General features: G+C 41.8%; 8 protein-coding genes across 11 annotated transcripts; 2 read left to right on the top strand and 6 right to left on the bottom strand.

The window, feature by feature from the left end:
* Positions 1–1,251: 1,251 nt before the first annotated feature.
* On the bottom strand, positions 1,252–13,888 carry KLHL23 (kelch like family member 23). Its single transcript, XM_054972258.1, has 4 exons — positions 13,811–13,888; positions 9,356–10,570; positions 8,188–8,340; positions 1,252–2,042 (listed from the first exon to the last, which is right to left on the bottom strand). The coding sequence occupies exons 2-4, from the start codon at positions 10,566–10,568 to the stop codon at positions 1,732–1,734; spliced, it is 1,677 nt and encodes a 558-aa protein (XP_054828233.1). The 5' UTR covers positions 10,569–10,570; positions 13,811–13,888; the 3' UTR covers positions 1,252–1,731.
* Positions 13,889–16,108: 2,220 nt separating this feature from the next.
* Positions 16,109–24,681, bottom strand: PHOSPHO2 (phosphatase, orphan 2). The gene is made up of 4 exons (XM_054972790.1): positions 24,627–24,681; positions 22,899–22,963; positions 21,233–21,398; positions 16,109–19,385 (listed from the first exon to the last, which is right to left on the bottom strand). Exon 4 carries the CDS (start codon positions 19,362–19,364, stop codon positions 18,642–18,644), a length of 723 nt encoding a protein of 240 aa, XP_054828765.1. The 5' UTR covers positions 19,365–19,385; positions 21,233–21,398; positions 22,899–22,963; positions 24,627–24,681; the 3' UTR covers positions 16,109–18,641.
* A 128-nt stretch (positions 24,682–24,809) lies between these two features.
* Positions 24,810–41,966, top strand: CFAP210 (cilia and flagella associated protein 210). Its single transcript, XM_054972789.1, has 9 exons — positions 24,810–24,927; positions 27,611–27,837; positions 32,101–32,274; positions 32,372–32,565; positions 33,997–34,153; positions 35,439–35,578; positions 39,220–39,412; positions 39,630–39,794; positions 41,309–41,966. The coding sequence occupies exons 1-9, from the start codon at positions 24,858–24,860 to the stop codon at positions 41,648–41,650; spliced, it is 1,662 nt and encodes a 553-aa protein (XP_054828764.1). The 5' UTR covers positions 24,810–24,857; the 3' UTR covers positions 41,651–41,966.
* An 11,642-nt stretch (positions 41,967–53,608) lies between these two features.
* On the bottom strand, positions 53,609–86,174 carry PPIG (peptidylprolyl isomerase G). 4 transcript variants are annotated; one of them, XM_054971081.1, is made up of 14 exons: positions 82,928–83,135; positions 77,255–77,390; positions 75,134–75,212; positions 74,880–74,954; positions 73,458–73,565; positions 72,606–72,650; positions 70,808–70,895; positions 68,987–69,016; positions 68,730–68,869; positions 61,963–62,170; positions 58,341–58,508; positions 57,827–57,911; positions 55,158–55,294; positions 53,609–54,899 (listed from the first exon to the last, which is right to left on the bottom strand). In XM_054971081.1, the coding sequence occupies exons 3-14, from the start codon at positions 75,192–75,194 to the stop codon at positions 53,774–53,776; spliced, it is 2,271 nt and encodes a 756-aa protein (XP_054827056.1). In that variant the 5' UTR covers positions 75,195–75,212; positions 77,255–77,390; positions 82,928–83,135; the 3' UTR covers positions 53,609–53,773. The 4 variants fall into 4 exon arrangements, with proteins under 4 accessions (XP_054827056.1, XP_054827057.1, XP_054827058.1 ...); XM_054971082.1 differs by having other exon boundaries at positions 77,255–77,387; XM_054971083.1 differs by lacking the exons at positions 77,255–77,390; positions 82,928–83,135 and adding an exon at positions 86,023–86,174.
* A 161-nt stretch (positions 86,175–86,335) lies between these two features.
* On the top strand, positions 86,336–117,591 carry FASTKD1 (FAST kinase domains 1). Its single transcript, XM_054970809.1, has 15 exons — positions 86,336–86,497; positions 88,209–88,654; positions 91,425–91,493; positions 94,116–94,241; positions 96,342–96,740; positions 99,771–99,881; positions 101,072–101,203; positions 103,927–104,413; positions 105,673–105,787; positions 110,112–110,240; positions 111,300–111,431; positions 111,697–111,810; positions 113,689–113,830; positions 116,345–116,459; positions 117,422–117,591. The coding sequence occupies exons 2-15, from the start codon at positions 88,323–88,325 to the stop codon at positions 117,509–117,511; spliced, it is 2,493 nt and encodes an 830-aa protein (XP_054826784.1). The 5' UTR covers positions 86,336–86,497; positions 88,209–88,322; the 3' UTR covers positions 117,512–117,591.
* Positions 117,592–121,210: 3,619 nt separating this feature from the next.
* Positions 121,211–131,979, bottom strand: KLHL41 (kelch like family member 41). Its single transcript, XM_054970810.1, has 6 exons — positions 130,808–131,979; positions 126,964–127,121; positions 126,767–126,874; positions 124,399–124,584; positions 122,279–122,425; positions 121,211–121,540 (listed from the first exon to the last, which is right to left on the bottom strand). The coding sequence occupies exons 1-6, from the start codon at positions 131,915–131,917 to the stop codon at positions 121,429–121,431; spliced, it is 1,821 nt and encodes a 606-aa protein (XP_054826785.1). The 5' UTR covers positions 131,918–131,979; the 3' UTR covers positions 121,211–121,428.
* A 4,085-nt stretch (positions 131,980–136,064) lies between these two features.
* Positions 136,065–154,208, bottom strand: BBS5 (Bardet-Biedl syndrome 5). The gene is made up of 12 exons (XM_054970811.1): positions 154,118–154,208; positions 152,162–152,244; positions 150,436–150,501; positions 146,537–146,586; positions 145,785–145,912; positions 143,392–143,527; positions 140,736–140,831; positions 139,642–139,704; positions 138,798–138,932; positions 138,616–138,699; positions 137,122–137,145; positions 136,065–137,006 (listed from the first exon to the last, which is right to left on the bottom strand). The coding sequence occupies exons 1-12, from the start codon at positions 154,177–154,179 to the stop codon at positions 136,905–136,907; spliced, it is 1,029 nt and encodes a 342-aa protein (XP_054826786.1). The 5' UTR covers positions 154,180–154,208; the 3' UTR covers positions 136,065–136,904.
* A 3,112-nt stretch (positions 154,209–157,320) lies between these two features.
* Positions 157,321–221,260, bottom strand: LOC129323589 (collagen alpha-1(XXVIII) chain-like). Its single transcript, XM_054970118.1, has 36 exons — positions 221,095–221,260; positions 218,445–219,013; positions 216,386–216,406; positions 213,759–213,818; positions 212,579–212,632; positions 211,796–211,840; positions 210,325–210,351; positions 210,066–210,110; positions 209,886–209,930; positions 206,979–207,032; positions 202,958–203,026; positions 202,515–202,583; positions 198,402–198,470; positions 194,799–194,867; positions 194,246–194,314; positions 194,087–194,155; positions 184,258–184,326; positions 182,610–182,681; positions 180,822–180,890; positions 179,710–179,781; positions 179,265–179,333; positions 177,850–177,918; positions 177,667–177,735; positions 175,737–175,805; positions 172,808–172,876; positions 171,029–171,097; positions 169,116–169,184; positions 168,027–168,107; positions 167,296–167,331; positions 165,826–165,862; positions 163,614–164,171; positions 162,233–162,474; positions 161,197–161,287; positions 160,984–161,109; positions 158,954–159,142; positions 157,321–157,328 (listed from the first exon to the last, which is right to left on the bottom strand). Exons 1-36 carry the CDS (start codon positions 221,249–221,251, stop codon positions 157,321–157,323), a joined length of 3,624 nt encoding a protein of 1,207 aa, XP_054826093.1. The 5' UTR covers positions 221,252–221,260.
* Positions 221,261–230,967: the final 9,707 nt, after the last annotated feature.

The raw sequence follows: 230,967 nt of genomic DNA, 5'->3' as shown, positions 1-230,967 counted from the left end.
AGACTACCAGATAGCTCCCAGAGTGATTTTCCCATAGACACATTGTTTTCTAACAATGGCCAACTTTTATCTAATTTTTTTTAAAAATTCAGTGAAAATTTAGGATACCTAATTTTTTATTTGGTTTACTCAAATTTTACCCAAATCAGCCAAAATTTGGTATTTTAATCTTAATTCCAAACCAAACTGCACTCTCAGGAAGTGGGTACTCCTGAAGCCAGGTTTCCAAAGAAGTCTGTAGTGGTCAGGTAAGTTCATAAGGGAGTAGGCAGTCCCTCAGGTAGGCACTGGTTCATGTAAATCATTACCCAGATATCAACATGTTCACATTTTTACAGATTAAATAACAAACACTGAAAACTGCAGGGTTATCCCAAATAGCCAGTTGCAGTTTATCTTTCTAAGCACTTTGCACTGAAATGAAAGTAAATCCTTTTGGTTTCAGTGTCTTACTTCCAAATACTGTACTTACAGTGCAATTCTATACAATTACTTCACTTGCATCTATTAAAACCAATATGCTTAGATTATAGTAACTCTGCATAGAATTGTACTGCTGGGATGGGACTGCACTTTGAAGAGCAATCCTAAGCAGCCTAAATATATTCTTCCACAGTTTATTCAGTGGGGTTTACTCGCAAGAGGGTGTTCTTAGGATTTTACTGTTAGCCCAACACACTTTTAAATCAAAAGGAGCTTGATACAGTTTTTGTTAATTTTAAGCCACAATTATAATAAGTGATTTTCTGAGGCCTATATCACAATTCACTTCAACTGTTAAGTAAAAACTAAAATGAGTCACTTCTAAATGTGGAATACAAAAGTGATCTACAAAACGATTTACAAATATGAAACACATTAATTCAATCTGAAATTTCTCTAGAAAAGGCCAAACCTTGAAAGTATATGTATGTTTATCTGGGTTTCAGCGGTCCATCTGGACTGGGTTATTTATTCATAGTAAATCAGAAATTTCCACCCCACTGAGATCAAGGTGATCTGTCTGCCTTACCTGTCACACTCCTATAATAAGGGACCTGTACTCTATTAAGATGCATTAATATACAATGGTATCCTTACAGTAGTGTTTAAAATTAATATATAGGGAACAAATTGTAGTGCACATACTTACTGGGTTTACCATATAGAATACAACCTACTAAATTTATTAGACAGCAATCACAGCAACTATGTGGCTCCATCAGAAAAATTCACAGAACACTAACTGGTACTGCTCTTTTATTGTTGAAGTGCTGTTTTATTCATGTTTTCCATATATTGCAATGTTTTTATTATTGTTGTTTATAAAAATCATAAGTAGTATTAAAGAAATCCAAAGCAAGCAGCATAACGATTTTGTTAGGATACATTAAAGTAACAAGCAAACTTTTGATTTGACCAGAATTCATGTTCATTTGGGTGAGGGGAAGCTGTTGCTTGGTGTAGTGAAATACTGAAGTCTTCACTGAAGTCTAGAATGGAAGAGATGCCATGTAGATTGGGATCAGGTTAGTACTTGGGGCAAAAGATTGTTGGTTGTATCACACCATTCAAGGACAAAGAATCAAGGCCTGCTTTCCCTTTGAAACTACAAAATCCAACAGAAACCAAACTAGGAAGTGTTACACAATGAATAGGCAAAAATCCCACCATTAGGTGGTCGTGTCCTCCAGTTCTAGACTTTCCTGGCATTTAGCAGTTCCGTTTCACAAAAATGGTATTCCCCTCCTCTTATACATTGTACACACAGACGCAGCCGTGTGAACGCATTGCACTGGGAAGATTGCCCACGATTTCCCATTTATCACATTCAGGATCGTATTTTTCAATGTTTTGCAAATACGATCCTTTCGAGGATGAATAACCTCCCGTTACATAGATGAATCCGTTCATGACGACAGAGCCACACTCCATTCTTCTTTCCATCATATCAGCCTTCTGTTTCCATTCTTTTTGCTCTGGATCATAACAGTCTGTGATTGTCGTTTGTCCACCCACAAGATACAGCTTGTTTTCCAGTGCAATGGAGCACAATCCATATTCTGTAGGGAGAAAAGAGCAATACTAGAGTGCTGGATAATCATTTGAAAGCTTAAAATACAGCAAGCCTGCCAATTCAGAGAAATGCAACAGGAGATTAGGGATCGTGTTTCAAAATCACTGCAACACATTTCTGCATTGATGGGGGCGGAGATCAGATTTGGGTTGCAAGGAAGTTCAAGATTTCTGCTTTAAGCAGGCAAGGAAAATTAGCTGAATACTCTTTAGCTATACGTGTAAGAAGGCAATCCTTAAAGCTAAGAGTTGCAGATCTTCTTAGTCGTTGCAATGTAGTATTATTTACTATCATAACAATTATTGTAATTTGTTAAAATGCTCGTGGCCCACTTTCCAGTCCCTAACACTGGCTCCAGATAGTTTTCAAAAATGAATTGTTCTTGGTTTACAGTGAAATCCTAAGCAGAGGTACATCTGTTTAGTTACCGAGTTCAAAGACCATTGAAGTCAGTGGGCTTAGAATGTTGTAACTCTGCTTAGCACTGCACTGCTGTCTCCCTCTCCAGCCTTATATAGTCTGATATAATTAGGCAGGCATATTCTTCACATGTTCAGCGTTTTCAATTAATGTCCTTTTCAGTCACAGTCTCTCCTTATAAAATATGTGTAGTTCTCCACTTGTTCCCCACCCCCAACATGCATATAAACAGGAATCCTGCGGCACCTTGAAGACAACAAAATTGTCACTATATGATTAAAGATGTATTTAACTCTCCCCCCCCCCACTCTGTTTTCCTACCCCAAACAGTCACCTCTAAGCCTGATTTTTTGGGAAGTGAAAGACTGTGATGTCTCATAGTTTCAGACTTCAGAGGGGGCTATAGAGCCAGAGAGATAGATGTACCAGGATCATGCCTATCCATCCTTTTTTACTACGCTGGTGCTGTCCCTTTGATATGTAAATTGCTGCTCTCACAAATCTTCCTTCTGGCTAACGTGCTTTCCTATGTAGCTGGTTAGTTTAGAATACCATCTGCATTCTATTCTATCTTGAATGCAGTGGCGTAGCGTGGGCAGTGCCATAAGGAAAAAAAAGTAGTACGAATAAATAACAATTAATAAATAAAAAATAGCACACCTTTCAATGTTCGAACATTCTATGCAGTAGACACTTCCAGCCCACTCACTGGCGGCAGGGGAGCCGTGGCAGCACGTTGCCCACCCAGGAACAGCCCCAGATAGCTCGCTGGCTGCGGGGGAGCCACGGTGGTGCCTGTCTGGGGCACCCCTTGCCACCCGCGCTGGGGAGAGAAGGTGCTCTGGCTTCCCACACAACCGGAGCCAGCACTGCTTCCAGCTCCTTTGGTTCTCACCTGAGGAAGGGAGGCTTCCCAGGGAGTGGAGCTGAGCAGCTCAGGCTTGACAAGGCAATGGCTCCACCTCCTCCGCTACCGCCTCAGCTCCCCTCGTGCACATAAAAGAAGCCAAGGAGGGGAGCAGCAGCACTGCTTGCTGTACCTGACTGCCAAGCCGAGTTATGTGGCCTTGTAGCAATTAGGGAAAGTTTTCTTTTGTGTAGGTCTAGAACCACCACCGCCCCCCCCCCCACAAGGTAGGGGGTTCTTTCTCACACGTAAAGGTCCTGTTTTTATTTGCTTTGTACAAAAGAAGCCATGGCCTTTATTTTACTTTTTTGAGTCAAAAAAAGCATGAAGTGGGGCAGAGAGGGTGGGAAGAGGTGCATGATTGAAGTCACAAATACAATATTTTCAAAGTCCCCCAAAGAAGCCACAATGTAAGCCATGCAAAAGGGATGTGTTTTCAATGAACACAAATAAAGTACTGCTCTTTAAAAAAAGGTTTAGATTAGAACCATAAGGGAAAAAATATTTCCCTGAATATTCAACAGCAGATAGCCCAGGCTGTGTGATTTTGAATTACGAAATTGGACAAAATAAATTTTAAAGGCTGCAATCACTGGTTTTACCTTTTGCATGCTTTAATTTAGGCTTTTGCTGAACTTCGAATCACTCTGTGGCTGCTCATAGGAAGCAAAAAACACGTGTGTGTGTGTGCACGCGTGCATGCATGTGCGCAAGCAGGTGGCCTTAAGCTGGAAGATTGCTACACCAAGGATACGACAGTGCCGCAACTACGGCTGGACACATTAGTGGTGTACAGAAACATATTTTGGATATGAATCCCAAAGCAGTGTTTGTGCCATGTAACAATCACTCGCTCAGTCTTGCTGGTGTGCATGCAGTTGGTGTTGGGACACAGTCTATGACTTTCTTTGGTACTGTGGAAAAGGTGTACACATTCTTCTCAAGCTCCACCCATAGGTTGTGAGCAGTCAGCCCGGCCTCCGCCATTTTAATAGCAGTTTTTATATGTACAAGCCTCTGGAGTTTAAAATGGCTGCAGCACAGCCACCAGAGAGCCCCTGCCGTTGCCAGATCCTGCCCTGGAGAACCAGGCATGTAAGGAATGCTGCATTGGAATGCAGAGGTATTGTGATGTGACTGGCCTCGCTATCCACCCAAGCTCCAGAAGGCCCAGAGCAATAAAGGTCTCGCTGAGTCATCCCCACTTAGCACATTCCTGTCCCTCCTCCCGTGATGAGATCCCCATCCGTGATCAAGGAATGAATCAAATGGCATTCATAAGCATGTACAGTTGTTCCTGGCACATTGTATCCCCTCCCTAAAAACACTTAACCTAGCTCCGGTGTACTTCCATCAGGAAAACTGTCCCTTTTGTGCAGCGCTGGAACTAGTTTTGCATCTGCTTTCACACACCCTGGCAGCCATCAATCAAAGTACTCAAATCTTTTGTTACACCCAGGAACTGACCATTGGATTCTTTGTCCTATCTGCTAGGAGGACTCTCCTCCACCTCAGGGCACATTTTACCTATAAAGGTAGGGTCCTGGCCCCATTCAAATCATGCAAGCTTCCTGGCTTCTCCCTTAGGGTCACTTCCGCAAGTCTCTGTTCACACTTGCTTGCTTTCCTGGATCCACAAGCGCTGTTCCACATCTGTCTGTCTGGGCTGATGACACGGGATGTTTGAAACTTCTCTCCTAGGGCCTGGACCCCTTCTCCAGGATAGGTAGATATAATTACTCCCTCTTGCTCTATTCCCATGCCTCTAGCTATATTTCCTAGGACTCTCTGTGTGCGTGATTATTTCCCCCACCACCACCACCACCAGTAATTGGTGTGTATGTGCATAAAGTTCTGTTCTTTAAGAAAAGTTATTGATTTGAAGCACCAGACTTACTTGGCTTATTAGGATTGGGACCCCATAGACAGGTGATTCGATTCCAGTTACCGCCTCTCGTATAGCGGTCTTCCTTGCCAGCGAATCTCCCCATAAATCATATTTTAATGCAAGGAGACCACTTCCGGTAACAAGGTGGGATGTTCTTAAGGAACATGTTATAATTCACTTAAAGCGATTGTGTGACACAAGATGGAGTTCAAAGCATGAAGCTGTACGCCTCCTTGTTGAGCACGCCAAGGGAATAATAGAAGCTTTGGAAGTGTTGAGAGATGGGCCAGATGAAACCTCTGAAACCAAGGGTGATGCAGGAAGTCTTAGAGCAGAACTACAAGTGACAAAAGGCACAGATTGGACACTTGTCTGCTTCCCTCAAGTTTTGATGGGAAATGTAGGCAGCTTGGCGGAATGTTGGACAAGTGACAGTTGAAAAGTCCATTGGACAGCAGTCAGAGAGCGAAGCTGCGAGACCAGGATGCCTACATTTCCCATCAAAACTTGAGGGAAGCTGACAAGTGTCCAATCTGTGCCTTTTGTCACTTGTGGTTCTGCTCTTAGTTTGCACCATGACCTATCCTTTTTTTCTCATTCTTTTATTTTTGGAGCTCAGTACTAACTGAAGTGAATGATGCTCAGATCAGCAAGAAAGACTTGCGCTTGATCAATGTGTGCAAAAGTTGAAAGCATTGGCTGTTTTGCCAGGAAAAAAGAGACTTGTCTAGTGTCAAAGGCAACTGAGAAAGCTCTGCAGATGTGCAAAATGTACGACATTTCTACAGAGAGAAGAGTTGGAAGACGTAAGAAGATGCCTGGTGAGCAGAGTTGTGATCCTGGCTTGACCTTAGTACAAGAAACACGCAGAGAACAACTGGAAGCAATTGATCAGCTTAAGGCAGAAATTACAAAATGTATAATACAGATGAATACGCCTCACCAGCTATTTGCTTTCCTGCAAATCCAGACATTGTTGGATACTGAAAAAGATGATTTTATCAATGAACAAATCCAGCACACATGTGCTAAGTACACAGAGTTCAATGCTATGATCGCTGAAATAAAATCGTCTTCAGCGCCTCATTGTCTTGTATAAGGAAGTCAATCGTGATGAGCAGATTGCTAACTGGACAGCTTTAGATTTGCTTCAGTGGGTATACAAGTGGAAGTTGCAAGACAGTTTGATTAACTTTGTTGTGACATTAAGAATCTTTTTAACTATCACTGCTTCAACTGCCAGTTGTGAAAGAAGTGTCTCAAAACTTAATCAAAATGTATCAGAGCTCTACAATAAGCCAAGAAAGAATGCGTAGCCTAGCAATACTGTCAACTGAGAGAGATTTCAATGTAGATTTCAATACTGTTATTGAAAAATGTGCAAATTAAAACCAGGCAATTTTAAATAAATTTGAGTATACTAGCATTAAATTAATTTTACTTTAATTACATCAGTATTTTCTTAAAATACAATACATGTGCTTGGGGGGTAAGGGGTTCAATATTGGACTGGTGGAAGGGACTCGGGGAGTGCGGACGGTCCATGGGTTAGGGGGTGCAATACTTGCCTTGCCCCGGGCACTGGCAACCCACACTACGCCACTGCCTGAATGGAATTCCTTTTATTAAAAGATTCAAGTTTTTTTACTAAGGTAAAGAGAGGCTCTCTGCAAACTTTTTTTATAAGCAGCAAACAATTCCACTGTGCCAATTTATGTTCTCCCTAACAGATTCTACCTCCTCCTGGGCAAAATTTACTGGTACTGGTGTTCCTCCCCCATAAAAACAGCACAGAGGTAGCAATTTTTCAGTGGGTAAATAGAATTAAATAGCTCCTATCCCCCACATTAGTCTTCTTGAAACCACAGCTTCAGCAACGTCTTTATTGCCAGGAAAATGAGGAAAAAGAATCACAATTATTGATGTCCATGCTCCTGAACCAATTCTTTTTAAGGCGATAGCAGCCAAAGGGACGGCAAGACTTCTGTTTACCAGGTTCACGAAATCAGAGTACATCAGCCATTTCACACTGACCATGGCTTGTGAAGCTGCCTAGAGTGCAAGAGAATCCTCCTTGAAGCCATAAGTTTAAATTAAAGTCTAAAATTCATCGGTTAAATGCTATCAAATTGAAATAGATCAATATTGATAGAAGGCCATGGATTTTTGTAAGATATCTTGTGGGTGCAAATTGGGTTCAGTAAGTGTGGTGGTTGTTTTGGAAGTAGATCAATTGCACTCACTGCCTTGGTTCCAAACCACCACTCTGCATGCCTTTTGGATATCAGAGGGTGTTAGTATTGGATGGGAGACCACCAAGGCAGGCCAGGGTCACTACACAGAGGCAAGCAATGGTAAACCACCTCTAAATGTCTCTTGCCTTGACAACCCTAAAGGGTCACCATAAGCCTGCTGCAACTTGAGGGTACTTTCCACCACCACCAAGCTTATCTTTAGTAGAATCAGAAGTTGAAGTGTTTCTTCTCTGTTTTGTCATACTGGAAAGGTGATAACTATCAGGATACTTTTAAGATAATGAAAGGTTCCTTGCTCTCCAGCAGCCCTTCCTTCCTGTCCTCATTGTCTCTCTGTAGACTCTTCTAAGGCAGCAGCAGGCACATGGCTCTCTCTCTTCCATACTTGCCTCTACACAAATCAACTCTTGAGGTGATTTACAGAAAGTTTAAAGAGGAGTAATGTGATGGATATGGAACATTTCTAAATGAAGTTGTTTCCCTGCTTTGCCTCCTGTCTCCATTTCCTTTAAAACCTAATCCTGTGAGTCTACCATACTTTATTGCTGTGCCGATTATCTCTGTTATACAGGCTCTTACCAAGACACATAAATACCATGTTGTTTCCCCCCCCACACACACTCACACACTCACATACACACCAAATAGAAGTAAAATGTACCTGGGTGTGGGCTGGTGGTGATTGTGCTCCATTCGTTAATGTCTAGGTGATAGCTCTGAATTTTGTCATAAGTGCAGCTTCCCCGGTAACCATAGTGACCTCCGGTGACATGGATTACTTCATTCAGGACACAGGCAGTGGCATTTCCAACCCCTGTTTGAATTTGTAAAAGACCTTCAAACTGTGTTTAATATTACTCAACATCATTTTCGCAATGAAATTCAACTTACAGATACAATAATACAGGTATGAAACTATACCTGGAGGATCATAAACAAAAGCATACTAAAATTATACACTGAAGATAGCCTGTTATGGTAATATAAGGCTAAGGACAATGATGCAATAAACTGGATTTTTCTGTGTTACGTTGAAACTTTCTGATTGTGTGTGTTTTCAGCACATCTGTGCAATATTTGCATTAGATCCAAACTAGAAGCTAGTTTTTCAATGCATAAAGAAACAAAGTAGGTACAGCTGTGTAATTTATTGATTTGCTGTTGGTGATTATGAGCCAGTATGCAGTCTTTTTAAATGTTTGTTAAGGCATAAATCAAAAACAGAATGGTTTAATATTAATTTTTAATTTAATATTAAATCATTCTCACCAACAGGAACCTTTCCCATTCGCAAACAAAATATACAATCAAATTCCAAACACTCAGAGATTTGAGTCATTTGAATCATGTGTGTTATGAATGCACATTTCATCGCAATATAATTCATTGCAATATAATTTAAGCAGCAACAGAAGTTAAAGACTGAAGTTACAGACTGAGCTGAACATTGAGACTGTGGTGATTATACTGAAAAGGTTTTTTATTTTAATGTGCAAATTAATTTTAAGTGTAAAAATCAGTAAAAATTCAAATCTTATACTACTTTTTTTATACCGAAGATTACTACATTGTGCTTAGAAATTATTTGCAGCTGTGTTGGCCCAAAATCAAAAATCGAAAAACCCAATCCATGTACTACCTTTTATTAGGACCAATCAAAATGACACAAAACAGTGTGAAAGCAAACTGTGTTGAGCTTATTACACTTTTTGTTTGCCAAAATCCATTGCATACAGTAACGGGAGAAAAAATGATTATGTGAATTTAATTATTTTTTAATTGTTAGGACAAGTGAATAAAAGTCAGTAAACATGCAATATATGACATACCTTTGATCATGTCTGCAATGGGGACCCATTTCTTTTTTAAAGGATCATAGAGTTCTGCTTCTTTAGTTGGAGCTCCTCCTCTGTAACCCCCTAAAGCATAGATGCAGCCATTCAAGGTAACTGCACAGTGATAGTACCTTGCATTAAGCATAGGACAGCCTTCACTCCATTCATCAGCTTCACAGTTGTATATCCACACTTTATCAAGGGCTTCTATATTGTCTGTTCTATATCCCCCTGTTACATAAATGTTGGGTCCCAAACTAGTGACTGCATAACTTTCCCTCGCATGGTCCGGCATATCTGCACCCTGTATCCATGTATTGGTGACAGGATCCCATGTATGCACCTCAGATAAAGGATGCCAGTAATATCCTCCAATTACATACATAACAGCTGTCGACCTTTTAGAGGCAGCTTTGGGGTTATGGCTTAGCGCATTGTGTATTAGAGACCTGATCTTGTTTTCATTTAACCGGCATTTCTTGTACACGCTTAAGGCTGACCTCAAATACATTTCGTCTAAAGCCATTTCAAGGCAGCTCAGCAGATCATAAATGTACTCAGTTCTTTTGTCCACATCATAAGATATCCACTTAATAATTGGCTCTATTGCTGCATCTTCTTTCCAAATGCTGAGATTGTTTCTGGAGAGAATAAACTGAAGTTTCTCGCTGCTGATTTCCAGAAACTCTTCCTGCTTCCATACTTCTTCAAATCTAGATAATAATATCCTTCTAGACTCCTTCTCTAGCTCTGAACAGACATGGTATTCTGCAAAGGAGTGCATTCCTAGGCAGTTGTCGACATCCAAGTGCCTTACCAGAAACTTTTCACAGGCTTTCTTTACTGAGGTAAACTGGAGGAGATCAGCAGCTTGAAGGAGGCTTTGAACATTTCTTTTTGTTATCTGAATCTCCGATGTGTAGGTATAGATCACCAGGGATTCCAGAATGGTGGGACTGAGCCCCGAAAGGCTGATCTGGTTCTTAGACTTCTCTTTCATGTCAGAAGTGAACATTGCCTTAAAGTAGTTGCTACAAGCAGCCAGCACAGCCTTATGGCAATGGAAAATCACACCCGAAGCACACTGAAGAGTAATATCAGTAAATAAGCCATCCAGGTAGAATGTTCTGAACGCATGTAAGAACTCCACAGGATGAGAAAGGTCTTTATATATATAGGTATATTCCTCCTGCCCAGTCAATGCCATTGCTGCAATAAAATGTCAGAAATGATAAGGCAATGAACTTCATGCAGCCTATGCATGTTTACTCACATGTAAACTCCACTGTTTCCAATGAAGCTTGCTTCCAAGTTGGTGAATATAGGAGTGAAGTCTCTTTAAAATATTTATTTCTAAATTTTCAACAAAACTTGTATGTTTTTATTTAAAATATCCCATAGCAATAAACAGGCAAACAGAATAAAGCAAAGCCACAAAGGGTATGGGGGATGGTGGTAAGGAATAGTCTTAGCAAATAAGCAAATCAAACAACTTTAACAGGGGTGGGGGACAAAGAACCTCCTTATAACCTGTTACGAACTTATAACCCTCTTTCTTTTTCAGTTAGTTTTTGCCTTTAACCCTCTCCTTACACCCTCTGGGTAGATTGCTGCCACCAGGAATTATATTCCAAGATAGTTGATTTAAATTTCCCCTTTAATAATGTGCTCAAGCATCAGGCTCCTTCATGGGACTATGAGGCCCTGAGGAAAGGAATGAGATATAGGAATAACATATTCTCTGGGATGGAAAAGAGAAAATAAACTTTTATTTTTACAAGAAGCACATTGGTTTCACACTATTACATAAGCTTGATGGTTTCAAAAACAGTTCTCAGTTCTTAAAGTTTCTTTACATAGGCTCAGTTATACAGATCTTCATAAACTTTCTCTCTCAGGCACGCACACAAAGTTTGTCTGCTTCAGATAGATCAATCTCTCACTCAACTATACAAAGACTTTCTCTCTCAGGCATACACAGTTTGCCAACTTCAGATAGAATGAATGTTTTCTCACAGACACGCACAGTTCAGGCTTCCACACAGGTTGCCTAACTGAACTAGGATGCATATCTCCTCAGGCTTCCACACAGGTTGCCTGCTTGCCCAGACTGAACATTCTCTCTCAGAAATATATTGACACTCTCAGGCTGCACACAGCTTGCCTGTCTAAACCGGAAAAGCAGACTGAATCTTTTTATCTCCAATAACTAAAAACTGCAGTTCACTTCACTCACACTCTCAGCCATCAACCAGTCATCTCACTCACTCATCCCTCTCTTTCACCCCCACTCTTCATCCATACCACACCAAGCATTTAAAGACACACACACACTTAAAATTACCACATAGCCTTTCATTCATTTGTGAGATCAAATCATGAAGAATTACATACACAAGAAACAACAATATTGCATCAAAGTGGCCACAGCCACCTCAATACATGTAAATCTAAGAATATTTTCTGGGGTTAGGAAGGATAACCCCTGACGTAGATAACCTAGGTGAACCTGATCTCGTCAGATCTCAGAAGCTAAGCAGGAGCGGTCTTGGTTAGTAATTGGATGGGAAACCTCTAACAAAGACCAGGCAATGGCAAACCACCTGTTAGTCTCTTGCCATGAAAACCCCACTAGGGGTCACCATAAATCAGCTATGACTTGAGGGCACTCTCCACTGCCATGAAGGATAAACCCTATATGGAATCTCAGAAGGATCCAAGTGAAGCAGCCAAACTAGTAGGAATTCAGGCTTGGCCTTTGGCAACTTTGCCAGACTATCAGCCCACTCATGGCTACAAGGAACAGCTACTGTTTCCAATGTTTATCAATAATTTGACCAGCGTTGAGAGATAAAATAGGTTTGTATTAGTGACAATGCTGTGCCATTCTATCAACTTTAGGCAAACACAGCTTGCAGTCCATAGGAAATTGGGACACACCTTTCCTACTTTTTTCTCCATCATCTCAGAAATCTGAGGTTTGTGAATAACTTTCCCACATGTGGCAGAGTTTTACCACAGCACCAACTCCAATGTCCTGTACTGGTTTTCTTATCCTTCTGTCAGGAGTAAAATTCCTGTGGCCCTGATCTTGAATGATTACCTGTACATTAACGGAAGGCTGGCACCACAACCTCTAATTTTTTCACAGCTTAAATTCTCAACTGGTTTATCTAGAGCTAGAGAAAAGTATATAGCTGCCTGAAGAGTGAGACACCACACATCTTCCAGGACCTTGTGATTCATCCAAGTTTGGTTCTCCTATGGCAAATACAATGTAAAGGGAGGTCTTTTAGTAATGTAGAGTTAATTTTGTTATCTGATCCTATGCATGTTTAGTCAGAAGCAAGAGTTCAATTAGGCTTTCTCCCAAGTAAGCATGCATAGGATTGCAATGCAAATATTTTTGTATGCAAAGCTAGATGGCTCTTAAAGACTGTATAAGCACATTAATTTTTTTTTAATTGCATGGTAAGAAGTATAGGGGTACCTAGGTATAGAGAGAATTAATATGGCTTTGACCATTTAAGTATATTTTTCACTAACTTTTTGTTGCACTTTTATAGTAGTTCCATAGTTCAATCTCAGATTTCAAAATTGTATACACTAGGGCTCTGTGCGTCTCGGCAAGTGGATGTTTGCTTGGTTTCTCAGTGTAACAACACTTTATGCTCCAGCCCATTGTCTGAGTGACATGACTCTGTTTATATACATTTCTTAATGGAAATAACAAAACCAGTATATTCTGAATTTGCATTTTGCTTCACTTTCAATTTTTACAATAAAACATAGGTATGTGAAAAATACTAAGAAAAATATCAGTAGAAATACTGTACCACAACTAGGTGCTCTACATCGAGAGGAAAATATTTGCTATTTTATCATTTATAAACACAGCACTATCCTAGTTTTCATAGCCAATTAAAGTACAAAACTACCATCAGGTGCAAAGCTGTGGAGGGTGGCATATGTTCTGTGGATTTCCATGGAGATGCTCTACAATGAGGTAATGAAAAGACCTGGTTTCTACCAACTCTTGAGTAGCCTTTTCAATATACATGTTGAGACCTGGAGATGTAGTCAAGTCAGTGCTTCCTAAATTCCTATTAGCCCGCCCAGATTACAAACAAAGAACAGGATGAGTCCAGTGGCACCTTAAGAGACCAAGAAGATTATCAGGATATAGGCTTTCGAGAGTCAAAGCTCCCCTTTTTTTAGCTAATGGTAACAGAAGAAAGGAGCTCTGACTCTGGAAAGCTCATCTCCTGAAAACCTTGTGGGTCTCTAAGGTACCACTGGATTCACCCCCTGCTGTTTAACTGCACACCACCACGGCCAAACAAAGAGTGACACCCCAAATCTGCGCGGATAAGGCGACTGTGCCCGGTGGCCACAACCCCTCACCTGACCGGCCCCTCGTCCCGCGCTCCCAGGCTGTTCGAGACCCACCTGCTCTCCAAATCACCCGCCGGGTAGGCGCAGCCGCGCGCGCCTGGCCGCGGCGGGAAGGCGGGCCAGGCTTTGCGAACCGACAACAAAGGCAGGCAGGCAGGAGGATCCCGGCTGGCACTCAAGGGCAATTGCGAGGAAAGCCCCCGACCCACCGATATCGCGACCGGCTAGGATTGGTCGTCGTGGGGCATTGTGGGAGCGCGTGTCTCGCTGTCCCATGTGGAGCCTGTCAGGTCACCAAATGAGCTCTCCCGCCTCCCACCCTGGGCAGTTAATAAATAAGGGCAAGGAAACGGAGCTGCGCCCTTCCTGCCTCCCTCGAGCGGCTCCTCGCTCCCGGCCGGCCGCGCCTGCCCCGCCAACGACCCGTCGAGGGTCAAGCAAGCCGGTGTGGCGCGGCCTTGCAGCAGGTGGCCAACTTTGCCCAACTCGGCTGCCGCTGTCGCTGCGCGCCTCCCCGGCGTTGTTTGGCCGCCGCTGCTGGGCGACAAGCGAGCTCGTTTGCTCAGCGAAAGGAAGGGAGGAAAGAGGGGCGAAGAAGAGCCGGGGGGGGGGCACCTGGAGTGCTTGGCTGTTTTCTGGGGCAAGGGAGCCGAGGGGGGCTTTTGCGTCCCCTCTGGCTCCTGGCAGTCCCTTTGACCATCTTTGGAAGAGGCGCCGCTTCTCTTCTCTCGCTGCCCGCCAGCTGGAAGAGCAGATGGGACCGGGCTACGCGGCACCGCCTATTTTGGTGTCTCAGCTGGCTCCCTCCCCACCCCCCTACTGGTGTCCTTCTTCTCCCAACAAGGTAATGGGCAGCGACTGATAGTTCAGCCTCCCGTCCCTCCATAACGAAGCCCAGGCAAAGCAAAGGAGCAGCGCCTTGAATAGCTTCTGCCTCAAACTGACTAGCTGGGGTGGGTGAGAGAGAGAGAGAGCGCTGTGTAGGGTGCTCACCAGCAAAGTACAGAAGCTATTTCATCTCCCCCCAATGATGGGGAAATAGGGACATATCAAACCCTGATGCTTATGAGGGATTCATCTGTAAGGGAGATTGTTTCACCCCTGTGAGATGCCAGGATTCAAGGTTGCCTGGATGTCTATGCTGAAATTCATTTTCTGCGTCCCAGAGACACAATGCCATCCTAAGCAGAGCTGCACCATTCAAAGTCTACGGATGTCAGTGGGCTTAGAAGGGTGTAGCTCTGCTTAGGGCGACAATGGCAGAGTTGTAGAGAGGTAGACAGGAAGAGGCCACCTATTCCCCTCTTTTCAGGGCTAAACGCTGTCCCGTCCTGCATCGTAAGAATGTAATCGTTTCCAGTATTTCCCTTAGGAATAAATACCTCTTAATGTAGTAGTGGGCAGAAGACAGACTGTGGCACTCTAGTGGCCCACAGACCACTTTTTAGTAGCTCACCTCACATAGCACACGCAGGTTGTTGGCTGCTCACAAGGAAAACTTTGCTAGGCATACTTGATCTACTGGGCACTTACTTTAAGTATGCATACTTAGGATAATTAAGCACAGATCACATCTGCTTTACCTGTTAATTAGATCTGAGTAGGCATGCTTGATTTGCAAGTATAAAACACAATAGTGGACCATAGGAATCCTAGTTAAAATGTAGAAGAAAGATGATAAAGCTTGTTCCTCAGTTGCACCTTAGGACACTTGCCCTAAATATATGTTACAAGAGAAGCAGGTTTGTCAAAGTCTTCTAACACAGCAAAAAGAGTTCCATGAGCAGGGAATTCTGAAGACTGAAGTCCTGAAACACATACTGAAAAGAGATTGAAGAAAAGCCATTCCTAGTAGTGGAACTTCAGGGTTGGAGCTTAATCCCTGATAGTGAGTTCTTACTATGCCAACCATTTTATGGCTTTTAGGAAATTGTTAAAAACTTTAGAAAGATTTATGGTCTGATATAAATCTCCAGTTGTCTGACCCCCAAGCAGTGCAATCATAAATAGAGTAAGACAAACAACTGGGCTTGGGAGGGTATTAACTCTGCTTCAGACTGAACGGTTAGGAATCTATCAATTATTGGTATACATTAAAGATCTCATTTTTCTACCAAATATTTTTTTCTATTTTCAGTGCTGTGCTAGCCAAGAAGACAGCCTTACTTTACAGGGGGAATGGGTATGGAACTGTTTTTGCACATGCCCCACAGTTGTTTCATTCTTTCACAAGCAATAAATACACCAAGAGTATTTTTGTAACCTGCTCTCCCATTGTGTCAGAACTGTTTACACACGCGTTTGTTATTTCTGATAATTGTATACTGCAGTTATATTTACGACTCTACTAAATTCAATTAAAACATAATTATTTAATAAAATATTTAAATATTTTATATAAACATGGATATTTAAATATAAAACTACAGACATGATAAATTAAAATTATATCTTTGTTATCTTAAACAGTGTACAGTTGCAGTAGGCACATTTGTATTCAACAAAATAACGACTGAACTATAAGTAAACTATAAATTTGTTGCTTGTACTTTAGTCTCAAATAAACTCTTCAAACAGCAGATTGCCATGAAATTAAGGGATCTGGAAACCAGCTAGGAATTATAAGTGTTTGCCCCTTGCCCTTCCTTACCCCCATTTTCAAACATTATATATGTTTTCAAAAACTTAAAAAGTTGACGCCAGTACGCATTACCTAAATATAGTCATCTATTCAGCAAAACATTTCAACACAATCACAATTCACAATAGAGTAAAAAGGTCAATACAATACTATTCATAAATATCTCATATTTTAAAGCCTCCATTTCAGACACCACCACCCTAACGTTAATGAGATGCTATGGGAAAATGGATTACATGCTCATGAACAATATCTTCGCAGATGAATATGCACAAAACTGATGTCTCAAAAACACAGAAGATTGCAGTAGAATTGGGTCTGTGGTAGTAAAATTTTCTTCATTCTAACACTGTTTAATGTACAGGACTGTCGTTTTATCAAAATTCTGACTTCTAAGCTTGCAATTCTAGACACATTTACTTGGGAGAAAATCCTACTGAACTTAGTAGAACTTGCTTCCAAGTAACATGCATACATACCCTGACTTGCTCTTTGAAAAGCAGGTTAGCATGGTGGCCACGGGTGCATTCTATCAGCTGCACCTGGTCTGCCCACACTTATTACCTAGACCCTGCAAATCTGGCAATGCTAAAATCCAGGCTTCTGGAAATTCATGGCTGGATTACTGCAATGCACTCTGTGCAGGGCTGCCCCTGAAGACAACCTGAAAACTACAACTTGTCCAGAATAAGGTAATCTGACCACTGCCAGGGGCTAGCCACTGGGAACGTATGTTGCTAATTTTGAAACAGTGACACTGGCTTCCAATTTGTTCCTGAATTCAATTCAAGCTGCTGGTTATGACTTTTTAAGCCCTTCACAACCTGGGACCAAAATGTTTGAAGGACTGTCTCCTGCCACATGTCCCTGTGTGCCAACTATGGTCAGATAGGGTGGCCTGCTTGGCATCAACTAGAGCCTGTGCCTTCTCTATTGCGGCTCCTGCTCTGTAGAATGGGCTCCCTGAAAGGAGGGGGGGGGGCTCCTTGAAGATCTTCAGGAAGCACTGCATGTCTTGCTTGTTTGCCTAGGCTTCTGAGGGATGTGTGCATGGCAGGCAACCTGTAACAGGGCAGGAGGGAGACTGGGAGGTTATTTTATTTTGGTTTTAACAGGTAATGTTTTTTAAACTATGATCGTAATCCCTTTTGAACCAATTAGAAAGGCAGGGTATAAATATTTTAATAAATAAATAAATATACAGAAAGAGTCAACAGTTCTACCAGCTGCTAACAAAGAATACATCTCCTCTCACTGCATCATTCATTTTGATTTCCTAACAGTACATTTGCAGATAAAACAAACACAGTATAAAACAAGCAAACGTGAGATTATAACAACCTTCAGTGTTGTCCATGCTTATTCTTTGCAGATGCTGCTTATGTTCTATATCATCTTATCTCTTTGTGTCACATGTGACAGAACTGAATTATACAGGCTATTTATTAAATGATGTGCTACAGTGTACTTCTTACATAGGAGGAGGAAGGGTGGCTGCCACGTTATGCTGAGATGTTTGAGAAATCTGGCTTTGTTACAAAATTAGTTCCAATTTTAAACTAGTTTTGTGAAATTGGAAGCAGCTGCCCCTTGGATCTACAGAAATTATTTGCCACTCACATATAATGGGGGAGGACTAAGTCTCTTATAAGTAGCAGTTGAGATATAAAGGGACTTCGATTGGGAAGAAGGAGCTGACAGTAATAAATAAATCAACTTGGCACAATTAAACTATACAGGCAGAAACTACAGTCAAAAGTAGCATTTAGGTTATCATGGGGCAACCTTGGTTTTAGCTCTTTCCACATTTCTATCCTCCATCAGAAGCGTATGCTTCCTTAGATAACGTCTAGCATTATGAATACTGCTCTGACTATTCTTCTGGAAAATAACTGGCCAGCAGTCATACTTCCTTGTCCTCGAAACAACTAAGAGGGAAACAACTTGCATACATTACAAAAACAGACTCTATTGATGCTTTCTCTGGGATGATACATGGCAACTATATTCAGCAATGACTCTGGAATCTGTTTCACTTGATTATGCACTCCTCCCCTTTTGCTGAGGCATATATCCTTCCCATCCTCTCCCCCAACACAACACTGACTGCACAAAGGAAGACAATGAATCAAAATGGCATCATAAAATGTTCTTTTCTAACGGTCGTGAAGAAATGGCTGTATCATGAGAAGACTGAGATACCAGCACCAATTTATTATTATTCATTGGTATTAATTAGATCTATCATTTTATAAGCAATTCTAAATAGGCCAGTATCTCAATACCGGATGACCAAGTGACAATTGATGCTTCCAAAGGAACGAGATCCTGAGACAACTGAGAAACCATTTTCTGTAACATATATCCATGCCTTGGCATAACAACATCATCCTTTTTTAAGCACATTACTGGGCATAGATCATTTCCACCATCACCTATGTATAAAACTTGAGAGTATTTAATCCTCTGCTTCAAATGGTTTTCTAAGAATTCTTCTAAGACTTTCCTCTTGCAGAGGTTTACGGGGCACCTGGCACAACTGTGAATATGAAAATTCTCCACAGTAAGATAGCCACATCCATCAAAACTTGCAGGATTTGTAAATACTTCATTAAATACCTGACCGACATTAGCAGCTTTTAAAATCCAATCAATAAATACTGCATTCGAATCTGATATAATTATGCAATCAAAAGAGTCTTTGTGTTTGCCAATAAAATCTAGCAGATCTTTCATTCCTTCCGTGAAAGGTATTGCTGTCATGGTTCTTTTCATTTCCTCTTCCCTTATTCCGTTGTCCCCCAGGAATCTGAAAACTCTGCCCATATATTCAGTCCAACGTCCTTTCTGATAGGAGTTCCTTATTTCATCAGGCAGCTTTGCGGCAGGTGCACATTTCACAATCCAGGTATCACTGTTTTCATCTACAATTGTATGGTCAAAATCAAAAACCAGCAGAAACTTCATTGTTGTCAGATAAATGTTAGCCTGGAAATGAGATAAAACTGTTTTGCTGAAGTGGCCCATGTAAACCATTATATCTGACCATGATCTCGGAAAGAAAACCAGCAGAATAAGCTTTGCCTTAATTGCCATGCTTTTGAAAGTACAGAGGAACCACAAAATATTGAAACGGGCAGTATTTCATAAGTTTACAAATCTAGCAGACATGCCCTGTCAAGGTTCATGGTTACCTAAAAAAAGGACCTTCTCTATAAAATGGTCAAAGACTAGAATACCCGTCCTAGGATAGTTTGCCTCACCACCTCTCTGATTTTGTTTTAGGTTAATCAAGGCCTCTTCTGCATCAGTGTTTCAGATACTGTTCGGTCTCTGATTGGTTGTTTTATTTAATTAGCCATAGTTGACTTGTTTTAATTCGTACTGTCGTCCCTTGGTTCTTTGTGAACTACCATGGAGATTACAAGTCAAGATGCACAATATCAATATTTTAATAATTATTTTTAAATCATGTGCTCCGTTTGATAAGGTAGTTCACCATCCATACCCTGCTTGCCCCCTTACGGATGGCGGTATGTTATTCTTGTAATGGGAAAAGAATATCTTGGGCCTTCCTTTACATTTACAATAATGGCATATAATATGTTCATAAGCAGTGACAGTGGTGAAGCAGGACGTGAGGCTGGATTCAGTGCTTCCATACACATAGAGTGAGTTTGCAGAAGGAATTTTTCCCACGTCCCTTTTCCCAGGCAACCCCTTGTGGCTTTTGAAGGGCACTATTGGGGGTTGGATAACCCTCCAAAACCCACAAGCCACATGGCATGAAGAAAGGAAGAAAGGCCTGAAATCAACCCCTTCACTTTTATGTGAGTCAAGCACTGCTTGTGTAAGACTGAGAAGAGCTGATTTCAGCATGTCTATCTTTGCCAGGGGACATCACCTAAATAATCTTTTTATTTTAATTATATTGTTCTGTTTTTTTTAAAATTCTCAGTAGGGAGAAAAGCAGTATCGAAATTCCTAAATAAACCAACAGGTTTGTGTGGTCACTTTCTCAAACAAAAACATTAACTTTAACTGAGATTTAGTTCATCAGTGTTCATTTCTGGAACTGGCTTCAAAACCAAGGCAAATTTTACATATTACGTGCTGTATTTTGTTCTGAGCATAAAGGATGCTTAGAGAACACACTTGTGAATGTGCAGGATAGTCTTAGTTATTCACTAACCATCACACCCTATAGCGTGGATGGTGTTAAGGATCATGCCTCCCACTCAAGCTTGAGCACTGGTCTACTTTTATTTTTGAAGAATGGTATCTTGTGGCTTAAAAAGCAAGACATGCTATAATGTAATACCCCTATTCACAAATTACAGTGAACACACAAACAATCTGTGTACAGTGTACATTTGATTTTTCTTTGTATATGCACTGAGTAATATTACAGTCAATGCATGTACAGCTGAACGTGTAATACGAATCTCACATTTAGACAGGTACCGGCCCCCAGTTTCATTTTTGAAATGCACATTAGCTCTTTCTTACAAACAGATGTATGCATGTACAGGCAGAATGTGTGTGTTTATTCGCTGTAACATGTGAAAAGGGCTGCTATATAACTGAACAAGTGTGAGGCCACTCTACTGCACAAACTACACTTTGGCATAGACCCACAAACATTTCGGACACAACGAGAATACACACATTTATTTCAGCATGCAGTGTAATGTCCAAAATAGCTTTCTGTCAGACCAAAAATAAAAGCAAAGAAAAACTGACCATTGTTTCAAAGCTGATCTTTCCAATGTAATAGCTGCACACATAAAAAAAGAGAAAAAGACAGAACACCAAAACAACACAATGATACTCACTAGCTGATGCTCAGAAGTTTCAAATCTGGATGCATTGGAGAGTATCACATATAAAATAGGGAATGTGATTCAGTTTTGTCCTGGGCACTTGATAATAGCTGCACATGAAGAGAGATGAGTACACTTTGGAGTGCTGCTGCTAAAAGGGGGAGTCCAAGTTACTTCCCTGTTTAGACAAAGTAACACAGCATAAGGACATAATTACTGGAATTTAGGCACTGACTTGCCATGGGAAAACAGAACTTTGATAATATTCAGGTTTGCTCATAAAGTTTTTGGATATAATTCTAGGTCCATTTTCCAAGAAGTTAATTCTATTGAAATCAGTAGGATTTATTTTTCAGTAAATATACTTTGATCCTGGCTGTTTATTCTCATACAAAAGTTATAAAGCCTTACTCTATGCACTATATTCCTATGGATATACAACAACACTGGAGCAAGAGTTACTTATTCACAATGGAACTACATGGTTAGTTCAGTTATAATTGTAAGACATCATTTGTTGTCCAAATGTAGCTGCTGGGGTTGCTTCCTAGAGAGGGAGAACAGCCAGCCAGTTTGGTGTAGTGGTTAAGAGCACGGGACTCTAATCTGGAAATCCGGGTTTGATTCCCCACTCCTCCACTTGAAGCCAGCTGGGTGAGCTTGGGTCAGTCACAGCTTCTAGGAGCTCTCTCAGCCTCACCCAACCTCACAGGGTGTTTGTTGTTGGGATAATAGCAACATACTTTGTAAACCGCTCTGAGTGGGCATTAAGTTGTCCTGAAGGGCAGTATATAAATCGAATGTTGTTTTTGTTGTTATTATTATGATGATGTGGTGGAAACAGACTCCAAGCCATTTTGATGCTTCCCCCCGCCCCCATCACCAAGCAACTTGAGGATGGTATTTTTCAGTGGGATAACACAAGAGCTAAGGAGCCTTCTCTGTCCCATATCTTTCCTCCTCTTCATAAAGCAGCTCCTGTGGCTGCACTTAGAAAAGAAAAATAGTTCTTTGAAGTGATCACAAAGTAAAGGGAATGTCTGTAGCTTTTCTCTCTCGCACACACAAGTTTCATGGCACACAGACAAAAAGAGTTAGTTTAGTTTTTGTGGACTACAGCTGAATTTATTGTCAAAAAAACTTTCTGCTGTAATAAATCTGTGGGGTCATTAAAGTGCCCCCAGATTAAGGTGGCGAAAGAGTTTCAGATGTAACAGACTAACAATCCTGAACCCTGACTTGCTTTTGTCTCCTTCAAACACAGGCCATGCAGATGGAGGGAATATCCTGTGACCTTTTTGTCAGAATGGACATCCTTGCTTCCCAAATAATCTTCAACCACTGTGACAAATGCCATTTATGCATTTGTCATTATGCATATGGAATAAAGCTGCCCAACTGGGATTGATTTAAAGCACACACTCATGTGGCAGCTCTGTCTTTCCCAGGCACCAGGCAGTCTGGCATGCACTCAGCACCAGAACACAAATGATCTTGCCTTGAGGGGAAAGAAGAGGGAGGACAACCCAACCTGGCAAAAGCTGCCTACTGGTCGTAGGTGCAGGTGCTTCTGTATCCACACCCATCCACACACACCCATCCACCACAGGGTGCTTAAGAAACTATATTTTGCACTATATGGGTGGGAAAGGCATAAACAACTTGATGTGTTACCCACCTTCCAGTGTTTCCAACCAAGAACCTTTCTCTGAAGAAAGGAGAGCGAAGACCCTGTAAAGCAGCCTGAAAAGAACAGGTCAGAGCACATATTTAATCAGTTGATCAGCTTGTGAAGAAGCACCTAGCACAGCTAACCACATACAAACATTTTTGTCAACCTTGGAGGCATATGAGTGGTGTGGTGGAGCAGGACTAGGGTTCAAATTCCCATCTGGTTATGGAAGCTCACTGCTTGACCGTGGGCCAGTCACTCCCTCAGACTCGCCTATCTCAAAGGGCTGTTATGAGGATAAATGTCAGCCTGAGCTTCTTGAAGGAAGGATGTAATTATCAACAGGTAGATATATACTAGAATTTTTAGTGTACATTATGTCAGAACCTTTTTTTAGTAGTAAGGACATTTATAATGCACGATAAACACAATTACATAGCTATATCACCTCTATTTCACATGTGAGACAGGTGTTAACAAAAACACCTCTGCAAGGGAAGGAACATTTCCCAGGGTTTACACTTTCATAACCAAAGATCACTTTGTCAGATAAGAACGATTTGAGTCCAGTGGCACCTTAAAGACCAACAGATTTTCAGAGTATAAGCTTTCAAGAGTCATGTCTCCCTTCTTCAGATCAGAAGAGAGCTCTGATTCTCAAAGGCTTACCTGAAAATCTTGTTGGTCTTTAAGATGCTGCCAGACCCAAATCCTACAGCTTTATTAGTTATTCATTTACTTCATTTATACCTCACTTTTTCCCCAATAGAGACCTAAGATGGTTTACGTCATTCTCTTTTCAATTTTATCCTCACAACAACTCCACAAAAGAGGTTAGACTAAGACCCAAGGTGATCTAGCAAGCTTTCATGGCAGACTTGTAGTACCTGTAAGACTAACAAAACTTGTGGTAGCGTATGAGCTTTCGTGAGTCACAGTGAGCTGTGACTCACGAAAGCTCCTACCCTACCACAGATTTTGTTAAGTCTTATAGGTGCTACCGGACTCTTGCTTTTTCCTACTGCTGCAGACGGACTAACACTACTACCCATCTTTATCTACAACAGACTTGGTTCAGTTTCTCCACAATATACTGAAGCTACCAAACCTATTACTGCTCCAATTACCCAAACTACAGAAACAGCAGGGTTTGGGTCCAGCGACACCCTAGCGACCAGGCAGATTTTCAGGATATGAGCTTTCTAGAGTCAAAGCTCCCTTTTTCAGAAACGTGAAGAAGGAAGCTTTGGCTGATAAAGGGAACTTCCACTCTGGACAGCTCATACCCTGAAAATCTTCTTGTCTCTAAAGTGCCGCTGGACTAAAAGCCTGCTGTTCTACTGCAGGCTCTGAGTCCAGCGGCAACACGGCTACCCACCTAAAACCTTTGTCAGGTAAGAGCGTCGTGAAATATAAGCCACACTGAAGGGCAATGAACGGACAAGCCGCGGCTCTCCACAGCGCCACGGTGAGACCGAGGACCTGTCCTCACAAGGCGCACGCGCCTCCGCCGGCTACACCGCGGGACGCGGCAGGCAGGCCAAAGCCTGAGCGCGAGCGGGCCGTCGAGGGGAGGGGCTACTTCTCGGCGTAGGCCTCGCGCTCGGCTCGACTCAACAAACGCAGACGGGGGAGAATGAGGGGTCGGCGGGGGGGAAGCAGGTGGAGCTTAGGATCCCGCGGAAGGGAGGGAAAGGGTAGAAGATTGGGTTTCGCGCGGTCGGAGGGACTGACCTGCCAACTGCCTCTTCCTCCTCTCCGCCAAGCCGGCTGGTCACGTGGTGAGTTCCCAAAGCCTCTCTCGCGCCGTCCCGGCCTCAGAGCGTCGCGTGACTCGCTCCCCCCTCCCCCCACACGCTCCCGCCCTCCGTGCTTCGCCTGGCGTTGCCTGGCAACCACCCTATGCTATGCGTTGCCTAGAGCGCAGTAGGAGGCCGGAGGCTCTGCCTCTGGCCTGCCCTGGACATGGCAGCGGCTGCTCGTCGTCCCGCGGTACAGTTTGGGAGGCGCAGAGGGCAAAGCCGAGAGTCCACGCGTGAGTGAATCCAGGGCTGCTGATGAAAGGGGCAGGACCGAATGGTGGAAGTTGGGTTGCTAACTGTTTGAAAGGGGGGGGGGTCCTGCTTCTGCTGCCCATTTCAACACTTTGCGTGTGTGTGTGTGTGTGTGGGCCGGGGGGGGGGGGTAAGGGGGTTAATTGCCAGCCGACGTACAGGCTTTTCAAGGCAAGGGGTCGACAGAGGTGGTCTGCCATTGATTGTCTTTGCGCAGCAACCCTAAACTTCCTTGGTGGTCCTTCCATCCAAGTATTAGCCAGGGCTGATTCTGTTTAACTCCTGAGATCTAATGAGATCAAGCTAGCCTGGGCTATCCAGGTCAGGGCTGCCACCTGTTATGTCTCTAGGACATTTTTTGTCACGTAGGGTGGCCAGCCTCCAGGTAGTTCTCTCGGAATTACAGCTGATCGCCAGACTACGTGAATCAGTTCCCCTGGAGAAAATGGCGTCTTAAGAGTGTGTGGCATCACATCTCCACTGAGTTCCATCCCCAAACTCCACCCTTCCCAGGCACCACCCCCAGATCTTCAGAAATTTCCCAAGAGAGTTGATAACCTTATCGCCAGATCTGTTTGCAACCCTAGGGCTTGGAGTGGCATGGAGGGGAGGGGGCAAATAATCACTGCCCATATATAAGCTCCATATGGAACTGACTGCAGAATGGGAGGGGGTAGCCTTAGAGCACCTTCTACTCTGTGAGATGACAAGGTGGAAGATAACATCGTCAAAATGTCTGCGTGTGCACCAGCTGGAAGGGTTCATCTTCCCAGCCACTTTTTCAGATGTGACAAATGGTTGTGTACTGAAATAGAGAGATAGAGAGATAGATACACACACACACACAGTATATATAGCATTGTATGTATGTGTGTATATACGTATGTATGTATGTATGTATGTACGTGTATATATATACCCAGTTGCTCAAATATAAAATAGCCAATGTAACCCATTTTCCCAAAAGGAACAGAAATCTTGTGGCACCTTAAAAGGCTTCACAGAGTCTTATTTCAGCATTACGCTTTCTCAGAATACAGTCCACTTCTTCAGGTGCAGTGAATGGATCCTCACTAGGCAGTCATCTTATGCAGGAGTATAAAGAAAAATACAACAAGGCCATCAAATGCAGAACACACAGGGAGAAATGTAATTATGTAGAATTAAAATCTAATCATGAAAAATACAGAGACCATCCAGTAATCCTGCTAATTTAGGTAATACCTGTAATTGGATGGGGAGGGGGACAGGTTTACAGTCCACTTCATCTATGGGGAAGTGCTCCTGGCCATTGTGAGGAAACCTGCCCATAGCATATTAGTACAGGTTTCCCCAACAGAGCCAAGGGCAGCTCCCCAGGGCAATTTCAGGTCTGGAAAACGGTATGAGTGAGGGGTCTCCACCCTTAAATCTCCGCTCCCTGTGCACACCACGATATTAAGTTCTAAGCATAGAACTTCCAGTGCTCATCTGATCAACATGATCAGGGAGGATACATAGGCTTGTAATGTGTGAATTGACCTGGTCACAGCTACCCTGGAATTACAAGTCTTCCTAGTTTCTGCTGTGCTAGTTTAACACCTGTAATGGGGAAGCAGTTGTGGTTCTACTTCCTCTGGGATTTACCCCTTTTGCTAGGCATTCCTTTTTGTTCTGAGGAACTAAAAATGCAATTTGTGTCAGTATCTGGGACCCATAATAGAACTTGGGGGCGCTGAATGCAGCTGATGGGCTGGAGGTTCAAGAAAGACGAGAGGGAATACTTCTTTACTCCATGAATAACTAAGTTGTTGAATTCACTGTTAGGGGACGTAGCGATGGCCACGAGTATAGATGGCTTTAAAAGGAGGTTGGACAGAGGGATGGAGGTGTGAGGCTCCTCCCTCACTAGTGCCCCCCCTCCAGCTGGCTACCGCTGGCAGCTGTCCTCAGATGGGCAGGGGAGGGAGTTGTACCACCTCGTTCCTCTCAGCTCATCCAGGTCCCATCCCTCATTTGCCTGCCATCCTTGAGCCAGTTCTCATCAAGTTCAAACTGTTGACCAGGAGGAAGTATGGCTGTCCCAGCTCTCATGGCTGCTGCAAGTGGAGGATGGGCCTGCCAAGGCTGCCTGCTGCTGTGAGGATGGGGTGGGTGTGATGGAAACGTGTTGCCTGCCAGAGGAGAGGTCTAATAATGACAACTAGCTATGTTTAGTAAAAGGAACCTCTGTATACCGAGACAGCAAACCTCTGAAGTTCAATGCTAGGAGACAAGATCAGGGAAGGGTCTTGACCTCTGTGCCTTTTTTAGTTGACCCTCCAAGGCAACTGTTGGCTGCTGTGTGAAATAGCATGCTGGACTATGTGGACCATTGGTCTGATCCAGCAAATGTCTTATGTTAAAGGGCTAATGTCGAACTATCTTTCTCAAGCCCACTGTGGGCCTGGTGCTCTTTCTCCAAGTCTGAATTTCATTCCCACTCTTATTTTCCTTCAGACATCAGTGAACTTCCAGGAAATAGCCTTGACATATGATTATAGCTTTGTGGAGAATAAAATTGAATGCATATACACCTTACCAAAGTTAAGATCTCAACTTGGCTTTAAAGTATTGGCTTTCTGGTCCAAAGGAAAGTTATACACAGAGCAAAATAACTTTTCTCTTGCTGTTGTTGTTATGTAGAAAAAAACGATTTCAATGAAGATGATGCTATAGAGGGAATATTTCTCCCAGTGGGAGTAGATCTTCGCCAGATAACTATATTGTCGAAGGCAGAATGGGAAAGGATTCAAGACAACCTCAATGCTCCAGCAAGAGAAGCAGCACAGATTCGTGCTGAAAGGAAAGAACGGAAGGATTTGCACTTACAGTCTCAAGCCCTTATGAAAAACTGGAGCAACACTATTGCAGTAAGAGCAATTTGTGCATGTCAATACCTAAGGGTTACTTCTCAAACATCAGAATATGTTTATATCTTTTCTAGTTTAGCAGACTGCAAGATCTGCCCATCAAAAAACCAGTTTCCGTATACCTAGAATTGGTTGCATCCGCACATCCTTAGATTTTATGCTCTTGTTATGCTGTAGCACTGGACTGCCTTGTCTGCACCAAAAAATCCAGTTGCTAACCATTGCCATAGGGCAACAAGAATGCGGTATCCAGTATAGATACATACATGGATGCCATTGTTAACAGATCTGGTGTAGTGTTAAGGCGAATGAGTATGAGCGGGCAAGTCTGAGGTTCAGATCCTCATACGCACATAAAATTCTTGCAGAATCTTATCCCCCTTATTATTCAACTTTCATGTAAAGCCTTTAGCATAACTCATTTCTAGCTATAGAATTGGATGTCATTAGTATGTGCATGGCAGCCATATCCCTGGGTGATGCAATAGAGGTTTTAAATTGGTGTCTGACAGCTGTGGTAAAATGGCTGAAAGTGAACAAAGTGAAATTGAATCCAGGCAGGATGGAAGTGATGCTGCTTGGGAAGGTGGAGATATTGAAGGACATTGAGCTTCCCACTTTCATTGGGGTTCAGCTGACCCTTGCAGACTCAGTTAAGAGCCTAGGGCTTATGCTGGACCCAGCACTGCTGCTAGAAAAGCAAGTTAATGCACTTGCAAAAAATGCTTTCCACGAATTCAGTCTAGCCTGAAAGATGGCACCTGCCTTGACACAGCCGATCTGGCCACCTGAATCCATGGCATGGTAACACATCAATACTGACTATTGCAATGTACTGTACATTGGTCTCAAAGTCAAGTTGGAGATTATAGTTGGTGTAGAATGCCACATCTTGATTATTATTAGGAGCTAGGTGGAGCATCCATATCACTCCCATTTTACAGTCACTCCATTGGTTGTCCATTAGCTACTGGGCTCAAATCAAGGTTTTGGCTTTCACATACAAAACCGTTCATGGCCTTGGCTCCTCATAGCTATGGAATCAACTTTCTCCCTGTGGTCCACCATGGCAGCTTCGCTCATCTGAACAGGGCCTTCTGCAGGTGCCACACAGGCAATAGGGTATACTGTAAGGAAATGGTTCAAAGAGATGCTTTGATAAAGTGATATGGACTATAGACTATATTACTGGGTACTGTCTGTTACTGTCATTTATTATGTCATGTCAAATTGTTTATGTTTTGTTACAATAGTGTTTCAGGTCTGTATCAGATTTCTGCTTGTTTGCAAATTTCTGTTGTGATCTGTATCGCATTATATTGTTTGTTGAAAACTCCAGCTGTTGATTGTATTGAATATTACTGTGTGATGTGCCTTGGGTCTCAGACTATAAATAATGTGGATAAAAAAATAATGCAGATTGGCCCTGTACTAACTTCTGTACATTTGCATTTGTCTTGCATTTCAAAGGCTGCATGCATTTGCACTCAGACCCTTAAAGTTAGGCCCAAATATTACCTTGTGTGACACCAGAATCCAAAGCATACAAAAGATCCTATATAGTTTATAATGGAATGAATGAATGTTTACCACTGTAGACCAGATGTCTGAATAAAAGCCTTAATTTCTTGGGGGATGCAGAGTATTACAATAAGTAATGCAAGACAGTTAGTAGGAAGAATAAGACATAGAGATGAGACACTTCTGTTCTGTTGTCCTTATGTTCTCTTGGCAAGCAATGACATCAAATGTGGTTACAGCTATTTGCAGCTGTGTGTACTATGGAAAAGGAGGATTGTAAGAGAAGCAAATAGATTATTTTGTTATTCCTATAACAGGTTTGAAAGCTGCAAATAAATGTGTTTATTTTATTTATAGTCCACTTTTCTCACTGAGATTCAAAGTGGATTACATAGTCAACGTGAGCTACTGCTGAGACATTCAACAATGGAGTAGCAAGCAGAAATCTGATAGAGAACTAAACAATACTGAAAAGGCCAAAAGAAATTTAAACATGACATGTTAAACGATGCAGAAATTACCTTATAGGAACATACTTACCTCAACAGACACTATTCAGTAGTATAGTCTAAAGTCCCTATCTTTTTACCAAAGCATCTTTGGAAAATGTTCCCCCAGCCCAGTTCTCCCCCTGTGGTACACTATATGGTTGTGGATTTGAGGAGGTCATTTTATCTCCCGCCATTCTAATTCCTCATGAGCAGGATTTTTTAAAAACTTTGGATCAATTGATAGACTATAATGACAAGTTTTTGTCTTTTTCTCAGCTGAGGTCTAGATATGACTTGTCAACTTTAACTTTTGCTGAATGGCAATATTTACAACTACAACTTTTTTGGTATCCAGGTATAGCCCTGCAGCATTGAGTTTTTTAGAGTCTCCCCTACTTTTGGAAACTCTTACTGAATCTATGCATAGATCCAGAGGAGTTAGCCGTGTTAGTCTGTAGTAGCAAAATCAAAAAGAGTCCAGTAGCACCTTTAAGACTAACCAATTTTATTGTAGCATAAGCTTTCGAGAATCACAGTTCTCTTCGTCAGATGCATGGAGGGCCAAAAGAAACTGGTCAAATATAGGGGAGGGGAGGGGAGGGGAGGAGGAATGTAAACAACTCCTTTGATATGGAGATGCAAACAGCTGTTTGCATCTCCATATCAAAGGAGTTGTTTACATCCCTCCTCTCCTCCTCCCCTCCCCTCTCCTCCTCTATATTTGACCAGTTTCTTTCTGCCCTCCATGCATCTGACGAAGAGAACTGTGATTCTCGAAAGCTTATGCTACAATAAAATTGGTTAGTCTTAAAGGTGCTACTGGACTCTTTTTGATTTTGAGTCTATGCAAAAAATGAAACCTACAGTATTTGTTTATACATGCAGAGTTTCAGGAACAAATGGAGTAAGGAGTTATATCACCCAATTTTGCCAAAGCAAGTGGGATTAGATCTTCAGTGCTATGCTTGTTACTTCTGTGGATCTTAAGCTGCGATTCATTCAACAAAAAAATATGTTTAGGGTATATAGAGCACCAGAGTGCTTTTTTAGTAAAGGACTAAGTACAGTTTCTTAATTGCTTTAGCTAACAGGACATATCCTTTAAGCATATGCTTTGCACATGTCAAGTTTGATCTTCTGGGAGGAAGTTATTACTCATTAATTTGGTATTACAATACCCATTGCTTTTGAGGATGTTTATGTACTTTTAGACTACCTACCTGGAACCTAACCAATGGTCAGCAATAATGGACCCTCTGTGTCTTTACTATAGTTAGAATACTTACATTAAAATACTGGATACACAAAAGCTTACCGTCCATAATTCAGGGGATGGAGAACCTTACAATTTTATCTGTTTGACAACTGTATCTGAGCTTATTATTGTAAATGACAACTGTGGATGAGTTTATTTTTAGGTATTTGAAACCTATTATGGATGCTTATGTGTAGATTTCTCACTATGAACAGAACCCTTTTCAGTGCTTCTCTTTTTCTGCCACTGCTCTACTGATGAGCATTCAACCATCAAGCTTACTATTAGCAGTAACAAACTGGAAACCTGTAAAGAATTGCAAGGGGGAGGATAAACGATTTAGAACTTCCCAGTCACCACCCAGATCTCCTGCCTCCAAGATGCTTTATGCTTTCTTGAGCTTGGGCAGATCTGTTTTTTCCTATAACTGACATTCAGCTACTCTTGCAGTGTGATCCTAAGCAGAGTTACATCCTTCTAAGCCCATTGACTTCACTAGACTCCGCCTAAGATGGCATTGTTAGTACATGCTTCTTATATCACGCTAATTCTCCCCTTTGGTTGATTAACAAAAGTGAGTTTCCACAAGTATGTAGAAATCCCTACCCTCTCTATAGGTAGTCTGTTTTTGCTATTTTTATGATTGGCATGGCTTTATTTATCTATTTAGACATACGATGTTACTATTAGATATAGTAACACAGAATAAATCACTCAGCTGCTAGCCTGAATTCCCAGTTCTAGATTGGAACGTACCATTTGGAATTTGACTGAATCTCATCACTGGAGTCTATGGCAAGACTTCCATCAATGTAGCTGTGGACTAATCCAAGCCATCCTGATGGTGTTCTTTTGAGAGAAGAACGCTTCAGTGAATTTCAAAGTAAAGTTTACCCTACCTACAGATTGTTGGCATAACTCTTTAAAAATACCATTTTTGAACGCTTTCACTTCCAATACTATTCCTAACAGGGGTGAGTTTTCTTTGTATTGCAGGGTTTGTCACAGGCAAAGCTGAAAGTCAAAAAAGAACGTGACGAGAAGAGTGAGGAAGAAAAAAGAAAGATTGACCTGGAAGAAGCCAAGTACCAGGCACAGAAGAGAAAAGAAGCCATTGAAAAAGCCAAAATTGATCAGTATTATCAAAGTGATAGAGTGAAAGGATTCCATGTAATGTAGATGATTTATTAAGCTTATTTTTTCATATTTATTTTTGGCATATTCAAGAAAAGAAGAAAAAGTTACATGTTCCAATTTTATTTTGCAGAGAGCCTTTTTACTTACTGAAGTCTTAAAAGAAAGGGAGGCTCAGATTCAATTTCAGAAGAAAAAACAAAAATTATACCGGAGTAAGGATGAAGAAATAGAACGTGAACGTCAAAAAGCTATACTAAAAGAGGAGGAAAAGGTTAAAGAATGCCGTAGGAAACGAATACAGCTTTGCAAGGAGCAACTGGAACAGTAATTATAATTAGAAAAGTTTTTTAAAATCCACTTAGCAATCCTAAGCATGTCTACTCAGGTCTCTTCAATGGGGCTTACTCCTAGGAAGTTGTTCTTTGAATGGTACTGTTCAACTGCCATCCTATGCTCAGTTACTTGAGAGGAAGCCCTGTTGAGGGCCAGGTGCAACAAGAGATCTATGAATGTCTCTTCAGCAGTTCTCTATAAGCTTTAATTGCAGGTAATTGGGTTAATGATGGAAGGTATTTAGAGTTTTTTCTCTGTGTTCTATTTTTGCCCCATAGGACTATTATTTAGGAAAAATATAGGTCACAGATAGGCATTTGTATTCCTCATCCCTAAGGAGGGGGATTCATGTTATTAAAAACTATATAGCAGGAAAACGTTAGCTTCATAGAAACATAGAGCTGAGGTACCCTAAGGGTCATGTAGTCCACCCTCTGTACCTCTATGCATCCCTGCTCAATGCTCAGAGAAAGGCAAAAAAAACCCTACAGGATCCCTGGCCTGGAGAAAATTCCTTTCTGACCCCAAAATGGTGTTTGGCATTATCCTGGGCACATAAGAAAGAGCCACAAGTTATGGCCCTTGAAATCTGTGGTAAAAAGGTTAGAGTTGATCTTTGAATGCCAAGGAACCCTGTCTGGAGAGAAAAGAATCAAATATCCCATTAGTGTTTGTGTTTGGTTAACTAAAGCTCAACGTGGCATGTTCACTCACAGTGGGGAAAACATAGCCTCTGGGGAGTGCAGTTGAGAGCCATACTGTACATTCCATACTGATTATTCCATATTAAACATTTATGGTGTTACACCTTATTTTCTGTAAATGTTTGTTGCTCCATAGGACTATTATTTAGGAAAAATATAGGTCACAGATAGGCATTTGTATTCCTGTCCAGTCAAAATAGCAGTGTGAAAGAGATTATGCTTATCTCACAATTAAGTACCATATTATTCTTGTGGGGGTCACAAATAAGGGACTTTAGGGAATACAAAGCTTACATGCTACTAACTAGATAGATAAAGCTTGTGTCTCTTTACCGAATGTCGGCAGCTGGGGGTGGGGGGAGGTTAAACAGAGGCCAGAATATGGGATCTGGACAGTCATAAGTCCAAAGTTCCCTTCTGTCTCTCTTTCTCTTTCCTCCTCCTCCTCCTCCATCGCCTGCTTGTTCTTGCCACAATATCTGTCTTAGTCTGTTGCAGCAAAATAAAGCAGGAGTCCAAAACAGGCACCTTTGAGATTTATTCAAATTTATGCTGGACTGAATTTTGTTAGTCTTTTAAGGGGCAACTGGACTCCTGTTTTAATTTAGATTCTCTTCTACTCCCTGTCTTTAATTCAAAACTTCCATGAATTGAATAGGAACCTTTGACATAGCTGTTTTACACTTAATCCTCACATTTGTCTTATTGCATGTTTTAGGATAAAAGAGCATGAACATTTAGCAGAGCTGAGCAGGCTAGAAAGCATAAAAGAAGGAGAAGAGATTCAGATGTTGACAAGGTTACATCACCAAGAGCAGCAGGAAAAAGAGCAAAAGAAGCAGGAAGAGAAACTTGAGCGTAAACGGGCACATCAGGTATATAACAGAAACCTACTAATTAAGTTTGAACCTAGAGATACTTTTTAGTCCTTAATAAAGAGAGGTTCTAAACTAAAAGCTTCTCCTGCCAGTTTCTAAGAGATTTGTTTTTAACTAGTACAAGGCGAGTTATCCCAGGGTGACTTTTGTGCATAGGAAAGAAATAGTGCAGTATATACTGTGCCTGTGTAGAGATGGACGAGGTTGGGGGACTTACAAGGGATAGAAGATTCCTCCTCTTGCTAGCCCTCCTCCCTCCCCGACTGTTTTTCCTCTACCCCCTTATTTTGCCATTGGCTCCACTTCCTCAACTTATACTGCCACTTGCTCTTTTTCTTCCCCTTTTTCGCCCAACTGGCTTCTGCCCCCCCTCCCCACATAGTTCCACTTCCCCACACACCCTTCCACTGGCTTCTGCTCCTCTTCCTGTTTCTCATCCAGGCAGGATATTTAAGTTGCTGTTTTGTGATTTTTTTAAAAAATGAGCACAGGGCCAGTCCTTGGTTATTAGATAGAAGGATTTGCTAGTGACACAGAGAGTGGCTCCCTCCAGACATAGGCACATTGGGCGGGGGGCGGGGGGAGGTAGTGGTTTGAACATGCCAGTTTAGTATGTGCAAGCCACACACAGAGATTGTGATGAGCTTTACTGTTCCAAATGTTAGAGTAGGTATCAGAAGGATCAGTGCCTGCAGTGCAGTCCAGACTGTCAAATGGGCCATTGTTAAAGCTGCTATCTAATCCGAGCAAATCTAAAGACTGTTCCCCATTCATGTATACTGCAGGGTCAGTATATATGGACCTTCCCCCCTCCAGACACATTGTTCTGTAAGTGTCATCGACCAAGGATTGCGTATGCATGCTTTTCTTTTGCTTCCAGGGAAAGTCTTTGGCAGCAGAGAGCTGCACACTGTCACAGTCTTTGGCTATAGCCTGGTTTGGAAGCTCTCCACTTGCTTCCCTTCTGCCCAGCAAAAGCCTCCCTTCAGCATTAAACCCATGATGGGGTCTGGAGACTGGGCCTACAGGAATTAACGTGACCTATTGCATTTATCCCTGAAGCTCAAGAAAAGGCCCCTCATTAACGATAAGCAACTTGCTGAGGGTGAGGAGAGTCTCCCTCCTCCCTTTGGCCTACTGTCTTTCTCCCCAAGTTATTCACCAGCTCCCGTTTGACTGCATGTTATCTGTCACTCCATTATATCTAGTCAGGATAAATGTTCTGAGACTTTAGAGGCTTACATGAGTAAGTATAATGTGTTGTCTGTGGGTTTTTTTGAAGGCACATGTTGCTGACCAAGTTATTCTAAGGGCTATAGAAAAACAAAAACAAGAAGAAGAAGATGATAAAGTTCGAGCACATTTTAATGCAAAACAAGCTATGGCTAAGCTGAGAAAACAAAAAGAAGAAGAAATGCTCAGGTAAGCAGACACCTGATAAATTAAACTTAAATAAATTAAAATTAAATTAAATAAACACACACACACACACACACATGTACACACACACAGAATCCTGAATTCTACATACACTTGAAAACAAACTGTCTATGACTAACAATGTACACTAAGAGCAATTATTTATTTTTAATTTTTTTTAAACATATGAACAAAGAAACTGCACTTGAGAGAAGAATCTCATGGAGAAGGTTGCAGAACAGAGCAGGAAGGAGTGACTCCTTCCCCCTGGGCGTGCACAGTCCAAGCTGCATCTCTTAAGGGAGAGGATTTTCACACCAAAGTTTGCTTTGGAAGTTCCAGACCAAAGCTGAGAACAGACACAAAGCCCATCAGTGTGATGCACAAAGTCCACAGAAGTCACAGTTTTCTAGAATTCTGAATTCTAACGTCAACAGGTCTTGCATATTGAGGTATTGTGGACTGAATGCTTGAGAGAATTATGGACTCTCAGTAATGCTTCTGGAAGCTTCGTAATGCTTCGGGAAGTTTTTGGGCCCTGGGGGTTAAGTTTAAAGGGCCCTTTTGCAAGTAACCCTTACCCCCTCACCCCCACTTACCTGGCACCGTGCTGAAGGAGGAGGCCCACCCACCTCCCTGCTGGCCTCCGGTGGCGGTGTTGGCGACGGCACTCTCTGCCAGCCAGCTAGCCATGCCGGCCGCAGCTGCGCAACAACGGCGGCAGGGAAGGCCCTCTCTTTTTGCCAGGGGCGCCAGCCATGGCTGTGTGGCGGTGGCAGGGAAGGCCTTCTCTGCCAGCCAGCTGGCCAGTGTACCTGACCAGGTAAGTGGGGTGAGGTTAAGGGGTGAGGGTAGGGGTGGCCCCCCCGTCACTTCAGTATGCTCCGAATCTTTACAGAGCATACCGAAGCTACTTAGAAACCTGAATCGGAAGCGGTATGCCGCTTCGGGTTTTTCCAAAGCTTTTCCCCGAATCTTTTTGGGGTGCACACCCCGAGTTACTATATTAAAAACACACACACACATAAAGGAGAGCTAGAATTAGGAAATCCTTTGTAATCTGCTGCCCAAAGTAACCCCTGTATGACAATTATGTAAATTATTAGCTGTTTAATCAATAGCTATTAGTTTACTGTTTATGTATTTCTGTGAACATTTAAACAATCAGACCAGGGGTGGAGGAGATGTCATTGAGAGGTTGTTGTTGTTGTCGTTGTCATTGTTGTCATTGAGAGAAATGAGAAGATCATCCACCCTGTATCTGAGGCTGTTTCTAATTAATGGTTAAACCAATAATGTTTGAAATAGTTTGAATGGTGGCTTTTTAAAACAAAATTTACATCTCTTATAGAAATCTGCCTCCAGGCTGCAAATTGAGAAACTGGCATGCAAATTAGTATGCTAAGGGAGTTCATCTGCTTGCCCTGTTGTTAGCTATAGAAATAACAAAAGGCTAGTGAAGACAATGAGTGGGCCAGCAAGAACCTTTGTCTAGCGGAAGAACAGACACCTTCCTTTCTACTAGAGAGCCAGTGTGGTGTAGTAGCTACAGTGACAGACTAGGATCTGGGCGACCCAGGTTTGATTCGCTGCTCTGCCATGGAAGCTTGGAAACCTGCATGACTGCCATGGAAGCTTGCTTGGTAATCTTGGGCCAATCACAGGGTTGTTATGAGGAAAAATAGAGGAGAGGAGAATGATGTAGACCACTTTGGGGAGAAAGGGGGGTGTAATGATTCCAAGTAAATGTGTGCATGTGTCTTTAAATGCTTGGTTTGAGCTAGGTGAAGAGGGGGTGAAAGAGAGGAATGAGTGAGCAATATGATTGGTTGACTGAGATTGTGGGCGGAGTGAATGCAGTTTAGACTGAGAGCCAAGCTACAAGTGACATTTTTCACGTGAAGGACACTTGATTGTTTTCGCAAGTTTTTCTGGGAACTGAAGTCCCTCTCCCCCGCCCCTTTTCCTTCTGTTCCTTCCCCTCTCTGTTAGAATCGCTGTCTGAAGAGCCAGAGAAGGCCAGCGGCGGCAGCAGCTTTTGCAAATAGTCTTGCTCCCGGGGAGCTGCTCTGCAGAAAGCTGACATGTCGGTGAAGCTGAGCAGGACGCCCAGGGAAGGGAGAAAGTTGCAGCTGCCCGCCCCCCAAAGATCGTTGCGAGCAGGCTTGTGACTGGAGGAACGATTTGCAAAAGCTGCTGTTGCCGTAGGCTTTCTCTGGCTCTTCAGGCAGCGATTCTAACAGAGAGGGGAAGGAACAGAAGGAAAAGGGGTGGGGGAGAGGGACTTCAGTTCCCAGAAAAACTTGCGAAAACGATCAAGTGTCCTTCACGTGAAAAATGTCACTTGTAGCTTGGCTCTGAGAGAGCAGAGAGAAAAGGTTTCAGTCAGAAGAAAGCAGGCTAGCTGTGTGCTGCCTGAGTATACTGAAGTATTTATGACAGAAATATAACCTGTGTGGAACCTGAACTGAGCATGTTTGTGAAAGGACACTCAGTCAGGGAAAGAGAGGCCAACTGTGTGACTGAGACTAAAGGAAGTAACTTTAAGAACTAAGAACTACTTTTTTGAAACCAATACACTTCTTGAAAAATAAACATTTATTTTGTTATATCCCAGTGTAGCTGTCATTGCTATATCCCATTCATATCCTCAGGGCCACATAGAACCACGAAGGAGCCTGACGCTTAAACACGTTACCAAAGGGGAAATTTGAATAAAATATTTTGGAATAATATATTCCTGGTGGCAGCAAACTACCCAGAGGGCGTAAGGGGAAGATTAAAAGAAAAATCTACCCCAAAGAAAGTACAGGTCGTAACAGGGGGTATAAATGAAGTAAAATAAAATAAAAAATCCTCCTTACAGATGTGTTGGGGGCACTTGATTCATGCAGCTCTTTGACTAAAAGAAGAGGAAAGGCAGTGTACAAACATGGCGTCTGCTTAGCTGGGCATCCGCATGGAGCGCCTGTACTTTAATTGGCATTACCCACATTCTGGAAGGAGAGTGGAAGGCACGCCTGCCCCTCCATCATGCACAGCTCTTACTGGCTTACTTTTTATCTACATAATAAACAATTAATAATTTTGAGCCAATATACAGAAATGTTTGAGTAGCAGGTCTAGCTTAATTAAGTTTCAGTAAAGTTTCCTCCTGTGTCAGCTGCACATTACACACATTCATTTTCCCCCTAACTCTCAGTACTGGGGACTCAGATTTTCTAGATTAAAACTGGAAGCACACTTCATTCATTCTTATGCTCAGAGACATACTTGCTTGATCAGAAAAATGGGGAGGCATTTTCCTTGTCATTATGGGATTGCTTAATTAATAACCTTGCCTTCCATCCTGCTCTTCCGTTTGTCCTGTCATTGAGAGCTCAAGGATGGGTCTGTGCTTTTAGGAATTCCACTGTAGATTCAGGGCGGCCTTTTTCAAAGAGTTCAGGGGCACCCTGACTCCACCAGGATGATGTCAGTGCTCATACATAGTCAAAGATAAGGGGGTCACTGCTGAAAAGAGCCCTTCTGACGGGTATTGTGTAGGGGCTGTATCCACTATAGTTGATTAATTTTCCAAGGCATGCTTCAGACCCTCTTAAAGCACACAGGGAATCACTATACTAACTGTGGTACTTTTGCAGGGAAATAGAGGAAAACAGAGAAAATATTACTAAGCGCCTCCTGGCACAGATGAAAGAGAAGATTGATACTGAAGATGAGCGTATTGCTAGGGAAATCGCAGAAGCAGAAGAGGAGCGTGAGAGAGAACTCACAGAAAAAGAAGAAAAGAAGAAAGCTGATTTGAAATCAATCACAGAACACAGAATTAATGTGGTAAGAAAAAATCCAGACGCTTTTTTTGTACCTTCTGTCACTGGTCCATTTCCCTCCCCCCCAATTAATCACTCTTAATAGGTTTCAGTTACAGTAAAATATTATTATCCTAAGCAACTTGCATGGGATGTTGAAGATAGTCAAAAATAATATATGTAAGGAAATTAATATCTAGTTTCAAAGCCATATGATTTAAATTGGATTATATTATTTATAGATGAAAACGAAAGAAGAAAAAGAAAAACAGGAGAAACGAGAAGCTAAAGAGACTCTTCATAAAATGATAGAAGCAGATCGAGTCTATCAGGAATTAGAGAAAGACAAGAAACATAGAAATCATTGTGCTAACTTAAAACTGCAAGAAACCCATGTCATACAAATTGTAAGTACTTATTTATTTATAAAATTTATATTCCACCTCTCCAGATTGGCTTGATGAGTCTTACAAAACCAAACAGACAATAAAAACCAATCACACCAAAGAAAATCAATACAACAATTCAAGTCAATAACAGTCATGCTAATTGCAACAGAGAGCATAAAAGCTCATTAAATGGATCCATCTAAAATGATGATAAAACAGTCTTTAGGCTTAGGAGCAGGCTATAAAACAGATAAAAAAGATAGAACCCCTTAATTTAAAGTCTGGGCAAAATGAAATGTAAAAGTCAGGAAGAGTAGGCTCTGCTTTGTCCATCAAGGACCTCGGCACGCTGCAGACCAAGCCTGGTGGACAGGGAATTGGGGTTGCCATTGTCTAACTGAGATATTCGATCACTTATTCTGGGGTACAGGCTCAGTGGGGAGAACCTATCCTTTGCATATTAGAGGTCCCAGGTTCAGTAATCCATATCTCCTGATTAAGGATCTCTGTCAGCCTTTCTTTGGCTCAGACCTTGACGAGATACTGCCACTCAGAGCAAACAATACAGGGATAGAGAGATCAGTGGCACTACGTGATATAAGGCATGTGCCCTGCCTGCCAGTCTTCCAGCACTGAATATGTCTGCCTTGTATGAGCCTTATTATAGACAGTAGATATTCTGCTAGTGCACTGCCCACCCTGCTGGCCATTGAACTCTCAACTTGAGTTGACCAAATCATTTACAGTGATGGATATGGTTTTTCTGGAGAATCTTCACCAGCATTTAGGGCTGCTCAGAATTTTGTGGCTGCCATGACACTCATGGGCCTGCCCCATATACCCACACTTTTTCCTTCCCTCATTGTGTGCACATGGCTCAGAACATCGGATAAAGATCTGAGGTCATCATGATATATAAGGATAGAGGTGATCCTTTGGGCACCCTGATGCTAATAGGGGTTTGGAGGTCACCACCAGCAGCATTTTGGATTGTGTTTGGAAACAAACTAACAACCAGTGGAGCTGACACAGTACTGGAATTCTTTGTTTCCCACGGACAGTCTGTGTTAGAACTCCAGTGGCCACATTTTGAACCGATTGTGGACCCTGGTCAAATTTTGGAGGCAGTCCTGCATAGAATGTGCAGCAGTAGTCCAACAATTTGCATTTGTCTGTGCTTAAATCAGGAATTAATTTGCAAAAGCAAAATGGAAAATGGCAGTTTGTCAAATATATTTTTCTATAAAGATAATTTATAATGCATAAATATAATGCATACTTTATTTGTCACAAATATAAAAAATTTCATTCAGTGGAATATTACTGACTTAGTCCAAACTTGGGCCAATTAAAATGAAGGCAGATTGAACCATTGATTTCATCAGTGCTTGGGTTGCATCTGTATTATCCTTCTGCTACGTGAGCTTATTTATCACAGCAAAATTTCAGTTCTGAACTAGTCAATTGAACAATGCTGTAATTTCAGTTCAAATACATTAAGTCACAATTAAGTTTTTTCCCTTTCAATACAGGCTGAAAAATTAGGAAGAGAAAATCGTGAGAAGCAAGGGGAACTGGACTATGTTAAACAGAGAGAATATATTGCACTGTGTAAGGAGCAGGAATTCCAGCAGTATGCAAAGAAAGTAATTGATGAAGAATCCAAGACTGCACCAAATCTTTACCCTCTTTTGAAAGTAGTACAGGGAGGTATTGGTGGTGGTTGTGGGAAACTTTATCGAGGAAGGGAAGGAGAAAGTCCTGGTAGTCAAGGTGCTCAGCAGCCTTATACTGGTAACACAGCTCAAGAAATGAAACTTCTAAATGAACACCGATATGAGACTACTAAGGGACGACTAGGTTTTACATGGTAATAAAAAAAATCTTTTAAAATCTATTACAATTTAAAATGGCCCTAGTTGCAAAATATGTAGTATAAACATTGCAAATTGAAAATTCACAACTTGAATTGAGTTTTTAACTATTTAAATATATTTGCATAATACTTAAGACAGTAGAACTAGTTTAGACACACAAGATTCACTAGTGTGTAGCATCTACAAAATAGGTAAAAGCTTTTGCACAATTCTATTATTGTTCCAAAAAAGCAATACAATAATTCAATTTTTACTGTATAACTTGTTTGTACCACATGTGAACAGAAATAATGTGAGTTTTGTGGATGAACTATCTGCTGTCTATATGACATTTAATATTTTAAATATTAAGGGTCCTCATTATTCACATGGGGAGCTAAGTGGGAACTTGCAACAATTGCTCTTTCCTTTGCTGAGGGCAGCATCTGTCTGCTGGCAGAAAACAGTAATTGGTTAAAAAAAATTATATATTTGTTCACTAGCCATTCAGTATCAAAGATGGGATTCCCAAAAACCATATTTGCCTTAGACATACATACATACGAGAAATTTTCAGGGAAGAATCAGTTGGAGGGAAGGGAAATGTGTCCTTTGCCTTTCTCTTCCAGTGAAGAAGACTAGATCTTAGGGTGGGGGGCAGTAGCTGGAAGGGGAACAAACAGCTTGTAGATAAAAAGAAGAGGTTTGCCAGCAAAGTCTGGGGCTGACCTCAAAGATTAGTATGAGAACTGGACGTGAACAGCTGTTACGTTTTCTACATGAAAGTAGAAATGTTGGGAAATACCCATTCTGCCCTTAGTATCCCTTTTTATCTATAGTTTGTTCATTCATTCTATGAGATCATTTTAGGAGCAGGACTGTCAACCAATTATTTTGACTTAGTTCTCTTCTAAGAATTACTTAATATAATGTATATATAGTGAAAATACCCATGTAAGTGCTTCTGTTAGGGATAGTGAAGAAAGACAACAGTTGCTTCGAAGTACAATATAATTTAATAAAGACTAGGTTACAGCTATCCGCTGTTCACCCACAATAAACATTTTGGGATTGTAACCTTCTCCAGTCAAAATGCCTGAAAAATAAACCGGTTCAACACTTCCAGGGTTGCAAATGACATCTTGGTTGAAAGGAACGTTTATGCTGCTCACAGCACAACACAGTCTCAAGTGTTTGGCCCAAGGGTTTGGATTTGTGATTTCATACAGAGGTGCGACCTGTCTGCAAGCTTGGATCCACACTGAAGGGGAAAGCCCTTGTTCCTTTGCATTTGGTTCAGAGAGGAGAGCGCAGGCCTATTGTGTGGCACAACATAGTTGCGTGCTGTTCAGTCTGCCTCACCAATTTAATTAGGGCAGGGGAAGGCAGCAAATACTAATATTCAAATAGTCATTGTAGACCTAGACAACATGAGTGGTATCCATGCTGTGCTGTTTCCTTTTCTGGAAAAAATCCACTCGAGAGAGCATTTCCAAACCAGACCCAGCCTTCTCCCCCTTGCATTTGCAAGTGGAAAGTGTTTCCATTTGCAGCTGGGGGGTATGGCAAAATTTCCTCCCTGCTGCTACCTTGTATCTCTGAGATGTCATTTCAGGGGCCTGCTGCCGGCGGGATGGGGGGGAGGCTTTTCAGTGGCTATTGAGGCTCCCACCAGAAGCTTAAAAGTTACCATGCACAAATAAAGCACACGAGCATGCTCTCTGGGAGTCTGGCCAGAATGTTTTATTAAATTACATTTCAAATACAAACAAAAGTGCTTTGAGAAAAGTTTCAAATGAGAGTATTTGCACACTTTGGTTGCATCCAGAGCAGTGGCAGTGGAGCAAAGCTCACATAACGAGACTTTCCTCTCTTTGCCAAGGAGCTCAATAGAACCCACCAGAATAGGGGAGCAGATATCTACAGCGGAAGAAGGGCATTTGTGAAAATTGTTCAGGTTCCTCTGACAACTTAAGTACTCTTCAAGTGGTGTACAGCAGCATGTGTAGTGGTTAGTGTTGGGCTAGGACTTAGGAAGCCCAGAGGTTTACATGGAAGTTTACTGGGTTACCTTAGACCAGTCACTCTCTCTCAGCCTAACCTTCCTTACAGAACTGTTGTAAGGATAAAATACAGAAGGGAGAGAACAATGCTGTTACCATGTTGGGTCCGTCTTGGGGGAAAAAGCAGTGTATAAGTGTCATTTTGTTGGCAGAAGTGCACCTTTGGATTCAATATATACAAATTGTATTTGGGTTATTTTAATTGATATATAAGGTATTTTAAAAAAAAAATTGTAGAGAGTAAATGTTTATTCAGTCTGTTGAGAGACTTGCATGAAATTCTAGGCTAGAATTAGCCTTCAGTGTAATTTCTGGGAGTGGTAGGAACCAGAGTCTAATCTCTTTGTGGGCTGAAGGTTTTGTGGGCCAGCCAGGTTTTTGTTCAATATTGCCCCGTTTCTTACCTTAATACAGCTCCCTGTCCGACATGTCTTTTGTCCATTCAGAACCCATGACTCCTAGAATAGCCTTTTTGGTGGTCCAAGGGGACTCCTTCCCTTTTTCCCTATCAGAAAAGCTGGTTGGATCCCATCTTGTGTTATGCAAGATACATGTGATTTAAACAAGTAAGATGCAGCAATGGTATCCTGCAACTTTTTTTAGAGTAGCACAGTGGTCATGGTGGTTTTAACTCTTTCTCCAAAAATTTCATGATCAAAATTACTGTAATTTACTGTTGGGGGAATTTTGATCTCTCAGTTGATTAAAGGAAAACAACTCATGCTCCCCTTAAACAAATTAGCAGTTCACCACAACTGCATTGCCGTAAAAAGGAGAGCACACACTTATCATGGATCTCCTAGGTAACATGCAGACTTGCCAGAGTAGCACATAAAAAGAGCTTTCTCCCCCTGGTGCAATCAAGCTTAAACTCGTCTTAACATTTTTTACTGCTGGGTATTCAGTCAGCATTCAACAATGAAAACTTATTCTTTGGTGGCTCTTGCTGGTCTCATCCTTCCCAGAACTGGTTATCTTCATTGGTTTGTCCAAAATTATTTAGCCCGAAATACATGAGCTTCAAGAGAAGCACAGGCTTAAACAAACTGAACAGCTATGGGTGTGAGGTCCCCCAACAGTCTGTACACCAGCACTTAACATATTCAGCCAATCTTTTGCACTTGATGAAAAAACACACTCTAATGTACTAGAATTTTGGAAGGTCACAGGTATGCATCCCCGCATATAACATGGAAAGCAAAAGATCTCAGGTGCTGTCTCTGACCTTGCTGCGTGCCATATGCTAAATGAGAATAACATCGAGTTTCAGCAAATTCTGATCCTCTTCAACTTCCAAAACCAGCTCTGGTGACTCTAATGAAAGCACATACTATCTGGATTGCCTTTGCCTTTTAGCCCCATAGTGCAATGTTGTTTCCACAAATGCCTTTTCCAAGGTTCAACAGGGCAACCAAGAGCCATTAAAGAATTGATGACTAGATCACAATTCTCTGCATTTAAGTCTGAATTGCAAGAGGGAATTTGCCCAGCAAAACTAGCACAATAGATTTAGAGTTAGATCCTTCAAAGTGAATAATCTTAGAAGGGCATACTGTGCTGTTAGGGAGCCATGGGAAGCCTAGCTATCTTGCAGAAACTCCATTAAAAATAGAGCCTACTGTGACTGAATTTCTGGATGTTTACATTTTGTACAACTCACAAAAATATCTGGGGGAAAAACTCCAGTAGAAAATATCACCATTTACAGCATTATTGGAAGAAGCCAGAGGAAGGCAGTTCCACTAGTTTATTTTTAGGTCACATATGGACATATTTCCCCCCCTTCTTTGGTTATTGGAACAGGTGACAGAAATGAGCACACACCATTACTTCTGTATTAAATGCCTGCAACCCAGAGGGGTGGGCAGATCTGTGTACACTCCCAGCTTTTTATTGTCTCTGAAGTTGCCTCTACAGAACCCATAAATTGATTTTTTAAATGATCCCCAATTTAAAAGCAGTTTGAAAGCAGCGAAGATCCTCCAAGCACAGCAGAAGCAATGCATATAGTGGTTAGAGTTGGACTATGCTTGCCAGGAAACTCATTGGGTGACTTTGGGCCAATTACTTTATCTTGGCCTAACCTATTTTACAGACTCATTTGAAGATAAATGGAGGTGGTGAGACGTTACTATGCTTTTGTGAACTCTTTAAAGGAAGAGTGTAGTAAAAATCTATATAGAAGCTTCCTAATGAACCAGATTTTAAATAGCATACCATGCATGCACCAACTATAGTCTCCCCTTTGAAAACTCCCTCAACTGATTGTTAAAACCTGGGTTTTTTAAAAAAGCAATGGGGTAGAGGTGAAAAGGTCTCCATAAATGACCATACGTAGCTGTTGCAAACACTGCTGTCTGGATCATGTCTCCCATTTTCTCCTTATATTAGTAATCATTAGTCCTAACTAGAGATAGGCATGAACCGAAATACGAACCAAAGTTCATGACGAACCAAGCCGATTAATGGTTTGTGAACCAGCGGTTCGTCAGAGTCCATTTCTGACAAATCGCCACGACTTTAGGCTGGTTCATTTGGTTCGTTTTTTGGTTTGTCACTGCAGACAGCCTGGCACCAATCAATCAGTTTCCTAGGCAACAGGGGCTGGACTTCCTGCAGACCTTCTGCTGACCCGGAAGTAGCCTGCTGGCCCAGAAGTGACCTTCTGCTGACCTGGATGTGACATTTTCACAAACCCAAATGAACCGGTTTGTGAACCGAGGCAGGTTTGTGAAATGTGACAAACCAAGAACTGCACAGTTCGTTTTTTTTCCGGTTCGTGCCCATCTCTAGTCCTAAGTAGACAGAGTGTGTTGAATTTAGGACTTGTAACAAGCTCTCATTGCAAAAAGTCTCCTTCAACCTAACAGATCCATTTTAAATTCTGACCCTCTTTGATCTGACTCTCATATTTTTTTATTGGAAACGCAGCCTTATTTTTCTGTGACTGTTTGAACTTGGTCAGCTCTGCAAAACTAAAGGTGTTTCATGTTTCTGCCACACTGATCCAATACACTACCACCATAGGAAACCTTCATAATCCTATCAGAAGAACTGGAAAGCACATTGGTCATCTTCCAAGTGGTATTTACCCAATAATACTATTTGAAGTAGTCTAAGGTTCCAGTATTTAGCCTTGCAGTTAGCTGCAGAAGAGAGGTATTTGACACTGTGAATGAGTCATGTCTGTAGAAGGGAAAGAAGGATCTGAGCAATGCTATCCCTTTTGAGGAGCAGGTGGGAAAAATCAGCTTTGAGTTGAATTACACATTCTTCAGACCTACACCTGCACCCACACTTCCCCCACTGAGCAAAAGCATATGAACCACGTCTAAAATGTTTGTTTTTAAAAAGTCAACGAGAAACAGACAGACAGAACAGAATATGAACACACCACTTAGCATCTCAAAATACCTTTAATAAGTTTCATTTTTCATACCAAGCACTCAACATTTGCATGTGTCCTTTCCCAGCTGAACATTACAGACTACAAAAATGCTTATAACAATGAGTTTCCAACACCCTTTAGGCAATGCCTAAAGTGCTATATTATGACCCAGAAAACTCACTTGTAACAGATTAGTGACCATGTACCCAAGAAAGGTTGCTAGTCACCACAGAGTTGACCTAGTATTACTTGTAATTGTTCAGCTACTATAGGTTAATTACATGTTAAAAAAATACATGGGAACACATCAAAATTAGCACATTTACTTTTCTATACAACTTTACAGAGGTATATGCAAAGAGGGGATATATATGCTAGCAGAAAATCATAGCAAAGTCTTCTACAAACATGCTCTGCATGTTGCAAGAATGTAACCCAAGTAATTTGTCAACTATTGCATTGTAACAGTGCAAAGACTTCAGGCTGGTATGTTCTGTATCTTTAGAATTTTGATAAACACAAATAGTTAATGCTTTTAAGATATAGACACCTAGGTGGCATGTCTAAAGGTCTAATCCTGCAACCTCCATTTGGGTTGATATCTTTTGGTTTTCCAAATGGGAAGAAATGAGTTGGAAGAGAAGCTATATTGACCTAATTTGTTGATGGTTGTTAGAGGTCTGCTTTTAATATCTTAAAAAGGAACAAAACATTAATAGACAATCTGGATACAGATAGCTTAACTTTCAACTAATGACAGGAATTATTCTTTTTTTATGAAGATGCAACCAAGGTTTACTTTGTTTCCACAGGTATTTCTTAATTGGAGGGGACCAAATCAGATACATAATTCCACCCCACTCTACCGCACCACTTCAGGCTAGCAACTTTTTGCAATACTGACATAGAGCACACAACAATTCTCAAAACAAAGTCTGGCATTATGCACAACAGTAGAACCCTCAAATGATTTTAGAGAAGTACAACCTCAGTTATGCAAAATGCAGTTTGTAGTTGTTTCTTCAATAACTGCAGGGAAATGAAATAGGGTATTGTACTGAATTAGTAAGACCCATTACTGCTGTTTAAATCATATAGGCAGTTGAACAAACAAGACATTTGACTTTACTACATTACACTGTATGATTGCATATGAAAAGGGGGCCTACATGCATTGAGCTCAAGAACATAGGGTCAAATGCACACTTCACTTACAAGCCCTCACACACGTGAAGTCCACATGCACTGGACTTCAAATGTTGGGGCAGCCTTACCATAGGGACTAAGTTAACACACCATAACCCCCACATGTCATCATAGGTACAAACTGAGTATCTATATAGGGATAATGTGAGCCTTTAAGTACCTGTATTACAGTGGTTTTGGAAATTGAGGTGGGAGGTTTGTTTAAAGTTTTCTGAAGAAACTAATCGAAGTTGCACATGTAACAAACACTCCTGTACTTTTCAAAAGAGTAACATATGGGACAATCTAGAAAGACATTTGATCAAAATATAGTACGTCTGTTAAGAGTACTTCAGCTCTCAGTAACAAGTATACTTTTTATATCAAAAATAATGGAGATTGTAGCAACATACACTTTGTTCTGTTAATTATGAAAGAGATTAATTAGCGAAAATGTGAACACGCTTTAATTTCAACAACACTCTGTGTTAAGACTCCATTGCAACATTCAGGTATCCTTTATGACAACAGTACCGAAGATCTAACAGATCAACATTATAAGGGACTGTGCAAATAATAGCAGCAGCTTCCAGAATTAGGTTGGTCATGTCTCTGCCCTGATGCTATAAATTCCAATACCATTCACTGAGAACACCAACACTTTGTGAGTCCTATGTGACGAAGTTAAAACTGGATGAGTGCACATACAAGTATGTATGTATGGCCAGATAATGGAAGGACTGGTGAAACCACAGATCCTTCATACTTGTGTTGTAAAGGGTTTTCCCAAGGTAAGTAAAACAGAACTACGTGGCTTTCCCCCCAACTGCCATCATCTTTACCACAGCACAATTTTCTTGAACCACTATATCTACAGTTGTCCCTCAGGATCACAAAAAGACCTTGATGACATCCAGAGACAGTGGTGTCAACTAGAAAAGATGTTACAGGATTATGGCCTGAATCCAGACAGAAGACATCTGTAGCTGTTTTCCTCTTACCACATACTGTTTCCAAGGGTCCCCCAAATCTCATGAATGAATTTTCAAGGGAACATGAGGCTGCAGTGGAAAGGAAGGGGGTGGGAATTGGCAAAGATACATTTCACAAACTCTTCTTTTTGTACTTCTACGGATCCACGGTAATCCATGGGTATTTGCACAAAGCCAAAGAATAAACATACAGCTTCAGAAAATAGAAATCAGTTTTCTAAGAACAGAGTCCCATTTTAATAATGGCATTAAGATTATCAAAGACCCAATTTCAGATCAGACTGCATAATACAAAATGCACTACCCTAGTCAGCCTTCAGCCAGACGTTTAACATACAATTAGTTAATGTACTAGAAACTACAATGAATGGGCATAGAGCTAGAACAGAATTTTCCACACTCTCAATATGGCTACATCACAGTTCGGTTAGGTACTAAACTGGTGTAACATCACAAAACTGTAGTTGTTCCTTATTTATTGATTTATCACAATGAACAGCAAGATTAGGACTCCGTTATTTATAATATTTGTATACACATTTTGCAAACATTTTCCAGGTGGAAACACATCATGTGCTTAGCTATCTTTCTGTGACTTACAGTGCAATCCAAAGAGGAGTTGCTGGTTTCTTACTCCACTGAAGTCAATGGGCTTAGAAGGATGCAGCTCTGTTTAAGATGCCACTGCAAATCAGGTTTCCACAACACTATTTCAGTTATTGGTATTTTGAAATGAACGTCACCAACTATTAGTCCAATCCCAGACGCATCTCAAAATGTCACCATGCATTAGTCTGACAGAATCATCTCAGCCTTGGCACAAATTAAAACAAATGTGTGGGACAAGCACCACAGGCAGCGTGGTTTGGCAATCATGAATATTAATTATTATAATTTTGCATCACAGCAAAGAAAAAAAAAAGTTGAACATATGAATACCCAATAGCCTATATATTTTAATTTCTAGAAAGAAGAGCACAATAAACTAGGTAACAGAATAGTATTTTCTTCTCGAAGTATATTTAAACAGCAGTTGGGAAAATTTTACCTTGCAGATAATATATCCATGTATCTAATGAGAATGTTTTACATAATAATCAAATTGACATCATGATGTTTAAATGTATTTTGTACTGATTGTCTCATCCAAACTATTCCTGTACTGGGAAAATAATCTTGAAGTCCTTATACCTTTTGAGTTTAATTATATTGAACGAAAATAGCTTCAGGTGAAAGAACACAACAATTTACATGTTTATAATTAAGAGTCAGGCAGCAAATGGCCATCTACTACAATTAAACTTTATGTTAGTAGATTTTAGGTTATGATTATGCCTGATTCTAGCAACGTAACTGAAGAATTCCCCCTTTTCAGTCATTTTAGAGTCAGACTACAAAGAAATTGACTACAAGCTCAACCCTCTGCATATTCAAAATAACTCCTACAGAGGTCACCGGTCTTTATTCCGATATGCACACGACAGGGTTGCCAACCTCCAGGTAGCATCTGGAGATCTCCCAGAATTACAGCTTATCTCAAGAAGACAATGATCACTTCCCCGGGAGAAAATGGCTGCTTTGGAAAGTGGATTGGATTCTATAGTATTAGACCTTGTTGAGGTCCCTCTCTTCCCTAAACCCTGCCCTCCCCTGGCTCCACCTCCAAATTCTCCACAAAGTTCCCAACCTGGAGTTGGCAACCCTAATATGACTGTAGCCTAGATCTGATACCACAGTATACAACATCTGGAATGCCAAGGTGTTTCTCATCAATAGGAACAGCAGGATTTGAGTCCAGTGGCACCAAGAAACAAACAAGGTTTTCAAGGTTTAAGCTTTCAAGAGTCAGACCTCCCTTCTTCAGACAACACAGGGGCTCCGACTCAAAAGCTTATACTCTGAAAACCTGAAAGTTTCTAAGGTGCCCACTGGACTCAGATCCTGCTGTTATACTGCAGACCAACACAGCTACCCACCTAAAATCCTCATCAATGAAAACTTACTTTATGAGCTTATCACTCCAGATGAGCAGTTCCAGCAGTATCCTTATCCAACTAAGAGTACCAAAACATAAACTCTAGAGTTTAATAAAAAGAAAGTTATTGAAAATAGTCAGCAAATGCTGATTATAACCCTAAAAATACAGCAGGTCAAAGTTTTGTCTACTGAATTGCAAAAAAAAAAAAGTTTTCACCATCAGCCCCAGTACCTCTGCCCTTATTTAGAAGACACACATTTTACAATCTCAGAAACCCAGGGTTGGATCCAAATTCTTCTTTCCATGAGCAAATAAGGGAAATCCTCATGGAAGAGTAGGGGTACGACTGCTACCAATTCCTCCTGCCCACTAAAGACCCTCTCTCACAACCCCATTCCCAGTGGTCTCCCATCTTTCAAGACCAGCTTTGTGGGGAGCACAGGGAGGAGGGTTCCATTCCACAACCGGAACTCCATTCATTCTTTGGACCCACCCGTACAATCCCATTTCAGATTTTCTTTAATTATTCAATATAGTAAAGAGTCCAGTTGCACCTTTTAAGACTAACCAACTTTATCATAGCATAAGCTTTCGAGAACCACAGCTCTCTTCATCAGCATCTTTTGAGAACCACAGCTCTCTTCGCCAGATGCTGACGAGGAGAGCTGTGGTTCTTGAAAGCTTATGCTACGATAAAGTTGGTTAGTCTTAAAGGTGCTATTGGACTCTCTTCGATTTTGCTACCACAGACTAACACGGATAACTCATCTGGTTTTAATTATTCAGAGATTACATAAATTAATGGAGGATATGTCCATTGGTAGCTAGCCATGGTATCTAAAGGAATCCTCACACTCAGTGGCAGTAAAGCTCTGAGGCCACATTCCGGGAAGGACCTGTACTTGTCTTGAAGGTTCCATAAACTTCAGTCTACACATGGAAGAGGACCAAAGCAAATGGGGATGGTAACACAGGCAGCAGCCCGGTGGGAAGCTCCTTCTAGAGAAACAACTCACCTCTAGCAAAGTACAAACAAGGAAACACCAACATAGATACGCAGCGATGAGTAAATAGTGAGATTCTTTAATGTAAGAATCCCATGTAACCACGGTATCTAGTTGAAGCAAGTTCCAAATAGGACAGATGGTCTATCTATTAGCTATCTTTACTTCCCTGGCTTTCCAGCTGCATCCTGGATATGCTAAAAGAGTAAACAGGCAGGACCACCAATATCAGAAAATAGATTGTCTCGATCCTAGGGCGCTGCTGTCCATCCTCATCTGCATATATGAGAAAGATATAAGAACGAACATTAAATGCTTATATCACGTGTCCCTATCTCTGTAGGCATGCACGATGAAAAAGGGCTCTGTGTTTGTGGTATCAAAGCCATCATGGATAAAACGGCAATAGGAACTAATAGTCTGTTATCTTTCTCCCACTCCTCTTTGAATAGAAGGGAACGGACCACCTGTTTTCTTGCATGATAGATTTATTTTCCCACCATGACCATGCTGGGCAAAGGACATGCAGTGCTCTGTTCCCATGTGATCCTTGAGTGGGTGACTAGTGTTCTGTCCATGTGACCGAACTTTACGTCCTTTTAAAAACATTGTTCTTCTAGGTCTTCCTGGCAGATCACTGCATCCTGCGCTGTTTCCACCCCATTTCTTCTCTCCTGTTTGTAGACCATCCCTGATTTGCTAAAAAATGGAAGCATCAGAAAGCTGAAAAGCAACGGCAGCTGTACAAAGCCATAGCTTCTCTCTTCGTATGAGATTCCTCCTTTCTAGCAAGAGAAAAATGGGATATAATGTGCTTAAAACATATTTAATCAAGGGAGGATGTACTCTGTTCACTGTCCGGAACAGGTAAAATCTATTGGTGACAGGAGGCAATGGCTACAGCACAGAATCAAAAACAGGGCTTCCTATTTACAAATTCAGTCACCCTCTGGCACTGTTTTTCCTCCCCCCTTTTGGGGGGAAAGGAATTTTCCCTTCAGACAAAACACCCAAAGATGTATTTTCTAGAGGAGGTAAGATGCATTAACAGCAGACAAAAAGCAATGCTGTAAAGTAGCATGAGTTGAGACTCAAAGGGATGTTGCCCAGGAACAAACAGTGTCCAGGATTTCTGAAAGAGTTGTTTCTACTAATACCGTAACAGCAATTGTTTGACATATGAGTAAGCAGAGTTCTACGGGTTCAAACAAATTTATTTTCAGGCCAACCTGCTTGCTTCCAGCAAGCTATCTATGTTCATAAATTAAAATGGAAATGCAATACAGTATTTCCTTCTGACAGTACAGAAGTAGGCTACAGAAACCAATGGAATACTAACACACAGCACACCATTTTACACATAAAATTTGGGTTTTTTTTCCATTTCAAGTTTATTAAAACTTTAGCAGTACAAATGATCCAGGTTGTGGATTTATCAAAAGACCAAACTGAAGTCCACATTTTTTTAAAAAAAGAAGTGTTCCCCAATATGTCTCTAGAACCTGGAGGCAGAAATAATAAGTTCATAAACTCATCCATGTCTGTCTTCATCAGTTCCAGCACTTGATTCATGATCAGATTTTTTATCTTTACCATGAGCACGGTCTCTCTCCTGATTCTTTGATTTTTGGTTGATCTCTTTTTCTTTTGAGGAACGAGACCTGTCCTTTTCTCTTTCCTTACTCCTGCGAGAAGATGATCTTTTCAGTTCTCTGTCCTTGCTGCTTCGTCTTCTCTTTGAATCAGGACTTCTATCCTGATCTCTACTGGCCTTTTTATGTTTATTGGTCTCCGGGCTACTAGTGTCACGACTTTTGGAACGCCTTCTTTTCTCAGAATCATCCTTTTTGTGAGAACTTTTGTGTTCTTGATTCCGATGCCTGTCTTTACTTCGACTTCCATCCCTCTCAGAACTCTGTGATTCCTTCCTTCTCTTGCTTTCTTTACTTTTAGATTTTTCTGGCGTCTCTTTTCGGTCTCTGCTTCTTGACCTTCCTCTTCTTTTTAATTCCTTATCTTTGTGTTTGGAATAATCTTTACTTCTGCTGCGTTCTCGTTCTTTACTTCTTGTCCTGGCTCGCTTTCCCCTCTCCGTGCTTTTGCTTCGCTCTCTGGTTTTACTGTTTGAACTGTGTTTACTTTTAGAGTGTTCACGTTCTTTACTCTTTGACTTTGCATGTTTCTCTCTTTCTTTACTTTTAGTGTGATTCTGACCATTACTTTTGGATTCCCCTCTTTTACTCTTTTCCTTACTTCTGCTCCTTTCCCTTCCACGAAAATCATTGTGTTTTTCTTTGTCCTTCTCTTTCTCATGGTCCCTTTCCTTGCTTCTTGATCGAACTTTCTTTTCTTCATGTCTGCTGTGTCTGGAGTCCCTCTCCTTACTTTTTGACACTTCTTTGCTTTTGCTCTGGCTTTTGGATCGAGCCCTTTTTTTGGCCTTATTTTTGTTATGCTTGTCCTTATCCTCTTTCTCTGAATTTCTCCTTGTCTCTCTGTCTTTACTGCTGGATTTGTGGTCTTTTGTCTTCTTCTCCTTTTCCCCCCTTCTGCTTGGGCTTTCTGAAATTTGCCTGTGGTCAGATGCTTTTCTCTCCCTTCCTCTACCTGGACTTTTCTGATTTGCAGCATCCTTCTTGTTCTCATTAACTTCACCCCTTTTTTAAAAAGGAAGAAAAAATACTAATTAATAAAGGGAGCTGTGTTTGCATTGAAAACAATGTGGGTTTTGCTGCATATAGTTCTAAGATTACCACAAACAATCTAGCAAGAAGAAAGAGTGCAGAAGCTTCACTGCTATATTGAATATAAGATAAAAACAGATGCTACTATGGTTAAGAAATTACACTCTTCTGTGTTCGTTGGTGGCTCTGCTAAATTAGAATAAAGGAGGAAGCACTCTGGTCACATCTTACTTATCTCCCTTTATCCATCTTTCTCCACTTGATACTCTCATTCTTTGGGCTCTCTGCATTTCTTGTCTCCAGTGTGGAGGTGTCTCACTGCGTCTAAAGCGATCTCTTGACCTGGATCGTGAAGGTGTCCGATAACGCTGTGAAAAAGGGGGGAAAATGGAAAATACTATATTAAAACAGCTGCATGTCATATGACTGCAAATTCCCTCACCAGAGACAGAAAGACAAATGTCTAAATTTGAGAGCAAAACTATCACATTTTCACAGAATAGCAGAATTGCCCCTTACTCCTCCCTCAAACCTAAACTTTTTACCCCTTTAACATCATAAAATGCACCATTTATAACATAGCATATACAATTGTACTGACATATTTACAGATTTTTTTTAAAAGCCTGTCTTTTCCACAAGCAAAATTGCACCTATAACCATTTCCTGAGAGAGCAGAACTGCAGCATCTTAATGCAACCTTAGCCCATATATTGTTTGTTTCTGCTATATGAGGTGTAGGAAAAAAATAATTGTTGAAATCAGAACACACACTTTTTAGTAACCAAAAGAAAGAGCATAATTTGAACAGAAACCGTTTCACGCAATCACAGATGGACTACCAGTATATATGGTTATCAAGATAAACTCTACAACATTGTTAATATATTATTAAAGCATTCAGTGTTTTCAAACATATTAAAACAATACCTGTTGCCAAAATTATTCACCTTTAAACAATTATCATCCATAAAGATGTGTTATATATGTCTATAATATACACAGGAATTATCACTATCTAATATTGTAGAACGTCTTCCATAAAAATTTTCATGCTGTGCTTTTGAGTGACTAAAACCTTGTCTTAAAAAGCTTTTCACTCATTGCAAATAAACTAATTGATAGGGTGAGGTGTTTTTTCAGTGCTTCCACAAATTTCCCATTGGAAAAACAAGAAATGTATTTATTCCTCAAATTTTCCAGGCCTTCCCATCTGTACAGAGTAGTACCAATTCTGATTCACTGAGCAACTAAATACATAGTTCTACCTCATACTTATTTTACATAGTATGGTCGTGTATTTGTTTCCTAGATTAAATATATTGTATTGTACCACTAAGGCTATACATTATAATACTCATCTGAAAGGAAAGTCCTGTAACCCATTGTTCCCTGAAGATGTAACTAAAAACATCATCATCAACAACAACAACAGCAACCACTGCACGTATATACTGCTCTTCTAGACAGATTAGTGCCCCATTCAGAGTGATGAACCAAGTCTGTATTATTATCCCCAGCTGGGACTGAGTGGAATGGCTTACCCAAGGCAGTACTGAGTACTGAGCTCATGGCAGTAGTGAGATTCGAACCAGCAGTGCTCATTCACAGCCCAACCACTTAAACACTATTTTGATATCTACGTATTATTTAGAAGATGATAAATTGTTCATGGGGTGACATTTCACAAAATGGACACATTACACTAAAAATGGAAAAGGCACAGACTGAGCCCAATCCAGCCAAAATGTTAGGCACATTTAAAATCCCACTGATTTCACTGGGAGCATTAAGCATATGCTCCAATCTCTCCCATATAAAACCACTGGGATTTTTAGCGGGACTGGCTCACAAGCATCAATTCCAACAAGAAAAGCCAATGTGAAGAGTGAAAAGCAGCAACCAGAAACCCAACAAGGAGATCTTGCGTGCTCAGCAGTGAGCTTACAAGAAAACAATGAACAGACAAAGCCACTCAGAAGAACAGATTGTCTTTCACATGTCTCTGAAAAGTTGCTATTAAACACAACGAGGCTGACCCTGCAGAAGTACCAGTAATCTCAGAAAACTGATCCTACAGACAGGATCAAAAACAGTACAATTCTTGCAGATAAAGAAAAGGGCAGTAACTACCGGGGATCAGGAGTGGATGGAAGAGAGTAAACTGACCAGGACACCATGATCTAGATCTTGACGATAGGCTCAGCTTTCAGTGGGGCAAAAGAGTATGGTCTGACAGGATTTCACCACAAAAGCTTATTACTTGTGGCTTCCACTGATGATTGCAGTGGTGGTGTTCATGGTTAGAGGATGCTACCATTCTGTGAGAGACATTGTGCAGCTATAAGTAAAACTGATTCATATATTCATCCATAAAATCAAAATGCTTTTACCCAAAACCACTTCACATCAGTGTTTCCATTTCGCTCTTCAAAGAAAAGGACTACTGAACTAAATTCAAAGGATAAATGCCATCAAAATTCCAAAATAGTAAAGAGTCTAGTAGCACCTTTAAGACTAACCAACTTTATTGTAGCATAAGCTTTCGAGAGCCACAGCTCTCTTCATCAGATGCATCTGATGAAGAGAGCTGTGATTCTCGAAAGCTTATGCTACAATAAAGTTGGTTGGTCTTAAAGGTGCTACTGGACTCTTTACTATTTTGCAACTATAGACTAACACGGCTAACTTCTCTGAATCAAAATTCCAAGGGTTGTATCCAGCCAACTTTTTCTCTCAATCTCACCTAGTTCTCCTCCTTACTACAAACTGTACCCTACATGGCTTTTGATCCAATACGTACTGATTACCAATGTAGCCTTTTTTGATGATCAACAGGGCCCCTTTGATTAGATACAATAAGTGCATTATTACATAGTAAAACAAGAAACCAAACCTACTCTTGGTCCTCTTCCTTTTATTTTTCGTCCAGATCTAGTTACCAACAACCTTCTCTGATATGAGGTTTGACAGTTTGATGGGTTACTATGAAGTAAGAAGAGAGAATTCAGTGTTATACCAGAATGGTTATGAAAAATTTTCAGCTCCTCTTGTAAGTTAAATTTATATAGCTGAAAATCTACTAAGTGAGATTTATGAAGCCGTAAGGAAAAAAGTACAACTTGACAAAATGGTGAATGTTGAAACATCACAGGCTTAAGTATAGCGCCCTGAGCCCGCTGATGTGGGGAGGGCGGAGTATAAATCCAATAAATTAAATTAAAATTAAATTGTCTAACTGAAATTAGAATGAAATTTTTTTTCTTTCCTTTAATACAGACTTGTCACTTCTTTCCTTTAATACAGACTATAATCAGAGATAGACTTTGTAAAGTGCCAGCAAGCATCATATAACCCAAGGCAACACTAAGGAAATTCAACAGAGCTCAATTCAGGCCAAAGACAGAACTTTACCTCTCCCTTTCCTTCTCCCTGTTTTTTGCCTCTTTTTCCTTTTCATCCACTTTGGGAGGGCTTTTCCTCATCAGGAATCTGTTTTCTGGTACAGGAGGAATCTCTTCTGGACGGACAGTAGAAAGCGGCTGTGATTCAGGATTTTCTGCTTCATTTTCACTGGCTGAGCTTTATTCGTAAAAGAACAAAATTTATTTGTGTCTACTGGAAGCATACATTTATTTCCTCTTCAATTTGAATATGCCAATATACGAATCTCAAACTGATCAGACTACACATTTCAACCAATCTCCTAACTCTGGGTGCTGAACACAGCCACCGCAGGTCCCCTTAGGTAGCTGGAAGGTGCCTGTTGATTTAATTTATGAGACTTTACAATCTCTGTGTTCCCCGAAGTTGTACCCATGAGCAACTAGTAACTCTAGACACAGGCCAGAATAAAATATCTTTTAGCTTATCGAATACAAAGTTACAGAGTGTTGCTGAGCATAAAGCATTCTAAAATTCAGGCAGTCGTCAAGAAAACAAATAAACCTTCCTATTGCTAGCTAACAGCTATCTATATAAAAACAAAGCTTGCTACCTAGACTTCTCTGATGTAGCTTCTTAGCTGGTCAGGTCTCACCATTAGGTTTAGCAAAGGAGTCCATTTCCATGCCATGCAGCATGAGGCATATTAATGGCCTAAGGCATGGAAGCTATCTTCTCTCACACATGGTGGTAAAGGAATAATGTACAGAGAGGGAGAGAAATGGGTGCTAAGCAGCCCTCTTTTCAGGCCTGCTGACATCACCCTATCAACCAAGAGCCAATCAGGGCTCGCTTGCTTCACTGGTGTTACTAGCCATGTGAAACTGGGGAGTAAAGATAGGAGCTGTGAGAGCCGGTCTCCGAAGGTCGAATCTCTGGGGAACTGGCATTGGTCTGCAGGTGTTCTAAATTAACGAGCCAGCACATTTTTTTCTAGGTAGGCCAGAACCAGACTTGCAACAACATACAGCCTGAACCAAAGTTCAGTTTATTCCCCAGTTTCACATAGCCAGTAATGCCAATTAAGCAAGTGAGCCCTGATTGGTTCTCGACTGCAAGACATGAAAATGGACTCATTTGCCAAACCTAATAGTGAGAACCTACCAGCTATGAAGTTACATCAGAGAAGCCTTGGTAGCAAGCTTTAAGTGTTTTTAGACAGATAGCTGTTAGCTAGCAATAGAAAGGTTTATTTGTTTCCTTGTCCACTGCCTGAATTAGAGTGCTTTATGCTTAGCAACACTCTTTGTAACTTGTAATCAATAAACTAAAATATATTTTATTCTGGCCTGTGTCTAGAGTTACTAGTTGTTCATGGATACAACCTCAGGGAATCTGGAGATTGTAAAATCTCGTAAATTAAATCAACAGGCACCTTCCTGCTGCCTAAAGGGGCCTACGATGGCTGTGTTCAGTGCTCAGGAGTAGGAGCCTGGGGGTGCCTGGTTGATATACTACAAAAATGTGGAAGATGCACCAGATCTGTTTATTTTCCATTTGTGTTTAGCTACAACATATCCAGTCTTTTTGTGTCAGATTTACAGTAAAAAATGTGTTAAGTATTGAACTCGAATGAATTTCACCAAGATGAATCATGGCAACAGCTACCAAAGATGTGGTTTATAAATTCTGTAGGGAAAAATACAGTTTTGTTTGGTTACACTTAATCTTAAAGCAACGATGAAGCCAAGGCTGGACCAAGGCGGGTCGGCACTGCTGATATTATTAGATCTATCAGCAGCATTCGACACGGTCGATCATGACCTGTTGGTCCACCGCCTTGCCAATGTGGGGATTCGAGGGACAGCTCTGCAGTGGTTTGTCTCTTTTCTACACGGTCGGGGACAGAGGGTGGCACTAGGGGAGAAGTTGTCATCCCGCCACCCGTTGGTGTGCGGTGTCCCTCAAGGGGCAATACTTTCCCCTCTGTTATTTAATGTATATATGTGCCCCCTCGCCCAGCTGGTACGGAGTTTCGGACTTGGGTGCCATCAATACGCAGATGACACCCAATTGTATCTGATGATGGACCGACGGCCTGGCTCTGCCCCAGTTGTCCTGGAACGTGCCTTTGGAGCTGTGACTGGATGGTTGAAGCAGAGTCGGCTGAGATTGAATCCCTTGAAGATGGAGGTCCTGCATGTGGGTCTAGGGTCCATGGGTGTGGGACACCGGCTCCCTGCTCTCGACGGAGCGCTACTTACGCCGGTGTCGAGAGTGAGGAGCCTGGGGGTGGTCCTGGATGCTTCCTTGTCTATGGAGGCACAGGTTGCAGCGGTTGTTAGATCCTCTTTCTTCTATCTAAGACAGGCTCGACAACTTGTCCCCTACCTATCGACCCATGACCTCACAACAGTGATCCAGGCAATGGTCACCTCCAGATTAGACTACTGCAACTCACTCTACGCAGGGCTTCCCTTGGGCTTGATCCGGAAACTGCAGCTGGTTCAGAATGCAGCTGCACGGGTGGTTGCCGGAGCACCAGTTATGGCTCATGTAACACCTATCCTCCGTCAGCTGCACTGGTTACCGGTTGAGTACCGGGTCTGACCTATAAAGCCCTATGCGGACTGGGCCCAGCATACCTTCGGGACCGCCTCTCCCCATATGTTCCCCAGAGGTCGCTTCGATCAGCCACTAAGAACTTGCTGATGGTCCCTGGCCCCAGGGAGGTCCACCTGGCCTCTACCAGAGCCAGGGCCTTCTCAGTTCTGGCTCCGACCTGGTGGAACTCTCTGTCTGAGGAAACTAAGGCCCGGCAGGATTTGTTATCTTTCCGCCGGGCCTGCAAGACGGAGATGTTCCACCGGGCATTTGGTGGGGGCTAGGCTGTCCTCTCGCTGGCCATACCACTGAAGACCCTCCACCACCCATGCAGGGCAATGCTGCATTTTAATATTTAATATTCTACACCCGCCAATTTTAATGGTTTTTTATACGATGTTTTAATGTTTTTATAATGTTTTTACTGTTTTTAATTTGTTGTTAAACCGCCCTGAGCCCGTCTGACGGGGTGGGCGGTCTAAAAATGTAAATAAATAAATAAATAAATAAATTAATGTCTGTATGGGAAACCACTGGATGCCTTGTCTAAGCTGCTTGGGCCTTCTAAATACTTGAGTATCACTTGTTATAAGAAGAATACACGAAGAAGGCAAAAAAGAGAGAAAGAGTAAAGCTCATCACAAAAGTTTTTTAAAAATAAACTTTTGACACCCATGCTTTGACACCTGTAGTCCAAATTGCTGTTTTGTGAGCCAAACATGCAGTAAGTCATCTGAGAAAATTCTGTTCTAAAAGTAGGATTTTAAAATAAATAGTCCAATTTTGTTCTGAAGCTACATTTTTAGTCACCATGGTTGCACATATATGTAAGAAATCATATCCTGGTAAAGAGTTTTCCAATAAAAAAGCTGCCCAAACCAACCACATAAAGTATTCTATCTCTGAGAAACAATGACATTATTACAAATACTACAAGAAAATTACAAGATACAGTGTCAATTACTCTTTCCAGCAACTAATATATTAAGTTGTACATTTAAGTGTAGCATAACAAGTTTACTTCATAAAAATATTTTCCTAGTTTTACCTCTTCTTGCTTTTCTTCCTCTTCTTCTTTTCTTTCTTGTGTTTCTTAGAATTTTTTTTGTGCTTCTTTTTCTTTTTCTTTGTTTTTTCTTCAGAAGCACTTTCAGAATCTGACGATGAATCTGAGGATGATTTTGAATCACTGGAGCTTTCAGAGTCACTGGATGAGGAGGATGATGACTTGTGTCTTTTTTTCTCTTCCTTCTTGGCTTTAAATTAAATGTAACAGACAAGTCATCAATCTAACAAAAAAACCTCCTAAATAAATCATTTTAATCTTTTAGAAGTGTTTAAAGATTTTTGGGCCTGATCTAGATAGCCCAGGTGAGCCTGACCTCTTCAAATCTCAGAAGCTAAGCAGGGTCAGCCTTGGTTAGTAATTGGATGGGAGACCTCTGACGAAGACCAGGATTGCAGAGGCAGGCAATGGCCAACTAGGGGTGTGCATCCCAAAAAGATTCGGGTTTCCCGCTTCAGGTTTCCCCCAATTCGGAAATCCCGAATCTTTATGGATCGGGTCCGATTTGGAGATGTTCCAGCAGGCATATGGTGGAGGCTAGGTTGGGCCCCCACTGGCCACACTAAAGATCTGTCTGCCACCCTACATATGAGCCAGGGCTTGAAAAGCAGTATTTTATCATCACCATCTGAAGAGAAGCTGTATTGTATAAAGTTGTTTTAATGTTATTTGTATACTGTTTTATCTGTTTTTAACTGTATTTATGTAATTTGAAATGTTGTACTCCGCCCTGAGCCCACCTGGTGGGGAGGGCGGACTAAAAATCTAATATAATAATAGTAATTGGATTTTTTTCCCCAAATCGGAAACCCGAAGCGCACATCCCTATGGTCAACCACCTCTATAAGTCTCTTGCCATGAAAACCCCACCACTCTCTGCCACCACCAAAGATTTATGAAGTTATGTTTGGCTACACTCTACAAACTAATAATTATTTCAGCTAAATATTAGGAAGAATTTCCTGATTGTAAGAGTGGTTCCTCAGTGGAACGGGCTTCCTTGGGATATGGTGGGCTCTCCATCCTTAGAGGTATTTAAGAAGAGGCTAGATAGCCACCTAACAGCAATGATGATTCTATGACTCAGTATAAATGTATGCAGGTTGAGGAGGGAGGGCATAAAGGGATGAGCTGGTGCTAGGCTCTCATGGCACTTTCTTATATGCCTAGGGTAATGCTGATCACTACTTTGGGATCAGGAAGGAATTTTCCTTCAGGCCTGATCAGCCAGGATAGATATAGACAGATATGTAGCTATATATATGGTGCTCAGGAGTATCGTACTCTATCACACTGTTCTACTTTTCCCTGCACCCAATCAAACTGGGTGTTTTGTTTTATAGAACACAATATATTTTGAAAGTTTGTACAGAATAGCTCCTAACCAAATTGATTAAGAAATGAAAATATTGCAGAGATACATGTAACAGATAACATAATAGCATTATCCACTGTGATAATTAATTGCATTAAGCATCTAATATATTAAGCATTTATATTATAGGGAAAACATGAATTAAAATCTGTATTTTAGAAATAAATAGATTGTATTGTACTGATTTTGGAATGTTTGCTCCTATGGTGGTTATGACCCCCATAACCACCATAACCAGAGGGGGATTGTTTACTAAACTCTGTGAAAATGTACACTACTTGATAGTGCTGTAGTCTAAGAGACTGTTTATGATATGCATTGTCTGTTTATTGTACATGCTATCCTGCTATTACTACATTGTTTTCTACTTCTGTAATTTCATGTTTTGTATGGTTGAATATTATTGTACCCTTTTGCATTGTTTCTAATTTTGTAATCCTAGTCCGGTTGCATTGCTTATTAGATATCTCATGGTATCTGATCACACCATTTTACACTGTGTAATCCCCCTTGCGTCTCAGATAGAAAGATGAGCTACAAATTAAATAACCAGATAATTCAATTTGCCCATTTACTTTATAGAAAGAAATTTTTTTAAAAAAATGTATTTGTGTGAGCAGGTTTAAAAGGAACTTTGCATGACCCACAAAAAAGCATCATTTGTGGGGCAAATATTACAACATATTTGAGTGGAAGCACAGTTAAGATCCTAAAATGCATTTTGGTTGTTTACAGAATCTTAGGCCATAATGAATCACAAACATAATCATATGTCTCTCCTGTATTACACACAGAATAAACTTCCATATAGTACAGAGTACAGTAATGTATAATCTCTGTTCAGATAGTACATAAGGTAACTGAAACGAGAAGAACATCTTATGTGAAAACACAATTTTTATAATCACATTGTTAATCTGCTACATTTTGGAATGGACCATCATGTATCTATTTTTAATTATTAATATCTGTACACCAGCTCAGTTATCCAAGTTTCCTAAATGCATTATTCTAATACATCTTTACTCCTTTACATGGAATGCAAGTAATTCAGACTAAGCTTGAACATTTGACCAGTCTAATGTTGTCAAACTGTTAAGTATTTTTATAGATTACAGCAAAGCTTTTGACTATGTGGGTCATGAAAAGCTATGGATGCTGTTAAAAGAAATGGGTGTGCCACAACATCTGACTGTGTTGATTTGTAACCTGTACTCTGGACAAGAGGCTACTTTTACTCAGAATATGGACAGACAGAATGGTTTCCAATTGGCAAAGGTGTCAGACAAGGATGTACATTATCTCCCTATCTGTTCAAGCGTTATATAGAACGTTTCAGAACGAAAGCTGGAGAAGGTGGAGTAAAAATTGGTGGAAGGTACTTTAACAATTTGAGATATGCAGATGACACCACATTACTGGCAGAAAATAGTGAAGGCTTGAAACCACTGCTGACAAAGGTTAAAGGAGAAAATATCAAAGCAGGATTACAGCTGAACATCAAGACAAAAGTAATGACTACTGAAGAATTACATAATTTTAAAGTTGACAATGAGGAAATGGAAGTTGTTCAAGATTTTCGATTCCTTGGCTCAATCAACCAAAAGGGAGACTGCAATGAAGAAATCAGACTTGGAAGAGCAGCTGTGAGGGAACCTGAAAAGATCCTTAAAGATAATGATGTCTCTCAGGGGACCAAGATCAAGATAATCCAAACGATGGTATTCCCCATTACTACGTATGGATGTGAAAGTTGGACAATGAAGAAAGCTGACAGAAAGAAAACCGATGCATTTGAAATGTAGTGCTGGAGGGGAGTTTTACAGATGCCATGGACAGCCAAAAAATGTAAATAAGTGGGTTCTAGATTAAATCAACTCTCCCTAGAAGCTATAATGATGAAACTGAGGCTACCGTACTTTGGTCACATCAGGAGAAGACAAGACTCATTGGAAAAGATAATATTGCTAGGAAAGGTGGAAGTCAGTAGGGAAAGAGGAAGACCCAAAATGAGACAGCTTTACTCAATAAAGGAAGCCACACCCTCCAGTTTGCAAGATCTGAGCAAGGATGTTAATGATATGACATTCTGGAGGTTGTTAATTTATAAGGTCCGAAGTGACTTGATGGCACAAACACACACTCATAAAGCAAAGTAACAGCAACTATTAAAGTACAGAAGCCAGTTTTCAAAGGATGTTGTTGCTAACAAATGATAACATAATAAAATTAAACTGTGACTTACACTATAGTATTGATGTCATGGAAAATTTGACAATACCTGACATAAGTGAAATAAAAGACAGTGATACTATTCGACTGGTTAATTGACCTAATTCAGATATTTAAAACTTCAGCAGATACAAAGTCAAAGAACAAAGTTGGGTAGGCTAAAAAAATATATTATACCAATAACAAAAAGACTGTAATACAAAAATTACTATGCACTTCTGGATATGATGATAGATATGCCACAGTAAAGATAGACACACCATCCCATGATTCCCACAGAGCAGAGTACTTCCAATAATTTATATCTGTAAGCCAAACAACAGTGTTACAAACAAAACAAAAATAGCCATCAATCTACCCAGGCTCAACTGTACTAGTATTTTCCCCATGTCTAATTTTCTATACCAAAATGCTCCCTCCTTCAAGAACCACATTTGTAACACGTGTTCCTTGTTCCCATTTGCTAAGTCATATCTAATGTCTCTAACAAACTACCAGCGTTCTCTTGTGCTCTTCTTTCAGGAACTGTCTCCTCATCATAGATTCCCTGGACCCATCCATGTTATTAGAGCCTTTCTTGTCCCCTGCTCTCAACCCAGGACAGCAGCTAAACAGTTCTACTGCTGTGATGGATGGATGTCACTTCGATCTCCAGGTTTTAAGTATCGTCACCACCAATGGGTCTACAAGTTGAGCCTTACGGACCAACTAATTGCATCCATTTCCCCAACAGGAGAAATCTTTTTATTACCAGTTTCTTTCACTCACCATAATGCTCTTATGATCAGGGTAGATCTGGATTAGTTCCCTCTCCTGTGCCCTTCACTCCTTCTGTGCCCTTCAGTCCTTCATTTAACATTCTGGACAGAAAGCCTGTTAGTCTGTATATTCTATACCCATTCAAAGACTTTAACACTGTGCCTCATGCTTTGTTAGAATGGCTGTTCTCTTTGATGCGAGTAGCAGTCTCCTCTACGATAACTGAGGAACTGTTCCACTAACTATTTGGTTAGGATTTCAGCAGTATCCCAGTGTCTCTCAGGAGTGCTAACATCTAACATATGCATGGCTAAAAGCAGCTGATCGGTTATGGTAAGAAGTTAGAAAGAAAAAGGGCAGCAGTGGTCTGCCACTTTAAAGTATGAGTTAAAAGCATTAGAGCTTTACTATGAACAGAGCTTCTATATTTGCTGAATGCTTAACATCCCATCACATGCCCTAGAAAAGAAATTACATGAGGAACTGCATACCATGTAAGAGTATTTAAAATTTTTACTTATGGGAGCCACTCATCCCAACCTTCACCTGACACCTCCTATTAAAACAAATAAACAACAGCTTTTGATTTGGGGCATTTCATGAAGCATTTTCCAAATGTAGTCTAACTGCCACAATAGTCCTAAGCCATGCTGCCTACCCTATTTCCAAATACAAAACCCACTTGATCAGAAAGCAATCAGGCTATCAAATGCATAAGAGAACAGCTTCTAAAAATATGAAACAAGAAATTTGAAATTTAAGTAACTACTCTTAGGAAAAAAGAAACAGATTAATTCACATCTAGGATTTCCACATTTCAGCTTGCTTTGATCAGCTATTACTTGGTATGTTGTGTATATGGGTGTTCCCCCATCCAATGTCCAACACCACAGATCTTCTAGGTAGATCAGGATTAGGTCCCAGAACTCCTAGAGACTAGCACACATTAATTCATATACAGAGACATAAATTCTATCATGTTGTTCTGTCAGTGTCTTCTGATACAAGGTGCCAATGGAAAACATCCTACGCAGGAGAAAAGTGAAAGTGTTGACAGAATAAAATGACAGGATCCAACCTAGCGTATGAATGAGGCGCATTCTTTTAGACGTTCCAAATCCAGCCTTGAAAATACATATTCTGTGTAGAATACCAACTTGCTATTGAACCTGATGTTAACCTTGCAGTCACTCAATCTGTAACCAAATTTTAATGTATTATAGTCTCTTGGAGACATTCCTCTGCTATGTATTAATGGGATAATTATGGATTACCAGTATAACTTCGCTCTATTTGTTATTCTTTGTTGTTATTGATGCATCCCCACCAGCAACTGTTCTTTATGCTGGCGGCAGGCACAGCCTGGCTCGTAGAATGCTCTCGGGTGTGCCGCCACCTATGGTGGCTGAGGCAGAGCTGCCAGAGGAAGTGCCAGCGTAGTGGCCCACCCACCACAGCGGATGGAGAGGCCCAGCCGTTCAGAGAGGCTGGGGAGGGAGCAAGGGGAGAGGAAAACGCCCCAAGGAACCCCCAGATAGGTCTTTGGCCCCTCAACCGGCCCGGGGAAGGAGGAACTTGAGCCTGGCATGGGTCAAAGCCTGGGGGAGGGGTGGGAACCTACCAGGCTGGCTGAGGAGGAAGGAGATCAGGTAGCCTGAGTGAAGGAGAAATGAGCGACAGGCTACATGGTAGGGAGAAAAGAGTGTGAGGGTGCTGCAAACTCCCCATTCCTGAGGTGCACCCAGCAGCCTGTCTGGATGAGCGCCCCCTCCCAGGCTCCAACACTCCCGCAGAGGAGTCTGGCAGAAATGCCATGCAATTTACTTCTCAACAAACAAGAATGGATTGACAAATAATTTTACAAAAGTGCTGGCAGCAGGATAAATTGCAAGACCTCTTAACACGTACCATTTCTTGTAGTACTATGTGCAGTATTACACATAGCAGGACATGAGCAGAAGGAACAGGGGTAACAGGTTATCAGAATTATGAATTCTAGCATGTAGTGTTAGAATACAGTCCAACACACATCTTACAGTAACAAGTAAATATTTATTCATTTATAAAAGGAGTTAACCATGTTAAATCAGGAATCTTTTTTTTAAGTAATAAGGGTGAATACAACTAGTGCTAAAATGCACTCTCCATCTGTCAAAGAGTCAAAAGGAAAAGTCACAGAGAAGTCTCATTCCATGATGATATACTTGAATACGATCTCTGTAACTATTATTTCTATGACAGCAGTTACAGAGAAATAGCTGAAGTTAGTTCTCTGTTACTAAGCTAGCCAGCCATACTCAACACAACTCTAATCCAAAAATAAATAAATAAAATGAAACAGATCACTGCTTAGAAACATCTGAATAGGTAATTTCAACCTTACCTTTGGATTTTGGAATTAGTTCTCCACAACTCATTATTCGTACTTCAGCATAAGGCTTACTAGATGCATCTGTTTTCTGGTTTTCTATTTCTCTTACAACTTCTTGACCCGAGATAACTTGTCCAAACACAACATGATTCCTAAATAATTAAAGCTAAATTTTAAAAGCTGACTGAAATTTCTAGCATTATGAAACTTTCAAGAAGCTATCCAATCATTCATCTTTCTAAGCACAAACAAGATATCATGACACTTACCCATCTAAATGAGGTGTCGGTTTGGTTGTTCTTTTGATGACACCAAGGCAAGAATTTAATGAAAGAAAGAAAAAAATTAGTATCTAAAAGGCAGAACGTAATGTTATGCTACAAGTGACGAATATTTTAAAAACATTACAAGCTGTTGTTCAGATTCCTACAACGCTTCAAATTAAAGAATCTTGAATTTGATCATATTGGGTTGGATCCAGACAACAACTGCAATTTCTGCTGATTCCCTTCTTCTCACTGCATGCCCTACCTCTCACGCTGTTTCTTGGGGTCCCCCATCTCTCAGGAGCAGAAGTTTTATGGAGGTACAGTGGGCTGCAGTGGGAGGAAGGAGCAGGAAAGTTCCATTCCGGCTCTGGAAAATTTAGTCTGGATCCAACCCATTAAGGGGGTCTAGTTGTCACTGAATGCACCTGCCTCTAGACTTTCACTTCTGGCTGCGGCTGCAGCTCACATCCCTGAATGTTCCTCCATACAATATTATTCACTTTGAAGATTAGACTACAGCCCTACTTGCTGGCATTCTAATTTCTACATGCAAGGATGTTTCTTTTCAATGGAGAAATATTCAGTCTTGTGAACCCCCACCTGCAGTCTGAAGCGGTTCACGTCAGACACTGATTGACCACCTTGCAATAAACAGCAATGTTTTCTCAAAGCTTAACTGTGCTGACTTTGGATGGAATACACCAATAAATAAAGCATGCACAAGATCTCTCAAATGTTACTTATAACTATGCAAATGCATGTTTCAAGTGCACATTTTACTTCAAAATAGGTAGCTTATATATTTCAGAAAAACCAAGCTGAAAAAAATCAGCCGCTCTTCCCAAATGAAGAACACAGGCCAGGAATAAGGCAACCAAATGCAGCACAAAAGTAGAAGCAAGGGAGATGATCAGAAAAAGAGAAAGCTTTTGAAGACACTGCAATCCTCAACACTATGCCCTGCCTAATAGCCCCACCTAGTTGGAGGCAACAAACTTGGGTTTATGCTGTGTTCTCACAGAAGCGTAATTTTAATCTTTTCATCACAATAAAGGAGAACATTTTCTTTTTTCTGTCTTAGGGCCTCTTTAGAGAATATCCTAGCTCCTGCGATGAAGGGAGAACAGGACTCATGCTTCCAGACATCCCCACTACCACCAACAACAGGTGTTAGTGAGCGAAGCAGGGGAATCTTCCTGATTAATCCACCATGAGGACAACAGTAAAGTATACAAAACCTCGGCTGCCCAGTCTCATCAAAGGTTGAATCTTGAGGTCAAAGTAGCATCTGAACAACTTCTTGTTACAGCTGTGATATCAAACAAGGGTTTTTGGGGGAAGTGAAGATGAGTCGTTCTAGCTCAAGAGTTCTCAAATACAGTCAGGAAATACCAAAGACAGCGCTTGTTCTATCTGATGTACTTGCAACCAGACTGTCCTTCAGAAAGCACAAAATGGTCTACAGTCTCCTATTCAGGTATTGGTCAAGTCCATCCAACAATGTTATAATAGGAGGTGCTCACAACAGGCACAAAGCCAGCAATGACTTCTCTGTTAATACATAGCAGACACTCTTTAACGCACAGTAACAACAACTGCAAATATTCACACTTATTTCATACAGTTCTTAGAACCTAATTCCAAGGCAGGCATTTAGGACATCAATTACATTTCATATACTTAAAAATCCATATATTAAAACTTTGTAAATGGAAAAGGAGTTACGTCATTTTAACAATTCAAAGTCACAGTTTTGGAATTTAAATTGTAACGACTACCATCCAAAATGGTGAAGAAACAGAATAGCTGCATGATACTCACATGAAAAACTGTGAACCATTTGTATCTTTCCCTCTGTTGGCCATTGAAAGGAGAAATTCTTTGTTGTGCTTTACTGCAAAGCTTTCATCTAGAGAAAGCATTTTCAATTACTTCAAAAATTCATTACCTAGCACGGGTATGTCTTTAGAATTTCAAATTAGGATTGTCAACCTGCACAAATGCATGACTGAAGTGCCAAACAGTATTAAAAATTAGAACAGTGAGATACACACAATAAATTCTTGGACTAAACACATAAAAATATCAACATCAGATTTGCGGCCTGCAAGAAATCACAAAGGGAAGATAAATAATTAGGCATCCTCCTGCTTATTGCTGAGATATTAGGTTTAGTAAGTAGGGATCTACCTATCTATCCCTAAACCAGTTCAGTGTGGTAACACAGTATTTTATGTGCCCTTCCCTATACCACACCTGAATTTCTGAGGGAGAGAATTGGGATGGGGGGGGGTACATATTTCACAATGCACAGTCTCAGATCCTATTTTCATCCCACTCCACATTACTTTAAGATGTCAGGTTAATTTCCACTTCCACCATTCCCTCTCCCCTCCCACAACCTAGCACTCAGATACCCTCAACATCCCATACTTCCTCAATGGCATTAAGAGTCCTCATTAGAACCTTCTGGAAGTGGTTGCTGAATTTCTTGTTTTTTCATACCTGGAGAGTCTCCTGATTATGCGGAAATACCTACCTTGTCTGTGGGAGGCCTGCCTTGCTATCCTATTGACAGGTACAGGACCTTCAAGTTCACTATTAGATATAGTGACGATTTTCTTATCAGCTTTTTGTTGAATCAAGGTTATCATTTGGCGCATGAATGCTTAAGTGGAGTTCACTTGCAATTCAATGAATTTGTTGAATAAGAACAGCATGCCTTTATTTTGCATTTGTAATACAAGCAGTACAGTTTGTTTTTCTGAAAACAAACTCATCATTTTGGTGTATTACTTACAAAAACAAGAACAGTAATTTTATATAGCAGGCAAAGAAAATTGACAGCTTGCCATTAAAAGAAAATCCTAACATAAAAGAAAGTTAATTCTAAAATTTAAAACTGCACATAACAATTCTAAGGGTTTGTGCGAGTGCAATCTTGCACAATACAGTTGAATCACAACAGCTTGTTCCTAATGTGCCTTTAATAAAAACTTTAATACAACCACAAGTTTTGAAAATGGACAAACTTCAGTTCTGACTAGACAGTTAAATATCAACGGTCAGCCACTTACAGGTCACCAAGAGAAAGGAAAAAATAGTAAGGTTCCATTCACTGGCTAATGTAGAACAACTACAACGTCTAGCTGGACTGCCTGCTTGTTTTGATGGTTTTGTAGACTGGGATGATATTTTATGTTTTATCTTAGGATTCCGGAGTGTACGTAAGTGGAGTGCTTCCACTGGGCAAAAAGTAAGAAAGCTTAAACAATTAAGGAATAAAATAGTACAAGGCCCTTAAAATAAGAGGGGAAAGAACCTCTAGAGAAAGAAAGAAGATCCTTTGAATAGGAACAGCAGTGTGAAAATTAGTCAAAAGTAACATTAAATGTACTCTGAGCAAGCTTAAAGGCATAAAGGCTTCTAAACTTCTCAAGTTCTGCAAAGTCTGAGACATCCACTCCAAGCCCCAAGGACATGACAAGCTACGTACGGCCCACAGTAAATAAATAACTTTGTCTGGAGATTAGGACCCTTAAAAGACAATTTCCCCAGTATACTTATTCTTAAACCAACAGTTTTGATAAGACAACGCAAGCCAATTGACTATTCTTACCTTCAAAAAAGCCACCATAAATTGATTCTCCTCCTCTCCCATTTCCTTTTATTAAAAAAAACATATTATAAACAAAATTTAATGACTGCATGTCCCCCACAGAAAATAATCTTTTACTGTAGGTAAGTATCTGTGAACTAAGCAAAGCTCAAGAGACAGTTTAATAAAATAGAACAGGATTGTCCTATATTTTACAGAATTTTAGAAAAATCTAAAACTAACAAACTGGCATTATTTAAGTAGCTTGATCTCATCAGATCTCAGAAGCAGGGCCGGTGCGTCCATTGAGGCAGTGGGGGCAGCCGCCTCAAGTGCTGAACTTAGAAGGAGGCGCCGCCTCTGCTCGCCTCTCCACCCCTTCGTTGCTGCTGCTGACCTCAGCTCGGCTCCTGGCGAGCCGGGCACCCCAGTGGCATGGCAGCAAGCAGGGAGGCGAGTGGGGGAAGCGGGCTGCCGCAAGCACACAGAGCAGGTATCTTGCCTCAGGCACCAGGAATGCTGGCGTTGACCCTGCTCAGAAGCTAAGCAAGGTCAGCCTTGGTTAGTAATTGGATGGGAGACCTCTAACAAAGACCTGGGTTGCAGAAGCGGGGAATGGCAAACCACCTCTGTTATTCTCTTGCCATGAAAACCCCACCAGGAGTTGCAATATGTCAATTATGACTTGAGGGCACTCTTCACCCATTAGATAGTTAGCCTTAGGGGATAATGATTAGCCCTATCATCCATTCTAGCCTCAGGTACAGAGGCCACTAACTTGAGTATTTTCCCCCAAAGAAAATATTACTGTTAAAGTTTCATATACATTCGTACACTTGTAAAAAATTAGTGGCAGCAACAGCTATGTCATACCTTCACTGAAGTCACCTCCCTGGATCATGAAATCTTTCACAACTCTGTGAAACAAACAACTTTTGTAATGCAGTGGCTTCTGGGTTGATTTTCCTGTACCCTTTTCACCTGCAAATGGGAGGATAAAAACTAACTTCCTTTAAGCACTAACAGGAGAATCTAAAAGCACAGCAAAATAAGGAGAAACCAGCTTTTAAAAGAAGAACGAAAAGTGGTACTTGCCACCTTCCCCCAAAAGTCCAACAAAAAGGAATGATCTACTTTTGTTCCAGATCATGATAACATCATTGGAAGTAAACATTATTTGTTTCAGTGAAGCTTCTATATAATTTCCACAGTCCAGATAACTAATTACTTGTGCACAAGGGATTACACACACTGCATGGAAGTACTGACTTCTGATGCCAATCAATTTGGATTTCAACAGTTCTGCTAAGTAGTCAGCGATCAACAAATTCATGGGTGAAATCCTGACAGATATGCAGACGTAGCTGCATGGTTGTCTGGACTGGGGCCAATGTGTTCAACTCCAAGATTCTAATTGTTAGCTGACAGAGAAAGCAGGCATCAATTTTACATAAATGAGAGCTTTGTCTTATACACAGATGACTCCCAAAATGATCTAAAAGAGCATTAATTCTGGATGTTTTGAATATGCCCATCTTCTTTGCAAATACAGTTTTCCATAACAGATCCCAACAAAAAGACAAGTGATTTATATTCATCCAGCCTCAAGACATTCATCTATCCTTAAGAACAAAATGAAGCAAAAATTAGTTCCTTTGGGAAATGCTACCAAATGCAAACTTAACCAAGATTACACACACTGGCTTCTCGTCTTATTTTTAGTCTCAGCATCTTGTTCTACCTAAAACTAGTATTCTTCTTCATGGTCTCCACGCAGTCCCACAACTGGGCAACACAAGCCTCCACAGAGACATACGCCAATTGTGCGACTGCACAGATGACCATCTGAAATACAAGTTGCAGGAAGCAACTTGTCTTTCTCAAGTTTAAGACATGCCTCTCTATAGAAACATAACCCTTGGCTAGAAGAGATGCTTGACTTCTCCTCTTTCTCACTGTCTGAGTGCCACAGAAACTCAGTGCAATGCTGAAGAGCAGAGTACAGGGGACCACAAGATTTTGGCTGGCTACTACAGCCCACCAAACTCTATCATCCCTTCTCCAAACAGGGGTAATAAGACATTTACTTACACAGACGTAGACAGAGACAGAGCTACATTTCTCAAAATAGCATGTGAAATTTTTTCTTCATTTTTAGCAGGCAAAAAGATTAACAAAGTCCTCCATTCATAGTTATATTTTTGCTGTAACATGTATGGGGTTCTACAGAACAATTAAAGCTCAGCTATTTTTATATCACCAATGACACATTAGGGGAAAAAGGCATATACAAACCGGTACAGAGGCAGCGGAAGTTCTCACATGTCTTTGGGCAAACATCTGAAAACAGCTCAAAGACAACTCTTCCAGCTAAAATAAAAAACAAAAATAAATCATTAAAGTAATTGTGTGTTTACTAAACATTATGGAGTTTGCCCTAGAGCTCACTCATAAATAAAGATCCACTTATTCTAACTAATGTAAACTGAATGTTTTAGAATTTGAACCAAACCACAGTTTAACACGAATGTCAGCAGCATTTCTCTTACCAGGTACGTTGTTGATGGCTATGTCAAAAAAGCAACGAGGTCTCTGAGTTTTCACTCCCATGGCTTCAAAATTTTACAACTGTAACAGAATTACAAACCGTAAGTTCTCCAATTCCAACCAGCAAAAAAGAACAGTCCTGCTAAATGAAAAACTGTACTACACAATACTGACAAATGAGGAAAATTGGATAGTTTTGCATTTCTTTGTAGAGATGAAGATAAAAAAATGGCACAGGTGAACAAAAATACCTGGATTGTTAACTGTTCCTTTACTGACAGGCATGAGTACTTGAGGCAAGCCAAAAGTGTGGCTCCTAAGTCAACATCAGCTCCTCCCTCTCTCTCACACGGACAGCTACGGTACGCTTATCTACAAGTGATATTCATGTGACGATAAAAGGTATGTGGTATTAAAGAATATTGGGCCTCCATCCAAATGTCTTCCTGTTCCCCTCAAACTCCTGCAGGTCTTCCCTAGAATGGCTGCACCTGGAATATATTCCCACACTGCTAGTAATGATTACAGGTTCGAGTCCTTACTCTGCCATGGAAGCTCACTGGGTGACCTTGGGGCAATCACACACTCGCCCTAACCTACCTTGCAGGGTTGTGGTGAGGATAAAATGAAGGAGAGAATGATGTAAGCCGCTTTGAGTCCCCATTCTGGAGGAAAGCGGGGTATAAATGAAGTATAAATAAATAAAATATATTCCCACACTACTGTGCTCAGAAACACAGCACAAGATGAGATCATTGTATGAGAGAGCAATATGGCCCTACTGTCTACAGCTATACCTTGAATAAACTGTGGACTGGTGCCTGCTGCTTACTACTACTACCAAGTCCTCATATCCTGTGATTGTCCCTAATCTAACTACTGACCTTCCTTGCTTGTACTCACTATAGGATGCTGCCACTACACAGAGCACAACAGGTGCAGGGGGGCTGGGTGGAGCAGATGTTTGCAATCCAGGATTCAGCGGCCAGCACAAACACTGAGGCTACCACGCTTCTTTGGTAGCTCGCCTCCTTCACCTTGCTGCTCCCTGCAAACGTGGATCCTGCTGCAGGATCACAGTCTTGTTCAGTAGGAACTTTACTCAAGCATTATTATAACCCAAAAGGGAATACTGACCACAGAACCATAAAACATAAACAGTATTATGTATGGCGATCGTGCCAACTACTTCACTAAACACTTTCAAGCCATGAAGGATATGGCCTATGAGACAGCCTGGCCTTCTCTTGAGGCACAAATAACTAAGAGTCCTGGCCTTAGGGGTAAAACTTCTACAGTGCTCACAGGCTTGCACGTTATGTCCCTCGCACAGGCACGCCAGACAGATTGAATGACCATCTGTCTTGGTCATTTTGGTAGCGCAAGTAGCACACTTCTTAAATAAGGCTGTATCAGCCACCATGTAGAAAGCTCACCAACTGCGGCCCAAAAAACTGCAATGATGAGCATTTAAAACTAGAACCTTCTTGACTGGCAGCAAAAAAGGAACTGGAGGGTGGGGGGTGCTGCCTCCTAGTGCCTTTTGGTGAGAAGTCTTGCTCATGCGCACTGAGAGGCGAGCGCCCCCTAGCGGACTTAGCTAGGAAAAGTATCCGATCGGCAGGCCTGCGCATGCGCAGTCCCATGTGGGACTGCACAGAAGACAGACAATGAACTAAGAGGCTTTAACCCTGTAAAGATAAATTAAGGGTTGAATAAAACAAAGGTATGTTCTCATGTTTGTTTATTGTACACATGTACTTCAAAATATAATTAAGCTGAAATAAGAGACAAACTTTTTTAAAAGTCTGTTGCAACAATATTAAGAAAATATCATTCCCAGAGATGTGAAACACAGATTTTTGCAATTTCTGCAAAAGAAAAATTCCAGTGATTTTGCCATTTTTTCCCATTTTCATTTTTGAAGATTCACTGGCAATAAATGGATTTTATCGCCAATATGATATCAGGAAAGCAAAGCAGTTTCAAGTTGTAATGAACTTTTTGATATAATTATTCTTCAGAATTGTGTGGCATGTACATTTTACTGATTTGTAAATGGGGGACAGAGATAACAACGAATACATATAGTAATCCAAATTAAAATCAAGTTATTAATTCACCTGATTGGGTGTGCAAATCAAATCAAAACCAAAGCTAAAATTCCATTTGGTTCCATTTGCATTCACTAGGAGTGTGTATTTGCTTTAAAGTATTTCACCACAGCAGCGGCTCAACAGCAGGAAAGGGGGACCCCTACTGCAAGAAATAAAATACGAGTCAAAAAGCTAGGAGAATGGAACATACTACAGTTTCAACTAAGGAAATTCATTTCAGGAAGCAAACGCCAAGCCCATGACAGAATGTAAATAATTAATTATCACTATCAGATAAAAGATTAGTGGGAATAGGTCCAAGATTCTGAATTCCATATTCTGTACTCAAACTCATTAGGATAACAATGTCAAGCTTGGGTCTAAATGCTTTGTGAAAAAGTTGTTCTTTCAAAATATACTTAATCCAAATCTAAGTTATGGCCCTACGTCATCAGTACCCCAACATATCATGCAAAGATAAATTACAAGCCATCAAGAATCTCTGCTAATACTGCAACATAGCTAGCAACAAAGTCTTGTGCCATTTTGTGCTCATTCACAATTACTTCAGATTTTGGGACAGCCTATAAATAATAAATAAAAGGCACTGCCATCAATTCATGACACCACAGTAGGCCAATATATTCATAGTTGACTTAGAAAAGCATTTCCTTAGCTCCTGTCCCCCAAATGCTCACCTCAGCAATCTTTCCCTCGAGTCCAGCAGATGAAAGTGTTTCAGTGTAACATTTTCATCGACTTGAACTCAGGGGAAATATACCCCTAAAAGAGTCTACTAGAACTTCGACAACATCAAACCCCTATCTCCATCAGTCCAAACCTAAATGAGTTCAAGCAATAAGCTAATTTTCTAGACACCACCGTACACCTATACACTGGACGTGCTGGCACCACCTTATACCAGAAAGCATCCAGAACACATGATACAATCCACTGCCTACAGTCAAACCCTGTATTACAACTGCGTTTTTTAATTCCTTAGACAAGTACACAAAACTGAAAGATTTACAACAGACATTCTGAAGATTATAATGGGAAGTGAAGAAACCAACTGAGAAAGTCAATCTCACCCAGAAACCTCTCACCACAATACAGGCTCAATGAGAAAAAAAGGAACACTACAAATTGTCACCTATGTGCAAACCTGTTCAGCACTATCAATGATCTATTGTTGGTCAGGTTAATAATGTTCCTTTCTCATAAGCCAAAATGATAGACCTTTCCTTGCTTACAGACAGCTACCCAACCTAAAAAGAGTGTGCACGCACACGCGTGCGTGCGAGAGTGAGAGAATATATGTTTTTTTAAATGTTTAAATATTTTATATATATACTCATTTTAAATTCAGTTTTAATGTCGAAATGTTTTGATGTTCATTATCTTAGGGACGTTATTTGGGTGGAATGGAAGATTTAAACAAATAAATAAATGTTTTCGTTTTGTTTTTTTACCAGCAACAATGGGCCAGCAAAGAGAGAGAGAGAGAGAGAAGCCCGAGGATCAGTCACTCAACAAGCCCATATCCACGCAGGCAACAATGTTACAGGATCCAACATCAGCCAGCCAGTACCGTAAGGGATTCATTCATTTTCTCATTCACCAATGTGTTATATTACATCACCTGTCAACATTGTTCTTCTCCCTATACAAAATAAGAAAGTGATGTATATCTGACATTTTAAACATTCAGAAACTGTTGGAAGAACATTTCAATTTCCCAAGAGACATTTTGTTGCAGGCCCAAAAGTTAACATTCTTCAATAAAAGCAAAAAGGAGACTCCAATATGAAGCTGGAAAATTAGATTTCATTAAGAAACCTGACTGCATTTTGCAAGGAAGAAGGAATTCCTAATTATTAGTATTAATCAGTCACCATCAGCTTAGCAAAACTAGTGAGATAACATTATCACCAATTACTGCTATTATGAATGGTCACTTTACTTTGAGCGCAGCTGCATTTTACACAATAATGTCAAACCCTGGACTTACGGCAGTACGAGGCATTTTGATCTTGCTTGCAATCCCCCCCCCCATACCAGGTATGTCAACTGGATCCACCGCATGCATTTTAGGAAATGGGTCTAATACACATAATGTTTATGCTAGAATAAAATGTATTAGTCTATTAAATGTCTTCTTTCAAACTAATACTCCCATCTCAACCATGGAGTCTGTAGGCAAGATTTATTTATTTATTTAAATTATTTATTTATTTATAGTCCACCGTTCTCACTGCTACTCAAGGCAGATTACATAGTGTGAGATTAGTACAGTCAAGATCAATGACATTTCAATAAACAATGCCATAGGGTAAGTAAATGCAAGTTTACAAAGACATAACATTAGCAAAAATCCAATGCAGAGTTGAAGAAATGCTGAAACAGAACATAAGCAATTCTAAGACTGATTACACAACACAGAACTACCTAGCAGGATCATACTTAAAGCAACAGAAGTCTATGGTCCCTAAACAGAGCATAAGCAATTCTAGGACTGACACTGGACAACACAGGATCGTACTTAAAGCAGAGGTAGTACATAGGAGCAGATAGGACATAAGCAGCAACACGGCCAAAATGAGCTTACAGATTGTAGCTCTCTGTCTACCACTTCTACACCATTCACTCCTTGTTTCATTAAACTAAGGGCAAAATCGCAATAAGGCAGAGTCCTGTACATATACTGTAACAGACTCTAGAGTGACACAGTGTTGTGGTTTGGACTTGATATGTAGCACACTTACCAATGTGGCTGTGGTAGGAACGTAATTATGGAAAAGAAGATTATTGACTGAAACTCTACAACAGCATCCCAGGGGTCGTCTGTCTAGTGGCTGGCTGCTAGAATGATCAAATTATTGTGTTTACACAGGAGTTCTTAACACTACAGCTGCAAGGAAGATGACTGTTATTTTCCAAAACAGTTAAGTTCAGGTACATAGTTCATCAGAGTTGTAGACACAGGAAACTTGTTTCAGGTTAAACCTGCAACCCTACAAACATACATGGAAGTGAGTCCCCTTGAATTCAGTGGAAGATGGTTCCCAAGTATATATGCACAGGAATGGGCAGTTAGGCTTCACACTCGCATTCAGTAATATCAGTGGATTTATTCCTAACGTGGTCAGGAGAAGCCCTGTTAACATACAATCTGTACAGTGTACGCTTGATTTTTCTTTATATGTGTACTGAGTAATTCTCATGTTACATTCAATGCATGTACAGTTGAACATCCAACTGAAACTGCACATTTATCCAAGTACTGGTCCCAGATTTCATTTATCAAGTGAGCATATGCTGGCTCCTTCTCACAAACAGATGCATGCATATACACACAGGACACATATGTGTTCAGTGTAACGTATCAACAGGGCTATAACGCTATTGGTAAACAACCTGTTAGTCCATTGCCAGTTTCCACGGGTTAAGAACAACCCTACTGAATCAAACCTGCAGCCCAATCAAGACCAGAATACTATAATAGCCAAGGTTGGGCAGCAGCCTTCTCCCACTGTATACCCCTAATGTTTGGTATTCAGAGATATAATGTTTGGTATTCAGAGCTGGAACACAAGCTGTTATGTTCAGAGGACATGGTCGTGGATATATCTTTCATGAATCTGTTTTAAAATGCTGTCACATTATCCTGCAGCACTGAGTTCCCCAAATCAACTACATATTACATGAAATAGTACTTACAATTTATTCTGCATCTATTGGCAATCAATTTTGTTGCATGACGGAGTTCTTGTCTTATACATTCTTTTCTACTGCCATGATATACTTTTTGATATAGGGCAACCAAATGTGGTTGCATCAGAGATTTAACTCAAAAGCACTGCGATACCATTTTATTAACTCTTTTTTCCTAATAATTCCCAACACTGAGGCTGCAGTCCTAAGAGCACTTTCCTGTGAGTAAGCCCCACTGAATAAAGAGGAACTTAATTCTGAATAGACCTGCTTAGGATTGCTCCCTGAGTTTGTCCTTTTGTTGCCTCCGCACACTGAGCCACCACTGCCACTTAAGTGTCTCCCCTAAGACCTATTTCCAGGTTAGTCAGTCAATTCTAACCCCATCAACATACAGGCAAAGTTAAACTTTTCCCCCTGAACATGTATCACTTTGCATTCACTTGGCTGAACCAGACGAGAAACAGGAGATCCGTGATCAGATCTCTTATCTCCCTAATTTTTATTCACTGTTATCTGTAGGCAAGACAGAACTAAATCAGGACCGTGGAAGGGTGATGGGAGTGGAATTTAACTCTTGCTTTTGCACTGCTTTTGCGAAAGCAAACCGCCTCACCAACTAAGCTACTATTTGCCTGGAATAGCCTGAGGGGAGAAGGAAGAGCCACTTTTTATGCTGAAAATAGTGAGGTGGGAGGATAAAATCCCAACCCAGTCCCCACCCTCACCGCTATTTAAAAAAATGGAAGAAGACAGGAGATCTCCAACATGTCATCGCACAGGATCCATACATTGTTGAACTTTGTCCGCTATTCTGCTGCTGATTTGCCCACTTTGGAGAGATCCCTCTCAAGCTTTAGATTTCATCATTCTGAATACATTTGGTGCCACCTTCAAACACTGATGCCTCAGCACTGACTCCAGATCATTTATGAAATACACAGAATGCAGGTTCCAAAAGACCCCACTCCTCACTTCCATCCACTGTGAAAATTAAAGCGGCAAAGGCCCTACATTTTAACACATTCCCTTCATTGTTCATTTCTTACATTTCAGAATGCACATTTTCTTAGGCACATGATTTGCACTTTCCTCATCACACATTCCCTTTCCCTCCCGTATGAACTTTTTTTTAAGAAGTTCAGAATTCAGTACACTCCACTACATAAAGGAGCCAAAGAAAAACAGAGAACTCCAAAGTTAGGCACAAATATTGTATTACCGACTTGTCTACAACGTGAGACAATAACCGCACCTTGAAAGGCAGCCCTTTACCTTTCCCCAGTGTTGTTACAGAGTACTTAAAGCAATTAGTTATGTTTACTTCTCCATCTCTTCTCCCCCACCCCCACCCCCACATTGGGTCTGTTATTTCACCACCACTTCGTACTTGTCTCTCCTTATTCCTCTCTGCTAGGTTGCTACTCAAGCCACGTTCCTCCCACCACCCCCAATGGCAGAGGTGCCACTTCCCACCCTCAAAACCCGTCGGGAATTGTAAAGCACTTTGCACACAAGAATAAATAAATAAAATAAACAGCACGAAGAGTGTCCGCCTCGTCCTTCCTTCACGCTTCCCGATGCGTTTTGCACAAATATTACAATAATCAGAACAGACCTCTCCCCCCCCCCGCCCCTTCTTGATCAGGGCCCGATATTTCTCTCCCTCCTCAGCCGCTCTCGGCCAAGAAGCCACCGCGCTCCCCTTTCTCTCTCCCCCCTTGACTTGTGGAGAGGGGGCGACTCTCCCTTTAGCAGAGCCCTCAGCTCTCGCCGGGAGTAAAAAAAGGCCGCCTCTTCCACCAAGTCGGCGTGAGGCACATTCAAACTGGAAGAGAGCAAACCCCCCTTTTGCACTCTTCCTCCTTCGCCGCCGCCTCCCCGCCACAGTTCGGGGAGACGATTCCTCCCTCAAGCCTCCACGTAAATTTGTGGGCGAAGCGACCCCGGGGCCCTCGCAGAGAAGCGGCTGGGCCCGACACTCACCCGCTGGGCCTTGAATCTCCCTCCCGCCGCGCTCTTCACCACCTCGCCGCCGCCATGTTAGGATCTGGTGCAGCACGGACTGCGTCAGTGGAGGAGGGGAGGAAGCGGGAAACCCGAAGCCGCGAGTGGCTGGCGAAGGAGGACCCGATGGGATGAGGGTGGGATGCGATGGAGGGGTTGGGGGGCTCGGCCGAGGGGCACCCAGCGGAGCGCGGAGTCTCAGCCAACAAACCTTTCGCCTGGCTGTGAGGAGAGGGGACAACTATGCCACTAGGCCTTTTCCCGCCCGCCTCTACCACTCATAACCTCAGCCCTGCCTCAGTCTTGCCCCAATGCGTGGGAACAGTAAAAAAAATCAGAGGTGTGTTTCCAGACTCCCCCGCCTGGCCAATCTCCCCCAGAAGAAGGTCATGATCATCATCATCCCTTTCTCACTGTGTAATCCAAGGCGCGTTACACAGTACAAGCGAATCAACAGCTAGGACATTCACTGAGCAAATATAATAGGGAATGGTAGCAGAAAATTTGAAAACAAGCATGAAGCCGAAGACAGATCAAATCTTTCTGAAACAAAGCAGAACTAGTTAATATGGCATTTTTAGCAACGTGGAAACTCCCTTATAGGAGCATATCTACATCAGCAGACAGTACCCAATGGCACAGTCTATAGTCCCTGTCCCAAGAGCAAACGTCAAGTCCAGTAGCACCTTAAAGACCAACTAGATTTCCATGATGTGAGTTAGCAAGAATCAAAGCTCCTGAAAGCTCATATCCGGGAAATGTAGGTGGTCTTTAAGGTGTTACTGAAGTTAAATCTTGCTCTTTTACTACAGACCAACACAGCTGCCTGCCTGAAACTGTCCCTATAAAGGCATCATTCCCCACAATAAACAGTTTCCAAGGCAACAAGAGTTAAGTTTGCCAGTCATTTGCTCCCATTACATGAAGCAGCATTGGTCCATGGCATGTTGGGCATAACTAGGGTAGCTCTTTAGCGTGGGGGTGCAGTGGGAAAGGTAAAACTACATATTTATAGATGCAAATTTACACATATATTTAAATAGAATTACACTTCATTGAATAGAATTACACTTCACCTTTCTGTTGTGACTATGAATGAATCTGTCTGATGGGTTTACATTCTAGTACACCTGAAGAAATGAGCTCTGGTTCTTGCTGAAATAAATCTAAGGTGTCACTGGATTCCTGTGACACCACCTTAGTGCCAGCTCTGGTCTGTTCCCCAGGTGCTAACTGTTGTTGAGGAGTTTGCTCATCCTCCCTTCTTATAACACCATCTTTCACTCATCTCAAACAGCTTGGTTACTTTTGACAGCCTGGTTACTTTTGAGCAGTCCTTCCAACGGAGTACCTTGCAGTTGAACTGGAATCTAGCTACAAGCTCAACCCTGGTATTTCAGAAGAGGGAGGGAGAGACAGAAAGGAGGGAGAAACAGAAAGTTATCTGGGGGGGGGGGGAATCTTGTCACCCTAGGCATCTGTGGGCCACATTACCTGCAATAAAACAAACTGACCGGATTAATATTCTGGTGTTGTATAAACCAATTTAGGGGTAAGGTTCTGAGGGGAAAGATAAATATTTTAAATAATGTCAGACAGTGATAATCAACATTTATTTTTTGAAGTGATGTTATAATAAATGTATGCTGCCCTGAACTTCTTGGTGGAACAGTGGGATAAAAATATATTAAATAAATATTCTAAACTGTGCTTCTGAATGGCTAAAGGCATTTCGAAGGTACGCCAGCATATCTGGAGATGCACCTGCATGAGCTGTGCTAATATGGGCATTTTAGGGCTGTGGTATAACAAGTTTATTTTTTTAACCACATGGTACGAACTTCAACCTGATTATTAGGTCATGAAGAAGGAGGCTAGTAGAGACGCTCTGTGCAACCTTGCTGGCCTTATCAATAAGCTGTGTTGTGAGCAAGTTGTAAGGTTTGTTTGTTTGTTGTCTGCCTTTCTTGTGAGACTCAGGACCAATGACAAAGTATGAGTCAGTACAGTCACTCACTATCAAAGACATTTCTCCCCCCCCCCAGCTTTAAATAAACTGTATTAAAATAGAGAAAAATTGCACAATAACAGCTTAAAAACAACATACATCAGAAGTTAGAAATCAAAACATTGAAAGACGCTAAATATTAAAGTATACACAAGAATTACTAAGTAATCAAAGACCAATGGGTCAACTAAATTTAACTAATAATAGGCTGAAATTTCAATAAACATCATAATAGGGTACATAAATACAAATTTGCAAAGATTTAAAACCAACAGAAATCCAATACAGAGTTGAAGAAATGCTGAAATAGAGTATAAGCAATTCTAAGACACATTAAACAACCTTGAAAATCCAAGTAGGATCATAGGTACAGCAATATACAATATGCAGTAGCAAAGGCTATAGTCCCTTTCTGTCTACTGATGCATCTCTTTCATGCAACTTAATTACAGTACAGCCCTCCTATCTGAGTAAAAAGCCCTCTTGAATAATTCAGTTCTGCATAGCTTGCAGAAAGCCGGGAGAGTGGCAGCTTTTCTGACCTCTTTTTATTTTTTACAACTTTATTTTTTATTCAGCTTTATATCATGTCTCTTCAATTAAGATCTCGAGGCAGTTCACAACAATTACAACTGTTAAAACCAATACAAAAACATAATATTCAATATAATCACAATAAAATAACAGCCTAATACAAATAATTAAAAACCACTCTAGCATCAACCCCAGCCTATAAAACCCTGCAAACAACACAAAAATTGCAGGTAGACAAAATGCACAGGTAGGCCATTCCATAAGGTGGGAGCCACCAGAGAATACATGCGTATGGCCCCTGTTGATTTTGCCCATGTGCAAGGTGGCAAGAGAAGCGTTGTAAAGAAAACAAAAATATACATACATACTGCAAAATTATTTTAGCTTCATACCGCTTCAAGCGTCTTCTAAACAATTTTGGGAATGTTAGTTTTGGGAATGTTAGAATTATTGTTTGGAGAGCACCAACCCTCGAAAAGTTCTCTGGAAAGAGCGAATGGTCAAAGCAACACGTTTAGGCTTCAGTTCTAACCTGTTTGCATAAGCTCCATCCCCATTGAATTCAGTGGGCTAACTTCGGAGTAAACATCCATAGGCTCAGAGATTGCAGTCTTGTGATGTAGATATGTCCCTAGCAAGAACTATTTTGGGACTGTACTTGTTTAAATACCGTGAGATTACTCCCCAAGAGTGGCCATGCAGCACATGCAAAGCAGAAACTTCTTACGACATAAAGACTACAACTCCCAATAGGCAACGAGATCGTGGGGTCCTGCATACTGGGAAATGTAGTACGAGCTTCGGTAAGGCGGAAGCCTTCGGCGCACACTGCCAGTAGCTTATTCGCATGTGTCCTTTAAGATGATAGAAAGCAGCTGTGAGTGTGTACGCAGGACCGGGGTGTTAGATGCTTGCATTATTGTGTGCATCCCTATCTTTGCAGGCGAGAAGGGGCTTTTACAGAGTTGATCATCTCTGGATTCAAGGAGAAATCGAAAAACCGAGTGGTGAGTAGTGGCTACTATGGTAGTAAAGTAGCGCGGCTGTGTGGTTTGCAAGAACCTTTCCCTGTCGGACATGAGCCTACTAAAAGAGGCGGGCTGATGCGTCTCAGAGCCAAAGGAGGGGAGATTTTGCAGAGATTGCTTTTCACAACTGCAAAAAAACCACGTTAAAGAGCAGTGAAGCTGGAGGCAGGGCTGGCTGGTTTCAGGTCCTCTGCCCTGAAGACGAGCACGTTGATGAACGTGCCCCCACGTGATTTCCTGAAGGCAGAGTTTCCCAAGGTTTGAAAACTAACCTCGCCATTCTCCTTATAGCACAGGAGCAAGTTCTCAAGGTTAAATTGTGACTCTTGATTTTTTTTTAAAGTCTCGTTATAGCAAGGTCTGGTTTGTTGAAAGGGTCCAGTATTGAGTTCAAATTCTTCTCCTTTCTTGCTTGATGTTTCTCTCTTAGAACTGGCAGTTACGATGATTAAGCTTTATAATGAGCTTCCCTTAAGAACAGTTGTGGGAAGGTAAAATGCAGGTCATCTGGCCAGTTTGCTTGTGCCTGTTTTGGATCCCTGCATGGTGAGTGAACGTGCTGACAGGATGCCTGTATAGAGCTACAGTCTGAGCCAATTGCTATCAGTGGTTTTCAACTAGTGTTTGGATTTCATTGTAAGGCCCTAACAGAGCTGTGCTATCCACACAACCATAGTAAAAACTGGAGAAGAAGGGAGCGGAGGTCTCAGATCTGCACTATGGTCCACTGAAGCATTGTTCAGATCTCTAGTGCTGGTAAGAGCACACATTCAATTTTGTAGTATAACAACAACAGCAACAACAATAATGATGGTTGTTGGGGGTTTTCCGGGCTGTCTTGCCGTGGTCTTGGCATTGTAGTTCCTGACGTTTCGCCAGCAGCTGTGGCTGGCATCTTCAGAGGTGTAGCACCAAAAGACAGAGATCTCTCAGTGCTACACCTCTGAAGATGCCAGCCACAGCTGCTGGCGAAACGTCAGGAACTACAATGCCAAGACCACGGCAAGACAGCCCGGAAAACCCCCAACAACCATCGTTCTCCGGCCGTGAAAGCCTTCGACAATACAACAACAATAATGCTTGATTTATATACTGTCCTTCAGGACAGCTTAATGCCCACTCAGAGTGGTTTAGAAAGTGCGTTATTATTATCCTCACGCCCGTCACCCAGTGAGTGGGGCTGAGAGAGCTCTAAGAGCTGTGACTGACCCAAGGTCACCCAGCTGGCTTCAAGCAGAAGAGTGGGGAATCAAACCTGGCTCTCCAGATTAGAGTCCTGCTGCTCTTAACTACTACACCACACTGGCTCTCTGCAAAGAAGTCAAAATACTCACTATGGCAGAGGTACAACATTCTTTCCACCCTATCAGGTAGAAGAAAAAGATTCCCTGCACCTTTGGAACAGTTTTTGGCTGGGGGCGGAGGGAGATAGGGAACTACAGAAAAAGGGAGGCAAAGATTCTTTGCTCCATTCACACATAGCCAGAATCCGACACGTTATTTACTGGAAGAAAATGGTTCATTTTGGCAAGTGATGTGCTATATCTGAGACATAGGCATGTGTGTAGGATTGTCTGCGTTTTAAAAAATAGAATGCTGCATTTGTGGACTCATTTTCAAGGCTGGCTTCATTGGTTTAAATAGTTGCCATCGCAGATGCTTCAAAATCTCTTTTGAATTCTTTTCACAGTCATTGCAAAGGATACAGGAGAAGCAATATCTTGATGCTCATTGGTGGTTTGGTGATGGCAAAGGAGGACAATATCATTCTGGACATAAAAGAAGGCTGTAAAAAGTGACAAAAATGTTTTTCTTGAGACGTTTTCTGTTTTCACCGAGGAGATGCCACTTTCGAAAGTGGAGCAGTGACCTCTTTTTCAGTCAACTAAATAAATGCACAAATGAAGATCAAGTGTTTGATCTTGTTGGAAAGAACAAAACCAAACTCTCTGAAAAACATGTGGAAACCACTTTTGATATACTTTGGCAGTTTCAAAAGAAGAAGCCCGAAATCCTGAGGAATACAAATTATTTAAGAGATCACCCTCACTTTCTCATCCTTCGCATTTTAGCAGAAAACAAGATTGAATATATGAATAATGAAGCATTAGTGAACACACTCTACAATTTACTTAGGTAAGTAGTATAACACTTACAAATAAATTAGATTCCATTACATATAAATAAATTTGATATATGCAATGGAATCAAATTTATTTAAAATTGTGATATACAAAAAAATTGATCTTTTCTAAAAACGTATTAAAATAAATGCTTGAAATGGAGCAGGCATAACAGCCTGCTGGCACAGCACATGTTAACTATGTTCTTAAGAAGTAAAGTACAATTTAGGAAGCGGTTGCTGTATCTGTGTGGGAGGACAGATAAATTATTTTCAGCATTTGCTTTATAACATTGTTGAGATCCTGTTCAAAGTTCAGGTGTTTGAAAACTGTTGCAGTGTATTTTGCAAAAGCCATAGCCTGTTTTGAGATTTCTCGGGGGGGGGGTATACTTTGCCTTGATCTGGACAGTCTAGGCAAGCCCAGTCTCAGAAGCTAAGCAGGGTCAGCCTTGCTTGGTAATTGGATGGGAGACCTCCAAAGAAGAAAAGGATGGCAGAGGCAGGCAGTGGCAAACCACCTCTGTTAGTCTTGCCTTGAAAACCCCAGCAGGGGTTGCCATAAGTCAGCTATGACTTGATTCCACTGACGACGACAAAGCCCAAAGCAAGTGACTGCACTGGAAATGTCAGCGTTTTGTGATTGTCCTGAGAAAAGGTGGATGCAAAAGAAAATGCTGGGGGTGGGGTGGGGTCAGCACTGAAGTGAGGCCAGCTGTTCTTCCAAAGTCTCCAAGCTGGAACATCTGGCATTGACCACCAGAACTGTGAACTAGACAATCAGACTGGGAGGGGAAACAGTCAGATCATCTGTAAACACTGGGCCAGTTACAAACTCTTAGCCTAACCTACCTCAAGTGGTAGTTTTGAGGATAAAATGGAGGAGATGAGAATTGTTATAAGCCACTTTGGGTCCCTGATTCCCCACTGGGGAGAAAAGTGGGGTATAAATGAAGTTTTAAAAAAGTACGTTGAATAGAAAGAGGCTGGTCAGGTTCAACTAGAACATGTTTAAAAGCCTTGATTGTTTTATAAGTTTCAAGCTTTGAACTTTAATTCTGCTTAGGATAGTTTCAGGCAGGTAGCTGTGCTGGTTTGCAGTAGAACAGCAGGATTTTAGTTCAGTGGCACCTTGCACGTAATATCCTTCTAAGCCCATTGAAATCAACAGGCTATGAAGGGTGTACTTCCGCTAAGGACTTTGCTGTGAAAGTTTCAAAAGTTAGTTATATAGTCTTATTGTTTTAACTTGCATTCATGTAATTATCTGTAAATGTAATTCTCTGTAAACATAAAAACAGCAAATCCTTCCATCCATGCAAAAAAATAATTTAAAGAGAAATCTAAGATGCAAAAGTTAGGGTAAAACCTTGCTTTACCTTGCATCTTCCCAAGCAGATTTTTGCACTGCTGCAGAAAAACCTTTCTCAAGCTTTGTGGCTGGGGTTGGTATTCAAAGAAGCATCATTCATAAACTGGGCAAAATTGCACAAGCAGCCAAGTGTTGCTTGATGTTGGCATTGCAGCAAGCAGAAGGAAAAAAGCCAGTTTTCCAATGAAAATCCAAAATGCTTTCATAATGGGAACTGCAGTGCTGTCAGTATCACATGAGGCTTTGGTTGAACCCATGAAAGTGAAGCTGCCTTAGTCAGATCATTGATATGTAAAGGTCAGTATTGTCTACTTTGACTGGCAGTGGCTCTCCAGAGTCTTAGGTTGAGGTCTTTCAGCTCGCCTGATGGCTTTGGACCTGATCTTTTAAACTGGAGATAGCGGGAATTGAACCTGGGACCTTCAGCATGCAAACTGAGTCAGAGCAAACTAATAATTTTAATCAGTTACTTTTCAGCAGGGTGGATTTGATTTAAATCAAACTGATTTAAATCACTAGTCATTAAGGCTTGATTTAAATCATAGTTTTCTACATAAAGACTAATTCTTGCTGGTATAACTTTAATATGCAAGCAGATGCCTGCCTTACCGATAGGTAAAGGAACTTCATTAAAGTATTCCCAAACTGGGTCTCTTTTACGGCCTGCTGCCATTATAGGTTTTTTCCTCCAAGGAAAGAATATGATAAACCTCATGTCATACACACAAAAGATCCAAAGACTTGTGCAGTATTGTGCTCAAAAAGTTTCACTTTCATTTTGTGCTGCTTGCCCCTCCCTCCTCACACTTAGTTTCTTCTTGTGCAGATCTATTCCACTCCAAACAATCAGAAAAATACTGTTTCTATTCACTGAACTTCTTGAAACTTAGCACTGGAGGGGTTGATTCTGTCTTCATAGGTTTGTAGAGCAATAGGATTAAGGTCTTTTTCTCAACTCTGTTCATGTTATAACATTTTTGCTGTGAAGAAGAGGCATGTGATCTCTGCTGAGCTGACACAAATTCAGTTTTGAGAACTGCAAAACCAAGCATCTGTGATAATATCTTGTAGGCAGAGAAACTGCCCAATAATCTTACAAAAACTTCTGGAAGAGCATGACATTGTGAATGGATTAATGGAATTTATTTACCAAAAAAATTAAACATATACAGCCTTATTCTACATAATTAAAAACTAATCTTTATTTCATGATGGAATAACCTTTGGATGGTAATATATTTTCCTCAAAAAGCATTTTATTTAAAAAATCCGATTTAAATTTAAAAAATCCGATTTTTAAATTTTTTTTAAAAAAATCATTGATTTTTATCCACCCTGCTTTTCAGCTCTCTAATGAGCAGGTTAAAATAGCTATGTGGAACTGCTTGAATTGTCTTTTGGTCCTTCTGAAGGTTTGGAGTTGATGCCCACGATTCAGTGGTAGAAGAGATGGTCATGGAAGGCTGGAGAAGATTGGACAAGTGAGTGTCTGTTTATTATTCTCCCGGCAAACGTGCATTTATAAAAGCTCTTATGAGGTTAGTTCTAACAGTACTTTCAAACTATTTTAGATCTCCTCACTTTTTCTGTCTGTTTTGTGTTTGTTCATACTGTTTCCCATCCAGCGACCTTATAGTAATAGCTGTAGTTTGCGAGAGTTTACAGTAAGCATCATCGCAATATGAGAGAAATGTAATGAATTTTGCAATGGGTCAGGCCAACTATTGGTCTAGGAAAGATTTTAAGTTGCAACTCCAAGACTTCTAAATGAAACGGAGTGAGAGAATGAGTATACTGACTTTGGGCCAGTTTATAACATCAATCATAAAATTCAGCAGCAAATAAGCTCTGTTTTCCGAAGCAGCTAAAAGCACACTAGATCCACACAGGGCTCATTTTGAGGGGAAACATGCAGGAACGTAGTTCCAGCAGTTCCCCAAAGAGGTCAGGTGGCCCAGCCCACCTGACTCTCAGCCATTTTGGGCCCGTTTCGGCCTGGATTGGGGCCAAAACGGCCCGGATCAGGCCTCTGACAGGTGGTGGATCACTCTCCTGCTCAGCAGCGGCCTGATCCTGACCATTTTGGGCCTCTTTTCAGCCATTTTCAGCCCCTTTTTGCCATTTTGGGCCCAATTTTGGCCCTGAATGGCCAGGATTGGGTCCAAAACAGCCAGGATAGGTGATGTCAGGGGATGTGGCATATGCAAATCAGTTATGCCAATCACACACTTCTGGTGCTGTCAAGGGGCGTGGCATATGCTAATGAGTTATGCTAATGAGTTCCTCCAGCTCTTTCTACAAAATGACCCCTGGATCCACACATTCAAGAACGTATACTGGTTGCCAGAGAGGACACAGGAGTCCTCTGTACAGCTAAAAACTCTTGAAACTCATGATGTCACTCAGAAGGAATATGGATTTCCAGTTGGGCTTTCGGATCCTTGTTGTGTTCCCCTGTGGTGCCAGTTCCCTGAATACGGTTCTAACCAAAGGACGGTATCTTAGAGACGAGTGCAAAGTGGCTGAGCAACATCTCTGCTCCTTTCTGCCAGGGTATATAAAGCTGGTGTAAAGTGGATAGTGGGGAGAATGCAACAAGTACAGAAATGTATGTCCTATCAAAAACAACAGAAATGCTTGTAGCTATACGGCGTGTGATTGAAGATTATGGGTTGGACCCAAAGTTCTTTTTCTCTTAACAAGAAGGTACTTAAGAACATAAGAGCCATGATGGATCTGACCAAAGGCTCATCCAGTCCAGCACTCTGTTCACACAGCAGCCAAGCAGCTGCCCCAAGGAATCCAACAAGTAGGAGGACGGCAGCAGCATCTTCTTACCTTGAGCTCCCCAGAAACTGATAAAGAGAGCCATACTTCCATCTGTGGAACAGAATTTTTCTGCCTCTTTCCCATGCTGCAGCCCACTGCGCTCTTTGATTCCCCCCAGAGAACATCTGGGGGGCTGCAGTGAGGGGAGATAGTTTTGTTAATGGAAAAGTTTAGTCTGGATCCAGCCCTTAGATCTTTGCATTTTCACCAAAGGAAAAACAGAGATGAGAGGGGCAATATTTATCACTTCCACCCTCCCACTGCAGATCCCGCTTAGCTTCTCAAACCTCTGGGGCCCAATTGAGGGGGTTCACTGCAGGGGAGATGGGGATGTTCGCTTCTATGAGCTCCTGCTAGGCATATTTTTTATTGATTTAGAACATTTTTATCCTGCCTTTTCTCCAAAGACCTCGGCATAGTATACATTGCTCTCTCCGCCTTAATTTTATCCTCATAACAACCCTGTGAGGTGGATTAGGCTGAGAAAGAGTGTCCGGCCCAAGATTACCCAGCGAGCTTTCACGGCAGAGTGGCGATTCAAATCTGGGCCTGCCAGATTCTAATCTGACACACTAACCATTGCACCACGCTGGCTACAATAGAAGCCAATGTATGGTACAAAATCCTACCTGCAATATAAACTGGTTAAAAACCTGCAGTCTTATGCATACTTTATTATGCTGCCTTTCCACAAAAAATATGGCTCACATGAAGCAAAGTCAATGTAAGCCTAAAGTGAATCCTAAAACCATTGATGTCCGGACTGCTGTGAGGTGTCTTCGCTTTCCTGGGTTGGCAGTTAAGAACTGCATGAGGCTGGGAAAAGATGCCAGGCGATCAGGACATGCCTCCCTAGGCTAATTCTTCATCCCCTACTGCTGTACCTCCTCCAAAGAGAAACTCCAAAAGGTAGTACATGAAATACCTGTTGATTTTCTACAGAAGTCGCTTTTAAGTTAGTGATCATTGAATGGAAGTTGAATTGACTTGTTTAATTTAAATAGCAATCAAGGATAAGTTTAGTGGTTCCCCAAAAGACTGAAATTGCTCGAGGAAGTGCCTGTAGTCAAAAGCTATGGTGACTGACAACCGTTGTAGTTATAAATATTGAGAGTATCGAGTGATAAGCTGGAGTTTTCATAAGAATACTATAAGCAAGTAATCACCTTCTCCCTAATAATCTCTGTTGTATACGGTATACATGTAGAAATATTTCAGATTGCCTTATCTTGAACATGCACATTTTGATACAGATGTTTTTAATATCTTTACAGTTTAAACATGCCTGAGCTATCTAAATTTGCATTGTGTCTATATGAGCAACAAATGTACCATAGTCCTCTCATGGGACAGATAGCTGAAATTGTGAATAAGAATTTGGCTACCATGCAGGACATGAGGTAATTTCAACTTAACAGAAGTCATTGTTCAAAATTGGTTTGTGAGTACCTTTGCTTAATATATACTTGTGTTGCCAAAAGAATGGAATCATGCTTGGTCAGGCCTCTCATGTTTATTTTGCTGAAATAATGTTGTAAACCTGAGTAAAGGATGCAACTGATCAGGACATTCATACTTGGAACAGTCACATCAACATACTGGCTACCCTTTTGAAACATTCTCCAAATTACTTTTTTGGAATCAGCCTCAGGTTTATATGTATTTCTTGTCTTTTACTACGACCAGAAATACATCTTCCCTCCCCACAATTCTTCCTGTTCAGTTGTTGTCCATCGTCCTTTTTTCAAATTCTCCTAAGAAGATATAACCCTTCTTCGTCTGGCTTGACAAGGACTCTCAACCCACTACCCTATCACTCTTGCTAGCATACACTCCCAGTTCTCTCATGGCTGTGTAAACAGGTTTCAGCTTGTGCTGTCTCTTATACTTGGAATTCTTTCCTAGAATTCTTCCTCAGGACAATTATGTTGCAGTTAAGGCAAAAGATTCCTTTTTCTCACTCTGGAGGGGAACCTGTCTGAAATTCCCTGTCAGACTCTCACACATTGCCTCTGAAAACAAAGTACTGTCAGCAGCCAGCTGTCAGCCTGAAGGCTGGTTCTCACTAGTGGATCAGAGAGGAGAGAGCAGCCTGTCAATCAAGCTGTTATTCCAGGCAATTGTTAACTCCTTCCCTTCCAGCACGCTGATTGCTGTACTTAGGAAACCTTCTTTTAAAGTGCATTCCGTCACAGGTGGCAACAATTAGAAATTTTTAAAGGATTTGTTTTTAAACTGGGAATGGTCAACAAATTCAAGTCAAAGACCTCATTAATAATCCCAGCTTGGATCCAGGTTTCTGTTACTTCTGTGCACTTGATAATGATTTAATATTAAATGACTGCTGGATGACATTTCTCAAATCTTACAAACTGGTCCTAATATGTCTAATTGAAGGCAGGCCTCTGTCAGTTACTACTTTCATGTTGTAGATTGGGGCATGGGGAATTGAGGTTTGCTGAAGACTCATTAGTAATTATATGGCAGGGGTAGGATTTGAACTGGCATCATACTGGATCTGTCTCTTAAATATGAAAGAAGTATTTCAGACATGTTGCTTACAAAAAATGCTGTTCTTGCAACAACAATCAAGCCCATTTTAAACTATAAAAAATACTTAGCCTTTAAATGCTATTCATTTAATTTGAAAAAATATTTTCATCCTGCTTTTCTTCCAGTCTGTGGGACTTGAAGTAGCTTATATCATTAAAAATGACTTTAAATCTAAAACCCACACAGAAATACAATACAGATAAAAATATGTCAGTTAATTATTGCTTATCCCATTTACTGTCCTTTGCCTGTGAGCTACAAATAGTATATTGGAAAAGTTTTGCTGCAAATATTTGCAAAATGCGTCTTTCCTCGCAATCTCAGAGAGGATCATTCCATTGAACAAAAGAGGCTACTGAGAGAGCCTGAACAGAAACATTTTCCTAAGTGAAAAAGGGGGTGATAATCCATGGTCTAATGATTGGAGCTGCTGTGTAGGCATGTATGAGATAGATGGTCCTGCTGATACTAGGATCTCAGGTCATGAAGGACTCTTAACTTTTGCCTGTTTCAGACTTCAAATAGATCAAAATGGTTAGTCTGTCTGTAGCAGTGAAGAAGAGCAAGAGTCAAGTAACACCTATAAGACTAACAAAGTTTAGTGAAGCTTTCGTGAAGAAGTGAGCTGTGGCTCATGAAAATTCATACCCTACCACAGACTTCAGATAGATTTTCCAAAGTGGATTCTGTGTAATGTATTTTGTTAGGGGTTGGGGTTGGCTCTAGGCTGCTTTTCTGCTGGTGAAAAGGGGAGGAGAGCGTCTACTTTGATTATCAAAATGGAGATCATGGGATTTTCACAGACAAAGATGTGTGGGACAGTGGTTGTAGTACAGAGAGGAATTAGGTGCGACTGAAGGGGGAAAGTGGCTGGATCCAACCCATTGTTAGGTTTCTTGTTTTGATGAATAAACATGACATTTTTGAACATCTTTTTTTTTTTTTAGGGGTTTTTCAGTTTTGACGGTTAGCATATCTGGGGTTATCTCACAGAGTTTTCGAGATCGGTTGGTAGAGAGGGCAGAGTTTCTTTTGGATACCGTGGATCCCATCCCCGTGAACCATGCCAGGCGATTCATACAGTTTCTCCGGAATGTAAAACTATCTCATCGCCCTTTGCTACATAAGTGCAATAAGATTTTTCTTCAGAATGTGAGTCAATTGGACTTGGACAACACGGCTATCATTCTTGGATTCTACCAGGTGCTACAATTCAACAATAGAGAGTTTCGATTGGCCGCTAAACAAAAACTGACAGAAATGATGGACGACTGCACCAGCCCTTCAAGGTTCACTCGACTGTTTGCTGCTCTTGCTCCTATGGCCGGACCAGATGTCAGAGAACAGTAAGTTCAGCCACTCTGTGTGTGCATGTGTACATTTTTCATTTATAAAGACTTGCTGAAAGTACTGATCTGCCGGTGATTTGCCCATCTGTGTATTTTATTTTAATAATAACAATAACAACAACAACATTTATATACTGCCCTTCACGACAACTTAACACCCATTCAGAGCGGTTTACACAACAATCCCCCTGTGAGGTGGGTGGGGCTGAGAGAGCTCTGGAAGAGCTGGGACTGACCCAGGGTCACCAAGCAGCCTTCAAGTGGAGAAGTGGGGAATCAAACCCGGTTCTCCAGGTTAGAGCTCTACACCAAACTGGCTTCTGCCCTTTCTCTGAAGGAACTCAGGGCAGCAACAAATGTGGTTCTTCCCTCTTTTATTCTATCTTCACAACAACACTAGGACGTAGGTGAGGCTATGAGTGAGAGAATGGGTTTCATAACAGAACTGAGCTTTGTACCTAGGTCTTCCAGCTGACACTCTCACAACTATCACTAAAGAATGTTGCTTTTGAGTGTCTTTTCCAGTGTCGCCCTAGGCTGTAGCAAAGGGTAACTTAGTTTATTTATTTACTTCATTTATACTCATTTTATCCGCATAGGGGCCCAAAGCAGCTTACATACTTCTCCTTTCTTCCATTTTATCTTTAGAAGAAGCATGTGAGGTAGATTAGACTGGGAATATCTGACTAGCCTAAGGTTACCCAGAAGGTATCCATGGCAAAGTGGAGATATGTACTTGAGTCTCCCCGATCCTAGATCAAACTGGCTATAAATAGTAAAAGTTGTTAATTTTTAATTAAATAATTATACTCCACTGTTCTGTCCTTATTAGTACCGCCAAGGTGGCTAGCAAATTAAAAACATACATAAAAAGAACGTCTTTAAAACCAACCATAAACACATCATTAAAACCAAGCTAAAATACACATGTAACAATGACAATTAATACATAGGGCAGGAAGAAGGGATCACTGAAAGAACGCCAGATGAAATAAGCAAGTCTTCATGTGCTGGCAGAAGGTGGCAACAGAAGGGGACAGGTGAGTCTCTCTGGGGAGAGAGTTCCAGAGTTTTCGTACTTCGACCAAGAAGGGCCCCAGGTTGCCACCCAATTCTAATCTCAGAAGCCAGGGCGACCCAAAGCAGGGCCTCAGAAGATGACAGGAGCAGTGTGATTGGATTGTAAGGGAGTAGGATGTCTTCTGGTATGGTGGTCCCAAGTGATCGAGGGCTTTAAAGTCCAACACCTCGAATTGTGCCTGGAAACAAACTGGGAGCCAGTGTAGATGGGCCAAGACTGGAGTGATATAGTCCCTACGACCTAATCTAGTCAACAGTCTAGTTGTAGTGTTCTGCACTAGCTGAAGATTCCAAACACTCTTCAAGGGCAGCCTCACATAGACTGTATTGCAGTAATCTAATCTAGATATCCTGGGACACTCACTGAACACCTGTTGCTACATTTGTTGCACAGCAATACTGCTTTGTTCTGAAAGTATTCCTATGCAAAGCCATATACTTGCCATTTTTCTTAGCTCCCGTAGTGTTGCTTTACCTGTAAAACCTCGCTTTACAGAAATGGGGAGCCATGTTTTCCAACTTCACTCTGTTGTTAATCCAGGAATATAACTTGTTCATATTTTTAAAATTTTTATTACTTCCATTTTCCTCCAAGGAAACAGTGACTCCTCCTTCATTGCATCCTCGCAGCCCCGAGAGCTCGTCAGTTGAGAGTGACTGACTGGTCACTGAATGGCAACAGGGATTTGAAGCTGAGTTTTCCTGGACCCAGTCAAGGACTAATTGCTAGACAGTACTGGCTCTCCTATTTGTATTTTTTCTTTAGATGAGCCACAAGCTTGCTTTTTCATCATCTCTCACACACAAGCCCTTGCAGTAGCAGGGAAAGGTGTTGAGAACATAGTAGAGCCCTGCTGGATCAAAGCAGTAGTCTGTCTAGTCCAGCATCAAGTCTCACACAGTGGCCACCAGCTACTCTGGAGGGCCAAAAACAGGACACAGAGGCCAAGGCATTCACCAACGTTGCCTCCTGGCACTAGTATTCAGAGGTTTTCTGCATCTGAACATGGAGGTTCCCTTTAGTTGCCATGCCTAGTAGCCACTGATAGACCTGTTCTTGATTAATCTGCCTAATACCCTTTTAAAGCTGTCTGTGCCTTTGGCCATCACTATATCCTCTGTGGATTCCACATTTTAATCATTCATCGTATAAAGAAGTATTTCCTTTTGTCTGTCCTGAATCTACTACCCATCATCTTCATTGGATGTCCTCAACTTCTAGTATTTTGGAAGAGGGAGAAAAAGCTCTCTGTGTACACTCTCTTACTAAACTGGCACGCTATACTTTCATCAGTAAAAATGACTACCTGGCATGCCTCCCAACATGGGTGCTTGTTACGACTTCCTTTCTATCATGTAGTTATATTTTGCCTTACACCCTCTTGGTCTTATACCCTCTGAGTAGATAATGCTGCCACGAGGAATTCAATTCCAAACTAGTTAATTTAACTTTCCCCTGAATAATGCCCCCAAGAGTTAAGCTCCTTTGTGGGACTATGTGGCCCTGAGGATAAGACTAGAATATATAGAAATCACATATACCCTGGGTATATGTGATTTCTCTCAGCTCAGTAAAAAAACTGCAGTTCACTCTGCCCTAGAGAACTGCTACTGTCCAATCAGATTTCACTCCAGTCACACTTCTGAGCACCTATACTCTGTCATCAACCAATCATCTCACTCACTCATCCTTCTCTTTCACCCCCATTCTTCTTCAGTATCAAACCAAACATTTAAAGAAACACACAAACTTTAAATCATTAGAGTGCTATTTATTTTTCAGTTATTTTTGCTCAAAAACATTTTTAAAGCTTTCCTTTGTAAAATCCGTTTCTATTTTCCCCAGCACATTTCCTTCCATTTCTTTGATATAAGAGTGTTGTATTCACAGTGTTAACTTCTCCAAATTATTGGAAGCTTGCAAAAAAAATTTTTTTGTTTTTTTAGGTTAATTGAAGCAGCTGTGCTGATGGCAGATGAATTTGACCATCACCAAGTGTTAGCCGTGATAGAAACCATGTCAGAAATGGAATGCAGAAGTTCACAACTGATCCAAAAGTAAACATTTAATACAAAAATGTGGACATTTTACACATGCCAAAGGACCGTATCTTCGTTTTAGTCTGTGGATGGTAGAACACTGTGAGATTTAAAAAATCTTGTACATATGATGTATTTGTTCACTTACTCATATACCAGTCTCAAAAACTTTGGGCTCTTTCTTACTGACATCATCTGACAGAAGAGGGAGGAGTGATGATCTCACCCAGTGCCCCTCCTCACAGAAAGCCCCTGACCCATGTGAAACTTTGTCCTCAAGGATCCCTCAACCTTGAGCACTTCCTTTTTGTAGATGATGAGGCTGTTGGAGGAGAGGAGTAGGTGGGAAAATATCCACTTGTAACAGTGGAATATCTGTAGGATTCAGTCTTTCAACTTGTTCCCGATTTGTTGATTTCAGCAGAACTTGCATGTGCATGAGATCACAGTTTAACTCCCCATGATGCTTTTGACACGTTTGTAGGTATAATTTGGTTTAGAGCTTTTCATGGAGATGCATGCTGGAACTTGCACATGACTTATTCTGGCACAAATGGTATTTGCCATACGAGGGTTGCTGCTGTCCTAAGCACCCTTAACTGTGAGTAAGCATAGAACAAAGTGGGACGAATCTCTGGATAAACGTGCATAGGACTGGAAAGTGAAAGATGGTTTCACCGTCGGCAAAATTCTTTTAGCTGCACGTTACACCTTAAGTTAATGACTTGGGTAAAAATTCGAGAATGGACATCTTTGAGTTGTGTTTTGTTGGTATGTTCCTCTTCTAAATGCTGAAGTTCCTGCAGATATAGAGTCTTTGATGCTGTTTTTCTTCTGCTCACACCCCAACATCCAGAGTGGACACTGTTTTATAATGCAGTTGCCACGCGTGCTGATTAACAATTGAGTTCCTGAAGACTCGTCCCCTGGAAGCAGTATTTCTGGGGGTATTTGGGACTGCAGCGGCAGGAGGAGCACAAATGTTGCACTCTGTAGGAGGAAAGCTTACCTCCCACAGTAAATTTCAGTAGGATCCCAGCTATTGTACTGATGGCACAAAAGATCTGATGCAGTTATTTACTGATGTAGTAACTACATATAGAACTCTGAACAAGTCGCTAGGACACTATCTCAAAGAAATTTTCGTTCAACTCTTAATGTTTTTCTGTTGCACTGTGATAAATTTCATCTCTCTTTTTTAATTGCAGGATTTCTTTTCTCCTTCACAAATACTTGGATCTCTACAAGCCAACAGAGTTGGCCAGATTAACACAGTCCTTGGTCTTTCTTCGTTGCCCCCATCCTGACCTTTATTCCAAATTACAAAGACTGCTAATTGAGTAAGAAAGTAGCTTTTATGAGTAGACGTATTTCATTTTTGTTTTTCCATTTAACGTCAAACATCCCTACAATTTTTTACTTTCAATTCTTTAGAGAAGATCGTAGGCATGACAGAACTGTAAATAACATTTGTCAATAAGTTTACAAAAGCAATTAGCCCTCACACATGTATATGGGATCGTTCATTCATTCATTCATGTATATGGCATAAGTGATATTTGGAAGGGACCATTCCTTAGCGGTTATAGCCTGTCATGCATACCATGGAGAAGGTCCCAGGTATAATTCCTGTCAATGCAGAGATAGACAGTCCGGCTTAATATTATCCTGTTAAGTATATGCAGTCTGTATAACCAAGGAACATGTGGTAGGAGGTGAGTGATGGAGAATTTGAGGTGGGTCCAATACATAGCCCACTACATGAGATGCAGAAATGCATTCAAGGGGAGGGCTGTGTGTCCGTAATAAAGCCTATGCTTGAGACACCAAAGTTTACATCCAGACTCTGGTATCTTCACTTATAGCAGCTTGGATAGTAGAGGTTGGAAGAGAAGTTGTAAACAGGTGTGTTGGCCCTCTCACAATCCTGAAAAGGAAAATAAATCATGTAATGCCTTTTACTAAAACCAATCCAGATGAAACAAAACATTGTGTAACCTTTCAGCTCATTGGAACTTTTCCATTACGTTAGGTGTTACAATTTTTAAAAAAAATTAAGAAGGGAAAAAGCAAATTTTCCAGGTCGAGATTTTAAGACTCTGTCACAGTTTGATTGCTGTGATAGATTACTGCACAAATGTAAACACTTTTTGGAGATTTTTTTAAAACTTCATTTGTACCTCACATTTTCTCCCAGTGGGGACCCAGAGTGGCTTACAACAATTCTCTTTCCCCTCCATTTTATCCTCAGATTAATCTACCTCAAAGAGTTGTTTTGAGAGTGTGTATCTGGCCAAAACATATCCAGATGTTTTGATTGTGTTTCTTCTAAGTCTGATGGCTTGGTTCCCATTGTTGGTGACCAGTGCCTGATGTTTCAACTTGGGGATTTTGGAAGAACAGTTGTTATATAAAAGCAATGTTCTGAAAAATAAAATTATACCGTCATTTTTTGGTATACCATTGATCTGAAAGAAGGGGGAACTTCTCTTCCAAAATACAAAAACTTCCCTGCCACATGGTCTTGCCATAATTTATAGTCACTAGAGATGGGCATGAACTGGGAAAATTCTGAACCATGCAGTTCGTGGTTCATAGTGTTTCACAGACCACAAACTTTCACAAACCTGCCCCGGTTCACAAATCGATTCATTTGGTTTGTGAAGATGTCACTTCTGGATCAGCAGAAGGTCTGCAGAGAGCCCATCTCCCCCTCATTGCCTAGGAAACTGATTGATCAGTGGCAGGCTGTTTGCAGTGATGAACCGAAATATGAACCAAACAACCCGGGCTAAAATTCGTCACAGTTCATGAGAAATGAGCTCCCACAAGCCACTGGTTCATGAACCACAAACTGGCCCGGTTCTTGACGAACTTTGGTTCGTATTTCAGTATGTATCCACCTCTAATAGTCACCATAGGTCAATGGTCTTCAACCGTTTTGGACTCAGTTAAGGTCACCCCATAAACTGGAAAATGGGAAAGATGACCACAAATTAGGCCACTGCGATTAGATGGATCTAATTCACTTGTATTATTTTATGAGAGATTTGGCTATACACACACTACCAACCGTTAAATACAGTACTATAAAAGTGCCAGGTGGAAAAGGTTAACATTCTAATGGAACTGTTGTGATTATATTGTCTGGAAAAGCCCTTGGAAGGGAAATTAAAACTTCAAGATGCTTATTTTTATACCGCAAAATTAAAGTGCTCTGTCAAGCTTGAATGTTTTTAAAGAGCTTCTTTACTAGCCTAAGGGTAACATTGGATTTAAATTGTTATTTCAGGCTTATAAAGATAACTTGCCTAGTCATTCCTGGTAGTGATTTTTTTTACCCATGGGATGGAACCACCAGATGGGTCCCAGAGCACCACCTGCTGAGTTTCGAGTCCCTCTAGAGCTGCTGTCTTTTTTACTTCCTTTTGAAAGGACCTGCTGCAAGACTGTATATAGAAAGAGCAAGAGTACTATGGCTCCTGCTTCTCTTTGCAAACATATTACAAGGAGCAGTAGGATGGTGAAAGGCTGTTACTCAGCAGGGTAAAGGACCTCTTTCTCACTGTGGTACACCCAGGGCTTTTTTTCTGGGGAAAGAGGTGGTGGAACTCAGTGGGTTGCCCTCAGAGAAAATGGTCACATGGCTGGTGGCCCCGCCCCCTGATCTCCAGACAGAGGGGAGTTGAGATTGCCCTCAGCTGAGCGGCGCGGAGGGCAATCTCGACTCCCCTCTGTCTGGAGATCAGGGGGCGGGGCCACCCGCCATGTGACCATTTTCAAGAGGTTCCGGAACTCCGTTTCCCCTGAAAAAAAGCCCTGGGTACACCTCTTCTGGAGCTCAGCGTGTATTTCCTGACTCCAGCTCACTAGTCATGCCCCCCCTCTTCCTATCATATAAGCAACATATTTAATTCTCGTCTATAGCTTCTGCTAATATTATGAGCTTTATTTTCAGGTAAATATGCTTGCTATAGGGGTTTTAAGTGCCTCAATACATATTTATAGACTAGTCATTTTTTCCTTACTGTTCATCACTCGGTTTCTCTCTCTCTCATTCCAGCTGCTTAAAAGTTAACGTCATACCTGCCGATATTTCCATGCTAATTCGTACCCTTTCCATGCTTCCTTCTTCTTACATGGATGAAGTCATAGTTAGTCGAATTGACGCCATCGCGCATCAGTGCAGCTTGAGTGATTTGAGTTCATTTGCCACAGCCATTATAAAATGGGTTCGACGGGATCAGTCCAGTCGGCAAAGCCCTTCTGGGCTGTACGGGACACTTTTACAAAAAGTTAATAACTGTGCATATCAGAGATTACAAAAAGCCAATGATCTGGATCTTCTCTTAGAGGAAATGAGATACGTATCTGGAGAATGGTTGGAAGAAATGCTGCTTGAAGATGCCATCGCTGTTTTTCAGCGCTTGATGGACCAAATTACATGGACAAACGTACTGGAGTTTTCATACTTTCTTACCAAAACCTCCTATCTTTGTACTCCATTACTTGATAGAATAGCTGCTGTTACTCTTCAGCATTCAGATAAGGTAAAATAACACATTTCCATTTTTTTTCTTCCTTGAAATAACAGTACAAGCTGTGTGTAATGTCGTTTACTTTGTGCAGGGCTTTTTTTTCTGGGAAAAGAGGTGGTGGAACTCAGCGGGTTGCCCTCGGAGAAAATGGTCACATGGCTGGGCGGCGCGGAGGGCAATCTAAACTCCCCTCTGTCTGGAGATCAGGGGGCGGGGCCACCAGCCATGTGACCATTTTCAAGAGGTTCCGGAACTCCGTCCCACCACGTTCCAGCTGAAAAAAAGCCCTGACTTTGTGTGTGTTTTAGGGGGTAAGTACATGTTGTGTTTTTCCCCACGTATATCTCCTGTTTGGGTCACAGATGTGCTCTGGGAACTCTGCACTTCCCAGGCATTCAGGGGCCTGAAGTTCCGTCTACACATTGCAACGTCCTTAAGTTTATTGGGGAACAACATGAGGACTTTGCATCACACGTGCGATGGGAGTTTGGTACTCTTGTCTGCAAACACAGCATGCAGGAAGAAGTGGCTTCAGCCTCCCACCCCATGCGGTTTTCACGTCTGCAAACTGCCAAACAAATTTTGTAGTAAACAAAAAAAAAGTGTATGATTTGGACAGAAACAATCCTAGATTGTCGCAGTAGGGCTACCAGCATACCTGGATCTCAAATTAAACTTTATAATGTTGCAAATGCTGGACTCTTTAATAATGCATTCTATTTGAGGGCATTATATTATGTTGATTGTTGCCTAAATTGTTCACATTTATACAAGAAACATCCTTAAAAATGTCTACGGTGTGCGTGCGTGCGTGCACATATGAATACAGTACATATATGAAAACCAATATGAATATAGGTTATATTAGAGAAAAATGTTCATGCTGCATACGTTGTGTGAGTAAAAACTTGTCTTGAAAAGCATTTCAGTCATTCCAAAAGAAAAAATATTTTTTTTCAGGGCCTTTGCATAGGGTTGCCAACCTCCAGGTGGTAGCTGTAGATCCCCTGGAATTTCAATTGATCTTCAGGGGACAAAGATCAGTTTCCCTGGAGAAAATGGCTGCCTTGGAAGGCAGACTCTATGGCATTATACCCCACTGAGGCTCCTCCCCTTCCCAAACCCCGCCTTCTCCAGGCTCCACCTCCAGGAATTTCCCTACCCAGAGCTGGCAACCCTCCTTTCACAAGGGAGTTTAGTTGTAAACTAAAACAACAGTAAAAATCTGATGAACCTACATGATAAACGCCCACTATTTCTTTCTTCTCCAGATTTACAATTCAGGAACTTACTCTCTTATCCTTCCCTTTACAATTCTGAATTATGATCCTCCTCAAAGCGAAGAGTTTTTTAAAACTTGCATTGGACATTTCAGCACGCACTTAGGTAAGTACATCACAGTTGACATTTTTCCAGAGGTGCAAATCAAGTGTAAGAAGAACAACAATTCAAAGAATGTTCTTTTTTTTAAAAAAAAAAGGAAAGAGAATGCATATAATGTTCAGAGGCTTTTGCTGTTCGTTTGCATGGACTGCTCCAACCAATGGAAACAAAAGTTGAAACTTGCTTAAGAATAGATTTTAAATTGCATGAACTAGAGAGTTTAAACTAGTGAATGGTGAAATGGGTACTATTCCTTTACGTAAGCTTTCAAAATAAGAAAGTGATAGGCAGGAAAACGTTTAAAACAGGGGTCTCTACTCCAACTAGGAGCTGATGACCTACCAGTAATTTATCAGCTGCTGTAGATTGGCTCATGCATCTCCAGGGAAAAGATCGGCTTTACACTTTTTTTCAAAAAGACCTCTTATTTTGTAAGATTTTTCTCTGTGCTACTCAGCCGATACCTTCATGTATTGGCCTTTTCTAAGTCCATGTTGTTTCCGGGACCAAGCTAAACTTGGTAACATAGCTCTCGTTAAAGGAAAGTTTGACAACCCCTGATTTAAACTGATGAATAACGGAAACCTTCCACTTGCTGATCCAAATAACAGATTTAATGTTTTATTGTTCCTTGGTAGGGTGCTTAGGAACTTGCGCTGTGCTCTAGGGAAGCTGCTACTGCGAGTGTGTGTGGCTGCGGGTTGGTCTGATTGCAGAGCTTAAGTAGGTCTGGCAGTGTTCAGTGAAGTCGCTGGCAGGCAAGGACTCCTGGAATGCAAGTGTTGGAGCCACCTGGGTGGTGGTTGGGTTACTTAAACGATGCTGGATATAGCGTAGGTTGAGAAGCTGTTACTCGATCAAAGAAAGGTAATGTGAAGACCAGGAGCTTGAAAATAAGGTTTTTGCTGGAGATCAGCAGATGTTTCATCAAATCATTTTTAGAACACTGGCCTTTGCCATTGTGCTTACAGGTTACCTTATCAGAGGAGACAGGCCAATTATGTGGAAGGTAGGAGCCAAGGAACGACATTTCCCCCCCAGTTCTTAAACTTTTTCTTGTAGTGTTTACCTGACGATGGCGGATGCTAGAAAACTGAGGAACAGCAGAGATGTTTGTGGAATCTGGAATACAATTTTGGGGACTGTGTTTGTTTTCTGGGCAGCACACTATAAATAGGGTTGCCAAATCTGGGTTGGAAAATTCCTGGAGATTTTAGAAGTGAAACCTAGGGAGGGCAGGGTTTGGGGGAACAGAGTGCCCTCAGTAGGGTATAATGCCATACAGTCCATCCTCTAAAGCAGTCATTTTATCCAGGGAAACTGATTTCTATTGTCTGGAGATCCTCTGCCTCCACCTGAAGGTTGGCAATGCTAAGTATAAGTAAATATATATTTTGCATCTGTAGCACCCTGAGTTAACAGCGACAAAATGAGAGTGGATCCTCATCCTCTTGGAGAGAAGTGGCAAGTGGAGTGCCTCAGGGATCTCTCCTGGGACTTGTGTTGTTCAACATCTTTATAAACTCATTGAATGAAGGAACAGAAGGGATGTTAGTTGAATCTGCAGATGATACTAAACTGGGAGGAATAGCTAATACAGTAGAAGACAGAATCAGGATTCAAGAAGATCTTGACGGGCTGGAAAACCGGACTAAAACTAACAAAATAATTTCAACAGAGATAAATGTGAAGTTCTCCATATAGGTAGAAAAAAAATCAGTCGCATACTTACAGGATGGGTGAGACTTGTCTTGGCAGTAGTCCATGTGAAAAGGATCTAGGGGTGTTAGTAGACCATACACTGAACATGAGTTAACTTAGCAGTGTGATGCAGTAGCTAAAAAGGCAAATGTGATTTTGGGCTGCTTCAGCAGAAGCATATTGGCCAGATCACATGAAGTGATGGTATGGCTGTACTCTGCTCTGGTTACTCCTCATTGGAGTACTGTGCTCAGTTTTGGGCACCACAAGCTGGAACAAGTCCAAAGGAGGACTACAAAGATTGTGAGGGGTCTGGAGGCCAAGTCCTAGGAGGAAAATTTGAAGGAGTTTGGCATGTTTAGCTTGGGGTGGAGATGACTGAGAGGTGATAAAATACAATAGCTATATTCAGATGTTTGACATAGAGGATGGAATGGTTTTCTGTTGCTCCAGAGGATTGGACTAGAACCAACAAAATAAAATGAAATCAAAAGAGTTTTCAGCTAAACATGAGGAAGAACTTCCAGACAGAATGGTTCCTCAGTGGAACGGGCTTCCTTTGGAGGTGGTAGGCTCTCCTTTAGAGGTTTTTAAGCAGAGGTTAGACAGCCATCTGTCAGCAATGCTGATTCTATAGCTCAGTATGAACTTAGACATTGTGAGAGGGTGGGCAGGAAAGGGTGAGTGATTGCTCGGCTTTTGTGGCCTTTTCCTATGTGCCCAGGGTAATGCCAGTTGCCATTTTGGGGTCAGGAAGGAATTTCTCTCTGGGCCAGATTGGTCCAGAGATCCTGGAGGTTTTTTAACTAGGCTTTGAGAAGGTGTCACAAGAGGAGTGGGGGGATTCTGTGAATTTATTGCTTTGTTCGGGGGGGGGGGGGTTGGGCTAGATGACCCTTCATCTACACATGTACCCAAACCAGTGCCCATTTCCTGGGTTCCTAGAGCTGTTGGAGTCAAAAGTTATACCAGTATTAGACATTTAATATGCATGGTATCTGTTGTTACCGGAACTGCTCTTTTTGAATGGGGAATTAGCTTAGCAGTCCAGAACTAAATTTAACGCGGATCTAACCATCTATACCAAGGTCCCTTCTCCAGACGCTCACGTAATAAAGAGGCAGACTAAAGCATTGAAATGTAGTGTTTAGTGTTTGTAGGTCACCTTCCCCTTTTTTCCACCCCTCCTTCCCTTTCTCTTTTTTCTCCCTTCTTTCCCATCCCTTGTGCTATTGTAGTCTTTTGTAGTTATTGTCTTGTAGGTTATGTATATATGCAGTAGTTTTGTATGTTAGATATTGAAAAATAAAAAATATTATAAAAATAAGATACGCAGAGCAGGGTGAGGCTCGCCGCTGTGGACGGGGTCTGCTCGCTTCTCTGGAATGGCTTCTCTCAGCAGGCTGCTTCTCTGGGCCTTCTGGCTGCCTAAAAACATGGCTGCCGGCTGGGCATGGCTGGGGCTTGCTAGCAGGCTGCCCAGTAGCGAGGGCAAGTTGGGTGACCAGCCCGCGGGAGGCTCCAGGCGGGAACTGGCCAGGGGGTGCCTGGTCAGGCTCACTGGAGGTCTCCCCAGCTGGCCCCTGGCTGCTAACAGTGCGTCTTGGGCCTGGGTGAGGCAGGCTTCCATGGAGGCAGGGAAACAGCACGTAAAACACAGTCCATAGCGGGAAACAAGCACAGCCGGTGGTAGATGGCAAGGCAGACAGGAAGCTCACGTGTAGTGGAGTCCAAACACACAGGAAGGTCCAGATATAGGCCTGGGCATGGCTGCCCAGAAAGAAAGTCCTTAGTGTAGTTGTCCAGACATGGATTCAGGAAACTGACACAGTCTATTGCAACAGCAGGATAACTAGCAAGCAGGCAGGAAACTGACACGTGTACTAGGGCGCACACATGCAGGGCAGTCTCTGGAGTAGTTATAAAACAGTATTGCAGGAAACTCAAACATAGTTCATGGCAGGCCTTAGAGCAGGAGAGGGGGCCTACTTGGCAACACTGTCAATGGAATGTACTTGCTGCTAAGAGATGTTGCAGTACTTAAATGCACTCACTTCCCGAGATAAAGGGAACAGCAATGAGGCTAAGGAATTTAGCACTGGGAGAATCTGCCTTTCTTTGGGAACAAACTGAAAAAGCAAGCTTGCAGGTGTTACAACTTGGGACAGATGAGGTTGGATCTTATGACCTGCTAAGCTGGATCCTATGACTCTTTCTGCTAAGCCATCCTGTGAGGTAGAAAGACTTACTCCAATGAAGAATGATGCTTTCTGATGAAGAAAAGTTCGTCTTTGCCTAAGGAACTCTTTCTCTGTTCAAGGAAAACTTAGTGGGAGTCCTAGTATCCAACATTTGGATTTTTGAAATCTCTAAATGAGAGAGAAGAGGGAAACCCTAAATTGAGTGCCACAGTTTTGCAGCCCACCTACCTCTGATCTTTATTTCCTTGCTCCCATTCCAGTTGTCCTTGCCCAGTGATGTTGAATAAGCAGCTGCATGCCAACATGTTAAAACACATCGTTTTGATATAGCGAGGGAGAAAAGGGGGAGATTTCTGGTTCCCCTGTCTGTGTTGCACTTGCTGCAAAGGCAATAACACAAGTCTCGACTGGGTCTCTTTATACAGGCAGTTTTGAGCCCCATGTCCTTGTGCTTCTTGGTTTTGCTTTGGCTGTTGCTCAGTACTTTCCGGAGAATCTGGCAGCAGCGATATTTAATGTGGACTTCCTAGCCAAATTGGATGCCCAACTTGAAGGTACGTGTCTTTAAGTTTTAGACTGGGAGTGTTTTGTTTCTGTTTTGGGCTAAGCATGGGCCACCATAGATGGTGGGTTGGATCCAGCAACGTGTGAGCAGAAAAGAAAATGTACTGAATGCAGTTCCACTTGAACAAGCAACTGCACAAAGGCGGCAATAACACATAGCACTTGAAAATCATTTTTAATAAAGTCAGTGTGCATATGGAGCAATGGAATGTATAGCTGCTAGTTTGCATAATTTCATTTTAATATGGTAATGAAATTGTATCAGAGAAAATACCTAGCATGATGTCTTGCATATATACAGAAAAGATAATGGGAATACAATTGCTTTCCTAGTGTAAGCAGACAGCGAGGAGCAATTTTAGTACTCCACTTGCAGAGGAACTATGGCACACACAGAAATCTTTTGTGGGATCTAACCTGCATGTTCTGCATTTAGTGGAGACAAAGTTTTTACTTCCACTAAACAAGCTAAGGCTGCATTATTTGCAACACTTACTTGGGAGTACATCCTATTGAAATCATTAGAAATATCTTCAAAGAAAACATGCCCAAGAAATAGAGCTTCATGTGCAATGACACTTCGTTGTTGTGCTTCCCCCACCTCTGGAAGACTTACTTTTTGACAGAGCTCTTCCGTTTGGTCTTCAGCAGTTCCTACTATATTTGCAAGCAAAGCTTTTGCCTCCACAGTAGCAGTTCAGAGCAACCACTTCATTGGATGGTATCCTAGGTTGGGACCAGTGCAACATTTCTGCATGGGCTTAAGCTCTCACACAAGCAGAAGCTCAAGAAAAAGATCACAGTTGCACAAAATCAAACTTATGACATCCTCACTTGTGTTTCGGCTGGCACTGAATCTTGTGCAGCTAATTTCTGGGTACTGTAATATGTAGGGAGGAAAGTGCTAATGTTGCACAAGCAGAACTGTGCTAAGTCTGTTTATGTTTTTGCTTGTTGGATCCAGGCCCCTATCTAAAGTGCCATTTTACTTTTTCGGCTAATGGAGGGGCGTGCCATGTGCTCAATGTTTGTGTATTTTAATAAATCAGCACTACCAGCCACCTTTAACAGGAGGGTCCGCTTACGGCTGATGGAACTGAACCGTGCGGTCTGCTTGGAGTGCCCAGAGTTTCAGGTGCCGTGGTTTCATGAGCGCTACTGTCAGCAACTGCAGCAAAGAAGTGAGTATCCAAATTCTTATGCATTGAATTCCGGAGGCATTGTCCATGCCGTAATTCATTTTAAATGTTTTATTATTACGCTGAAAAGTTCAGAGTTCTTCAGCGTGGTGCAAGTCCCATATTTTAACCCAGACATCTTTCCTCTGGAGCTTCCAAAAAAGCAATTTAAAAAAATCTTAATGTATATTGCCAATGTGAAGTGACTAAGAGGAGAGGCTCATCCCCCCCCCCCCCCCGCATTCTGTTTTTTGTCTTGTTCCTGCAGGTGGCAGTGGTCTTAGTGCATTGCAACGACAGATCCACAGGCTGCTGGGAGAAATCTTGGGGGGGAGCCATTTTGCCAAAGCATCTGTTCTCACCCCCTACTATTATAAAATAGGTGAGTGTTTGCCTCGGTGGAGTCTTTTTATGGTGAGCATTTTCAAAACTTTATAGAGTTTTATTGGCAGATTTGAACGATGGCTAATTTTAATAATTTTATTGCGTGATAACTCTAGCTGAATCATGCCTTGCAAGGGAAGGGTTGCAAGCTCTCCAACCAGCCAGAGGTGGTTAAAGACACTTCACTTCCATCTGTCCTTCTAGACCTAACCGCACTCACAAACCTGCTTCTTGGTGTTGGTCGGAAGCAATGTTCCCTCTAAGCTTTGCAGTGTTGTGAACTAAAAATCTACTTTGTGAGCCGAAACAACAACTTTCATTAGTTTTGAGTGCATCTCCTTTTTTTAAAAAAAAATGTTTTTCAGTCTACAAACATACAAAACATACAAACTGCAAACTACTTTAATTTGTATTGTTTCTTGTTTAGAAACAATAATGCAAGCAGTCATTCATGCATGGATTCTAAATACCAAACTAAATTACTTTGCAGGTAAATTTATTAATACTTCTCCTTCCCAACTGTTTGATATACAGATATAAATATATCTGAGAACATGTGCTAGGATCTACATCCCATCCTGGGCATGTTAGCCTTCTCTATTCCAACAAGATTGCAGCAGGTAGGCGGAGAGATATACAGTATAATTCTGTACAAAGTAACTCCAGTCTAAGCCCATTGATTTCTGTCCTCTGTAGCATCCAAAACCAAAAAACATGTAATACATTTTGATTACAATCAAAACAATTTAACAATAAAAGCCATTAGGTGAAAGGGCCACAAAAAGAGTATACTTTGGTATAAAACTGAATATGTTCATGCTGATTACAAAGGGGTAGTTGTATTAGTCTGTTGTTACAAAATAAAGCAGACATGCAATGGCACCTTAAAGACTAGCACATTTATTTCAAGGTGAGCTTTTGTGAGTCAATGCTTACTTCTTCAGCCTTCTTCTGCACCAAGGCCAAGTTAAATGATGCCTTCACCATGGTGGTGGCTGAGGTGCTACCTCCTCTCCTCTGCTCTCTGGGGCTGAGGGGATCATAGCAATTTCAGGCTGCATGGGTCAGGCCAGACCTGGTCACTCAGCTCAACTCTGTTCTCCAGCTAGAGAGCCAGCAGTGGCTGGAGGTGCTCTCTGGCACCACCCTGGGGGCCAAACCAGCCACAGCCAGGAAGGGAGGAGAGAAGTGGGATGAGGCTCCATCCCTGCTCTATCCCTGTGGGGGCCACCTGCAGATGCTGGCTGAGTGGGAGGGCGGGGCCACCTGAGGATTAGTATCTGTGAGCTACAGCTGAAAAGCTGTGAGCAGAGGAGTCAGAATCTGTGAGTGATTGCTCACATGCTCACATTAGTGGGAACACTGGTCGGAAGGGAGTGCCGCCCTTTCCAGAACAAGTTGACAGTGCGAAACCTCAATCTGCCTGATCATCCTGTCGACAGCACTTCAGTCTTATCTGGACTGAGCTTTAGTGACTCTCATCCAACTCATTATTGCTGATAATGCACTATTACTTTTGTGTAAGGTTTGCAGTGAACATTCATCAAAGCATAAAATGTGGTTGGATCATGCTTTGTCCGATCCCTTTAGGTAGACTCTTTCTTGGAAAAATATTCCTTTGAAATCAGTAGTATATACTTTCTGGAGAATGTTTATCGTCGATGTGTAAGAAGATTTACTGGTTAGCCACTCTGAAATTGGTGGGACTGGAGTGGCATAAGCAGGGAATTAACATTTGCCGGGTACAGCACGGCATCTAGGAAAAGACAGAGAGGAACTTTGCTGTACTCACTTCCTAGCATGATGTCCTGATTCATTTTAAAATAGGTCCGATAACCAAGTCCCATTTTATCAGTGGATAATACTTGCCTTTCAGACTTCGAGTGTATTCTTGATAGAAACAAGAAGCCGCTCCCTTATGTAGAACAGAATGTAGTCGTGGCCGAGTTGGAGAGAGTGCGCTGGGGTCATGATGGCCAGTTCGTGGGAAAGAAAGGGCTGCCACCAGGAGCTCAGAGGTAACTATGTATTTTCTGTTTGGTTATATATTTAGTATTTTATGTCCCTGCCTGTAGATTTACATCAGCCTTGCAAATAAAAAATTCTGAAAAACACACGAGTAGAAAATAAGGCTCAATTATCAGAACTTTACAAAAACAGTATAATGGAGTAAAAAAACTCTCAAGATGAATCAAAGAATCATGAACATCATAATCAAGATGCACTCAGGAATTAACCCAGTGCCTTTACATAAATCCACAAGTAGGACACTGTAACTTCCAAACAGTATGGAGTTTGCAGAATGGGACTCCCCTCCCACTCACATTTCCCATTGTGATAGATCAAGATGGGTAGCCATGTTTGTCTGTAGCAGTAGAAAAGAGCAAGAGTCCAGAAGCACCATTGTATCGCACTGTGGCCCTTGAAATCCAGCTTGCTTCTGCATAGCGATCTTGGACTTCCTTGGTGGTCTCCATCCAAGTACAAACAGGGCTGACCAAGACCGGATGGGATTGCGCTAACCTGGCCCATCCAGCTCAAGGTTGCGTGCCATACAGCTGATCAGATGAAGCTTCCTCTTCCCCCTCATTCTCAGCGGTGGGTGGAGAAAGAGGGAATGAAATCCCTTTAGCCAGGTAACTCCACTAATACTTCTCTTGCCACTGTAATGTCAGTTTCATTGCTTGGGAAAGCTGCATAGCAAGACCATCACCCAGCTCTAGTTGCAGAGAGTTATGCATGCCAGAAGATGCACGTACAAGTGCACAACACAGTGAAAGTGATTGGGTGTGGATGGATAATAGATTCAGATACGCATCCTCATCCACATCCTGCCACAACTAGTTAATATGTAGCTGGATTAGGATGGAGCATAGCAACAGGGATACGTTCCCACACTCCCAATACTTCCTAACCTTTTGCAAACACGCATGCACTTGGCTTTGGCTCGGCACCATTGGAAAACACATTTTATTTGCCTTTATCACAGTTTATTTACGAATGGCTCCTTTATCAGTCCTACTGATAATTACCCCTGCCTCTACATTAGCTGTTTATCCTTTGGCAGATTCATTTCTAAGTGCCTGTGTAATGATTTTAAGTAAATGTGTGCATGTGTCTTTAAATGCTTGGTGTGATATAGGTGAAGAGTGGGGGTGAAAGAGAGGGGTGAGTGAGTGATATGATTGGTTGATGACTGAGAGTTTGGGCGGAGTGAAGGCAGTTAGAGACTGAGAGTGGAGAGCAAAGTTTCAGTCAGGGAAAGAGAGGCAAGCTGTGTGCTGCCTGAGCATGTTTAAGTATTATTGAGAGAAATAAAACCTGTGTGGAAACCTGAACTGAGCATGTTTGTGAAAGGACACTCAGTCAGGGAAAGAGAGGCCAGCTGTGTACTGCCTGAGCAGGTTTAATATTTCTGTGAATAGGAGTTAGAGAAAGAGAGGCTAGCTGTGCGCTGCCTGAGCAGGTTTAATATTTCTGTGAATAGGAGTTAGAGAAAGAGAGGCTAGCTGTGCGCTGCCTGAGCAGGTTTAAGCATTTCTGTGAAAAATAGTCAAGAGAAATCAGGCAAGCTGTGTGCAGCCTGAATAAATTTAAGCAGTTCTGAGAGAAATATTGAGTGAGGAAAAGAGAGGCTAGCTGTTTGCTCCCTTAGCCTGTTTAAGTATTACTGAGAGAAATATAACGTATGTGGAAACCTGATCTGAGTGTTTGTGAAAGAACATTCAGTCAGGGAAAGAGAGGCTAGCTGTGTGTGAAACCTTAGAAGAGATCTGTGTGAATGAGTTTAGGTGAAGTAACTTTAAGAATTGAGTACTACTATTATGAAACCGATACGCTTCTTGAAAAATAAAAGTTTACTTTGTTTTTGTTATATCCCGGAGTATCTGTCATTGCTATATCCCATTCCTATCCTCAGAGCCACATAGTACCGTGAAGGAGCCTGACGCTTGGGCACGTTACTAAAGGGAAAATTTAAATAAAATATCTTGGAATATAAAATTCCTGGTGGCAGCCTCAGATGTACCCAGATGGTGTAAGGGAAAGATTAAAGGCAAAATCTACCCATAACAAGAGAGAGGGTTGTAACAGCCTGCTTCATAAAAGGGCTAATATTTTAATAGTTTATAAGAATGCTTTACTGTTAGAAATACGCATATATCTGCACACCAAAATGCTGCAAAGATTCATGTACAGTCAAATTCTTAACCACATGACATCTTTTGAGAGAGGTAATCTGGGCGTACAAACTAATGAGCATGGACTGAAATAATTGGGAGAGCTATTTTATCAGTGTCAGTTCTCAGGACATGATGTACCTCAGATTGGTAAACTGCAGCTTGAAGCTATGATACTTCTGTTTTCTGCAGTAGATAGAAATGGTTTCTGAAATTGGCTCCCCATAAAGTGTGAATGCTTTGTCTTAGGAATTTTGTTTTCAGGTTACTGTACTAGCACTTTATCATTGTTGCATGTATGTCACATTTGAAAATAAGTGTTCTGGGTCGTGTTTTTGGGTTTTTTAAATTCAGGATTGCTGTAGAATTTCTTGAGTCTAAAGCTTTTTGCAAAAACTCACCTCACCTCAGAGGAGAAACTGCTATGAAAAAGAGACATTTGGAGATTCTCGGATACCAGGTTGTCCAGGTAGGATCTGTGCTATATTTTTCATCAATATTGTATAGACTTGCAGAACTATGTAGGAAAATCTGATTAGTTAAGAAATGTTTCTTATCATGAATATTCAGTCCCAAGTTCGCTTTCTTTTCTGGTAAATTATCATTTGACCATGGTAGAGTATGAACAGTAGTGTCTTTTTAAAAAATTATAGAACTAGAAAATGTTCCATATAATACGTAGTTCATCTTACCCTCTTAATCTATCTTTAAGTTTTCTAACAATATGTATCTATTTAAAGATTTATGTCACTTCTCCCAAGGGCCCAAAGCAGCATCCACTAAATGAAAACCAAAAGTTAAAAGTTGACTGAGAGCCAGTTTGGTGTTGTGGTTAAGAGCAGCAGGACTCTAATCTGAAGAACCAGATTTGATTACCCACTCCTCTACTTGAAGCCAGCTGAGTGACGTTGGATCAGTCACAACTCTCTCAGAGCTTTCACCTCACAGGGTGATTGTCATGAGGATAATAACAACAACACACTTTGTAAATCACTCTGAGTGGGTTTTAAGTTGTTCTGAAGGGCGGTTTATAAATCCAGTGTTGTTGTTAAAAAGAGGATCAAAATGCAGCTTTAATGCTTCCCAGTCTTCTAACTTTTGTAGAGTGGGCGCTAGGTATTGTCGAGGTATTGTCAAGGTTAAATCTGCAGCTGTATTTTCACTAACTCTAGTTAGCTCTAAACTATATTTTAGAAGTGGGTTTGCCCTTGTGAATTAGTGCAAATTTCAGACCCAAAGTGGCATTTTTAGTTCCACGAAAATGAGAGGTGAAATCGCCAGCAACAGGAGAGGAGGGAGTTGGGGACCAATGCTCAAGGATACTAAAAATGTTTGTGACTGTTTATAGAATGGAACTTGTACCAGTGTTTGTGTAGATGCTCATCCAAAAGACATATTAAAGTTTAGTAATTAACTTTTGTATTCTTTCAGATCCCACATTTTGAATGGAATTCTATGGAACTCTCCTCAAAGAATGCATGGATGGACTATTTAAAAAAGAAAATATTTGAGGAAGTTTGATGTCACATGGACAAGACACACAATCAAGTAGCTCTTTTATATAGAATTTTATCATGAAGCAATAAATTTTTGCAACCCTGTGACAGTTTTGTTGAATTATAACAGCAGGCTACAAATAATGAAATTAAATAAATAAAAATAACAGAGATCCTAGTTCATATGCCTAGGCTAGAAGCAACAAGAGAATTCGAAGTCTGGGAGTCTGCCCAGGTAGTTGCTGCCCATGTAGGGTATGCCCATTTATTTCTGAATTGTAATATGCATCTGAATCCTCTTCAGAGTTGCTGGATTCATCTTTTGCTGCATAGGGGAACACTGATTCCCACCTAGCATTTCTAGTTGTGCATTACCAGAGCTGGTTTGCTGTTCTTGTTGCTGGATTCCTTACAGGTGTCTGGGCATAGAAACAGAGGCAGGGCTGATAGAGAAGTGTGATGTGGTGCAGAGGAAAACAGAGAAAGAAGAATAGTCAGTTCAGGAAGAGACGTAACGATGCAGAAAGGAGAGTGCTGTAACAAGCATTTTACAGAATAATTTAAAAAGAACACATTGAGTTAAAAGGGTATCAAGTACTTTTCTGCATTTAACCTTTGTGATTGAGTTATGTATCCCTGGTGTAGAGTAACTGAAGTAGAGGGAAAGGAAGGTGATGTATACTGTTTGAAGAGCAGGAAATGGGAAAGCAGCTATATACAACAGAGATCTGTAGTAATAGTTGGGCAAAGAGAATAGCAGTCCAAGACTCAGACACAGACGAACAGTGTTTAGGAGCTTTTTGGTGCAGTGCCCCCTTTTCATTTAAAGGAGGTAAAGTACCAAAACATAAAACATGCTCCTTAAGAACTATCTTCCTTTTCTATGATTGATTTAAGATACAATAATATCAATCAGGGTATTACAAGCAGAGCAAAGAAGCATCTCAGACATCACAACTTTTTCTTCCAAATGTGATTCTTTCCATTGGCCTGTTGCTGCTGCTGTACTATTGAAAGCACCAAAGAGAGAGGTTAGGCTGTTTAGACTGTTGGGTATTCTGAGTGACAACCACAGGCTGTTTGTCCTTTGTAGAGGGGTGAACTATTTCCTCAAATAGTAGGCATTTATTTCTTGGTGTTCCCTTTACTGGCAAGTGGCTGACAGCTGCAGAATTTCAGATGGCTACCCTACTTGGTGGTCAGTAAATGATATCACCCTGTATTTTAATACTAAAACTCTAGAGGTTATGCAGTAAGCATACAAGACAAGACAATGAAGGAATCTGGAATTTAAGGACAACAAGTAAGGGTGAGCTTCAGATTTCCGATTGGGGTTTTTAACCCGAATTGGTCAATTTGGAAAGATTCGGGATTTCCGAATTGGCCCCAGTATTGCTGAGCCGATTCGAGAATCCCGAAGCAAAGCTTCTTGAAGCAATTTATATTGCTTTGGGAAGTTTTGGGCAAAGAGCAACACTTTTCTTGCTGCTTGCCACTTTACAGCTGATGGGAGGGGGATCCCTCATCAGCTGAAAAAAAGCTGCTTTCAAATGCCCTCTTTTTCAGCTGAAGGGAGGGGAAGGGACCCCCTCCCTTCTCATTTGTGTGGCAAGAAAAGTGTTGCTGCTTTCAAAGCTGCCGCTATTTTCAGCTGAAAGAAGGGGGATTTCCCTCCCATCAGCTGTAAAGCAGCTGGCATTTGAAAGCAACACTCTTCTTTCTTTTTGCAAATGGCAAGAAATCTTTACAGAGCATACAGAAGCATTTAAACATCCGAATCCCGAAGCAGCTTACCGCTTTGGGATTTGGGTTATCCCGAATTGTTTTCCTGCTTCGCGTAAACTGAAGTGAGAAACCCGAATATTTTTCAGGTGCACATTTCTAACAACAAGCATTGGGAGACATTAGAGAGACTGGCAAAATAAGACTGCATTCCCTCTATTCCTTGTTGGTCACTTTACAGAATTAGGAAATAATTTAGGTAATGTGTAGAAAACCACTGGACACACAGCAAAAACATGTTTAATTTTCAGGAAACCATTATCAGTTGCAGACAAGTAGCAATCAATCATGTTACCTAAAGTAATTGCTTTCATTGCAAGAGCAACCTGACAAATGTATACTATAAGTGGTATCGCTGGTCCAATATACGCTATATGCCAGATAAATTAATTATACTTAATTGTGATTTAGAATATTGTAATCAATCTCTTCCATTCAGGTGAGCGCTCAAAAGGCTGGGTAACACAACAGTTTTCCAAGTGTTGTGTTAATGATCCTGAAAATCTGAAATGTTTTCATTTGGTAATATTTTATGGATTCGGTCAACAGTAAACAGGTCTAGACATGGTTTAGCTTGCCCAAGATTGTAGGTACCAGTATTGGTTCATGGAGGGAGGGGGACGACAATATGCTAGAGTGTTTTTTTAATAAAACCAGTCAAAAGACCACAAAATAGTGAGGTGGATCCAATGAATCCTGTAAATGGCTCTTCGTGCAACTGAAGAACCACTTCAGTTACAGAGACACTCCTTAGATTTGAAGAAACCTCAACCCAAAATGAAAAGGGGGATATGAATATCTGATTAACTGAATAAACTTTGCTCAGTGGAGTGGCAGGATCCACCTCCTGGTGAATGCAATCTTTTGAGTTCCTCTGGACTAGAGATGGTACAGATCTCAGGGCAAACACTTTTGATACTTGAAGGCTGCAATCACTTTTGAGCTGCAGTCAGTCTCTTAGCTTGTTGTCTGCCTTATTCAGTTATCAAACGGCTTTGCAGCTGCTCAGTAGCTATGGTGGATGGAGTTTCATGTCCTTGCCTTGCAGAGTCTTTTGCATCTGTACAGTGAGACTGATTTTACCCAGGGTCAGGTCAAGTCCTTCAGTAATGTGAAAAGGGACTATTCCTTCTGTAAGGCTGTACAAAAATGTGCATGTGCAAATAAATGTCAGTAATAAACATCAAAGGGTAAGGCTTTTAAAATTTCACTGGCTGACTGGTTTGCTCGCTGTTTATACTGTTGGTTGCAAGTGGCATGCAGTGGCAGCAGGTCTGTGCAGAAAGGGGAAAGCAGGACTGCCAGCAGGCTCCATGAGAATGCACAAGGAGAATGTGCATGGGCCTCATGAGAATGCACCAGCTGTACTCTACTGTTCGCCTACTTGAAAAGTAACCCAAGTAACAGCTCCAAATGTTTGCAACCAGTGAAGAGATGTCAAGATCTGCCTCTTTGGTAAAAACAAAAAATGTCTGGATATGATCTGAAGGCATCTTGATGCACCACCCTTGTTGAAGCCAAGCAAGCCTTCTCCAGTCTTGGATGGGAAGAGACCTCAGTGGGAACTCCATACCCACAGTAATTTAAATTGCAGAGCATATAAAGGTCCTGGTTCAAGGGGTGAATTAGCATAAATCTCTCCCTCCAATCTTGCATAGAGCAAGAGCTTGTTAAAGGGTTTCAGCTACAGCCTCCTGTGCTGCAGCCATTCTGCAGACTTCCCAATTCAAAGTTGGGGTGGGGGAGGCTCAGGGAACTCTGGTGGGGAGAGGGAGATAGCACAAATCTTAATGAACTCCTAGAGAATTCCTAGAGGCCAGTAGTCTGAAATAGAACAGACCAAGTTTCTTAAGTGTAGTTTTCCCAGCAAGGCAACCTTCAGGGCTGGAGCTGTCGATGTATTTCTATAGCTAGAAGCCAGACAGTAACGTCATCTCCCAGCTAACTTTTTCATCCAACTCAATTTTATTCAGCGTTACAGCAGAATTTACTGCAAATTCAAACTATTAGTAAAAATGTGGGGGCATTCTGATACTTACAGAAGTTAGCAAACCACTTTAATAATGAATAACATTTTTGTTATCCATCACTGTACTGCAACAAAACCAGAAGCCGTTAAAAAAAGTCATTCCTTCTGTTTAAGCAAAAAGCCTTTCAAGTTTACAGCTTTGATAGCTTAAATAGATTGAGGCCGACGGAAAGGCAAGAGGCTCCAGATGCATAGCGGATTTCTTTCAGCATGCCACACCACTCTTTCTTCTCATCGTCATATCTGCAGGGGCAAAAGTTAATGACAGTTGAGATCTCAAGGAAAGCAACTATCCCCTCTCTGTTGCTTTTAACTCTTTCTTTAACACACAAATGATTTTTGTGTTTCAGGAAGCTCAACAGTTTCTGATCTAGTGTTCCCCTTTAAATTAATATCAAGATAAGTGGTAAGCTGATAACCTAAACTGCAGCTACATGTTACAGAATATATGAGGCTGCTGTTAAAAGCAGTACCCCTGTGTCGAGTCTTACTTTCTGTAATGTATTGCACCATGGATCTGATAATATCATAAAAATGTTTATTGCCTGCAACCAAAGTCCATCACAACTGAGCAAGTAAAACATGAACAAAGAGCAACAAACGACAAAACCATAATGTTCAGTTCTTTTGTTCCTGTCTTCCTTTTGCAGTAGTACAGTTAAATCTTAGACAACCAAAGTGGCCTGAAACCATCAGCCTGTTAGCGAAGAGGTACAAATCTATACAATAAACCATCAGTCTAATCGGTGGTGCCATGATATTACAATTAACTCTGAAACATAGGATGTAAAACTATTTAACACAAAACTTCTGCAGACTGAGCATGGTTCATATCATGGACTAGAAGATGTTGCGCTGGATCCCACCTATTGCTTTTGCTAATGTGGGAAGGGGATTTTTAGCCAATTATTGCCTCTCTCTGGAAACCTCCAATTCACCCCTCATGGTTAGTGAAAATAGTAATATTCAAACAGAACTTACTTCCAGATGTCTGTAACCTCACTGGGTGCAAATTCCTTAGATTCCAGTTGAACCATAGCAAAACCACCAATAGCGTACAAGGACCCAGCCAGGTCAACTAAACTGATAGAGCTTCTCTCCTGCGGGAATTCTGGCATAACTTCCCATCTGTAATTTAACAAACAATGTTCAATTTAAAACAATGACTTCAGTTGTTTTCAAGGATGATGCACCAGAAAGTCTTATCTAAAACTAACTCTAGGTAATGCTGTGAAAACTGTGGTCTTACCTACATGGCTGTTGGCAATGTCTTAGGCTAAAAGACTTACAATTTAGTTCACAGAAAATATAATAGACATTGCTAAGCCCAGAATTTCACCGCTTAACAATATTAACAGGAAAGATAATTTTTATTTTTGTTAAATATATTGTGAGCCACTAGATTCCCACATAAGGCTGTCAAAGATTTTATATATCTTGAAGTGGAACACGGGAGTGATAAAATTTGGGATGCAGTAATCATACTTTGCTTTCTAAGCAAAAAAAGAGTCAAGTATTTAAGAAAACAGGACAATGTTATGATCATAAGGGTGGAGGCCATTTATCACTTATAAGGCTGTAATTTTTTCCCCTTTGTTAGTGGTATTGTATAATAAAACAGTTAAAACAAAAGGCTGAATGGTTACAAATACATGGACACAGCTGCCTAAACAGAACAAGAAGTATTGAGGTCAAAGCAACTTAGGCTTCAACGAATATAATTCTGAAATTTTAAAAAGTAATCATTTTGCATATACACAGTAAATTAAGGAGAAGTATTTATTTTCAGTGATGATCAAGGGGCAATACATACTTTGATTAAAAATTGTGTGTGTTACCTATCTATCCATGGACTTCATTTTAAGTCTGTAAATCAGAGCTGGGCAACTTTCAGTTTTGCATTGTCTACCTTTTTCATACTAGAATTCCTGTAATTTCTACTGATATGCTGTAAAAAATACAAAGTGAAGAGTGCATTCTCAGGATCTCTCGGCAGTTAAGGCATAAGCGATGCTGAGTATTTATAAATGAACATATACAGTATCATTCTGGACCTAACTTACTTTAGCATCTTTACAAGAATCCCAGCAACCCATTTTAGAGGCCAGGCCGGAGGAGGGAAGGGAGGGGGAGTTAGGAGTGGCCAATCCTGCAGCAGCATTCTCCTTCCAGCCAATGGGATTCTCTGGAAGGAGAGTGTTTTTTTATTTTATTTTTTTAATGCTGCAGGGCTTTAAATTGGAGGCTTGCCTTTAGGAAGTTTCCAATTAGCCCTGGTGGAGAGAGAGTGACTTCTTGGAGGAAGAGGACTTCTGGACATCTGGACTGGTCTGGGCTTCTTTGGTTGGTTTCCCTGCCCTGCTGCTGTTGACTGGACCTGCTGCTTCTCACTGGTAAGTGAGTCTCACTGACTCACAGGCTCCTTTTCTTTTGGGGGGAGGGGGTGGTTGGGGGGGAATGGGATTGGGAAGGGATGTGTTTTAAGTCTGCATTTTATTTTTATTTTTTAAATTTAACAGTGGCTTCCCTGGGGCAGACTCATGCCAAGCCCTGGTGTGTGCCAAGGCTTTGGCCTAGTTGGGGGGCGGGGAGGTAACTTGAATCTGGCCCACTGCTGCTCTGTTTGAAGTTTTTAGTTCTAGCTGCCTTTCATTTCTAAAGTGGGTGGCTTCCCAGGGGCAGACTCACGCCAAGCCCTGTTGTGTGCCAAGGCTTTGGCCTAGTTGGGGGGGGGGTAACTTGAATCTAGTTGGGGGAGGGGGTTTGTGGGTTCTGAGCTGGGAGTGAAATTGACACCCGAATCTTTCCAAAGCTGTATTTCCGAAGCGGCTTCGGAAATACTTTACTAGAAGCGGCTTCCCGATTCGGGTAAATCCGAATCGGGAAACCTGAAGCAACCTGCCTCTGCACAGCCCTAGCCGTAATGAAAGCAATCCCTGCAGACTTTAAGTTCTTTTGAGTCCAATTGATTTCATTAATGCTATTTCATATAAATCAACAACTGCTTAACAAAACTACTGAGAAGTAATGGAACAAAATCTGGCAGTGTAACATACATAAAACTATACCCTTCAAGAAATAAAAATGAATAATGTACTCACTTGTTAGAGGTAAGATCAAATGCTTCGACAGAAGCTGAGAGGCCTTCTTCAGTAACACCACCTGCAACCACAATTTTACCTTTATGCACAGCGATACCAAACATAGAGCGAGCCACTTTCATGGGGGGAAGGTCACGCCAGTCTCCCCTCTTGGTATTGTATACAAATACTCTGTTAGTGCATTTCCTGTGGAATTAAAGAAACATAAATCACTCTCAAGGATCAGGAGTCAAGCAACAAAAACAGCTTGAGCAGCTTATAGAAAAGCACTTTAATTTAGATGACCGAAACCTTTAAGACCTGGAAAATAGTTCCAACAGAAAAAACACCCAATCCCAGAACATCAGAAGCAGGAGAAAACTTACGAGTGTGCAGACAATTGCTGAGCATGCATGCGATCATGTTAATCTGGAGGATTATGGAAAAACTTTTATCTATGCTTTTAATTTTGTAAACCTCCCTTGCAACCTTTTTACAACAAATGTCACCACTCTTAGCATTCTCCGCATCCTCAGCATTTTTAGAGCTTACTGAGGAACTTTTAACTAAATAATTCTATATTTCTCTTCCTAAGAATGACACCCACTGAAATCTATCAACTTCAGTGGACTTATAAGGCTTTAACGCTGCTTAGGATGGTATTGTTGGGTGACTGTTGCAGAACCTACTTGAACAGAGAACTATTTAGTTGCTTTTTAGATTACCTATATTTTCCTTTTATACTATGTTCTATTAAATATAATAAAAACTTAAAAACCAAAATCCAATGCTTTAGAAGTTATGTTCAAATTTTATGTGCCGTTGACATAGTAGCAAGCATGTTGGAGAAATGCAATCAAAGTCAGAACAGCACATATATCAGAGTTATTAGATTCAATCATCAGCTTCCTTAGCTACATGGGCTAAAATCTGAGTTTGATAATGCATCTAATAGAGTGTCTTACACTGCTGTACCACATTGGTTAAGTGGCTGGCTTGTGAATCAGCATTTTGCTGGTTTGAATCCCACTACTGCCACAAGCTCAATAGATACCCTTGGGTTAAGCCACTCCTCCCAGCCCCAGCTGTATCCTGGGGATAATAACAACACTGACTTTTTTCACCACTCTGAGTGGGGCACTAATCAGTCTAGAAGAGCGGTATATAAGTGTAGTAATAATAATAATAATAATTATCATTATTATTATTCCACAGAGGAATAACTGAGAACTCTACAGCTCAGTAAAGATTTAAGCTGTACTGAAAGCACCGAGTTTGCCGCTTTTTTCTTCCATTTTCTCAGAAATTCTTCCCATAGTTTTGTCCAATATGCAAATCTTTGTCCAATATGCAAATAAGAAACTTAAAATACAATACTGAATATTTGAGGGTGCTGAATTCTTTCTTTTTCTTTAATCACAATTTAAATGAAGATAATTCAAAATAAGCAGGTATGAATGAGTGGATCATTTGTTGACAGAGAAAACTTATCAGCCATTCTCATCTGCAGCCTGACAGGAATTAAGGCTCTCCCAATTGTATGCCTAAAGGTAGACTCCAGATTGGAGCAGACATAGCCATAGGAATTGCAAGTTAGGGAAAGTATTATTGCGATTACTACAGGACTTAAATATTACTTGGTGCCACAGAAGCCAAAAGAGCAAAGTCAGTTCCTATTTGTTTGACTCACAAACCTCAGGAACTACACCTTTAACTCTCCATGTTTTAAAATGTATGCTTTAGAGGCTTATTTGTAAATACCATAGACCTTCAACGCATGTTTTATTCTTATGAATATGATGTTCGATTTCCCTCTCTAAAGTGAAGCATAGTCCCTGAAAACACTGACTTTGACCTTCCGGTATATTTAACAAATACAATATGGTTTCTTTTACTGAGTGTCCACCAAGTTGCCTGTATATGGTTTCTTTTACTGAGTGTCCACCAAGTTGCCCACCCCCCGCCCTTCCATGCTATTGTTCTTTACGCCAAACACTATCAACTAATTCTGCAATATAAGGCAAAGGAACATCTTACAGTCCTCTGCTGTCTTAGCATGGTCCACACATGTTCATATTCACCAGAATGTCACATCAAAGTAGTTGTGCATAGCGAAAAATCAGTTCTGGATAATTCTAAAGATATGAGCACATTTTCTTCCCTCACAGTATGCTGACACCAGGTCAGGATGCATCTATTTATTAACAATGGTGAGAGGATTGAGAAGAGGATCATAATCCCTTTCAGCCCTTTTCCTTTTTGCTTCAAACGGCAATGGTTTAAATTGGTACCAGCTTTAGCCATGGCTAACATTAACCAGGATTTTGAATCAGGGCAGAAAGGGTTGACAGTGACTCCCCCCCGCCCCCAGGAACATGCAGGTACTCACTTATCATCAGTCTTTCCTCCAAGACAATATATTATTCCACCATGTGAAGTCGTAGCATGACCATACACTTTGAGCGGCAACTTTTTGACCTCACTCCATTTGAGTAACCTGGAATGAAAGTGGACCTGAGTCAGGCATTTCTGTTGAATAGAAAATGTATTAAAAACCTCAATATTCATGACATTAGGGCAACGTACGTGGGATCATAGCATAATACTGAATCCAGAGACTCTTCTGTTTGGAGATCCTTGCCTGCAATTACATAGATTTTGTTCTCTGATTCTCCCAGTCCAAAAAGGCATCTAGCCGATGGCAACGGAGGAAGACCATTCCACTCAGCAGCGACGGTGTCCAGCTTTTTTCAAAATTCAGGTCATTAGAAAAAACACATAACAGAAAACAGTACACAGTAAAAAATGCTCCAGGGCATCACTTTCAATTTTTTTACATTTTAAAACTTTTGAACTTATGACCTAGAAATGAAGTCAGCCCATTTCCTCCCAATGTCTATACTAATTGCTGTTGCTTCAATAATCACTGCTCTATACACTGCACATTATTAAGCTAGGACATATCAATTTGCCACTTCTTCACTGATAGACATTTATTTCCTTACAACTACCACTGTCTTTTCAAACTTTACTCTCCAACAGCAGTTTCTAGTTTTACTTCCCCTACTACTTCTACTTGCTCAGGTGCGTCACAGAACCAGTAAATCTGTAGCCAGATGTTGCCATTTCAGACTAGGTTGAGCTAATGTAGAGGGATGGACTTTCCACAAAACATTGTGACTGCTACAAAAAGGAGGAGCTCTATTTTGACAGTTTAGGATGGGGCACATAGACAGGAATGAAAATGTTTACCTCCTTTAAAATGGCAAATAGCCAGTTTAAAAGGAGGCAAGCTGTAGCATGATCCATCCTCCACTCTTGGGAAGGGCTTTGCCAAGAAAAGGGTGGGAGATTACGATCATGCAGAGACCTGCTCTTTTGGAGAAGACAACACACCCACCCCTAATGTCACTTCTGTTGTGCAAAATGAACTCATGTTAACCCTAGTTCAGACTGCAGGCAGGATTTTGTGTGATTGACTGGTCCCACAAAGAAAAAATCAATCCCTTCACATAGAGAGCAAAGATATCAGATAGAAGGCTAGCCTTTGTGCAAACTGAGTCAGAGCAGTCCTGGCAGAGTTTACAATCTCTATCTAGCACACTTTTATCCCATCTTCTTTCAAGAAGCTCAGGGAAGCATACTTGGATAACAAATCTAAGTGATGACTAGAGATGGGCACGAACAGCAATACTAACTAAAAAAACCTACGAACAGCCCAATCTGCTGTTCCAGAACAAGGTGTTCGTGAGACCCCATTCTAAACGAACAGGTGGTTGTTGCAAGCCTCATTGCTGTTTGTCAGGCCAGACAGTCTGGCACCTGCGATCAATTCCCATGGCAACTCAGGTGGGGATTGCCTGAACTGTTGTTACCCTGGAAACCCCAATCTAAGCCCAATTTAGCTTGATAGGCAGGTCTTCCTTCCAAGTGTGGACTAGAGCTCCAAATTTGTTACAATAGGAAAAGACCAGGGGGGAGGAGGGCTCCCAGCTCTGGCTTTCAGGGAGAGACAGCTGTTGTTAGAGAGACAGGATGAGTGCATTGGAGCTTGAATTTTGTGTGTGGTGGGATAGGGATCTACCCCTTCAGGTTCCAGGGCTGCTGCCAGGCTCTGGGGCCAAGCTATTACTTATTATCGGTACCTTTCCTGCTGCCTGCTCAGGTAGGGTTTCTGGGAGTGGTGCAGTAGGGAACTTGATGGCTGGAGGAGAGCCTGCTGGCCCCCATGAACAATGAACATGTTCATGACAGGATCATGTTCGTCAGTGTTCGTTGTTTGTGGATGGAAACGAACAACGAACACCATGTTCGGCGTTTTTTTCTGTTCATGCCCATGTCTAGTGATAACTAGGCCCAGGAAAACTACCTGTATATAATTGATGTAGATATAATTGATGGGAGAAAGACCATGAAGACTTCCTCACAGCAGAAATAAATTATAGAAACACAAAGAAGAAAAATAATCTAATATTTAGTACTGTTGCAACAACATGTTTTGAGCCGTGGAAAAATAGCTCACAAATTATATCCAGAGCCATGTGTATATTGTGCAAAAGGTAAGAATTTGATACTAATGAAAATCATATTCTGTAATAAGGCTGAATCTTATGACTTCTATCTATAATGGATGAATGAATGAAATGAATGAGTGAATATGGTCAAAGGCCAAGTCGCTCTATTCATAATGCAGAATGAGCAATTGTGCATATATTTGTTGGAAGGTTGCAAAATTGTTTGTTTCTGGTTCAGCTGTAATACTGAGCAGAACTATTTAGGTTACATTATTTATTTATTTAAAACATTTGCTAGCTGCCTTATGGTACTCAGTGCAGCTTACAGCAACCATAATATATAAAAACTTAAAATTATCATATAAAACTATAATAGTGAAGCTAACTGAACTGATTTAAATGTAATCAATCAATCAATCAACTCAGTTACAGAAATCCCACTCTGCTACTATCCCTAGTATCTTAGTTTTGAGCTTTAATTTCTGACTGCAAGTTTTTCACGTCATGAACTTAATTAAGAACATTGCGCTTCTTTCCTTGTTGCTACTGCTTTCTCAGAAGTCACACATATTATGTTTCCATTACTCATTGGTAAGGTGCCCAAATGTTCCACATCTAGCTTGACTCACAGGTATGTATGTGCCCGGATATCCCATCAGCGGAGGAATCAGATCATCATGATCAAAGGAATGCAGATATACTTCCTCTGCTGAAATGAATGGGGAATCCTTGTGGGTGAAAGAACTCCGTATGCATAGAGCAGAACTCCAGTGAGTCTCCATGAGAAGACCCTGGACTGGGACGTTAAACTATAGGGGCGGGGTGAGGGGGGGATAGAAGAGCGGCAAAGTGCAAAGAGTAACAAAAGATGGACAAGTCAAGGTCCGTATTAAAAATATACTTTGTATTATAGAAGGCACATGGTACTACAGCTTGTATAAAACTGATAGAACTTAACTTTTCTAACACATTAGTTTCATAGGCCAATACACTGTATGTAAAACATGGTTTGTAAGGGGAAATTGTCATGGTAGAAATTAGATGTCCTGCAAATGAAAGATTACAGGTGAAGACTCACAGAAAAAAAATGCAAAAACAGTAACGTAATACATTTTTATTAGGACCAACCAAAATAGCACGTAACAGAGCAAGCTTTTGTCTTATCTCTCCCCCCACTTCTTTTTCCAACTGAAAATCTAGCCTGAGGAAGAGTTGCAGGGAACTCAAATGCTTGCTTACTGTTCTGTTATACTGGTCTTAATAAAAAGATATTGTGCCACTTGGTTTTAGGGGGAATGATGTGCTAGGAGGTTTCCTTCTTTTTGTTTGGGTTTAGGGGGGATGAAACAGTAGGATACAATCATGGGAGAAATGATTACATATATTTAGTTTCTTGCCACTAATCCAAAGAACAAGAAAAATACTCAAGAAAGTAAAATTTCTAAAGACTGAGAAATTAGACACCAGTTATATACCAAAGATTGTCTTGGAACATTTCTGTGGATGGATTTCCACCTACAGAGCTCAACTTACTTGCCGACCCTGGAGCAGCTTTTTGGTATGGGGTGGGTGGGATTGGATCTGCAGTAGCAGAGGGAAGACAAGGAAGTTAAGGCCTGCAGATAGAAATACTTCTGTCCATGAAAATGCTCCAATAGATCCAATAAACTGTGAATGGTGCTCTGCTCACAAAAGCTTTTCCATATTTCCCTTCCTACGGCAATCCCCCACAAATGCAGTCCCAGGAAAACAGCAGGCATTTACAGCGGGAGGAAGAAAATCAGCTAAAATGGTACTTCCTGTTTCCACTGGTGAAAGTGCCCTGCTGGAAGGGTTTGATACAACCCCTTTTTAAGCACACACAGCTTACTTGCAATTGCCTTACTGAAATAACCAGACAAATGAGAGATTTATACCTGGAAAAAATATGACTGGAAAGGCTGTTCCTTGTTCTCTTCGTCTACATAGAGTCCTCCCACCACATAGATCTGCTTTTGTTTAGTGACTATGCTGGAATGATTTCTGGGAATCTGTTCTGATAGAGCTGCCAGGTAACATTCATTCTCTGTGGGATCATAAGCCACGGAAGCAGTATCGTTAATTAGAAGAATGAGGTCTTTGACAAACATCCCATGCCTTGGAATATCATTTAGGTAACCAGGGAGTAAGTCTTCATCTCCAACATCACCGTTAACCTCTCCTTTGGCTGACTTGTCTGCACTTTTGGTAGGCTCAGGCAGTTTTCCAGCAAAGGCATCTTTGATAACCTTGATTTTTTTGGAAAGATCAGGGTTGCCTTTGATTATATCATCCTTTTCAACATGCTCTTTGAAATATTTCTCCTCCATCAGGCGAAAGCGGATACAGTCAAACAGTTCCCCAAGACTCTTCACTCGGTTCTCTTTCTCCGTTCGAACCCACCTCATCACAGCTTCAAAAACCACTTCTTCCTTTTCAATATTCAAGCTGTCTGGAGAAATAACTGAGATGAGTTCATGGGGCGCAAGCTGCATGAAGTCCGCTTCTTTGCATATCTGCACAAAATGGTCTGACACAAAATCACGGGCAGACAGCGCAAGTCTTGGGCAATCAAGTAGAAGTCCTAATCTGAGGATGGCCAGGCAATTACCAACAGCAAGTCTCTTCTGAAGGTAAGAAACACACACGGTGAAAACAGAGGGAATCTGAAAGCGGCTTGCCAGTGCAAAAATATCTTGGACATTTGAATCATCGAGGTCAATGCTAGCAGAATAGAGGTACTTAACAATCATATCCAGGATGATTGGGTCAACATTGTCTAGAACTACCTCTTTCTTTTTCTCCTCACTTTGCTCAGATAAGAAGTACTCACGGAAATAAGGACTACAGGCTGATAGAATCAGTCTATGACAGGGAAGACTTTTATCTCCAGCTTTTAGAGAACAATCAATGAACTTTTTCTCTTCCAAAAGCTCCCTGAGGCCATCCTGAAGAAGAGTAGTTTGATAAAGTCGAAGTTCTTCACTAAGTTCTCTTTGGGAATCCATTTTGTTCAACTTCTGGGCCAGGAGGTAGAAGTTAAAGCCCTCTTGTCTGTACCCAGGTCTGCCTGAAAAAGGCAGATCAGTGTGCTTTGCCGAGCTTGAAGCCCTCTGTAATTTAATCTTACCAGCTAAATATAGGTTCAGACTTCCACAGGCTGGAATTTAGGATGGATGGTGTGGAAAGAAGAGTGGAGCTTGCAGCTGTCGTGGGTTGAAAGAAGCAACTGTTGCTCTTAATCACTAGGGAATAAGTTTTTACTTGGTGTCACACACTGAATCACCAAGATTACTTGAAAGGTATAATTGGCACCCAGAGCAAGGGTGGCAAAATTTGGCCCCAGTCATCGCTATAAAATAGCTTATAATACATTACTGAATAATAATCTCAAGCATTGTATCATAAGACAGCAAGTGGAATTATGATGGCCTTTCACTGAAAACCTTTCACAAGGTGATCATTGCCCAGAAATTGGGCCAATGTATTTATTTTATTTTTATTTATTTTATTTATGTCATTTATAGTCCGCCTTTCTCACTGAGACTCAAGGGGGATTACACAGTGTGAGATTAGTACAATCAGTGGTTGGGACAAGGGCAGGCATTTTCATACAGTGTCAAGAATATTTCCATAAACAATGTCATAGGGTAAATGAATAGTGTCAAGAACATTTCCATAAACAATATCATGGGGTAAATGAATATAAGTTTATAAAGACATAGTATTAGCAAGGATCCAGTATGGGTTTGAGGAATTGCTGAAACAGAACATAATCAATTCTAGGACTTAAACAACATAAAGCACAGGTAGTATATAGGAGTACATATTTAAAGCAACAGATAATATGTAAGGCAACATAATGGTGAAATCTATGGTTTCTAATTAACAAAACAAATTCCCATGAAACATCTGCTTGGTAATTGTAGAAAATTATTTTGGACTACTTTTATACCTATTAGACTGTAATATAATGTCCACCTATTTAAAATAAAAATAGGATTGAATTCTAACATTTTTTACTTACACAGTGTTAGTGATCCAGCGTGTTCCTAATATGTGGGCTACATGCACATATGCAGACTGGCTGGGTGAACATTTCTCATCATCAAAAATTTCAGAGATGGGGAAAGAAACTGCTGGAGACAGTGTACGATGGAAGAAAGCATTGGAGCTTGCTAGATCACAGTTTGTAAGTACAATAATGCTACCACTGAAATCAATAAAAAGTTCTAATTTTGTTGTGAATCTGGCAGGCACAGGAAAATAATGGTTTGATTCAGGCCACTGAAATTCATCTTTATACATTTAACATTAAAGAAACTTAGCATATATTTAGGAAAGTAAATGGGCTCGTCTCAAGGTACACTCAAAAGATCAGATGCTAAAACAACAGCTGGATGGAGAGGTCATCTGACATTTTCCCATTTATAGAAATCATGCACAAGGTCTTATCTCACTTGAAAATACAGCAGCTGCTTCTTTCAAACAATAAATGACATTTAATTTTGCACACCACACCCTGTTTTAAAGGGCTCGCTGGATAAAAAAGATTTACACTGTGACTCTCATTTCTCCCCCTTTGTAAACAGTTTTCATAAAAAAAACCATTTTGCAACTTTTTAATGAATTAGAGTATTTAGAATACATTGTATTGATTTTGCTTGAGCAAAGGTTAGCAACTGTGGGTTGAATCCTACCAGTTATTCTGCCAGCAAAAGCAGGGGGATGAAGACCCTTTTGACCACTGCAAAGGTTATGGCAGGGATTGAGGAACATACATGACCAAAAGTTATATAGGATGAGGGGTGCAGGGAAGAAGGAAACTGAAAAAGCTAGCAAGATACAACCCAGTATGTTAAAGTCACAAAAATCTGAATGCAGTTTTCTATACCGTGTTCCATCAATGTATCCTCAAATTGGCCAAATCTATGAGTAAATGAAATCTGAAGACTTAAGTCATGAATAGGCAAGACAGACCTTTCTACAAACTGGAGAAAAGCTCAGGGATTGGCAGAAAACGATGAAAGCCTAAAAAAAAAGGCATCACCCAAATAATAGCAGTGCCTGTAGCTTTAAAAAACAAAAATGCCCTCTAAAATCATTGCTAGGCAACCACAACAGTATTTGCCAGTTGAAGCCTAAGTTTCTGTCAGTAAAAGGCAGGTGGAGAGGGCAGGGTCCTTTCCCAGTCTGTTTCAGCTTTTGAGGGAGGACTCATCGGGACCAGGCTCACCAGCAACCACTGGGTAACTAGATACCATATGAGACTAACATAGGCCCAGTTGCTCACAATTTAAAAGCAGACAAAAGACAGTGTAGTGTAGTGGTTAAAGTGTTAGACTAGAATTTGGGAGATCTAGGTTCCAATCATTGCCATGGAATTTTCTTGGGTTATATTGAGTCAGTCACATACTCTCAGCCTAACTTACCTCGCAGGATGGTTGTGAAGATAAAAAGGAAGAGAATGACTAGAGAACGAAAGGAAAAAACAGGCTTTGTGATACCATACAAAAAGGACAATTTATTTCAACAGCTCAGATAAAAGAAAAATGTATGACACTGAAATACCCTGGTTACAATACCACCAAATTCACCATATGGTGTCTAGAATGGGCTTAATAACAGTAATTGATAAAGAACTAACACCTTATGAAAACCTATTAAAAATAAAATTAATAGACTTAAAAGGCTAATCTCAATAATATATGAACAACTAAACAATGAAAACTGGTCAAAGATCATACCACAAAAAGAATGGCAAAAGGACTGCAAAATAACAATAACCTACAAACAATGGGCAACAACTTGGACTTCAAGCAAATATATTTTTCTAAATCACTAAACATCAGGTTACAAGCATTCAAATTATCCACCAGATGGTACCCTACACCACTGAATCTATATTACTATACAACAGGCAATGACTTGAGATACTGGAAAGGATGTGGATTGACGGGCACTTTCTTACATTGTTGGTGGACTTGTGTAAAAATTCAAGCTTGCGGGGGCGGGGGGGGGGGAGACTTGGAAATTAGAGTCTAGAATCGGTAACACTATTCCACAAACCTGAAGTGATATTGTTAAATTTCTGGAATAACAACACAATGCCAACTATTAAAAAAGAATTGCACTACTGTTGATAGCAGCTAAATTCCTGATAGTATAAAAGGGCCTACCATCACACAGTGGAAGAACAAAATCTGGGACATGACGGCTATGGACAAAATATCAAACGACAACCCAACTTTCCAATCCAGCTTTTTAGAAAAGTGGTTCCCATATTTAGACTACATTTCAAACTACAAATCATCAGAGACTGCCTTACCAAAGAAGTATATGGACTTTGTATCCTACTAACTTCCTTACAACACTTATAATTTGGTTTATCCTGTTGACTGTTTATCCGGTTTTATTATGTTGTTTGTTAAGAAGTTAAAGTTTGAAATAAAAAGTTACCCCCAAAAAAGGAAGAGAATGACATAAGTTGCTTTGGGTCCATAATGTGGAGAAAAGTGGGGGATAAATGAAATAAATAACATATATAGCTGAAGATGGTAGGACAGCTAAAAGGTAGGTTGGTGGATAGGTGGGAAGGAGACAAGGAAGCAGGAAAAGGTGAGGGTAAGGAGGCTGCCAGGAAGAGGGAAAGAGGAAATAGTGTGGGAAAAGGGATACAGGGGAAACTATGGTGCTCCTCACAAGTCCTTGCAGATTCCACACGGTTCAACTGGACCTGGCCTGAAGGCCAACACTGCACAACTTAACTAGACTTTCCCAAGGGCATGGGCTTTCAGGGAAGGGAAAGAGAAAGTAGTGAGGAAGAGAAAAATGAGATGCCCCCTCCACAAGTCCTGTCAGGTCCCCACTTGTTACAGCATATTTATGTGAGGTAGGTCTATTTACTCAACCTGATTACATGAATGCTTTCCACCTCTACCATTTATTTTTGAAAATTAAAAGCCTCACATCCAAAACATGCAAGCATTTATAGTTGGGTGAATCTTCAACACAAGGAAATTCCAGAATTGAGAAGGGAACCAAACAGTGTGATTTGATTCACAAACAATAAATTCAAGTGGGATTTCCCAAGCAATTCTACAATCAGAAATGCCAACTCAGAAATGCTTTAAAATCAATTACATTTATTTCCAGGTTAATATATTACATGTTTTGTGAATGCATTGAGACACTGTAAAAGAAGATAGCAATAACCAAAATGCAACATATACTTTAGTTACTATCTACTTCAGGGGATACAAGATGGTAGGTATGTCATTACTGGCAAAGAAGAATCAGCAAATATGGTCAAAACAGCTTTAAGTTTAACCTAATTGGTAAACATAGCAGGAAAATAAATAGCATGAACAGATAAAAAGGTGGTTAACAACAACATCCAAAAGCTGTCGACCTAACAGATTTCATTAAAGCAAAATGAGCATGGAGGTTGACATCTTCTGCCAGCATGCTTCCAAGATGATGTCTTGTACCTCACTGGAATGAGCTAAGAATAAGATTTAGTGATTAGTGATGCAATTCTAAGCACAGTTACTCCAGTTTAAGCTCACTGATTCCAACAGGCTTAGACTAGAGTAAAGCTGCTTAGGATTGCTCTATAAATCAGTTGGATGATACTTTCCAAGATATTCTTTGTACCACAGTGACAGTGATTGTTTAGAACTACAGATTCTCACATTTTATTTTCTTAAATATTTTTATTTACAGTAATTAACAGAACAACTCACATGTCCTAATTAAGCAACTAATTTAAAATGTAAGAACACATAAGCACTATATACAAATACATAAACAATACACTGCATAAATATATATTATAAATATATCTTCTCATAATGTAACAACTATACACTGTACATAATTTCTTTTCATATATTATATATATTAATAATCTCTGTAAAGCAGTTAGCAGTAGAAACGTCATGAAAAGTTCTGAGGTATGACTTTTACAGACTATACATATTGTTAAGATTATTGTCAACCCATTACTCCCCAGAGTCCTTGCAGAGTGAATCCTTCTTTCAGTTTCTCTATTGCAAGTCCTAGCTCTTCAGAAAAAACTGGTTCACGATCATGTTGCTTTTTTCCAAGAAATGAGGAAAGCAGAGGGAAGATATAGTTAAAAATAACTTTAAAATAGTGGATTATGGACTTACATAGCATTAAACTTCATTTAATATAAAAACATACCTACCTTGTTACCATCAGCAAAATAAGCCTACAACATAAAAGTAACAAAATGTTACAAACCTTAAAAAGAAACTGACTCAGTGCTGTTTACAATAGGTCATTTCAATCTGATACTCAACAATAAAGATGTCAATATTGTTAACAATCCTTGATTTTAAAAAAAGTTTAGGACTGACTATTAGAAGGACAGAAAAAGCACAGAATATATTAGGATGATGTCTCAGGTGAAAGTGAAGCAAATATGACAAGCTTCAAATGAGGAATATCTACACATTTTTTTCTTAATAAAATTAGGGAGCCCAAAGATGCTTAGCAAACTCAGATTGCACCAAAGTTAGTTAAAAACAGATTTAACTGTATTTTGTCACCTAAAAATTAATTGTGACTGTTGTTATTAGTATAACCAGTGCTTTGCATTAAACATCTTTTTTGGACATACTATTTATACTTGAAAAATTAAAAGCATTTAACTTGTTTATGACAAATATATTTTTTGTGAATGCTTTTGACATTTCATGCTTGTGGACTATTGGCTGGATCTAAAATACCATCAGTAGAGCTCTGTCGGAAAAAAATGGAATATTCTCCCTCCCCGCTCCCGATAAGCTCCCTGAAATGCTATTTCTATGTGACAGGTGAGCATCAACGTGTTGGAAGGAATGGGAAATCTCTAGTAAGTGGGGGAATCAAGAACTGCCACTCTTCTGCACTCGAAGACAGGTTTTAGATCCAACCCCATAAGAATGCTACTATCTAAAATTACTGCTAGCTCAAATGAAAGCCTTCTAATCAAACTACAAGGAAGTAGTCTTCCATTGCAATAGTGAGACCAAGTGGGCGTGATGTGCTTCCAGAGACTGAGCTTAAAGCAGTCGAAATACAAGGAAGTTTAATAAGTGAATAAAAAGAACTGGGTGAGCAAGGGTACAGTTTCCTTTCCCTACATTCTGTTGTTATCCTTAATGATATTTAAATAGGACTGGCTGAAATTTCTTAAGGTTGCAGTAGTTTAAAGTTCAGTATTATTGTAGTTCTCATGGTGGGACTTCCCTCCGTTGTTCCTTGCCATGCAGACAAGATGAAGTCTGTATGTACAAGTTTAGTCCTTCATGGCTTTTTCCCATTCAAGGAGAAGAACGAGATGGAAGCATTTCTCTGGGTTCAGAAAATTCATAATCTTGCCTTGGGACAGCTCCCCCCATCATTCAGCCCTTCCTGCTTCAAGAGGAAGATAAACCATGTGGCTTGTAGCAGTCTCTGCTTCATAGCACTTCTCTGCTTCCACCAGAGTCATTAACAAAGGCAAGCACTAACATACTCAGTGCTTGGAGGATCGATGGCTCAACACCCTCTCCCTTTCCTGCCAGTCATAAGATTTGCAGCTGTGTTCCAACTCACAGACTGTGGTCACAATGACTGAAACATTGGGATGAGTTCTATGGTGGAGGGCATTGTATCCACAGGATACAAGGATTCTTATTTTTCTACAGATACTTACCACAAAGGCATCTGTCTGCTCATCTGACTCTATCTCTACATCATCCTGTACCTGTTCCACTGTCAGGTCTTCTAGCCGTTGAGGCTGAAAATGAACAAATGAAAGCAAATGTTAAACAACTATATTCCTTAGTTTTATTACAGCAGTCGGTTTAATTCTCAAAACATATTAAACTGAAATACCTTTTCTTCCATGTCATAATCTACTCCAAATATAGGATTAACAGAATAGACTTTATGCAGTGAATTTATTTCCTTTGCTGCGTCCTGCAGTTTTTCAGCTGGGTCAATCTTAAATCCAAGGACATACCCTCCAGTCTATAAAATAATAATATGTTAAAATTACACATATTAAAAACAGTATAATTATCCAAATACAGTAAAGCAGTGTTGGCTTTTGTATACATTTCACAAGCCCTAAAATGCTATGCATTAGCCACTGGGACCCATAACATTCTCAAATATATAATCTGTTAAGATACACCCAAGCAGTTTAGTAATATAGAAAATTAGTGGGTTTTGCTGCAGGGAGATGTTTTATGATTTTTCATTATATGCTGGTTAAATGCTTCGCATTTTAATGATTAATAAAAATGATAAACTGTTGTTTAAAACTGTTTACATAATAATTCTGTCTCAGAAAAAATGAGCAATGATACTTTCTAAGCTGTATTTCTCAAGCAGTTTATTCTGGAACAGCTGTACTCAGAGCACTACTCAGCAGCAAACAGTTTCAAGTCTAAACTTTCACTGGGAAGGCACTCAAAAATAGTGGGTGACCAAAGTGACATGCTGGTGTTTCATTCAGAGACCCGACTAGTCATCTGGTGTTCATTTATCATGATCATTATTCAGGACGATCTTAGCTCAGCTGTCCATCAGGCTATCATATCCTAATCAAGGCATCAACTTCCTTGGGGCTAAATGTCATGTAGTACAGGTGCTTCATTCAAGAAACATCGTATTGGAGTTCTAAACAGAGTTTAAAAAGCTGAAGGGAATTAAAGATGCTACTAGGGTTTCTTACCGCCTGAGAGCTTTCAATGACAAGTGCCAAGCCAAATTTTGAGTCTCTGATTTTTACTGAGCGCTGGTTCCAAAGTGAAAACAAGGAGGGAACATTTTTTGTTAGAAAGTGCAATTCAAACATGATTCTTAACAGAACTAATTGCAATATGAATTATAGTTATCTCTGGGAGTTATCATAATCATTGTAGTTGTAAAGTATCATTTTTAGAAGAGAAGCACAACACAAAACCCAGAAAAAACATATAGAAAGAGTATGATTTGTGGACTATAATGAAAAGTAGAAAAGTCATATGCCTATGATCAAAAACAACTGTAGTGCAGCATTTTAAGTTTCATGGAAATCAAACAAACCAACTGTGCTTTTAAAGAAAGCCGGTCTGGTGAAAAGTATGAGGTAAGTTCAAGCATAAGCTTAGCTATGGACTTACTGGGTGCACATAATAAACCTGACTTTCGCCACCCTTAATTTGCTTTGCTGGGCTCTTGCAAAGATGTGAAGCCTAAATATGCTTAGACTGATGATACAAAAGTATTTTTGTTTAGCATATTCTGACTGCTGATTTGGGGGAAGGAATATCCTTCAAATTCGCCAGAAGCCTACAACCCAAGCTGGCGGAAAATCACCAGTTCTCCAGTTTCATCATAATGCAGTATGGACTGCATAGCAGTGTAATATTTACTGAGTTATCTGAAGCAGGTCTACTCAGAATCCTACTCCGGTCTATTTAGCGCAGCTTATTCCCAGGAAATGTTCTTAGTGCTACATTGTAAATAATGTATTTCATAGGAAATTCAGAAAAAGACATACACTGAAGACAATCAAAAGCATTTTATCCTGATGACTGAACCAAGGCCACTAGAATAACTAAGGTCCAGATTTGTTCTCCCATTCCCCACCACACCCCAGCTTAAAGACCCTACATTTCAACCACCAGAGGAGGTATACACACTGCTCATGTTAATACTGTCAAGTTTAGATTAAAATGTATAAATGCCACACAGTATTTATATGGAGATAATGCATAACTTAAAAAGTAATTCATAACATTAATTTTTATAGTCAAATATTTATCATAATGTTACAGTACTTACAATCTGTAGGTATGGTATGCTGACATTAAAGCTATCGTTCATATTAGCGTGCCAAACTATTCTCACATTTGTAATGAAAAAAGTACCCAGATTTCCCTGGAAGCAAGAGAAGTAAAAACATATTTGGACTAGTCGTTACACAGGCCTTGTCCATTTACATTTTATTTAGTAGAATTTACATTTAAGTAACCATTTAAATATAAATCGACTCATTGGGCAAATCATGATATTACTTAGGAAGCTCTAGTGCTCCTATACAGTCCTAAAAATATTTATTATTTATTTATACCCCTCCTTGCCATAAATATGCTCAAGGCTGCTAAGAAACCAAAATGTTATAAACAAATGATCAACACAACCAAAAACTGACTCCTCCTCCTATTGATGGAAACTGGTAGCTCAAATTTCTATACAAGCAAATGGAGGCTGATGTTCCGAGTGGCCATCTCTACAGTCACACATACAGGTTCTGCGATGGGAGCAAATCAAGACAATTCTAGAACTCTAAGCTAAATATTGGTGTTCAAATACCCTTCCCATTGGAGGATATCATTCTTCTGAGCCTCCTCTGTGGGGAGAGGCAAGTGCCTTCCCACTAAGTTCCTTCAGACTTCCAAAGAGAAAGCAGAGAAAGGCCAGCAGCAAAAAAGGTGGTACGACTGCACAAATGACCATTTGAACAGTATCAGGGTAAATAACCTGCTTCATGATATCTATGAAGATCGCATATGGGAAATTCACAGGCTGCCTTATCTGGGGTAGGCACAGGCATCTCCTCAACAGAAAATGGTACAAAGGAATGCTTGGCAAAGACAAGCATTTTGTCATACTTAGTAGTACACCACAAAAGTAAAGGCTGTGGCCCCTGGGGCTCCTCTTTCTTGGAAGGGGAAACCCTTCCAGGAATGCTGAATAAGTTGCTCTCAGTCATGTGAAATGCATCCAAGGAGGGTGAAGATGCAATTGCTTTGTAAGTTGATAGCAAAGATGGCCAAACTTATCCACTTTATTTATTTATGTTATTTATAGTCTGCCTTTCTCACTGGGACTCCAGGCACATTACACAGAGTAAGTCAATACAATCTACAGAAGAGGACATCCAGTAAACAGTGCAACTGTGTTTGTATTGCTGACATTTGGAATTAACCAGAAATCTGAAAACAGGACTGAAGCAAAGCTTAAGTATTAACACAATGCATTTAACATTGGAAGGAAGCAGTTTGTTGCAGCTACATTAACTTCTCTAGCAGTAATGTCAGATCCAGTATGGGGCACAATGTCCTCAAGATCTCCAAACAAGGGTTATCTCTGTATTTCAGTGTATGGTTTTATTTCTTCACTCTTAGCCAATTAACCACAACAGCTAGGCAGTGATTTAGGTCCTCTACCACATCACCAGAAGCTATGGATAAGGATATACAGACAACCAACCCCCAAACTACGAATGCTTTGTCTTACAGGCTTTACATGAAGATTGACAAGCGTGGGGGATAGGTCTGTGCCCCACCGGATAGGTCCCACATTGATAACTGTTCTTCAGCGGCAACCCTTTGAGCCTGATCCATGAAAAATTATTTGAACCAGTTTAATGTACATCCTGATACTTCTGCCTCCAAGCATCGCAATAAGATGGCATGGTTCAATGTATCAAAGGATGCATGCAGATAAATCCAAAAGGAGCAACAAAGAGATAACTAAAAAGAGAAGACAATTAGGTAGGAAGGTACTCATTCCTCTCCTCAGAGCAAGCAAAAATGGATGGGATCCTCCTAAGAGAAGGGGATGTGTGCACCAATTTTTGGCTAAGCCTTCTAGAATTTTCTGAAGTTGTTCTAGCCTGGTGCAGAACCCGTATGTGGGATTTCCGAGACCACAAAGAAGAATCTGAAATAAACTTCTCTGCTACTAGTGATGGTAAAACTATTAAAACTGAAAATCTTAAGTGTTAAATATACTGTATTTGAATATTATCAAGATACAGACTTCTGTAACGTATTAACATTATTTGGTGGTGAAAAACCAACTCAAAAAAGTTCAATTTCTCATTAATACAATGCTTTGTAAAAAGAGTAAAATTACCTCTCACTGGGTCTCACAAAAGTGCAGTTACATGTTATCTTGATAGTATCCACATTAATTGCAACTGTCCTACTGTCGGACTCGTGTACAAACTGTTGCTGGTTCCTTGAAGTGCCTGTAAACGCTTTGCAGAATCTACAGGGGTCGATTCGCTTCATGGAACAAGCAATAGGACAATAAAATTTGCACCTGACACTGCAAGTCATAGCAACTGACACAAAGCTGTTATGCTGTCTAAATCTTTTCAAAAGGCCACACTCCAGAGACACAACCTTCCACTCTCCTTCTCTGGATCACCTGCCAGTATTTTTGAGGTTCAAAATATGATTGAAAAGCCCTGCACCATTCACAATCTAAGACACACACATTTCTCTGCATTAGAGTGTAACTTTGCACATATTAGTAACAGTATACAGGGTCTTAAAAACATTCAGTTGAACTTTACAATACTTCATGTATTTTGAAGTAATAAATTTAGTGTGGAGATTCTAGAGTCCTTTGATCAGTGTGGTTGGGGACAAAATAAAGCACATTCTTAATACCATTTTAAGTATGTACCTTTTGTATTACACAATACCTGATCACTAGATAAATTCCAGACACCATTTATTTTGTCATATACTTCTTCCTTTGGTAACAATCTTAACCGCTTGTTTTGAATTAATGCACATCTCAGTTTAAGATCACGATACATTTTTGATGTTTCATATGCTCTAGAAAATAAGATATATATACACATTGTTTAAATAAATCATAACAAATATGAAAACTGTTAAAACTAACTTATACTTTTTCTCTTTTGATTTTGCTGTACTGAAAAATAATTCGAGCAAAAGTCATAGCTTTGAGAAAGAGAAAGGTAAAAGACAAATTTTACATTTTTGAAAAAACTAAAATTTGCTGTACTTTGCAGTGTTTTAATCACTATTCTATGAAATGTCTGTGTTTAAAGTCAGAGAGATACATTTACGTTATACAGTCAACTACTATATTTCAAAGACCTATGGGAAATTCTATGTTCCAACTAAAAATTTCAATGGATGAAAAGCCATTTCATAACATTGTGGAACAGAAATTAGGTATTATTCCCTAGGAATCAGGGAGTCTAAAAGTACAAAAATGATAGTTATACACAATTTTCCCAGTTCAACATTTTCCCATTGCAATTAATTGTTCAAGCTCAGTGAACAGTCTCCAATGGGATCCTCTCTCTGCACAAGAAACAACCACACATCCACTATCTTCCAGGTATGGAAAATTACATAGGATCTTGATGTATACTGGTGACAAACGAATCCTGTATGATGTAGCACAGCAGCTCCACTTCCAGAAATGGACACAAAGCTGAGCATGCAGAAATGGGAATAACAGTGAAGCAGTACACAAAAGGATTAATATATATCTACTTTCTACGGTATGTTTAGTGCCTTTTGATATATGTGTATCTCTGGATCTGATCTATAGTTTAATTCATGAAGATATAAATGCTGCCTTTTTACATTAGAAATCACACATAAGGCAACTGCCATTTCCACTCACCCACAAAACCTGAAGCTGACTGTATCAAAATTAACTTCATAGAATGAACATTCTCTTATAAAACAGATAAATTTTCCTGACTCTTATTAGAGTTGTTCAGTAGACTGCATGATTTGCATATATAAAGCATCAGGCTCAGTCATATTTAGCTGGGACAGCCTATATTTTCTAGTGTCTCCCTATTCGTAAATCACTGTCCTTACTGCCTCCCTTCTGGGGGGTGCCATATTAAAGTTCTGTTTGCTTGACTACTAGAGTTGTCATTCTTCAGAGTTCACTCTATCCCTCGCGTCTTTAACAGATACATTTCCAAACGAACTAAGCCTGCCATTTCACATACTCCAGATGCAGAGGTATATTTTGAACTGTTGATATGCAGCAGACAATCATGCCTTCTGGGATATCTTTACCCCAGCGCACCTCTTAGCTTTTAAATGCAGCAGGCAGATTGTAACTGGGAAGTTCCTGTGCAGTGATCCTTGAGACGAGAATAGGGATGTTGGTATCTCTCATGTATTTCTATTTTCATTTGTGAAATGTTGCAAGCGTACGGTATTTACATTAAAATAATCTTAACAAGAGAGTAAGGAAACCGATACTCTGAAGAGATGAACTGTTAAACTTACTCATGCAAGGGTGGGGGCCTGGGTCTTTGCAACCGACTTAGTGTTAAGACACCTCTTTGTAATTGTATTAATCCCCACAATTCTTACCATATTTTTGAGTGGGGTGCTGGGCTGTGCCTGGAATGATTACATTGTATTCCACCACTGAGCAGAGTCTAGTCAGCTAAGTTGGAATATTCTTTCGATGGAAGGGCCTGCTGCAGCACAGGCTCTTCCCACTGCACTATTCCCACTATTAACACTGGGTCTAAAATAGTTAGAGGAATCACACTGGGAACCAAAACCAAATTGTGACAAGCAACACCTCATGCCAAATTTAGAACAGTTCACAGTTCTTTATATTTGAGACAAGCAATTAATTACATTTACACATGAAATAGATCCGAAGGAGTTAGCCGTGTTGGTCTGTAGTTGCAAAATAGTAAAGAGTCCAGTAGCACCTTTAAGACTAACCAACTTTATTGCAGCATAAGCTTTCGAGAACCATAGCTCTCTTCGTCAGATGCATTTGACGAAGAGAGCTGTGGTTCTCAAAAGCTTATGTTACAATAAAGTTGGTTAGTCTTAAAGGTGCTACTGGACTCTACTATTTTACACATGAAATAAACAATCATATTTTTAAAAAACTTTTACGCTTATTCAGTGCTAGTTGTGTTTCATGAAAATGACAAATTATTTCAAATTCAAGCCTTAATATGCCATTTTTAAAATTCTGATAGTTTAAACACAAGATGCAACCAAACCAATTTGATTAGAGTTGGGTTTTTTTGCAAGCATCTCCCGATTCCAAACTTAACTTAAGTACCTGTGCACAGCAATAACTGAGGTAAAAAGTCTGGGACTCCCAGGAACAACATTTGTAAATATGAATTCAAAACGTGTACTGCCACATTTGGTTAATATATAAAGTGCTTCTGTCTGGCCTCTTAATTTCTGTAAAGGAAAAATATGACTTAGTATTTTGGTACTGTAATTTCCAAAAGAAACAGATAAATATTTATGTCTTATCACTAATTTAATTTTTTCTGATATAACAATTCTACACTCACCTGTATGTAACTGAACTGTCAACAGGGTCAGATATATTAGTGCATTATTAAAGTTCTAAGTATATTTGCACATTACAAACACCTATTTGCTTTTAAAGGGCTCATAGTTTCAGTATGACTCTGTCACTCAGACAGGAGTGAATTCTGACATAACTTGGGCTATGATCCTACTCGTAACTTACCGAGAGGAGCCAGTTAAATCTATGACTTTCTTAAAAGTAAAAGATCCAGAGGTGTTAGCCATGTTAGTCTGTAGTTGCAAAATAGTAAAAAGTCCAGTAGCACCTTTAAGAATAACCAACTAAATTGAGGTATAAGCTTTTGAGAACCACAGCTCTCTTCATCAGATGCTGTGGTTCTTGAAAGCTTATGCCTCAATAAAGTTGGTTAGTCTTAAAGGTGCTACAGGACTTTTTACTATTTTAAAAGTAAAAGTTTAGAAAGTCATCTAAGAGCACATTATATGTTACTTTTATATTAGTTTCTTTATATTGTTTCTAAGACTTACTGAGTTTGCAGTTCTTGTTGTTATATTCACGAAGCAATTGTAACCAACAGCTAATTGGGAGGGAAAAAATCATATTGGTAAATATGAAATAAGAACACCATAGTCAGAATACTGTTCTGCTTAGTTCCCAGACTGCATCTTATTCATTCCGAAGTATTACAAAATTTTGCTTGTCCAAAATATAGCTGATATAATGTTTACCAAATATTAAAAAAATATTTTAAAAAAATCAGGAATATTTCTTAAAAACTAGAATTTTCTGTGATGCTCAGAAAAATTTAGAGCTATTTTAGAGTATTCTACTAATTATATAATAAAGATATTGTTTAAGAAAGAATTATGTTAAAATATATTATTCCTACACACCTCTTTAGATAGCAATTTTAGTACTTTCTGTAGACTGTCCAAGAACAACTTTAAAATATAGAAAAATCAGTACAGTATGTTTACAGTATGTTTCTATTGGTTGCAATGCCCCCAAAGCGTCTTTGAAACCACAGCAAAACTATCTTCTTTCCAATTTACCATGCATACACCCATCTACACTTACACACTTTCAGACTAAGAGAACTGACAGCTAGGAACCTTCACATGTTGTTCCCACACCTGCAACTACATTGGCAGTATTGTGAATTGTCCCATGTAAAGAAGAACAGAATGACAAGATGGTTGTTGTGGGTTTTCCGGGCTGTATTGCCGTGGTCTTGGCATTGTAGTTCCTGACGTTTCGCCAGCAGCTGTGGCTGGCATCTTCAGAGGTGTAGCACCAAAAGACAGAGATCTCTCAGTGTCACAGTGTGGAAAAGATGTAGGTCATTTGTATCTACTCAGGAGGGGTGGGGTTGAGCTGAGTCATCCTGTAAGAGTTTCCCAGGGTGTGGAATGCTAATGGCGGGAGGCTTCACTGTATCCTGAGGAGGTTCTTTTGCATATGGATTGGTACTTGATGTGCTAATCTTCTCTGCAGGGCTATTGTCGGGGATAGAATGTTTTGTTAGCCTGGTGTTTTTCAGAATTGGAAACCATGCTCTGTTCATTCTTAAGGTTTCTTCTTTCCTGTTGAAGTTTTGCTTATGCTTGTGAATTTCAATGGCTTCCCTGTGCAGTCTGACAAAGTAGTTGGAAGTGTTGTCCAGTATTTTGGTGTCCTGGAATAAGATACTGTGCCCTGTTTGCGTTAGGCTATGTTCAGCCACTGCTGATTTTTCAGGTTGTCCAAGTCTGCAGTGTCTTTCATGTTCTTTTATTCTTGTCTGGATGCTACGCTTTGTGGTCCCGATGTAAACTTGTCCACAGCTGCAGGGTATACGGTATACTCCTGCAGAGGTGAGGGGGTCTCTACTGTCTTTTGCTGATCGTAGCATCTGTTGTATTTTTCGGGTGGGTCTGAATACTGCTTGAAGGTTATGCTTTTTCATAAGCTTTCCCATCTGATCAGTAATTCCTTTGATATATGGCAAAAACCAACCACACATCCAGACAGAAGCAGAAGTTTAACAAACTACAGGAAAAAAGACAGACAAGCCCAATGCTCGACAATGCACGCATTGTCATCAATCTGACAGACCGTCAACTCTCACCAGAAGAAACCTCCATCTTGGCAAAGGGAGGAAACTTTGCAGTCACCCCCACCAGAATTCCTGTGGAAGACATCACTGCAAATGTAGAAGCTGCCATTCGGCATCTACCTGAAGAGGAAGCTAAGGAAATAAGAGGAGAGACAGCCAGGATTCTACGAAAGGCAAAGCTTCCCACCAGCAATATAACACGCAAGGAGAGAAATGCCATCAAGACCCTCAATGCAGATCCAGACATCATCATTCTACCAGCTGATAAAGGCAATGCTACAGTGATCATGAAAACAGAGGAATACAAAAAGAAGATTAAGGAACTCCTGGACCCCTCCACCTACAAAAAACTAAAACGAGATCCCACTTGCAAAATCACCAGGCTAACAAATGCGCTGATCAAGAATTCCTCACTACATCCCGACACGCACAGAAAACTATGCAAGACTGAAGTACAGCCACCTAGACTATATGGACTCCCCCAAATACATAAGGATTCAGTCCCGCTCCGACCCATTGTGAGTGCCATTGGTTCACCGACATATGAATTAGCTAGACATCTGGCAGATCTCCTGCAGGACCACATCGGGAAAACCTTGTCTTACATCAAAGATTCAGCAGATTTCATCAACAAAATCAGTTCTCTGAAACTCAATCCACAAGACATACTTGTCAGTTTTGATGTTGTATCCCTGTTTACCAAGGTTCCAGTAAAAGACACTATTGCACGTATTAATCAGATTTTCCCAGAGGATGTAACAGCCTTATTCCACCATTGTCTGACAACCAGTTACTTCCAATGGGACAACGAATTCTATGAACAGATGGATGGGGTGGCCATGGGGAGCCCACTCAGCCCAGTTATAGCAAACTTCTACATGGAACATTTTGAAAAAACAGCTCTAGAATCAGCACCCCACAAACCTAGTGTATGGTTCCGGTTTGTGGATGATACATTTATCATTTGGAGCCATGGGGAGGAAGAATTGATGGGGTTTTTGAATCATCTCAACAACATCCACCTGAACATACAATTCACAATGGAGAAAGAAATCGAGGGAAAACTCCCATTCCTGGATACCTTGGTCATCCGCAAAGCAAACTTTCAGTTAGGTCACAAGGTCTACAGGAAACCAACTCACACTGATCGGTACTTACACAAAAACTTCAATCACCACCCCCGACAGAAAAGAGGCATAATGAAAACATTAGTGGATCCTGCAAGACAGATATGTGAGCCGCACTTTCTCAATGAGGAAATTAATCATCTAAACCACGCACTTCAGGCAAATGGCTACTCCAGAAATGAAATCCAAAGAGCAATCAAACCCAGGATGAATCAAACAACCAAGGAAAAACAGTCTCCTACAGGAAAAGTGTTTTTGCCATATATCAAAGGAATTACTGATCAGATGGGAAAGCTTATAAAAAAGCATAACCTTCAAGCAGTATTCAGACCCACCCGAAAAATACAACAGATGCTACGATCAGCAAAAGACAGTAGAGACCCCCTCACCTCTGCAGGAGTATACCGTATACCCTGCAGCTGTGGACAAGTTTACATCGGGACCACAAAGCGTAGCATCCAGACAAGAATAAAAGAACATGAAAGACACTGCAGACTTGGACAACCTGAAAAATCAGCAGTGGCTGAACATAGCCTAACGCAAACAGGGCACAGTATCTTATTCCAGGACACCAAAATACTGGACAACACTTCCAACTACTTTGTCAGACTGCACAGGGAAGCTATTGAAATTCACAAGCATAAGCAAAACTTCAACAGGAAAGAAGAAACCTTAAGAATGAACAGAGCATGGTTTCCAGTTCTGAAAAACACCAGGCTAACAAAACATTCTATCCCTGACAATAGCCCTGCAGAGAAGATTAGCACATCAAGTACCAATCCATATGCAAAAGAACCTCCTCAGGATACAGTGAAGCCTCCCGCCATTAGCATTCCACACCCTGGGAAACTCTTACAGGATGACTCAGCTCAACCCCACCCCTCCTGAGTAGATACAAATGACCTACATCTTTTCCACACTGTGACACTGAGAGATCTGTCTTTTGGTGCTACACCTCTGAAGATGCCAGCCACAGCTGCTGGCGAAACGTCAGGAACTACAATGCCAAGAGCTCACCCAGAACTAGGACCTGTCCTAACACTAAAATTGCAACTGCACCAACTTTTTATCCCGCTGCATCACAGACTACACAATCCAGCAAACCTGTTGCACAATACAGATTGGTTACTTATCTTTATGCCTCCAATATATACTATCACAGGAAGCAATGTAGAATATGCATTAACAGAGAAAGAATACTTACAGAGGTTGACCCTAGGCAGTGCGATTGAGTGCCAAATAATCCGTAAATTTGTTACCAAGAGTCTGCCTAGAAATAAAAAAGCAACCAAACATGTACCAAATAATTTATAACCAGATAATCATAATACTGGGAGTCAGAAGAGATTTGAAGGCTTTCTAGTCCAGTCCCACTGTGTCAGGCAAGATCCTCTTTATTCAGCACCCCTAAGCCATAGAGTAGCGCCTCCTACATTTGCATTAATTCTTACAATAATACTTCACAAGGATAATATAACAGAAGAAAGCGACTATAAAGCAAACTGTAGTCTACAATATGCACCTGTGGCAAAGAAAAGATTAAGCAAGTGGACTCCTATAAGTGAAGGCAAAGTATCTCACCCAACATGCTTTTTAGAGTGAGACAGAGAGCTCATTTGAAGGAAGTAAATCTAACGTATTTGACTCTAAAAGTTAGCACATTACTATGATTTTGTCATATAAATTGTGATGATACCTTCTGTGATGCTTCACAAGCCATTAGAGGGCATTCTAAATCAAGCCAAGTAAGCAACCTAATAAGAATGGACTAATAGACTTAACTGTGATGATAATGATGGAATGGTCTGATAGTGCAGATATAATTCTTTTTAAATTGTGAGCTATATGTTATTTTTGAAAAAGTTTTTTTTTTTAAATCTGAATTTGATGCATAGACAGCCCAATCCTGAGGGCTTCTGTGGTGGCCAACTACCGATGTAACAGCAGCATCACTGGTCGATTCCCTATGTTTTTACCACAGAGGGGAAAAACATGCACTCCTTCGTGAGGGTCAGACCACATAGCAAAGCAAGACTGGGAATACTTACCAGGACGATTCAAGGGTTGCCTATTTGCTGGAGGGCTCAATTCAAGGTAATTTTAACCTTTAAAATCCTTCACTGCTTGAGATCCACATACCAGTAGGGCCATATTTCTACGTGTGCCCACTCACCATCTTAGGTGACAACAGAAGGTTCCATCAATTTGGGCAGTGAAAACATGGGCCTTTTTTGTAGAAGCTCTAGTTTTATGCAATTCCCTCCCTAAACAAGTGAGGAAAGCTACTTGAGAAATGTACAATGCACTATAAAGGCCCTATTCAGTTGTAATTAATATACACTTTTACTTGGGAAGTATCTAAATTTAAAATGCTTTAAATCAATTATTAGCTTTTACTTAAATCCACCCATCTGTACTTAAATCCAGTGATCTGACATTGCTGCTCAAATGAAATGGTTCTAACTGTAATGGAATTGTTTCAAATTTCAGCAATTCTAGTCCTATCACACTGCTTATTAGATGTATCATTATACTGAATGTGTTGATTTACATTGTGTATTCTGCATTGATTTACATTGTGTATTCTCAGTGAGGAAGGCAGAATATAAATAACAAATAAATAAAATGTGGGTATTATTTGCAGTAGCAGACCACACACCTAAGCTATATTTTACCCTATGAAAGGCATTGCAGTGATGGCTGTTGTTTGTAGACCCTGGCTTTAGGACTCACAATTATTATAAACATTAAGTAACACTGTCAACTATAACACAAATTGCATTCCTATAGGCATAAAGCAGGGTATCTATTCTCTGCTGTTCAAATGTGCTATTTGACACACGGATATTTTGATGATCCTGAAGTGGGAAAAAGAGACAGAGCCTAGTTTAACATGTCTCTATAATATGGAAGTCCATACTTCAGGTTACCTTTGTCTCCATTGTTTCCTTTGGTATCTTCAATGGAATCCAAACAGTCAATGAGAATTTCTCCTGCCCTCATTTTCATTTGTCTAAAATAATATTATAATTTTTAGATATTTTATTACCAGTTGCCTGCTTTAATACAATTAAAATCTAAATTGAACATTGTGAGACAAAAATGCTCACTATGCATAAAAATGGCACTCTTTAATGTCTTTGAAAGGCTGTCTTTTTCCTTGTAAATATAAATCGAATGCAGCACACCTCCATCAGCAGTTTGTTCTATTGCAATGGTTTTTCTACATCCAGGATTTAATTTAAAGTCCCAGCAAACAGCTTGGAACGCACTGAATTGCTAGCACATAACAGCAAGTCATGTAACATCTCAGTTATGATTACCTCAGTATTAAGGCCAGGATCAATAGGCAGCAGTTCAACAGAGGCAGCAGGAGGAAACAAGTCAAGGGCCACAGCCATGGAAGAATCCTCTCCATCCCCCTTGCTCTCTATACATATGTACTATCAGCAGGCCCTTCCAAACAGCAGCAAAAAATGTCAGCTCTAAAAGGACTGCTAAGTCAGCAGGTGGGGCTCATGAAGGTTGCCAGCTCCAGGTTGGGAAATTCTTGGAGATTTGGGGGGTGGAGCCTGGGGAAGCAGAGTTTGGTGAGGAGAGGGACGTTAGCAGGATATAATGCCATACAGCTCCCCCTCCAAAGCAGCCTTTTTCTCCAAGGGAACTAATCTCTACGGCATAGAAATCCATTACAATTCTGGGAGATCTTCGGCTACCACCTGGAGGCTGCCAATCCTTGTTCCAACCAAAGGGCTGAAAGCTGCTTTCCTAGGAATGAGTGCTCAGTGTTGGTAACATTGCTGTAAACAATTTACTTCTATTCTGAAAGAGAGTTTTTAAATTAATCTTTCCAGGAAATTAAACAGCTGTGAAAGTAAATACATCCTCAAGGTGAGAATTTCTTTCAGGTTAGTGGTTTACTACACACAGGGCTCAAGTCACATCAACACAAAGCACATTCCACACGTGTGGCTAACTCCGGATTTTTTCTGTCATTTGATGTGCCTGCTTTATTCAGTAAGAACCCTGTTAAAAAGTTAGCACGTATAAAGATATACAGGGTATTTTAGGTTGTTAATTTGATCTCACCCTTCGAAAGCAAGGAAGAACAATTTCAGTAGGTACCTCTTGATAATGCCTTTGGCAATATGGGCGATAAAATTCACAAGGATATTTAAATAGGCATTAAATGGCCTGTTAAAATACAGCAAAATACAATTTCGGAATACAGAGCCAAAAGCAGAGAGATTAACAGTGCAATCCTACAGATAACTACTTCAGTTTAACAGTGCGAGCCTATGCAAAGTTACTCCAGTCTAAATTCAGGGAAGCTTATACTGCAGTCACTCTGTATAGGATTGCACTGTAAAACTATTCATTTCAACGGGCTTAGACTGAGTACGATTGTACTGTAATTAGAGGATGCTCCTGGCAAAGCACACAACTCGACCTTTATAATAAAAAAATTACGCTTTACAGCTGTAAATTTTATATATTTTCGTTACTGTTTTCCCCTGTGAGCAGCCTTGAGCATCTTCAACGAATCGCAGCATTTAAAAATTACCAGACAAACAACGGGTTGAGTGTTTTTAGGGTTTTTTTAAATAAGAAATTAGCAACACCCTGGCCAACTAAAACTCGGCGGTGGGAGAAAACGCGGCTTGAAAGCGTTTCTCTTTCTCACTCTCTCAAATCACGGAGTTGATCTCCGAGAGTTCTACGTGGCGACTCTGACGGTCCCCCGAGGGGTATTGGAAAGAAAAAGAAACCGGCGGCGGACGGAGCGTAGGGCCCGTTCCTCTACCGGAGCGCGGGAACAGCTCGAACGCCGGGTAAACGGCTCTCAACGGACGCCCCGCGCCACTTCTATCGCGAGAACCACTCACTGCGAGGAGATGTCGAAGCGGACATCCCTGTCCTCCCACAGCGAGTCTGCAGTAGAGGCCATGACGACCTGCTCGGCGTCCGCAGGTCTCCTCCTTGGCAACCCTTCCGACGTGTGCCGACGAGGGACAATTTTTTTCCATGCGCTTGCACCCTCCACGCGCATGCGCCAGGGGAGGTGAACGTTGTTTCCACGGCGCTCCCCCCCCGCCCCCGCTCGCGCCCGCGCCCGCGATATCCAAACGTATTCAGAAGAAGCATAGTTGCTTTTTTCTTTCATCCCGCCCTTCCTCCAAGATATTCAGGTCACGGTAAACCAACCATGCAGTGAGTTTCGTGGCAGAGGCAGGATTTGGACCCAGATCGTAGCCTGTCTTTCTAACCACTACATCACACTACCTATCAAGAAAATATGCCTAAGAATGTAGACCTAGTTTTGCTACAAACTAATGCTACTTTAAGGAAAAGAAGGAAGTGTCATCGGGAACATCTCATATTTTACATGATAAATTCTTAATAGGCAGATCCAAGGTCCCTCAGTGTGGCTAACAGCAATGATTGCTAAATGGGACTTGCTAAGTGATTGCTAAATGGGACAGTAAACGAATTCTAGCTTCTAGGGGACAGCAACAAAAAAAGCTCTAGCCTCTTTTGTGCTGTTGCTGTGAACTTGCCAAGACACTCATTGGTCAGTATGAGAGATGATGTTGGATTAGATGGACCGTTTGCCTAATCCATCAGATATCTTATGTTTTTAGGAAATAATCACTCCCCAAAACAAGAGTTTCAGAATTCAGTACGTGTAGATAACAACAAAAACTGCACTTACATACCACTCTTCCTAGACAGCTTTGTGCCTCAGAGCAGTGAATGAAGTTAGTGTTGTTATCCCCTCAATTCAACTGGGGACGAGAGGAGTGGCTTACCAAATGCCTCTGGCTGAGCTCACGGAAGTAGTGGGATTCAAACCAGCAGAGTACTGGTTTGCAGTCCAACCACTTAACCACTATGGTGCCAAAAATATTTGATGGTTAGTATCCCTGTGGTTAAGCAGAAAAACATGCTGGTGCGTTGTACAAATTCTACTTCCTACTAACCAAGCATTTGATTTTTGTAAACCATAAAATTAAGACATTTTCAATCGAAGTGACTATTGATCAAGTTCATGTCCCAATTATTTTTGTTGGTTACATTTTTCACAATAGCATACATTCAGTGGTAAAAGACTTCCTCATGAGAAATAACTAAAAGAAACAGTCTGATTCTTTATATGGTGAGATGAGACATTGGTTTTGCAAAACCATTCAAGGATTTTTCTGTATGTACAATAAAAGCATAAATATTGAGTTAACAAAATAAATTTTTAGAATATATTTAATTCACAAAAATACATTTCACGCATGTAATGATATACATAAGCCATCGTGTTTTTAAAACAGGAACAAAAAATGTCTTTCATGGCCTCTTGCTGCATTTATCAAGAATAGACAATAACATTGAATTTCTGACTTGGATCTGTTGACTTCATGTCAGTATAACTTGCTGCAGTCTGAAATGGTAAAGCCTCCCCAACATATATGCTGTAACAAAACAGAAGCCTTTCATCCTTTTCCTCTTCCTTATACTCTAAAGTGCCAGTATGTTATAGGCAAAGAATGAAGTTTATTTGAAAAAAACACAAACAATTCCAACAATGACAAAGCACCTGGCTGGCCACTGAAAATACAAGATTTGTTTTTGAACAGCTTTTGGAAAGCTTTAGGACTTTATTGTACTACCATGACATTCAAATTGGCTTCATTGTGGCTTGAATCCTGCCAAAAAAACGAACCATTGATGGAAGGATTATAGCTTCCTCCTTCCTCACCACTTCAACTCCAAGTGACCCCTGAAATGCTGCTGACTCCGTCTGCACTGCCCATGGAAATGTTAGGTGGGATCCAATCTTGTTCAACAGATCATGAGTAAATCTGTCCAGGATAGGAATCTAATAACTAATTATATCTGATTGATGCTGTGTTAACTTAATAAAGACTTTGCTATACCATTTTAACTATCGTGTATTGTTAGATGTTACATTTATCCAATGGCACTAAGAACCACAATTGCATAACTTGCATGTTAGTGCGGTTTAAACATTTCATGATATACTGCTGTGAGAAAATCTGGGGGCGTCACTGCATTTTAATAAACTTTCCACTTTATGATGCTGTCTGAGAGCATGCATGTATAGCTTTTTGCAATCTTTCACCACGCCATGTTGCTAATTCAAAAATTAGCAAAAAAATTTTAAAAGACCCTGATAGTAAATCTATATGATACAAATCAGGTTAAAGTGGTATTTTAACTACTTAAAGAAATTGCTAATTTGTCATGAGGTAAGTATGTCTGAAAGCAGACAGAATAATTTGAAGCAAAAAGGAGGTTTATAATAAATAATAATAAAGTTCCACAGTGGCGATCAAGAATTCTTTATTAATGATTTTTTTTTCTTATTCAACTTTTGGTAAAAGAATAGAATAACTTGTGCAGCCCTAATTAGATGCCCATTTACTCAGAAGTAAATCCCACTTTGTTCAGGGTGTATCTAATTTCTAACCCTGAGTAATATTTGCTTGCGAATTCAAGTATAGCAATCCTCACAGTGCAATCCTAAACAGAATTACTCCAGTCTAAATCCATTAATTTCAATGGGCTTAGAATGGAGTAATTTTGCTTAGGACTGCTCTGAAAGTCAGTGACTTCAGAATCAGAACACTCCTTATAGAAACAAAAAAATCCAGGGAGTCTTTTAACGTGTGCATGAAGAAAGGCAAAACTACCAGTTATGGACTCCAGGGGATTCTGTTAGGTTATAGGATCTACTCGGACCTTTGGATACTTTTGCAACAACCACAGAAATTCTCCCTGTTTCCTGGCAAGACTGGAGTAACTCTGCATACAATTGCCCTGCAAATTTGTTTAATCCCACTGTTTTAACATTTTATCTCCATATACTCTTGCATTTCCAGAAATAGGGTACTACTGACTGCCCTACTGACATTAGTGGGGTTGTATGAGAATAAGTAGCTTGAGAACTGCAGCCTTAAGTTCAAAACATGAGAAGCTCTTAATACATATGCACAAAATATATTCTCCTGCAGCTGGAATAAAAGGCCTTTCCTGTTGGAATTTCCTTGATGGACCTCTCTGTTAACAGTCTTCTTCAGACATCTATAAAAATAGGACAAGTTACACAGTTGTACCAGTAAATATGAACTTGTCAAGTGAAATTAATTTAAACCAAATAGGTGTGCAAAATCAGTCAAGCGTTATAAATACATTAGAAAAATAATGGCAGACCGGTGAACTTATCAGAGATCAACTTATAAAGATTTTTTAAAAGAATGGAAAGAATTTTAGGAATATTTTACTAACTTCTGGTCTTAAAATGTGATGTTATGATTAAACATCATGACAACTGTCCGTGAGTGCTAGATCAATCTATCCATTAGGTTCATCACATTGTTTCTTCTTTAGTATCTTCCTATGCTGAATCTCCAAGCTGCCTCTTTTTTTCTTTTCTTTTTTTAAACTTTAAAGCAGTCTAGAGTGGTTCAGCAAAAGCAGTTACCTGAGGGGGAAATGCTCTGATGTATGACATTGCTGGTTCTTTGGTACAGCAATTCACTGGATCAGGACCAATGACTACAAACCAGTACGCAGTTTTGTGCGTGAATTTTTCCACATGCTTTTTTTTGAATGAATCCTTCAGTGCCTCTTTTTCAATCCAATGCCAACTGCATGTTTGACTGCCATGGGAAAAGAGATCCTCACGGGCAGCTGCATGCTGGCATGAGGATGTATGGAATGGGATAAAGGGTTGTTATGGTTTCCTTTAACACAAATGTTCCCCCTTTCCCCTCACTTCCCTCTCCTTTAATAGGCCCACTGAGTTTAAGTAGCTGAATAAAGCCTACAGTTTCTGGTCATTGCAACCTGCTGTGATGTGAGCAAGGAAGGGGAGTTCAGATGCTCTCCCTTCTGAAGATCCCCTAGAGGGAAAGAAGGGTTTGGGGCAGGCTGATGTTTAATGAGGTGAGACTAGGGTCAAACTAGGGAAGTTTCCTGTTGAAGAGAAGGGACAGAAGAACTAGGAGGGAGTTGATTTGGGATTTGCAATAAGGGGGTGGATGAAAAGGACTCTCTTTAGACTCTATGGTTGACCACAAAGTCAGGAAAGAAGGTGTGTTTCCACATAGCAAAACAGAATTTCTGGAGGTATTTTGAACCATTTTGGATTGGGAAAACAGTGCAAGGTGTGTGTGTGCTTCAACACCACTCATCTCATGCCGTGTTCCTGATCCAAACTGGGATATGCATTTTTAGAGAAAAGAAAGCCTCTGGGAGCTATGTTCACAAAACTCCCGACATTACAGTATGTATTTAATTCTGTGCCACAGGTCAGAATCTCTGCCATATAGATATACAAGGAGACAGAATTTATCCTTCATGAATAATCTTATTTTTTTACATATTTTTTAAGCTTTCCTACCTTGCAGCCCAATGGTTTGAATGTTTACTTTCAAACAAGTACCACTGAGTTTGGTGGGATTTACTCCCTGGTAATTGTATAGCCTTAAGCTCTGATCTTTTGTGTGTGTGTGTGTGTGTGTGTGTGTGTGAGAGAGAGAGAGAGAGAGAGAGAAGTATACGCATATGTATAAGGGTCCCTGTCTAGGATAGTAAATACTTTAGGTGTTCAAATACTTGGGACAGTACTTACTTTCTTTCAAAACAGTTTTCTGTCAGAAAATACAATAGATCAGGGTAGTTTTCAGCTCTAGACAAGTTCTTACCTCCAGAGAAAAAGACACAGGCCTTTTTACAGTCCTCTTCACTATCAAAGCGATTCTCATTTCCATCGCAGCCACCATACCAAAACTGAGCACAAGAATTGGCTTGCTTATCATAATACCATTTTATTATATACACACGGCATGGTCCTTGATCTAATCGTAATTTACATTGCGGAGTCAGGATCTTTTCTTTAAAAAAATAAAGAAGAACAATTCTCAGCATAGTACTTTTGAAATAATTGAGGCAGTGGGTAAATAAATGTATGCTCTTTGGTGAATCTCATAGACATCTCTATGAGACTCACCAAAGAGCATACATTTACCCACTGGAAGCTCCAACCTTTTTCCTTTGAGTAGTAAACCCATCCTTTCCCCCACCCCAGATCACAAATTGAAACTCCTCAGAACTTCAAGAGCAGCTTATGATATGGCACAGAACTTGCTTTTCAGAGGAGGAAAACGCCATAAGAGAGTTAGTCAAGTGGGTGTATTGTGTCCACTGGCAACTAAAAGAGGGAAGCTATGTAAGCCCCTTGCACTCCTGGAGAAAGGGTGGGATTAAAATATGTATAACAACAATAATAATTTATTGTTGATTGTGTTGTGTGGAACTGGAATAACAACAACAACAATAATAATTCTTGTGATGTATATTTCAGGAAAAATTAAATTTGATAATGTATTTATTTGTACTTCGCCTTTCCTTTTGGCTCAACGCAGCTTAATTTCATAGTGCAGGTCTGTAAAAAGTAATGGGAAAATGCTATTTACAGTTGTAAAGCCTGTAGACATATACACATGGTTATCTGTTCATCAGATACATCCCTGATCTATTGTGTTTGAATGGGTATATGTATTCTAGTACCTCTGTGGTGCTCTGCCATCTCCAAGGGCCTTCTCAAAGGGATGCACCCTTGTACAGTACATTGCTGCACAGCAGGGTGGCAATAATTCCATAAAGGAATGTTTATCTACAGTTAATATCAGGTGAATATAAAGGATTTATTTCTCATAAAGTGTGACATTGGGTTCTTTCAAGGGCTTTTTTTCTGGAAAAAGAGGTGGTGGAACTCAGTGGGTTGCCCTTAGAGAAAATGGTCACCTGGCCAGTGGCCTCGCCCCCTGATCTCCAGACAGAAAGGAGTTTAGATTGCCCTCCGTGCCGTGGCGTGGAGGGCAATCAAAACTCCCCTCTGTCTGGAGATCAGGGGGCGGGGCCACCAACCATGTGACCATTTTCAAGAGGTTCCGGAACTCCGTTCCACCACGTTCCAGCTGAAAAAAATCCCTGGTTCTTTCAGTCTTCCTGTATCTGGGCCATTCTTTTAAAGTAAACACACTTCAGCACATCATAAAATAAACACTAGATTAGCCCACTATGAAAGTTTCCAGAAAATATGTCAACAGTTCATGCATCCAGACATGATTCAAAATAGTGGTTTTGACAGAGGCAAGTAATCTGTGACAGGATAGCTGAGGGACTGCTTGTTTCCATATGAACTCATGTGTTTTCCAAGATTTTCCACTGAGTTTTGTTCCAGGTACTCCCCCTCCTTCTGAAAATGGGTGATGACTAGGGACAAGTCCTTTGAACTGTGAAATGCCCCTGCAAGCATATTTGTAACTTATGCTCTCAAGCCTTTGGTGGGACATGATAGAGGAGTATTTTATTTATAGTTTTATCTGAAGTTTTACCAGTTTCTTCATTATTTTTATTATATTAGTTTCAATTGTTTTATATTTTTGTACTGATTCGTATTTGTAAGCCATCCATGAGTAACCTGTGATGAGTAAAAGATATAAACAACTACACAAATAAATTTAACAAACGAGATTTCCTGAAGGAAGTTATAACATATAAATATATGAATGAACTCACACTAACTTACCAGATATAATTTGAAATGGGTAACTTTTAAGCACTGCCAGCTGCCCAATCATATACAGCTATAGACCATTGGAATTTGTTTACTTTACCTTTATAAGCATATCAAATGGAATACATGTAAAGCTTTGATTTGTGTAATGACCTGGCTTTGGCGTAGGTGCTAGGGAAGAAGCTGGTGAATGAGAAGATGACTGTGTTTTTTCTGGCGGAACTGATGGCGGCGGCGGTGGTGGTGATGAAGATGAAGATGGCAGTGATGATGTCACTACTGCAGGATACAATTTAAAAAGGAACAGTGTTTGATTTTGCTTGGGAAAGAGGGCCTGTTAGGAACCAGATGATGAAAATCTATTACCTTCAACATTCACTGGAGACCAGGATGGGTTATGATGTCCCTTAAGTCCAATGTCATAGCCCTCGTGAAATCTCTTGGGTGATTCTTTTGCCTGAAACAAACATTCAGTTTTATTAATTCTAACATTCAGGGGATTTAAGAACATATATTCATCTCAAGAAAGAAAGTCTTTCTTGAATCATATTTAGGGCCTGGCTACACATTACAAAGTCCTCGAGTCATGTCTGCGTGTGCCATGGAGATTTTCAATCCAGACGTGAATTCCCCACCGAGAACTCAATTCCTGGAATGTAGGGGCTCATTTCAGCTAGGGAGCATGGCATACAAGGAGAGTGTGTTTAAGCCTTCCTCCATGTGTCATTTTCCTGAAATGAAATGGCCCAGGGGCATGCTGTCTGCCCTGTTGATGAAACCTACATATACACCATCCATACATATGGAGCTGCCAGTGGGACAAATAGTACTCCCCAGACGGGTTTCAAGTCAGGAAAATGTCGTGGGGGGAATACTTAAGCCCTCTATCATCATGGGCCATGGTTCCATGCTCTTTGCAATGTGTAGTTATGTCATCAGAAACCTCACATATTTTTGTCCAATTTATCTCCATCTTGAAAGAGCCACTTGTGGCTATATGTTTTGAGTTTAACAAAAATTTGCAAGACTCACAGTGCAATCTTAAGCAGAGTTACACTGGTCTAAGCCTATTGATTTCACTGCTTAGGATTGCAGTGGTAGAGTATTAAAACCAATTGTTTTAAAGCACAGTACCATAAATCACTAACAAAAGTGATTTCAGGCCTTCAATTATAGTATTGTTAAATTAAAAGTGTAGTTTACTTTGGTCCTCAATGAACTTTGATCCTCAGACTGTTTTGTCCCAGAAAGGCAACATAGAAATGGCCTAAATAAAACAAATGGACAAACCTCTACACTCATTTAGATCCTAAATACTATACTTCACAGTAAGTTCCCTAAACAGTGATAGTAAATACAATCATTTATTGCTGGTAAAAGGAAATCAGTGTACAATGTGTACCGGGATTAATTGCCGAGAAAGCTGTTCATGATTTATGGAATTCTCTTTTGTGGGTGTTTCACGTCCTTTTGAAGAAACTGACTGCCCAGTATTACTGTTAGTATGTAATAAGTATGGGGAATGATGAGAAGATATTGAGTGAATGGATGGTACATTTATGCTTCCTCCATTTCCAATACGATTATATATTAAGGCACCATGTTCATCTTCACAAAACTGGTTTACAAGTTTGGATTCCAAAGCTTAAAAGAAAAGGAAAAAAATTAAAGTCTTATATGGTGAAACATACATATTTTGGTCAAGCAATATGATTGTTCATGTAATGGTTATGTATCAACATAGGGTTGCCAGCTCTAACCTGGGAAATTCTTGGAGATTTGGGGGATAAAACCTGGAGAAGACAGGATTTGGGGAGGGAAAGACATCAGCGTGATATAATTCCATAGAATCCAAAGCAGCCATTTTTTCCAGGTGAACTGATCTCTGTAGCCTGGAGATCAATTGTAATTCCAGGAGATCTCCAGCCACCACTTGGAGGCTGGCAACCCTACTGAGGCTTGGTGTTTTTTTTTTCTTATCTGGCACTCCAAATTAATTTGTATTTCTGCAGCTATACCAGCCAAGCATAACGGGTTGGATCCAACCAGTTTTTTCACTGGAGAAAAGGGGGGAGGGAGTCCCCTATGACCACCAAAAAAGCAATGCTGTAGATCATGGGCCTTACATAGACAAAAGCCTTGGAGGACATCAGCTGTAATTAGAGGAACTAGGCAAGATTCTTTTAAAATCTGCAATATTCTTGTATATCATAGTTATCAACAGGGCTTTTTTTCAGCTGGAACACGGTGGAACGGAGTTCCGGAAGCTCTCGAAAATGGTCACATGGCTGGTGGCCCCGCCCCCGATCTCCAGACAGAGGGGAGTTTAGATGGCCCTCCATGCTGCTCAGTGGCGTGGAGGGCAGTCTAAACTCCCCTCTGTCTGGAGATCAGGGGGTGGGGCCACCAGCCATGTGACCATTTTCTCCGAGGGCAACCCACTAAGTTCCATCACCTCTTTTCCCAGAAAAAAAGCCCTGGTTATCAAAAGTGCATGTCCAATGATTTTCTTTATAACTTTGGGGTGGAAATAGTTCACTTATTAAAGAAATGAACTAGGTCTTGCACTTTACCTCCACTGTGCCTGTTTCTAGATATCAGACAAGCATGGAGAGGATTTCTTTTATAGAAGAACATAACATCATGACATTGGAAGAGACCGGACAGATTAAATCAACAGTTCATGTATTACTAGGTGGAGGCACCAAGTTGAACCCAGGACTTGCTAACCTGAATGTGATCTGTGAAGCAGATAAATCTTTTCTGAGCAAATACATACCCACCTGGAAGAGTATTAAAGTCATCTATGAGATACATATGTTCTCTGTCAGGGTCTGATGCAATCAGATTCAGTTCGCGCAAGAATTCAACTTGTGTTGGATCTGAAGTGTTTACAATTCCAATTGCATACATTTCAATGTTAGCCGCATGAGCTTCTCGGACAGCAAAATCCAGTTTAACAGCTTCTCTCTTATCTGCTTGGCCATCGGTTAAGACTATTGCAACCTTCCTTACACCAGTCCGAGCCCCAAAAAATCCTTCCTGGGTTGCTTTTCGGATGGCAGTCCCTGTGTAAGTGCCTTCTCCCATATATAGCATTTTCCTGATGGCTTGTTTCACATCCTGTTGGGTAGTGTATCTATTAAGTCCAAATTCAAGCCGAACCTCCAAACTGTAGAGGACGAGACCAATGCGGGTAGCATTTCTGCCTACAGTCACTCTGTCTACTAAAGCAGTGACAAAATCTTTGATTATTTCAAAGTTTTCTGGACCAACGCTTTCAGAGCTGTCGATCACAAATACAAGCTCCATCGGGATCTCCTTGCATTTAATACCGCAGCCTGCATAGGTAAAAACAGCAAACGAAATCCTGAATATTCCAGATTGTATTAAAGCTACATAGTCAGCCCATACTGTCAAGGTAAGGTATATAAGCAATAAAGCAATAAGCAATGTAAGGTATATAAGCAATAAATTATTAATACATCTTGGATCCAGTAATCAATCAGTAGAAAATGTTGGAGAATTTGGATTATCCCTACATTTCCCTCCTTCCAGTAGTCTTTTTTAGCCTTCAAAAATATGACTTCTGGGGCTGAAGGACTCATGTGGATAAACAGCTATGTAGGTTGGTAGGGCTGCATTGAGGAGATGGGAAGGATGGCAAAATCAGCCCCTCTTTTTCCATCATCTGCATTTGTGGAAGAAAGAGAAGGGATGCAATTTCACCCCTTTTATCACTATGGCTGCTGTTCCATGTGGCCATCTGTCCACAAGGACTTCAATGCCTGAAATTATCTTTCTGTTGCTCTAAAGGGACTGCAGAGGAGGGGAACACAGGGAAAATCCACACTACTCCCACAGGTACATGGCTGGATCCAAGCCAACAACTGTAAAAACAACCTGCTTTGAATGCCTTGTATTTTTGATGCAGGCAAGGGGAGGAACGCTTTAGGGAAAAGACCCCAGTAATGGCTGCAAGTAGAGTTCTTACTAGAGATGGGCAGGATCAAGGAAAATGCCATGAACCATGGTTCGTGGTTTGTCACGTTTCATGAACCACAAACTTTCATGAACTTGCCCTGGTTCGCAAACTGGTTTGTTTGGTTCATGGTTTTTCACTTCCAGGGGCCGTAGAACAGCCCCCTTAACAGTCAGAGATACCAAACTCATAGGGAGTCTTCAGCAGGCTCTCCTCCAACCACCCTCCAAGTTTGGTGAAGATTGAATTTTGGATGTCTGAGTTATACACTCCCAAAGCAGCTGCCCCTGGGAAAGTTCCATTGCCACAAAAAGATGCCATGAAAACATGGAAGAAGTTACAGAATCTTCCTTTCCATCCCACATTTTCATGGCAAATTTTTGGTGCTGCAACATATTTCAATGAAGCCAATACAAGTCGTTGTGGATTTTCCGGGCTATATAGCCGAGTTCTTGGCATTGTAGTTCCTGACATTTCACCAGCAGCTGTGACTGGCATCTTCAGAGGTGTAGCACCAAAAGATAGAGATCTCTCAGTGTCACGACACTGTGACACAACACTGTGACAGAGATCTCTCAGTGTCACAACTCAGTGACACTGAGAGATCTCTGTCTTTTGGTGCTACACCTCTGAAGATGCCAGTCACAGCTGCTGGCGAAACGTCAGGAACTACAATGCCAAGACTCCAGCTATATAGCCCGGAAAATCCACAACAACCATCGTTCTCCGGCCGTGAAAGCCTTCGACAATACACCAATGCAAGTCAATTGGCATCTGACGAACAGAGCTGTGGTTTTCGAAAGCTTATGCCTCAATAAAGTTGGTTAGTCTTAAAGGTGCTATTGGACTTTTTACTATTTTGCAACTACAGACTAACACGGCTAATTCCTCTGGATCTAATTTTCCCAGGAAGTTTTAAATGTCCTAACAAATGTTATGGCTTGAACAGAAAAATTAAAGGTGAGAAGTGAACTGATGCAAGATCTAAAAGATAAGGCTTGTTGAAAACTTACCACAGATCTCTTTTATCAATTTAATGATATCTTCTCTCTAGATTAGAAAAGACAATTAAATTGCACATAGAAATAATCTGACAACTGCTTTCTTTCCAGCAATAATTTATAGCATGGCTTCTGCCATACACATATAAAATTTCAGGCATTTGTTATCCTCAGTGAAGTGGCCGATATCATTCCTCCTATGAACTGAGTTAAGCCTATAATACTGTCCCCTTGAATCAGTGCTTAAATTGCTCACGTTCATTGTGACTGAAGAAACTGTAGTGATAGAGAAAAGGCTATGTAATGTGTAGAAGTGTATCTAACATCTCCATAACGTACAGAGGAATATAATCCAAATGGATCTAAAAATGTAGTAATTGCTTCCCTTAATGAAGACATTATTTGTGTGGGTACTGCTTGTGGGTACTCTACATTCCACCATGGCTAATCCTACTGCAGCCATACATCAAACTCTTTTCCTTCAAGTTCCTTAAGAGGGAAGAATTCCTTTGTCATCCACTTAATTAAATGTACCAAGCAGATAAGTAGGTTGACTTACCAAGGGAACGTTCTTGGTGGAAAAGCAAGCAGCCACAGTGGGTGTTGTGAACAAAACAGTCCACTCAGCTAACATTCTGATCTTAAATCTATGCTCTCTGTCAGTTGCCATAGCAGTCCATGGCAAATAGATCCCCAAACCCCCTCACAGCAAGTACTCCAGGGTCTTGGATGAAAATGTTTTATTATAGAGATCCATTAAGGTCACAGGTACCTCCAAAGATGAATAGGTCGGCAGGAATGGGAATACAAGCATATGCACTTTGATATAAGGAGCAGGATTCCCCCTCCCCTGGGGCAGTTAGCAACTAGGCGCGAAAATCCCAATTCTCATGAGAAACACAATAGCTTTGCCTGGCCAGAGAAAGGCATAAGATTACAAGGAATTCAATTCCCTCTGTCTCTTGTGAAAAGTTCCAGTATAGCATAAGGTCAGCCAGCAGGCTTCAGAGATAACAAGCTCAGCAATAGTACTTTCATTTTCAGGCAGCCCCGAGATGGCATGGATATACAATATACATGGTTACAATATATGAGCATACATGTATACAGGGTGATCAAACCAATGCATGGAGCAAAGAACGTATGAATGACATAGATAAATGTTATACAGACATGACACTCTCCATGCTTTGAGATATGTCCTCTTGATCCCAGAACTAAACAACTAAAAAGAAAAATCTGTTTGCGTGGATCCCTTCACTAAAATGCCTTGGGACTCCCTAACGATAGGGAGATGTTTTCTGTGCTCTTTTCCCCTATTTGTCATAAAATAAATAATATTAGTTAAATATCAATGTTCTCTCTGTATGCATTTCTTGTTCTATTAACACGCTAATTGTTTTTCCATTTTATGATTGACACAGTAGAGATTGATACACTAGTGCATTATTGACATTTATTTCCAAAAGAATATTTGCTTACTGTGAGGCCTTGCTCTCCCTTTGCTCCAGTTTTCCCCTGAAATGAAGATTTATTTAATTATTTCCCAATTTATTAGTAACCTTTGATGTAACTCATAACCAGGATTCCTGTTGGATTGATAAATATTGGGACACATCCTACCATCATCTTCTCCCGCTTTTCTCAAAAAGAACACTTAAGGAGTTAATTACGTGTTACACTCTAAAATGTGTAAAACAGTATAAAAGCCTTCCATCACAAACATTAGAAAAGCTTATTTTGGATGTTGCCATTTTTAAAATTTTAAAAACATTAAAAATGGCAACATTCAGAAACCGGTGGGAGAACACTTCAATCTACCAGGACATTCCATCAAGGACTTAAAGGTCACTGTAGTTCAACAGAAACCTTTCAAAAATAGAATCCAACAGGAAGCTGCTGAATTGGAATTCATATGTAAATTTGATTCAGTCAGGCTGGGATTGAATAGAGACTATGAATGGTTATCTCATTATCAGAAGTAACTGACTTCCTTAACAGAAGCAAACTGATCTCCATATCAGAAGCTACTGTTCGCATCTACTCCTCCCTCCCCTCTCCACCTATATATCTGACCAGTTTCTTCTTGCCCTCCATGCATCTGACGAAGAGAACTGTGATTCTCGAAAGCTTATGCTACAATAAAGTTGGTTCGTCCTAAAAGGTGCTACTAAACTTAAGGATAAACTCAGTAATACGGTCTAGGTACTTACAGGATCTCCAGCTGAACCAGGATCACCCATATTACCTTTTTCTCCTTTTCTTCCTCTCTCACCTGCAGCTCCACGATCACCCTTGGAATTGATTACATGACATCCATAAGGCACCTTAATTATAACTAGTTACCTAATTAAGACACCTTAACTAGTTACCTCTGTTTCAAATCTTATGTTTCAACGGGAAAGGTTAGGTAATATTTCAAAGATCACAGCATGTTTGCTATCGTAATTGACTGTAATATATTGCTTGAAGTGAAATCTTTCTGAAAATTCTCCAAACAAAATACAAACCTCGTAGCTTAACCCTGAAACATCCTGAACACACATTTGGCAAAGACAAAGATAACACTTTGCAAAAATTAAAATGGCATTTAAAATTGGGGTGTATCTTGTGGGAGTATTTTGGTTTGTACATCTTTCCAAAGCACTTTTATTTGCATGATAAATTCAAAGTTGTACTACATTTGTTACATACTATGAAAACATATTTTGCTCAACGTTTTTGTTGGCTCAACGTTTTTGTAGTGGGAAGGTATCACAGCACTCAAGCACAAGCCTGTATTTTGCAAAAAGGGGTTCTGTGCTGGACATAGCTATGCAAGTATGATTGGCACCCATTGGATGGGAGAATTGGGGGGCTGCGGGGGAGGAAGAAATAGACAGAAATCACTTTCCTCTTCTCTGCCAATGGAAGTGCTATTCTGCTAACCTAATAGCCATTATGACACTGGAATAACAATTTTGTAGCTTTCCCACTCCCTTAAGTGTTCTTGAAAAGGGTACTCTGTTTGTAAACCAGTGACTTTGATTGTATGAAAGTATAAACTGATGCCTTTTGGGGCTTCATTACACAACCTGGCAAATGGAACAAGGAGCTGCTTCTCTAACAAACTGCAAATTCTATTAATTGCATTAGTTCATCAGCCTACAATATAAATGAGATTATTAAGAGATATATTATTGCCCCATGCTGTATTCATATTTGAAAATTCTCTGAAGCCTTATGGTATCTCAGTAGGATTTTTATAAATTGCACCGTGCAAGAAACCCTGAAAAATTTAGCAGGTCTAATCCACATCATACCTTTGGCCCAAGGAGTCCTTCTCCCGGAGTCCCACGAGGTCCTGGCATTCCTTGAATTCCTTGCTCACCCTAATGGTAATTAAGCCAACAATGCTGCTATTTAATATTTTCTATCATAATTTAATCTTAATGATTACTGAAGGTTGGTTCAAGATATATATTTTAAAAAGGAACTTTATTCAAACTAGATGATATTGGAACATTTCCAACAAGTGTAACTATTCATCACTAGACATGGGCATGAACAGCATTACGAACAGAAAAACCCACGAACAGCCTAATCTGTTCTCGAACAAGCTGTTCATGAGGCCCCATCCTAAACGAACAGGTGGTCATTGCAAGCGTCATTCATTGCCTTCAGCAGCAGTTCAGCAAGCCAGACAATCTGGCACCTGCTGCAATCCATCCCCTTGGCAACCAGAGGCAGGGAGGGACTGAACTCTGTCTGAACTCCTTCTGGCTTTCCTTCTGGCTTTAACCCTTCAAAGTACTTCCACTGTGAAGAGAAAATGACAGCCACCGGGGAGACTCATAGATCATGCCTTTCCCAGGGAGCAATCTCTCTGAACGATGGCTGTTGTGGGTTTTCCGGGCTGTATTGCCGTCGTCTTGGCATTGTAGTTCCTGACGTTTCGCCAGCAGCTGTGGCTGGCATCTTCAGAGGTGTAGCACCAAAGGTGCTACAAAGGTGTAGCATCTCGATCTCTGTCTTTTGGTGCTACACCTCTGAAGATGCCAGCCACAGCTGCTGGCGAAACGTCAGGAACTACAATGCCAAGACCATGGCAATACAGCCCGGAAAACCCACAACAACCATCGTTCTCCGGCCGTGAAAGCCTTCAACAATAAATCTCTCTGAAACTTGGGGGTTCTTCAGAGGACTATGTCCCCTGCAAATTTGGTGGGACATTGGGAAAGTCAGTTTGTGGGGTGTTTAAAGGGCCCTTCCCCTTGCACGTGGCAGGAAAGGGCCCTTTAAATTATCAGCTGGCAGGTGGCAGGGGGGTTCTGGCCTCCACAAACAACATGTCTGGGGACAGTTCATGTTCATCCATGTTCATTGTTTGTTGTTCGTGGATGGCATCAAACAATGAACAGAGTGTTCGGGGTTTTTCCCCCCGTTCACGCCCATGTCTATTCATCACCCAGACTGAATTCTACATTTGTTTTTGGAAATAATATTTTGTAACCTCTATGCCACTGGAGGTCCTTGGTTACATATTGCATGCAGACACTAAAGCGAGTAGTGCTTTACCTCAGATATGACTGAGCTAAAATCTAAATAGATTACCTAAGAAGAATTCGACTCACTGGCCATAATCACAACTTCCTGATCCGTGGAGTAGAGAAACTAGGAAAAGGAAGCAGCCAATGGCCTAAAGTACTGAAAAAGATATGGGATTGGGCCCGTAATTACATTATTTCGTTTAAAATTAGGATTGGTATCACGTCTCATTACTTCAGTGCTTACTCCCAGGTAAGTACGTAGCCTTAGGGGGCATTCATAATATTTAAAGATTCACAGCAGGCAATCAAGGCAACCAAAGTTAAACTCAGGCAGTACAATATGTACAATTCAAACACACTCTCCCAGTCAGAAGAAAATTTGGGAGCCAGTATGTTGAAGAAAAACCATAGATATGCAGATGGCTAGGCAGTCTCCTTTCTTTCGGGCAGTTTGGCATCCGAGCAGCACAATGCCCAAGTGGATGCATCATGTTACTGAAAATCTTGCAGCCTTCAGAGAATAATATAAACATTCAAAACACCACAGAATGACAGGATGATATCAGATTATCATTCCTGTTATGGCATGTCAAATGCATGTGGTATATCTTACAAACAAAAATGTCATATGGAAACAGATAATGTTTAGTCTAGACCTCAGTATTTCCTTTGGTTACATGTGATACCTTTGGTCCTTGGATACCTTCCCCTGGAGGTCCCAGTGGTCCAGGTGGGCCTTGTCGCCCATTACTACCCTGAATAGATAAAGAGTATAGTTTCCTTAGAAATAAAGACCTGAGAAAACGTGATTTCATGTCACTTCTCAAAAGCGTGGAAGATGCAAGAGGCTCCCCGATAGCAACTGGCAGTCAATAACTCTTAAAGTCCAGTCCTAGCCATAAGAAGTGTCCCCTGTGATTTCAAGGGAGGGTGTATTTCCACGTAAAATATGCTTAGTGTTTTATTTAAAATATCGATATCTTGCCCTATCTCTTTAAACTCAAGATGGCTAACAAAGCAACAAGAAGGTGCAAATATCTTAAATAACAATCAACCAACAGATTAAAAACTACCCACAAGATAAAAACACAGCCAGATTTGACTAAACAGTTGACCGTCCACAAAATGCTCTTTGAAACAAAACCATCGTCAGAGGTAAAGTACAATCCACACATAATTCACTCCGAGTGATCAGTGCAGGCAGTGGATTGTGGACCACTGACAGAGCCAGCGAAGATCGCTTCTCAGAAGGGGAGGTGAAATTGACAGAGCCTTTGGGAGACTAAGATGAAATTAAGGATCCTCTAAAGAGCATTCTCTGCCGGCTCTGTCTTTTAAAACTACCCTCCAGTAGAGAGATGAAATTGACAGAGACTCTGACTCTGTCTTTTAAAACTATGCTTCCTGGCTAACATTGCGTCTCCCTACACTTGAGTGACCTCGTGTAACATGTCTCGTGTAGAGAGACTCCTAGTCTTGTAATTTTTTAAAATGAACTTGTCTTTAGGTATATAATCTGTTGTGATCCTTGATAGTGACATTCCTGATTGCATTACTCCTTCTATTCCTATAGTAAGAACGCTAAGGAAAGTTTGTAAGAAATCCAGTCCGAACCCAGGAAAATAAATCATTTCCCTGTACCAACCTCTAATGGGGTATCAGGAAAGTTGTAGGAACCTATTCTTTCTCTGTCTCCATCTTAAACACTTGCAATACCTTGAAGGGCATTGCCACCCCTTTCCTTTTCCCCTGTTGTCTCTTTGAAAAACCTCTGGTTTGTAGAGGTTTTTTTTTTTTAATTCAGCATTGTCAAATTTCACTTTCCTCTGTATGTGACTGAGACCCATTTGAACTATTGCAGTATAAATTAAGAACATTTTGAAACAAACATAAGATCAGCAAATTTATTGTGGTGTCCAATGACATGGGCCCTAGTCTATGAAAGCTGATGCCACAGCAAATCTGTCAGGGTGGATTCTATCTAGCGTGAATAAAGCTTCAAAGATGAAAGGAAACTTTCCTGCCTTCTCCTCCCACTGCTGCTTCCTTGTGTGCCCTGAAACTGTGCCCCAGGTATAAGTGGACTCCAAGGAACAACATATAGTTCAAGTAGGGGCTTACAGTAGGCAGGGTGATCATTAAAATCACCTTTCAGTGGGCACAAGAGTCTTCCACAGAAAGTGGAAAGGAAGGATATGATCCAAGCCTTACAGTGTGATTCTAAGGAGTGTTATTCCCTTCTAAGTCCATTGAGGTCAATGGGCTTAAAAGGGTCTTAACTCTGCTTAGGATGGCACTATTAGTCTCTAAGGTACCACAAGATTCTTCTTTGTTTTCGGAAATCATGAAAGTAATTATTCCTAAAATGCACAAAGTTTAAAACAATTCCATAGATTCCCACACATAGTAAAAACAATCATCATTATTTTTTAGAAGTAGCATTTCAGGATCTAATTGTAACTTACTTTTGGTCCTGGAAGGCCTTCTCCTGGTGGGCCTGGGAGACCAACTGGTCCTCTCACACCTGGATCACCCTGGAAATTTTGAAAAGCCATCACAATGTCCACTTTTACTTTATGCCAGATTCCATGTTCAAAGGAAGTTTCAGGAGAAAAGGCTGAGCATGATAACAATCCAAAGCCCCTTACCTAGCAGTGCAATCCCAATGCAGTTTCTCCAGACTAAATGCATTTATTTCAATAGGTTTACAGTGCAATCCTAAACAGAGGCCGTCGTCACACGGGCTTTTGTTTAGTGCTAAAAAGGCGCTTAAATGGCGCCATTTCCTGGCAAAAACCCACCTTGAAGCGATTTCCTCATTGCTGTTTTTTGCTTGATAGTTGCGATATTTTGCGCCTCAGTGTGAATGCCTCACATCGATGTATTTCGCCTCGCAACGTCCTATGCCCTCCCTTCAATCCCAGAATCCATTTCTTCCTGCGACTCCCCTTTTTTTTATTTTATTATGTCCTTATAACGCCATAACGACATAACACAATGCAAACTTTCTGCTGAAGTAAAAATGACTCAATTGCCATGGCAGAGTCTTCAGCGATGGGGATCACGTCAGACAGGGAGTTTTCTGTGGGCAAAGGGCTATTTATATAATTTCAAAGTTGGAAAAACAAAAGGGTCGTAATGTTTATATGCTGTTAATCCGTTATAGCGGAATTAAACGCCAGAATAATAAAAAAAGGGGGGGAGGAGCTGCTTCTGCGCGGTTAGAGAGAACCGAACAGAGTGCTTCGGTGTGGACAGCTGGTGGCACGAAGAGCCGTTAGGTGACCCAAAGAAACGTTACTGTGCTGATAACAGGTAGGACGCTATATGCTGTAAATTTAACGGAAGAGATGCCCGTGTGACGACGGCCAGAGTTACACCTTTGTAAGTCTACTGACTTCATTCCTATGCAGTTACACCTCCTTGGCTTCAATGAAGCAGAATGCTGTCCCTCTGCTTAGGACTGCACCATTAGCAGGGCCAGTGTCAGCACAACGTGAGCTGGGGCAGCTGCCAGGGCCAATGATGGAGCCACTGCTGCTGATTCCCTGCTCACTCACACCCTTCCACTCCCTGCTTGTGAGCGTTCCACTTTGTCACCTTTGCTTCTAGCTGCATATGCTGCCTAGTGCGGCTGAGAAGGGCATTCCTGGTGGCCGTGGCAGTGGCACTCCTAGCTGCACCCACCACCCAGCATCAATAGGGAGGGGACATACAGGCAGTGTGGGCAGCTGTGACTGCCGATGGTTGGAGAGCTTGTGAGTGAGCAGAGGAAGGATGTACATGCAGGGGGAGGCATATGGGTGGGTGGGCAAGAAGGTGGGCCTAGTAGTGTGCATGGAGGGGGCCCCTGGGCACTCTCTACCCAGGGCCTCCCTAAACCTGGAACCAGCCATGACTGTTAGTCATTGCTGTCTTCATCAACAAGAAAAAAGAACATACAGGAAATTCACAGCCACAGGGGCATAGGAGCTTGGTGTTGCTGATTGCATCCCCATACCTCATCCTTTTTTGATTACCAGGGTCATTAAGTAATAGATGGCATTGGTGCATGCACAAAGAGCCTTTTCACCTCATAGGATAACTATAATCTACAAAGCTCTGCAAACAATTGCATACAAAAGCCATTCCCAGCAGTGGTGCTTGCTTTTTCATGACCGAATGTGTACCACAGAATGTGTACGTGGCAGTGGTTCAGAAAATCTGTGTGTGAACGTTGCTTTTGGTGCATCCTTCCCTTTCTAGATCAGGTGTTCTTGAGCACAAATATTTTACCACTATGCTCTACTAGCTGCATAACCCACTAGTCCATGGGTCAGGATGAGCGCGGAGGAGGGGGAGGATATGGGTAAGTTGGGAGAGTAGATTCTGGGAGGCTCAATGGCAAGGTGCAGTTTGTCTCTGCATAATGGGCCAAAGGGGCCCAAGAGCCAGCATGGTATCGCAGTCAGAGTGACAGACTACTATCTGGGAGACCCAGGAACGAATCCTCATTCTGCCATGGAAGCTCGCTGGATGACTTCAGGCCAATCACCGTCTCTTAGCCTAACCTGCTTCACAGGGTGGTGGTTGTATTTTTTTTCCCCAATGAGGAAAAATATAGATCCAAAGAAATAATTACAGTCTGTTTCTAAATAATACTGTATATTTAAAAACACATGGAAAAATAAAAATACAAACTTGTTCACTATTAAGTTATGTGAAACTCCTGCATTTTATTGGGGGTGGGGGGTGGAATCCTCCTGAAAAGTACAATAAGTTTAGAAGGGGTTTCCGCTTCAAAAGGTTTAAGAACCACTGCCTAAATTTTGTGTCTTTGTAATTCAGTGTCTCTAACAGATTGTCCCTGTTATTAGCTATTGCCATCCACTAAGGATACTGGATAATTAGTGCAATCCTAAAATTTACTTCAATCTAAACCCATTGAAATAAATGGACTTAGACTAGGGTAACTCGTAGGTAAAGGTAAAGGTAGTCCCCTGTGCAAGCACCGAGTCATTACTGACCCATGGGGGGACATTGCATCACGACGTTTTCTTGGCAGACTTTTTATGGGGTGGTTTGCCATTGCCTTCCCCAGTCCTCTACACTTTACCACCAGGAAACTGGGTACTCATTTTACCGACCTCGGAAGGATGGAAGGCTGAGTCAACCTTGAGCCGGCTATCTGAACCCAGCTTCTGCCAAAGTCAAACTCAGGTCGTGAGCAGAGCTTGAGCTGCAGTACTGCCGCTTACCACTCTGCGCCACAGGGCTCTTGCGAGGGTAACTCGTAGGATTGCCTTATTTCTTGTATTGACTGATATGACACTGTGACATTTTAATATAAAAAGCAGGACCAGAATTCTTTTTAGAAAAGAATATATATTTATAATTTAAATTAGCAGCTTGTACCTTTGGTCCAGGTAATCCAATCCCTTCAGGGCCTTGCTCCCCAGATGGCCCCGGAAGCCCTGGAAGTCCCTGAAATTGGAAGGCAGAACGATTAACTCTTTGTCCGCTTTTTGAGATGACATACATACAATGATCCCTATTATGGGAACACATTTATTTAAACATTTTGACAAATAATTTAGAATATCTTATCAAGCTATTGCAACAAGAGCTCTTAGCTTTGTGATACAATTTTGAGATATTAATTCTTCAGACATAACATGAGACCATGATTTAATTAAACTGAATTTAATTAAACTAAGAGTTAGTTGATAGTCTGAATGCAGGGCACGCTGCTAACTATGGTTGGTTAGAACCTGTCGAACCAGGATCTAAAACTGAGCTATGAAATTAGGCTTATTAATCACAGTTAGTCTTAACTATGGTTGTTGTGGATTTTTTGGGCTGTATAGCCGTGGTCTTGGCGTTGTAGTTCCTGAAGTTTCACCAGCAGCTGTGACTGGCATCTTCAGAGGTGTAGCACCAAAAGACAGAGATCTCTCAGTGCCACTGTGACACTGAGAGATCTCTGTCTTTTGGTGCTACACCTCTGAAGATGCCAGTCACAACTGCTGGCAAAACATCAGGAACTACAACCCCAAGACCACCACGGCTATACAGCCCGGAAAATCCACAACAACCATCGTTCTCCGGCCATGAAAGCCTTCGACAATACATCAAGTCTTAACTATGGTATTGAATTATGTACAAATGTGGAATCTTGGTTTAATCCAGCACTGGTTGCACATGAGGGCATGACATTGTGTCCCCGCACTGGAAGCGACAGCAAGTGGGGTAGAGGCAGGCAAGGACAGCATTCAAATGCTGCTGTCCTTGTGACACTGCTTTCTGACATCACCCCTCCCTGCCATTTTCTCCCTTATTGCAATGGTGCAGAAGCATCAACCCAATGAGAATCTTGCTAGGCCCTCCTGCAGCCTGGCAATTCCCCTAACAGCTCAATGGCAGCTCACAGACCCATTAAAGAGCTGGAAGTGGAGGAAAATTGATCTTAGCTCCTCATATCTGATAAAGGGAGCATCGACTCTCGAAAGCTCATACCTTGGAAATCAAGTTGGTCTTTAAAGTGCTATGGGACCCAGATCTTGCTCTTTGACTGTGGACCGATATGGCTAGCCACCTGAAAATATCAGACAACTGCAAGATCTCTCCAACTTGGTGTATGAGCAAGAGGCGAGGAGAAACTACACAGTATGGATGGCCATTCACCATGAGTAGAGGAGAAGGATGGAGAATAATGTCCAAACAGGACAATTACCTCATTGAAAGTAGCTGAAATACCATGCCAAAAGGGATAATTCTCATTCTCTGATCTTTCTGATCCTACTCTCTCTGACCTCAGAGGATCTATAATCCTTTAGAATATGAAGGATCTGTAGCCTAATGGAATATAATTTCTAGCATCTACAGTGCCACCCCAAGCAGAGTCACACCCTTCTAAAACAGGGGAACTCAAAATGGTGACGATAGGCACCATGGCACCCACTGACACCTTTCCGAGTGCCTGCCCAGTGATTTTAGAAAGTAGATGGGACCAGGTAGAGCTTTAGCCCATCAATGCTTTTGATTGGCCATTGGAGACTTGATTGGCTGTGCAGATTTTTAAAAGCATTGCTTTGGCAGCAGCTGCCACCACAGCACACGGATCTTCACTGTGCGATTCAAGGTAAGCTGTGGCAGATGTTTTGTGGATAGCTACACCTCCTGCTATGTCAGAATTCCAAAGGTGCCTAGAGGCTGAAAAGGGTTGAGGACCCCGGCTCTAAACCCATTGACCTGAGTGGGCTTAAAGGGTGCAGTTCTGTTTAGGGGGGCACTGTAAGGGACGAGTTTATAAACAGTACTTCAGACATAATATTTTTATACTTACTGTTGGGCCTGGATACCCATCTCCCTTTGGCCCGAATGGCCCAGGAGGTCCTGGATGTCCACGGTCGCCCTATTGGCAAAAAGAAACACTTGATTTCTTCTAACGTTGTTGTTAAGATATATATCTAAAATACTTTCAATTGTACTTGTTAACTTTAAATTAGTCTACCAGTTTGATTATTACCTTAGCACCAGGAATCCCTATTCCCTGTTCTCCAATTGGGCCAGGAGGACCAGGTAATCCAATATCACCCTTCAACAAAAATATACATATATTAACAAGATGTTGAAATAATGAGAAATATTATACAGACATACAGTGCACTCCTAAACACGTATACTCAGAAGTAAGTCCCACTCTCTCATAAGTGTGCTTAGGATTGTATCCTTTTTTGTCGTAATGTGTTTTCCGCTTTCTTTGTAAATAGACAATTATTTTATAATGATAAGTCTGGTTCTGTTAAGAATTTATAGCTAAAACTTGCACAATTAAATTCCATGGTTTGATTTTGAAATGCTGAAGAGGGAGACCTATTCAGAAAACTTCATAGGTTGGATCCAATGTCTCACATCCATTAAATATGTGGTGCAGTTAGGTGATTTTAGACTCTGGACTTAATGACCTTATGCCCCATTCCCTTTAGATGGCCATGTCTATTTCAAACAGGGCTTTTTTTCAGTGGGAACGCAGTGGAATGGAGTTCCGGAACCTCTTGAAAATGGTCACATGGCTGGTGGCCCCGCCCCCGATCTCCAGACAGAGGGGAGTTTAGATTGCCTTCCGCGCCGCTGGAGCGGCACGGAGGGCAATCTCAACTCCCCTCTGTCTGGAGATCAGGGGGCGGGGCCACCAGCCATGTGACCATTTTCTCTGAGGGCAACCCACTGAGTTCCACCACCTCTTTTCCCAGAAAAAAAGCCCTGATTTCAAACATGAAGAAGCTACAGCTTGCTTTGCCCTACCCCGCCCCCCATACCCATGAGCTAAGGCCCTAGACATGTCCCAAAGTCTGACCCTGATACCGCTACATTACACTGAATCCAAGGTTTCATTTCTGCTAAGCCTTCCTTTGACAAAAACTTTCTCCTGTGGAGAACAGCCTCCTCTGTCTGAGGGAGTCATCAGATCAGATGTATTTGCCTTCTAAACTACAGCTTTATCTAAAGGTTATTTCAAATGTAGCAAAATTCACACAACCCCCACCACCAGAGTAACCTGCATGTAGATCATGAAATCTGATGATCACACACTTATTTATTTCATTGTATGGACATACTCTGGGAAGCCTTGTTTGCTTGCCTGTTCCTAGCATATGCACATTATATGTACATGCAGCAAAATATATTATGTATTATATACAGTGACCTACACTTAGATCGCACGCTATTTTCTACCTGTACTTGCTTTCTGAGTAGGAGTTTTGCAATATATAGAGCTCTAATGTGGCTCAGGTTCAAAGTCTTCTAATATTACATAATCCCTTCAACTATGTAGCTTGCAAATGCAATTCTACAGTTGTTAGACTCACCACAGTATCCAGTGTCCTACACTGTTATGATAATTGAACATGATAAAAACAGGAGGAATACAGCTGTTACCTTTGGTCCCATGATAGCTCGTCCTGGAAGACCAGGCATTCCAAGACGTCCTGGTGCACCGGGTTCACCCTTCCATAAGGGAAAAAATAATTACATTAATTAAAAATGGATGATAACAACAACAATATTCGATTTATATACCGCCCTTCAGGACAACTCAGAGAGGTTTACACAGTATGTTGTTATTATCCCCACAACAATCACCCTGTGAGGTGGGTGGGGCTGAGAGAGCTCTGAGAGAGCTGTGACTGACCCAAGGTCACCCGGCTGGCTTCAAGTGGAGGAGTGCGGAATCAAACCCGGTTCTTCAGACTAAAGTCCTGTCGCTGTTAACCATTACACCAAACTGGCTCTCTGTCTCTTCATCAGTGGGCCCTACTAACTTCTTAATTTGGCAACATGACACCAGCTATGGTAATATACAACAACAGTAAAATAATAATACTTTCGCCCCTGCAGGTCCAGCAACTCCAGTTGGTCCTGATAATCCACGTATGCCTCTTTGACCTTGATCACCCTAGAAAAGAAAACATATTAACGTTTTTTTCCTTGGTAGCTTCTCAAAAGTTATTTTGACTTTCTGGTGAAAAGTAACCCACAAAATCTTCTCCTTAGCTGTTGACTGAAAAAATGAAAGCAGGAAGCTTGTTTGCAAAGGAAATATACACAGCATATGCTCAGGGGCACACCATCTTACATATGCTGTTATGCGATTATTCCCAAAGAGCACCTACACTTCTGGCTAACTTTCTTGTTCAAAACACTGATCTTGAAAGACATGGGGAGACACGTGTAAGTCTGTTCGCATGTTGTTCACGTGTCATTCGTATCGTGTAGTTCAGCTCTAAGGCTCATTACAACCAAAGAAATATGTTGGTTACAACTAGCTGAAATCCAATTAGCAATGATTGAGTCCTGTAGGAAAAATGGTTATCTGGGATCTGCAGTTTTTGTATAAGGAAAAATAACTATCAATAATGATTTTTTTAAAAAGTAACATTAATTCTGCAGAATTAAAACAGATGGGTTAGATGCTGCCACCTTTTTTACTCACTCTCACCCAATTCACCTCCTTATTACAGCCCCTCTCCAGTATGGCTTTTGTCAATGTAAGTCCCATGATCTCCAGCACAGACTTTTGGGGGGGGGGTATCAAAGAGGACTCCCTTTTCCTTTTTCCATCAATGGAAAAGCTGGTAGAATTACTCTATCATGCCATGATGCTAACTATGACCCTAACTATTTTCCTAGCCACAACTTCTCTTCTTGAAATCACTTGGCTTACCCAGCCAATTTCAGTAATTTTGTGAAATCTATGGCATGGATCCTAAGTCTTGCTTCCATTTGTGTCTTTCTTCATCCCTTGTGAAGGCAGTCCTCCACTGTGTAGTGCTTTCCTCTGGAATGAGGTGCTTTCTGGCACCCCAACAAAAAGAAAATGGCAAGTGGAAGCAAGGCTTGGGATCCAAGCCACTGTTCTAAGACACACAAGTGACAGATGTAACAACACTATAGAAGCACAATAAATCCATAACCAATTAAAAAATGACTTCTTGCCTTTTCACCCTGTATTCCAATCCCAGGAGCACCTTCTGGACCACGGAGGCCAGGTAATCCTGGTTCTCCCTGCAGTAGACAGTGATCACATATAGTTGTTTATACTATATAATATACATGGTTTATATTGTATCAATCAGCAAGTGTAGCTGTTCTTGCTGGGTTGAATCTCCACCATGAGTTCAGTAGGTGACCTAAACTTAGCAAGCTACTGTTCCTCTTAGCCTCAGCTGCTATTTATAGTATAGGTATAATAATGCTGGCTTACTTTACACAATTGGCGTACAGATTACAACAAGATAATACAGATGAAGCATTATAGAGATGCTAAGTAATAAACTGCTCCTGCATAATTATAGATATGCATTATTTATACATAATTGCATGCATCTAATAAAGTGGTTGTGATCCACAAAAGCTTATGCTAGTCTTAAAAGGTGTCACAAGACTCCTGTTTATTTTTGCTGCAACAGACTTCTAGGGCTACCGCTCCAGAATCATCATATTGTACAACTTACTTATTTAGTTGAGTTGCATTTTCCCTATCCTGCGATGAAGGGAGAATGTGTTTTTTAAAAGAAACAACAACAATAACAACATTTGATTTATATACCACCCTTCAGGACAACTTAATGCCCACTCAGAGCGGTTTACAAAGTGTGTTATTATTATTCTCATGACAATCACCCTGTGAGGTGGGTGGAGATGAGAGGGCTCCAAGAAGCTGTGACTGACCCAAGTTCACCCAGCTGGCTTCAAGTGGAGGAGTGGGTAATCAAAACTGGTTCTCTAGTCCTGCCACTTTTAACCACTACACCAAAATAATGCCGCTAACTGGATGCCGCTAACTGGATAGTGACATCCCTGAAATAATCTAAACAAGACAGAGTCAGCACAGAGCTTATTTACACCTTTCCATTCAAATTTATTTATTTATTTATTTATTTATTTATTTATTTATTTATTTATTTATTTATTTATTTATGTCATGTATAGTCTGCCATTCTCACTGAAACTCAAGGAAGATTACATAGCATGAGATTAGTACAATCAGTATCGAGGACATTTCCATACAGTATCAAGGACATTTCCACAACAATTTCATAGGATTTTACAAAGACGCAAGGATCCAAAACAGAGTTGAAGAACTGCTGAAATAGAACATAATCAATTCTAGGACTGACATTAGATAACATGAAGCACAGGTAGTATAGGAGTATCTATTTGAGCAGCAGATAATATGCAAGGTAACATAGTGGTGAAGTCTATGGTCCCTAACTCATTACATTGGTGGTTAGTTTCATTAGTAGCTTTTTTCAAAAAAAGGCAGAGCCTTTCCATATCCTAATTTGGAACAATCAGTCACATGAACACATGAAGCTGAATCAGACCGTTGATCTATCAAGGTCAATACTGGCTGGCTACTCTGGTCGGCAGCAGCTCTCCAGGGTTTTAGGCAGAGGTCAATTCATATCACACACTATCCGGGTTTTTTTAAATTGGAGATGCCAGGCATTGAACCTGGGACCTCCTACATGCAAAGCAGCGGCTCTACTACTAAGCCTCAGTCCCAGCCCATTCAAATCACTATTCTTGATAATACAATATATGCTTGGTTTTGTTTGTGGAATAGCCTATCTATCACAGTTTACTAATTCATGACCATAAAAGAAAGTAGCTGAGATATTTATAAGGCCTTTTACTTCCTGGAAAAGTCTGCTGGTTAGCCCTTTGTAGAAATTGTTGCAACTTTTCAAGGTAGATACCAGTAAAGAGAAATTAGCAAACCTTTTGTCCTGGTGCTCCATCTTCTCCGGGAAGGCCAGGTAGGCCTGCCAGCCCCGAAGAACCTGGTTCCCCCTAAAGTAAATAAGGAATGAAGAAGCTGGACAAGTATTTAGACCAGGGGTCACCAATTGTTTTGAGCCTGTGGGCGTATTTGAATTGACAAGGTGATGGGCTTAATTGCAAAATGGCTGCCACAAATTTGTAGAGCCAGTCACAAAATGGCTGCCACAGGAGGTGGAGCCACACACACAGAGGTAGCCCAAGTGCAGAGAAAAAGGCAGGCAATTTAAAAATACACTAAGAAAGAGGGGCAAGAGAGAATAAAAACATGGTGGCATCTGTCACTGAACCCACCTTATTTTAATCTGCACAGCCAATCAGACCACCAGTGGTCAATCAGAAGTTCTGCTAGGCAAGAACCATGTGACCACACCAACTTTCTGAAAACAGTGGGTGGATTCCAGGAAATTTATCTGTGCATGCCATGTCACCCCTGGTTTAGATATTAGGACCCATCAAGCAATTCTGATGAGCATGTTTGATACTTTTCCTTTTCCTTTCCCTGTAACTTAGCCTACAACCCATATGTCAATGTATTTTATAGCTCCATAGGTAAATATGGCTAGATCATATGTACACTATCTTGCCTGATAGCAAAATCTTTAGTTTTTATTAATCAGAAATGTTCTGTAAACATTCGATCCAGGGATAGATATATTAGTTGCAACATGAATTGAAATGGTGGCAGCTAAAAAGGATATGGGCAATTGAATTGACTTGGTCCTTACAAAGCGTACAATAACATTTCTCAGGGGAAATTCTACTAAAACAGCCCTTCATCTCAGAAGAAGGTAACACATTGTATCTAAGAGCTCAACTACAAGAGACGAATTACACAAGGACACTCACGTGAAGGGAGTCCCAATGTTACCCGGGAAGCTGAGTTTTAAAAGGCAGATCGGAAGGCTTTGTCAATTTCCCCTCTCTACAAATCCAGCAAAGATTGCTCCTCTGAGGGTTTCTTAATTTCTTCTTCAGCTCCGGGAGGCTCTATCAGTTTCACCTCCCCTTCTGGGAGCCGAAGAGGAAACGAACAAACCCTCTGAGGAGCGATCTTTGCTGCTCTGTAGAGAGCGGAAATTGACAGAGCCTTCCGATCTGTCTTTTAAAACTTGGCTTCCCAGCTAACATTGGGACTCCTTTCACATGAACATCCTTGTGTAATTAATCTCTAATAGTTTAGCTCTAAGTAACATGAAAGAGCATCGATATTTGGAACTGTTAAGTAAAAGAAATATTTAGCCAATTTGAACATTTTTTGATTAGATAAATGAAAATAAATAGGGGAGCATTTCCAGTCAGCTTTGAATTTTAACATGGCCCAATCTTTTAAAAATAATTGGTTTCCTACATGTAGCAAAGATTTTTTTCAGTGAATCCCTATGATTTAAGCTTAATATGGAAACTTTGAATCAGTCTATTGCTAAGGGTGCCTGTTTCTGGAGTGGGGCTATTTTCTATCGCCGAATGGGAGAACAAGTTGGATTCTTAAACTGTATCCTCCTTTAATTTAGAAAGGCCGGTTACAATGTGATTTTAAAATATGCAGAGTGGGAAGACTTAGAAAAGCGTTAGAATTGAATCTTACCTTTGCACCAGGTTCTCCAAGACCCCTTTCTCCAGGAGCTCCAGTTTCTCCTGGCAAACCTTGATCACCCTTAAATGAAAAACCTTGTCCTTGAAAAGCTTTAACTTCATAAAGATCTATATAAACATTTTGCTTAACATTTTTTCCCTTCCCATAGAGAAGATAGCAACAATCTCAATTTAAGCCATCAAATGTATGGTAGAATTCAGATTCTTAAATGACCACACTAGTGTCTGATGAAGGGAGCAATAAAAGTTTACACTCTGAAAATCTTGTTGGTCTCTAACATGTCATTGGACTCAATTCCTGCTGTTCTACTGCAGACCAACATGGTTACCCACCTACACTATTAATAGTGAAATCCTGGAGGTAAGCTCCACTGAATAGACCTTAGTAGAATTCTGGATAGACGTATTATTTCTCTCTTCATCTGGTTAGATCTTGAGAAATATCACAGCTAGAAACTGATCAATGCATCCCCAACATCCCATCTTTTATTTAACCAGTGTATAGGAGATCATGATGGGGGCATAGGGTTGCCAACCTCCAGGCGGTGACTGGAGATCTCCTGGAATTACAACTAATCTCCAGGCCACAGATATGAATTCCCCTGGAGAAAATGGTTGATTTGGAGGGTGAACTGTATGGTATACCTCACTGAGGTCCCTCCTATCCCCAAATCTGAACCTTTCCAGGTTCCACCCCTCAAATCTCCAGGAATTTCTCAAGCTGAAGTCTTTTATATCAAGCTGGTCTCTGATTCACCTTTTCAAATCCAGCTCTGGGAAAGCAGAAAGGATGGGGCAATAAACACCGTTTGCTCTAACTGACATCCTGGGATGGCTCAAGGGATGTTGTTTTATGGGATGTTGTTCTTGCATGAGAGATAAGACTGATGTGACAAGGGGCCAGCTCACCATGGTTTTACGGAAGAGAACTCCTTTCCACCACCACTCTCGAGCAACGAGGATACAAAAAGGCTTTGCAGCCTTTTGCGTGTGTGATTCAGGGAAAGGAGAACAAAGAGTCCTAAAGGCAGGTTTGTCTTCACCTTCCCAAGGACTGGACACCCATCCCAGCAGGAGATATCTCAGGTACCATTTTATAACTCTAAGGGACAGTTAGAGATTAGACCTCTGGATTTTTTGTGAACCAGAGCTCAGTTCATCAGATGTGAGAAGTGCATCCTGGATTAGAAGATGTGTGTGCAAATATAAAATTACAAAATTTTGCACATGACTATAGAGAGAAATACTGAGAGGCACAGGATGTGCAAACTGAGTAGATGAGAAGAGCATTTTTAACAGGAACAGCTTGGACAGAAAGAGGTGAGGAATATTGTTCCTATTTCTTTGTCACAGTTACGAAGGCTTATATAGATGCAAAAGGGGCCTGCGCCTAACAATGCTTTGAATATTAAATGAGCAGCTTTTCTTTCTGCCAAAAGAGTTGCAGCAATGCCTGATGAAGCAACAGCAAGAGCGGTCATCTTTTTTGGTGAACTGTAGGTAAAATTAGATTTATAACAAATGTCACGCCCTGCCTCGCTCCCCAATGGGGACCCAAAGCAGCTTCCGTTGTTCTCCTGTCCTACATTTTATCCACACAACAATCCTGTCAAGAAGGCCTTGCTGAGAGGGTGTGACAGGCCTAAGGTCACCCAGCTACCTTCCATGGCAGGTTGGGGATTTGAGTACTAGGAGACCCACATGACAGATTGCTTAAAAGATCTCTTATTACATGTTGCCTATTGTGGAGATAATCTGGTCTGGGATATTTCAGTTCCCTGCATTTTGGGCACATCAGTCTGAAGTTGGGTGGCCAATGTTCAAACACCAAGCATGATTTGCTGATGAGTTATGCCTGACACAAACAGCGAATTTTAGTTTCCATTGCAAATAGCCCCAGGGAGTCGTTGATTTGGAGACAACCTAGGACAGAATAGTCCAATTTCCTTCATTTTGGACACTGGAACTCCCACAATCATCCTGAAGTTTGGTGGCCAATTTTGAGACTCCTGGCTTTATTTTCTGTTGGGTTCTGTCTGCCACAAATGGACATATGGACAGACATACAGATCCTTTTATTATCATAGATTTATGGTAACAGCAAGCCAAGTGATTTATTTGGTTTGGATCAGGGTAATGTGGGGGGCCCAGGTGAACTTTGTCTGGGGTCCCATGGTGGTTCTTGGCAGTCCTGGAAGGAATACTGCCATCCCAGCCAGGGGCTTTAGCCCCTTAGGCTGGTGGCAGCCATTTGCCTCCCTGGCTGGAGGGAGGCAGAGAACTGACCAGCCCTGCTTATGGGGCTTTACTGAGGGGGGCGGAGCTTATAGGCAGTAGGCTGCCGCTCCGCCCTCCTACAGATCAGTCTCGCCTCGTGCTCGGCTGGAGAGGACGTTGCTTTCTCCGCTGGCACGAGGCCTCATAGGGTGCTGTTTCTGCCTGTGGGCAGACAGGCTTGGTTTGTCGGGGGGCCCTTGGTGGTTGCGGGGCCCAGTTCCTTTGCCCACCGAGCAGTCTTTCTGCCGCTCCTGGGTGGGCGAGCCTCGGTGGCGGTTTCTGCGGCTGCCTGTGTGCGCCCCCCCCCGTTTCTTCTTCATCTCGGGGGGGAGGCACCCGTACGCCCGTTGCGCGCCGCTGCCCGCGGCGAGGCGGCTGCGCCGTCGATCGCCCGTTTTCGGGCCGTTTCTCCCGCACGCCCGTTTACGGGCCGTTTCTCCCGCCCGCGGGTGAGGCGGCCGCGCCGGCGCTCGCCCGTTTACGGGCCATTCCTCCCGCCTGCGGGTGAGGCGGCCGCGCCGGCGCTTGCCCGTTTACGGGCCATTCCTCCCGCCCGCGGGTGAGGCGGCCGCGCCGGCGGTCGCCCGTTTACGGGCCGTTCCTCCCGCCCGCCCACCCGCCCGCGGGTGAGGCGGCCGTGCCGGCGCTCGCCCGTTTGCGGGCCGTTTCTCCCGCCCGTGGGTGAGGCGGCCGCGCCGGCGCTCGCCCGTTTACGGGCCGTTTCTCCCGCCCGTGGGTGAGGCGGCCGCGCCGGCGCACACTCATTGGCGCTCCGCGCCTCCCGCCCGCGGCGAGGCGGCCACGCCGCCGCTCGCCCGTTTGCGCGCCATTTTTTCCCACCCACTGGGGGGGCGGCCGCTCCAGCGCTCGCCCGTTTTGCGTCCAGTTTTTCCCGCCCGCGGGTGGTTGGGTGCTGCACCGGCTCGCACAGTGCTCAGCCGGGAACAGAGCGCTTTTGGCCACTTATTCAGTGGCCTGTTGGTTCTTAGGCGGGTGTTGAATTGGCGGCAGCCATTTAGGGAGGACAGGGGCATTGACGGCAGCCATTTTGAGGGCCTCAGGAGGGCAGCCATTTTGTGGGGTAGTTTTAAATTTTGTTCTGGACCCCTCGGCCTGCACCTGCTCACTGGGTGCCTGCCTTGACCGCATCTTGGGTGGTGACTTGCCTGGCCTTGATAGGGCAGTGGCTGCCAATTTTGCTGGCCTGAATCATATATATTAAAGAGGTACACCTTGGTGCTCAATTAGTTGCTAGGCACCTGGCAGTACCTTTCTTGCGGGTGCTAATAGGTCTCTGCCGAGGGCTGGGATGGGGCCTAAGAAAGGGGTCGGTAGTTCCAAGGGCAAGCAGCCCGCCCCACGCCCCCCGAAGCGTGCTGCAGTTACCTTGTCGTCCGACGAGGAGGAGGAAGGGTCTTTAGGTCGAGCCATCATGGCTCGACTTACGGCTCTGGAGCAAGCTAGGGCTCCTCACACAGGAGGGGGGGGGCAGTAAACGGCCGGCCCGGTCGGCACGGTCTGTATCCATGACTGACATTCTTTCTCGTTTGTCCGCTCTTGAGGGAACGTCTGAAGGGCCGGCAATCCCCTTGGCGGCAGTGGATACACACGCTATAGAGGAGGATGTTGTCGGGACAGCAGCTGGGGAAATTGTGGCAAACTGTCCTGCAGAAGCGGGCCAGCTAGCGTTGGTGGTCCAGCCTCCTGAAGCGGAGGGTAAGTACGATTGTCCCCAACAGGTCACGGCTTGGCCCTGGCCGTCGGGGTCTCAGACATCACAACATAATGTCTCTATGCAGGGACCTCCCACGGGTGGGGCGGGCGGGGGCCTTCGGCCCTCTGATTGCGCCCACTGGGGCCCCCTGTCCTTCCCTCACCAAACGCCCTGGGCCACGGGCTGGCTTTCCAGCCCTTCAAATGCTCCGGGTGATACAGGTGGGGCCAGGGCATGGGGTTGTTGTTCAGGAGGGCCTTGGAGCAATTATGGGACAGTGCCCTACCGGGCTCTCCCTGTGGGTGACACGGCCATGCCGCTAGGCGATCACCTTACCCCAGCCACGCGAGAGAAGATTTTGCGTGGGGAGTATGTGGACGTCTTTACCCTTCTCTTCAGGGATCTGGAGAAAAGGGACAAGGAGGACCTGGAGGATAGAGATAAAGAACGCATTAAGCGCCGCAGGATTGATAGAACCTGGGCCAATTGGCTCCCAGGTTTCTTTATATATGCAGGTGTGATAGCAAGGGTTCAGCCTTGGAGGGCCGCCCCGCTCATTCAGTATATGGACATCATATACAGGGCGCATACGGACTTCGGCGGTGCAGCTTGGCTGCAATACGATGAGGAATTTAGAATGCGGGCGGCCCTTAACCCTTCGTTACCATGGGACCAGGTGCACCACCATCTGTGGATCCAGCTCATGACACCTACTAAATTCGGTCCGGGTGAGAGGTCAGATAGTGGCCATATCGTCCAGAGATCCGGTTTTGGACCAGCTGGCGCTACTGCTCCTAGTTCAGGCTCCCGCGCGTTCGCGGGGCAGTCGGTTCAGCCACGGCTGCTCTGTTTTGAGTTCACCTCGCGGGGGTCCTGCAGCAGGAAGAACTGCCGGTACGGCCATGAATGCCCCATCTGCCGGGGTCCTCACGCCATTAATGCTTGCAAAAGGCAGAAACCCTTCAGTAAAAAGGGGGGTGGATTTGGGGGGCAACAGGGCCCTGGAAAAGGGCCCCAGCCCAATAAGGGTGAGGGTACTTGAAGCCATGTTGGTGGATTACCCTAGAAGGGCAGATGCCCAGTTTTTGTTAGAGGGGTTTTTAGTTGGCTTCCGTATTCCCTTTCAGGGCCCCCGCTCTCCCTTCATGTCTGCCAACTTACGTTCTGTGGCAGGCATGGAGGATGTAGTTAGAGACAAAATTGCGCGGGAATGTAGGGAGGGACGGGTTTTAGGCCCTTTTCCCACCCCTCCTGTACCCAACTTGAGGGTTTCCCCACTAGGTGTGGTGCCTAAAAAGGCTCCAGGTGAATTTCGTTTAATTCATCACCTGTCTTACCCCAGGGGTGGATCTGTGAACGACGCGATACCTGAGCACTTGTGCTCGGTGCGTTACACATCGTTTGACCAGGCCGTTAAGGTGGTCAGGCGTTGTGGCCGGGGAGCTGAGATGGCGAAATGCGACATCAAGTCTGCATTCCGGCTTCTCCCCGTGCATCCTGAGGACTTTGAGCTCCTCGGCTTTGCCTTTGAAGGTCAATACTATATGGACAGGGCCCTCCCCATGGGGTGCTCTATCTCTTGCGCAGTGTTTGAGCGATTTAGCACCTTCCTGGAGTGGGCATTGCGTCATAGGCAGTGCTGCCGTGACTCCGCCCACTATTTGGATGACTTTATCCTGGTTGGGCCCCCGGGGACGGGTCAGTGTGCGCGCCTTTTGGCTGACTTCGTCAGCCTAACTGAGGAGCTAGGCGTTCCGCTGGCGCATGAGAAAACAGAGGGCCCATCTACTGTCCTGACCTTCTTAGGCATTGAGTTAGATACGGTGCAACAGTCTTCCAGGCTTCCAGTGGAGAAGCTGTTGGATTTGAAGGAGCGATTGCGCACCATGCTGGGGAAGCGTAAAGTTTCCTTGTTAGAGCTCCAGCAAGTAGTGGGCCACCTTAACTTTGCCTGTAAGGCGGTGGCCCCCGGTAGAGCCTTTTTGCGGCGCCTTTGTGACGCCATGGGGACCCTCCGGCTCCCTCATCACAAGATACGCCTGTCTGAGGGCATGCAGGAGGACCTAGGTGTCTGGGTGCAGTTTTTGCAGGGTTTCAATGGGGTGTCCTTTTGGAGGCAGGAGCTCCTCCTTGAAGGGGAACTGCAAGTGTCTTCAGATGCTTCAGGGTCCATAGGGCTGGGGATTTATTTTAGGCGGCACTGGTGTGCCGCCACCTGGCCCGAGGAGTGGGTTGCAGACGGACGGTGTAGGGATTTAACTTATTTGGAGTTCTTCCCAATCTTAGTGGCAGTTTATCTTTGGGGAGAGGAGTTTGCCAACCACTCCGTGCACTTTTGGTGCGATAATATGGCTGTGGTTCAAGTAGTGAACTCCCTTTCATCCAAATCGCCCCGGGTCATGACCTTGGTCCGCACCTTTACTTTGAGGTGCTTGCACCTTAACATATTGTTTTCAGCCAGGCATATACCTGGTGTCAACAATGAGGTGGCAGACGCCTTGTCTCGTCTGCAGATGGACCGGTTTCGACAGCTTGCCCCCGAGGCCGATTTGGTGCCAGCTCTGGTGCCGCTGGAGCTGTGGACGATTGGCAAGTGGAAGCCTCCAGGGCCATCCAGTTAGCCATTGCCCCTAGCACCGGGAGGGCGTACGACAGGGCGGTAAGGAACTTCGATGCCTTTAGGCAGGTTGCAGGCCTCCGCCGGGTCTGGCCCCTTCCAGCTGAACATTTGGCTCAATTTTGCGTACTTCAAAGAGGTAAGGGGCACAGTGTGAAATATATTCGCAGCCAGGTGGCGGCCCTAGCTTTTGCTGCGAAGGCTAGAGGGTTTTTGGATACCACTGGCGACTTCCGCATTCGGAAGATGCTAGAAGGGTGGGCGAGGGAGTCTGCCACGCCCAGGGATGACAGACAACCCATCTCGCCTGACATCCTTCTAGGATTACAGGCGGTATGGCCGAAGGTCTGCAGCTCTCCTTTTGAGGAGCGGCTGTTTCACGCTGCCTCCTTACTTGCGTTCTTTGGCGCTCTTCGGGTAAGTGAGCTGGTCCAGCAGTCCACGAGGGACGACTCTGGCCGTGCCCTTATGGCTGCGGATGTTAAAATTATGAATGACCAGCTGATCCTTCGGATCAGACGGTCCAAGACGGACCAGCAACAAAAAGGGGTGGACCTGGCCCTTGGCCGGTGTTCCATTGCTGAATTGTGTCCCATAGCAGCCTTACAGTGCTATTTAGAGGTTCGGGGTGATCACTCCGGGGTTCTTTTCCGCCACAGTGATGGCTCCCCGTTGACTAGGTACCAATTTTGGGCAGTCACGGGTAGGGCTCTTCGCGAGTTGGGTCTGGAAGGGGTCAAATTTGGGACCCATTCTTTCCGCATTGGGGCGGCATCCACTGCCGCTGCCATGGGTTTTTCTGGGCCTGACATCCAGAAGGTAGGCCGTTGGCGTTCAGGAGCTTATGCGTCATACGTCAGGCCGCTTGGACGCGGTAAATCATGCTGACTTGTGTTTTTTACAGGTGCTGTGGGTCGTCAGGAGAGGATACGGATCCTCATCTGTGGCCACAGCATGATCTTCTGGGCGGCGCACCAAGCGAGAAGATCCTGGATCGGGTCCCAGCTTGGACTCAGCCGGTGGGCTACCATCGAGTGGCAGGGCAGAAGAGGCCTACGTTGGGCGGGGCTGCTGCCACTCTTGTTTGAGGGGAGGTCCGCCCCTCCTCCTCATATTCTGGTAGTTCATCTTGGTGGGAACGATCTGGGGCTAATGAAAGGGGTAGCCCTTTCTTGGCAGGCTCGGGACGACTTCTTGGAAATCAGGAAGCGATGGCCCGGTGTCCTGATTTTTTGGTCTGCTATGCTTCCGCGCCGTGTGTGGCGGGAGGCATTGGACCACAGAGCAATTGAAAGGGCTAGGCGGATGGCCAACAGAGCCCTGTTTAAGATACTGACGGGTGGGTTGGGGATTTATTTGCCCCATCCGCAGATTCGGGCCGAGTCTGTTTCCTTCTACAGAGGGGATGGCGTGCACCTCTCTTACAGGGGCAACAGCATTTTCTTGGACGACCTACGGCAGGGGCTCAGGTTGGCTTTATGCCATTTGTGGGGCGCTGAGGCCTAAGCAGAGGCTTGGCCTCTGCGGTGGCAGGATTTAGCTAGGGATATATTTGTGGCGGGCCGGTGAGCACCCTTGGCACCTCCCCATTGGTGGGGAACTGGGGTCTTTCAGGAGCAGCAGGCTGCCGTACGGCCCAGCTGCGAGGTCAGACGCCCTGGGTGGGGAACCCCTGGATAAGCCGGTCTCACTCCGCTGCCGTTCGGCCGGTTGGGGGAGCTTTTCAGGGGTGAACCACTCCGCCTGGCCAAGCCGGGTCGCAGCCATTTGACGGATGGATCGCACCCGGGGCAGCGGGTGCTCGCCCAGACAGGTCAGGGCGGGGTCCCAGTGAATGACCCCAGGGCCTGACCTGTACCGCTAGTTAGGCCCCTTGCCGTAATTGTTGTTTGCTGTTTCATTTAATAAAGCGGCCCATTTTACCCAAACCTTTGTGTCTGACTCTCATTCCAACTAGGGGGGTAATACTGCCATCCCAGCCAGGGGCTTTAGCCCCTTAGGCTGGTGGCAGCCATTTGCCTCCCTGGCTGGAGGGAGGCAGAGAACTGACCAGCCCTGCTTATGGGGCTTTACTGAGGGGGGCGGAGCTTATAGGCAGTAGGCTGCCGCTCCGCCCTCCTACAGATCAGTCTCGCCTCGTGCTCGGCCCACCCTCCTCACCCTACTTCAGTGCGGGACTAGCCGGTCGCTAGTTTATAGGACCAGGTAGGAATTTTTTGTCTCCCTGCCCTGATTGGCCTTGGGTCGTGAGTTTTTTCGCCTACCTCGCACTGGGTAAGGGGTGTAGTTTGGTAATGTAGGGGTGGACCTTATTTGCTGCCATGGGTGCAGGATTTAGCTAGGGATATATTTGTGGCGGGCCGGTGAGCACCCTTGGCACCTCCCCATTGGTGGGGAACTGGGGTCTTTCAGGAGCAGCAGGCTGCCGTACGGCCCAGCTGCGAGGTCAGACGCCCTGGGTGGGGAACCCCTGGATAAGCCGGTCTCACTCCGCTGCCGTTCGGCCCGGTTGGGGGAGCTTTTCAGGGGTGAACCACTCCGCCTGGCCAAGCCGGGTCGCAGCCATTTGACGGATGGATCGCACCCGGGGCAGCGGGTGCTCGCCCAGACAGGTCAGGGCGGGGTCCCAGTGAATGACCCCAGGGCCTGACCTGTACCGCTAGTTAGGCCCCTTGCCGTAATTGTTGTTTGCTGTTTCATTTAATAAAGCGGCCCATTTTACCCAAACCTTTGTGTCTGACTCTCATTCCAACTAGGGGGGCAAATTCAACTTCTACACTATTACCCCAAACAGGAACAGCCTGGATAAGGAAATATTTGACCCATTTCTTTTACAGTGGGCCAAAATAGTTCCCCCAAGACTGCTTCTGTTCAGGATAACAATGCAGGAGGGAGAACTAGTAAGGTCTTGCACTTCATTATGGTCCAATATAGGATGGGAACAGCATGTGAGGGAATGGTTGAGAACATGCAAATCATAAATGACTGTGACAGAGTTCACATGTTGGGGTAGGGTTACCAGCTCCGGGTTGGGAAATTCCTGGAGATTTGGGGGGGGGGAGCCTGGGGAGGGGGGGAGCTTGGGGAGGGGAGGGATCTCAGCAAGATCTAACAGCACAGAGTCCACCCTCCAATGAGAAGCAGCCAGCTTTTTGAAGTCACATATAGTATTAAAATCAAGCAGATGTTTCTTTTACACCTGAATTTTCTTACCTTTGGTCCAGGTAACCCCTGTCCTGGTGGCCCTCTTGGCCCTGGTGGTCCTTTTGGACCTTCCACTCCCTAGAAACAACGTGAGAATATTAATCCTATAGAAATATTTCCCTCAGCCTGGCATGGGTTTTAAAAAGTGCCTCACACCCCAAAACATACCTTTTCTCCTTGAATTCCAACACCAGGCAATCCAATGGGCCCTGGCAAACCAGGAGGGCCAAGTTCACCCTAATAAATTAAGTCTCATTACTCCTTGCTGTATTCAAATACATGATAATCCTTATAAATGGTTAAATCTTCTTTAGGTACAATTTGACACAGACCCTCTGAAGCTCATTGTACAGCCTCAGTACAGATGAGCTGGTAAGTTTATTCTGTATTTTCTTAAGAACACATTAGGTAGCTTTACGTTGTTGAATCAACAGCAGTAAGCAACATGTACAGTCTCTGCTTTTTTCACTTCAGAACCTAACTTTCCCACAGACTCAGACACTTTCAATTTCACCTCACGTTTTACGCTGAGGAGATGTTAAAATGGGCTTGGAATAGTTTATTGGGCACCCATCTATCTGCAAACTACAGTGTTGTTCAATGGCTATTGAAAAAGCAAATTCTTTATTTTGCTTCATTAGCCCCTTTGTGAGTAGTATCAGTCACAGTGTATTCTGTTTTATTTGGGCTGTACAAATTCCTTGACATGTTTACAGCTCACCTTTTCACCCTTTATGCCAATGCCTGGTTGTCCCCGAGGTCCCTTTGGCCCATCAAAACCACGATCTCCCTTTAGAGAAAAATGAAGTCATGTCTTGGTTAATAAGTGTGATCCATACTTTCATCTCAGATCCTATTTAGTTTAGATGGAGTGGTTGCGGTGAGTGGGTTGAAACCAAACTTATTTTTCCAATGGAAGAATGGAATTTTTCTGTCTCTCCCCTTCCCACACTGCAGCCCACTGATCTTCACAAAATGCTACTCCTGGGGGGATAGGGGGGATCCTGGGAAATGACATGAAGTGGGGTGGGTCTGCAGCAGGAACGGAGATTCAGTGGAAATTGCCAGTTTAGTCTGGATCCAACTCCATGCAATTAAAAATTCAAAATACAAAAATGCAGAGGAAATGCCTGAAGTTATTTTCTTTTGCACATCAAAGATTTTTCCCCAGTGACTTCACCATTCCATTTGCAAAAGAATCACAGATGAGACATGAATCCATGTTTTATCTTCTTGCCATTTCAAATATGTTTGATCCAGTTCTGAAATTTGCACATCAGTGGGAAAAAACTAAATGCATATCACATATAAACATGGACTCCTTGATGTATGCAGACAGAGATGTTGATAGAAAGGTGGAGACCCCTCCTTGAATAGGACTTTCATCACCAGTCTCCCAGATAAAATCTAAACATCAGTCACATAATCTGAACATAAGCACATAAGATATGGCTCTATTATTAAAATGTATAAAAAAGGAGGCATTGGATTTAACCTCTTATTGGCACTCCTCCCTGGTACTGTCTATATGTTTCTTTGGAATTGTTAAATTGTATACATACATTTTAAATATACTTTTAATGTTTTAGATGTTCTCATGTCTGATGTTCACTGTCTTGAGGACTCTGTTTTGGTGGAACGGTGGCATAGAAATGTTTAAAATAAGAAAACAAATAAAATAAATTTAGGCCCCTCTCAGTCAGGTGATCAGTGAGGTCAAAGCTGAAAGCACCAAATGGCTGTTCGGAGTCATGTGATCTGTTCCCAGCCGAGTACCCGGAAGCATGCATGCCACTTCAAGTACTAGTTGCAGAGGTCAAGTGTTTGGGATTGTATGCGCAGCATCTTTTTGCACATGGTGTTATTGATGCTACAGGAGATGTGTAAGCAAAAATCTGTTTCCTCATGTTCAACATTGCTGATGGATTACGGCACAAATTCTTTGTGTATTAACTAATTATTATGTTCTTCCTAATTTTCAACATATATATTATAATACTTCTTATTAAGAAGTATACAAGGTTGTTATCTGCACCGTGCTGACGTGAGATAGGTTAGGCCAATCCAAAGCCACCCAGTGAACATGAGAGCTTGCCAGTTGCCACAGAAGCAAGTTCTCTAATCCTGCTAGGTCACACTGGCTCTTACAGTGTTATAATGTGTACAATATGCTAAATGTAAAATTCTGATTTATATAAGTAATAAAAAATAACCCATTTGAGTACAGCAGAAATTGTTAACACTTGTTTCAGATTCTATTTTTCTGTTCACAATGGTGTCCTGGCTAAACTCCAGATTAGTTAATTACATTCATTCTGCCTGTTTAAATCTCCAGTTCGTTAGTGCGTTCTTAACTTCACTAAGCTGTGATGAAGTGATGCTGTGTATTCACTGGGAATTGACTGCTTATTTTCATGCAAGGAAGGGCTGATTTTCTATTTCAGCTTTTATATATACACAGTATGTTAAATGAAAACATTTTTAAGATCAGAACTTTTCCCTTGCTTACTAAGAAGACATATTCCTTGAATAAATAACTTCGTTGAATAATCCTGCCATAGCACATAAAGGAGAATTTGTTAAAGAATTACTTAAAAAGAAGGATATCCTTATCTACCAGGATCTGGAAGACCCGGGTTTAATCCCCACTCAGAGCCAAGCTACAAGTGATGCCTTACACAGGTTGGACGCTTGTCAGCTTACCTCAAGTTTTGATGGGAAATGTAGGCACCCTGGTTTTACAGCTTGGCTCTCCATTACAGCTGCAAGACCAGGATGCCTACATTTCCCATCAAAACTTGAGGGAAGCTGACAAGTGTCCAACCTGTGTCAGGCGTCACTTGTAGCTTGGCTCTCACAGTCTTGGAAACTCAGTGGCTGACTTTGGGCCAGTCACTCTCTTAGAGCAGAACCACAAGTGACAAAAGGCACAGATTGGACACTTGTCAGCTTCCCTCAAGTTTTGATGGGAAATGTAGGCAGCTTGGCGGAATGTTGGACAAGTGACAGTTGAAAAGTCCATTGGACAGCAGTCGGAGAGCGAAGCTGCGAGTCCAGGATGCCTACATTTCCCATCAAAACTTGAGGGAAGCTGACAAGTGTCCAATCTGTGCCTTTTGTCACTTGTGGTTCTGTCAGTCTAACCTATGTCACAAGGTTGTGGTGAGGATAAAAAGCAGGAGAGAATAATTATTTGAGTCTTCAAACTGTTTGAGGGACCTCATTGGAGAGAAAAAAGAGGTATAAATAAATAACACTAACAATGATTATCTTGAAAATATTACCAGAGACAGGGAAAATGGTGGCTCAACAGAGCTGTAGGAATGGAACACGATTACTCAGGCGGGGGGCGGGGGGGATCCTCTGCCACTGACTTTTTTTGTCTCCCGGCTGTTATTCTTGAAAGAGAAGCTGTCATTTCCTCACAAGATTTTAATGGACGTGAAGGACAGCAGTTTTTTTTTTAAAAAACAGCAAGAAATCTTAGATTGGGTGAGTTGGTAGTTCAGATAAGGCTGTGCACCTGTGGGCCCCAGGCCCTGGCTATAGCTTTGAGAAGATAAAGCAATGACAATAGAACCCTTGAATGAAGTTGCATGTGGCATGCAGATTCCAGTTAGAAGAGGCAAACCTGAACTTTTACATAGTAAAAAAGTAAGCTTCTAGCCATCCATTCTTGTTCTGTTTCTGAATCATCATCTTGATAAAAACAATAGTGGTGCTCTTATGTGGCTCCTGGTGACAGATACATGCAGCTGGGGAAATAATGTCACATTGAGCATACAAATAACAAAACAAGAAAATGAGTGGCAAGCCTGACTGTTGATCAGTGCCTTTTGGTGCTTGACAGACAGGAACAACAGAGAAGCCTGGTAGCAAAGGTAACCAATTACAAAAGGTCTCCGGATCAACAATAAACCATTAGAAGAATATATTTATACAGTGACAATAAATAGAAATATACTTATTCTTCTAATGGTTTATTGTTGATTGGGAAACCTTTTGTAATTGCTTGACAGAGAGGGCCAAACTAAACATGACAAGAGATTTTTAAATGCTGCAAGGGCTCAGTCCTGATGGGGGTGCAACATGAAGCTCTCCCCCGCTTTCCTTTTCAAGTGCTAAAAACGGGGCAGGGGAGGGGGGGGGAGACAAACAGTTCCATGGGCAAATTTTGTAATGTAGATTGACATTAAAGGAAAAGGATTTCTTTTTATATCTCAGCTCTTCCAATTTGGAAATGACAGTGGCTTGGTAACAAAAATAAACACATTTTGAAGGCCTCTGCTAAAATAATTTCTTAAAAATAAACACTCTTCAATACCTTTGGACCAGGAAGACCTTCACCTGGGGATCCTCTTTCTCCCTGAATACCTTGCGGTCCTTGAGGCCCCTATCAAAATATTTGTAGAAAACAAGTCAATAAGAAAATCAATGTTCGTTTGATCTTGACACATCTTTGTGGTTTAGAACCTAGTTGCAACCTGTTCAGAACTGCTGTAATAAAACTACATTCATGAGACATCAAGGAGAGAAATATGCATGACACCCATAACAAGTTATGCAGGATCACAGTAGCCGTATTTTTAATCACTGACAAAAATGTGGGGTTTGCCCTTGTAATAATTCAGCTAAGCAATCAAACATAAGTTCAACTTTGAAAAAAAGATAATTATGGGATCACTCACATGCTTAAAGTAAAACAAGGATTTAAGATTCCCTTGAAGAAGATTTCCAAATAGATACAGTAAGGTGATGCTTTCCCAAACATTACACATTTTTACATCGTTTTCTCTGTTGAGAAATCTCCTGTATGATATGGAGTATTAAGGTGACAGAGGAGTGTTCTAAGACAGATACTCACATGGAGAGCAGACCACAGATTTGTCCCAGGGAGACTGAGGACGTACCCTGCACGCTGCTGCGGCTGTACAGTAGGGGAAACCCAGCGATAGAGGGCAATGGAAGTTCCTCTGTCATCACTGATCATACCATTGATCAGAACACAGCTTGAAAACCATTTGAGTAAGACAAAAGGCCTGTGTACATATGACCCCTGCATGCATTGACAGAGTGTGCGGAATGAACACAACTGTGCTGGCCCCACCGCCACCTCATCACTGGCTTGTGAGCACAGCTTCTACGCAATGAGGCAATGTCCATGCACATACCCCCTCCCTGAAATGCTTTCCAAATGTTGCCAATTATGGGAGGGGGGAGTGTACATATGGACACTGCCTCTGTGCACGAGCTGGGGGTCATGAAGAAGTGGGGGCAGGGCCAGCATGCTTGTTGCCACTCTCCCTTTCTGTGTGTTCAGTCAATGTGCAGGTTGAGTTGTGTGTATGGGCTGAATCTCACTGAGCAATCTCATGCATTTTATTTAGTTAAATCTACTGGGCACCCGAATGCTTTCTCTGCCTGCATATAAGTCTGTCTGTCTGTCTCTTTTGCACCTATACACGCAAACACATATACATGCAAACACACATTTACTGTAACACACATGTATATTTGTACCTATGAGAAACTTGGTGAATGTTGACATTTACTGATAATTCAGTTTTGGATGGAGACAATTACTAGAGGGAGGAAATTAGGAATGTCCTGCTGGCTTGCTGGATGAAGCTAGCAGCAGCTGAAGTCAAACTAGGTTGACTTTTTTCTCCTCTTCCTATAGGTATTTAATCTGGGCAAGGTATGAGCCCTGAAGCATGAGACAAAGGTCAAGAGCCAAAGGACGTTTGGCCCATTGCTTGCAACCTGGAACCTTCAAAGGTCAGCTTGGCAGACTCAGGGCCAAGCTACAAGTGACGAATGACACTTGAACGGCAAGTGGATTGAGTGGAGCGCAAGTGAACAGGGAGAAATACACTTGCCGTTCAAGTGTCATTCGTCACTTGTAGCTTCACCCTGAGATCAGTGAAAATTTGTCTGTGGGTTTTTTGTCTATTTGTTTTTGTAATTTGCAACTTTTTTTGTAAGCTACTTTAGGTCCCTTTGGAGAGAAAAATAACATAAAAACCTAAATAAATTCCAAGAACTACCAATTTCTCTTGGCTAATTACCATATTTCACCCTCTGTTTTATAGTTCAGTAGTAACTGCTTCATTTTACTATGCCCAAATCGTAAACAGGCAGGGACTAGGAGTACAACATTCCCTGCGCCCAGATTGATTTGGGAACCTAATTAGTCACACATGGAGGTGTGCAGTTTGGTTGGGTATTTGGAATAAAATACTGGATTTTTGCTGATTTGGTTAAATCTGGCTATTTTGGATCAAAATAGTGAATAATGAATCAAACTGGTATTCTGAACCAGTCCACTAAATTAATTCAGTTTAATTCGGTTTAATTCAGTAAACCAGGCATGGCTGTTCCTTTGCTGTTCCCCTACAAAGAAACAGCAGCCCCTGCCTTTTTTGCAGAGAGAGGAGCGGGGAGGTCATTTTTCAAGCAAACTCCACCAAATTTGCAGGGGACCTACTCCTGACTGTCCTCTAAGGATCCCCCAACCAACAAAAGACCAACATCACACTAGAAAACCATACCCATTCCACCCAAACCAAACTGAAACAAGGAACACTGTTGCAACTTAACCTCTACAATCAGGAGTATGTCCCCTGCAAATTTGGTGGGAGTTTGCTTGAAAAATGCCATCCCTATGCCCCTGGACAGTCCCCAATAGCTTTCTCCATTGGGAATAATGGAGAGTGGCTGGGGGCATGTTCTTTGAGGGCGCATAGGATTGTTCCTGAAACTTCGGGGCGGGGGGGGGGGAGCCAGAAGTAGGTTTCCTGCAAATTTGGTCAAGTTTACTTGAAAAATGACTCCCTCGGCCCCTTTGAATAGCTCCTGGATTGACGGCTGAATAAAACCAAATTTCTCTGATATCGCCGAAATAAATTTGAGAATCTGTTTGGTATTCCCAGAATGCCAAATTTGGGACTCTAGTATACTGAATCCAGATTTACCTAACATTTTTTGGTGCGCACCCCTAGTCAAACAGCCCTCTTGCCTCATTTAATTCTCCAGTGAGAGTAAGGGAGCATCCAGTACCATGCTTGATTGTATGGCCTTTAGTTTCAGGGCTCCAGCGACAGCTAGAACCTTTCTAGGAATCCATAACTGCTTACTTTAACCCTTTGTTTGACTTGAAATCATAGCAAGAGTACACATGCTAGTTTTACAGTTTAGTGAAAGATTAAAGTGAGAGAATCTTGATTCCTAGAGAAGTCTTATCTTGCTCCTGGCAGCTCTGACAAGCTAGTAAATGTCCAAAGAAGTCTCATAATCCTTTCTGACATTTAGAAAATCTCAAGCTTCTTTGACCAATGACCAAATTTCACCATTCCCACTATTTAGGAATGAATGTTGGCTACTATCTAAGCTTCATGACAGTAACAGTGGGTAGCTGGCACTTGTCAATCACAAATCAGCAAAACAAGACCATCCACAAGAAAGGCAGGACTTTCTAGACATGTATGCTGAGAAATATGACTTTGTAGGCTAACCAACAACAACAACATACAATTTATGCCCATTAACGCCCACTCAGAGCGGTTTACAAAGTATGCCATTATTATCCCCACAACAGCCACCCTGTGCGGTGGGTGGGGCTGAGAGAGCTCTAAGAGAGCTGTGACTGACCCAAGGTCACCCAGCTGGCTTCAAGTGGAGGAGTGGGGAATCAAACCCGGCTCTCCAGATTAGAGTCCCGCACTCTTAACCACTACACAAAAAAGACACAAACATATCCAAAATGGTCTGATGAGGACAAAGCATGCTTCAAGGAATACAAAATGTTGAGGGCAGTTAAAGGAAAGGAAAAGAGGAGGGAAGAAATTAGCGAGCTCTGGCTCCTGAAAGTTTATAGAATCTTGGAGGAGGAATTTGGGTGTGTGTTTGGGAAACGTCAAAATCATCTATCTCCTTCCCTCAGTTCCTCATAGGATCCTAGCTTGTTCCCTCCAATAATGGAGTTTATGGTTGAGTAGCTATCAGGACAAAACGGGGCTTCTTACATACAGTGTAAAGTTTTCTGCATACTCAGGAACTCCCAATGTGTTTAGAGGGCTGTTCAGTCAGAGGAAAATTTCTCAATCATTTACTTTCCCCTTAATTTCAGAAACATTTATACTGAAACTTGTTGTAGCCCAGAAGAAACAATATGGGTGACAAGAAAAAAGGAGGAGGCGAAATATTTCATAAAGAAAGATGAAATTGCAGTTCATCTGCATAAAAATTATAACTAACATGAAAAGAAGTTATGAGAACTACATATGCAAAAGGAAAAGGATGCAAAACTGAACCCAAGGTGCCCAATATCAAATCCAAACTTTGAGGTAGCTTTGAGGCTTACTGCAAGAGAGATCTATTATCAGTATTCCTTTCTAACAGATTCCTTTAACAGGATTTACCCCATAGAAACACGTACCGGTAAACCTGGTTCTCCAACCCCTGGTGGACCGACAGGACCCGGTCTTCCTATTAAACCGATATCACCCTGTAGAGAAAAAAAAGTCATTATGATATCTGGAAATAAAGTAGGGAGTTTTTTTAAACGTAACGTCCTCAATGATAAGGAAATAAAGCAAGTCTTTTCCTAGGATTCATAACTATTTTGAAACATATCACTTGAAGTCAATGTTCAGTTTCAGTGCTGATAATCATACTGAGAGCTAACTGTGAAGTGTTGGGCGTCTTTCTTTTAAAAGAATGGTATGAATGTATTTGAACTGTGTCCAGAATACCTTTCAGGTATTACAAAGACATCATTTATTCTTTTAAGTTTTTATCCAGTCATATATTATTTCAGCAGCTGTTCTTTTTTTGTTGTTGTTACTTTGCAAAGAAGGCGACATGATTGGCATTTTTTACCTTTGGGCCTGGCAATCCTACTCCAGTTTCTCCAGTCAATCCAGGAGGGCCAGGGAGGCCTCGTTCACCCTTCAGAGGGAGGGAGAATACTTTTGTTAAAAAAAGTTACACTTTTATGGAAAACAGACTTACTTCCATTGTCTTGGATGGACAAGTTTACAGATTTGCATAAAAACCAATAACGAACTCATAAAGAACTTAGAGAAAAATAAGTTTAGAACATAAAAAAACCTCAAACTGTAGTGCTCTACCTGTTTATTATGATTCTAGCCAGGGTTTTTTTTCTGGGAAAAGAGGTGGTGGAACTCAGTGGCATAGCATGGATTGCTAGCACCTTGGGCAACTCCAGGCAGCTGGTGCCCCTGGAACGACGTGCACACTCTATGCGCATGCGATCCAGGCACCGTGTGATGACGTCACTTCTTGAAAGTGACATCACGGCGCAGGGCATGGCCACCTCCTGGGAGTGCTCCTGGATTTCAGGCCCTCTTGCCTCCCTGCCCCTTACCTGGCAGCCCTTCAGCACAACTGCCCATGCCACCTGCTCAGTGCACTCCTTGGCCAGCAGCCACTGAAGTAGGGCCAGCTCAGCGCTCAGCAAGCTGGCCGCCCCATCTGCGTGGCAGGTGGTGTGGGCGGCCTCCTGTGGATGGAGCGCAGGCTCTCCTCAGTGCGGTGCCCCCTAAAAATTTTGATCCCAAGGTGGCCGCCTCTCTGGCTCCCCCACACTATGCCACTGGCCCAAGCAAGCCCATGAGCTTGGGTTGCTTGGGTGCAGGGCTAGAGCACAGGAGCACTGGGAAGGGGAACCGCCAGTGCTTGGTCTCTGTGCCTGGGACAGGAAATCTCCTACGCTGACTGGCCACACCTCCTGCTTGTCACCCGACATGCCCTCACGAGTGGGGAGGCTCCCTTCTGCCTCCGGCCGGAGGAAATGCTAGAGGAAGCGGCAGTAGAGACAGCCCCTCCCCAGCAAGCTGGGGTGCAGGGCCCACTCCTGTTTCACCGCTGCTGAGGCTCAACGTGCTGCGAAAGAACTGGACGCCTCGGGCTGCTTGTGGGGAGGAAACGGGATTGGGGGTGGGGCCACTAGACACATGTTTACTTTCAAGAGGTGCTGGAACTGCATTCCACCGCATTCCTGCTGGAAAAAAAGCCCTGATTCTGGCAGATTGTTTGCATGGAGGGAGGCTAGGAAAAGTTAAATATAACAAGAATGGGGAGTGGGAGGCAGAGATTAAAATGGAAGGCTGGAGGAGACAGAACAGCCCAGACTGAAAGAGTTAGAGACAACCACTTTTATTTATTCAGGTGTCTGTCCCATTCACATATAAAATGGTTACTACAGGAAAACTGAGTATGCACAATAAAGAATATAACCAAAACAAAACAAAACTGAAAAGAAAGAAAAGCACATCACTAATGCTGAGATCCAGCAGCTGGATCCCACTGAATGTTTCCATGAGTGGAACAGAGGCATTTGAGTCTAGTAGCACCTTACAGACCAAGAAGATTTTCAGGTATCTGAAGAAGGGAGCTTTAAGCCTCTGACTCTTGAAAGCTCATACCCTGAAAATCTTGTTGGTCTCTAAGGTGCCACTGGACTCAAATCCTGCTGTTCATGCAGACCAACAAGGCTACCTACCTGAAACTACCTGAAATAGTTTCGTAGATGGATGGACTTCTGCCCTGCGGATGTCAGGCTGGTAGCTGGCATCCCTGGGAGCTTTAGGGGCAGGGCAGGGGGTAGAAATAATATTTGTGAGTTTTACCATGGAGTTTTCAGGGATGGGCAAAGCATCCCTTGATGCACTTATGTCACAATGAGGGTTTTGGGTGGGCATGACACCATGCATTGTGTGAAGTTGTTCCTGCACCGGACCTTTCTCGTGTTAGTCTGGGGAGCAAGGGTGGGAGGGCAGACCCACCAACAGGAGCCCTCCCATTAGAAGTGGGCAACTGCCCACATAGCCTCTCCCCCACTGAGCCCCTTAATATTGTTCCTATGAGTAGCGTTTTGGGGGGGGGGATCTGGCTGTAACAGGAGAGGGAAGGCAAGAAGTTATGCTTCATGGGTTAAAATCCTTCTTCTTGCAGAAACACTGCGCTGAATCCAAGTCCATGTGTATGGTATCTGTTTGAGTGACACTCCCAGGGCTTTTTTTCAGGGGGAACACGGGGGAACGGAGTTCCGGAACCTCTTGAAAATGGTCACATGGCTGGTGGCCCTGCCCCCTGATCTCCAGACAGAGGGGAGTTGAGATTGCCCTCCGCGCAGCAGCGCAGAGGGCAATCTCAATTCCCCTCTGTCTGGAGATCAGGGGGTGGGACCACCAGCCATGTGACCATTTTCTCCGAGGGCAACCCACTGAGTTCCACCACCTCTTTTCCCAGAAAAAAAGCCCTGGACACACCTGTGTGTGTGTGTGTGTGTGTGTGTGTGAGAGAGAGAGAGAGAAAGAGAGAGAGAGAGAGAGAGAGAGAGAGAGAGATGGGTAGGTGTGTTTGTTGTCTAAGCAATGGTCAGGAGGAAGACAAGTGCACACTGGATCCCATTTCTTTAAAAGACAAAGGGCCAAACTACATGTGACGAATGACACTCGAACAGCAAGTGTATTCCTCCCTGTTCACTTGCCCTCCACTTGCTCTCCACTCGATCCACTTGCCGTTCAAGTGTCATTTGTCTCTTGTAGCTTCTATGTGAATTCACCATGAAGTGATAGAAAGCAGTAGCCTGAATCCAATTCTCACTAATCAGTACCGTTTGGGGAGAAATGCCCCTGGAGTAAAATAGTTTTCTCCTACACTGAAAGAAAAATTTGTGTCATATAAAGCCTTTAACAAGATGTTATTTATGAGCTACGCTTTAATGATTCCCTGTGGCTTTAGAGCCATACAAAGCTTTAAATGGGCTGAAGTGCCTTGAAGGAGGCTTTTGTGGTGAGGAATGTCATGGAAGGTCCTCCTTTCTAGTCTGACTTTGCATTTCTCTGTTAAACAACAACAGGGGTCTTGATTCTTTCTGTCTAGATCTTTCTTTACTTATTTTGCAGCCAGAAACTCTTTGAGGGTCATTTTCAGTACTGCTAACATGGGTGGAACTCACAGTCAAGAAAATGATTTAAAGCGCTGTTAACATTTCCAAGGCAACAGAGCAACTGTATCTTTTATGCTAATATGCCTGTCCCAAAGAAATGAATAGGCCAGACGACATCTATTTATGTTACTACAGAAATGAGAGTTGGCAACCTCCAGGTGAGGCCAGAAGTTCTCCTGAGGTTACAACAACTGAACACCAGACTACAAAGATCACTTCTCCTGGACAAAATGGCAGCTTTGAAGAATGGACTCTATGGCTTTACATCTCTGCTGAGCTCCTCCCATTCCCCCAAATCTGCCCTCCTCAGCCTCTGCCCCCAAATGTCCAAGTACTTCCCAACCCAGAGTAGGTAACCCTAGTAGACATGTAGGATTTGTCCTCATTATCAATCTGGATAACGAGTCCATTAAAAAAATGGATTCTGCTGTAGCAAAATTAAAAGTAGCAATTTTATGGGGCGGGGGGAGCCAAAGCAGAATAAACAAACAAAACTTTTTGGATACTCGTCGGAACGTATTCTAAATAAATGAGCTTGACTCTTTGATTGAAAATGTTTTTCTTAGGGTTTTCAAATGATGTGTACAAGTCTATGATGATAATCAACAGTGAACCCGCTCACAATTGCTTCAACCTGTCCGTTTTCAAAGCCTTCACGTTCTGTTTTAAGCAACACAAAAGATGGTGGTGGTGATTTCTAACTTAAGTACACTTCTCAATGAGATACAGTGAACTTGACCCCACAGTTACCTTGATTCATTTTGCAGAGCTTATATGATTCCCTCCTCCCCAGACCAGTGGACATCTTTAATCCAAACACCGCGAATCAAACTTGGTATGAGGAAAAGCAAGTGTGAGATTGAGCAAGGTTATGATTAATGTCTATTAACATTTAACCATCAAATTAATGCTATGAATTCTTACCTTTGTTCCCTGCACTCCTTCAGCTCCTTGATCTCCAGGCAACCCTTGGGGACCCTGTTAAATGTGAATGTTTTCTTAGAATCTTTTATACTTTTAAGTGGGAAATGCTTGAATTTTTTAAAAAAGTATGCCAACAGGTTACGGTTGATCTATATAACCTCTCCCCTTCCTCCATTATACTCACAGTGGTCAAGGAAATGACAATATTTGGTTATATTTCTGAAAACATTCAGTGGTGCAGTCAGGTTATTTGTAGTTGCTAAACTTAATGGTCTTATGGGAGACCCCTTTGAGATGGCTGTCTTATATATGTCTGGTGTACAAGAAGGAAGAGATGAAGCTCCTACAGGGGGCAGCATGTGAAAAACTAGATTGGAATATGGTCTCTCTCTTCCTTCTTTCCTCTACTAAAATGTCACTGCCTTGTGAGTCCCATAGAATGCTATTATGCTTTCCTGGAAGCTATATAAACACTCGTTCCTCCCTCCAGCCAAGTAGCTAGCCCTCTCTCTCTCTCTCTCTCTCTCTCTCTGTGTGTGTGTGTGTGTGTGTGTGTGTGTCTCTCTCTCTCTTTCTCAGAGCAGAACCACAAGTGACAAAAGGCACAGATTGGACACTTGTCAGCTTCCCTCAAGTTTTGATGGGAAATGTAGGCAGCTTGGCGGAATGTTGGACAAGTGACAGTTGAAAAGTCCATTGGACAGCAGTCATAGAGCGAAGCTGCGAGACCAGGACGCCTACATTTCCCATCAAAACTTGAGGGAAGCAGACAAGTGTCCAATCTGTGCCTTTTGTCACTTGTGGTTCTGCTCTTTCTTGTATAGTATTTATATAACTCACACTGTGTTCTTACTCTACTAAGAAACTTCAAGTGTGAAAATATAGTTTGCTTTTGAATCCCCCTTGCTGAATCTGTGAGCCAGGTTCTGGACGTCTGCCCCTATATCCAGCTACAATGACATCATCTATCCTTTGGCATCTCTTGTTCTGTGTCCTATAAACAATTTGGGTAGTAGATGGATGCCCACCATTTTGAAGCCAGGAACTAGAAGATGAGGATTACTCTTTTTGAGGACTAAGAGCCGAAACAGACGTGACGAGTTACCTCAATTCAACCTGGGTTTCCTTGCCTCAAGGTTTGACGGGAAGTGTAGGCGTCCTTGCAGGTGCATCGCTGCATTTCTCCTTCCCCTGCTTGTGTGGCCCGGAGCTACATAGCTGCACGTGCTCTGCTTCCCCTCACCGTCGCACTGAGTGTCACTTCATCTCCCCTCCTCCCTTGTCTGGCCCAGTCCCCGCAGTTCTGGGCTGCGCGGCTTCTGGTGGGGGCCAGGTGAGTGAGGGGGAGATGCAGCATGCTCCGGGAGCCTTTCCTCCCGCTCTCCCAGTGCAGCCCGGTGTCGCTCTGTGGGGGCTGGGCCAGGCGAGGGGGGGGAGATGAAGTGACGCTCAGTGCGATGGGGGGAGGCAACTCCACCCCCCTCGCCTGGCCCAGCCCCTACAGAGCGACACCGGGCTGCACCGGGAGAGTGGGAGGAAAGGCTCCCAGAGCATGCTGCATCTCCCCCTCACTCGCTCGGCCCCCACCAGAAGCCGCGCAGCCCAGAACTGCAGGGACTCGGCCAGACGAGGGAGAGGGGGAGATGAAGTGACACTCAGTGCGACGGGGGGGGGGGGAGGCAGAGCACGTGCGGCTATGTAGCTCCGGGCCATGCAAGTAGGGGAAGGAGAAATGCAGCGATGCACCTGCAAGGTCGCCTACACTTCCCGTCAAACCTTGAGGCAAGGAAACCCAGGTTGAATTGAGGTAACTCGTCACGTCTGTTTTGGCTCTTAGACATCGGCAATTGTGTTAGGTAAGACTATGGAACAGGCAGAAAAACAATGTTATGCTGTGTAACGCAGCATGTGCTTTGTACTGCTGAGAAATTTGAAGAAAAATCAGAATGGAGGAGGGCCCACGGAGTGAGATGTAATAGGTGGTGGGGAGAGATAAGGACAGACAGGCTTGGGTTCCCTTCAGTCACTTTTATTTTTGGCCAGTTTTGTGAACGACTTGGGTAAGATGGGATGTTAAAGTCTGAATCTTAGTATCTTCCACAAGAAATATGAGACTTGTCAGTTTAGGATGGCTTTTAGTAACTGAAGCAGTTTTCACTGATATTAGGGAGCGTTTGAAAACCTTAAAAAATTATATCCATATAGTTTTTATGAGTTAGTTTATACTGGAATTTCATGATACAGCTTATTATAGACTTAAAAGGTTCAGGACAAACAAAGGTATTTTTCCACACAAAAAGCATAATTAAGGAATTCAGTGTCGCAGAATATAATCACTAGCTAGATGGCTTTAAAAGAGGAGAGTGAAAAATTCATGGAAGTCAAGTCCACCAATGATTATTGGGTATGACAGCTAAATAGAACCTTCATGGCTCAGGCTAAGGCCTGTAGGCCTTCCAAGGTCATCTGAGTGACTACTGTGGAGAATAGCATTGCCAGGTGTCTGGTTTTGGCCCAGACAGTCCAGTATTTGTGGGGACTGTCCAGGAAAGTAGTCCCTCAAATACTGGACATGTGGCCTGGCCCTGGCCCCTCCCCCTCTCCCATTGGCTGGTTGGCCTGGCCGCCCAGCCTCCTGCAGCTACAAAGCACTACTGCTGGGCTGGGAAAGTGGCCTGGCACTCTGGGCACCCAGGCAGCTCATGTCCATCACTACATCCACTGGTAGAAAATTCTGGGGTCTTTAGCTTTGTGGGGTTCTGGGCCAATTTGTTCTTTTCCTCCATTCTCTCTGCACCCCTGGGTGTCACTGAGAAACACTCAGTATCTATCTGAGTAAGACTAAATTTAGTGTGAAGAAACTTACAGTGAATACCAAGAAAAGTGATTCTGTTATTTCTTGGTTACCTGGAGACCACGGAGTCCTCTTGGGCCACCTGGACCTTCTGGGCCCTAAGGAAAAGTGAAAAACAAATCAAAGCTCATATCCTTCTTCATGTTGCTCAAAACATATTATGATACAAACATTAACCCTTACAGTACAATGCCCCCTCCCCTCCAGGTAAAGAACCAGAGATAGTTACTCACTCGATCACCTTTTATTCCTGGTGTTCCACATTCGCCTCTTTCCCCCTTGGATGAAAAATATCAAATCAGTAATAGGATTTCTACATTTTTATTTGCCATTTTATTTTTAGTATTTCCCACCCCCAACCCCCAATTTTCATTCTACTGTAATGATGCAGCATATTTGAGATGCTATAATGTTTTTTCCTTACACCCCATGGCTCTATTGGTCACTGTAATAGAAATTGAGGTTGACCCAAGAAAATGAAAAGCACCATACCTTTTCTCCTTTGTATCCTGACTTTCCCTTAAAGGGGAAAAAAAACGCAGAATGTCTTTATTAAATTCATACTGACTCTATTTGGGGCAAGGTGTGTATGTGGATTAGGACTAGTGTTAGAGAACAGGCTTGTTGGTTTGAAATGTTTAAACCACCTACCCCAGAGACCTGATATGAATAAGCCAACTATGTGGTGTACTGTTTGAGGGACTGTGCATTCAAATCCCTACTCTGTCACCTCAGGCCAGACATTCTTTCACAGCCTCACCTATTTCACGGGGCTGCTGTCAAGATAAAACGGAAAGATGAGAACCATCTATAGGCTTCTTTATACAACCCCAACCCAATCCGTTTTTAGTGTATGACCCGAAGCTTACCTTTAACACAGTGCGGAGGTGGGGGGACACACAAATGGGCCCCTGTGCACATGCAGAGGCAGGAGGAGTGTCTTTATTCCCTCTTTTCCATCCTGCATGCTTTAAGTAACAGGGAAAGGGCCCTGAGGGCTGCTTGTCATACAGCGTCTGCCCAGGATCTGCCCATATTATCTAATCATGCTTGGGAAGATGCGTAGAACCAGCTGTAAGGCAAATAGCCCTCCCTCGCCCTTTCTCTGCTAGTTAAGGCACATGGGGAGGGAAGGAAGGAATGATGCTCCTCCTGCCTCCATATGCACACAGGAGCCAATTCCCCCTCCCCTTTAAAGGTAAGCTTCGAGCCATACATTAAAAGCCAGCTGCGTTGGGGTTTGCCCCAATCAAATTTGTGTTAAGCAGAGGTGTAAAGAAACCCTCTGTTCTCTTGGGCTCCTCAGAGTAAAGTTGAGATACAATTAGATAGGTGGATAGATAGATAGATATCATGGTTGGCTTGAATTTGATAACCAAGTCTTTGCTATGTGGAGGGGAGTGGGAGAAAAAGGCAATGGCTTCTCTCCCAACTTCAATAGCATCAAAAGCCTAGGGATAGCTTTTCCTTGAAAAGTTGTTTCAGATTTCAGAGGGAGCGCTGTTTTCCTGCACAGTAACACCTGGGTAGAGGAAGAAAGCATAGTTCTGTTTTCTGCTTCAGGGATGAAAATATGTAAGACTGGCACTACAAAAGTCCATTGCAAGAGTCATTGTTCACCGACTTCCTCTGCGGTTCTACTCCTGGCACAGGCTCTGCAGAACTAGCACAGAAGCACTCTTGTGATAAAGGTCTGATTTAATGGTAGTTGCAGACGTGGTCTAGAACGCTTAAGCCATTTGGACCACACAGACAGTGGTTTTGTAAATGACTTTAGTGACAAACCAGTCTACCCCTGCTTACTGATATGGGAACAACCATTGGAATAGTGTTTTGACTACTAAAGTATTGTTTAAATTAGGGGGCCAATTAGCTCACATTGTGCATGTTTAAATGCCCTAGGTACATCCCGCCCTCCCCTCAACAGATGAATGCAAAATAGGAAGGAAAAACTAGATTTTACCTCTGTCCCATCTCTTCCTGGAATTCCATTTAAGCCTGGCTCCCCCTAGAAGCATTAAAATGTTTTATATTAAACCTTCTAAAGTCAAGTGAAATTTTTGCCCTGCACAGAGTGGTAAGCTGCAGCACTGCAGCCGAAGCTCTGCTCATGACCTGAGTTTGATCCTGGCGAAAGCTGGGTTCAAGTAGCCGGCTCAAGGTTAACTCTACCTTCCACCCTTCTGAGGTCGGTAAAATGAGTACCCAGTTTCCTAGGGGTAAAGTATAGATGACTGGGGAAGGCAATGGCAAACCACCCTGTAAAAAGTCTGCCAAGAAATGTCGTGATGTGACATCCCCCATGGGTCAGTAATGACTCAGTGGTTGCATAGGGAACTACCTTTACCCTTTACCTTATATCATTTGAGTTGGCAGGGTTTAATTTTGCATTCCTAAAAAATAAGGGAGGTGGGGATACAACTTCCAGACAACCTATTATCATCTTCAAATTTTTTTTTTCATTTCCATTTTTAAACTTGTAATGCAGTTTTCATTTAGGGTGACTTCCATGCTTTCAGGGCCAAACAACACAATATCGTGGATCTATAATCGGCCTCCTCCATATGTAATTTAGTAGCAAAAAGCAGCCATCAAAGCCCACAATATGAATAAGGGTTTCAGTGCTGGGGAAAGGTTCTAAACTCTGCCAGGTGATTCAGCAGAATTTTATTTCAAAATTCTCCCTTCCAAATTATTAATTTGAACACCAATGAACATTTTAATCAAATCTCATACACTATATTACCTTCACTCCCTTTGGACCAGTAGCTCCATCATCACCGGGGCGACCCTTTTTACCCTGAAAACAGCAAAACATTGAAAGAAAGTAAAGGAATTATCTAACATTCTTCTTTGTGGTTCCTGTGCATTACATATAAGGGATAGCAAGTGTGTGCAGAGTCTGTGTCAGAACCTATAAAACTTTGAGCACAAACTTCCCCATGCACAACAACCACTTACCACACATGCCCAGTGTAGGTGGACCTGAGCTTACCCAAACACCGTCATAGCAGCTGCCTTTAGAAGAACCATCTAATTGTCAGTTTCTTCAAGGAATTCCCTACTTTCCAGTTTCCTGAATTTACTGTTAATTTGACTTTAATCCTTCTATACTTTTATTATTTGTGGGGGACGGTTAGATGAAGTGAACAAGAAGAAATATAAGTGCCTAAGTTCAAAGGATATTTATGGCATGACTGAAGCTTAACTGAAGTCTTGCTTTGGTCAGATTTGTCACAGAAATGTACAACTTCCTTTGGCTAGAATGCCCATCTCTGTCCTTAATGATCAGGATTCTCAAGTGTCTAGTAGATATGATTGCCTTCATGAACATCTCCCCCCCGCATTTTTATACTCTTTCTTTTAAACCTAGCATGGACTTCTTCTAAAGCAAAACAGGCAAGAAGGAACATGTTTGGGAGAGAAGAAATATATCTTTGTTTAGAAAGGTTATACTTCTAAAAAATTAAGAAGCCATGTTTTAAAGGTATGATATTTTACTGTAAAACATGCTTGCTCCAGTTCCTTGTGGCTGCAGTATGTCAACAAGCAAGCACAGCCTGATCTTCATACACTAACCTGGCAATCTGCCATTGAATTCTACAAGACTGTCTCCCAAGTAAGTGTGCAAAGAATTGCAGCCATATGGCCCAAGCCAATGCAAGTTCACTTTGCACTAAATTCCATTTTGTTCACTGAGGTTGTCTTGAGTTAAGAAGACGTAGCTTTAGACCTATTTCACACATGCAGGAGAATGAAGTGGCAAAATGCTGAGGTGTTAGAACAGGCTGAACCCAGGGTTGCGAGGTCTCCCCAAGTCCAAACTCTGGGGGGGGGGAGGTGTGTGTGGGGGTACTCATTTGTGTATCATTAAATGAATCATACTTAAACATAAGAGAAGAAACATTAGTAAAGCCGCAACTTACAGCAGGACCAGGTGAACCCCTTTCTCCTTTTGCACAGTTACATACTGGAGGCTGGGGACACTTTAAAGGGAAAAAAATATAAATTAATCAACTTTATATAGCCAGAAAGATGGACTTTTCTTATATGTTATTATTTATATATGATTATGAAAGATGTACTCTTGGAACTACATTCTATTTTTTCCCGACAGTTCTGCTACTTTCACAGTTCTTGATTTATTACCCAGTGTTCTTTCTTCTTGTTCCACAACATGATCAAAAGTTATATTTCCCTTCCTCTCTTACTGCCAATACTCTTATTCAAATTTCAGCTTTCTGGGCAGTCTTTAAATATCCTTCGTGTTTGCCATTTCAAAAGAGAAATGTACGTGTAGCCCAATTTCAGACTCCTCTAGTAATCGGAGTGTCCTGGAAAGGTTGTAGCTGTATTGGCAGAGGCCACAACTTGCTATTTAGCCTGCTCTGTGGTTTCCGTATGAAAGGAAGGTCTAAATGTGCAAGATTCATTTTTTGACATGTGCAAAACAAGAACAACATTTTAAAATGCACATGCCAGGTTTCTGAATCCAAGGATGGCCATTCAGGAATAGAGTTGTCAACCTCCTGGTTGGGCCTTGAAATCTCCTGGACTCCAGACTCCATAGCTCAGTTCCCCTGGAGAAAATAACTGCTTTGGAGGGTGGACTCTATGGCGTTATACTTCACTGAGAACCCTCCCCTCCTCAAACTCACCACCCCCAGGCCCCATCCCCCATCCCCAAATCTTCAAGAATTTCCCAACCCAGAGTTGGGCTACCCTATGTAGGTGGGTTGATTTAGAACCAGGGCCGGCTCCAGCGTCGCCAGCACCTGAGGCAGCTTAACTGTGTGTGATGTCATCACGCAGGGCTGGTGCGCGCGCGCGGGGCCTTTCAGCCCTCCCGTTCAGTTGCTCTGGGGGCCAGGCGCAGCCAGCCACCCTGGCCACCAGCTGCGCCTGGCCTGCAGGGCTACTGAACGGGAGGCTGCCCACTCAGCTGTCCCACACTGCCGCCACCAGCACGCACTCCTGGCTGCCGCTGGTGGCGGCAGCTCCGTGGCATGTGCCCCTGCCCCTGGGCCGGCGCCCCTCCGGTGCTTTAGCGCCCTGAGGCAGCTGCTGGGCCGGCCTCAATGGGCGGGCCGGCCCTGTTTAGAATTGCATTCCAACCTTCCTACGCTTTGCAATGCATATATCATTTCAGTTAATGTATTGATCAGATTTCTAGATGAGTGAAAGTATCTGAGCAATTGTGTTACTCCTATGAGTCCGTCTTCTCTCTCTTATGTAAATATATTCATAAAGTTGTCATAACTAGAATATGTCTGAGGTGTCAAACATCCTTCCAAACATATTTTTTATTAATGTCGAACATTTGGCAAGACATTTTTCCGTCCCTTTCTATTAACTTATCATTAACATAAAGTTACCAATATGATTCATTTCCAGATATATGGTCTCATTATTACTATACAATCCTAAGAAGAGTTATAATAGCTAAGCAACAGATTTCAATGGACTTAGGGTCAAACTATACGTTATAATTAGTAATGTGCAGTGCACAGGTTCCCCAGACCTGGCTTTGATTGAAGCTGTTACATGTTAGATGTGAGGCAACTCACTGCCCATGTATGCAGAGCCCTGATTCAGATCAGAAACACGGAAAAAGGGGAGAAGGGGCTTAGCATTCCCTCTGCCCCATTTTCCCCAACCTGAAATCAGTACATGTGCAGCCACTGAAAGGGAGCAAATCGCGATCTCCTAGGGCTGTCTCAGGTCAGAAATATGGTAGTGTGTTGGTGGGCCTGTGATCTTATTAACAAATAGAAAATATTAGACAAATCACAGGCCACCTAATCCCTTTTAAGCCTGAGTTGATCTTACTTAACCTATGGAAAGACCATGATTTACCAATGGGCCCAGAAAATTAATTTCTACACTTTTAGCTGCGGCCAAAACAGCTATTGCATCTCAGTGGAAAAATCCCAGATCCCCTTCACTTTCATTGTGGTATAATAAAATATAGGATCATTATTATATGGAGAAAATAACATACCAATTACAATGTACTGAAACAACTAAATTACAGAGTGATTCTGCACACATTGGATAATGCACTTCCAATCCTCTTTATAGATTATTTTGTGTGTGGAACAAAAAATCCACCTCAAACGATTGATAAAGTGCATTGAAAGTGCATTATCCAATGTGTGCGGAATCAGCCACAATCAGATTTTTGGGAAGACTGGCTCCCAGTTTTGGACCACATGATTATCCACGACTTTAGTCCTAACAAAAAATACCCAATAGAACCATTTTGTTTTTAGAGTATCACTGCAAGAGTGTTAAACCTATCAATCTGTATTAAAGTTACTATTTGGTAGAAATTTTTATAAAGTAAGTGTTAAATAAGTACCTGTATCATATTACCTGTTATAAGTTGTACACATTTTTGTTATAAACCTAAAAAACTATTGAAAATAAAAAAAAATATTTTAAAAAAGAAATATGGTAGTGGGGGCGAGGGAGAGGCTGAACCCCACTTCCGTGCACTGGTCCCAATTTTCTTAAAATAAAAGGAAGAATCTTGTGTACAAATAATACTTACTCCTTCTTCTGCCAGCTCTTTCTGTGGAGACAGATATTTCAAATACAATTAGTACCATGTAAGTAATAAAGCATAGTTTTTTAAAAAGAATATTTTATGGGAGATAGCCGTAAGGACACAGGCCTGAAACATATTATAACACTGTCATCTGTTTTAATGGTCAGAAGTGCTATGTCTTTAGAACTATATAATTGGCAGAATTCAATGGGAAAACCTACAAAGTTTCAAAAATGTATTATGCACTAAGGCTGTAAGAGAAGTTAGTAACCCTACCCAAGGTTTATGTATCCAACAGTGCAATCCTAATCAGATTTAACCCCTTCTAAATCCATTGTTAATTCTGTTAGGATTGCTCTATAAATAGCTTGGTGGTGGCAAGCAAGTTAAAGCTGATTTATGGCTACTTTTGCTGGGGTTTTCAAGGCAACAGAGGTGGTTTGCTATTGCCTGGTCTTCTTTTGTGGTCTCCCATCCAATTACTAACCAAGACTGACCCTGCTTAGCTTCTGAGATCTGAGAAGAACAGGCTTGCCTGGACTATTCAGGTCTTAAGGTAGGTCCCATGTGCAAGCACCGAGTCATTACTGACCCATAGGGGGACATCGCATCACGACGTTTTCTTGGCAGACTTTTCGTTACGTGGTGGTTTGCCATTGCCTTCCCCAGTCATCTACACTTTACCCCCAGGAAACTGGGTACTCATTTTACCGACCTCAGAAGGATGGAAGGCTGAGTCAACCTTGAGCTGGTTACCTGAACCTGGCTTCCACCAGGATCGAACTCACGTTGTGAGCAGAGCTTGGGCTGCAGTACTGCCGCTTACCACTCTGCGTCACGGGGCTCTTTCAGGTCTTACAGGTACTAAAATCATTTGACTGAGCACAAATTTGGTGGTGGAACGGCATGGTATAGCCCAATATCATCAAATCTAAGCAGGGTCGATACTTGGATGGGAGAACACCAAGGAAGACTCTGCAGAGGAAGACAATGGCAACCACCCCTGCTCCTCTCTTGCCTTGAAAGCCCCTTGATGAAGTCGCTGTAAGTTGGTTGTACATACATACATAAGCATGAACTGAAATAACGGGGTGTGTCAATGTCATCATGAGTTCTGGCAATGCACTGAAAGGATCATTAAAACTAGGATCATTCAAGGATCATTTAAAAAAGGATCAAAAAACAAATAAAGCTTTAAAAAGAAAGTTCAATAATTAGTTCCAGCTTCTCTTTGCCCTGCTGGAAAATGACATCCCTAATCACATTCCTTATGGAAAGCAGAATGACAATGAATTAATTACTTAGGAGAAGTATCATGTATAATACCAACCAAACACTGAGTTGGGAAGTAGAATGGCAGAAGTACCATCTCCAAGGAAGACACTAAATTAGTAACAAGAAATCCTTTATTATACTCTAGTTTTTAAAAAGGGAAGGAACTACTTGAAAAATTAAAAAATGAATGTAAATTTTAGGAAATTTTCTAGGAAGACTCAGGTGAGCTTTCTCTTTTTTAAAAGTTTTTTTAAAAAAAATTGGTTGCGCTATTTACAGCACAATCCTAAGCAGAGTTACAGCCTTCTAAGACCATTAATTTCAATGGACTCAGAATGGTGTATCTTGACTTAGGATTGCACTGTTAGATTGTGATCAGTAGTGCAGTAAGCAATTGTGGACTCTGGACTTAATGGCTTTTGTGAGCACTCCTTACTAAAATGTACTGGAGGAAGGAAGTAGAAGGATAAAGATGGTGATAAGCTGGACAGAGCTGGACCATCACTAGATACAACTTCCCTTTAGGGGCCTCCCTACTGAACCAGGGGGGTTGGCATCTTAGAATTGTCTTGAGGCACCACCTCAATTGACCACCACCGTATTGACTTACTGTCAGGGCCCTGTGCTTTTAGGTGCATTAGTAACAAGAACAACAACAACAGTAACAAGTACAATGTGATAATAACTATATAGTAGTTATTATAATGCAACTACATAGTATACTTATGTACCATAAGTGTAGTATATACTTTATATAGCCGCTACTGAAAACTTTGTCTCTTCCTACCATTTCATTGAGAATTCTCTCCACAATTCCTTTCTCCTGCAGATTGAAGACAAACCTGGATGCAGGAACACTGGCCAGAAGCCGGAGCTTGGCAGCATTAGCTACCTCTTCAGCCACTCTGGTCATCCCCACTGTGAAGAACACGATACCTTGATGCTTAGCATCAGCAGTAGCTGAAAAAATGTCTGGGTTTCTTGGATGGTCCACTCCATCTGTCAGGAGCACGGCAACTTTCACACTGCCATGAGTCCCTTCAGTCATGTACAGCTGTGTGAGGTTGGTGATGGCGTAAGTAGTGTAGGTTCCATGGCCTATGTATGTTATAGGAGCGATGCGGGATTTAAAAGCATCTGGACCCTTCCAGTCTCGGAAGGTTTGCTCTATGAGAACAGTGCTGCTATACTGGAGTAAGGCTATCCTCCAGCTGAGGGTACGTCCAGAGGTGAGTTGCAGACCTTTCATTCTGTCCACTATCTCCAAGACAAACTTTTTCTGCTGTTCATGGTTGAAGTTCTTAGCGCTTTCTGAGCTGTCCAGGAGGAAAGCCATTTCCAGAATGCAGTCTTCATCTGGAAAGAACACATTGTCAAACAAAAGTTACACCAAATTAGTGGCATGATGTCAGAGCTGCTGGGTGGGCAACAAAGGTCTGGAGGAAAACACTAGAGGGGGAAGTTGAGAAACGAGGGGTGGGGATTCACTTTTCTGGTGCAAAACCATTCAGTGCCATAGAAATGCAGATGGTTCTGGCTAGGGAAGGACAATGAACAGCCTGTTGTGAGTCTCTCTACACAAGACATCTTACACGGGATGCTCAAGTGAAAGATCTTACACTTGTTCTCCCATTGTGGATACACATTCACCGCTAGGGAGACAGAGAACACTTGAGTATAAAACCACACAGAGTGTCCCCGTGTAAGATGTCCTGTGTAGAGAGACTCACTAAATCAGAATCCCAGGAGGGCAAGGTACGAGTGGACCTTTTGGCAGACAGAAAGAGGAGGAGCCTGCCCAGGGAGGGGCAAAAGTAGAGAATAAAACTTTACAGCTTGTTCAGGAAGAGGACATTTTATACACATTCAGGAGGAAGATGGAGTCCCATCTTAGCTCAAGAGAGTAGCCATGACCTCATGGTCCTGAAAAAGGAAGAGATGATCCCTGAATATTGAAACAAAGGTAACAGATGGATTTAAATAATTGCAGATTATTACCATCTTAAGAAATCAGTATACGCCCAGGATAGATGATATGCATTTATCTGTTGTATTTATTGACTTAATGTGTGCTTTTTAATTTACTTATTACACTTCTTTCATTTTAAATGCGGTGAGTTCGATCTCTGTGACGCACATTAATCCCCTTTTGGTTGATACTTACCAGGAGCAGAAGAGACGAGAGACTCCAGAGTGGTTCTATTGTCTTTAAGTGACCAAAAGAGACAGGAGCCTGAGCGCAAACTCTTGGGCTGATCCAAAACCTCTTCAAATTAATTTGGTGGTGGTGATGCCCTTAGGAGAAGTGGGGGAAGAATAGTCTTGCTGGGGGTTTAGAGGCTGTAGAAATGGATGGGCTGATTAACTCATACCTGAGGTGCAGAAATGGGAGCTTGTGAGGCATGTCTCACCGCGAGGATATTTTTGTTCCTGGCAAGTTGGCAACCTTCACTTGGGTACATAAACCCAGATTGTTCTAGGTGAACAGGAAGCCAGGGCATCTACCTGCCTCTCTATGCTTTCATCTACTGTGGTGCCTCAGGGGTTTGGCAACAACTAGAAGACTCTCTAGGAATCCATAACTGCTTAATGTAATACTCCTATGCTTGATGTACTCATCTGCAGCAAGAAAGCATTTACTGTGTTTTCTGGTTAAGCAAAGGCTTAAAGTGAGAAATTATGAATTCCTAGAGAGGGTTTTCCTGCCTATGTGCCATTGGTTTGGTGAATTTTCTCCTTCCCTTGTGTGTGTGTGTGTGTGTGTGCGCGCACGCACATGTGTGCCTTGCTTAAAAATATGGGGGATGGAGGGCCTGGGCCCAACCCTAGTTTGAAATCCAACTGGTACCAACCAACTGACAAACTGTCTACTTTTAGGAGTTGTGACTAACCAGTGTTTGATATAAAACTACAATTTATAATCTATCACGACGTCTTCATATAGTCTCTCTCTGTCTTTCTCTCACTCACTCTCTCGTTCTGACACACAATTTTCCAGGCTGCAGCCTCCTAAGTTATATGGCAAACCATTTCTGAAACTGAGGGAGCACGTCTGCTGTGTAAATCAGATGTCAAATATCCCACTGAGCATAAGATAGCCCTTGGGTACTCCTAAAGTATGCTGGCCAAGATTAAAAAGTACCTAGCAGGGTGTTAAACATCCACATAGAGATAAACCATCTTCGGCTATTTAAAAAATGTATTATATAGAAAGAACCTCAAGGGCATTCTATCAACTCACGTGTACCTCCTTTGGGTCAGCATATTGAGTACATACTAAAATAGGACAAAACCTAACAGTCATTCTCCCAATCCTTATGGTCAACATGTGCACATGCTGTAGAATAGGCTGCTTCTTTCTAAGCAATTCACTTCCCCGAACTGAAAATAAAGAAAAGTCAGAAATTATAGCTCAATATCTATTAAAATACAGTCACCTTGGTCACTTGAACTGGGGTATTTTTCTACAGCGTTTGATAGGAAAGGTTTCGACTTCTGTTTTTTCACTGCATTTCTTTTTTCTTCATTGGTGTTTTGTGCCAAAAAAAGAGGATGCTCAACCAGGAACAAAAGCCACCATAATCTGGAGAACATGGTACACTTTGTTTGCCCAAAAGACATAAGGAAAGGTGATTACAAAAAGATTGAAAAAAGAAGAAGAGGCAAATCTCCTTTGTTACAATATCAGCAAAAATTAGAAGTGTGTATTGTATAAAACAGTAATTCAGCGCCTTTACAGTAAAACACAAAACCAATTATGCAATGTTTCCTGTGAAAGTAAACTATTTTCACTTGCATTGAGACCACTGCATACAATAAAGATTTCTGCAGAACTGCACGTGGTTAAAATTTTATAACTAATTTTTGGGACCAGATTTTGTTTTCTAAGGAGCTCACACAATATCTGATGTGTGTGCTGTCAAGTCACAGCTGACTTATGGTGACCCTGGCAGGGGGCTTTCAAGCTAAGTGAGGAGAAGAAGTGATTTGCTATTGCTTTCCTTGGCATAGTAACCCCAGTCTCCCTTGAGGCTCTCCAAGTACCAACCTTGTTTAGCTGCTGATGAGTTAGGACTATACCATGCCATACCACTACCCTCCATGGCAATTTAGGTGGGGGTTATTTCATTTTCTCCTCATAGCAGTCTTTAAATTGTAAGCCTGCAGACAGGTTTTGTTCTTTTTAGCCCAATCATTATACAGCACCTATTTTCTGGAAGGCTTTATAAATAATAGTAATTACAACAACAGCCCTGCAAACTAAATTAGGCTAAGAAATAGTAACTCACTTAAATTCACACAGCGTGCTTTATAACTGTCTAAATATTTGAACTCCTAGCCCAGAGAGCTGCATTTTTGCCACTGTATCATATCATCCTGTTTCCATAATTTATATCCCCCTCTACTGTAAGAACACTCTAAGCAGTAAAAAAAGTAATAAAAGATATACAGGTGCTTTGAAAGGCAGGTGGGCAAAGCCGTACAGCTGTTCTTGCTTTTTCCCATAGAATGAGGTTGCAGACTGGTTGAAACTTGCTTCACTACTACAACCGGGGAGACCATCAGGCTATCTTATTACAACAGCAGATTCATGTATAAGTACTTTGTACAGTGTTTGGTAACTAACCAGTAACTGAATACACAATTGGTAGTTGAATGCCAGCCATCGTAATGGTAGATTTAATCTCTGGACATTGTTCCTAAAAGACACTCACTGTGATCCCAATCACATTCACATAAGATATATCAACAACTATCTTAGCCTCTGTCCATCAGCTAGTTTTACAGCTTCCCATTGCGGGCGGCTTGTATACTTTGTGTTTTCCTTTCCACTTGACAGCGCGATCCACTTGTTAAGAGTTTCTCAGGGAGTTGTATGCTCTCAGTCTACATCACCAGTGAACCAGTCACATGAGGACTACTAACAGCAATAAAAATCACTGGACACATAAATCAGTGTCATTTCTTTTGTGTATCTAATTTCAATGAAAAAAAAAGGAATGATTCACTACTGAAATCCAGCTTCCCAATGAACACAGGGATACCTCTAAAACCTCTATCTTCTTTCTTATGTATCTTACTCTCACACATAGCTATAGAGTAGGGAAAAAGGATTCTTACCTCTGGAATGAACAGCAAATGCCGTCCCCAGGAGAAATAACTTCTTGCCTGATGTTCCTGCACTTGCACTTCCCAGCTAGAAATATCCTTCACTGTAGAAGCAACGTGAGGAGGGGACTGTGAGGGGGGAGCAGTATGGGAGATGAAAGTGTGACAAAGAAAACAGACCACTCCCCCTGTCCTGTAGACCCACCCAAAACTTCAACCCCACCGACACAAATTCACTCACTGACATTTTTGCACTCTTCTTTGCTGATGGTGGAGCTAAATAAACGGGTGTTATTTCATAGGCTGCATATTTCCCCAGGGTTAATTTTGTTTAACTTATAGGGGAGGCTTGCATTGTGAGCTTTCAGTTTGGAACTTTTATTTTATTCATTTATGCCCCATTGGGGACCCAAGCGGCTTACATTATTCTGCTCTCCTCCATATTTTCCTCATAACGAGGCTTGTGAAGTCAGTTAGCCTGAGAGGCTAGCGAAAGGTCACGCTTCCATGGCAGAGTGGAGATTCAAATCTGGGTCTCACAAATTGTAGTCCAACATTCTGCCTACTACACCACACTGGCGTTTAGATAAGAAAATCATGGGGAAAGAAGGGCTAAGCCTGATGAAAAGTGGGACTGTTGAAGCTTAATGGCATGTGTGTGTTTTTAAAGGCATTTTAAAAAAATGTTGGTTCTCCACAGAAATCCTACTGCTGTCATATGCTGTGTGAAATGGGCCTCTCAGGGATTTAAATAATTTCAAAGAAGGAAGCATTGTGGAAAGTTCTGCTTTATGATAATGCTAAATGTTTAAATGGCACTTGTCTTGTTATCCTGTAAAGTAGGTCAGTATTATACTTTATGGGCAGAGAGGGGAAGATGGTTGAGAGAGAGTGGGTTGCATAAGGCTAACAAGTAAGTTCCCAGCAGAGGCAATCTTTGAACCAGTAACTCATGATTATTCTGTACCACAACAGGCCAGGCAAACAACTGAGCACCAAATTGCATATTCCTGTGCAGCAGGTCAACTATCGGTGACCACCTTGACTAAAGCACATTCAGCAACAGTTGGGGCTGGAACTTTTTCAGTGGCTGCCCCGTGCCTCTGCAACAGACTCCCCAAAGAGGTCTTTAGAATTGAGAGCCAAGCTACAAGTGACATTTTTCACATGAAGGACACTTGATCGTTTTCGCAAGTTTTTCTGGGAACTGAAGTCCCTCTCCCCCACCCCTTTCCCTTCTATTTCTTCCCCTCTCTGTTAGAATCACTGCCTGAAGAGCCAGAGAAAGCCAGCGGCAACAGCAGCTTTTGCAAATCGTTCCTCCAGTCACAAGCCTGCTCTCAATGATTTTGGGGGGCAGGCAGCTGCAACTTTCTCCCTTCCCTGGGCGTCCTGCTCAGCTTCACCGACATGTCAGCTTCTCCAGAGCAGCTCCCCGGGAGCAAGACTATTTGCAAAAGCTGCTGCTGCCGGTGGCTTTCTCTGGCTCTTCAGACAGCGATTCTAACAGAGAGGGGAAGGAACAGAAGGAAAAGGGGCAGGGAGAGGGACTTCAGTTCCCAGAAAAACTTGCGAAAACGATCAAGTGTCCTTCATGTGAAAAATGTCACTTGTAGCTTGGCTCTGACTTTCTGGTGAAAATGCAAACCAGAGCTGTTCCAGAGAGCTTTGGGGGGAGTCTGAACCTGAGTAGAGGGGGATTGCAGCCGTATGGGTGATGAAGGGGCTGGGACCCGACAAAGAATACACAACATGCAGCATGACTGGATGTAATAGGCCACAACTTTATCGATTACAGCCATTGGAGCATTGGCAAGGCATAGGGCAACAGATCCACTGCATTGACTGGCCTGCCACAATTTGATGTTAACTTCCCCCAGCATGCCTGCTGGACACCGCGGGATGCAAGTGATGTGCTGCTGTCACAGTGTAACCAGATGGCTCCTGCCACCCAGGGCGAAGCCTGCAATGGCCCACGCAGGCACATACCCACTCACTTGCGCTCCTCCTTCTGCATCCTCCCCTCTTCTTTGCCTCCTCTCCAGCCTTGCCTCTGTTGCAATCATGTCTGCTGGTAAGTCAGCGAGCTTCCCATATCAGCTGGTGTGTAGGGGTAGGGTGGAGGTTAGATTGCTTTTATATTTGTTTGTAATGTTAGCTTTATAAAATTGTTTTTACATTGCTGTTACCCACTTTGGGTCCTGAGATGCTCAGGAGAAAGGCAGGCATGTAAATATTTTAAATAAAATAAAGTGGAAGCTTATTTCTCCGTAGTTCCATCTCGAAGGGTTCCTGTGACAAGCCAGAGTGACTCTCTGCACTGTGGCTGACAATTTGATTTATGACATAGTTCAGGGGTAGGCAAAAGCACATAGCTGGAGTGACACCACCATGCCTATCTGTGAAGATGGTGGTGTGCTGGCGATCAAAGAGAGAGGAGGGTCATATGTAGCCAGACACACTGGGAGCAAGCTAAGCCCCAGCAGCAGCACCTGTGTTTCCAGGATTCACTTTGAGCATGGCTTGGGCTTAGGGATGCCAGGTCTGGGGCAAACTTGTGTAAAAAGTAACATGTAGTTCAGCTCCACAACTCCAGGCAGATTACAAAATATTTTTTTTAAATGCAATCAGTCATCATAAGACATTCAGAGAACAATGCAACAGGATGAGGATTATGGAATTAGAAAACAATACAAATAAAAAAATCTGGCTCAACCTACTAGGGCTGAGCCATAACTAGCAGGCAACAAAAAGCACCAAACCATGCCTGTTACCTTCTATTAGGGCTAAATGATGTCAAGATTTTTTTAACAAGTTTTCAAAAAACTCGTTTCCTTCTAGGGTTGCCAGCTCTGGGTTGGAAAATTCCTTGAAATGTTTGGGGTGGAGCCTGGGAGGAACCTTAGTTGGGTATAATGCCATAGAATCCACCCTGCAGTATTTTCTGCAGGGGAACTGATCTGGGAGATCTCCAGGCAACACCTGGTGGTTGACAACCTGATTTCCTGCAGTCCAAGAGCAGCTTTTTTTAAAGTTCCCAAGTTCTCAATATTTTTAAAGTTTCCAAGATCTCAGCTGGGCTCAAGACAACAGCATGGGGGGAGAAAGGAATCCTGCCTCTACCTTGTTTCTTTTTCCTGATCCAAAATGGTTGCATGTGGAGAATCCTGACTAGACATGGGCACGAACCGCATTACAAACCAAAAAAACCCACGAACCACCCAATCTTCCATTCGCGATCCAGCGGTTCGGGAGTGTCCATGGCCAAAGAACCAGCATTCGTTAGAGGTGCGGTTCGGTGCGTTCTTCCGCGGTTTGTGAAGCCAGACAGTCAGGCACCATCAATCAATTCCCTTGGAAACGGAGCCAGGGGAATGCCTGAACTCTGTCTGCACTCCTTCTGTCGCCCTGGAAACCCGAATGGAAGCCTAGCTTACCTTGATTGGCAGGTCTTCCTTCCAACCATGGAGCTGCAAAGTGGTTACAACCTGGGAGAAGACACCCGGGGGAGGGAGGGGGAGGGGTGTTCTGTAGCCATGGGCACTCCAATCTCATCCCTGCAAACCCTGATAGGCAGCTCTGACAGCCAACCACAGACCTCCTGTGTTGCTCAATGGGACCTCAGCTTATAAAAAGCAGTGGGCTCCCAGGCTGGGTTTCACTTTCAGTGAGCAGTGGAGTGTGACAGAGCTGTTGCTTGCTACTTGCTAGCCTTTGGGGAGAGAGACAGAGAGAGTTTAATTGGAGCTTGGATCCCTATTGCAATCTTTACCAAACTTGGGTAATGGCTGGAGGAGAGCTTGTTAAATACTCCCTGGGAATATTGGCTCTCTAATTCCAATGGGGGCCGTTCTGACGCCCATGAACCTCGAACCGGTTCGGCAACGGGAAAAGTTCATTGCGGTTCACTGGTTCAGGTTCATCGTCGGCACCGAACCACGAACCACCAGTTAATTAAAAATTTTTGGTTCATGTCCATGTCTAGTCCTGAAAGTATGGCCAAGGCAACAGGGGTTTTCCTCAGCTGCCTGGGCAGAGAACTCACCATGCATGCTGAGCAAAATGGTCTGTCATATCACTGTTTAGCATGTATTCCTGATACGAAATTAATTTTTAGTTTTATTTACAGCCCATGTTTCTCGCTGAGAATCAATTACAAAATATATTTTAAAAATGCAATTGGACAGGCAGCCATCTTGGAGTCCTGCCCAAGTCAAAACACATCCCATAATCCCTACTTCTACCTCCAAACTCCTCAAAAAGACGGCATGGTCCACAGTATCAAAGGTTGCTGATAATTCCTCTAAGAGCAACGAAAAGGCATGGCGCTTGTCAACTTACAAATGAGATCATTGACTAAAGCTACCACTGCCATCTCCATCATCTGGCCTGAATCATCCAGGAAGACATGGGGTTATTCGGCAGCTGCTCTATCATCTTGCCTATAAAGGGCAGGGCAATAATTGACAACATCATTGTCATCAGGTAGTTTAGATGTTTCAGTGACCAAGGGAAAGTGCCCTGAGTTAGTGTTTTACAATGGGCATCAGGGACATGATTTCACTTACCGTGTGTATGCAAATAAATAAATAAAAATCTGAGTCTTTTTAATAGCAGGATTACTGCTACTCAAAGCAAGATATAGTTATTCTTTCCCATTCATGCCTTCAAATGAAGTCAGCAGACAATTTATTTTTTGTATGTGCAAATTTTTACCTGCAAGGCACTTCTGTTATTAGCTGATGACATTTTTTCCCCTGTGGACAAGATTTCATTTTGCCCAGGTGTATTCCAGCCTGGACAGCTTAGTGGTTTCTTGTAAGCTTTATAGCTGAATGCACACGATGCATGACAGCATTCTAACTAGAATTCTTGGTATGTGACACGGTGCATTCTATGTTGGGCACTTCGAGACTTGCAGCTGTCTGAAACTATAATACACCTGAAATATGCTTTAAGGTAAGTGTTGAAGAAAGGGGGAAAATATACTTAATTTTGAGGTTTTCAAAAGTTACTTTGAAAAGGAAGTAGAGTTTTTTTAAATTAAAACTTAACAAAAGTTTACGATGATGATCATAAAATAACAACAACAAGAGTGTGCTTATACACAGTACTTCTGGATAGATTAGTCAGAGAGGTGAACAAAGTCAGTGTTATTATTATCCCCACCATACAGCTGGAGAGCTGGGGCTTTGAGGAGTGGCTTACCCAAGGCCACTTACAGAGCTCATGGCAGTAGTGGGAATCGAACCAGCAGAGTGCTGATTTGCAGTCCACCACTAAGCAAATAGGCAATAGGTAGGCAGGAGGTCAGATGATGTTTCCAAATGTGCTGCCACAGAATAACTGTTCATATTACTTTATTTATTTAGAAAATGTCTATGTTGTCTCTCCAGAGAACCAGCCCAAGGTGTAAAATAATTAGAGATTAAGAAGACTCAGTATTAAAAACCCACTAGCAGCATAAACATTTTGACATGGAGGGACAATGCTTTCAGACAAGCAAACATATCTGAGATGGTGCAATCTGTACCATGTGCCCTACTGCACATTTAAACTGATTCTTAAATCATGATCAAAACTCTACCAAACAGATCCCAGGCGATTCATGACTAGAGATGGGCACAAACTGCAATACAAACAAAAAAAACCCCACGAACAGCCCAATCTGCTGTTCGTGAACAAGCTGTTCGTGAAGCCCCATTCTAAACGAACAGGTGGTCGTTGCAAGCCTCAGTTGCTGTTCATCAAGCCAGACAGTCTGGCACCTGCAATCAATTCCCTTGGTAACTTAGGCAGGAATTGTCTGTACTCTGTCTGAACTCCTGCTGTTGCCCGGGAAACCCCAATCTAAGCTTGATAGGCAGGTCTTGCTTTCAAGCATGGAGCTCCAAATTTATTACAACAAGGGAGCTCTGACTTTGCAGACAGTGGAGAGACAGTTGCTGCTGGCATTTTGATAGAGCTTGAATTTTCTTTTTGTGTGGTGGGATAGGGATCTACCCCTTCAAGTTCCAGGGCTGCTGCCAGGCTCTGAGCCAAGCTATTACTTATTATTGGTACCTTTCCTGGTGCCTGCCCAGGTCAGGTTTCTGGGAGTGGTGCAGTAGGGATCTTGACTTGAATGATGGCTGGAGGAGAGCCTGCTGGCCCCCATGAACAGCCAACCACGAACATGTTCGTGAACAAGGCCATGTTTGTGGTTGTTCATGAGTCCCTGTTCGTGGATGGCAACGAACAACGAACATCATGTTCAGTTTTTTCTGTTCGTGCCCATCTCTATTCATGACACAGCTGATATTTATCAAAATGCTACCTTCTGCAACTGCATTCCTAACATACTGGCTATCATTTTGTAGTAAATATAGTGATAGTTTGAAAAAAGAGTTCCCCAACTTCTTTTCCCCAAGACACACTGTTCTGCCCCTGGAGTACTGAGTACTCCATGCTTGTACAAATGAATCCAGATTTATGTTTGCTGTGAGCGAGGAAAACAGAGACGGGCACCTTTAAGAGTCTGTCTCTTCCTCTCTTCACGCTCCTACATTGTACCTGGAAATGTCAGCCATATTTTGGAAATATTGGCAAAGAATCATCCTCTCTCGATGCTATCTGAAGATCTTTCCTTTATTATAGAGACATTAATAAAACAACTGTGACATTTAGTACCTGTTTAGCATAGAAAGAGAAACCCTTAGAATGAAATATGATCCACAGTTGTGTTCAGTTGAATCTTCTAGATTTCAGAGGGCCTAAGCATGTGTAAATATAGCCTAGTGAACCAAACCATTCTGGTTTAAATAGAAATTTCTTCTCAAGGCCAACCCCTTTAAGAATATGGCTGTTCTATATAGACTATATCAAACTCCTTCAGCGTAGCAGGTATTCCCCATGGTTAGTCAGCTTATGAGTCAAAATTTGAGAGGCCAAAGACACATGATTACAATCTCTCGCTTTCCTCCTTAAAACTAACAGGAAGTAGGGTTGCCAACAAGGATGGGGAAAAAATTCTGTCCCACAAGAGATCATGGACTTTTTTGTGTTACATCTAGTTTGGCAATATAAATAGTAACCACACACTTTGCTTATTAAGCAAGATGTGACCCATTCTGCTGATGACTCACCAGGTGACATTAGACTAGTCACTCTCTCTCTCAACCTAACCTACCTCGCGGGATTGTTGTGGTCAGGATGAAATGGAGGAGAGGAGAAGAATCTTTTAATCTGATTTGGGTCCCCACTGGGGACAAAAGCAGGGTATAAATATCTAAAACAAACCAACAAATACATTGTGAAGGGACTGGTTGGCCTGTTGCACCTGTGAGGCCTTGCCCTGGACTAACCAGAAATAGCTGAGGTCTCATTTCCACCCTGAAGAAGAAGATGGGTCATCCAATTCCTTGGTGGTATTTCTAAAGTTATGATGGGAGAATAAATTTTGTTGGTGTTTCTTTTATTTCCTTGTATCTTATGACCAATAAAATTGGATTTCCTCGATGGCTGGGAACCTGTGCCACTTACATGGTTTATAGACTCATAAATTATTGCCTGCTTTCACAGTAGAATAAAGCATATTGTCCAAACATTGTTCATGGCTTACTGTGGCCACCAGGGCTTTTTTCTGGGAAAAGAGGTGGTGGAACTCAGTGGTGGAACTCAGTACCACACAATGACATCACTTTGGGTCAGCTGGAACAAGGGCGGAGTTTTTAAAAGTTTAAATCGCCCTTGGCGAAAATGGTCACATGGCCAGTGGCCCTGCCCCCTGATCTCCAGACAGAGGGGAGTTTAGATTGACCTCCACGCCCTCCTGCAAGTCCCTGCCTTTTTTTACCTGATGGGAGGGGGGAGTGAGTAAGTGAGAGACAGAAAGGGAAGGAGGGAGGGGGATCAGGGAAGGGAGGTGGGACTCAGAGAGTGTCCAATCCCTGCAGCAGCCAGCGGTGCGGAGGGCAATCTAAACTCCTCTCCATCTGGAGATCAGGGGGCAGGGCCACTGGCATGTGACCATTTTTAAGAGGTGCCGGAACTCCGTTCCACTGCGTTCTGGCTGAAAAAAAGCCCTGATGGCCACTATCAAGGAGTCTTACCTGGTGGAAGCTGCTGCATTGTTCCATAGGTATTTTCTTCACTTCATAGATGTATTTGTTCAACAAGAATCAGATTATTTTGCAAAGGATGAACCTACAAAATCTTTGAAG

This window comes from Eublepharis macularius, chromosome 2, assembly GCF_028583425.1.
Source record: "Eublepharis macularius isolate TG4126 chromosome 2, MPM_Emac_v1.0, whole genome shotgun sequence".
Lineage (NCBI taxonomy): Eukaryota > Metazoa > Chordata > Lepidosauria > Squamata > Eublepharidae > Eublepharis > Eublepharis macularius.
This window is presented reverse-complemented; position numbering and strand designations above follow the sequence as displayed.

Excerpts from the sequence above, each read along its gene's own strand:
- KLHL23 (XM_054972258.1), bottom strand. The coding sequence starts at position 10,568 with ATGGCATTGACTGGGCAGGAGGAATATACCTATATATATAAAGACCTT. Across the intron at positions 8,341-9,355 it reads CATTGCAGACATGATCAAAG|GGGTTGGAAATGCCACTGCC; the intron begins GTATGTCATATA and ends AAATTCAAACAG. Across the intron at positions 2,043-8,187 it reads CACCACCAGCCCACACCCAG|AATATGGATTGTGCTCCATT; the intron begins GTACATTTTACT and ends TTCTCCCTACAG.
- PHOSPHO2 (XM_054972790.1), bottom strand. The coding sequence starts at position 19,364 with ATGAAGTTTCTGCTGGTTTTTGATTTTGACCATACAATTGTAGATGAA.
- CFAP210 (XM_054972789.1), top strand. The coding sequence starts at position 24,858 with ATGGCAGCGGCTGCTCGTCGTCCCGCGGTACAGTTTGGGAGGCGCAGA. Across the intron at positions 32,566-33,996 it reads TGCAAGGAGCAACTGGAACA|GATAAAAGAGCATGAACATT; the intron begins GTAATTATAATT and ends TGCATGTTTTAG. Across the intron at positions 34,154-35,438 it reads AGCGTAAACGGGCACATCAG|GCACATGTTGCTGACCAAGT; the intron begins GTATATAACAGA and ends GTTTTTTTGAAG.
- PPIG (XM_054971083.1), bottom strand. The coding sequence starts at position 75,194 with ATGGGAGTGAAAACTCAGAGACCTCGTTGCTTTTTTGACATAGCCATC. Across the intron at positions 74,955-75,133 it reads AGCCATCAACAACGTACCTG|CTGGAAGAGTTGTCTTTGAG; the intron begins GTAAGAGAAATG and ends TTTTTATTTTAG. Across the intron at positions 62,171-68,729 it reads ACTAATTCCAAAATCCAAAG|CCAAGAAGGAAGAGAAAAAA; the intron begins GTAAGGTTGAAA and ends TTTAATTTAAAG.
- FASTKD1 (XM_054970809.1), top strand. The coding sequence starts at position 88,323 with ATGTTTTTCTTGAGACGTTTTCTGTTTTCACCGAGGAGATGCCACTTT. Across the intron at positions 110,241-111,299 it reads ATTGGATGCCCAACTTGAAG|CACTACCAGCCACCTTTAAC; the intron begins GTACGTGTCTTT and ends TTAATAAATCAG. Across the intron at positions 111,811-113,688 it reads CCCCTACTATTATAAAATAG|ACTTCGAGTGTATTCTTGAT; the intron begins GTGAGTGTTTGC and ends CTTGCCTTTCAG.
- KLHL41 (XM_054970810.1), bottom strand. The coding sequence starts at position 131,917 with ATGGATTCCCAAAGAGAACTTAGTGAAGAACTTCGACTTTATCAAACT. Across the intron at positions 126,875-126,963 it reads GTATTATGCTATGATCCCAC|GTTACTCAAATGGAGTGAGG; the intron begins GTACGTTGCCCT and ends CTTTCATTCCAG. Across the intron at positions 122,426-124,398 it reads TTTGATCTTACCTCTAACAA|ATGGGAAGTTATGCCAGAAT; the intron begins GTGAGTACATTA and ends GTTAAATTACAG.
- BBS5 (XM_054970811.1), bottom strand. The coding sequence starts at position 154,179 with ATGGCCTCTACTGCAGACTCGCTGTGGGAGGACAGGGATGTCCGCTTC. Across the intron at positions 138,700-138,797 it reads ATTATGACATGGAAGAAAAG|CCTCAACGGCTAGAAGACCT; the intron begins GTATTTCAGTTT and ends GTTCATTTTCAG. Across the intron at positions 137,146-138,615 it reads AGCAGACAGATGCCTTTGTG|GCTTATTTTGCTGATGGTAA; the intron begins GTAAGTATCTGT and ends TTTATGTTGTAG.
- LOC129323589 (XM_054970118.1), bottom strand. The coding sequence starts at position 221,251 with ATGTTCTCCAGATTATGGTGGCTTTTGTTCCTGGTTGAGCATCCTCTT. Across the intron at positions 213,819-216,385 it reads AAGAGCTGGCAGAAGAAGGA|TGTCCCCAGCCTCCAGTATG; the intron begins GTAAGTATTATT and ends TTCCCTTTAAAG. Across the intron at positions 194,156-194,245 it reads TTGGAATTCAAGGAGAAAAG|GGAGTGGAAGGTCCAAAAGG; the intron begins GTATGTTTTGGG and ends CGTTGTTTCTAG.